Raw genomic sequence first — 288,358 nt, 5'->3', positions numbered from 1 at the left:
CAATACAGCGTGTGCATCGAAAGGCAAACGCAAACTTTACATTGAATCTTATAGGCTTATCAGCAGTAAAGGTTCCTTTGAAGACAAAAAGGTCTTACAAATTGAAACGACTTAAAATAATTACATTAAAACTACTTTAGTATTTCAAAATGCCTGTGTATTAAATCCAGTTTTCAAAGGTATTTTCCACCTGGAAATGGGTAATTCTCGCGATAGTTCGCTTTGTTGAAAAAACATTAGTTTGGGTGGAAAAAGGAAAAAAAACAAGTGTGGCTGTTTTATAAATTAAAACTCAAACTCCCTACATCAGAAACAAAGAATTAAAGTTTTAAAAGTATTAAAAATTGTAATTGTAACATGATTTAATAGTAACATATAGGTTTAAAGATATGTGTTTAAATGTTTTAAGCAATGTTTGGCTTAAACTTAGGCCTATTTCTATTAGGTCTTTTGAGCCTGGTGCCTAATTATGGATAATCACACTCATCCTCCTGTATGACAGCATATTGTTTACTTCCTGTGTTTACCTCAGACTGAGCTGTTTATTCTGATGGTGTGAACTGGGCTAGTCTGTATGATGCTGAGGGCAGGAATGTTGGCCACCTTCTCTCCAGCTGCCAGCTGAGACCAAAATAATCCAATAATTACCAATCTGCAAACCACTGTTTACTAAAGTAACCCTATAACATTGGTGGTCACTTAAACTCCTCATAAAAAATACAGGATTATATAAGTATTTTTTTAAATTTAATTTTCATAAACTCTATATATGTATTTTGTTAGACAAAATTAAAATATAGTTAAATTGCAGCACAGGTGCAAATAGATGATTTCCCTCCACTTTGTAAATGTGTCCATTGCAAACAGCAGCTGACACAGTGCAACACTTTCTCCTCACAGCCTCATTAGCATTTCCTTTCTGCTGTCCATTATAGGCCGGTTTCCCTGTTGCAAATCGGACTCCACGACCGAGAAAAGGCTTTCAGGTCGCCTCAGGCGTTCAAAGGAGGGCAGCCCGGAGGCTAGACCTCGACCTCCCGCAGTGGTCCTGTAGTTTACACCTCCTCCCTCCCACACACACACACACACAGCTTATATGTCCATCCTCCACCTACACTTGAATATCCATTCTGAATCTGGCTTTAGCGAGGTACCAATCTGTCCCAAGTTGATTCTAATCACCAGAAAAGTGCAACTGGACCACAGAGCATCTCTTTAATCGATTTTGTAAGCTATCAAATATGGCATAATGTTAGATCTTTATTAAGAAGAAAAAAAAAAACTTTGAGAGGCCTCTCTGGGCACTTGGGTATATTATTATTTCAGAAAGTAAATGGATTTGTCTAGAAAACATTTTTACAAATTCATAAACTACACTTGTTGTCCTGCTTTATGCCCACAGATTGCTGGATAGAGGAGCCAGCAGAGGATGGATGGATTAAAAATAAAGAAATAACTTGCAGTTCCTTTAACAACTTTTCAAAAATTGTTTTTGTTAATGAGCTTGTAAAAAAACCCTAAAAAAAACAAGCTTTACTGCCTATTTAGATTTTTTTTTTTAAAATAATTCCATCCCCATGCTTTATATTATTTGGCAAAAATAATGGAAAGCAACCAGTAATGGCAAAAATTACTGAAGTGGTGAAATTATAATCTTTTTTATAATTTATCAGAAGTTGAAATTATTTTTATTTTGCAATGCAAGATAAAACATACACAAATATAATATATTCCTGCATTGCAATATAAATACAATAAACAAAATAATAGCAATAATATCGTGTGTTGCATCACAAATTATTGTGGCTCTACAGAAAGGAGAGTCGTCTAGAAATTGACTCCAGGCTATGTCAGTGTGCCCTTGGGCAAGGCAATCTCGACTCGTCTATACTGATTCGTGCATTGGTGTATGAATTTGTGTCCGTGTGTATAGAAAAACGCTAAACGAATAAAGCTTATTAGCTATTTATTATCAGTTTATTTGGGGAAAAAACTACAGAAAACAGAATAGAAATAACACAAACATGTTTATTATCAGAATGGAAATAAAGGCATGTGAATGATTTATAACACTGAGGTACAGTTGTAAAGAAGAAGAAAAAAAAACAACCAAAAATGAAATAAATCTGTATTCTCTTTAATATATCCTCACAGAAAAATTTGCCGATCATGCATCCATACATTTAGAGGCCCTTGTAACCATTAAGATCAAAATAAATATCTTCCTTTCGAGTCTGACATCAAATTTTATATAAAACGTTAAGGCCGATTCCTTTAGCTTTCTAGTTTAATCAGACAAGTTTACAGATTTCCTTTAGCATGCTGTAAAATTCCCCTCATTCCAGCCGAGAAGTTACCTTCGTGACAGCACCAACAAGCCGTCAGCGCCCAATAGGGTGAGTCGTTGCTTGGATGTGAGAATAAAGGGAGGTAAAGAGGAAAGGATGAGGAGACAAGGCTGGAATCTTATGTATAGGTTAAAACATCTGTCCTTTTTTGTTTTTTATCCTCCATGAAGTGTCGAAATAAACACAATGTTGTCTTGGTCTTCGAGTTGATAGTCAAGTTCCCCCTGATGTTTCAACACAGAAAATATTCAATATTAAACGCAGGCAGAAGATAATGGAGAAACTACCCATCCTGTGCACCCATGTGGGGTTCAATCAATGACAAACTTCTCAATTTATTTACACCCCGAGCCGACTGTTATAATTTCATCGATTCATTCAAAGCTGGGGCGTTCAGACCACATGTGCATGTACATACGTCCTCAGCTATGAGACCCCAAGGACAAGCACCCTACACCTTTTATGAAGCCATAACTGACTGGGAGACAACGAGCAAACTCAATTCACTGCATCAGCAAATATGGCGTTTGTTCCTCCCATTCAGATTAAAAATTCATTATTTCCCCCTGATTTAATCATAAAGTTTTAACTTCAGCATTCATGATCTCACATCATTTGACAATTAGCAGAAAATATGTCACACACACACACACACAGGTTCACCCCAACATCTGACAGTGAACGTGACTCCAAGCACTTACCATTAGCTCCCAGTCGGCATCGTTGATCAGCACCAGAATCCCAGGTCTCCTGTGGGAAAACAGTGCTATAAGATAAATGCTTGTTCCAAAGGTAACAAACAAAATATTATAAAATATAAAAGGCCTAAAAAAAAAAAGAAGAAAAAATCACCTCCATCCTTTAGACTCTCATATTAAAATAAGCTCACAGGAAAATATGGCTTTTACAATAAATCCCCTTGATCTGTTACATAATAAATGATTAAAAGAAAAATTATTTGTATGTGGGAGTATTTAAATGATCTCCTTTGAATTTAAGTCTGGTGAATTCTACAACAAAAAAAGAAAACAATTTCTCATACTTCTCTGGAAGCTACAACTGGCAATAAAACAAGAATCAGCAAATATTTTCAAAGACAATCATTTATAAAGAGATAATTTAAAAGCAATTAATGTTTCAAAACGTAAATCATGTCTGAAAAAAATTAAACCTGTTTTTTAATACAGAGCAAAACAAAAACCTAAACATCAATGCTAATTTCATCAATTAATTTTATCTGCAGGTGTAATAAAAGCATGACACAGCTCTAAACAAGAGACATAATTAACCACTATTAGAATGAAAAGCCATTTCTATGTAGTCGAACGTAAAGCAAAATACCTTAAAGAGGTTAAAAACACCAAAACAAGCATACAAAAACACCTTATACCCAGATATATTGATCTAAATAGATATAATGCTAACTAGAGAAATGCATCTTGATGTCATATTCAATGTAGAACATTGTAGAACATTTGCTGCCATCAAGCTACACAATAAAGAGTGTAGCTTGATGGCAGCAAAAATAAATATATAAACAGCAAAAAAAATGTAAAAATAATGTACACTACATACATTTTAAAAAGCTTAACAACAAACACAGAAATGTATGATATATAGACCAAAATACTTTCTAAATAGGCTTCGACATACATTTATTAAAATAAAGTTGGATAAATGTGAACATTTTACAAGCTATGCCTACATACAAACCATTTTTCCAGCCCCAGAACATTGAATGCTTCTCTTGTGACACCTATCCAGCAGTCTTTTACGATACTATATATAAGGAAAAAGTCATTTTTATCTACCAGCATACCTAACATACAAATATATATATGGAGGAAATGGGGGGAAAAAAAATAATATGGCTGGAAATTTGTAAACATCATTGTGTAATAAGGTATGGAGGATGATAACTGATGAAACAGAAGCAATTCTTTGGATTTTGCTTCTAAAAGAGTCCAAGTCATGTCCATGCTGAGATAATGCCAGAGGCAGACACAGGCTGATGGCTCTCATAGTGATCCTATCCACCTCACAGATCATCTCTGACGTCAGCAAGAAAAAGCAGGAGAGGAAGCCGAGCACAAACACGCCAAAAAAAAGAAAGAAAATCCCAAAACAAACATGCAAAACAAACAAGGACAAAGCAAGAATTTCAAGTGTCCATCGAGCTTTAAAAGTAGATCTTAATGATAGCTTTTGTGAAATGAAAAAGAAAATGTATGCAGCTAGAATGTCCAGCCTTAATCTAATCTGTGAGGTTTGTAGGTAGGCCAGCTTTTTCTCTATTCATTGGTTAGACGGTGCTATAAATAGTCGCACACAAAGGCAGCGGTAAAAGTCAACCAGTCCTACAAGACTGCTGTGAGCTTTACATAAATGCATACATTAATGTGGCATCATCATCATCATCTCACTGAGGCCTCTGATGTGAAACAAAATCACTTAGTAAAAAAGGTACTTAACAAAAATTACTGCCTATTTTTTAACATAAGGTTTATAAAATTGTGTTTGTGTGGAAGTGAATATTTTGGTATTAATGTGCTCAGATCAAGTGTACGTCAGGTGTCCTTACACCGTGTCTCCCTGGACAAAGAGCTCGGGCCGCTCCTTCAGCAGGTTCCGTTGAATCCAAACCAGCAGCTGCTTCATATTCCCTGTAAACCACATGGACACATGTTCATAAACATTCTATCCAAAAGATTCCCGTTTGTCTTCAGTCTTCTCACTAAAACGGTTTCAATATAAGAACGCTTCGTTTATCCCCGAGAACAAAAGCAGAATCTCAGCAGAGAGGCTGCAATAACAGATTTGTGTCCCACACACACATGCAGCCCAAACACATGCAGACATCAGAGGTCACAGGTCAGGGGTTGGGGGTCAAGGTGCATGGTTCCAGCCTCCTGGTCGATGAGACGCGACAGAGGGACCAGGTGGGACAGGGGGTGCATGGATCTCTGCGTACATGTATGTATATTTATGAGTGTAAGTCGAGGAGGGGGAAAGAGGGGCGATACTGGTTATATGGGGGAAGGTTGTCTAGGTTAAATTTCGAGCATCGACAGAGATGTACTTCTTTTTTTGAATCTGCAAAAATAAAAATTTATGAAAACATAAAACAACTAAAGGCTTTAAATTGAATTTAATGGATAAAATCTAATAAAAATACTATAAAAAGATGGAATTTTGGTGTAAACAATTCTAAATCTCTTCAAGGCAAGCAAACGTTTTTGTTTAACTAAATCTATGCTACTTATTAAACGCAATGCTTCTCTATTTAGCTAAATTATAAGCCATTCCTGCATTTTCTATTGGTCTGACCTCCTCTATAATCAGACTGACCTTGTCTCAACAAAAGGTTGAACCTCACTCAGACAGAGCAAGGAAACGGGGCTATGAGGACAAATCCTCACTAAAAAGACCTATTGGTAACAGCTAACATTCATTCTAATATTTAAGTGTTTTGAGAGGATTCAGGTGTATTTCTTTATAGACAACTATTCATATAAGCAAAGAAATTTTTTTCCTGCATAATTCTCTGGTTTTTATCCAATAGCAGATTTTGTATTACTCTGCGACTAGTAGATATTCGCTGCAGGTCTGCAGGTAGAAACACACACACACACACACACGTGATAAATTCGATGGAATCAACAAATTTAAACCGTTTCACATAGAAGAAGAGAGGAGATGAGGGGTTCAAACATGGAGAGGGAGCCCGTAAATGAACCGAGAAGAGAAATATAGGTGGTTGAGAACAGCGATGCAGGTGTGAGGCTGTGAGGAGCGGGTTAAGGCTGTAGCAGGAAGGTGTTGGCAGTCTGAACCTGAAGTAACAACAAGGATTAGTTCACATTCAGAATTTTTTTTTTTTACTATTAAATTCAACCAAATAAATGCTGGTTTTCAAAAATATCATCACCTAACATCAAGGTATGTAAGTAGGATTTGCAAACCCTATTAGGAGGTGTTTTCACTTGTATATATATATATATATATATATATATATATAAAAGAGTTCAACTGTATTGTCATTACACTGTCACAAGTACAGAGCAACGAAATGCAGTTTGCATATTTCCTTTCATGTGATATACAGGATATAAATATTTATTTAAATGTGCACAAAGACTATGTATATATAGACTATAAATGGTATATATAAACAGAGAGTAATTATAAGAGGCTATAAAAAAAATGTGAAAACTATATACAGATTATACAGGAAAGTTAGGATATATATATATATATATATATATATATATATATATATATATATATATATATATATATATATATATATATATATATATATACATACACACACACACACACACACATTAATGGGGTTATGATACAGGATAAATAGGAATAGATAATAGCAGATAAAAGTTTGCAGATTATCTCCAGCTATAGTTGAAAAGTATGTGTAAGTGTTGTTGGATCCGTGGATGTGTGTGAGGACAGTCCATATGGTATTGTTGTGTGTGTGGTTTTTTTGGGGGGGTGGGGGTAAGTCCCTTTAGTTGGTGTCATGAGGCGTTCAGAATCTAAAATAGATACACACATTCTTTTCTAGCTTATAGATAAAATCTTAAAACGTTAAAGGCAACATGTATACTATATTGATAATTGATTAAAAAGTAGAATAATATTGAATAGATGTGTAACTTTATGAAGCGCTTTATGTATGTACGCATACAATTTATTAATGTCCCTTCCAGGCACTTATTTTACTATTTTTTTAAAAACCAAACAGATATTTACATTGGGTTTTGTTGGATTTTGGTTCCATGTTTGCATACCTCTGTTACTATAAAATAAATAATAAAATATGTTTGATTGTCACAATGTCTAGAAAATATTGAACAAACCTTTGCAATAAACATAAAATGGAATTGATTTCATGGATGCCTATTTGGTCCTTGCAGATTAGAGTACCCCACATGCTGCAGATGAAATGTGTATCTAAGTCCATAAATTTGGTCTGGTGTGTCAGAACTGCAATGATGGTTAATAATCGCTCCCAAATATATATTTACATATAAAACATTTTGCAAGCAATGCATATATACCCATAAAAATAGCCAGTACAGTGTGTTTAGCACTGACCTGCTCCTCTATGAGGCTAAGAACAGAGGCCATCACTGCAGCCATCATGACTCCTCCTTTCTGCTGACTCCATCTGCCTTTGACTATCAGGATTTTTCTCCACCATTACCTCTTATTCACTCTCCCTCATTTACCTTTTTATTATGCCCCTCACACACACACACACACACACACACACACACACACACACACACACACACACACACACACACACACACACACACACACACACACACACACACACACACACACACACACACACACACACACACACACACACACACACACTTCTCCACCGCTGATAGAAGTTCCTGTCTTGCCCTTCCGTCGATCATTTGCCGTCGTTTGTATGTCTTCTTTAAATTGACGCAGAGAGATGTGTTAAATTTGCACGCTAAAAAAGGTGTCATCATATTAATCACCAAATGTCAAAAGCTAATCTTTTAAAAAGATTCATAAAATGTAAATATATTTAATAAATGCCAGTTAAGTAAAATTACATAACAGCAAGAGGCTTATTTTTGAAAATTTTCAAATGCACTTTGCGGTGCAGATAGAGGTGAACAAGAGAAAAACTAAAACAAAAAAGAAAAAAAACAGACGCATACGACAGAGGAGAACGTGCGTCACAGGATCCCAGTGCATCCTGGGATACAGCTGTGCAGAAGGGAGGGGGGTAAAAAGGCGCCATTTTGATGTTTATCTAATACCACAGATTCTTTTCTTTTGCGAATGCACTTGACCCACTTTTCGAGGATTTGTTTTTGTTATGCGATTACGGCTGTCATGTAAGGTAGGGGGAGTTCAGCTATGCATTTTTCTGCAGATGTATTGGGCGAATAAAAAAAATAAAAATAGGGGGATCCTCTTACTATAGGGGTTTTGTTGTGGGTGTGCGCAAACAAGAGGGGGACGGGTCCTTCAGTTTAGGGTCATCAATCATTCGTCGGGGTCAAAAAAAGAAATACGAAGGATTCAGAACCAATTATATCAACCTTATATGGACACACACATATACACACTCATATACGGGCTAAAAAATATTTTTAGGGAAGAAAAAAAACCTACCAGATACCCAGCCTGCTGGATGTTGGCTAGCAAGCTTCGCCAAAAAATGTAATATTTAAAACCTAAAAGTGAAGATCTTTTAATTCTATTTGGAAAAAAAGAAAAGAAAAAAAGGAAACAAAAGGTCCAGACAAACACACACAGACCTACAGGTCAGCTGGTGGAGCAAGGTCATTGTCCAACTGACATTCCCTGTTCTGGTCAACTTTTGTCTCTTTGCTGTCGTGGTAACATCGTTGCCCTGCATGAACAGCCATTGTTTTGCCGAATACCAGAAGGACTTATTTCTAATATTTGTCACCAAAGCAGAGAAAAATATTCAGGCCGTCGGCTGATCTTTATTTTTCTTTATGCTTCATCACCTCAGTGTTGTGAAAACGACTCCTAATGTGTGAACATGGAGTCCATGTTGGAATAATATCTCAGTTTAATGTTTAAGAAAAAATTTTTTGTTAAACTGAGAAACCAAAAGGATATCTGAGACCCATTTTAGCCAGGAAATGATGCATGGACTAAAAATCTGAAAATGGTAGCATGCATTTGTATTTAAAGGGGGCTTACGGAGCTAACTAGACATTGTCAGATTTGTCTAAGTTTAAATCTCTAAGTATTTCTAGTCCCTTTTAAATGACGTTCACTGCAACCAACGGAATGCTGAGGTTCTCCAACAGGTAAGAGGAGATGAGCAAACAGCTTTGTGAAGACCAAGACACAATAGAAACATCCGGAATGAGGTGAGTATAAATTTCAATTAGGTAATAAAAAAATGACATCCCCAACTTCTACATCAGATATAACACTTTTAAAACAATTATCTGAAAATGGATGATCATTACAAAATTGCACTCCTACCAAGGCTTTTCTATCCATAAATGCTTATATAAGGGCTAAGAGCAGGATTAATGAGAGAAACAGCAAAAAGGCCCGTTTCTCTGGAGAAGTTTAAAAGAAAAAAGGCTAAAGATAAGTGAACAGCTGATCGTCAAATCTGGGCTTCAATGAAATAAGAAAAGGCAAGTCTAATACAAAAAAGGTATGTGAAATAGAGATGCACTGATCCAACAGTAATATCTGTACTGATCCTGATATTACAGAACATTCTAGATCATGTATCAGTGAAAATGGGCCGATCCATAGGGCAGATGTATTCAGTCTATTTTAGTGGTGTGACTAAATTTAAAATGTCTAATCAAATTGATTACAGGGTTTGTGATTAATTAATTGCGTTTTAGTAAAAAAGCATCTACGAAGAGAATGAACCACTTTTTTTTTTATTCAAACCCCTCTTTACTGAATTATTGAATAAATTATCATAGAAGCAAAACAACACCTATTTCTATTGTTTTTCCAGCTATTTAGGTTAGTCAACCATAGGGGTGGGTGAAAGTTAGAATATTTTAGCTTTTTTTCAGAGACCATTGATAACACCATGGAAAACGAACAGTACATAAACATGTGTTAAATGTGGTACAAAAATATAGCAACAAGGCATATATTATGATCTTTAAACAGAAGATAAAGTTTAATTTCTAATAGTGACAGAACTATGACAGTTCAGCACTGCATAAAGCATTGCTTAACAAATGCAATTTAAATTGGAGCATTTAGTGCAATTAAGACAATTAGCACCGAGGCTGCTGTTTGTCGTTAAGCCAGTTACTAACACAGCTAATCTGTGTTCCTGGTCCTAGTTCCTTCCTAAATGCCAGCAGTATTCCAATAGCACTTATAAAGGCTGCAGTAACCGAATAAAGATAAGATATACTTTATCGATCTCACAGTGGAGAAATTCACTTGTCACATCGGCTTAATAGTCAAAAGAAGGTGCCAAAAAGAGGATTATTGCACAGGTTATTGCACGGGATATTAAATACCGTATATTTAAATATATTAAATAGGTATTTATATAAATATGTATTTATATATTATATGTATTTATTGCACAGGATATTAAATATAAACAGGTTATTAAATAGTGTTTGCAGATTAGTTATTGCACATTTGAGGTATTTGGTTTAAGCCAATTTTTATGCTTGAACAACACCAGTCGACCTACGCTTTTGCGTCAGATTTACGGCTGAACAGGTAATACAAAGGTTCCCACTTGGGACTAAAATTGAATTAATTGTGTTCATTTTTCTAACTTGTTAAAATGTTTCAGATTAATTAATCGAAATGAATAATTTAAAGTCCTGGCCCAAGTCTATTTCTATACTAAATTTAAGATGGGTTAACCCTTGGTGGGCATCAATCTTTGATTTAATTAATACTGTCATTTCGAACCCTTACAGTGGGATATTTGTTTTCAGAATTGAATTTCTTCTCTTTTATGACTTTCTTTCTGACATGATACTGGAAAACCTACACCGTAAACTACCATGAATACAAAACTCCTATAATAACGGTAGCAGCATCATACTGTGGGGCTCAGGGTAGATGAGAGGATCGGTAGAGCTAAACTTCTGTCTGTTTTAGAGGCTGAAAATAATTTAAGACAGGGACAGGGGTTAAACTTCCAGCAGGAAAATTAATCTAAACATTCACCTTGAGGTACAATGGGGTGGTTTAAATTTAAAGTATATACATAGTCAAAGTTCAGACTAAAATCCATCTGAGAATTTGGGGGAAAAAACAGCAATTTGACATTTTCAGATCCTGTTTAACTGTTTAAATAACCTAAAGGTTTTTCAACAGAAGACTGAGCATTGAAAGGTGTCTGATGCATTTTAAACAAAGGCCTTTCATTAAGATCAATTAAACATACAGAATTTATAATCTAGTTTAAATAAAGTGGAGATCAGTTCTTAACCAATTATTGCTGCACTAGTTATGTCAAAAAAAAAAACAGAAAACGCAGAACTGGCTGTATATTGCTCTCTATAACCACATATATAAAAAAAAAAAAAAAAAAACAAGGAATCTTATCTGGTCATAGACACATGTAAAGATTCATATTTACCCTGTGTTAACAAAAATCTTTAAACATGTGCAAAAGCAATAAATATTAAGGTTTATTATGACCTGGATGATTTGTTTTCACTTAAATCTGCTGGGCGATCAAGATGACAGACGATACTCACATGGTTCAGACTGACTCGGTAGAGTTACGTGATGTTCCTTGACACCATCGAAAAGTAGCTCTGCTCCTCCTCTAAATGAAACAAAGAGTTTAGTTTTGTTAATAAAACAGAAAGAAAAGAAAACCACAAAGTTAGATTTCTCAGGAAATTTAAGATTTTTTATTTTGATGACAAAATCGACATGTAAAGGAACGTGCAATCATCAGTCACCTGTGGACTTGACAGTCACCTCCACATGGACAATAAGCCACAAAAGTATTTGGTAAAGAAGCTCCTGGTTTACAGATTGATATATCCAATAGCATTGATGGAAAGTTAAGTGGAAGGAAAAAATGTGACACAAATGGGTGCACAAGGAACAAGTAGGACTGCAGCCTTGAAAGGATAGAAATGCAAGGTGGATTATTGTGAAGGGGATTCATAAGCCACAGGTCACAGCTGATGTCAGCAGGGCAAATGAAGACATATTCAGGACATGAGCTACAAATAGAGATAGAGCAATCTTCAACAGGCAGATATTTTTATAACAATATTAAAAAATGTTTCTAGTATCGGCCGTTACATGCATGCACTGCGGCAGCAGCAGCTTTCAATTCAGAGCGCCCACAGAGCTCAGAGTATTACGTTAAAAGTTCTCTTTTCTGTTGCCGTCATTCACTAAAAGCACACTTAAAGACCATTTGAGGCAAGAACATTATACTTTTAAGCGTCACTATATGGCCCATTTACTGGTTTAATGCGTAATTTAAAATACATTTCCGAGGTTGAGAGGACCATGGCAACCAGCGGACCTCCGAACGTAACGACAGCCGGGGCTAACTGCAGCCCGTCTGCAGCGGCCCTCTCGCAGCATAGCCGTGTGTGAAGGACCGCTGGCTCTGATGGTAAGTTTTTTGTTTTATTTGGCAAAATGTTTATTTGATTTGTGTTTATCTGCTCATTATTCCCCCAATAAATGAAAAAAGTAAGAATTTATTATTATCCAGAGATTATTAATAACAGAAGGTGAAATCCAGCTCCAGACAGGCCGAGAGTTTGGTGACATTACAAGTAGGGATGCACCGATCCAATACTTTTATTGGTATCGGTCCAGATATAAAGAAAAAAAAAAAACTAGATCAGTATTGGTGACAATTGACTCAATATAGGGGTCGATCTAATCATTCTAACTCTATGCTATACTCTGCCGTCACGCGACAGCACAACACGATGGAGTGAGCGAAAGGATCTGCAGTGTGGTTTTTCACGCTCTCTCAGCCTACTAGCCCAATTGCTACGTGCAATATTTGTGGGAGAAATGTTCCGAGGGCTGTGTTAAATCTTCAAACTATAACACCACCAAGTTAATGAAACACGTCCAGAAGTTTCATAACAAGGAACATGCTGAGATATCGGACTCGGCAAACAAAAAGGATGCAGCAGGAAGCAGCTAACTTTGAAGCTAAAGAAATCACAGGTATGATGCTTGATAATCATAATGACATTTTTTTTTTTTACATGTTGACCAAGTCAGATAACTTTTGATTTAAGATTTTGTGGCCAGTTGTTAAATGAATGAGTCATAACATTTATATTGGGGTTGTTTCCTATTTTTTTTTAAGAAAAGGGAAATCAAATCATATGCACAGAAGAATGATCCCAGTTTTCCTTTTCACACAATGAAACCAATTTTTAGGTAATAATTCCCTGCATTTTTTGATATCTGTATCGGATCGGTATCGGCCGACATTAAACTTCAAATATCGGTATCGTATCGGAGGTGAAAAAGGTGGATCGGGGCATCCCTAGTTACAAGCACGCTTCTGTTCCAATTGACCCATATTTATGCTGCATGCTCCTGTTCTCATCGAGCCCACACTTTCCTGTGTTCTTCTCAAGAACATACTTGGCAAGGACACCAGTCCGTACTCGCATTCTTGTGTATTAAGAAACGGCCATTGTGTCATATCATGTATACGAAGAAGAAACTTAGATTTATTTTGTCATTTTGTATACACAAGTGTACACAAATAGAAACTTTGTTAAAAAACAGCTCTGTAGACAATTTCATTTTTTTAAATGCAGCCTTGAAAACAGTAAAAAAACAACAAAATAAAAACAGTAATATAAACATATGACTGTATATTTTACAGTTTTAATATTTCAGTTTTTTTGTTTCTTTTTTTAAACAACTATTGGTTCAAAAATATTGGCAGCACATATCTGATGTGTCAGAAGGGTGTGATAATAATCGGTATTGGAATGGGCCCTAAAAACCATCATTGGTGGATCTCTGTCTACAAGAATTATAATTCTTGCATGAAGTGACTTCTGAAGCAGCAAAAGAGGAAACAGTTCAACTGAAGTTCAGTTTTAAATGAATTTGAAAGCCATGGTCCCAGAGTTTGATAAAGATTCCACATGTAAATAGTTGTTTTTTTTTGTGACATTATAAATAACTACTGTCTGTCAATAAAATGCAAATATCTGCAGTAAAAAAAAAAAGAAAAAAAAAATAGGGTATTGTAATGTGCTAAAGTATTTTTTTCTGAAAATTCCATTAATAGTTTGTCTTGTTAAAAACAAGTGTTTCTTTTTATTACTTGTTTTAAACTTCAAATTGAAGCTCCAAAATGTTAAACCTACAGGGGTTTATGGGAGTTACAGTTTACTGTAATTTATTTTACATTAATATATTTTATATTATCATCTAAGACATGAAATTCCCAATATTTATTTTTGTCGTTGCCTCAGAAATTGCTATCTATGGATACATAGGAGCAGTACTGACTCTTTGTATCAGCTTATTTAAAATGAGAACGGCTGTAAAAGGAGACTAGAAGGAGCGAATATTTAAGTCAATCTCCAGAGTAAACTCTACGTTCTGTTGTGCTGTTGCTCTGAGAAGCTCTGTTTTCTTTTTATTTCAGCCTCCCTGTAGCGTTTAACGACCGTAAACTCACGGTTTACACAGGAAACATGCTGAAAGGAAACATTTAACAGTGCGCATTTCAGAATACGAAAAACATTTACGGTAAATAATCGCAACTAGTTATAATTTACCTACCCAAACTCCAGATGAACAGCAACGGGGGCTGCCATGTTGTCTGCGCATGCAGGAAGTGATGGATGGATAAGGCGGAAGTAACGTGTTCACACCGCGTGCTGTGTCCATGGTTACCATCAATCTGAAGGGAAGCTTTACTTCTCGAGTGAAATGATAGCTATAATGCATGGAAAGGTTATTATGTCGATATTTTCCATCGTTTTTTCTATGTTTTTAATCAGAACGCTTCCTTTACCTATTAGATATTGGATTAATTATATAATTTAATATCTATAAAACTTATTTTTTTCATTTTCGTTGGATCATTGCAATAAAATAGACCTAAGTATACCTACTGACTTTATTTGATTAAAGGAACAAATTCCTGTGTAAGACAATGTATGTGTTTAAAGTAAAAGTAGTGATTGCACTCTTTTACATATGTAAAAGTAAAAAAGCATAGGTTCTATATTGCTTATATGCTTAAGTACACAAGTAAAATGTAGTTTTTGCCTTAACTTATGTAAATAACATGTCAAAAAAAATATATTCCAAAAAAAAAATAATAATAATAATTCCTATCCACGAAAAATCCATCAGTTTTTCTCTTTTACTCACTGTTTTGGTAGGGGAGAAAAAATAAATAAATATATATATATATATAGACCCTGGGCCAGGAATCAAACCCAGGTTTGATTATATATATATATATATATATACCAGGAATCAAACCCGGGTCCTGGGTTTGATTCCTGGCCCAGGGTCTTTCTGCATGGAGTTTGTATATTCTCCCCATGCATGAGTGGGTTTTTTACTCCAGCTTCCTCCCAAAGTCCAAAAACATGAGTGACTAACTGACGTTTCTAAACTGTCCTTTGGTGTCTGTGCATGACTGATGTCATGCAACACCTTGACAAGGTCAGTCTCTGTACTATGGTGAACATGGACATCTGACTGGAAGACAGTGAAGCAGATGGTCATTGTTGGGAAGGTATTTATCTGTTGAAGCACATTTTTTTTTAAATAACCTAATAATAATAATAATAATACCAAATACTGGTGAGATGCAATTGTCAAGGCTCAGAAAATAGGAACCAGAATTCAGGCAGACAGAACAGGTTTATTTAAAAGTGAAACATTTTATTGTCTGCTCAGGATTGCGCGGCTCATCAAGCAGGGACCGGCTTGCTAAATTCTTGGTAGAGATAAATACTCAGGTTAGTGACCAGTAGACTCAGATGGGGAACAATAAAGAGCATGTGAGTCACTAACCTGGTTCTTAGTTCCGTCTGTGCCCAGAAGAAGGAGTGGGATTCAGTCGGATGATTTCTCCACAGACTACGGCGGGAGCCTCCTAGTGTCCCAGGAATGAGGCAAGCAGACTGAGGAGCAGAAGCCATCAGATGCAGAAGAGCAGAAGAGTCCAGAAGCAGAATCCTGAGCAGGTGACAAAGTCGATGTCCAGATCAGAATATCACATAGGTACCAAAGGGAAATCCAAGCCGGGGTCAGGGGACAAGAACAGGAAGAAACAGACCGGAACAGGGGCAAGCCAAAACTCAGGAATCCAAAGGCAGAAACAGGTCAGGATCAGGCCGTCAAAAAACTACAAGGTACGCTCGAGAGCTCTCACAGTTGGCTTGAATAATTTGGTACTGATGGCTGGAAACAAGCAGCATAAATAGGAGCTGGAACAGGTGGATCAGATGAGGGCAGATGAAAAATGGGCGGAGCCAAACAGGTGGGAGAAATGAACTAATATTCCAGTCATCAGTGCCAAGATCATGACAGAAATTCTGAATTTGGCTTTTAGCAAAAGGAACAACTTCCTTCTGGTTCCATGTTTTTTTGCATCAGTAGAATATGCCGGTGGTAATGTGATGGTCTGGGCTATTCTTCTATGTCAGAACCTGGAGGACAACTTGTGAGAAAAGGAAACCATGAGAATGTCTGGCTATCTGTTTGTGATCTCAAGCTGAAACAAACCTGGGTTTTGCGGCATGGGAGTGAACCAAAACACAGCAGCAGGTCCATCTCTCATTGGCAGAGTAAATATTTTCCAGTTATCCAGTCAAAGAGGTTGTTAATGCTTGCAAAACCTCCAAATTGGGCTGAATTAAAACAATTTTGCAAAGATGAGTCAAAACTCCTCCATATTGCTGTTTAAGACTCTTTGCAATTTATTGCAGATGCTTTACTGCAGTATTTGCTTCTAAGGGTGGCCCAAATTTTCAAGATTGTGTAGGTTTAGATTTTCTCTTATCCTTAATAATAAAATCATTTATTTAAAAACTGGGTTTATTTAGAGAACTTTGGTTCTTTTCGAATCAAAGTTGTTTCATAACTTTATCATTACTACTACTTCTACACTACTACTACAGTACTACTTCAGCAGTGGATTAATCCTATTTTATGTCGTAGAATGATAAAATGGTTGAGAAATGTGGACAACCTAAAGTCCCTCTGATTTTGTTTCCTAATTACAACAGATACATTTTCAATAATTGTTTCTGTTTTTTAGCAAAATGTATTTTTATTTCTGTCCTGATGCGTTGACACTGATTCCTTTCACAGATCTCTGTATTTTGTCTCTAGCTGCTTTAAATATTACACACAAAATCTTTGCCAAATCCTCTGGCAACCATCTTAATGAAGTCTGATATCAAATTCATGTTCCTCCAGACGTAATCTCAATGTGTCTTTTTTCTTCTACTTAATATTGAACAAAATAATTATAACAGCAATAACTTTATTGGTAAGGTTATTAGTGCAACGATAGAATCTTGTGGCTTTGCAAAGCAACGGTATGACGTAAAACAGTGACACCACATCTGTCCACTCAGTCCTTCTCGCTCTCCGTACGCACATTATCAATCATCCTGCAGACAGTCTGAACCTCAGAGTACCCCAGAGATGAAGCAGGGGTTGAGATGGGTGGGGGTGTTGATGGTCAGCAGTTTGAATTGCAAATCTGCTGCCTTCTGTTGGCGTCCACGCCATAGCAGGCCCCTTCCTTGTCTGTATTCATGTGTTAATGAGGAGTGAACACAGACAGTTCGAGCTGGGCCTGGCGGGGGTGAGGGAAGGGTGAGGTTTGGGTGAGGAGGCCTACTGACAGCTGAGGCTTCAGTATAGTTTTGGAAAATAATAAAGACATGATGATTTTATTTTTGTCTTTGCTGGAACCAATCTCAGAGGGAGGCAAAGGGATTCAAGGATTGGTATTTATATCCATGAAAAAGTGAATTGTCCCAGAAGAACCACGCCATTTTTGTATGTCGTGTCGTATTTGTTAAGCTACAGTGGGATAGGTTTAAAGGAAGGTGTTTTACATTTTCACCAACCTGCTCTCATTTCAGTTATTTCCTCACCATCATAAGAGCAAACACTTTAGTTTCTAATCCTTAATGTATTCTGGATAGAATTTTTGGAAGTATTTTGACCTCAAACTAAAACCAAGGTGTATTTAACAAGTTACACGTCATTTGATGGCTGGACATTTTTGATAAACCTGAAATCCACCAAGAGAAAAAAAAAATAAATGTACATTAGAGCTACTCTGCCTGCACCAGCTATAGAGCTGCCAAGGTCACACATGATCAGATGACAATGACCAACATGGCAGATTAGCTATAGAAGCAGGATTGGTGGTGGTGGTGGGGATTAGGGAGTGAATTGATTACGATTGGATGGCAGGTCCAAGAGATCTCTGGTCTGCTTCCATATGAAAAAATAAAGAGCTGAAATTAACACATACCATGATAGCAAGCAGAGAGAATCCTCTTAAAGATTACATCCATCACATGTTACGCCTATAAAACCACATAGAAAGGGGGACAAAAGAGAAGGGCTATATCGTATTGTCTGTAGCAGATTATGAGGCGTCCTATTATGTTTCATAGTTTCATACTCTGTTATGTTGGGGTGGTTTAATAAAGCCTTTCCTTTTACCCAGCATACATTTTTTTCTGCATAAACTCTTAATTTCTTTATTTTTTATAATGGGATTAGATGTGATAGATATACATGAAAACATTATTTTGAAAGAAGTATATAATTATTTGTTCTGATTTTTTTCATTTAACAAAAACTTAGGACTTCAGCTTCAGTCTGAAGCTATTCACAATTTGTCTTCCAGCATAGCACTTTCTTTAGCGCCATCCAACTTCCAATGGACATCGTTCGCTTTAGATATGGTGTTTTTTTTCAGAGCAGAATAGAATTTTAGTTTTTTTCTGCAATGATGATTTGCTAAGACACCTCCAAAAGCACAAAGATAGACCAGGTTTTCATTGATGGACTGCTTCATTTAATGTGGGATTGAACAAAAAACCAAAGTCTAACAAGAACTAAATGATCATGTCACAAAGGCATAGAAAATAGATAGTTTGGTATTTGCATTGTTCTTTGCATGCAGTCCAAAAAGCTGCAAGTCGGTTTAATCAAACTGGAGTACCTTCTTTCTTATATTTTAACTGTTCCCTACATGGTTTGTGGCAAGCTGGTAAAATGTTGTTGTTTTTTTTATAGCTTTCTTCAATTCACTCTTCTATATAGGTCAGATTTTTGGATAAAAAAAAAAGAAATGGATGTTTTCCACATATATCACCACCTGAGCTGTAGATCTTCTAGTGGCCTCTCTGATTACAGCTCCACTTTCCAAGCCAGTCACTTTACAAGGAGAGATTAGGTAGCAAGGGTTTGAAGCTATACCAAACTATTTCCATTCTGAATGAAGAACTAAAGAGTGCACCATCATATGTTCAAAGCTAAATATTAGTGTTGAACCTCACCCTGGTTTAATTTCTCCACTTTATCTTTGACCCATCAACTTTGTTCCTTGATCTACATGATGCTGCTCGTTTCCTACTGTTTTCTGATAAGACTTCACTCAATGAACTGTTGTATTTTATTCCTAAAGGAAATTAAGTGTTATGAAAAATTTTGCTCAGTACTTTTGAGAGATACATGCAGAAATTAAGCTAAAACAGCAGAAATTCAGCAACTGCTGTCTTATAGTCCATCTCTGCACTCAAGTTCACAAATGCACACATTAATGCACAAATGAACATAGGGGCACACGTGCATCTATATGCCCTCATACACACACCCTCTCCATCTGTCTGTTCTTCCCCCCCACTGCCTTTGCAACGGCTCTATCTGCAAAGCAATGTGTTAGGCTTCAAGGAGCACGCATGCATTCAACACTTTCATTGTCGTTGTGTCCTTGGGCAAGACACTTCACCTGCATTGTCTACTGATGGTGGTCAGAGGGCCCGGTGGCGCCAGTGTACGGCAGCCTCGCTTCTGTCAGTGAGCCCCAGGGCAGCTGTGGCTACAATGTAGCTTGCCACCATCAGTGTGTGAGTGTGTGTGTGAATGGGTGAATGAATGTAGTGTAAAGCGCTTTGGTCAAGTCTCCTAACTTGAATAAAGGCGCTATATAAGTACATGCCATTTACCATTTACCTATTTTATCTTTGATGTGTTTGTTTCCTGCACTTAAATCTTTCAAAATATAAACAGACTGTTAAATGAAGTCCACATGTGTGCACCAACCAAGGCAATATTAAATCCACAAGAAAGTTTAATAAACAGGAATTCTGCACCTACATGGACCATTCAAATGGGAATGTCGCCATCTGCTGGCCTTTTATGTGGATTACATAAAACAGGGGGGAAACTGCTGAGGGGAAATCAAAGCTACAGTTTGTGATAATGAAGGGAATTACTGAAAGAAATGTAATACACAATAATATAATTTATCATCATCTACGAACTGAAAGTCTCAATCTTAATGTTTGCATTGCCTTAGAAAGTGCTATTTATGATTACATGAGAGGGGGTTGCGCATTTATGGAGGCAAACATCTTTGAGCTTCACAGAGAGTATATACCGGTAAAACAAAATTTTGTTCAGTACGGCTCTTAAGACATTTCCATTCCTTAAACGACAGAGAAACCAGAGTGTGCTGCTGTATGTTCATACAGCACCAAGTTAGGTAAAAAATCTATATCCGAATAAACTGCTATTTGCAAAATTCTCTATGTAAACTAGGCTTACACTGGCCATGACTGCCAACTGGCTGGGCCAGAAGATGAACAATCTCAAGTGCTGGTTGTTGCATTTTTGATTATTATTATTATTTTTTTTCTTCTGTGCAGACCTGCAACTTTCTCCAGCACTTGTTCCATGTTTATTTTGGTCAGAGTGGCCAAAACAGGGGGAAGAATCACCCAGACAACAGTTGTAAGGTGAGATGCGTTCCTGAGCTCAGGCAGGAGCAGCAGGGAATCAGTGTGAGAAGAGTGGCTGAGAGAGCTCCAGAACCAGGATGAGGCCCCCAGCCATGCACCCCTCAGGAGCCTAGGGACCTGAGCTTGCTTAGGAATAGAGCTTAGAAGCATATTGGTAGATCGGAGAAGCCTCCCAGGCAAACAAAGCTCTTAAGGCCCAGGAAAGGCTACGGCTGGCCTGGGTAAGCTATTGGGGCTAACTGCTGAGGATCGAAGAAGGAAAGCGGAAGATTTTATAAGTCCATCGAGCAGATAGATTGCTGAAGGTGAGGTAGAGAGGCTGCTGTTGACCCTGAGGAGGACAGCAGGACACCAGAAAAGTCAACCAGGGAGACAGAGCAAGAAGAGACAGCAGCGAGCCGAGGCTAGCCTCTAGAGGCTAACTGCTTTAGGTGAAAGAGAACCACTGAGGATCAGAGGAGCCTGTGGGCAGACAGAGCAGGGGAGCGGGCTGAGAGAAGGCAGCAGCTGCCCAATGTCTGGAGGTAGGATGATAAACTGTCCTTCTAGGGCTAAAATAAAACAACTTTTTAAAAGCCACTTACTAAACCTCTTATGAGCATTCCTTGCTTTATTCTTTGTCAATATAATTTTTTCTATCTTCCTTTTGGATTACAGTGATCAAAACAAGATACTTTCTAAACTCTAAGTTTTCATACTTAATACAATTTCATTGTAAATAGACACCGGCATTAAAGAATTTATTGATTTGATGGTGTGATCTAAAATATATATATATATATATATATATATATATATATATATATATATATATATATATATAAAAACAGTCATCAGACAAGATAGGTAAAGTGGAGGCAGAAGCATGACTGCCTCCAGCGGGTGGGGGATTCATGTTGCTGCACACTGACCACTAGATGTCACTGAAACACTTAAACACTGTCGCTTTAAATGTTTTTATCAATCGATGGATAACGTTATATTATATTGTTCAGCATTATATTATATTTATGAACTATGAATGGATGACTGAAGGAAAGATCTAAAACAACACACTCTATTAATCATTGCATTTGATTGTTTTCTAAATAAAGAGCCAAACCCATCGACACAAGCAATTGTTTTATTTGAAAAAATGAATTACTATGTACAGTACAAAAGAAACATGAGATCAGTCCTGAATCATTTCCTGACTTTTTTTTTTTTGCTTACTTCATACAAATAAAAGCACTTCACATTATCATTAATGTTTTTAATGAAACCTAAGCCAGTAGGTATCCTCTTGGTCACAAAACAAGCAAGATCTGCGTCATTTCTCCATGCCTCTGTGTAATGTCTTTATACCTTTTTTTGCTGACTAAAGTGGCTCCAAGTCTGATCGGTACAGCTGATTCCAGAATAGATCACGGATCCAACATCAACTGAAAGATTTTAAATAAACTGAACCTTTCCAAGAAATTGCTATCTATTATGTCCTCCATCAACTGTTCTGAAGACCACAAAAAAAAAAAAAAAAATTATGGTTCCTTAAATAACTTAAGGGTTCCTGGCAAAAATGATTGCATAGTTCTGAGAGGTGGCTCCAGCCCTCTCAGACTAGATTACAGCAAAAAATAAAACATAAATGAGCCTGAAGTTTTAACCAATCTTTAAAGTAAAACAGGTGTTGTTACAATTATTTGAGCGCTATTGCTGATTAATTAAGTGGAAAACATAGTCATTATTCGAACTGAACATTAATTGAATGCAACATACTATTGCATGTCAGCACAGATGAATATCATGGAAATATCAATTTATTTCTGTAATTCACAGATAAACATACTTTATTTTCATTTTAATGATATGGTTCAGTGAAAAGTAAAAACCCAGATTTAAATCTTTGGAAAATAAGAATTTTTCATGGCATCAATACGAATGACAAATCATCCCTGACAGTAAACAATTTTTAACTGGAACAAACTCATTTTGATTTTGTTGCTCTCCTTTATGCCTACGGTGAACCAAACAAAAATATTTTCATTTTTCTTGTTACCCCATGTAAAATGCGTTTGGAGTATTCTTTGGATAAGTGGCTTAACATAAGGGAAGAGAGAGATAGAGCTCTATCACTGTCAGGTTGTTCTTTTCCTCCATTGTCTACATATGTATTTCACAATTAATTGAGAGGTTCTGATATTGTTAAAGTCTATTCGCAAATATGCTTCTGATCTACGTGCAGGAGGGGGTCGACACAGAGCTCAGTGGTGTGTGTGAAGTTTCTCCTTTAGGAAAAGGTACTGCACATCTTCGCAGGATGAATGATGTGAGCTGTGTTCAGCAAACATGGCTGCATAATCTGAAGATGCGTGTTGGAAAAGTATGGGCATTTTGTGGATGTATGTTTATTGACAAACATAGATCTGAAGAGGTTTACTGATTTATTCAACCTTTAGAGCAGGCATCCCCAAAGTCGGTCCTGGAGTGTCCTGCAGGTTTTAGAGGTTTCTCTGCTTGGGCACAGCTGGTTCTGATGATTGCATTTCAGCAGAAGCCTGTTACCGGTAATCAACTATTAATGTAAATCAGCTGTGCTGGAGCAGGGAAACCTCTAAAACCTGCAGGACAGCGGCCCTCCAGGACCGACTTTGAGGATGCCTGCTTTAGAGAATAACTAAACCAGGGCTCAATATTTTTTTGTTGACAAATTATATTAATTAGGCCTTAAATTTGCTGTTGTTATGTTACTCTGAAAATCTTCAGAATTTAGAGAAATCCTTTTTAATTTTGCAATATTTGCCCAAAAATCGACTTAGTGCTTTATGACTAAAAATCTGGGCGATAGTCTCTTGCTTTGAAGACTTTGGGGTATTTTTCCACATTTGTCTGGGGTGGAGATGTTTAACATCAGTTTTAGTTACATTTTAAATGGGCTGCAAATATCCCCTCTGCTTGACAATTATCCTTCTGCTAGATTTCCCTTTGTCTTACTTGGATGCAGCACTCTGCAAACAGTTTGCTAATGATAAATCTACTAAATTCATACAGTGCCTTTCTAGTCAAACTGACCACTCTAAGAGCTTTACAATTCAAAAATGTGAGCCCTCCATACACAAATATGAAGATTTGTAGAGAACAAGGGGTTGAATTCCTTGCCCATAATCACAATTAAATGTGGCAGGAAGAAGCTGGACCCCTTTCCAAAAGTTTTTAGTTGTATGATGATTTTCCACTGATCCACAGTCAACCAGTAAGCTTTTGTTTGTCACGTCTGGTAGAGCCACTGCAATTAATCTTTTTAGTAAACACGTTTTACTTTTTGAACTGGATTACAGAAACAAATTAACTTTTCAATGGTATTCTGATTTATCGAGATGGACGTGTACTTTCCCTGACTCTCATTAGAATCTCTCCACATAAAGAGCACATTACCACAGACTCCTTTTTTATGCTTCATATGTCTGACACACAGTTGCCATTAAGCAAAATTTGTCTTGGTGAAAGATTTAGTCACATGCATCAACCAATTGTGTAAGCTTTGAAAAAAATGAAACATGTTCAAAAATGTTCCCATACTATGTGAAACCTTTCATTAACGAAATTTAAAATGCACATATTCCACATTGAGTCGTCTTTGCAATAATGCTTCAAGCTAATTTTTGCATACAGGACCTATGAAATGAAATGTCTTAGCCAGCCAGAAGAGGGGGAAGGTCACTTTATCCTCACTGAGCTCTCACATTCAAGTTGTTGCATTAAATCAGCATTTATTAATGCATACCTGGTACATTTTTAATGGGATTTAATGGGGTTGCTTGATCCATATTAAATGATTTTATTTGCAGGGTTCCCTTGTGATCAGCACTCTTATGAACATCATGAAGAAATATCCACAATTTTTTGATACTCGTAAACAAAAAAATGAATTAAACAACAGACATAAAAATGGAGGAGTACACCTCATGATGCAGGCATACTCACACAGATTGAACATCTCATGAGCTAGGTGGAATATGGTCATCCCAGCAATGTGGTGACAGATGTGTGTTGATGTTATACTGGATCGAAGCCATACTTTGGAGCTTCATTTGGCCCTCAGAGTCGATGGTACACATGTTCCCATCGAAGAGCTTTTCCCTTGGATTTAAATATTTTAGCAGGTAAGTCCACAGGGAAGAACATAGGATTTTTTTTTTCCTGTTCCACAGTGAGTGCAACACATGTCCAACAACAGGAAATGTTCTCGTGCGCTTATAGCTGCCTCCTCAATCACTCCCTCCTCGTCCACATCAGCATCATCATCTCCATCCCAGTTTGCAGCACTAAACAAAACCACACCACTGTGAGTGGTAAGTGCAACAAGAGTGTTTTGGCGATCGGAAGATACAGGGCAGATGCTATAGCTCGCTGTGGCGCACAGGAGGCTCTAGTTTGTGAGACAAAGCTGTGAGAACTTTGTCAAACTTCTCGTAGCGCTCTGATTGGCTGCCCTCAGAACCGCGGCTACCCCACAGTAGACGCATCTGAAACTCCGTCTGGAAGACCTCACGTATCTCAGGTTGCTCCTGGAATCCTGAAGAGGAGAGGAGAGAAGGGTTATTCCGTGAGGACTGTATCGCAATTATGGGAACTAAAGAGAAACAGAGCTTAAAGGGATGTGACTAAATGTTCTCTAAAATCAAGAAGTGGTAAATAAGAATTTGAGGAAAAGGATAATGATTAGAAGCACAACAGGTGAATCTATGCAGCTTTTGGTGATGGCATTCTGGGGAAAACACCAGCAAAACCTGAATAATGAAAAGGTTACATTGGTGATAAAGATCAATCATCTTTACAAAACAGAGGGAACTTGATCAATAAATCAAATTCCTTTTGGGCATAATTTTGATAAAAATCTTACAAATAAAAAAAAAAAACTGATATTTTGGCAAAATTAGCAAAGAAACTGTAGTGATGTGAAAGTAGTGTTCATCTTTTAATGTTTCAGAAACACATTTTAACACTAAAGATAAACAAAGATAGACAACAAAAGGTAGGCCAAATCAATTTTTTCTGGTGTTATTTTTACACACTATCTTTGTTACTTGTTTAAACAGCACAGTGCATGTTCATACTTGTAATTACTGGTAGTTGTATATCTACATAAAACGTTCTGCAAATATTTAGCGGGATGTGTAAAAGGGATGTGTTCCCAAACAGGCATCTTTTTTCCACTTTGTGCATATTCTCTTACATATGGTAATTAAACATTAAAACACCTGTAGCTTTTAGTCAGGTGCGGCTAATGTATGAACAAAACAGGATTTTCCCCTAATTTTAGCTTGTGAATGTAGTATTCAGGTGCATGTTGTAGTCCAGAAAATACTGTAATTTATCATCATCCAGAATTAAGAACTTTTATACCACAATGCCATTAGTCTATTTCTATGCAACCTTCAAATTTAGAAAGACAGAAACACTTAGAGCTTGTATGTGGCTAGGATGTTCTGATCTTCATGAGTGAGGAAACATGAGGGAAAGGAGCTACTTTACAAAATTTGATTTTATGTACCATCCCAGTAAAGATTAAGAAAAAAAGTATTGAAAAACAAAGCAAACAAATGTTTTCTGTAACTATAAAATGCTTGAAAGTAAACCTGTTGATGGGACACTCATCAATAAAGGGGCCTGCTAAGCTCAGGCTGATTGACTGACGGCAGCAATAGAAATCAGAAGTGTTAGGTGAAAAGATCAATACATTAGATCAGAGGTGCTGTGAAACAAACTGTTTGCATTAAAAGTTCAGAAAAGCATCTCACCCTGCAGTTTGCTCTCAGCTGTATTTTTGTAGATCTCCCCGTGATGTGCAATGGTGCGTGCAGCCTCTAGGTGGTGCATGACCACATCCACTCCCGCCTCCGAGCTTTCCCAGGGCTCTAGTACCTCTCCGACGGCGGCGCCCCGCTCCAGCAAAGACAGGACAGGGAGGACGTGGGGGAAAGAGGTGTTGGATATGACGCTGGATTCTGAAGAGAAGGGACATGGTTGGAGTTCAGCTGTGAAACAATCAGGCTCTCAATAAAAGAGCTACTAGTAGCTTACCTTTGCCATCATTCATGTTCTTCAAGAACGGTTTGAGTTTCTTCTCATACAAAATAGCGCCCTCTGTATGTCTCTGGCGTAAGGTCACCCATGTCTGCTCCAGGCGGGAAATCTAAAGCAGCAAAGTACTAAAGGTCAAAATCATGCAGGATGTTCAATCTTAACGGTCCTTTTTAAGTGATAGCGGCCGGACTTTTACCTGAGGCATCTCCAGAGCTCGCATCACAGCAGCAAAACCAAACATGTTTCCCAAGTTACTTTTCAATTCTGCTGCCAGCTGGATGGTTTTGTGAAGCAGGGCTGCTCTCTCCTCTGTACTTCCTGTACAGCCAAGGAGGTCCACTGCCATCATGATAGACATGGTGTAAAACCTGAGAAAAATGTATTATTTAAAGTGAAAATTTTCTTGGAAAACAGCAAAGCCATGGTTAAAACCTTTTGTAGAGTTCTGTTGAACTTTTTCTAGATTGTGCTAAAATAAAATGATGCTTTTTATCGGCATGTTATGTGATAGAATGGCCCAAAGTACCAACTAATTATGAAGTTGAGGGAAAAGATAGATCTGCTCTTAAAAAAATGAGTGATTAAAAAAGGTAATATTATTTTGCATTTTGCCTCAATTTGATCTGATATATCTGAATAAATTCAGCTGCAACTAACACTGAAGAACAGAGTTCAGAAATTAATCTCATAAATCGAGTGACGGACCTACTTTTTTTTAGAAAAATATAGAAAAAAAATTTGATGTGAACAAAGAAATGTTTTTGTACCTCTCCAACAAGTCAAGTCTCTGCTGATGTCCATGTGGCAACGTAAGCAACTCCAACCCTGAGGACACTCCCATCATCCTTTGCATCTCTGCCGTTACACCTAATATTCTAGCAACCTGAACAATTCAATACAAGAGAAAAAATAATCAGAACATGATTATTTTTTATGAATGCAAGCTGCAATAAGCTTGTTTTGTTCAGTTGAGTGTGCATATTAACTGCATACCTTGCAGTCCGCGAGGGTGATGTGTTTAGCTGCAGTACTGGCATCAACCTCACCCAGCAGTTCTTTTACTCTCTTCAGCACAGACATCTCCAGAGGTTTATTTTCAGCAGGAAGAAGGCAAGACTCATACCTGCGGAGGAAGCGTTTCTGGGTTTTAGCAAATAATGAAGCATGACAGCCCACGAGGGGCAGCGACTGCTGCTGCAAAAAGTAAAGAAAAGGAGGTGACAGAGCTTTGGGCCCTGTGACTCAAACAGGTGATTAGATGTGGATTTATCAAGACATTAGAGTTAACCTGTCAGAACATATCTGTTTTCAGGACCATGGTATGTCAGTTATATAACATTGCTTTTAAACTAATATGACAATATTAAATGTATGTTTTTGTTTGAATATATATATTATATAGAAACTTCTTACATTATGCTGGAGCATTAATGTGGTAAAATCAAGCACCAGATATTTGTCTTCCTTTACTGAATAAATTAGAAAGTATATAGAAATAAAACAAAGATTTATTAAGTGGGGAAAAAGCAAAGTTAATTGATTTGCTGTTAAGTATATTAACTGGTAAAATTGTCTACTTTGTCTTGTGGAGTTCCTCTGGGATCTGGGTTCGGTTCAGTTCTCTTTTTATTCTATCTCAACCCTTTAGCTAAAATCCTGCTAACTACTCTGTACTCTTGGTAGACACTATAAGTAGGTTGTTTTATAACTATGATCAGATGTAGGAGTCTAGTTAGGAAGCTATAAAGGTTTGCATTTTGGTTATTTTGGCAGCTTCTTCCCCTTAAAGTCCCAGATTTGAAGTCAGGATCTGCACTTTTTCTGAGAGCTCACATAGAGACACATTTCCTCTCTCTCTCTCATGTGTTCTTTCCTACAAAACACAAAAATTCTGCTAAATTATTTGGATTTATTAAAATAGATATTGTCAGATCAAATCAGTAATCACCAATAACTTGAAAAGATATTTCAATTTTTTTCTATATGAGGACATATAGGGCTCACTCAATCTTTTCTAAACGTTACTTTCTGTAAAATTTGACAGATCATTGCATTTAAATCTGGGAAAAGGTAGAAAAAACGACTATATGTTACCAGCAGTTGAAAGCAGTGTTTTAATTATCTTTTCCAGATTGACACAGTTTCTGCTTTAAATGTTACGTTTCTCTTTATTTCCTGTCATATTTTTTTCTGCCTTGTACCACTAATGGTTTCAAATGTCTTTGAAAATCATAGTAATCCTTGTATTACTATGCTTTTTATAAAAACAAGCAATATTAAATGAAAGCACAAGTGTCTTGTCTTATCAGGTATCTAGTAAGAATGCAATTTATACTCAACAGAATGCTAGGAAACGGTTTGTAAAATCAAAACAGGAATTCTACTTTTTTTCTTCTAATGCTAATAAGTTAAGCAAACATTTGGTTTGACTATTAAACTGTTAACCGAAGTATTATTAGTTTACCTTTGTGGTTCAACTGTTATATTTTTAGTTTTTTATAACCTGCTTTTATAATTTATTTTAATATTTATTTTCTTTTAATCTGCTTTTACTAATCTTTTATTTTCTTTTTTTAATTCAGGTAAAGCATTTTGATTAGCCTTAGTACTGAGTTGTGTTGTACAAATAAACCTGCCTTGCCTATCAAAATCCAGGTGTTGCTCCCTGCCTTATTTATCCTTTACCTTTTCAATAAATTCATGATACGCAGTCTGATAAATGATTAAAGCTAAAGAAACTATGGGACTCACTTAGCTGTGGATTCACTCGAGCTGTTAATCATTGTATAACTCCTTTAAAACACAACTAGCCTGGTTGTTAATTCTTTACATTTTCTAAATACACATTTATGGTAACTTTGTCTTATTGACTTATTTTCTAAACTAATTTTCCAGCAGGTAAAGCACGTATTTGGTTCATTTTCGCACCCCATTATTTTTACAGATGGAGGTAACCTGATTGTTTCTCAGCACTGACAGAGAAACCCAACACTACAAAAAATTAAAATCTAAATAAGTCTGTTTTTTTAAATAAGTGAATTTTTTTCTTGAATTGAGGAGGTAAGTGAGACACTTTGCTAATTGAACAAGACAATTTACATCTAAAATAAGAAAAAAACTAATTCCATTTGCAAATCATCCTATTTACTTACTGAGGGTTAATACACCTAATCTAAGAAATCTGTATTTATTGCTAGATTGTTTTTGCAGTAAATATATTATATCTGTTAATCCCACATTTCCTACTGGATTTACCTGGATGGCCTGAATAAGGAGGTTGACTCCACCACTGGGGGACTGAAAGTCCTCTCTCCTTCTTCTCTGGCTTCTCCTTTCCCTCCTTCTTCCACTCGCAATCGCTCCACATAGCTCTTAGCTGGGGGTTTGGGTGGCCCAGAGGGGCAGGGTCTGAGGTCACAGTAACTCCCTGCCGTCTCAGAGGAGTGCGATTGGTAGGCAGCATGATGAGCAGGTGAGGAGTGTGCAGAGTGACAGGTTTGTGTGGGAAATTCTGCAGGAGCACTACCATCCGAGGGGCTGAGCTGAGGGTCGCTGGAACGGCGTATCACGGGGGAGGGAGGTACGACAGCCAGGACCCGTCCGCCTGAATGGGCTCTCTGCCTCGTGACTGGATAAGAGAGAGATGAGCCTTCAGCTCGCTGCAGAAAGAGTCTGTGTGATGGCAATGTATTATTTATGTGTCTGAGTCTGTCACTTACTAGCACTGTATGCTGGAGACAGCGGGGTTTCCCCAACAGGCGACAAGGGGCAGCGGTACTCCTGAATCTGGTCCATACTCATTGCACAATTGCGCATTGCGTCTTTATGATGGTGGATGGTTGATGGGCTGAAAAAAATAATTTTAAACCTTGGTTTAGATGACAAGAATAGTCTTAATCAGAATGGAAAAAAACATAAATCTTACATGGTGAGAGAAGAGGGTTTTTATTTTAGTTAGTGAGACTCATGATAAATAGCATTTCTGCTATTTAAGAACTACAACAAAGCAGGAGCAGGCAATTTAACATTTAACTTTTTATTAGTATTTTTGTACAAATATTTTTAAAAAGTCTGGTTTGCACTTAATTTCTGCCCCTTTTACTCTGCAAGACCAAATAAATTGAGTAAAAACAGATGCACTAAAAGTAGTCAGCATTAACTGACAGATTGGGCAACAATAACATTCACCAAAGAAGCAGCCAAGAGGCCCATTGTGACTCTGGAGGATCTGCAGAAATCCCCAGCTCAGGTAAGAGAATGGATGTAAAAGTTTTTTTTAAATAGAAAGAAAGATTTTAGTCATTTTATAATGCATGCAGCATGTAGATGTTTGCATGGAAAAGTGGTTTTAGAGGGGCTTTAAAACAAATGCACACCACACTTTTCCCATTACAATTGGTGATCGAAAACTTATTGTTTTTCTTCCAACTCATAAGTGTGTTCTGCTTAATTTTGTCTACCTGAAATCCATATAAATTATATTGAAATGTCTGGTTGCTATGTGACAAAGCCTGAAATATTAAAAACATTGAATACTGATGCACATTTTTATTATGCCTATAAATGTGTCTGCTCATTTCTAGTAGAGTCATTAATAAAAAAGAGTAGGAGTGAGTGTGGGACTGAACAGCTGTCATCACAAAGGGAGGTGCTACAGGTCTCTGTGAAGTGAGGGGGTGGTAGGAGGGTGGAAAGGCCGTGCACTATCATAGTGCAAAGGATATTCACTGTTGTCACAAACATAAACACAACCTGTAATCGGACAAAGGCTCCGGCTCTGGTTCTGGTGGTGCTGCTGGTGTCTCAACAGGACTGGGGCTGTCTGAGTCACTGATTATGTATACAACATTTACAATTAATACAAATGTTTTTCACAATGCTGTGAAAAAGAAAAGAGCTTCCAAAGAACGATCATGTCACCACCATCTCACCTGTGAGGCATCATCTTTTCTGTCGTCAGCCCGTCGGTCATGGTGACGCTCCGCCTCTTGATGTACGCACCCCTCTGGCTGGATGGCGAGTAGGCAGAGCCATGCTTGCTGTTGGAGAGGGCGAAGGTTGCCTCCAGGTAGCGCAGAGGTAGAGTCCTACTGACGGGACAGTAGATGTGGGCGCTGCTGGACTGGGAGACCGCTTTGCGTTGGCCAACGTAAAAACGCACAAGCTCCTGAACGGAGTCAAAACTGTCTGACTCCAACATATACTGCACCTGGGGAATATGAGAAAGAGAGTTTACATTTTAAACACCTGGAATATTAAAACATGTTAGAAAGTGAGTACAAAAAAATATCTTTTAATCCTAACTATACAAGAACAGTGATGGTAAAAACACAATAAAATGATCAGTAAGCAGGAACAAAGTTGGTTAAATTGAAACAACTACATCATAGTAGCAAAAATAACATTACCAAAATTATCAAATGAGCAGAGAAATCTTTTCTTGGCAAAGTAATTTTTCTCTTCAGTTATTAATGCAGAATTCGTGTTTACTTGCTGAGATAAAGCAGGAGGAGTTAAATAGGGGAAACATTTACAATAGGCCATACCACATGTCTGGTACAAATGAAATATTCTCATGATATCACCCATGTTGCAACCATTAGCTCATTGAGCAGAGATCTTATCCAAGCAAATGTGTTATTAATATTAGCTCATGTATTTACACCATTTAGGTGGTTTGAGACTTCCTTCATCTTTGGACACAAAGCCAGACAAACTAGGACACTTCTTGGTCCAGATGTTTTATGTGTTTTGGAAGAGTTTTTTCATCTGTTTTCTACACCAAAATAGAAATAAAGATTCTCAAATTCTTTTACAAACATTTCTAATCAGATTTATTTATACTGAATGTACAAGATAATAAAAAGATTACTTTAACTGACTGATCAGGGTACTGGAAATTTCATTTCTAAAGAACTTTGTGTTCATTTTTTCAGTAATGCTTTTGTTGGTCATTTTGAATCACATGTTGATATCATATTCTCACTGTCTATTTAAAAACTTTTCCACTGATAAATTGTATTTTAAAATGGGGAAAAAAAAGAATAAGGAAGATTAAATTTGTTTTTCACAGTTATTAAAAAAAACTAACTAAGAATTTCAAAATAAATAAATAAATAAATAAAAACATCTCATCTTTTGTTGGAGATGTCCATTCATGTCCTTTTTTAACCCAAGGTTTTGGAGCAGGATTTCCATAATCTTCTATCAGTTAAACCCAGTTTTAATTTAAACTCAACTCCAGATGTGAATAAGTTTAAAAAAAGTATCTTAGTCACTTATCAAGCGAGATAAATAGACGTTTTGAACCTGAAGTAGAGTCTCTCTGTACGCCACTTGAAAGTTTTTACAACTTTGTTATCAAATGTCAAGGCTTATTGTTACTGTCACAGTCTTGGTTCTTTTACGTTTTTCTTTTGAGTATTCAGTTTTACTTTGCTCCATGTTAATATTTTAAGGGTATGTATGGATTTTCAAGATGCTACTGTAAATAAAGTGAAAAAGAAGGTACTGATTTATTTGAAACTACTGAATATTTTCCAGAAAAAGCTTGGTGAAAATGTGTGCATTAATTGTGATTCCCAGGTAAATCTTATGGATTAGTCCATCAGTTTTGTTTCAGGAATTCATTTCATTCTTCTTTCAGTTTAGATAATGAGATAAATGGATGGCACTAAGCATCAATTGTAACTAGTGTTGCACCGATACCGATACCAGTATCGGACGGGGCCCCGATACTGCCCTAAAATGGTGGTATTGGTATCGGCGAGTACCAACAAATAGGGCACCGATACCATTTTGAGAGCCATAAGTTTATTCAACTATTGTCACCCACTCCTGGTAGGCAATAAAAAGTTCTACTGGATTCACTTTGTATTAGATTTTTTCCTGCTTCACAAAGGTAGGCAGCAGCGTGACAAAGCCATGATGGCAATAATTTTACATTATGGCATCGGTATCGGCCGATACTGCACAGCCAGGTATCGGGTATCAGTATCGGGGCCAAAAAATGGCATCGCCGCAACACTAATTGTAACAGAATGGAGATCAGAGATATATTTAGTGAAGGGTTTTGATTTTCTGATTGTGAGTTTTGTCAGGATAATTAGGTATTCTGAATATAGAGCTATTTCCAACTTTACATACATTTTTAAATGCAAAACACCATTTAATAACATATCTGGATAAAGTTTAAAAAAAAAAACTTTTATACTTACAGTCTCCAACACATACAGCGTGGTCTAACACTTAAACTAAAAGTCCTAAGAGGCTACTTATATACAACCTTTGATTTTGTATCTGTTTAACCACACATTTTAAATACTGAATAGGATCTTTTAAGCATTTGCTACAGGTATGTTGCACAGAGATGCCTCTTAAACCTGAAGGACATTGGCTCTAAGTGAGCTAGAGCCTGAGACCCCCTCTCTCTCTGAGATGTTTATGTACCTTAGTCTCATTGGATTTCACCAGAACTTTGCTGATCTTATAGTGGAGAACCTCATTGTCCCACCGACAGGTCAGAACATAATCACCAACATTGGTCAGAGAATCTCGCACAAGGAAATCCCCATTTCGCAAAACCAGAGACTCGGACACCTAGACAGGAGAAAAAGAGAAATTTTAAGTTGCATAACGATGCTTTAAACAGATTAGAGATAAAAAAAAATTTGGCTCTATCAGTAGTGGCATGTGTGTTTGTGTCACAATTTGAAAGATTAAAAAAATGAACAAAGAAATCTGTGAAACAGTTTCTCTGAAATTTGTGTTGCCAACTAAACATGTATCACACTGTTTAGCTAATTTAAGTTAAGTTCTTCAATACAAATAAAGAGGAACTAAAGAAACAAATGATCTGTTCATGGACAAGCTAACAGCATCAGGCTGCACATATCACTGTTAACTAGAATCACACTTGTGTTTCTATTTTTAAAGGAGCTTTGGAGAAGAAATCCCAAATATTTTTCAAATAGTGGGTGTAGAAAAACAGAAAGTAAAATCAGCCTGAGCAGTATGTCTATAAAACAACCCCATAGGGAGACGGCTTTTGAAAGAAGCAAAAGGGGTTGAATTCTTTAAACAATCAATGAAATATGCAGCGCTACAAAGCCAAAAAGAAGAAAGTGTCACAGACCAGCAGGAGGCAGCACATACACAGATCAAAGGCTTAAAATTCATGCACAGCCTTTTATCTCCCCCACAGTTGAATGTCTTTCTACTAAAGGGACTAGGTTTGTTTTTTAATTCTTTATACCTAAATGAATAGCTTAAGGGAAATAACAAAAAGACAAATTATGAAAGAGAAGATTTGCAGTTTCTTCAGAAATGAGGCAATTCAACAATAGAAAAATGACAAGAGAATATCAAGGTATATAATTAGTGAGGAAGGATTGGATTTAACTGAAGGATTTGTGTAAAATGATGCCACTAAACACTGTTTTGGTAACCTGGCCTGGGGTTTCCCCCCCAAAGTTCAAAATGTGGCAAAGCCATGAATATTTGAATATTTTATGTAAATGAAATGAGGGAAGACATGCAGATGGTAGATTCAAATCTGGAAGGGAGGCACATGCGGATCAAGAGCGACGATATAAGAAGCCACATGTGCATCCAGGCTGTTTGTTTGTGTCTTTGTCACCAGCTGGGAAACTCAACTGCGTACATCAGCAGCATACGCAGCTGTCTGTTTGGCAGAGTCTCCCTCCTTCTGAACGCTAAAGCAATTGCTGCCGAGCTGTGACAGATGATGGGATTCATTAATCAGTGTCGTTCAGTGAGTAAACTGCCTAAACTGCGCTTTCAAAGCCAGAGATGTTGTCGGAGTAATCACTCTGCTAATACTAAGGGATTATAAGCACAAGTGTATCTTAATGAATTCTGTATTACATTTGCTCGATTTATGAGCACTGATCCCCTCAAAAGTTGCTGATTTATTTGACCTGGATTAAATTTTGTGAAGCCAGAATGGAGAAATGGTGAGATATCTAAAACTATTTCATTTGTGTACTTTGTGTTGGTCTCTTTGAAAACTAAAAAGTATAAAAAGTTTTTTAATAAAGAAACTTTTTAGAAAAATAAAACATTAAACCTGATACCATCAGTTAGTCTCTACTCATATGCCTTAAGATATCTGATAATAACTTATATATGTATATAAAATTAAACAGAACTTGACATTTTTTTCGCCAGACTAATGACAAAAGTTCATAAATTCAAATGTGATCTTTTTCTGCCATATCTAGGAGATAGCAAACTCACTACAAATATTTTCTTGAGTAATAACTAACTAAAAAAGATGTAATAAGCATTTTTCAGCTGTTCAAAATAAGTATAACGAATTGCGGAAGGTATTACGATCTGTTTAAAAGATAAAGTGCTCCATTAAGGGCTGCTATTCTTAAGCAGAGTGCAAAACTTCAGCAGACGACGAGAAGAGGGGAAGTTCTGCAGAAATATTGCTCCTTTTCTGCTGTTGTAAGGATCCAGTTCTATTAGTCATGAAAAAGGCTAAATGTGGACATTTTTTTGCTGGCTTTTGAAAGCTCAGCATTAAGATAAAGGTCCCTATTTTCAAGGAAATAAACAGACAGAATGCTGTCAGCAGTAAGCAAAGCCCAGTTTGTTCATTGAAGGAACAAGAGTATGAGACGCCAGCCTAACAGGTCAACTGGTTGATAACTTAAAATGTCAACATTGTGTTTTGTTTTCTAAATTTGTTGTTACAGCAAGTCTCTCATCATCTCTGCTTCCAATACCAATAAGAGGATTTGCTAATGGCAAAATAAAGTAACATTTGGTGAAAAGAAAAAATAGCATTACAGATAAAAGCATAGACAAAATGTTAACATGTTGTTTTTAGGTACCATTGATTTATACTCTATTTCACTATTTCTACCGTTTTAGCATCTAGATGCACATAAAATGCAATAGTAAAAGAATCCATGAAAAAAAAACTGATGTGTGCAATTATTAACAAAATTGTATGCCAACAGCCACACAGACACATTTTATTTCTTGGCTGAACTTCACAAATGGTTTCAGATGGTGTAATAACATTTATCAACATCCTGTTTTATTCTGACCTCCTACAAACAGCCTAATATAAACATATTGTTGGGTAAAAGTGGACGAACTGTAAAATTCAGCTTCCACACTAATCATTCATTAGCAATAATGATTGTATATAGTAATCTTTAATTTATTTTTCCTTTTTATTTTTGAAACCAATGACACCAATCTGCATCCAATGTCTAATTGATATTCCTCACTGTCTGTCAGATCCCTCCACAGTCATCTTGTGCAACTGGACATTTTTAATACTTGCATAATAATAATAAAAATAAGGAAAAGGTGGTGCACGGAACACAAAAATGACAGAAGAGCAAAAAATAACAGTTTGTTTTGTTTTAAATTCACAACTTCTTGCTTACAAGAACACCAAAAATAACAACTACATTCTGGATAAGACGTCATTTTTAGCTAAAAATCTGGTAAAAAAAAAAAAAACACCATCTATTGGTACTGGACTTGCAACTAGTATGATTAGAAAGATACTGTTATAAAACAAAAGGAGATTATGAGTGTAAATATATACTGTATCAACATGGTCCAAACGGCTGCACGCAAAGCAACACAGAAAGTATTTTCAAGCTTTAATCTGGATCTAATAGGAATTTTATGTTAATGAATAAACAGACATATGTAAGCCTACACATCATGTGAAAAAAAACAAAAAACAAACAAACTTGTGGCCAGATCCAGAGCGAGGCTACATCAGCAGCCTGTTTCAGTAAGAGAGTGTTTGCTCTACATCATTTATGGAAATCATGTCCCTGTTGTCCCATTTGAGGTACTGCACCACATGGAAGTAAATCACAGGGAGCTGATAGATAACAATTATCGCCTTGTAAGGTTCTTTCAGAATCCTATAAAAGCAAGAGATGCTTACTAAAACCTCTAGCATTCTCCATTTGTTTATAAACCACTGAACAAGTATTTCTGATAAATAATAACGAGGACCTCGTGCAAGGACTGTATTTTCTAATACGAATAGCGATGCCTGGAGTTGATGACTGCAAGCAAAGTGGAGAAAATACCAGGTAAGAAGAATCTGCTCTCTCCAGCTTTTAACTGCAAACTTAGTTAAAAGTTAGTGAGGAAGCTTCCCTAAAGTAGTTAGGATATAGACAATTAAAGTCAAATAACATTCACTCCAATCAATGACAAATCCAACTAATGAAATCCCAGATTTTATTGAAACTGTTGACAAGGAACTGCTAAAGAGCCACCAAACACCTCAAAGGCTACCTAGTACTGTTGTTTCTGTTTTTCTGTGTTGAAAGTTTAAAAAAGGGTACAAATATGATAGCAATGTTGTATTTTTAGCATTAGTTTGATCATTTTTTACAAGAACAATGACTTTGTAAGAGCCATACTGTATGATGGTTTGTTTGTGTTAAATAACAAAGTAGAAATACAGTTATCTCTACTTTATACTTACATTTAAAAAATAGACTCATTAAATCTGTTCCATTTAATCTCATTTGATGTCATTTTTATTATGTCTGTTGGTATTTAAAAGAAAAATAAAAAACATCAAAATAATTTGGTTCATCCAGACAATTCATTTCTTTGTGGTTGGATTCATCACTTCACAAACTTGCTATTCTCCATATACCAAAATAAATAGTTTTTCAAGATTTGTCAAGTAAAATTTGACACTATTACAATTAGTTATAAAACTAAGAAAATTAAGAAAGTTTTAATGCTACTTCAATGGGTAGTGCAGTAACCAGTATAAAGTTTAAAGCATCTCTCCTCAATACTTTTTCCTGCATTACATTTACTTTTATAGTACCGGTAGCAGTTTTAAAAATTGTACTTTTATACTTTTATTTGAGTAAAAAGCTTAAGTTGATACTCTAACTTCTACAAGTGTTTTTAAACATGAATACTTTTGACACTTCTGGTTTATGTTTGGGTTATTTTTGTTTTTTCAGACAAAAAGAACAAACCTTTCTGAACACAGGAATAGATTTGTGAATCAGAAGACACCTTTGGATGTTCATAAACACTATTATAAATGTGGAATACGGAATTAAAAAGTTTTGCACAGCAGTTTTAAAGTCTTTACTTAACTCCTTGTCCACTTAACCTCGAGTAAAGAAACCAGAATGACTCATACCTCTCTGGGTATGTGTCCATGGTACCAGCCATGGCTCCTGATGTCAGAGGGGCTCAGTTTCAACTCCTCTTCCAGTTCTTTACGAAGCTTCTCAGGGGGAGACTCCAAAAGGTATTTCTCCTTTGAGAACTGCAACAAATAAGAAATATAGAAAAATTACCCATTAATACAGGTTTAACTGGTTTAATTTTTCTGAGAACAACACCTATATTATACAAATATTTAAGTTACGAAACTAAAGTAAACCTTTCTACAGGTCCTTGTGAATGTTGAGGAGGAGAAAGCGAAAAAATAATGTTCAGAAATGGAAGATAAATCCATTTTCATTTCATTCATTCATTATTTATAAGGAGCAATGCATTTATGCTATGCATATAAACAAATAAATAAGAAGGTAGCACTGCAGGGAAGCATCAAAATGTAAAGTAGCAGCTCAAACCCATATACACATTCATTCATCGTGCTGCAAGATGACCAGAAAAACAGCAATGCTGCTTTGTCTTATCCTTCGAAACGTTCAACTTTGGGCCAATATGGAAAAGTCAGGGTTTGCAAATATTTTCAGCATTTATCTAATCTCAGATTTAAGGTAATAGATAGCCATTTTAGTACTACAGAATGCATTAACGAGTAAAATAAGATGATTTAGATGCTTTAAAATGCAAATTTTAAAATAACAGAAAAACCCTGTTTAACAGCAAATGCTCACACAACAACAGGATGTCACTTATTTCTATAATATAAACATAACAGTTCAGAGCAGCATTAGCAGACTAAAATTTGTTGAATGATGCAGTTACTTTTTTGTTGTTGTAATTTTGTAAAGTCTGCTTTTGCCGACCAAAGCTTAACAAAACCTGGAGCTGAGACACAGAGAGCAAATACACAGCGTATCTAATTTATGTTTCAAAAATGACAACCTGAAGGAAAAAAGTATGAAAAAAACCCCATAAAAAGTCCCTTCAGCAATAAAAGTCTGAATTAGAAACAAGTTCAACTCATTAGGGGATATTTTTCTTTCTTTGAGACCTGTGTGGTTAAAGGCTCAAGAGGTTTTGCACTAATTGAATGGTCGTTAGTTTGATCTGCAGCTTCTTCCTTCCACATGTCAAAGTGTCCCTAGGATGAGCCTCAATTAAACGCAACAAACTTGATGGTGTAAATGGCAGAAAAGGCTTTTTGCATGCACAACTAAGGCTCTGTGTGTTAACGCCTCTCTGATCAATAAGAAAGGTCTAAATCCAGCCTTTTCATATAAATGTTTTGCAGAATACTTTTAAATTATATGGATTTATATGGATATACATATAATCCATAATTAATTACCTTATCTTCAATTTTCAATAAATCCTTTTTAATTCCTTCCAGGTCACCTGATCTGATCAACAGCTATTTGCATGAAGACAAAATGGAACTCCTTAAATGAGACTCTGCAGCGACTTATTACTGTAAAAAGATTAAGTTCAGACAAGCAACCTAACATCTTAATCCACTAGGCACAAACAAATGTATTTTGACATGCACACAAACTTTGACACAAATCTGCACAAAAATAAATATCCACAAAGGAATAGAGAGCGAAGACAAATCTTTCTGACTGCCAGTATGAGGAAAGAGACTCGCAGCCAGAATAAACAATAAACAACTCTGTCGCTAAGGCTGGTCTCTGTTTCTTTTTTCTAATAATTACCCTGATTCGGTTGCTCTTTTTATCCAGGAAAGAGATATTCATTGTCTAACCATCAAGTATCCACAAACATCCCCACTTCCACTTTCTTAATAAAGTTCTGGCAGGAATGTCGTCAGAGTTTTAAGGGACAATGACTGAAGATGGGAAGCTGTAATGACCCCTTTATGTACAGCGTGTTTTGCTCCTTGCTGCACAAGCGTCCGCATGTGATACGAGAGCCAAACACAAAATCTTATCTTCTTCAGGTCCCAGTGAGGTGAAATTATTAACTTCCCTCTCTCCTTTCCCCCCTCTTCTATCCTTTAATCCTCAGGGGAGGATGGAGGAATATCACCACGGAGGCTAGGTCTCCCAGATTAGATTGAAGGTGTGTGTAAGTGGGTCTGTGTGAAGGTGAGAGCAGGCCAATAAAAAGCAAAGGGGTCAAGTGTGCAGTTATTGCTTTTCCCTATCTCTGTGGAAACACAAGAGGACCCTGCAATGGAACTGATGCTCCACAGTGGAGTCAAGGTCTGTGTATGTGTGAGTGTATGGGCGTGTGTACATACATATCTATATGTGAAGGGTTATGAGGAAAATTGAACTGTCAACATGGCTCTATTTATGACAGGTTTCATGAAATAGGAAGACATTATAGGAGAAACTTTGATGGAGTCCAACAAACAATATAGGTATTAGAAAGTGAGTTAAAAAAAAGACAATGCGTCTCTGTATTCTGATATATGAAGACAACAAAACTGACTCTAAATTCCTATGACAAAAAAAAAAAATCCTGTATCCTGTTCTGTCAACACCTATAAGGTGTTGTTTCTGCAACAGTAGGCTGTTACCCAAGTGTATATCAAACAAAACCTGAGTGCTTTTCTTCACAACCTTTGAAATCCCATGTGCCATAAGACCGTCTGGAGGGAAAAAAGCATTGGTTATGAAGCTTAAAGGATAACCAGTTTGTTTATGCTACAACATCCTGAAAATAAGAAATGTGTTGTGTAATTATGTGGGATGGAAAAACAAATAAAGAATTTAATAAAATAACATTGTTTTGTGAGGCAATTCTTGACTTATTTATGACTGCCACACATAGAATTCCTCCAAGATAAATGAATAAATAATATTCTGCTCCTATGAAAGTTTCTGTTATTCTAGTGAAAAATACAAAGGTCAACCTTAAAGGTATAGTCACAACTTCAGTCTCACAGAAAATATGTGGAGAGAGCTAAATATTACCCAGATAGCAGGGAAGGCTTCTGCTTTTGACATGGAAATCATCAATAGCAACTACTAATCAAATATTCATTCTAAACTGGATTTGGATTCTGTATGCGAATAAATACTTTTCCATTAATTATTGAAAATATATAGATAATTGCAACATGCCACCATTAAATAGAAGATAAACAAGAATAAAAACTAATCCTTTTTGTTTTTATGATTCCTCTTAGATGCCTGCAACATTTTGAAAGAAACATTTTCGCACATTGAAAGTTAAATCTAAACCAGCTTGGAGTGTGAATAATCTTAAGATTAAATGTAAGATAAAGAGAAATAAGTTACGATTTATTTGCATTTCGGTTAGTCTAGTCTAGCAAAAACAGTACGTCTGTCTTTTTTCTTCTTTTTCAAATCTTTTTCAAATTGCATTCAATTTAGGAATGACATCAGAGTTCTGATCTCCCAGACAAATTAGATCTAAAGTATGAGAAAAAGAAGTGATGGAAAGCAGGAAGAGTTCTGAAATGATGTGAAAGAGAATAAAACATGGCTCTCAGAAGGATATATTACCCGATGGCAAAAGGGAAACAATGAGAATAAGTAGAATGGGAGGCAGTGACAATGACTAATGTGATGTTATTATAGCAACTACAGAGACCGAGAGGATACCCTTTACTATCCTGACTGCTTAGTTTCAATTCCATTTGGTAGGAGTTTTTGTTTGCTTTTCTGGTTTAACAAATAAATCTACCACTTCCATGTTTTTTTTTTTTTTTTGTATTTTCTAAACTATACTTTTAGTGTGTGGCCATTTAGGACTACAGGCACAAAAAATTGGCAGATAACTTTTCCTAAGTAGAGAGAATAACTAGTTTTTGTGGCATAAATTAGCAAAGCTAAGAAACTTAAGGAAGGTAAAATTTCAAACATTTCAAATATGCATATTTCCAAACCAAATTTATTTAGGAAGGTAAAAGGGCAACTTTTGACCTCCTTTAACAAACAACAACTTCAAGTTATTTTTTAAATACTCATAGAAATTCTCATAGAAATAAAAAAACATTACTTGAAAGATTACCAACACTCAAGAAGTCAACTGTATGATAACTTACTGGAGTACAAACACATTCAGAGAAGCAGGGTGTAATAAAACAAATTAGAAAACAATGCCACAGGATCTTTGGAATGGATGTCACATTGAAAAAACTTAAACGCATGGAGTTTATCTGTAACTCTTTAGACTCAAGAAGTGACTTCGAGAAGAGAATAAACATCTTAAGAAAGAAGAATCATTTCAAAAAAACATACTTAAATTCTGTCGATTTTTCTACCTGGATCATCGATATGCAGCAGGACATATTCAGAAACGCTTCAATGGTCAACATTATGTTTCTTTTTGATATTTAAGTTTTTATAGTTGTATTTAAGAGTTTACTTTTTAAAAGTTTTTTTCTTTCCTAATCCAATACTGATATCACAAATTGGTCCAATATGAGCCCAAAAAACAAATATCAGATTATATCCTTCTAATCTCTGTTATAAGCATACTAATAGAAGCATTCAGCTAATATTGTTGAGTCCGCTGCAGCTTTTCTTTCTTAAAGCATTTTTGTTGCACAAAGAGCCAACATGATCACAGTAACTGCTCTGCTAACAGAGAAGCAGACGCTGTATGCTGAGTGCAAAACCTGTCAGTATAGGAGAAGCATAAATATGAAAGTTTTCTGTCTTCAAATGTATTGTCAGTTCAGTAGTTGAATGTTTTTTTTTATGTTTAAGTTTATGTAACTCACTGGTAAGTAGTAAATGGGCCATTTGTTTTCATACTTGTTATTGGCTATTGTTTCTGCTTGAGTGTTTTCATTTGATGAAGCCTTTTTGAACATTCCTCACTATAAAAAAGTTACAGCATGCTTTATTTATTTCGTTTCGGGTTAATATTGGTATTGGTCATTCCTCAAAGATGCAATATGGGTATGGGATTGGAAAAGAAAAACTAGTATTGAGACATCCCTAATAAACTGTAACCAATGAAAATGGCTTTTATTTCATACAAGTGTGGATTGAGTGACAAAACAGCCATAAATGGGCAGTAAGGAGAATCCTAATTATAGCAGGGAAACGTTTAAATATAAAAAAAAAACAATCTTGTTTTGAATGGGTTGTCGATGTGAGCACAGGGCAGGAGAGCAGACATGAAAGGTGGGAACATGCAAGTTCACAGCAGGAACTCTTCTCTATAAAGACGTGAATAAAAGCACGCATAAAGACAGGACATCAGACATTCAGGAGGACATAGAGGCAGACAGACAAACAACAGAAACTCATTAATGTAGACGGACAAGCAGACATGGAGGAAGACAGGTAGCCCATTAGCAGATGAGAGGGAGTTTAGGCAATTTAGCAGCTGATGCAGGACTTTGTTTCCCCAGGGAGGGTAAAAAGGATTGATGTGTGTGATGGTGCACAATAACTGCATCAGTTAGGGTGGATCTATTGCATCTTACTGTATATATGGAAAATCTGTGAGTTCTTCAAAATTCAGGTATTCTTAGGGCACCAGAAAAAAAACCCCTAACAAAAGTAAGCCACATCGAAAGACAAGAAATATGTGAAAATGAGTTAAACATAAAGTGTGATCCATCACCTCATTTTCACCAAACTTCATTTTAGCCTACAGTTCTCTCTGCAGGCCAATTAAGATGTTTCGCCTCATGGGTTTTAAACTCCCTCCCCAATTGAAAACTGACATCACTATCACTGAAAATCATGAAGAAAATATATAAAAAGGAACCATTGGAAAGAAAAAAAGGGTGATAATGGGGAGAAACTGAAAATATATGCACATATTGATGCATATATTACACACAGTTTGTTGCCTGATGAGTGTCTTACAGCAGATCTATGAATTAGTTGTTGCTCTGAACTAGTTATAAACTCTGTCCAGTATCCTCTGTGTGATTCTCTGCTTCAGAATGAATTATTATAATTAGGAATGCCAAAATCAAGTTTGAAATACTGGTTTAAACTAGATCAAAGCATTTTAATGGTCAGTTCAGGGCTCTTTGAGAGCATCACTACTGCAGGTAGGCTATTTAAGTCAGAAGCCTCCCAAAAAATTACATTAATATGAGTACAAAATACAGAAATAATTATTAAATCATTGATGCTATTATTTATGTCATAAATAATGCACACCACCAAATAAAAATCTTATAAGAACAAAAACCGCTCCTAAGTCTCACTGAATACGTGCAGCTCTTTAAATGAGTGCAAAGCAGAGTTTACCTAAGGAGACAAATGACAAAATTTAGGATGAGCTCAGAGATACTAGAAGAAATAACTTTAAAGTTGTCTTTTAGCCTGATTTAGATTTTGTTTTACATTGTTTTTCACAACACCAACAAAAGCTGTCCTCAGTGTGAGGTTCACAGTCAGAGATAATCTTTTGGCTACAGCAGCTTCTGTCTGGTCTTTGCAATGTGCCCTGATCAGCACACTGTGCTCAGACAGCTGACCCCGAGAGGGAAAGTGCTCAGAAAAAAAACAGCTAGAACTCTATAACACCGACTTTATAAAGAAACATAATCGTTTCTGCAAGTTTTGTCCACACAATATTAGCTGAAGCGAAACAGAAATGAGCCAGGAGTAAAAATATCAACAAGTCATATTAAATATAGATAATAGGCTAAACAAATACCCATGTATTGGATAATAGGGAATATTTATAAACTTAGCTAACTTTACATTTTGTTCGCTTATTCAATATATACTTATGTTGGGACTAAATATCTGTGTACAGCTTTATATAAATATATGTATAGCTATATATCAAATGTAAAAGTGCCACAGGTGGACGCCCATATCCTATTATTTGGTGCTGGGCCTAGCCAAGGCTCTCAGCAGGTCTGTGTAAGTGTATCACTGTGCAGTATTTTTCAAATCAGGCTAGTTTTTCCTTACTGTGGGAGCAAAATGGCGAGAAAATAACTAAAGCCCCTAGCCTCTGGGAGTGAAGCAGAATTGGTAAATGAAATGGAAAATGTTTGCTGACAAATATGAAAACCTGCAGCAAAGAAATAAAGCATCTGGCATTTACAAGCAAGTCTGCAAGGTGCAAAAGAAGGAATGCATTCAGCACCAAACAAAGGAGAAGAATGCACTCCAAACAGACGGCCACGCTCGGTTCTAAGCTCGCCTCAGAATGCCGGGTCTTTCTTCTTTGGCCGGGGGACAGCCTCTAACCCCGTTGTCACGGTAACACTCTGAGCCTTGGTGACAACGAGCGGGGGTGTGGACTCATATGTGTGCGAGGTGAGTCGGGGGTGGGGTGGGGGGTTGATACCACCTCCTGGCTAAGCAGACTACAACACCAAAGGTTCAGGTCCCAGATAGCATTTCTCAACGTTTATCTCAACGTTTATCAACTCTTCTGCTCGTCTTTTCATCCCTCCTCATCCAGGTATCTCCTATTTTTCTCTGGTGAAGGAGACCTGGACCATTGGAAATAAAAATCTCTGAAACCTCAAATCTCCCACTTTACCAGATTTTACAACTTGGTATATGCATGTTATAGAGCTTTATGTGTATATATGTACACAATGTCACTACTTCCAGATTGCTCTGATTGCTTTGCAGTTCCTCCAGCCTGGTTTCCTCTATTAAATTCACAGGCAGTCTTAGAGATGCACTTTGAGTTTCATGGTAAATGATATCAGCATTAAATGAGATTTTATGTAACATTAAACCTCTTTATTTGTCTTGACAGAAACAGGTGTAGTGGGATGCAAAACAAATTCTGCTTCAAATGATACAAATAAAGCAGCTGCTATTTCACAGCAAAATGTAAATACTGGTGTAGTAGTTTAAGTGTGTAATTTGACCAAATAGCTGAATTGTGGTCTTTTTTTGATATACTAGATGATGATTAAAAAAAATTATGACAATTTGAAGTGCAACAAACTGGTAGATTTAGCAAAAATCTCACATCAAAAGATGTAAGGAGTACTGGAGAAGTGATAGTTGTTTCGCCCTTTCACCTCACTGATATTTTCAGTTATCATTTTTTCGTAATTGACTTTTTCAGGATTAAAGATAGAAATTGTCTGCAAGGGTACACAGATTCTTTCATTATTATTTTGGTTTTCATTTGTCATATTTTAATAAACTTTCCTGGACAAAAATCAAAATCATTGTAAAATCGAAATATTGTGTCATGTAAACTATATAAGAAAATATATAACAATAAAATTAAATCAGTTTTAATCACTTATACAATATTTTGACCCCATTAACTCTCAAAAAATGCTTTACTACAGTGAACAATAAACTAAAAACCGATAATGAACCTTTAGCGGTGGTTGGGTGAATTGTCTTGGGTCGATCTTGAGGATTTATTGGAGATAATAGGGACAGTTGCAATAAAGAGAGTACATGTTATGAAATACAACAGGCTTTAAGTAAATGAAGGTGTAGAAAACACCAATTAGAAACCATTATTCACAATAATGACAACTACAATTGAAGCATGGAAATGATTCACGCTACATAGTAAACCTATAAAAATGGAAATGCATGCAAGGGTTTAAACTTTTACAGTTTCAAAATCCACTCAACTGAAGACCTCGTAACAAGCAGGCAAGTACCGTATTTTCACGACCATAAGGCGCACCGGACTAAAAGGCGCAGTCTCAGTTATGTGTCCCATTTCTGTATTTAACACACACATAAGGCGCACCGGACTATAGGGCGCGTTTTTTATATACAGGTACATGTCCTCTCAGGTGGATTTTCCCACTTAAAAAGATATAAAAACTACTTTATTCCCACTGATCACAGCAAATAAAGCTGCAAGGTGTATTTATTACAAAGTATTATTCAAACCTGGGAACCGGCCGTGAGAGACACATCGCTGATGACACAGGGCTGTGATTACTCCTCTGATACAGTTTATTGACGCATAAATTAACTTAAAACATAGGCAGGATAATAATCTGGATGAACTGACTGCAATGATTAAATTTTCAGGTGGACTTTCTCACTTAAAAAGATTTAGATTATTTAGATGAAAAAACACCTGCGGAGGTGAGCCCGGATGCGCCGCGGCCCAGAGGCTGCTGTTGAATTAAGTTTTCAGGTAGAAAAATAGAGCGGGAGCAAAACTGAGTATGATTGTGCTTTATTCAAGTATTTATTACAGAGTATTAATCAAACCCCTCAAAGTCCTCATCCTCTGTTTCTGAATTAAACAGCTGCGCTAAATCCGACATGCCAGTTTCCCCTTCTTCTTCGTTTATTGACGCATAAATTAACTTAAAACATAGGCAGGATAATAATCTGGATGAACTGACTGCAATGATTAAATTTTCAGGTGGACTTTCTCACTTAAAAAGATTTAGATTATTTAGATGAAAAAACACCTGCAGAGGTGAGCCCGGATGCGCCGCGGCCCAGAGGCTGCTGTTGAATTAAGTTTTCAGGTAGAAAAATAGAGCTGGAGCAAAACTGAGTATGATTGTGCTTTATTCAAGTATTTATTACAAAGTATTAATCAAACCCCTCAAAGTCCTCATCCTCTGTTTCTGAATTAAACAGCTGCGCTAAATCCGACATGCCAGTTTCCCCTTCTTCTTCGCTGTCAGAGTCACTTTCCGTGCCGGGCGGCTCCTTGGAAATGATGCCGGCTTTTGCGAAAGCTTGAACAATAGAGCCAGCAGACACGTTAGTCCAAGCATCAACAATCCATCCGCAAATGGTGGCGTAACTTGCCAGGCGCTGCGTTCCACTTATCCTGAAACTGTGGTCTCTGTCGGCCATCCATCGCTCCCACGCCGCTCGCAGCCTTACTTTGAACGGCCGCTTCACACCGATGTTGAGCGATTGAAGTTCCTTTGTCAGACCCCCGGGATAACGGCGAGCACAGCGTTAATTTGATTCACCTTTTTTTTCACATCGGCTGTGAGATGGGCACGCAGCGATGGTGATGCGTGGAAAAAACCACCTGGTCTCCTCACATAGGCTACACCTCCCTCAGCCACGCTTTCATCATCTCCTCATCCATCCAGCCTTTTCCATTTGCGTTAATATCATATGTCATCAGAGCGCTATGCCTGTCTCGCTGTCAGCTCCCAGATCAGCTTCTCTGATTGGTTGATGCAGCGCGTCCAGCAGCAAAACTTCAATTTTTCCATCTCGAGCAGCAGCAGCGCGTTGGCAGATGCTTAAACGCTCCTGCTGCTCAAAACGCGCTGCAGGACCTTTTGCTGCACCTATACGCGCGTCAACCATTTACTTTGCATGTAAACTCGCTGCTTCTGCTGCACCTGCTGGGTCCGGTTCACACCGATGTCGAGCGGTTGAACAGCGAGCACAGGGTTAATTTGTTTCCCCATGTTTTTCACATCAGCTGTGAGATGGGCACGCATGGAGTTACATATTAACAGCGATGGTGATGAGTGGAAAAAAAAAACACCTGGTCTCCTTACATTCAGCCACTCTTTCATCATCTCCTCAATGAGGTGGTCTCAAAAGTCGCAGTTACAACACACATAGGGCGCACCGCACCATAGGGCGCACCGCACATTTTGAGGGAAAAAAAAGACGTTTAAGTGCGCCTTATAGTCGTGAAAATACGGTAAAAAAAAAGTTAAAGTTGGCTGCTGGAAGTCATGAATTGGAAACTGAAGAACCACCTGTCTACAGCTTAACCAGCTGTACAAACAGTGTTTCCATCAAAATGTGATGCGAATATTGAGGGAACTGTTAAGATTTTGAAAAAACAAAATAAGAATTTTTAATATTTCAAAAAAACTAAAAGGAAAATAAGAAAGAAAGAATTAGACATGCTTGGCTGTAATAAATAGAAAGTAGAGTGAGAAAGCTAACGCGGACCACAGATCAATGATGTATTGAGATTTCAATCAATGTGTTGCAATCAGGTGAGTTTTAATTCCTTTGGCATGTCAGCTAGAGATGCTTCATGTGACTTGGAGACATTGAAAGTAAGTGGATGGGATTGGCGGCCTAGTGGTTAGGGCATTGCTCTTAGAATCCAGACGTTCTGAGTTCAAGCCCCACTCCCACAGAGTGCCACTCTGGCTCCCTAAGCAAAGACCCTTAACCCCAACACTGCTCCCCAAGGGGATGCAGAGAGTGAATTTTGTTGTTCTGTAATTGTGAAATTGTAATGAAACTAAAAGCTGGGGGGAAAAAATAAATTGATTCCAATATGGAAGTAGGTGCTGCTGGTGGATGGGTCATGCAAAGTAAAAAGATCCATCACCTCTTAAGTGCATTTATGCTTCTTAAAGAAGTCAAACACTACATCGAGTGAGAGTGAAAAAGTTTTTGGATTAATTTAGTAGGTTCATTTAAAGTTTGATGTTTCCGTCAAGCTCTTCTAATGTGATGCTTATTACTTATAAAGTAAAACTTTAATCTGACTTTGTTAAAGGTCTTAATGGTGTCAAGATTTGGTTTTAAGGTTGTTGATTGGACCCAAAAGCAGAAGCTGAGTTCTTGGAGGGTTTAATCAGAGATCAGGCAAACAAAAACAGGCATCCAAAAATCCAACTTAAAAATGTTAAACAAAAACAGGAATCCAAAAATCCGACATAAAAATCAAACACAAACCAGAACCATGGAGACATCAGGGGAAAACCATCAAGGAGCCAGGGTGAGGAAAGGTAAGATGAGGAAGCAGCAAAGAGGGACTGCAGAGGGAGTGTATTTATGGCTGACTAAACAAAGGTAGAGCTAATGAGCTGATAGGGAGCAGGTGTGATTAGAGCTGACGAGGAAGCCAAGGGAAAAGAACACAAGGAGGCAGCAGAAGACAGACAAAAAAACCTAAGCAACTTAAATGAATCCAGACACACCAAAAAGGCTAGAAAACAATGAAAAACCTGGCTAAACTTGAAACAGAAAACTTAAAGAAAAACAACAGAACCAATTTCCGTTACAATTGGTTCCAATATGCTTCTGTAAAAATAGCTGTTTTTAGTGCATCATCTATATTTTGAAGCCTTCAGTAAGCAGAGCAAATGCAAATTATAAAAAAAATGTATTGCTTTCTTTGACCTCATATGAAAACACTTCAGGAAAATAAAATCCAACCAAACCAGAAGAGAGTGAAGTTATAATAAAATCAGGGTTGTCAAAAACCTGTGGAAAGTGCACCTGTCTACATAAGCTTGTGTAAAAAAATCACTTAACTTGACATATAACCTTAAAAGCATCACTCTATCCTATTGTCCATGAGCACAAACAGTCATTAGGACTGAGATATTCCTGGCACTGAAAAAGACACATCAGTGACAGCTCATGTGTCATTTGATCACTGCGCATCAGGAAACAAACTGGTTTCTTTAGGGAGAAACGGTGAGGACAACTGGTACACGCTCCACTATGAGAGTGATAACAGTGACCTTCTAGTGTCATTAACAATGACTGTCTCCTTCATGTACGTTCAAGTAGAGCATCCACCCCTGGAGGCAGCTAGATGCTGATGTAATATATCTCTATAGTCACAAACACGCATATACAAAGTACTACTGTGAGCTGTCAGTCAGCCTGGTGTCAGAGAGGACACCCCCCTGCACTGACTGACAGCTGGTGGACAGGATATGACATAAACTCAACCCCCCACTGAGACTGCAAGAAGCCCCTGTTTGAAAATGTCTATTTTCTTCTGCAGTTCACTTTTTTCTGCCCTAGTCTGCCTATTTAATGTATTCTAAAAAGCCCATGAGGGGAAAAAGTTAAAGTATCAATGCAAGGCAACCAGGGGGTGTAGGTGAGAGAAGGGGAAAAGCTCTGTAGTAGAGTAACAATAAATGCACTACCTCCAACAATCAAAGGAAAGGGCAAAGCTTCTGTGTAGTCTGACAGAAACAACCCCGGGGGAAAGAGAGTCCTCAATTCACAATCTTCTCTTTCTAAAGTTTAATTGCTGTGATATTTGCAGGTGATCCTGGGCAATCAATATTCCTGTCAACTCCCTGTCTCTTCTCTAATCTAAACCCTGGTTGTGAAACTATTATCCTCAAGAGACTGAAAGTAGCTTTTTGGAAACTAGCAGATTTAAGTTTTCTGTAATAATACAATCAAAATAGGGTTTCTGCCTCCTGAAAGCCCCTTCAACTCTCGTTGGTCAATTTTAAAGCCTCCTCTTAAGTATCACCTTCCATTCCTTTCACTTAAGATTAGTGTTGCACCGATACGGATACAAGTATCAGGTGGGGCCCTGATCCAGCACTAAATTGGTGGTATGGGTGAGTACCAAAAATAGGGCACCGATACCATTTTGAGAGTCAAAAGTTTATTTAGCTATTGTCACCCATTCCAGGTAGGCAATAAAATGTTATACTGGAGTCACTTTGTATTAGTCTTTTTCTTGCTTCACAAAGGTAGGCAGCAGCTTGACAAAGCCTTGATGGCAATTATTTTACATCCAAGTAGTATGCAGTTCTTCATCCTTCTTAACTCACTACTGAATAAATTTTAAACACTCTTTTTTTATTTAAGTTTATAGAGAATAATTTAACATCGTTTCTAAAGTTGTTTCTAACCCAGAAGAAGAAAAAAAACAGCCCTTACTTCTTAACTTCATAACCTCATCAGGACTTATACAATTGACTTCACATAATGGTAAAATGTCCTTATAATGTTGTTTTAGTACTGATGTGATTTATAAAACACCTTTTATAATAAGCAGGGTTTATTAAATACTAGTGATGTTTAGGACTGAAACAATCAATTGGATCAATCGCTGAAATAATCGTCAACTGATTTTGTAATCGATTAATCATTATTGGGAGAATAGAGACTGTAAAACATGCCTTTAGCTGACAGAGCGACCCACTTAGAACAGTAATTATACCATGATTGTTAAAAATTATTAAAATTGTGCATTTAGGATAATAAAAAAAATTTGTCTGTCAATATGGACATCTATCCAGAACTCCACAAGTGGAAAAGTTTGAGTTTAACTTGGTTTCATTTTATAAAAACTCCTCTTAAAAGAATCTTTGGCGCTCCGAATATTAATCAAGTTATCGAAAAAATAATCAACAGATTAATCAATTTACAAAATGATCGTTAGTTGCAGCCTCAGTGATGTTGGAACAATAAATCTAACACCATTGTTAGGGATTTCAATGAGGTCTATTATTTACCTGTTTTGACCAAAACTTTGGGTCTCTGCTCCACTTGCCAAAGTATTTGCTCATCTCTCTAATTAATAGAATCAGATGTTCCAATCACCGATGTGTAAAATGAAATACCTATGGCATTCAGAGTGTTTTTACAAACATTCGTTAAAGAATGGGTCTCTCTCAGGAGCTCAATGAACTCCAGCATTGAACTGTGCTAGGATGCCACCTGTGCATCTAATCCAGCCTTAAAATGTTTTCCAGTCAACTATCAGCCGTATCATAAAAAAAGAAAAATGTTTGCGAACGACAGCAACTCAGCCGCATGAACCGATAGAGCGAGGTCAGATTAGTTGAAGAGCAGCCATGCAGCTTGCAGTTAGCTATAGGTTTAGACATTGTAAATCACTCCACTTTTAAGAAAAACCTAATGCTAAAACGAATGTAATTTAATTACGAATCAGTATTAATAAAAGCCCACTCTATGGAATATGAAAGGGTTCAACAGAAAACAAAAGCAACTTTATATCCATCATTCATGCTTTAATATCCATTTTACTTCTCTGATTTACGTGTTTACCTGGATTATGTTTCCGGCTATAAATCCCACTAACCTCTCTTCCGTTTCTCTTTCCCTTTTGCTGATCCACCATCCGAGCAACATATATCAACACTTTGATGAGAAGACCATTACTGAGAGTGAAACTTAAGTGTGTGCATTATGTGTGTAGCTGTCATCGTAGTAAAAGATGTATGATGACTATCAGCTGCCTGAAGGGCTAAATGTCCTCTGTGTGCCTCTTTGTATGAGTCTTATTTGTTTCTTATCAACATCATGCAGGCATTCAGAATGCTGACAGTGTGGTGATTGAACTCCTTCCTTTTTGGGCTCATTTATTTTAGTTTCTTCAAATCAGTTCAGGGCTGGCTCATAAGAGCAAATTCTGGCTCAATGAAAAGGAAATAGGAGGAGGGGGGGTTACCGCATGAGAGAAGTAAATAGAAAGAAAAGAAAATAGGTTCATAGAAACTTTTAATCAGGCTAATGCACGAAAAAACAAAAAGAAAAAACAGAAAGACAGAATGCTTTAATGAACTTGGGCTGGTAAGTATTACGGCGATTATTTCCCTCGGCTCTAAGCCCGTGGTCTATGTGCTAAGCAGGCCTATAGGTGCCACATCTCCTCTCTGTCGAACACACAAACACAACAGTGTTGGAGGTAAACATAAATTTCCCCAAAGCCTCCACACAACCAGGCTCCCTGTTTTAAATCAACATTGCACAACAAGCAGAGACTCAAAGAGAAAGCCTTCTGCGCAAACAAGGAGCTCACACATACCTGCCAACAAGCAAGATTACTAGGTTTTGTTTAGCTGCACAGATGTATAGTTATTAAAGAAGCATCAAGCACATCCTGGATAGGACGCAGTGGCTGATTAGAGATTACACAGAGCTAATTAAATACATCTCTGAATGAAATCAGTTACTTGGTTCATCCTAAATCAGATTAGCCTAATACATCTGCTAATGACAGAGCAATGGAGCCACACACATTGAGTTGCCATGATTGGAGAACATGTTTGCAAATTAATAGAATTTTGCTCCATATGGTGGCCTTCACAAGTAATGAGACCACTGGGAACAAGGTTTCAAAAGCTTTAAAATATGCTATGACTTGAAAACCTGAATAAATGTGGAAATATATTGTCACACTGACATATTTTTAAAAATCAAACATTTGATTTGAGTAAATGTATTTATTGCAGAAATAAAAATCATATATAATCATATAAGTCCTTTTTTTCTTCCAGCATTCAATCTATGTGCAATTTGGAGGTGTGTGCACTCCTGGAATGCTAAGACCAGGGAATTTTAAAAAATAGGTGCAAGCCTCGATTTGAGCAATGCTTAAAATACATTGTGATTGAACTGTGACTAAAAAGGCTTGACGATATGACAAAGTTTATTCTGCAATCATTGTCAGCGAGGAGGATGACAGAGGAGAAAAAACTAATCTCTAAAGTGTACTTAGAGAAAAAGATCAGAGTGGACTGTTATGGCTATTTATTCTGTTCATATCTGTTTATGCTATTGGAGGATGCTATGGAACCGTATCAAATTAATAAAAAACAACAACTACTAAGCTGAAATCAAGCTCTGAATCTGGGTTGGATATAAGAAGTCCAATGGCAGAATTAAAAGTTTTTATTAGGATCTGCTGTTACCACACACCTGCGTCTGTTTTTTGAAAATTTTCATTAAATAAAAAAAAATCATATTTTTGGTGATTTGAGATACAGTATAGGGTTGTGCAATACAAAACTTTTTTTGGTAGTATTGCAATTGCAATACTACCGCTACTGACTATGATTGCGAAACCTCTTACAGTTGTTTTCCTTCACCACCATGTCTATAATAACTTTATAATTCACTCTACAATAGCTTTTTCACCCCTTTCACTATAAATACACCATATCTGTGGGCATCAAGTGGAGTGGAGGCCTCTCCAGCAAGACTAGCAGAATTTACTAAATGGTGGTTGAAGTGTAACATTCTGTCAATATTGCACCCAATATATTTTTTATGATTATTATTGTACACCTTGGTATTAGAATGACAACCTATATGTGATTTATTATGTGGCTCGAACTTAAACCTTTCAAATAAGGTACGCTAATAACAAAACAATGCATTTGAGACTTGATCAGCAGCATTAAGCAAACGGAAGGTCCACAAAGTCTGCATTTAAAAAAAAATGCTGTGATTGCTTGGCACTGGAGCAAATGTTCAAAGACATGCTGAACTGGGGTGTAAATTTTTGCTGAAAAACTGGCAAAGACTGGAAAAACTAGCTTGAAATATTTAGCATTTTATCAATAAAAGTTTACAAAAACATGAAAAAAATGAAAATGTAATTTTCTTTCTGAATATACTGCTTACATTATGTAAGAGCATGAAAACTTCTCAGAAAAATGCATCTTTTAAGTACCTTATTGAAACAACAGAAAGATGGTCAGATTTTAATTACAACACATCAAAGTAGAAAATAGTGAATATTTGCAAACAGCTTTATAGATTACTCCTCAATGCCACACCTATTGATGCTGTTGCCATGGTTAGTCAATACTCTACATGCCCCAGCTGGCGTTTCCCTTAGAAGGAAAAATGTTTGGGTGCGGGCACTAGTGTTAGAAGAGGAGAGAGAGGTTAATGTGATCCATGCGTGCATTGCTCCGTCATGTGCATTGAAGTGTACCGAAGAGGAAAACATAGCTGGTGGGAGGCAGTTATCACGGTGTCCTATTGTATGCCCAGTTGTGTTTTCATTTGTGTGATCTGTTCCCATAGCTTTTTTCCTTTAGTCGTCAGTTTTTCTCATGGAGAACTGGGTGGCCAATTAAATCACCCCTGATTCCAACACAGATTCTGAGAAAGTGAGACAAATTTGCATATGACAACAGTGGCACGGGAAGGGGGGTGCTGCGGGGGCTGCAGCCTCCCTCGTCATAGCATCAGCCCCCCATGGTGGGGGCTGTGGAGTAAAATAATATTGTACTTAAAAACATGAAATTATTTATGTATTTATTTTTTTAAAGACTGTGTTTGATATGGGATTAAAATGATGGGCTGTGTATAAGATATAAACTAATGATTCATTATTTTAATATTTCATAAAAAACAGGCTACTCCCCCAGAGGCTTCCGCCACCTCACATTCGTTTAGGCATGGCTAGCAATAGGCAGCAGAAACGTATTTCTGACTATTTCGAGGTAAGAAATGGTTTTAATTCCCCTATACTGCCGCATTTAGCATTATTTATGTGCCTATTCATCTAAGTCCTGAGGCTGAAGAAGTCTATGCTAGAATAAGGCTGCATATCACTAAATTTTATGTCTGTATTAAGCTATTTAGTGACAAAATATGAAATTAGTTAATTTTTTTTTTTTTGTGTGTGTGTGTTTTTTGTTTCAGATATGAAATCATTCCCCATATCCATAGTCGAATGGACTTTCAAGACGTTCAATGCTCAGTTTAGGCTATATTTAGGCCATGTTTTATTCAAGTATTCCTGATCCTGTTGATTGGGAGCTGTTGTCTGTTTTGAATGATTAAAAGAGAAGAAATAAAGTTTAAAATGTTCATGCTTTGTTCCGATGCATTTTAAATGGCAGTTTTTGGCGACAAATGTAGGCCTACAATATTCGTTATATGTTAAAAACGTCAGCCACAGCCCTCAACATAATGACGTCATGTGTTTTCCAACCCAGCCATCAGCCCCCCTCGCTTGAAACAGCTTCCAGCGCGCCTGTATGACAAATACATTCAGAAAAGCAGGTCACCAATTACACTGATTATATCTACTATATAATAGCCTATCTTCTCAAATGACATGTTAGACATCGTTGGAAAGCTTAGATTCTCCAGAATTCAACCCACCAAATTCATTTTATAGACAGCACCAAAGCACAGTTAACACATCATATCAGCATGTAAAAACGTAAACATAACAAAGGAATGACAAAAAGCAAGCATGTCTTTATTATTGCTAAAAAAAAAAAAAAAACCTATTATTTTGGGGAATAAAAAGCAACAACTTTGAGTTATGTTTGAACTGATGCAGCTTGGGCTGTGAATATATTCAGAAACTAGAAGGTGTTAGCTTTCAAATAATGTAACACACATGTAATTTGGGCTTACAGTTCCTAAATTATTTGCTTTTCCATTTGGGTATGCAAGATATGAAAGAATTTCCCAAAATGAGGTGGATGTTAAGAGGCTATTGCAATATATCAAAATCTGAAACTGCAGCTATGATATAAGCAAAAGGAAACTGTTTAACTGAAGAAATCTAACACACACTAGAATTTCCTTTGATAAGATAACTAACTAACTAGATAAATAAATAAATACATACATAGCCTACATGCAGAGACCCCTAAAACACCATTAAAAACTATGTGGTTGCAGCATGAAATCTTTAGGGACACTTTTGGTGTACACCAACAGGAAGATGGTTAGAGACGTGTTTAAAGAGCTAAAAACTGGATTTATCCTGCAGGAAACTGTCAGATGGTGCAAACACAGGTGAAGGTGAGGTGGGGGATCTTTAAGCAAGGAAAACTCCTCTCACACACAGCCAGAGCTATAATGCAATAATTTAGATCAAAGCTTGTCAATGTGCTAAATTAGTCCCATTTAAAATTCAGACCTTAATGGAAGGAGAATCTGCAGCTAAACCTAAAAATTGATATTCAAATATGTCTTCTTTCTAATCCGGCATCACTAAGGTATTTAAAACAACAGTAGTATGTTTAGATAGATAGATAGATAGATAGATAGATAGATAGATAGATAGATAGATAGATAGATAGATAGATAGATAGATAGATAGATAGATAGATAGATAGATAGATAGATAGATAGATAGATAGATAGATAGATAGATAGATAGATAGATAGATAGATAGATAGATAGATAGATAGATAGATAGATAGATAGATAGATAGATAGATAGATAGATAGATAGATAGATAGATAGATAGATAGATAGATAGATAGATAGATAGATAGATAGATAGATAGATAGATAGATAGATAGATAGATAGATAGATAGATAGATAGATAGATAGATAGATAATATGCAATATAATAGGTAGTTGTGGAAAAGAAGAAGCTGAATTCAAATGAGGTCAACACTTTTCTGAGCTTTATTTATTCCAATTTTGAGTTAAAACATATTTAAAGAAACATGTTATATTTATGCTTTCCTATTACAAGCCAACCTAAAAATGCTTTCTTTCTTTGGTTTTGGAATAAAAAAAATAAAATAAAATTATAAGCTCCATTATGACCTGCCATCACAGGCTGCACCTGTATTTGTGAGAAAAGGTGACAGTAATTGTTGCTTATATTTCCAGCTCTCTCTTTACTATCAAATAAAGCTTTTATCGTTCTTTTTTTTTTAACCAAGCTTAAATCATAGTTCCTAAGGGAAGCAAAGAATTTTATTTAAATGCTGCAACATCACTTTAGTATTATTATTATAATAATAATAATAATAATAATAATAATAATAATAATAATAATAATAATAATAATAATAATAATCATTGAGCTTTATTGATCTCACATTGGAGAAATTTACCTCTGCATTTAACCCTTCCCCTTGGTGAGCAGTGGGCTGCCATTGTGCGGCGCCTGGGGAGCAATCAGGGGTTAAGGACCGGTACTTATGACCTTCTCAGAGCAAGTACCGGTTAGCGCACTGCTCTAACCCACTAGGCCAACACTCCCCCACTTATTGCATGAGGGATTCACATATAAACTTTTAAATGTTTTCTTAAATAGGGCAGTGAATAGTACATTTAGATTAAGAATAGATAGATTAGAAAGATGGCATCTATAGTTCTGTCTGGTGCTGTGTGACCTGGTAGTAAAGGGTAAAAACAAGGAAAGAAAAATTGATTTTTAACTCTCTAAAACTCATATTAAAACCCAACTCATATTTTTTAACCCCGGCTGACTTCCCTATCCATCTTCTCTGGCTTTGCCAGATCTTAGAGTAATCAGAGAGGGATATAAAGAATGAAGGATTTATTCTTCCATATATTTCTGCCTACTTTGCCGTACTGCCCATAATTCATTTCACTATCTCGTTGTGCTGCAATTTATAGATGGCCTGAAATGTACACACACATCTGACTCATCCTCTGGCTTTCCTTGACATCATTGCTTTATTTTCCACCTCTCTTGTCAGGTTTCTCTATTCACCATCCTTTAGGCAAACACTGCAGCTTTCCATATCCTCCTGAGAGCCTTGGCTCTGATCCTTTCTCTGAACCTGTCGGTTTTGTTTTTCCCACACATCTCCTGTCTATGACACATACAGAAGAAGGTAGATTGTGGTCTCATTTCCTCTTTCTGAAAAAATCCCCAGAGCCAAAATGTTTTAAAGTCTCTCTCTTGAGCTAAATGCTCAACTTTTTCAACTAACTCATTGCTCTGCTTCCTTTCCCTCCCTATGTTACATCCTGTCTCTATCCAGTCTCCTCACTCCAACTCCGCATCCCTTCTCTTCCACAACCTGTCATGTCTAAACAGCGTATCACATCATTTTCCTCTCCTAGGATTTTCACTCACAGATCCATTCGGTTGGGATGTTGGTGTGTAGATTTTAGAGACTAAATCTGTTTTGATGTCATACAATAAAAGAAGCATCTCACTGTTCCATCAGCAAAAGAGACTGGATGCAACAGAGAACAAGTCAGACCAGACAAAATATGTCCCAGCTCTTCCATCTAATCTCTTACACTATGTGCATCTTAAATCTGATGCAGTTTACCAGTAAAAGTGAAAGGTAAGCTTTTTCTCCTTTTTTTAGATCGAGTAAAATGGATTCATAATGTTATGCCCTTTACAGACAAGCACTACTACCCATTTATCTGATGTAACTGCCTTTAGTTTATGAGCTACTACATATTGCTGTCTGAGAAATCACATCATCAGTGATCTTTTGTGTCCCTTATTATAAGAGTTATTACATGAGCCAAAAACGTGGCTGAAGCTGAACTAAACTTGAAGTAAGATTTGTTTTTGGTTATGGCTGAAACAATTAATCAGATTAATAGGGATTAATTGATTATTGAAAAAATTGTCAAATAATTTAGTAATCGATTAATTGTTAAATGGAGTTCAAAAACCGTAAAACATGCTTTTAGCTGACAGAGGAACACACTTAGAGCAGTAATTATATCCAAAAATATAAAGAAACATTTTGAATTTAAGATAAACAAAAACATGTTCGTCTGTCTATACGCTCTATCCAGAACCCCTTTGCAATCCAATTATTAATCGATTATTCGAAAAAATAGATGAATAAATTTGCAAAATAATCATAAGTTGCAGCTCTATTTAAATTGACTTAACAATAACTAAAGCTGTAGTATGTCAGTTAATATAAACAGTAATTTCAAATCATGAGAAAAAAATAGTGAAATGTTTTTTTCTTTCTTAACTTTAATGAAGTAATTAGATTAAAATTTTAGATCATTAAGATATTTTTATTTGACAAATGTGAAAAAGGCCAAAGCTTTAAGGATGAGCTGCTGATACACCCCTGAAGTGATTTTGGTTAGCCAGCCACCTTTGGTGTTAGTAGTAATTCAAGTTATCCCTATTTTTGGATAATGGCTCTCGCTTTGCTTCCTTTAATTCTCCAGAAAACTAGACTGATAAATGTAAGCGACTTTGTTTCTCATCTTTTCTTTAATCTTTAGAGATAATTGTAAGATTTGTTGCTTTTTGAGTTGTTAATGACTTAAACATTCTATTTAAATTATTTCTTGATTTGTGGCAGTAATCAAGCCTGAATGAGTTATTATATCCATTGACATGAAAAATGACGAAACATATTAAAAAACAAAAGCCGAAATCTGAACCCAAAGGCTATTTTAAAAGCACTCTGTTAATATGAAAATAAATAGCATCACCTTATTAAACTGAGTACAATGTGAATATTGGCTTTTCTTCTCAAGAAAAACAAATTCATTTGCTTAGTCCATCCATCCATGTTCTTCCACTTATCCATCAGGGCTAGGGGAAGCTGGTGCCTAACTCCTATGTGCAAAAGGGTTCCAGAATATTGCAGGGCAGAGACATGCAACCATGCACACACACACCTCGAAGGGCAATTTGGAGGCTCCAATTAACCCCGCCCTCATGTTTTTTGGATATTGGGGGGAAGCTGAGGAACATGGAGATAATTCAAGGATGCACGGGGAGAACATGCACACTGTGCAGAAAAACCCAGGATTTTAAGCTGCAAAGTAACAGTGCTGAAAACTGTGCGCCCCTCTGATTAGTCTTTAATATTTTTATTAAAAGATTTAGTACAAATTCACACTATTCTCCCAAGAAACCAACACCTTTCATTGACCTTCAGTTTATCCCTACTCCACTCAATGTACAGAGTGCTGTCTCTTCATCTTTAATTGAGGCGAGGTCTGTTAGTGTCTATGACAACTGGGACCAGCTGGTGTAACTCCGAGACACTCTGGGGCAATTTATTCACTCAGCTGGAAATATACATCTAACCTTTAATTTTCAGTAGTCAGATGAGACATTATAATGGGTAGCACAGAAGTTTCAGTGTTAGAATTTCTGTTTAAGGAAAAATAATCAATGTGAAATATGCAGTTTGCATAGTAAAATTAGGTCTGGTCAAGTTAAAATATATTTCTTCACTTAAAATATATTCCTTTTTTTTCTTTTTTCTGCCAGCAGTGACCATCCTGACATTCCTGCTTCCCTGGACATGGTCATTAATGGCCAATTTTCTGGCTTTGGGGGCTAAAAGGTCATCACCTTGATGGATTTAAAATCTCAGGACTCATCAATGCAACACAACCACAAACTAATAAACAAACACATTTATTCACTGGAGCGTGGACATGCCGCAATATTTTAAAAGGCAACATGTGCACAAATATTGCATATATATACACATGCATTTGTAGTTTTCCATTTAGCCAGAGCCATTACTATCCTCACCAGGGTCATCTATCTCAGCAGTGACAGGTGTGAAGGGAAAACTGCAAATTCGAAATGAATTTCACTAATGCAGTTATAGAGGACGAGGACAAAAAAGGGGAGGAAGCCACAGCTGTGGGACACAGCAGTGAAAAAAATGAGGAAAGATGGGGGGTGGAGAAGAGGGGCAGCCAGGTCATTATTTATTTACAAAATCTAACAACACTGATGATGTACAGCTAAGCTATGAATCATTCACTTCTATATATCTTGCTCCTTTATCCTGACAGCCCCCAGTATTTGTGTTTACCCTATTAGATGATGGTGGCTGCCAAGAAAAGGGTTAATTTAGATCGTACTAATAGTCCAAACAGGAATTTTCATGAAAATAATACAGACATTGATATAAGTTAAGATATAATTTGGAAATTTAGGTTTGATTTGTACTTTCTTAAACAGGACTAAGGGTTCCTTGGCTTTGGCCATAAAGAGCATCCTTGTTATCAGGAACAGAGACACATATGGTGACACAGCATCTAATTAATGATTAATTAATCAATGAGTGACAGAAAAGAATTAATCTTCTTTGTAAGTTGAACCTCTGCCAAGACACAGACAAACACTGCAGCCATTGAGGCTTTTTTATGATAACATCACTGCGTTATACTTCCTCTTTCGGTCTCCTTTTTTTGATTAAAACTAAATTAAGGTGAGAATTAACGGGATAAAGATTAATTTCAGAATGTGAGAGAAAAAAAAAGACCAAAGAGTTTTAGACAATTAAATTGCTTTCAATTAAAAGAGAATCCTTAAAATGCGATATAAAAGCCATTAGAGATTACTAATTTGTATTTATTAGGAGAAAAGCTTATATTGTTTTTCCAGTTTATGCTCTAAAAGTCCCCAAAGATAGCATGTTGTTTTCAAAGGTAGACCAATATTTTTCACTTTCTTTTCTAACTGAACTTAAAAATAATTGCTAAGTCTCAGTTTACTTATTAAAATGAGCCCATTATACTAGTATCAACCAAAAAACAAAACGGTTCAACATATAGACTTATTGGAGGGGATAGCTAATTACAAACACTTAAATTAAAGTTAATGTACTAACTTACGTTGAGTACTTTAGGTCACATATATTTAATTAGGATAATAATATTTGCAGACTACCTCTGCTTTTAGTCGTCTTTTAAACAGGAAGGATAATTTATGGCGCTCTTGCTGCATTATCTTTCCCAACTTTATTTTTCTTTGCATAGAGATTACCTGTGGCTATGTATCTATTTTTTCTCTTATGACATTGTAGCAGGACAGACTAAACCTGATCCTACAAGGGAGGGACATCGACACTTCACTTGAAGAATTGCTGCAGAGTCAACAATCTGATGTAACTAACTCAATAATATTTGGCAGTATTGACTTAAAAGTGGAATTGAATTGGAATGTTTAATGGACCCAAAGCAAAATTCTTAGCTCTGAAAATGATATATATATATAAAAAAAAGTGCCTTTTTTTCTACCTAGAGCAGGCTGCTAACCATGAACAATGACTGGAAAATAGTTTCCTAGTTTCATTTTCCAAATCAGGAAATCTGAATTTTCCCTTTTTCATTGTTGTATTCTACATTTTATGTAAAATATTTTAGTTTTTTAAGGAAAAGGGAGAGGAAAATCATTTAACTAAAGATCAAGAGGCTCAAGACATTTAAGACAAAACAGTGATTCCCCTGGACAAGTAAAGGAAAAATGTTGATCCCATAGGCAGATTATGGAGGCATATCAATCTGTTTAACCTGTTTGTGACAATACAGATACACAAAAACACACACACACATGCTTTCTTGTTAACCTGGCCAGTAAAAACAAGCACACCCTATAGCTGAAATGCTATTGGCCAGATATGATGTCATCCCTTCCTAGAGGTTGAGCAGCGAGCCATGCAATTGGCTGGCTGAGACACAGTAGAAAAGTGCTGCTGAGGTATCAGTTCCATTCATACAGAGGAGGCAGTGAAGCACATTTTGAGTGGGTGTGTGTATGTATGTGCGTGTTGTGGATGTGCACGTGACCACTCCCCTCTGAGACACACAGAAGGCTCCATTAGGGCTGCGTCCATCATTCCAAGGTCCAGGCGATACCTGCTGGGATATTCCCCAATGGTTGCTCCTGTCTAATAGGCACGCACACACAGGAATTTCACAACAGTGCACTTATTCAGATGTGCACGCACCCAGCTGATGGGGGGTTGGGAGATGGGTGTTGTCTCCTAGTTGTTACCAAGCTGTTGTCATGGTAATGCAGATGGAGCTTTCCTGCAAGCCGGAACCCTCACTTTGCAGAACACACACACACTTCCACAGTTTCTTTTCTTTTTCCATAATTATTGCTTACATGTGCATAGCTTCTAAGAGCTGCTTTCAAGGTAGAACAGGAAGTCCACATTGTGGAAGTATGTCTGTGTGTGTCAAAGTGTGGGAGTGTAAACATTCCCAGGAGACACTAGACACATCTGCTAAGAGATGCTCATGAGAGATTAGCCTAGGGTTGCCAGTTATAGTGTGTGTCACGTTCATCCATATTCATCCTGAATTTTCTCGTTTAATATCTTCCACCTGCCATTTTCTATCTGTAACTGCACCTTTAACCTCAACTCAATACTCCATATTTAGAGTATGATGTCAGACCTAACCCAGCTCTGCCTCTCTTACTATGTCACTTAGATTTAAAATCTAAAAATGAGTACCACAGATACATACTGAACCAGGTATCATGCTCTAAAAGCCACTTAACCAAGCACAATGATGGACTTCGTCAAGTCTTGATAAAGAAAATAATAGCCTTGCAGGGGGAAGCTTTCTGCTTTTGCCTTGTCCATTACTCCTTTCTTTCAGGAAGCTTCTTTATTACACTCAGGAAACGTAATGACTGCTGTCTACCACTCAATCGACACAGTACTCCCATCTGTTTCTCTATGTTTAAACTAATCACTGTCACTAAAAGCCTGTCACCATGTGCATGCATGAGCCAGAGTGTCCAAGCTGCATGAATTCAGTTTCATTGGCAGAAGCATTAATCTTATCTAATCTAATTTGAATGTAATTATGCACAACAAAGCTATCGCATTTCAGTCAATATGATCAGTTTAATCTCTAATCTCTATCTGTATCACATAAGGATTTTAGTATGCTGCATTACACACCATAAGATGTTATCAGAACCTTCATAAAAATGAGAATTTTGCTGTTTACATGTGTGGGCTAAGCTTACACAGCTGTATTTGTACTGCACCATTTTCATAATTCACTTTTTCTTTTAATTTCAATGAAAATTAAATAAATGCTAGTTAGATTTATGCATTTGTTAAAGTATTCAGAAAAGAGCTGTCAGCCATAAGATACTGGTCCATGCATGCACCCATGTAGCATGTTTCAGGCCCTGTGCACATACGTGACTATGTGACAGTCCCTTGAGTGAGTGGGTGTGGGAATGGGACAAGATTAAGCAAGCATGCACAAGTGTGTTCACTGCCATTCTCAGCTGCTCACCGCAAATCACCCAAAGACGCTTTAACAGCCTCCAGGTCTTTTCATAAAGCAAAATGGTGCATTAAAACTCCCACAGAGGTCTAGGGCCTTCGGTAACTCAAACCCGCTTACACCAGTGGGATTTATTAGAAGCGGAAGAAAGCTGGCATGGAGAGAGAGGAAACTAAAGACATGTCCCCATAAGATGCGCTTTCCTCTGAATTGTTATTAATAAAAAGTATTCGATTTTTTTTTTTTTTTTTTTTTTTTTTTTTTTTTTTTTTTTTATCTGGACCCAGAGCCTTAGTGTTTCACAGTGTCATATATTTACATATCCATCAGGGCAACTACTGCTATTCACTATAACCATCACTACCATTATACCCATCACTGTTCTGAACAACTTCAATTTGTTGTTAGATTGATGCCGGTTTTTGCACAGTCTCTGTTAAATAACATGCTGTCATTTTTTTTGCACATCTCTGGTGTTGCTGTTATGTTTCACACATCCATTACTGTAGAAATGTTCACAGCTGATTTTTTGTTTTTTTTATTCTCCAGATACAGAGTATTGTATTGTAAAAAATACTGTACAGTACGATACTCTTTTTTAAATTTTCCTGTTATTTTTATACACTTTTCTTAGGTGCACATTGTGTGACCACTTTTACTATAACCTTTACTGTTGTAAACACCCCAATTTTCCCATTGTGGGACAATAAAGGTATTTTCTATTCAATTCTATTCTATTCTATGTATACTCATTGCAGTATTGACTTAGTGCTTATGTTTTATAGTTTCATATCCTATATAAAAAGTACTCCCCTTTTTATGCCTCTATGTTACCATTAAATTAAATTAATAATTTCAGCCTTAACTTTTTGTACTTTTGTATTTCAATGCAAAAGAAAGGACTCCTGGTCCAGTGCATCTATTTGTTTTGTCTTTTTTTTATGTACGTCTTGCCTTATTCTCTCATTCCATTCATGATCACTGCAGATAGCTTCTCATACTCAACCTGGATAGAATATAACTGTGTGTAATATGAGGAAAATTTGGCTATGTAGTCATATTCCATAGGATTAATCTAGATAAGTTTTTTTGTTGAAGTTTTAGATAAAAGACCTGAAGAATTGTTGTAAATCATCTATATGGATGAAATAACATTAACTCATTATTGTGCTACTTTTGTGGCAAGTGGAATCGTCTAGACTTTTATCTATTATCATTTATTTTAAGCAGAAGGCCTAACTTTGTAGTCAAACAATGGGCCTTAGAAGCATGACAGCTCAGTGTCTCATGTTAGAATGCCTATTTGTTTCATTCGGGAGAACTATGCCTTTAAAGTAGCCGGAAACCTTATGTCCAATATCCTCTGCGTTCTGCGCAGGTCGGGAGAGGTCAAAGATGAAAAGAGCAAACAATTGGCAACCCCCTGCTCCAAATCCCTACGCCATGCCAAACTGACTCTCAGCTGTGCCTCTCCCAGCATGTGCAAGCATGCTGTGTGTGTAGGCATTGTGAATTCATGGCTGTGTAATTTCTTTAGTGGGAGTCTGGTGGAGAGACTTCACAGGATTCTATCTTACACACACGGATTCAGTATTTCAAGTCAGTTCTGAAAATCTGGTGGCGAAACAGAGATGAGAGACGCTTTTTATCATTCATGAGTCAAAGCTAAAACTTGTGAATGGTTGTAGTCCGAAATAAAAACAACACAAACTTTTTTCATAATTAAAAGTGGTACATGAAATCTAACTTATAGATTTAAACATCTTCCTTTTCATGTTCAGTCATTATAATTTCGGCTCACATCATTTTGACCGTATAATTGTGGATTCCTTTGTGGGATGACCTTAGTGCACCTAAGCAAGTGCAGAGAGTTGAACAAAAAGTGAGTCCTTGTACAACAGAACCTTCAGTCTTCAATAAATCCTCAACAAAAAATGTACATGGTTATCTGATCTTCATAAAATCTTCATATTTCACAGGCACCAACATTTAAATTAAAATGAAATCAAACTGAGCTTTAAAAAATAATAAAAGAATGATGAAGAACCTTAACCCAGGCTACAGCAGTAAGCCCTAATTAAACTATAAATGCTGCCAGAAGCAGAGGATATGGAGTCAAATCTCATCTCAAACTAACATGCATCAATACTTTCTTGAGTATAAACCTCTCTGCACCCGCCACGGTTTTAAGAGTCTCTCCCGCGATTAAATGCACGGGAGCATTTACCAAAGGTTTATGTTCTTGTGTTCTTCTTGATAAAGCTTTCCCCTATCTTGCAGGAGGGAGAACATGATTACACGAAGCACTGAGCTGGAAAGCTCCATGATCTCTGCCTGAAGCTAGAAGTCATAATATAAAGAGACCTTTTTTGCATTTTCTCTTATTTAAGTGGTAAGCATGTGGGAAAAAAGGAAAGGTAAGCATGTGGTGCATTTTAGTTTGCTGGACTATGTCTGATGGACTGTCTGGTCTAACTTTACATCATGCACTGAGGGATTTGTTCTAACTCCTTGTTTAATGCTTACTCCTGCTTGACCTAAAGATTATAACGACTTCGATTTCAATCTGTTCCATTTTCTTTGCAAAGAGGTTAAGCCATAATTGTACATAATCTGCTGATTTACATTCTATACATTCAGAAAATAAAAGCATCTATCTTAAGTAACCTTTCTGTAATAAATTCTAGCAAAAAAAAAAAACTAAACCCAGAGTGCTCCATTTAATTACCAAAATATGGTAATATATAAAAAATGATTTAAGAGTCTTAAAGCCAATTATGAAGAAGACAAACTAGTGATGGTGAATAAATTAATATGGAACTTGATGCCTCATATTTATCGATAACGTTCTTTAATCAAAAATGCAATAGTTTTTTTTTAATACTGTATTGCATAATTTTAGCATATTTATTTTCTTTATAAGGTTGAACAAATAGATTAATGCGAGGGGACCTATAAAAGCTTTCAAATGTGTTTTTAGCAGTGGCGACTGGCCAATTGAGGGTGCTAGGGTGCCACCTCACCAGCCAAATGACCTTAATTAAGATAAAAAAAAATAAAAAAAATGAAATGAACTTATAAAACTAAATATTTCTATATTTCTATATATATATATTTCTATATATATATATATATATATATATATATATATATATATATATATATATATATATATATATACACTATATTGCCAAAAGTATTTGCTCACCCATCCAAATTATTGGAATCAGGTGTTCCAATCACTTCCATGGCCACAGGTGTATAAATTCAAGCACCTAGGCATGCAGACTGTTTTTACAAACATTTGTGAAAGAATGGGTCGCTCTCAGGAGCTCAGTGAATTCCAGCGTGGAACTGTGATAGGATGCCACCTGTGCAACAAATCCAGTCGTGAAATTTCCTCGCTCCTAAATATTCCACAGTCAACTGTCAGCTGTATTATAAGAAAATGGAAGTGTTTGGGAACGACAGCAACTCAGCCACGAAGTGGTAGGCCACGTAAACTGACGGAGCGGGGTCAGCGGATGCTGAAGCGCATAGTGCGAAGAGGTCGCCAACTTTCTGCAGAGTCAATCACTACAGACCTCCAAACTTCATGTGGCCTTCAGATTAGCTCAAGAACAGTGCGCAGAGAGCTTCATGGAATGGGTTTCCATGGTCGAGCAGCTGCATCCAAGCCATACATCACCAAGTGCAATGCAAAGCGTCGGATGCGGTGGTGTAAAGCACGCCGCCACTGGACTCTAGAGCAGTGGAGACGCGTTCTCTGGAGTGACGAATCGCGCTTCTCCATCTGGCAATCTGATGGACGGGTCTGGGTTTGGCGGTTGCCAGGAGAACGGTACTTGTCTGACTGCATTGTGCCAAGTGTAAAGTTTGGTGGAGGGGGGATTATGGTGTGGGGTTGTTTTTCAGGAGCTGGGCTTGGCCCCTTAGTTCCAGTGAAAGGAACTCTGAATGCTTCAGCATACCAAGACATTTTGGACAATTCCATGCTCCCAACTTTGTGGGAACAGTTTGGAGCTGGCCCCTTCCTCTTCCAACATGACTGTGCACCAGTGCACAAAGCAAGGTCCATAAAGACATGGATGACAGAGTCTGGTGTGGATGAACTTGACTGGCCTGCACAGAGTCCTGACCTCAACCCGATAGAACACCTTTGGGATGAATTAGAGCGGAGACTGAGAGCCAGGCCTTCTCGTCCAACATCAGTGTGCGACCTCACAAATGCGCTTCTGGAAGAATGGTCAAAAATTCCCATAAACACACTCCTAAACCTTGTGGACAGCCTTCCCAGAAGAGTTGAAGCTGTTCTAGCTGCAAAGGGTGGACCGACGTCATATTGAACCCTATGGATTAGGAACGGGATGTCACTTAAGCTCATATGTGAGTCAAGGCAGGTGAGCAAATACTTTTGGCAATATAGTGTATATATATATATATGTTTTAGATGTGCAAGATAAACATTTAATCTTTAATGAAGCGTAAAGCATCATTTCATTTTTCGTTGGATTGGTGGCGTATTTCCGCTCTAGAGCGCAAAGATGTTTGCCCATTGACTCTCGCTAAAAGTTGTACATGCGCAGTAGCTCCTCTGCAATACAAAGGTATAGCAGAGTTCGGGCACAGCTTTGATGCGCCCTGAGGTGGCATGAACTGTCATCGCAGTTGTAGTGCAGGTGATTGACAGGTTGAGTCGCAGGAGTAAAATCCCTTAAAGCAAACTTACCAAGAGAAGCTGGAAGTCAAACCATTTGGACCTGATCAGCCAAATATCAAAATGAATCAGTAGTCCAAAGACAGAGGGAGATGGTACACTCTTTTTCCTGGATTAGCAAGAAGGCTTGGCTGACTGCATGCAGCGAGGCTAATGCTGTATTCTGCTTTCCCTGCATCCTTTTTTTAAACATCAGGATCTGACCCGGCATGAATAAAGACAGGTAGGACTGATCTAAAGCCCTTTTTAGAAAAGGCAAACAAGCATGAACAATCTGGGATTCACATGGAAAATGATATAATATAGTGCACTGATTCTAAATGTTTGATAATTTGCATAGTTCCTCTTGAATAAACATATTATCAAATAAATAGTTTTATATATATTTTGAAAAGTGGAGCTATACTATCAAGAGCTTATTAGCCATACTTGCTTTGTTTACTTTACCAGCTACTTCTGGCGTCATCTCACTCTTGTGTGCAATGCTGTACATTCACGTTCATTATGGAAAATCGCCCTCTCCTATTTCCTCTGTGTCACAATGTTGTGTTCGATTACCAACACATGTAATTCTTTATTTTTCATAAATAGATACTTAGCACTGCCAACAGAATTGGGTCCGTATATATACAAGTACTCATCCCTACACAAACTTGTCATTTGCTGGCTCTGTAAGAACTGCATTGACTTGAGCTGGTATAGGTGTTAATCCAGTCTGTAAAGCCAAATGTTACATTTATGCGAGGTCAAAACACTGTAGACTATAGTATATGTATTGTTTATCAGGAGTTTTGCAAGTTACAATAAGTTGCCTAATAAGTTCATAGATCTATACAAAACAGACCAAAGACCATTTGATTAGAATAAGGTAATATACACCCACCAATTCTCCTAATCATGTTAAGGCAAGGCAAGGCAAGGCAAATTTATTTGTATAGCACAATTCAGTACAAAGACAATGCAAGATTGTAAAAGTACAAGTCTGATCTACCAAATCCACATTTGAAATCTGTTCTTAAATCAAATTTCATGCTTTCCAGAGAAGCTCTGACCAACTTTAGTACCAATCCTTGCTGATGTCTCCAAGAGGCAAAGACAAATGTTACTGTATATCGCTGTTGGCAAAAAACCTTGTTGGGAATATCAAAGAGAGAATGCATTTAAGCATTTAAGAGAAAAGGGGATTACTCTGCATATTTAAATGCAGAGTATCTGGCAATAAAGGTTGTACGTTTTTTTGTCTCCAGCAAAGTGATTGTGTATAACAAACCTGCAATCTCAGCTCTCATCGCCTGGAATGTCTGACCGTTAAGACACTTAGTACTTTGTCTAAGTTCTAAAAAGAACAAACTTTAATTCCTATATGAGTAAAGCAATGAGGAACGCTCAGTCTCACTTTTGAAAGGACAGTCTGAAGGGCTCTCACTATCTTTTAATCAAAAACTGAATGATACTTATGTTGGCATTTCTTATGAGAGGAGATGGTTTCCAAAAAATACAAAATATATTTGTACATTTGGGGAAATTTACTTTATTCTTACTTTCATAGAGTCAAAAATGAATGAATTCCCCAGGACAGGCCTTTTCTTTATGCATTAAATCCGATCGTCTGATCTCATATCAAATAGCAGTATTTGCATAAATAGGATCAAAGAATAAACACATGATCCCAAAGGCATTTTAGAAATGTGCAAAATTAAGCAAGTAAACAAAGAGGAGTTGAGTTGGGAGGGGGAGGTATTTCCACATTTTGTTTGACTCGAGAGCGACTGGCTTAGATTCATTTCAGGAAATCTTTGCTCAAAGGGAATCACAAAAGGTTGAATGTGTTAAAAAAGGTTGCGGAAAAAATCTGTTCAATTACAGGGGCTTACTGCGAGCGCTCTCTTTAGTTAATGCCAAACAATCATCTCTGGAAATGCCTATTAGAAACCAGTAAGTAACATCCTGGAGAATCAGCAACACGTTATTATAAACACATAAACCACACTTGCACACAGCTGACACACACCTTCACACAAACACACACACATTAAAACCAGCACTCTTCTTGCTCCTCATTAGTGCCCACACTATCACAGCGCTTTAATGAGAATATGAAGTCACAAACAAGGCAATTCTAGCAGCAACGCAGACAGACGTGCACGCACACCCGTGCGTGCACAGCTGCCCTTCACACTATGAGCCTGCAGGGTGGGACAGGCGGGGACACCAAAAGAGGATTTGTAGTGAAAAGCTTTAGGGAGGAGAGGGAGAGAGAGAGATAGGAGTGGAGAAAAGGGGATTACATGGTGAATATTTCAGTAGTAAAAACATACCAATTGGTTTGGACTCCCCTTTCTGGCATGGCCTGACACACATACAAACACACATAAAAGGCATTAGGAGGGCCGCATCTCACACAGTGAACTGCACACAGATGAGACAGTAAGTGGGGTGATGGGTAAAGCTAATTCTACACCACAACGACCCCCCTCCAGGGACATGACTGATGAACTGATGTATAGCCTGCTGGGATGCAAAGGTCCACAGCCAGTCCTCCCACTCATTTAAGCTATGCTTTACAAACATGCAAGCGTTGAAAAGTTATGCTGTAGGTTTTTTTGACTTCAAAACTAATAAAACAAAGGAAAACACAGTGGAATACCTAGAAACTAATAAAGAAAAATTCATATAGAGAACATAGAAACGGTGCAGAAAAAGATAAATGTCAGAGGAATATAGTTTGGTAATTTAATATGTTGGATAGATTTATTACAGTTCTTCTGCAAAAAAAAAATCAATAACTAAATAAATAGAAATCCAATAACTACATACAGTATAACAGGGAATTCTTTAGATTTAATTAAAATGTTCAAATTGTATGATCCTAGTATAAAATTATGGCTCACCAGTTATTAAGAAACAATATCGGCTGGATATACATTATTAGATGATATTGTTACATTATAAACACCAGCCTTCATATTTAGACAGCAGGTAAGCCCTTTAGTTATCTAAGATTCAAAGCCCAAAAAAAAAACAGCTAACATTAGTGTGAGTAGGATAAGAAGTCTCTTTAAAAAATAAAAATTAAATAAGCCAATTTAACTAACTTAAAACTTTAACTTTAACTAAGTCCATCCTTCCATCTATTTTCTGTCACACCTAATCCCAGATGGGGTCTCCAGCTGTCTATGGGCGAGAGGAGGGGTACATCCTGGACAGGTTGCCAGTGCATCGCAGGGCAACACAGGACAAACAACCATCCAGCTAATGCAACTAACTTAAAAGTTTAACTTTAACTAACTCAAAAGTTTAAAAGAAAACTCACACAAAATGATCAACTCTTTCTATGATGTAAGATCTATATGATAAACACTTTAAGGCTTTAGTTAAAAAAAAACCCTGAACAAATCAGCCATGCAAGTCCAAAACATGCAACCTAATAAAAAAAAAAAAAAAAAAAAAAGGGGACTAAAAACCTATGATGTTTATCTAAAATACCCCACTATTCATTAATACTATGGGTATTTCCAAGAAGAAACCTGCATTATATTACAGGAGACTGGATGGCAGAAAGGTGCCATGTTGCAAGGTTGAAGGTCAGACCAACATGCAAGATAAAGTGGGACTGCAGGAACGCTAAAGGACACAAGGTCCGGCTGCTGGCTGGAATGAAGACAGCCGAAAGCTGGTCAGGTCAGCAGGGAATCAGGCTCATACTGAGGGGGGAGAGGCACTGAGATGGGAGGGGGGAGGTTAAGTAAGGCGGATGCTATAGAAGGGGAAAATAAAAGATTAATTTAAAAAACAATCAGAGCAGAAAAGGAGAGCTTTCTTTGCATACCCATGCGCTTGCCAATGCTTGTATCCATCACTGTTGGGGGTTTAACTGCACAGGAGTTGCACTGTCCCACTTAGATACTTAAAGCATTGCAAACGACATTGTTAAGCTGCATGTTATTGTGTGTGTGAACATACAGGGGTTTGTGTGTTCAATGTTAGCACACTGCAGTCTAGACTAAAGGATCAAGTATAATCTCCCTGCTGATATATCTGATGGACGTAGAACAATGCCACTGCATCAAAAGCATAGAGGTCTAATTATTAAACCAAAAACTTCTTTTTAAAAATTTCAACCATACTATAGATTTTTTTCGGGTCAGATTACATTTGAGATTTTTCACTACTTTTTGGTCTTTATCAGAGTTACTTTTCTGCACCTCAATGCACCTATAGTCTACTGTTGAAATAACCAGGAGAAATGCCATAGAATGATCTGCCTTAAGGGATCGGAGGAGATGGTTCTTTTTCACTTCACCAGTGGACACTTAGACAGAAAGACCCAGTTTGGCAAAACAGTCTGCAACCGATAATGATGCATATATGCTGAGTAATTAACTCACACTTTTTCCTCACAGGGTCAATAAAGCCTTTCAGTTTTCCAATCTGAGATACGCCTTCACCATCTCCCTTATCAAGCTTTCTATCTTCATAAGCTTTTTCTTAAACTCTCAGAAGATATAATGGGATGTTCTAGTGGGGTAATAACTTATAGACTTGATAATAAATACTGCATTACTGTGTTAAGAGATAGATATAATCAGCACTCCACCAGTTAGTTTACAAGCTGTAAAGAAAGCAATGAACTGCTGCACCCAATAGCAGTGCAAATCTGATTATGTCAGCATTTTGGGCTCTATCAGCATTGTAACACTGACACAGAACTAAATTGCAAAGGAAGAATTTAAGTGTGCACTTGAAGATGAGTGAATTAAAAGATCAAATATTTCCTTTACGATATTGTTTTTTTTTAACATTCTGAAAACAGTTTGTGACCAAAACAATGAAAATAAGTGCAAAATCATACAGTGGTGTTCTTCTGTGAATGAAAACCTAGAGGTTGTTAGAATTCAAGTGGCAAAAGAGACCAAATTAATAAAACAGTGGCTTAAGATAAAAAGAAATCTAATGTAACCTTAAATAAAACAATTTCACTTTCGATTATTAACTCTAACCTAATTTTTTTTCTCAATTGTTATATTTCTGGAGCAACAACCCAATATGTTGCAAATTACTGCAACACATAATGATCTTTGTGAAAAATTCAGTTAATATTTGAGCCAAAGCACTCCATAACGTTGCTTTATCGGACAAACATGGACCAGAATTCAGAAAGCAGCGGTCATAAATCAGTGTCAAACTTCTGTCTCAGAGTCATGCATCCCAATTTCACATGGATCCTCCCTCTTATTACCTTCAGAATGCCTTGCTTTGGTTAAATAAAATCCTTGATAATGGCTTTTAGGTGTTAAACTTGTTAAATTACTTACAAGCAAATGCAAACCAATGTGAACTGACAAAGGAGTCAACATAGAGTAACTAACATAATTATTGTACTAGAACTAACTAAGATAGTTAATTTTAGCAAGAAATTAAATTAGGTTATTGTGTGTATAAGTGGTAGAATTTAAGTAAAATAAAATTAGATTTTGCCTAAGTCACAAAAGACAGAATTTCTGAACCAGCTCCCAGCAGTACTAGACAGTGTTTCTTTACCCTGATTCTGATTTGCTGTCTGTATTGCTTTGTTATTGTGGACTGAAGTTTTGGGATCTCATTGTGTCAAGTGTATGATGATATATATCAGATTTAATCTATAATAGATATAATTTTATATACTTTGAGATTAATTGAAAGTGTTTGTCTTTAAAAGTTAATTTATCTGTGAATTAGCACTGCGTCTTATAAATGAACTGAATTACATTTTTTCGGCTAGTAAGTATCAAGTCTATTAAATTACCTTGATGCTGACAGATAAAAAATAAGACTTGATTTAAAACTTTTTCCTGGTGTCAAAAACTATTTTAGTTTCTGTTTCACCACTTGCAGGCAAAAGAGAACAAAAAGCTTCTCTTGGTAGCAGAGTGTTTGGGTTACTCTGTTCCCTGCATTGTGCCTGACAGGCCTATTTAATTGGGATGAATGGTGGAATAAATGGTTGTTTATAGACAGAATGAGACCATTTGTAAACAAAACAAAGTTAGAGTGAATCAAACCAATTTATATTCCTATGCTATATAGCCTCCCACTTAACTTTGAACTATTCACTGACTTGTAATTAAATTCTGCACCACACACTCTTAGCTTTACCACACGCACCCCTACAGAGTAACCCCTTGACAGATTTTTATTAAGATAAGCTCATTAGTTGTTGTTGTTTTTTAAGAAAAGCAGATGTGTTGAGAGGAAAGAAAGTGGAAACAAGGAGCAAAAAACCCAGACTTAGAAACTGCCGAAATGTCCTTAAACAGGGTGGAACATAACCCAATATCTGGACTGGTGCTTTGGAGTTCTGTATAATCTGGTTTATGAATGTAAGAATGTTGTGGAAGAAACAAACAAAATTCCAGAAACAAACAGAAAAACAAGCAAACACACAAAAGAAAACAGACAAAAGGTGTCATTTTCTCCCAGAATAAGGTCAGATATTGGGTCTCAAGCATCAAGCCAGATTTAGACCAAAGTAGAAGATGACACCATACACTCTAATGTGCCCTTCAGAGACGATCTCTAACTCTCCAATAATAAACATTCATTCCTGAACTCTTCCCTACTTCACACAAACTTAAAACTCCCCCAAACCCTTGTCTCCTCCTTCATCTCCCCTCCAACTCTATCCAAACAGTGTTTTCACACAGTCTATCTGACACCCAAGAGCCTATGATATCATCACTGTCTCAACTCCAAGGCAGCTTGACATTACAGGCAGCCAGGACAGCAAAAAGGGAGCAAGGAGTGAGTCCAGAGCACCAGCCTAATCATGCATTATGTGCTCCAAATATAGGGGAACTTAAAGGGTATGTGCACTCAGAGTGTATATATGTACTGGGTGCAATAAAACAAAACATGAAAACACTCACCTGCACCTGCATGAAAGATCCCCGGTAGAAGCAGCATGCTGCAGCCGACAGGGCACTCCAAAGACTACACCTCTCTGTCATGGTGGGCTCACACCTTCCTGTTCCAATCCCTTTAATTCTGCTTTTATCTCCTCTACCTCCCTTGTTAATCCCGAGAACCAAACCAAACACCAGCCTCAGTGCACAAACGCCTGTCCCACCCTTCTCTGCCTGCCTAACAGACCTTCAACATTGTGCCACCACTCACTAATGAGAATAGAGTGCCAGCTACACATCTAAAAATGCCCCAGCTGTCTGCTCGCAACATCAGCCTTTCACCCGCAAGCAGCGCTGATGATGAGAGCGAGAGATGATGCAGCTGCTGACATCCCACCCTGCACACTCCTGCCCTGCACCGGCTTCTGCTCGCCTTCCTCTCTCTGCACTTGCTTCACGCCGCTGCTAGGGATTACCTCATTGCCTGCCCATGAAAGGGGTGTGGGTGGGGGGAGGGTGGACCAGTGGGAAAGAGATGGTGGGAGGGTGGGATATGAGGAGAGGGTGGGATGCGGGGTGAAAGCTTACAGGCTGAAGCTGAGAGGAGTGCTGTTGAATTGCTGGGCAGAAACCCCACCCATCCCTACAATGAGCCCCCCCCCTGGCTTCAGCTCCCAGAGCTGCTGAGACAATGCTGACAAAAAAAAAGGGGGGTGGGAAATAAAACAGAATAAAATAAAAAAAAGGCTATGAATGTAGAAAATTAGGGGTATAGTAAAGAAATGGAAGACATGTTTAGTGTGCGACATTCAGTCAAACATGCCTGAATGGTTGTCACACTTTTACAGAGTTCGGCACAAAAACAAGAAAATGTTGTAAAGTAAATAATATTTTCATATACCACCATCCTCGTCACTGATGTCTTTAGGGGTCATAATTAGGGCTGGGTATTTTCGCCAAAGTCCTGAATCGATTCGATTTTGATAAATACAGTTCTAAATCAATTAATTTCAATTCGATCTGTTTTTTACAACAATGAAAGTGGTTCAACTGTGTTTCAAAATACTCATGTATTTTATTTTTTTCCTGTCATATTAAATACAAAAAGCTAAATTGTAAATCAGACAGTTTAAACTTGAGATGTGTACAAAACTGTCTCAAAAGTGCAAACCTGTTTGTGAAAAGTGAAAAAGTGAAGCCTCACACCAGCAAGCAGACTTAACACAGCAGGCATGCATGAGCTGAATTATCTTCACTGCACAAACCATATTTGCAGCGTTATCTGTAACAACTACAGGGTGTTTGCTGGTCAGCCCCCATTTGTTATTGTCTTCAGTCAAACTATTAGCTATATTTGCAGCTGTCTGGCTTGAAGTAATCTTGAGTGCATCTTTCCTGCTCATTTGAATCTGAACGTCACACGCGTCACTATAAAACTAATCGATCTCATTCCCTAGACATCGATTTGGCAAAAAATGTAAAGGAATCAATTAAATATATTTTTTTACCCAGCCCTAGTCATAAGGTTAGACACTAAAGAGTGGATCAGCACAATGACATGAGACTTAAATGGAATTTGTTTGAAAGGTTCCTCAAGAAATTTTGGATGGAACAAGATGCTGAGCACTGATAATCATAGCCATGACCTAAAGCCATGCCGCTACCTTTACTTAGGGTGTTTTACAGAAACAGGAAAATTATTTAAAAAAAAATCACACAAATATCAAAAGCTGGCATAAGTTGATTCATAAAACACATAAATTGTAAAAAAAAAATACTTGAAGCTTTTCTAATCTCTGATTATACTGTTTGGCCGGAGGGACCAGGCACCATAGATTTGTCAGCTTTAGAAATATCAATTTCTGATTTTAATTAAAACACAGATGGATATTAAAATAACCTTCACAAGTCTTGAAAAGTAGTTTTTTTCTTTTGCAAGCTAAAGCATAAAAAAGTCATGATATTACAAGGGGTCAAAAGGACAGCCGTTGGTCAAAATGACTGCATTTTAATCTTTATGCTGAAGAGCAAGTTGAAAATACAGTAGATTAATAAATAACTTGCTTGGAACCCAATGTTTTCCTCGGCAAAAGGATATTTCAATTCACAATAAAACAGCAAAACAACATGACTTGTTTTAGAGGGCAAACTTAATGAGATGTGACACTGACTGGAAGAGATTTACATTTTTGCACAGAAGCCAGTTCCTTTTTATATGTGATCTTCAATCTTCCTGTGTGCCATGTACAGCATGAATCACCTTTTAACCGAAGCTCACCTAAAAAAAAAAACTAAACTATCCTTTTAGGTATTATTCTACACGTTACCTCACACACCTCTACAGAAAATTTGGTTGTATCATAAACGCTACCCGTGTGTGCTTTGGCATAGCTGAATATAATGATGTGTCTCTAAAAGGCCACGGCGGCTGCAGCTAGACAGCTCATTATGAGCTGAAAAGCAAAAGCAGGTGTTCCAGGAATAACAGGGTGTGATTTTCACTGGCCAATTTCACACAAACACACACGGTAACAGGGAGATGTCAGGTAGGGTGGGGCCCTGTCTCCTGAGGCCTCCTGAGTGACTTTGTTGAGGACGCTTCACCATGGAAATGCATCCAGGAAACCCTGACAGCATCCAAAAACCTGACACTGCACCTAATTGGGTCTGTGCCACTGCAGCAATGCAGAATGAAGGAGAGAGATAAAGAAGAAAAGAAACATCCTTTCACTGTACTAATACACATTCTTTTTATCCAACGACCCCATATGATCACTAATCTGCTTCTTGAATCTATGTTGTGGGCCATGGGATAAAAACCAAAGGTCACAGATAGAAAACAACAAAACACAGGATGGATTCATTAACTATGTCTTCTCTTCTTAATATAATCTCAAATCATCTAGCCGTGGATTAGACAGATTAAACAGCGGAGGACAGAAATAATCTCTTGAAACCCTGTACTTCCCTTGCTTTTTACTCCTATAATACGATCATAGCATAGCCAAGGGTTTATGACAAGTGGTGCACTACACGCTCACACAATGAATAGATCTCTACACACCTCATTTTTCTCATTCCTATTACCCAAAAAGATGGAGGTGAAAACTTAGGTTGATCATAAAGCTTTATATGGGAAGTCTAAATCCAACCTTTATTTAAAAAGCACTTTGACTAAACAAACACAACCAACATGGACAAAAAAACAACATAAGATAAAATGAAAATATGAAAGTTATAAGCAACAAGAGAGTAGCAATAATAAAATAAAGAATAAAAGAAAAAAGCCGAGCCTATTGATTCTGCTCTCTGGAGTTAAAAGCCAGCTAATGAGATTTAAACTCATGAGGATTCTAGAAGATCTAAAGAGGGAGATCATTCATGAAATGATTTCAGACAAGCCAATAATCATTGGTGCATTTTAAGCGCTACCTATAGTGATAATAGATGCCCGGTAAATTGTTTAACTTAAATTAAATAGATAATACAGACCCAGAAGAGGGTCTCTAAGGTGGGATGTGGAGAATGGGTAGATTAAACATGAGGAATCAAACCATCTAGTCAAAAACAAAAGAACCTAAATAGTGTTGGAAGGGATGTGTTGAAGGAAATGGGGCTCTCAGTGGGAATGAGCAGACAGAGAGGAGCTGTTAAGAGGAATGAGGGTGATGAAAAGGAGCTAAGGTGGGAAAAGGTGGAAAGGTTGGATAAAAAGTGGCTGGAAGGAGAGGGGGGGTATAAATCAATAAAAGTAGCTGGTAGAATGGAAAAAAAGAGACACTGTAAAAAGAGGTACTGACAAGGTGAATGACAGGGATGAAAAGGGGGAAATTAGGAGGGAGTGCGGATGGGTTGGTTGAAGGCTTGTATAAAGGAGAATGAGGGGGATGGAAAAACTATTAAATGAAGAGAGCTTTAGTGATTTGAAGATTGAAAGGGTTGTAAAAGGGGAAGAAGAGGGCAGAAAAGTGCCATGTTAGATAATACAAAAGTGGGGTTAGGTTGGATGAATTTGATGAAATACACTTTGCAAAACAGATAGAAGGGTGAGGAGAGAATAAAACAGGTATGTGGTTAGAATGAATGTATAAAAGGCAGTGGGTGGGGTTAAATGGAGCAGGCTCAGTTACATCTAATCGCTCTAATTACTGAGTAATTAAAGATTTAAAGTAACCGGGGTGTAGTAAAAACCAGAGTTAATAGAACAACTTAAAACTGAAGATCATTTTTGTAAACTGTTACAAACGTTTAAACATTTCTCTAATGTTGATATAACTAGAAAACACTAATAGGATAAGACCAATGCTGGTTTGCCAGTAAATATATTGAGATAAATCAAAAACAATAATTCATTTTTTTTTTCACTTATTTTCTGTTTATTTATAAGAGTATCAGAGTATCAGAAACGTTAAAATTTTGAGAACTGGTGACTGGAAACCATATTAGATTATTTATTTATTTTCATATAAATCAAGCCTCTATAGAAGCCTGTAAAATAACACTGGTATCCTCAACACAACCACTAAGATAGATAAGAGAAGAAGGAAAAAAGTGATCAAACAGCAGCGTGTCTCCCAGTTGTTAACAGAACCACCAGATCCATGGATTCAGAGGTGTGCGTGTGTAGAAGAGCTGCAGCTTCCTCCACTCTTTCAGAGTTACATCATTGAAAGGATGCAGCTCAGAAGGAGCGCATTGAGTCATTGTTTCAAAGTGGAACGGGGTCTCTACACCTTACACTTGTTAACGGGTGTCATTTCGCATCCTCAGATGAATCATAGAGACAGATATCAAGTTGCTGCGGTGGGTGAGATGCAGCATTAAAGGAAAGCAACATTGAGTCAACATTTCTTTTGGGGAAAAAAAAGAAAACTGATGCAGAAAATGATGTAGAGCTCCAAAAAGGATTTCTGGTGCATATGTTACTTTTCATTCACATCTGAAAAGATGCATATTTTGAATACACATGATAATATGTTACATTTTGATAACTCTCATACATTCTACTTTGATTTCCCAAAACGTTATTTTCCTAAGATTTTTTTATTTGGTTGCTTCCATGCATTTATTGGGTCTGTTCATTCTCTTATACACTACGACTCTCTACCTCCGTTGCTCCATCAATTCCAGCATTTCTCCAGTCAGTCTTATCACATTCCTCCTACTCTCATCTCTCACCTGCTTATACCTCTGATCAATAGCCTAACCTCCTCCTTCCAACCTCCTCTCTTCTCTGATCCCTCTTCTCCTCCAACCTCATGTTCTCCTCCATGACCATCCCTCCGCCTTGCTCTCACTCCAGTCCTTTATCTCACCATCGCCCCCCTTGCTCGGAGGCGGGCTTCAGTTAAATATTAATTAGTAAGCCTCATCCCTCAGGCTGATAGTGAGGACAATGGAGAATCCCTGCTTGTGCCTGTGAGCATCCTCCTAATGAAAGAGTGTGTCTGGATGTGTGAGAGATAGGCACGTGATAGAAAAGGTGTGAGAGGTAGGAAGGAAAATGTGTGTAGAAGGAAAAAATAAAGAAGATAGACTGGAGGGTAGAGTTTGTATGTGCAAACACATCTGTAACTATGTCAATGTGTGTGTTCATGCCCTTAAAACAAAGCCCATTGAGGCTGTGCGTGGGGTTAAAAGGGTGCAGTTAATGATCTGTGTGTATGTGCCTCTCTGTGATTGGTTTACTCAATCATCAGGGTGGATCTCATCCACCTTCTGGTTAATCCGCATAAAACCACAGATACGTGTGTCATAACATCAGGCTGCAGTGATACAGAGAAAACTGAAGGACTTTGTCTCTCCAGATATATTGAAAATAGTATGATTGTGGCATGAAATTGTGCAATTTAAATTCTGCTGGCTGGCTCTAATCACATTAAAATGTCCAAACCTTTAACCGACGTGTTGCTGTAGCAACGGGGCACTTCTTTAGTGTGAATAAAGCAGTGTATAAGAGAGATGAATGTGCTGTAATTCTTGGCTTTGTGGCATGCTGACCTTGAAGAGGTGGACAAAATAATAGAAACACTTAAAAGGAAGGGAGCAGCTGAGACTCTTGAAGGTGAGGATTTGGAAGTGCAGTCTTTTGGGAAGTTTTTGGTAAACCATGGGCCAACAAATAACCAATTTTTTAAGAACCACAAAAGCTTACCCTTGAAAAAAAACATATTATATGATTCCAGTCTATTTGTGCAGTCCAAGACAAGCCTTGCTTGAAATAAAATCTATATGTGCAACTTAAAACATAGCATCAAAAGCAACAGTTATTTTTTAAAACAAAAGTTCAAATTAAATATTAATTCAAATAAGCAAAGAATGGTAAAAATCCTTCTCTAGGGGTTAAAAGAGATAATTTTCTAAATCACAGTCATAGTTTGGTTCATAGACTGCCTCTTTAATTATTTTTGTTAATATCATTATAATGGATATAAGCTTGCAAATACTTACAAAGTTAGAGATTTAAACCAACAATTCAGAAATAACTGATTTCACAGAGCACTATTAATGTTTTTTGTGTGAATCTGGAGCAGTTACAGCGGTTCTCTGCTAAAATGAAAGAAAATCAGACATTTTATTTGAACAGTAGGAAGCAACATAACACAATTATTGAATAAAAGCCCAAACAACATCCGTCTGCCCTGTGCAACAGGCCATGTGGGGGATAAAGCAAACATGAGGAAGAAGGTGCTCTGCTGAGATGAGATCAAATCGTAAGAGGTTTGGCCTGAATGCAGAATGCTGCATAGTTAATAAAGGTTTATGGCTATAGATAAACATAAGGCAATCAAATAATAAAGAAAAGACACAAAAGACTGCGGCAAAGCTTCACTTCAAGTAGGAAAAAAGCCCTAAACATGCAGCTAGGAGGGCTTAAGGTGGTAAATATTAATAAAGAAACATTTTGGCAAGTACAGCCAACACTATAATTGTCACATTGCCAAGCTGTTACAATTGAGTTTAAATGTATAGAGGTGCCACCCATCTTTTGAGCATGCTGTTCATGTCACAGAGATTATCTATAAAGGAGCTTACTTAAATCCAAATTAGAAGTGGCAATTCCTGACATTAATGAGGCTGTATCATTTAAACTTTGCTGGAGGAAAAAAATCCAACTAAAAGAGTTAATCAAATCAATATTGGTCATTTGACACTTAAACAGGAAGTGATATAGATCTTAAAGGTATAGCACTGCAAAAAAATGAAATCTAAATAAGTTTTTTTTCTTTAAATAAGTGCATTTCTTCTTAAATTAAGGATTTAAGTGAGACACTTTGCCAATAGAACAAGCCAATTTACACTTAAAATAAGAAAAAACAATTGCATTGTCTTATTTCAAGTGTAAAATATCTAGATACCTTATTTTAAGAGTAAAAATACTAATTCCATTGGCAAATCATCTTATTAACCTGCTCAAATTAAGGGGAAATACCCTTAGTTTAAGACATTTTTACTCATTTTGAGATCGTGAGTGGTGAGTGGAGGATGTTCTTTTTCCGTGTGGATCATCAATATAAGTGGTTCTCCTAATTGTCAATCATTCTGGTTATACGTTTATATGCGTGGTGAGCTACGGACTCGGCCAGTCATCTAAGCTCGCCTTTCTCTCCGCGGTTCTTTCAAAATGGCTGAGGGTCGTAAGAGAAAAAGTGTCTACGAAGTGTATGATAAGAAAAGAAAGGCCACAGAAGAGAGAAACAAGACCAGAGTGTTTTTGGGAGATTGTTTTTAAGCGATGGCATACACTAAAAGCAGCGGGCGGACTTCCCATTGATGACTCGGTTGCAAAGTTTCTACTCGACAGGTAAAGTTTGGCATGCTATTTGGAGAACGCGTTTAATAAGCGTTTCCTCTCTGGAGCAGGTACAGGGTTGTGCATATGCATTTTTTTAAAGTGGGTCTTTGTAAAAAGTGGTGAAAATTCATCTGTTTCTTGAAGAGGCTTCATGATATGAACATGATATTTCTTATATCATTAATATAATTAGGGGTATGGGAAAAAATTGCTTGGTAATATATCGTGATTTTCTGCTGCCCAATATAATATCGACCTCACACTTCCTAATATGATTATTTATTTTTTTTATTTAAAACAAAGAGGGAAAATGGGCTATCTCTGCACAGCCATTCTGGTAGATGGCACCGTGAAGCACTTTTGCTGAGCGCCGCAGCACCATTTTTGTAGTTGAGGCAGTCACAGTAGAAGACAGACTCAAACTCAAAACACATGGATTCAGATGAACATATACAGCACTTGCTTTTTTATCTTTACATTCCACTCCCCTCACTGGAGGACTTGCACAGCGACCGCTGTCTAAAAAAGGCACAACGCATCACAAAGGACACTTCTCATCCCGGACATTCTCTGTTTACACTGTTGCCTTCAGACAGACGATACAGAGCAATTAGAACAAAAAACCAACTGTCTTAGAGACAGTTTTTACCCGACAGCAATAACAAATATAAATACAACCAAAAATAACCATTAATCATCATGGAAGATGTGTTTGAGAACGTACTATTCTTATTAGTTGTTTTGTATCAGTTATTGTTATTTATTTCTTATATTATGTGTAAATTGTGGGACAGTGATTTTTGTTTTTAAGCATATGCACTGATCAACGGCACTCTTTCAAATTTCGTTTTTCTTGTGACAATGACAATAAAGATAAATTGAATTGAATAAATTGAATGGAATTTTGATAGCAGGATAAAATATCGCACTATATAGTGATACTGCGTATTGTGACCCAAGTATCGTGACACATATCATATTGCAACACACAGGCCACCCATTAATATAATTTAAATAAATAATAATAAAAATAATCCTAGCAAATGATGCCCACCAAAATAACCACATTGTTTCCAGAGATGAAGCTCTTTCTAAAAATGTTAATTCACTCATTTGTTTGGGATGAGGTACCACATTAATTCAGACTACTGTAATCGGCACACACATATGCGTGCAATCCCCTCTCCAAAGGGTGCTGCTTTGATTTAATTGAGCCCCTCTCAGACGCACACAGAAATTTAAACCATACGCATAATCAAACAGTAACACACTGAGCCCCCTCACCCACACAAAAATACACCTAATATTTTATTCCAGGCAGCGGTGAAAGTCCCAGACATATGTAAATAAACCTCATATAAACCCGTCCCACCTCCCCACCCTTTGGCCCTATCCCGTTGTTGTTAAACCAAACCACTGAACAAAGCAGGAGACAAAGCCAGGCTGGGTCGCAGGCAAAAATAGATGCACACTATGGTAAAACAGTTCCCTTGAACATCACAAAGTATTAAAAAACACTGAGACCGAGTTAATTAGGACCACAGTGACAGGAGTGTTCACTATCCACAAACCCTTTTAAAGATGCTTTTTATTTTGCTCAAATGAGTCACAAAACCAACCAGTGGTGCCAGTTTCTACAGCTTATAAAAACTCAACAACAGTGTTAAATAATAAAACTGAAACCCTGGTTTTTAAAGCTTTTTTAAATTAAACTGCAGACTTCACTCATTTTAAATCAAGAGCTTATAATTTGTGTTTGTGTGTCTGAACACGTGTGTGACTGAGCACATGTGGAAAACTGAGCCGCTGGGCTGGTCTCTCCCATTATAACAGGGCGCGTTGAGGCCAACTCCTGATTTAAACATCAGCTGTCATAAATGTTTCAGAGAGGTGGAAGGAGAGGAGGACATCGCTGGCAGCTTTTAGAATGGGTAGGGAGGTGGGAGTGGCTGCTGTGATGACAAACTGGGTGACAAAATCTGTAGGACTGGTGTTTATATTGAACATGAGATATTAGATCTGCTAATGTTAAAAAAAAAGAGATAAAGATATATTTTGTTTAACACATGATTGTCAGTTTGCGAAGGACGGCCATGCAGAGACTATAATCTGGAAACTGAAGAACTTAAATGACAAGAAAAACAATGAAAAAAGTGAAAACAAAAAATGAAGCAGAGGTTACAGTACACAAAAGATTCCAGCAACAGTGACAACCAGAGGGCTGAATACAGAGGAAAGTTTGGAAAATAACAACAAATGCAGGTGGGTCCAATAGGTTACAATGTGGAACTGATTACAATGTGGAACTGCTAAGGCAGAAGAAAAGTAGAGAGGAGGAAGACTAATGAACATTTAATGTAGATCAGAAACAAAAAAATACTTAACCAAGCGATAAAATCTACCAGATGTAAAGCCAAATGTACGGAGAACAAGACACAAGAAACCATTATAAACTAATAATAAAGGAATTTACTGATATGGCAACACATTAATGAACATAAAAAACAGGACAATGATAAAAAGAAGACATCCAAAAAAAGAGATACCCAAAACCCTAAACTCTAATGATCACAACTTAAAGGAATAGTACACCCAAAACATGATTAGCCTTCATTTTCTACTCACCCCCATGCTGAACAACACTCTGGAGTACTTTTTTGATATCTCAAATGCATCTGGAGATCTGGGAGGCTTCTTGCTGTCTGCTGACATTCAAATAATGGAGGTCTATGGTGCCCAGCTCGGCAAAGAACTCATGCTCTTCCTCAACACTGAAGTCCTCAGACATTTTTCTTTCGTTTTTTCTTTCTTTGCACAGGTAAACAGCACATTTCTTCTTCTACGCTTGCATTATCGGCAGAGCAGACGCTGAATGCGCACTTTCATCTGGTTTGGTCTGCCGGCTTCCGTAGCGTCGTGAAAACGCAGGTGCGCGCTTTCAGGAAATCCTATACAATACTGTTTATGCTCTAAAAACATTCTAAATGACTTCGTTTCGAGTAAATTCTGGATGCTACCCACTCAGGACACTTGGAATACATTGGACGAGCAGTATGGAGGAATATTGAAACGTTTTTTGTGGACTTTTATGGACCTTTCTGTCTCGGGCACCATGGACCTCCATTATTTGAATGTCAGCAGACAGCAAGAAGCCTCCCAGATCTCCAGATGCATTTGAGATATCAAAAAAGTACTCCAGAGTGTTGTTCAGCATGGGGGTGAGTAGAAAATGAAGGCTAATCATGTTTTGGGTGTACTATTCCTTTAAGTGAATTTAAAAAGAATTCACCAAAAAAAGCACATGTTACATATCTTATATTTAGAATAAGTAGTGTTGTACAACTTAGAACATATTTGTGCCACATATCATCCTCTACATCTATTGACATTCCTTCATTAGGATTTATGTACTTAGTAACATACAGCATATTGCAGGAGGGAAGTCTTCAACAGGGGTCCGTGACCCCTAAGGGATCCGCGGAGGTACTGCATGGGGGTCGCGAACGTTTTGGTTGATTAGACTTTTTTTTTTTTTTATAATTTAAATAATGTCTTTAGATTCACATTAACATGAATTCAACACACTGTAGTAAACAGATAAATGGAGGCAGAAGATGTCTTTCAGTCATCAATGCACACCTTTGTTGAAAAACATGATGATAGTCAGCAGCAGATAACTTTACAAATGCAAATACATCTGACTTTCTTGTAACAAGAATAATATGAATATTCACATAGTGAAATAAAAGAAATTAATTATTTATTTGGCATATAGACATACAGTTAGGACCTATTCTGTGTGTTTAATCATTTGTAAAATTTTGAATTACAAATATTTTTTGAATATTTATTCATTTATTCAGGATATCACATTTTCATTATTTGCATGCAGCTCTAGTTTTTTTAATAATTAATTTTTTTAATCACCATATTTCAACTTAAATATATTGCATTTGTGGCACTATTAGGCAAGAAAAAAATGATAGAGAATGTCAGTGTGTTCAAAAACAATAATTGGTAAGGATGCAATATTTAGAAAGATAGTTTTTTCCAAGTGCTGCAAACTCTGCCAATAATGTGTTTGGCTTGCTGAATGGACTTTGATTGATACCAGAAATAGTGTGTTCTGGATTTGTGCAGGTTTAAAAGAATATTTAAAATCTAACAGAAATGCTACAAAAATTAAGATGATTGTAACAAAACCATAGCCATGCATTCCTGTAGGCTACAACACAGAGAGAGTATATTTAATGTGATTTATTTATATAATTATTTATGCTTCAGCTTCTTTTACAGCTTTCCAATTTACAGTACATCACTGATTCTACAACTGCCTCCCCGTCCCCTTATATATGATGACAACATTATACAACTGCAGAGATTCTGTTTTGACTTTTTTCATTGAATATTAATAATGATCCCCATCTGCCTACTTGAACATCTCAGGAGAAGCTTCTGTTGCCATGCAGTCATTTGTTTGACATGCTAGTTGAAAGTACATTTACTTTTATTTATTGAGGAGTCAGTAAATACATTTAGAAAGTTTCTTGTAAAAAAGTGCATGTTATATATGTTATATTTAGAATAAGTAGTGCAGCATAGTATGACAAATTTGTGACAAGAACCTTTATTTTAAATGTGTGAAGCCAGCCTGATTATTGCAATGTTGGACCTTAAACACAATATCAGATGCTGTTTGCCTTAAATGTAAAGATACCCTTAAGAAGAGGGGAGTGGAGGTGGTGTTTATCTATAGTCAATTTGTTGTGGACAGGAGCAGTCAGACACATTTGTTTTATAAAGGGGGATACAGGTCAGGGTCACAGGAGAAGGCTTTTATCACCTCACCGCTGACGTATGATCAATAGAGAAACAGCTCCTCAAGCATTCACTTTCCCTTCCTCTCTTTATTCTCCGTGCCTTTCTATTTTAAACACATCATCCATCTCCCACTTCCCACTTTTGATCTTTTTCCCTGAAAAGTTTGTTTTTATCTATGATGCATAACAAAAACTCCAAGGTCACAAAACAGACTCATAAATAAGGAGTTCTCAGCTCGAGTAATGTCGCCACCTGCTGGAGGAAACATTTAGTGCCTCTGGATGTGCTGTGCTGACACTGGCACTAAGAATTCAATTAACTAAATAGCAAGTTGAATTAGGCTAAATACAGAGTAAGTGCTGATATGAGGAAATACAGATGACGGAGTGAAGGCCGATACCAACAACTAAGCACTCACATTAAAATTTTGATTTAATAATCTTAGGCAGGGGAGATAATTGAAGCAATTTAATTTTCAAATGGCACAAAATACTAATACCAAATGAAAATAAAAGAAGATGAAGCCTGATTCATGTTTAACCTAGGGGGAATAAAGCTGGGAAGAAGTAAAGACTGACCTGAAGTTGTTCTTTAGGGGCTTCTGTCGGCTTCATGTGGCTAAAAAAAAGGAGAACAAGAATAAGTGAATATGTTAAAGAAAAAAGAAGAAAAAGCGAGATGAAAGAAAGGAGATGTTCGGCAATGTAACAAGAGGAAAAAAGGCTGTCCAAACAGTGTATACCTCTGCTTTGATACTCACCCTTTTTCTTTTGTGTTTGATCTGCTTGTCTAACAGGTGAACGGTACCATAGACTCATGCTTTTTTTTTTTTTTTTTTTTTTTTTTAAAGGAGTCTGTACTCCCATGGATGGCTGCTGCAGGCTTTCAAGTGCTCAAAATGTGGATGCAGCTCAGGCTCATGGAAAAAACATAAACCCTGCTGCTCTTCAAGGGTTGCTGATTGTGGACTCTCAAATCGGGTAGCAAACATATAACAAGAGCTAGTGATGGATCCCAGTCATGTGTCAGAGAGCTTTGAAAGTAATGCTGCGGTTACTGCTGCACAACTTTACAATACGGAGCCAGAGCGTGCACAGAGGGCAATTATACTCTCAGGCAAGTTTGAAGATCAATTGGTGCAAGTCCCAGTAGGATGATGTATCTCAGAAGACTAGGAGTTAAGCCGTGTTACACACGGCCAGAGGGAGAGGTCAGATCAAAAGGTTCATTTATAGTAGTGGGTGAGTGGATGGAAATAGGTTCCACACAGACTTACAAAGCTGCTTCTTTTATCTTTATAAATTTGCTTCTCTCCTTTTTTGCAGATAACATCAGCATCTTTCTGTTAAAAATGTGCTAAAATAACGATTTTGTTGGAGATGATCGACAATAATATACAAAGATTTGAAAATGTATTTTCAGTGTACATATATGCAGACAACTTAATTAATATAACTGTGTGCAATCAACAATTACATTTTGATAACATGTTTAAAAACTGTCTGATACAGAAAAATTCGAAACTATGTGCTGGAACTGCTGCTCAACCACATCATACAGCCTTTATAAAAATAAAAAAAAAGACATTTAAATTAGTGAAGAAAATAAAGAAAGGGTTTTTATGTCATTTTTAAGGCTACAAAATAACAACCAAAAGTGATTAAATGGAAAATATGTGAAGAGCTACATGGTGCAGGGGGAATCTTAGAGATGGACAAAGAGCAATGATTGAGCTGACATACTGTAGGAGAGAGAGCTGTTAGATAGAACCATACAGAACTTAATATAAAGAGCTTTATATGCACCATAAGTCCAAAGAACTCTAATTTCCCTTGATCTTTTCTTTGTTAGAGCAAATCAATGCTAAATGAGAAATCATCCAACCAGCAGCGAGCCGGTAGCTTTCCAGACGCATTTGATCAATAGTAGAAATCAATATTAGTCGCTGCCTTAAAAAGCAGAGGAATGAATCCAAGTATCTTCTCACTTTACACCCATCATTAAAGACTTTCTTTGCAGTGTAACATGCAGATGGGTACTTCTCTGTCTATGTGCTGAACAGCCACTATTATGATGACCCCTGTCTACCACAAAGCAGAAGAGCTCTACCTTTTTTTTACTAGGGTTAGTAAGAAGTGTGTATGAATGTCAGAGTTTTGGGCTTTTCAGGATCCTTTTCAGTAGATCTCAAAAAAGGGATGGATCAAGGAAACAGTATCTGTTAGAGTTTTCAAAATCAGTTTACATTTATTGTAGATTTTCTCTACACCATACATAGTCAAAAATTAAGATACAAGCTCAAATATATACATCCACACCTATTGGTTACATGTCTCCTACAGTTTTGCAGCTTTGCCACATACTTTTTGTGGCAGTCGGCATAATTTCAGCATGCTATATATCTGACCGGATATCTGAGCCCTTTCCAGACATGATAGATGGATGTTCTTCTTTTTGTTTGTTTTCCAAAAGTGGTCGATCTCAAGATCTCAGATAAAATGACATTATGAGGATGAGTTGAAAAACCCTGAAACCACCAAGTCGCAAAGAATGGAAAAATACTTTAATATGGGATACAATTTTATATCAACATGGAGGGAAAGGATGCTAAATGAGAAGTTAATGCAAGCTAATGGAAAAGCTAATTGGATTTGGTAGGATACGGTAGAAAAGAACTACAGTCAGAGGAGATCATTAAACTGTCAGGCATGGTGATGGAGGCATCATGTTGTGGACTTGTTTGATCAGCAAGGAGAGTACTTCATACACATAGAGGATAGAATGTGGCTGAAATAGACAGAAATAGTTATTTAACTATCTTTTAAAAAAGTTAAACATGAACCTAACATTTTGGTGGTTATAATACATTTGTGGTTGAACTAGTTAAGAGACATTTAACCAAATATTAAAGGTATAATGGAGGATTTTCGCAAAAAAGACCCACCCTCTCCACTTAAAAAAAAAAAAATGCACATGCCATTTTTCAACAGACTCATCACCAGTAAGTCAAACTGGGGACGAGCACGTAGGACGGCCTTATGTAAACATATCACCAGAATGATTGACAATTAGGAAGACCTCTTATTTTGATGATCCACCTGGAAAAAGAAAATCCTTCGCTATACCTTTAAAGGGTGTGTGTCTGTGTGGATTGGTGGAAATATGTAATAAAAGGAAACTTGTGTCCTTGCTTTTTGTTTAAGAAATTCACTGATGCTGATTATTGTGGGATCTTTTCATCCAAATTGATATGACATCCAGCTTTTCACTGCTAGGCAACTGTTTGTAAAACATTATCAAAGCAAAGGTCTGTTTGTTTTAATTTTGTATAATTTCATGATTTCACCATAAAATTAGTAAAGCTTTTTAATTCAAGGGAAAAAAAACTGTTTAATTACTTGTGAAAAAATACCTTAAGCAACACGATTATAGTTTTTTGTTTTATAAAATGTCTGTATAAATAAAACTCTAAAAAGGACAGGGGGAGAAAGATTGATAAATAAAGAAGTATTTCAGTTTTAAGTCTAAGATTCATTTTTAAATTCAAAAGTGCAATATATTTTAAACTATTCATAACTTGAGCATTTCAAATTTTATTCTACACAGCAGCTAACAGCTAAACTTGATAAGCAAAGGCATAAAGGAATAAAAAATAAAAAAAATAAAATAAAAAAAAAGGGCAGTAACAGAGGCGTAGCCAGAAATCTTTTAGAAGGGTGGCCAGGCAATAACCAATGTAAACTGAGGGGTGTCTGAAAGTTGATAGGCACCAGAACCTCAGGGTCAATCTACAACCGGAAAATTAATGGGCACAACATCCATATTTTCTAAATAAAGACTAATTATGATTTTCTACAACCTTTGTTGACAAATAGACACATAAATATTTAAACAAGTGTGCTTTCTAGATAAAAGATATAGTGGATACAATTCTTTGAGGTTTGAGTTTTGGGCGAACATCTTTTCCATTGTCATTACTTATCTACTTTTATCAACAATCATTCAGCATAAAATTGATATTTACAAGTACTAATATCTACATAAATTGATTATTCAATACATTTTATTAAAATAGCTATTTATCAATAATTTTAATGAAGACTCTAAGATGATTTGCAGCAACGCATAATTTTTTCTTCACCTCATAACACACAAAATCTAGTTCTGAAAAAAGCATGAATTTTGTGCTTATCATCTTTAATGTTAGTATATTGATGTACATAATTAACCTCAGTGTTTTTGTTGTCAAGTAATTGTTAATATATGAAAAAATTAAATGTTTTAAATATTCCACTTGAAATTATTACTGCTGCCACCATCTGTATTAAAGGGGGGACAAATGGTAGGGGTGGCCAATTATTGGCTAAGCGTGGGCATGGACACCCCTGCCCCCCCATCTAGCTCCGCCCCTGGACAGTAAGTTCCTAGTTTGTGGTCTGATTCGTGCAATTCTTGTGAACAACGTTCACTACTCTGATCAAGCTACTTGGAAATACGATAAAGGAAAAATGCTTAAGTTTTAATTAAAACCATTATTATTAGAAAACAAAAAAACAAGTATAAAAAAATAAGCATTCTTTCGTTGGTCATCACAATAACAGAATTAACCCAAAATGAAAAAGTAACAGAAACTCACCAGTAAATGTCAAAGCCTTTTCTCTTCTCCGAGTTCCTTTCCTTCTCATTTAACTCCAATCCATCACTTTCAATAGCTTCTTCGACTTCCTGGCTAACCGCAGTCTCCTCTGCATTTAATACATTTCTATCTGTGGATTGAAGTGCTGCACCTGGGCCACCAGATGGCAGCACTTCTTCACTAGGAACAGTGGGTCCAGCAGGGCTGTTTTGGATGACTGCTGCATCTTCTCCATGTTCAGACTGTGTTTTGGAATCAGCAGAAGAAACATCTGGGATCTTGTCTTCCCCCTCAGCTGAGTGGACTCCTTCCATCAGAGCGTCAGCTGTATCTTTTTCTTTACACTTAGACGTACTGGAAGAGCAATCTGAGAGTGTCACTAAAACCTCTCTCTTTTCTCCTGCAGGTCTCTGACTCTGACTTCTGGTGATGCTGCTCTTGTCTTTAGTCTTCTTGCTACTGCTGAGAGTTCCTGCAATCGTAGGGTAAAATTACAGACCTTAACATTTCCAGAAAAGGACAATAAAAACACTTGCAATAATGTGTTAATTACCAATCCTGCTTTTATTCACCTTTGCACTGTTTGTCCTTCTTTCTCGACAGCAGTCGAGGCAGCGTGCCCACGTGTGTGTAATCCTGACTGGAGCGCACATAGCTGGCAGTGCGAGGTCTCATTGCCCCCATATCATCCAGTGTTGTCTCAACAATAGGACCTAACTGTCCTGAGGCAGAACATTCACCCTCTTGTCCAGACTTGGACTTGGAGGCCTTTGAGTCTGATTTCTCCGTGGAGCGGCGAAAAGAGATGTTGGTTAGGCTGCCGAACCATTTGAAACCTTAAAGGGAACAGTTGGAAAGGAGTTAACCTTGAGTATGTCCAAACAAACATATAGCACCACCAGGGATATTATAAACATAACTTCATACTCATACTGTAGAGATTCTTTTTTCTCTTTAAAAATGTACATTTAAATGTTTCTTTTTTTGAAGTTTTAAGAAACCCCTAAAAAAAAAGATAGCAGATCTAATATGGCACATGTTCTCAACCAACTGAAAAGCAGAAACAGAGCTAAAAGGGAAGGGTAACAGACCCACTCAAGGTTAACCACAATGTGGACATCATACTTTGCATCTCAACGTGCATCATCAACGATGGTGCAAATTACACAGCAGTTTACCTGCTTCATCTGCTGTAACTTCTAACTGCTCCTTTAAAAGGATAATATTAAGTGCTAAAATATTTAGCTTTTCTTGGGCATTTAATCTACTTTTAAAAATGTATTCAACGCAGCTACAGTAAATATAAATCTTCATTTAACCCCAGTGTTTCCGTTGATGATGCATACCTCTATTATTAATCCCATGCACTCGGAACAGTCAGTCGACAGGGCAGACTACATGTATGTATGCAGTCCTGATACAACAAATCATTTTAATGTCTTGTTAAACAAGACTTAGACATGTAAGCCTGAACTTATTGTGGATTTCTTTTAACACAAAGAGAGTCTTAAATTAGACACAAAGGCTAAATTAGATTAAATTAAGCTTAGGCAGTTTATAAAGCTTTGACTCTGAAGATTTATGGACAGTCGGCGAGAAAACAATAAAGAGAAAAAAATATTTTGTTTTTTTCTGGCATGTAAAATCCACAGACATTGGGTGTCCTCACTTTTGTTGCAGTTTGAGGAATACCAAACGCTGGCCTTACACTGAAGCTAAACATGCTACACTTTTAATCTTGCTGGTAGATTCTTAGTTTTAATCAAACAAATTTTTTTTTTTTTTTATCTGAAATGTTGGGCTACTTTTGGTAAATTTTAATCCAAAATATGATATAAACAAGAGATTCAAGCTTGAGCTGGATTATTGTCCTGAAAAGAGATGCTTTGAAAGACAGAGTCCATTATATGAAATCCTAATTCTACCATAAAAATGTTGGGTTTTCTCTGCTTTATTATCACTTTTAATTTAAATCAACATACAAACTAAATTTAGCAGTTGTTTATGGACTATAGCCATAAGCCGGCAATCTTTCTGTAAACTAATCTTACTTTAAACTAACCACTCTGCAAAAGAATGTTGATAATCCTTTCAATATATTCTCAGAAGATGGTTAATGGCTACATTAAATAACATATTTAAGGCCCATTTTGCTGGAATCAACCTAGTTTATTCTGGGTTTCTTTCAATTCTTGAGGCTGTATGCATAATTTAGTAACTTAAAATCATTTACAGTAACACGTGAAAAAAAAAACAGATTTTAAATTTAGATGTGTACATTATATTTCCTGTTTGTTTTATATTTCTTTTCTCTTTTTTTACTCATTAAAGTTCCATAACTATTCCAATAATCAAATTTAAAACATAATTTAAAAACCCAAAAGTTTTAGATGTATTTATAAACTCTCCTTTTTTTTTTTGCTTCTCTAATGTTGGGAAAGTAATATAAATGAAACTAAAATAAATTTGACTCTTTCTTTCTGCCTGTTTAGCCAAGATGTTCTATTAAAAGTTAATGTCATGAAAAGCAGAATGAGTAATTACTAGCGTGTAAATAATAATTGTTTTGTATCGATGCGTCAATCCAACAGCTGACGATCCGATGCATCGACATGTCCGCAAGAGTATCGATTCTTTTTTTTTTCCTGAGGTCTATTTTAATCCATTTGCTCTTACGTAATTTCTGACTCCTGTGCTTCGGTGTCGCTAACCTATTTTGCCGTCCTACCTCGCTACCACTACAATCTTTCTTGCACACACACACCTGCATAAACAGTAGGCAAGACAGACATGGTGGAGGAAAAAGGTAACTTACACACCCCTTGTAGTTTCAAGTCATTTATGTGGAAGTATTTCGGGGGGTGTATTCCTGAGTATCGAAAATAATGGAATAGTTGGGTCAGGAATACTGAATCAAATCACCAAATGTGTGTGATTTACACCCCTAGTAATTACAAATTATTCTGTGTACTTGATTCTCTCTGAGTCATACTCAGATTCACTGAGGGAATTTTTCAGTCAGCCTTTCGTCACCACAAGTTTAACTTGATGCATCACTTTCCGTGCCACCGTGAACATAAACCTCCACATAGAAGATCAGCTCTTTTAAATTATTATTTTTTTTTACTTCTGCAGCTAAAACATTGCAGAACTGGATGCTGTGGCAACATCTGTAAATAGAACAACAAAGCTTAACAATGGTGCCCACAGGTTCACACAAGCACAAGTTATACTCACTGAGTTTCTTTAGGCTCATGGTGGCGCCCAGCTGTGAATGAGTGACTGATGGATCAGCCGCAGCAAAACAGAGGAGAAGCTGAGAGGCAGCTTCTTGTCAAACAAGAAGACGAGCTTTCTGTCAGAAATGGGTAAGGTGTTGCTGACACTATGCGCTGGAGAGCAAAACTGAGAGATGAGCAGCAGGGGCAGGGCAGACCTTTACTTCCTGTGAATAAGCTGCAAACAACCATGTGAAGAGGAAATGAAAAACCCCAAAATAAGAAGACACGACTGAAAAGCTCCGGAAAAAAAAAGATAATTGATGCAATGCCAGCAGAAACTAAAGCAAATAGATATGTTGCTTTTCAAACTAAAGTGTCTTTAAAATAATCTATTTAAGTGTGGTAATATTTTTAGCTTCTAAACGGTTTGTATTGAGGGCCATTGAAAGTACTGAAGGTACTAAGATTATGCTTAACCATCGGTTTGTCCAAAAGATATGGATTTAAATAAGTTTTTGTCAAGTATCATGATGTCATATGTGAGATAAAATGAGACTTACAGTAAATAGAATAAATTACAGCAAAGTTTAAAATGTTAATTAACTGAAGAGGAAGTGAAATGAGTCCCCAGAGAGTGTCAGGAGAACACTGAAATATTAGGAGGGAGTTTAGAATCTCAGGTGGGATTTAGAGGCAATATGGATTTTCAGCTTTTTAGTTTCTGCTGGTTTGCAGAATGTTAAAAAGGCAAGGAGTAACAAGGACAGAACCTACGAGTAGTTTCAGGAGGATCTAAGCAGACTTAACAAGTAAACTGGCTACGAGTTTCTTAAGACTGAGGTTAGTTTCACTATAGTAATTCACTGGGAAGCTAAATAAAAGACAAGCAGGTGCTGAAACCAAATAGCTCTACTTCCAAGTCATGTAAATCCAATGAAGGCCTCCAGTTTGTGAGGGATGATCAGGCGTTGGTGCATATTGGAGCACAGCTGCATCATAGGATAAAAAGAAAAACTAAAACAGCACAGAGCGGGATCAAACCACCAGGATCAGCATGGATGTGCCTCTTACAAGAGGGATGGAACTGTGATTAGCGCATACTGCAGCACTGAAGCTTGGTAAATTGGAATTCAGAAATATTTTCAAGTTGGATTTTTTTTTTTCTTTTATTCATTTAATGACAGACTGGGCTCTTACCGGTATTTCGCTATACATATAGCTTTGTAATCAGCTCAAGTGCTTCTAACATGATAATGGGTCCTAATGATACAGTGAAGTGATAATTCAGTTAAGACTAAAATGAACAAGAACTGTGAGAGGTGATGGAACATTATTAGCTGTAGATGTTAACCAGAAAAATATTTACTCTCTTCTTCAGAAGGTATGCACATAAAACTGCATATTTTCTTAAAATAATAATTAAATTAATCGGGAGTGTTGGCCTAGTCGGTTAGAGCAGTGTGCTTGTGCTCTAAGAAGGTTGTAAGTACCTGGTTTGATCCCCAAAGCCTCCACTCTGGGTTCCTGACCAAAGCCCTGAACCCCACACTGCTGCCTGGGCGCCGCACAATGGCAGCCGACTGCACTTTGTGCATCCTCAGTGAATTAAGACTGTTTATAATCAGCTGAACTGATTGTAGCTTCACACACTTGCCCTAACATTACAGCTTTGCAGCTGCAAAAACCACAAATATTACACTGCAAAGGTCTAAAGACAGTCACTCTACTCTAAGAGATGAAGTAGATGATATAGGTGACTTTAAATTTTAACGTTTTCAATAACATTTGTAATTGTTTCAAATCAGCTTTTGTTAGCATAAGATTTATAAAAGAGAAAATTTATACTAAGACTTTGTTCACATTTAAAGTAATTATTAGAGCACATAGATGACACAGAAAATCCTGCATTTAAACAGCTCTTTTGTGCAATGTGAATGAGTTTATATGATATGAGGTGATGTGTCACTCAGAGTGTCAGATGGAAGCAAATTGGATTTGATCTAATTTTTGATTGGGGCCAAAATTATATTAATCCCTGTTACCTCTAAGTCAGATAGATGGATTCTAAAGAGTAAGACTTTGCTGAAATCTTTTACATCAGCAATATTTATTCAAGCTTTCAAAAGGTACCAGGGCTGAAACAAGTAATTGGATTAATAGTGATTAATTGTTTATTAAAATAATGGTCAACTAAGCATTCGATTAGTTGTTAACTGGAGTATAGACACTCTAAAACATGTCTTTAGCTGACAGAGAAACCCAATTACAGCAGTAATTATAGGAAAAGTATAAAAATATAAATATTTTACATCTAATATAGAAAATGTTCCATCTATCAACTCCAATAAGCTCTATTCAGAACTTCTCAAGTGGAAAAGTTTTATTTTCACCTGGTTTAATTTGGCTATCCATTTATCAATAAATAATCAACAAATTAATCGATTTTCAAAATAATCGTTAGCTGCCACCTTGAAAGCTACATATGAATTTCTTCAGATTTTACAGAATTAGTAATTTTTTTTCACAGTTCTTGCAAATCACCTCACTTGGGGAAAAAAAGAGATTGCCTCTGGTTTATAGGGACACATATACCCCTTTCCCACTGACCAAAAAAATCCTGTTTAAACCTTGCAAAAATGGTAATGGTTCACTGAAGCAAGTCTAACTGAGACAAGCAACTTATCATGCAACCCAGATTAAAATCACCTTCAAATGGCTCGGCTCCCATCGACATAAAGTGGGAACATCAGCCAAGGATCGACCATTGAACGCAAGGTACGGACATCAACGCACTGTGCCAGTCCCATCTGATCTAACAAGCCAAAACAACTCTGCTTACATTCAATAAACATGGCGCAGCTCTGGTAAGAGGGATTGGGATAAAAGCACACTTACCACGTCCTCGCTTCCTTCCATGTTGCTCTCCATTGTTTACTTTCCTGATTTGTTTCACACTAGTGACATCATCAACGCTAACAAAGTTAGATGGTGTCACCAAACGCTCAGCTGCGGGGGGACATGGCGCGTGCCTGCCCAGCTTTTTTTGCGAATGGTTAGGGAGGCAAATCCCAACTATTAGCGCTAATGCCAACAAGCGTTAACACGTTATTTTCAGTGGGAAATAGAATTTATAGACTATAGAAAGGGGTATTTTTGTTTAATTTCCACCTGTTTGCTAAATTTCCAGCTACAGTGCAAAGACAATATGCCATTAGTATTGTACTTCATGTACTCTAAGATGTACCTAAGATACAATAAAAATAGCATGAGCATTCCTTTTACTGCCAGCCCAAGGGAGTAGTCTCCATTCATGTTTTAAGTCTCTATTCTGTTGTTGTAAAAAAAATTTTTGTTATATCTTTTAACTTATCATTTTAAAAATAATGACACTTTGAGGAAAGTTATTGTTAGAAGAAACTTATTTTTTTATTATTATTATCCAATGTCTAATGCATGCACACTGTATTTACATATTATAAAGCTGTAATCCAGTTAAAATGATCTGCTGTTTTATATACAGGTTATGTTAACCACAGTTTAGTCCACACTCAAACAAAAACCTTTCAACTGACTGATTATGGTTCACTTCCTGTTTACTTGCTGGGTTCGGCTTTAGTAAAGATGCCCTTCTCCTTCCTGTCAGTACACTGCACCACAGCAGCGTTGCATGAGTATGAACTGTGAAAAGATTACTGTAAGCTGATACTCAATGTTTCAGATAGAAGATCAGAAACACCCATCACTTTTCTCCCCAATAATGAAGTAGCATGAAAAACTGAAATTAACTGCTATTTTTTATTTGGGATAAACTATGTTTAAAAGCTGGAATGTGAAACAGGTACGAGGATATACTTTGAAATATAAATCAAGTGAATGTCCATTATGACTTAACAATGAGTAATTCAGGCGTGACAGTAACAAAGATAAACGGCAAATGGAAGCAGGTTGGCGCATTGCTAAAAAAACAACAAAAACGATACAAGACTAAAGAAATGTCCTAAATTAGAATGCATTTTTATATATTATTTTGTATTTCTTTTGTATTGTCTAACACAATGATGATATATATGTAAACATCTAATTGTCTTTTAGTCTGCAAAACTAAATGTCCACTTCTGCTCCAAAAACAGCTACTTATTTTCATCTCTAAAATTAGGAGGATGAAGCAATCCTGTGGTCAGTAAGTCTGAGCAGAGGAGGAACAAGAGCAGGTTTTGAGAGGGGTCTGTGCTAAGGCACAGCTCAGAGGAACTATATGAGAACATGAGATCATGCAAAATAGCATAATTCTTGAAAACTTGAAGGGTGTGAATTGTAACCTCATTAACCTCAGAACAGCATACATGGACTATTTCTCAGCAACAAATATGATTGTTCCTTATGTGCCTAACAGAGCACTTCGCTCTCAATCTGCAGGTTTACTAATGGTTCCTAGAATTTTTAAAAATAGAATGGGAGGCAGATCTTTTATTTATCAGGCTCCTCTCCTGTAGAACCAACTACCAGTTTTAGTCTGTGAGGCAGATACCCTGTCTGCTTTTAAGACTAGGCTTAAAACCTTCCTTTTTGATAAAGCTTATGGCTCAGGTTATCCTGAGCTATCTCTATAGTTATGCTGCTATAGGTTTAGACTTCTGGAGGACATAGGGACCCCCATTTCATCATTCTGCTTCATTCTCTCTCTATTCTCCTCCTCTGCAGAATCTGTTAGTTTAAACTCTAACCTTATGCCCTCTCTGCTTTTTCTCAGAGTAGCTTTGCCTCATATGTTCCTGTTTGGCTGTGACACCATCCTGAAGAGAAATATCAGCTGTGCTGCTTCCATCTACACCCTTGTTGATAGATGCTGGAGATCGGCCTGTTTTCCAGTGTAGTCATGTTTCTCTGACAGTGACTGGCTGGATGTGCTGGATGTGCTCTCTTCATCCTTTGACATGGGAGTTGGCTCGGAGCTCGTCTGCCTGGCTGTGTGTTTCCTGGACGGGGCCACCTTTTGCAGATGCTTTTTGTATCTCTGCTTCTGTCTCCTTGAACCCCAGTTGGCCTCAGCAGATGGCAGCTCACACTGAGCCTGGTTCTGCTGGAGGTTTCTTCCTGTTAAAAGGGAGTTTTTCCTCTCCACTGTCACTACAAGCATGCTTAGTGTGAGGGATTGTAATTTGAGTCAATGAGTCAATGCAATCAACTGGTTTTCCTTAGTTAGAAAACTTTGAATCAATTTGACTTTATGATCTGGTTTAATTGTAAAGTGTCTTGAGATGACATGTGTTGTGAATTGGTGCTATATAAATAAACTGAATTGAATTGAATTGAACAGAGGGTGGAGCAAATCAATCAGTTAAACCTTGCTAGAGTTTTAATAAATAGATCTACATAAACTTCCTTATACTTAATAAAAAAGTGGCAAAAATAAAGCTGCAAAACAAAATAAATGAAAACAAAATTGATCCAGACATTAAAAGCTTAGAGCAAATATTACTGCACATTGAATCAAAAGATAAACACAACCTACACTAGTTAGTTTTCCCTGTTTTAAATAATAATTCTATGTTTTCAATTTGTTTTAAGACTCAATTTATTGTCTTATTGGCACCTCACCACAAGCTGTAAAAAAATGTATTCCATTTATATAAATAATTAGACTTTTGGTAAGTGTCTTCCAATCCTGCTCATGTTTCCATATTTGGACGTCCATTAATTTTTTCAATACCAAATAAAAATGAAGACACACCTTTCAAATCATTCTATTGTTTTACCTTGTGGGGCATCATGTTGTATCTTATAAGATGACAATGATGCAGGGAAAGATGCTTTTTCAGTGCTCTGTGTAAAAGTAGAGGACGGTAAAAGCCTGTCAAGGGAAAAAAAAATGTTATGCTGTAGTTTATTATATTGACTCCTGTTGTTTTGTGTTGTACTGCTATAAATTGTAGTAAACTTATTGTATTGCATCATATATTTTTTGAGACTGCCTACAGAGAAGAAGCTGACGTGCAGAAAAAAATGTAAAAAATTTCTTAAAGACAAAGGAGTTTTGGTGAAAACAGCATTAATGTTTTGCTCTTTAGGGAAAACTTTAAAATTTAAGACTTTCATTTGCATTTTAAAGGACCCAAGAAAGGGGCCTATAACATTTGAGCTATTACAACGGCTAATATGCACCTTGAGTACACTTGCGTAAAATACAACTTTAAAAACTATTTTCTTAATGGACGGATGGATGGATGGATGGATGGATGGATGGATGGATGGATGGATGGATGGATGGATGGATGGATGGATGGATGGATGGATGGATGGATGGATGGATGGATGGATGGATGGATGGATGGATGGATGGATGGATGGAGAGCTGTCTTGAATTGCATTGTCTATATTTGCCTGGGAAGCTTTGTTGTCTTCAGAATATCTGAAGCTTTAACTTCAGTGTGATTGATTCTTGAATTATGCATCTTACATCAAAGCAGAAAGACCAGATGAATTAGATAGTAATCTGTGTATCTTGTTGTATTAGATTGTCTTGAGGTGTAATATAGTGTTGTATTTAATGTACCGAATTATCTGATAAGCCGACTCTGATCTATTAAAGAAGATTAAAATAAACTATCTCTTTAACCCAGCATGGTGATGGCGCATTCATTTTGCTTTTCCTTTTAACACAAGTAAAATACCTGTCAGGATATGCAAACATGTCACCAGAAAAATCTGTATTAACTCTTAAAAAAGATCCAGGATGTCAATCTGTTTGATGCTGAAACTTCTGTCTTGTGCGTGTTTATGTGGCCAAACCGAAACTGCAAACGGAAACATCAGCATATGATAACTGACCTCAGCTGTGCAATGGATGGCGATGAAGGAAAGAGAAAAATGGGTTACATTGACATACACATTCAGTACACACCCTGAAGGAGTAACAAGTTTCATTTCTCCTACCTTGTTTTTACCCAGAAGTAATTTGGCAGGCTGGATAAGTGTGATGGCTGTGCCTGTGTTTGCCTGCACACAAATGTGTGTGTGATACTTTAACTTGACCTTGATGAAAAACAAGTCTTCAATAATTCAGGTCTCTGTTTCCTCATAGGATGACAAAAAATGGATACGTTGACGCTAAACAACACTGGTACAGACTAATGAGAAATACAAAACTAACGCCTTATTTAAACAACATCAGAGGCATTGAACTGACTGAAAGTCATGCTATATCTTGCTATTTATTTGCAGTATTATGTATTTCAACAATGGATTTCTCCACATAGTTTTCCTGTATGACATAATGTAGATAGTACGAGCCACATGCTGTTATTTTACAACTAAGATTTTAAACGTTTTTTCTACTTATTTCTAATGTGTTGAGATGCAAATAGTATCAAAGTACGTTTTGTGAGGAATCTTTTATTCTGTTTGACTTTATATCTAAATAAATGTCAGCAATTGGAGAAGCTGTGATCATAGTGAATTTGCTCAGATAATTCATGCTGGGGAGAAAACTGTAATCATCTCCTCTGTTGTTCTATCCAAACTTCCCGTAATTACATTTTTGAAAAGTTAGCTCCTAAACATCAACCTAAATCAATTAGAAACTTCATCCAAAATGACTTCAACAATGCATTTTTTATCTGCTATATATCCCTAAATAAAATCAGTGGGTGTTTCATTTACAGAGTGATCTGTCCTGTTATTATTGCAAGAGGACTGTTTTGATTGGAAAATGATTGGAGTTTGCTGCTGTCTTCTCTCTTTAGGATAATCGGGAACAAGTACTGTCACTATGATTTACAAGCTGCCATTGTTGCATTTTAATTTGTTGCTCTGGGAAAAGAACTGTTTCTTTTGATTAAGGAGAGTTTTTCTTCCCCAGTGGTTGAAAAAATAAAACTAAAAAGTTTTAAAATGTTGTGCATTCAGTACAGGTCTGTTTTTGGAGAATTGCACCATGAGTGTAATGATAATTAATATGCTTTTGTAATGGAAATGTAGGACTGAATTTGCAAAACTATGTGACTCTAAATACTGTGGCCTCCTCTGCTGTGAGACTGATTTTGGGAATCATCCAGGTGGTTCGGTAACAAAGATCATCACCGCAGCGCTTCAGACTGAGCTGTCATCCGGCGTTATCGCTTTGTATGGATGCCGCCTCTATTTGTCCCAACACAACAGAATGCAGGAGATGAAGTATTGAATCCTTGTTTGTTATCAGGAAGGATTTGCAGCATCACACACTCACTGTTGCACATTTCAGTCTCATTGCACACAAATCCTTTGCTCCATTTGCTCTTTGTTTCATTCGGTCACTCAGTCTCAGAGACTTACTATTTTTTGTTCATTAACTACATTTTGAAGTGCAAATAATAATAAAAAAAACTATGTATCAGCATGGAGTGCTTCAATAAAAGGAAAGCTTTGACATTTTAGATAGTTGTTTTTTTTTATTAATATATGAAGACAATTTATTTACTTTAAACATTTAAACAGTTTCTTATGCTGCATTTGTTCATTTTTTGGTTTGTTTTTTGCTTTTGCATCTCTTTGTCTTTCTTTTATAAATCATTTGGTTTTTAAAACAGCAATTCATGATTACAATAGTTGTCTTTTGCAGAAAGCCCAAAGCAGGCTTAAATTTACCAGAATATTTTTGGTTTGCTACTGTAGATGTTTTCGCACTTTTAGTGTGAGTGTTTCCATTTTCTCCCTAAGATAAACAATAAATATTACTCCTGGGTAGAGAGAACAAGAACAAGAGAGTATAGCAATGGTCAAAAGTAATACATAAAAGTGGTTTACTGTGGTAAAGCAAGTGGTTAACTTGCTTTTTGTTTTTTTGTTTCTCTTTCTGTATATTGAGTTCTCTACCAGTATTCTACACACTGGTACATAAAAAACAGCAGTTTGTCTCAGTATGTAGTTACTTTTCAAGACAGCATGGGGCGCCAAAGACAGAATAAAAATGTTTCTACTCTTGCTGTAGTGCACTGCATTGGCCAAGTTCAAGCAATTAGAAATACAGCCATTTCTATATTTTTCTGCCCTTCAAATGGTTTATCCAATTTATCAAATCTACATGAAATATAATATTTTTTTATAATTGTTATGCATTTTTTGAAACCATGTGATTTAAAATAGATATTTTTTTAAGGATTAAATGCAAATTCTTTGGCCACTCATAGGTTGTCCCTGTATCCATTGTTGGATTTGTCAGAAAGAACTGCTCTGGCCACATGTTTTCATTATACATAAACAATTGTTTATATGGTAATGAAAATTAATTAGATTTAATTGCTAAATCTTGCAGGCTTTAAGCATACTTGTTATTTTTGATTTATTTGCATGAAGTGAGTAAGAAAGGAGGGAGATGATTATATGATTGCTATAAGAGACACGGTAAACTTTAGACATAACCTTTCTAACATGAGATTAAGATATTCACATATTATTCTGTAAGCTTTTAACAAAACCTCATTTTATTCAGGACAATAACTTTGGCCTACGGAGAGATTCTCATACAATGGCATTGTTAATGGAAGTTGTGTTATTTGGCATTCATACTAATCTGAACGAAAGTTTAATATACTTAATTACTCAGCAATTTGCCCTTTATTCCCTGCTGATGGTTTTAACATAGAAGTCAGGAGACCATCTCAGAGTGAGCCTCTGAGTCTGTGGATGACTTGTGTGGGTGTGTATCCTGTGTCCCTAACTCCTTAATCAGTTTAGACGTCCCACAAGATTAAGAGGACCCATCTGTACCAAGTGCAGCACATGTAGCAATGCTGTCCCAAGGTGTTGCAGAATTGTCCTTTATTTTGCACAAATATTTCAAAGTTAATAGGTTGAAGGTTCTATCAGTGATCATTTTCCAAAATAAGATGTATAAAACAAATACAATGGAAAAAAAAAATGAAAAAAAAAATGTGTTATTGATTATTACTTATTGGTTTCAATGACTTTAAATAACACCCTATCAATTGATTTATTTGAACGGTTAGTTACAGTTTTAATTTACCCTAATACGCTATACTCTGTTCTGTCCACTTTTTTGCCTCTGGACCAAGTTAACCGGAGTATCTTGGGATTAGGCTTAACGTCACTTTAACAAGATGGAGGCTTTCCCTTTCCTGATCTCCTTGGCTTTGTGCAGTTTCAGTTCACTGACATATGACTACAACCATCTTATTCTTCCCTTTCTATTATCATAAGCATAAGCAAATGGGAATCAATGTGCTTATCAAAAAAAAAAAAAAAGAATCACAGTAAATGTGATCTAAGCATTCTATTAATCACAAGTGGTCTGATTTTGCAGTGTTATAAAAATGGAAAACATATCTGTAACGACTCAGAACAGAAAGAAACAGTATTCAGGCAAGACAGACAGTGGGATAACTTCAAAAGCGTTTATTTAAAAATGGACAGTTAGCAGATCTACAGATGCAGCAGCTAGGGCATCTGAGGCGGGTAACTCTGGTGAGAGGAAATACAGGTTAGTGCACGAAAAACCTGATGGAGGATAATCTAAACGCCTGAGTCACTAACCTGTTTTAGACTTCAGTCCGTGTCCAGAAAACAAGGTGAAACCAGCAGCAAGCTGACAAGAAGCAGTGCTCGCCACACAGAGAGTTTTAGATGCCTTGAAGGACACAGAACTGATAGAAGATCAGATCCGAGCAGATGACGGAAGGCAGAATAATCCAGAGGAGGAAGTCTGGAGGCAGATTCAAGGAAGTAAGTAGGCAAAATCCAACAGGAGTCCGAAGACAGGTCAGGAAAACAGATCAGAACAGGGGCTGAAACAGGAAAACTCTCTACACCAACGGCTCAAAAATAATCAGGCACTGATGGCTCGGACCAAGCAGTTTAAATAGAAGCAGGTGCAGGTGGATCAGATGAGCAGTGATGAGAAACAGGGCAGAGTTGAACAGGTGAATGAAAATGAGCAATGAGTATTTGGTAAATGAAGGGTTAAAATATTTTTTAAAAAGCATTACAAATAGGGAGTTTTTTTATGAAACACTATAATATTTACTTTTACTGAAAAAGAAAACTGCTTACCTTTTCTTTTGCTCTCATCTGATCCACTTTTCCAGTTTCTATTTAAGCTACCTGTTTCCAGCCATCAGTGCCAGATTATTTGAGCCAAGTGTAAGCGTTCTCCAGCATACCCTATTGTATTTAGATTACCTGATCCTGAACCGTTTCTGCCTGTGGAGTCCTGAGTTTGGGATTGCCCCTGTTCTGGTCTATTTCTTCCCGTTCCTGTTTTCCGACTGCGGTTCGGACTGTGCCTGTAAACGACTCCAGCTTGGATTCCCCTCCAGTACCTCTTTATCTCTCTGATCTACTGATCTGGACATCTGCTTCTGCTTCGTCACCTGGTCTGGATTCTCCCTTTGAATTCTTATGCTCTTAAGGGTCTGCTGGCAACTGCTTGTCAGTCTGCTCTTCTTCAGTCCTGGAACTCTGTGAGGCTCGCTCTGCATGCTGTGGAGAAGTCATCCCACTGGTTTCCTTTCCTTCCTCTGGTCACAGGCAGAACCAGGTTAGTGACTAACATGTTCGTTATCGTTTCCCGTCTGAGTTTCATGGCCACTAACCCGAGTACCTATCTCAACATAGCTTTTAACAAGTCGGTCCCAGCTGACAAGCCGCAAAATTCTGAGCAGTCAATAAAAGCGTTTTAATTTTAAAAGACATCTGATCTCTGCCTGAACCCTGGGTCCTAATTTTTGAGCCATTACACTCTGAAAACACATGGGAGACATGTTAGGGATCAAAAACACAAACATGGCATGGACGAGCTTGAATTATAAAATAACTATTATCTAAAAACGTTTGTAGAGTATCTACTTTTTCAAATTGAAATATTTCATCTAATCAGCATCTGGAAGCTTTGGTTGTGTTTACCCTGGTTCTCTTTGTCTGATATTTATATTTATTTTAAATGCTTAGATGCGACAAAAGGTAGAAAAAACTGATCTGTAACAAGGAAAACTGAAGTAATATCACTTTTACTATGCATAATCATACTTCTATGGCAAAAAATATATTGATGCATCACGTTGTACATGGTTGCTGTTATTGTTCCCCCATAAAAGCAATAATAAGCACCCTTTTTTTTTTAGCTTTAATTATGTCAAGCATATTCTACTCTCTTTCTGCAGCCAGTAAAGAGGTGCCAATTTTCTGACAAAAAGGTTAAAATACTTAAAAAGGTTAAAATATTAAAAAAGCATTTAGTAATAGCTCCTTTGTGACTTATTTTCTCTGACAATGGCTAACATGAACAAGATTTGGTTAATTTATTACTTTAAAATTTTAGTGTTGCATTTTTTGGCTGTTTGTTATAATGTTAAATAAACAATAAGCATGCCATAAGGCAGCAGTGGTGAAGTCAAATTATGTATTTTGTCCGTAGAGATTCATGAAATGTGTCACAAGGCGGCTATTGCATTTGCATAATCCTCTGTTAATGTTTTTTCTATCTGCATATTTGATGATGTGAGCATATCTACAGTGGGAATGTTGTTAGCATGAAGTGTCTGATGAGGCTGAAAGAAAAAAAAGTCAACAAACCTGAACGTTTCTATAAAACTGCAAAAAAAAAAAAAACAGGCAATATCTTTGGCACCAACTTTTATATCTTATCTGCAATAATATTAAGCTGCTCACTCCATATTTTGCCCTTATTTAATCGTGCTTTACTGGGATTTTTGTTTTAATGACCATTTCTCGTGTTTTCATTTCTTTTCCGTCAGTTCCCTGGCAGAGCTTGATGCTGGCTGCCTTTTAAACACAGCCCTCTGAATTATGGTTTATAGCCGCCACACCCCCCAAAAACACACACAAACACGGACACTTACACTCACACACACACACACACACATAATTACATGCATAGAAAGATGCATGTAAAATTGTATTGTTCCACCTTGAGTGTCCTTCTTCATCGCTGACAGAGAGGGAGGTGACAATGAGAGGGGGGCAAAGGCAGATGGGGGAGGTGCAAAGTCATCAATTATTTATGGTTGAAATCCAATAAGAGGAAGCAGTTTGGATAGGGTCTAGTGTATATTGACTAATATAAAGAGTCCGTTTGATGTGGCACTGATAATACTATAGTTCTTATAAAACTAAGCTGAAGTAAAAAAAAATGCACTATTTGTATTCAGTTTATCTTAAGTTTTTCTTTAAAAAGCCCTGAACTTTAATTCTTAATATCTTAGATAGAATAGAGCAAATAAAACAATCCATAGATTTAAAAAAAAAAAAGAATGGCATTTACAGTAGGACAGCAAGCTAAAGCTGTCTCAACATATGTGAAATGTGAAGAATAATCAATTTGACTTTTGCTTCAAAAAAATTTGTAATGGATGGCACGTCACTTTCTGGGACACACAAGTCATTTCTGTTTGTTTAATACATTGTCTGCTGCCCTTATTTGCATGTTAATTTGAATTTTGTAGCAGCTCGTTAGGCAAAATATTTATATCTGCTGATTTATGGACATCCTTACGGTTTTAGATATTTTTTGCGGATCCATTTTCACTAATTTGAAGTATTGATTTAACCCAAGCTATTCATAACAGACAGTTTTTCACATTTCAAAATGTTGGCTCTCTAAGTTCACCTTGTGTCACTGCATATTATTTAACTGTTCCCTTATGTACAGGTATTTGGGGGTCCAGCAAAAAGTTTTAATAAATGTTGTGCCTTCATTCCTTTGTAAAAAGCTTATGGATTGATTGCGTCGGTAATGTCTAAAATGTCTAAATAAACAAATAAAAGAATACCGTTATGAGGCTGAATATCAAGTATTGACAATATTTTCAATACATTCAAGTACAATTCCTCTTTACTAGATCTGATTTTTTTAACACATTCAATACGGAATTGTTATACCTTTGATACAATTTCGGAATAGATACTTTCATTGAAGTAATGGCCTTTGTTTAACCAGAAATACAAAGTCTGTTATTTTTCTAATTACCTATTTAGTTATTAAGAAGTGGGGAAAAGGGGTAAAATGAAGGAAAGAGGTGCAATCCGTCCAGTGCATCCAGTGACCTTGAATTCCACTGTGGATGAATGATACAAACCATTCCACCTGTGAGGCAGATGACTATAATCTCTCTTATCCAGAGTGCAAAACTGGCAGCATATTCTAAATACATCCCCAGCATCTCTTGAGGCGGGGATATATTGGGACAATGTCCTTTCATTCATCCCTGGGGATTGTTAACAGAGGTAGAAGATTTCAGTACAAGTGTTTGTGGCTGGGGATGTGCTTGGGTGGATACAGATATTACCAACAGGAATGGAAAACACAGCCTCTTTTCTAGGATGACAATTAGGTACATTCGCAATAAACATCAGGGATGACTACATATTGGACAGTCAGAGCAAAGTGGAATGACAATAGGTACCATGGACACAGAGATGCTGTTGAGGATGCCACACTTGGAAAAAACTGAACCTTTCTGCCAATTATGTTGAGTTAACCATTCAGGGATTGAATGAGGTTTACTCTGATGACATAGGCTTAAGTAACACAGTCGGTGAGATCCCTTTTCTACAGTCTGCCGCCAACTTTTGACCTGTTCCAATTTGCCTACCGACGAAACCGCACCTCTAAGGACGCCAGGGCCGGCGATTGCTATAGGCGAGATAGGCAATTGCCTAGGGCGACAAATGTGTTGGGGGCGCCCTCTAGCGTCGCCCTTAGGCTTACTTCCCATTAATCATAGAATTAGAAAAAAAAGCGAATTAAACCGGTTATGAAGAGTCCGTCAGTTTGACTTAACCTTACGTATATATAAATAGCAAAATATGAACAAATAAATATACCACCGTTTTTTTGTTTTGTTTTTTTTTTCACATTTAAGAGAAAATCGGAAAAGATTCTGATCACTTTTCAAGCGCCCTCCAACCCGGAAGTGCTAACTGCACTAAATGCGATAGCCAAAACGAGAAATCTGAAAGCAAAATTTCGACTTCAACCGAGCGATTCCTACCAGGAGACCATTCTGATGTATCGGAGGAAGAATATTTGTGTCTGGAGCCTCACATGTTCGACCCAGATGTTTCAGATGAAGAGAAGGCAGCGGACGAACAACAGCGAGTCGGACAATGAGTGGAGATTGGAAGTCAACAGGTGTTATGCCCAAAAGTGCATGCCTGCCGAAATATGCATCCCCAGTCGCGGGAGCGCGCCTCGCTCTGTTGAACTGCATATCGACGAGGAAAACGGATTAAAATATGTTCAATGGAGCTTAGGGTCTTATATTAATGATATAAAAACGTTTAAAAATACCTCTCGTGGGAAAAAAGTTGTGGTTATTTGGCAGATTAATTTACAAAAGTACGGATTTTTTGAACAACATTAAATCCAAAGATTTTGACCATGGTACGGCTGATTTATTTGTTGTGGTCTCTTGTTATTTACATACAACACTAAACCGTGATAGCCGACGTGAGTTTGGAGTTTGCAAAGGTTTCTCTTAAGTGGAAAATCAAACGGCCCTGAAGGACGCAATCTCTGCTGCTCTCCACCTGAGCCTGGCACACCTGGAGGAGAAGAACACCCACATGCGGATGCTGTTCCTGGACTTCAGTTCAGCTTTCAACACCATCAAACCACAGCATCTGATGGGCAAACTGGAACAGCTGGTCTTTAATACAACCCTCCGAAATTGGCCGCTAGACTTCCTCACCAATAGACCTCAATAAGTCTGGGATGGACAGAACACCTCTTATGTCATCAGTCTAAGCACAGGCTCCCCTCAGGGCTGCGTCCTGAGCCCCCTGCTGTTCACCCTGATGTTTCATGACTGCGTCCCCAGGTTCACCACCAATCACATCGTGAAGTTTGCAGATGACACAACAAACGACTACAGAGAGGAGGTGGAGCAGCTGGTGGACTGGTGCAAAGATAACAGCCTGATCCTGAACATAGAGAAGACGAAGGAGATCATCTTGGACTTCAGGAAGAACCGGCCTAACCACGCTCCAATGCTCATCAACAGCTCAGCTGTAGAGGTGGTCAACAGCACCAAATTCCTGGAAGTGTACATCACAGACACCCTCACCTGGAATGTAAACACCACCTCACTGGTCAAAAGGGCACACAAGCACATGTACTTCCTGCAGAGGATGAGGAGAGCCCACCTGCACCCACCCATCCTCACCCCCTTCTACAGAAGCACCATAGAGAGCGTTCTGACCAGCTGTCTCACTGTGTGGTGTGGAGGCTGCAGCGCCCCAGACTGGAAGAAGGTGAGGAGAGTGGTGAGAAAAGCAGAGAAGATCATCTGGGCTCCTCTTCCCTCCATTAAAGATATTTTATCCCGGCGCTGCGTGTCCCAAGCCCGTGACATCATAAATGACCCCTCACACCCCCAACATGGACTGTTCTCCCTGCTGCCCTCTCTGGGAAGAAACTTCAAAGCATTGGATGCAGGTCCAGCAGATTCCACAACAGTTTCTTCCCCACTGCCATTAGACCGCTGAATATTTTGAAGTTTTTTTTTATTTTACTATTTTTCAAGGCTGCACTTTTAAAAAAGATGAAATTGTCCAGAGAGCTGTTCCAAACTAAATTTATTTTAGTTTTACACTGGTGTAAACAAAATGACAAATAAAATCTGTCCAAGTCAAAGAAAGCAAATTTCAATAAATCCTGAGCTTTTATACAGTCCTGTTTGGCAGTTAACTTACGGAAAGAAATTATACTTTATTCTGGGCAAATTTTTAAAAGGGATGATAGTGCTACAGACAGTGGTTCGCAGATCCAGTTTCAGTAAAGCCCTCAGAGACATTCCCACATGGTAATCCATGCAAGAGTCAGAGTGAAAGAAGCTGACGGGGCTGTTTTTTCCTCCTGTTCCTTAGAGCAGCTTAGACATACAAGGTCAGTCAGAGTCAAAAGCAACTGCATTTGACATTCAATCTGTAGGTTTGGTGTTAAGGATCGATTTTACACTTCAACAATGCGGATCTTATCATTGTTTATTCTCGCTTAGTAAAACTTCCTTCTAGATGTCAAAAAATGGAGATATACAGAATTAAGAAGACAAAAATGTCCATATGTGCTGACAGCAAAGAATCTGAGCCACAACAAAAAAACAGGAGGTATACAGTTACATGGTGCATGTCCTTGGACTTGTCCTTTGTATGAGCTTCTGTTTACAACTTCCTGAACCAAAGGTGCTGAGCTACAGGCTCAAACAGGCATTGTTATTAACAGGTTAAAATTCTAAAAATGAAATTCCTTATTGGGCTATTTCTGTATCATCACTGCTCCCAAAAAGTTTGGGTTAAATACTAATAGTGAATGGTTATATTCACTCTGAGAGTTTATATTAACAAACCATACCAGGCAGCAGGAAAAAGCCTTAGTCTTTGGAGAGTTAAAATCACCTAAGCGCTAATAAAGGTTTAGCAGGATATTTAGATTAAATGACTATCATTGTCCCTCCATCATGTAAACAGATGATCCACCAGCAGCAGTCCCATTTCTTCAACCCCCCTGGTCAGTTCGCATCTTTACGGAGTCTGTGGGATTGTCTCTCTTTTTATCCCTTTAGAAACTTAAAATGAAACTTTTTATATATATAAGAATTGAAACACACTTTTTTCTACATCAAGTTGTTTGTATTGAATCCTGGACAGTTGAAGGAAAACAATGGGTAGCCTCCAGCAGCCTTTATTAAAATCCCTGTCAATCTAAATATACTTCAGCTAGATTTTATAAAATTAACCTGTCCTTTGTTTAAATTTATAGCTAAACAAAATAGGAATATATTTCTGAAAACAAAACCTATTTTCTTTTCTTGTGTACATAGATAGTTCTTAATAAGCCGTGGTTATTTTGAGAGGATGATATTTGATGTAAAGTTTAAAGTTAATGTGTATTTAACTTATTCTTTTGAGAATAATTTACATTTGTTGAAACTGTGCAGTAAAAATGACATAGAAAATGTAAATGATGCTCTTTAGGCAATATATTAGTACTTTTAAATCTTTTTTGGGGGGGGTATCAATGTCGTACATCAAGTTAAATGTTTGCAACTGAAAATTAAACAAACAGCATAGCCTGTTTTTGTATAATTCAGTAGATGATTATCGCCCTACTTTGGGAAACTCATGAACCAATGAAATTTGAGACACAAGGAGTCAGCAAAAATTGTCACCTGTGTTAGGTTTGGATTATTGTCAGGGGTTGGGCTAAAAAAGGCTAGACTAGAATAGAATAGAATAGAATAGAATAGAATAGAATAGAATAGAATAGAATAGAATAGAATAGTCTTCACTGTCATGGTTGAAGGGGTGCAACAACAATATAGGGTGTGCTTTTAGTTTTTCGATGTAAAGTATGTAAAGTACACTTTTCTAAGACTTAAGAACACATATTTACCAGTTGTATGAAGATATACCAATTGATTTTAGATGCCATGGTGGCACACGCAGGGGTAGCAGCATTTCCCACTGCTGGGATTAAGGTAGGTTTTTTTATTCCTTGGAGGGTGTTTTATGCGCTAGATAAATTCACTGAAGTGATGACCATTAGAGGCACTTTGGTTTTTAATACATCAAAAAGGCTGAAGTCAGGACTGGGTAGACAATGGCTCCTGATGACAATGAAGTGGAAGAAAATAGAGAAGCGGGCATGAGTATTAGCCCAGATAAAGGCTAAGAAGCCTCTGATACCAGTTGTCTTTCTTTCCTATTTTCGTTCACTGGTTTACAAAGTGGATTTGCTATGTCTGAAATTGAGTGTTTCTACAAAGTTGAAGATTTGTGCTATTTTGTTTTTTTTTATTTGAAATTTGGCTTAACAGTAACTTGCCAGACTCAAGTTGGAAGCAGGACTCTGTATGTACAAGGTTGGTGCACGAACTGTGGACTGGCGAAAAGCTACTGCTCTGAAGAAAAACAACATATAACAGTGAAATGTCAGCCATACTATCTGGCAGGGGAACCTACAGTACAGCTGTGTTCATTCCCATTGATTACGTTCCACCAGAAGCTGATGATAAAAAAAGTTTCAAGTGAGCTGTATGAAACCATTAGCTAGACAAAGCACCCAGAGGCGTTTTAGGGGACTTAAGTAACCTGAAACTGATAGACATTCCTCCAAGTTTTTACCAGCATGCCACCTTTCCCACATGGGGAAACAATAGTCTGGACTGCATGTAGAGTTCTTCCTTGACCCCAGCTTTGTACCTCTGACCACATCTCCATCCTGCTGGTGCCAGCATATCAGCAGCTGATAAGTCCAACTTGGCCAAAAAAGAAAAAAATGCACTCTATGGCCCAGGGATGTAGCTATTGTGCACCAGGACTGTTTTCAGTACAGAGGTCTTCAGCGAGGCAGCTACAAACGAAAGAGAAGTTCATCTGGAGAAAAACACCTCCTCTTATCATTTCCGAGTGTGCTGGTGATGTACCCACCACCTGGACAATAACCTTTTATCCAAACTAGAAAACCTTGCTGAAGCTGAGGCGACTGCTCAGCTGGAAGCTAGGAAGGCAATGTTCAGGAAAGGTGAGGCATTAGCAAGAAAGACAGACAACATGTATTGCAAAGGTGAAAGTCAGACTCCATCCATACGGGGGGAATGATCTACCGCTAAACTCCATTACCTTCAGCATTCACCCTCCAAAGGGCTGCTTGCTGAGTCCGCTCCTGTTTACTTTGCTAACATATGACTGCATGGCAACACAACCTAGCTGACATACAATGAAGTTTGCAGATATTACTGCAGTAGTGGGGTGCATCAAAAATGTTGAGTTGAAATTCAGAGAAGAGGTTGATCATATGTTGCAGTGGTTTAGAGACAATAACCACCCCAAAAATGTGAAGAAGTCTAAGGAGATGGTGGATTTTAGAAGAGACAAGGAGCCTCTTCATCCCCTGTACCTTGACAGCTGTGGGGATGGTCTCAAGCTACAGGTACCTGGGTCTGAGTGTATCCAGTGCTAACCCTTCCTGTCTGTTCATTAAAGCAAATCAGTGTCTCAACTTCTTCAGTCCTGAAGAACTTTTATTGCTGTGTGGTGGAGAGTATTCTGTGCACCTGCATCTCTGTGTGGTATGGCAGCTACACTGCAGCTGAGAGGATGGCTCTGCAGAGAGTGTTAAAGGCTTCCCAGAGGACTGTAGGGAGAAGGATTCACTCCATCTCAGACCTTTAAACATCATGATGCAGGGGGAGGGTGCTCCATGTCATATAGGAATCGACCCATCCTGCACACAGACTGTTCCAGCCTTTCCCTTCAGGTAAATAGCTGAGGAGCATCCAGATCAAGATCACCATGGTCAGAAACAGTTTCTCCCCTGCAACATTTAGACTGCTGAACTCATACTGCACTTAATAAAGCTTAATCAATTTATTTTTATTTAACATTAAGCTAATTAAACTAGGACCTGAGACAGAATTTTGTAACACAAACATGCAAAAGTGAGATAGTATGATAATAATAATAAAAAAAATCTTAATTTCTTGATGATTCATGATCCATAATAGGGTCCAAATTAAAAACCCTCTAACCCAACTAAATGAGAGTGCTTCTATTAATACACTAGTATACTTCTTTATTTTTTTGTTTTTGGAATAATGTTACATTTTAAATAATCTGCATTCGTACCAAATGTTTATTTTTGCACAATAGCATTGTCAGATTATGTAAGGTTGTGCTAAAATGTAAGAACATTTTCTTTTCTTACTCTATCCATTTCATTTTTTTGCAAATTAAAGTTTCCATTAACCTAACAATCTAAATATTTTAACCTAAATAATTTTTAGGTTAAATATTTCTTATATTAACCTAAATATTTGTAATTTTTAAATGTTGAAGGACACTCACAAAGCTGTATTTTATTTAATTTTTTTCATATTTCCATCTGCATGTGAAATACAAATTTCAGTTCTTGATTCCCTGTTTTACCAACAAAGGCACAAATATCTATATCACTAGTGTTTGTGGGTGAAATAAATTGTAAAACCATTCCACTGCAATGTGGGCAGATCACAAAAGGAAGAGGAGATAGAGGGGCCTCAGGTGTGTGTGAATCTTTCATTTCTTCTGCTTTTATCCCTCTCCCCTCCTAAACACTTTCTTTTTCCTTCACTGCTTCCTTTGTTCTTCTAAGCCCAGCTTTTTTCCACAGGTTGGGTTTCATATCCGCATCTGTTATTTGTTTTTAACCTGCCAGTCATCCTATCCTAACTTCTAGCTTGCAACTAAAATTAAACTGAAAGTATTGGTATGTTCTAACTTTGACTAACATGGAAAGAGGGCGAACAATGACAAAAATATGTTATCTAATATATTTTATCCAGTTCTGTGAATTTGCTTGCATGTGGACATATAGACATTTTATTTCCCAAGACCAAAGCATAAAGTAAAGGTTTTGTATCTTCCATGTTGCATCTCTAATGTATTTCCCGGTAAGGTTGCAGTTCATATTTTTATGTGAGGGAATGTACTCCCACGTCCACTTCCTATTGTATCATTGCAACTTACATCTCATAGTTTTGCAATCTTCTCAGCTATTTTTCACCCTCTTGAGGAATATTAGTGAGTGTTATCCAACAGCCAAAACAACCTGCAGTCTATAATACTGAGTAATAGAGTACCCGCTTTCTTCCTAACCCGCTCCTTTATATCAATTACTGTTTATTGCACTGCAACACGACAGTCTTACAAGAGAAATCCCAGTGAGTCCTCAGTGACTGATAGGGCAACCTGCAAAAACAAACAATGAAAATAATATGACAAATAAGGGAAAGAAACATTTCCAGACTAGACTGCAATACAAAACTAAAATAGGGTTTTGCATGCCTGCAGCAATATATTCTGCTTGAATATGACCCTGTCAAGTTTAAGTCCTGTTTTGATTAAAAAAGATTTATTTGCATGCTAAAATCACACAGCACCTTCTAAAAATATATACATTAGGAATTAATATTGAAGCTTTTTGAAAAACGCACACAGACAACTAGGGAGGTTTTATCGTCACTTGTATCACACTGCAACAGTGACTCTAGTTACCAAATAAACCAAATATAATCTGAGGCCATAAAATGAGCAACAAATAAGATTCAACAAAGCCTGGAGGAAAAAAGAGCTCGGAGGCTGTTTTTTATGATGCTCACCAGCGGGCCTGTGGGGTTGCACCTACAGGATATTGAATATTTGCTTGTACTGCCACAAGTATGTTTCAACTCCCTATTTAAGATAATCAGTCTTTTTCATGTGGGGATAGAGTTAAGAATAAGGAACTCTACAGAGTTATCCTTTTCCTCTTTTCTTCAATTATCCCTTTCTTCTGTCTCTATCTAACTCTATCTCTGTTTTGGCTTCTCTCTCACAAGGTGTCTTAATATCCTCTTCCCAAAGAGGACATAACTACATAGAGTTAAATATGTGAATCTAGACAAGGTATTCTAAAAGAATGTATGTCCCTTATTGAGTTTATTTTATTGAAAAAGGGAAGGCAAAGAGCAATAATTGATTTTAACAATTTGGTACTGTGTATCAGCTGGTTTCTAACTGCAGTAGCCAGAAGAGCAAATAAGGTTAACAAAGGTAACCAAGAAGGCCCTGATTGTTTAAATGGCAGGAACTGGATAATTCCTGGTGGGATGTCTTATTTTTGGGTCGCAAGGGCTGTTGATTCTTTCTTTTTGATGCTGGTTCAGCCATGAGTTAGAAAATTGTTTAGAAAAAAATATTATATCACATCTAATTTAATCCTGGCTTTTAAAAAAAAGAAAATCTGTTTTCTTTTCTTTTTTGTGCGTCAATCAATGGAATGTTTCTATATGATTAACTCAGAGACAAACAATATCACTGTTAGGTATATAATCTTAAAAATACAGTAACTTGTACAGGGTTCTTGTACAGAGAGTTTTTCACTGAAGGGAAAGTGCAATTACACTCATACACAATAAAAGTGTAGCATTAAAATGAAAGACTTTAGCCATTAGATGAGCATAATTCAAATACCCAAAGGCATACATTACCTTCACTGCAGGGAAAGGAATAGCCTAAGAGCATTTTATTGTAATTGCTGATGTGTAATTTAACATTATAACATTAACTGTAGCAACACCATTAGGTAAAAATTATTTCATCACTACCAATTGTCCTGAGTCTGAAATGAGCTTAACTACTATTTGAACTCACAACTCAAACAATAGTAAGAAAGTAAAGTGAAAAGTGCCATTACACATTGTTTTTGCACCTGCTTCATCCATCTCTGTTAAATACCTGAAATGTATCATGTGTCTACTACTTGAAAAAGGTCTTTAAAATGGGAGAATTAGAGGAGACGAAAGAAAATAAAACTCCTTTTTTCTCCGGAATTTATTGTTAATGCTTTCACCTTTTGATCAGTTTTGACCTTGTATTCTGCTTCGACTTTGAGCTATTTCCTACAAGAATTCAAAAGTTACTTTGAGGTTACTTCAAGGCTGGACTATTGTAATTCTTTATTATCAGGAAGTCCACAAACTCTAGTTAAAAGCCTTCGGCTTATCCAAAATGCTGCACCCAGAGTTCTCATGAAAATTAAAAACAGAGATCATATTTCTGCTATCCAAGCTTATCTTCATCGGCTTCCTGTTAAATCAAGTTTACTAGTGGTTCCTAGAATTTCAAGAAAAAAAATTTGCAGGCAGATCTTTTAGTTATCAGGCTACTCTCTTGTGGAACCAACTACCAGTTGTAGTCCGTGAGGCAGACACACTTTCAACTATTAAGGGTAGGCTTAAAACTATCCTTTTTGACAAAAGCTTATAGTTAGAGTGGCTCAGGTTACCCTGAGCTATCTCTATAGTTATGCTGCTATAGGATTAGCCTGCTGGAGGACATAGGGACCTCTATTTGTATCATTCTGCTTTATTATCTGCTTATCATTCAGTATTCTCCCCCTTTGCAGAATCTGTTAGTTCAATCTCTAACATTATGGTCTCTCTGCTTTTTCTCATAGTAGCTTTGCCTCATCTGTTCCTGTTTGGCTGTGACACCATCCTGGAGAGAAATATCAGCCGTGCTGATGCCATCAACACCTTTGTTTATAGATGTTTTCCGGTGTAGTCCTTTTTCTCTTACTGTGACTGGCTGGATGTGCTTTCTTCATCCTCTGACATGGAAGCTGGCTTGGAGCTCATCTGCCTGGCTGTGTGTTTCCTGGATGGGCCCGCCTGTTAGAGCTGCCTTTTGTAGCTCTTCTTCTGTCTCCTTGAGCCCCAGTTGGCCTCGGCAGATGGCCACTCACACTGAGCCTGCGTTTTTCCTCTCCTCTGTCGCTACAAGCATGCTTAGTGTGAGGGATCCTTTGATAGAAAATTTTGAATCAATTTGACTGTATGATCTGTTGAACTGTGTGGTACCTTGAGATGACATGTGTTGGGAATTGGTGCTATATAAATAAACTGAATTGAATTGAAAAGATTTTTGTCTGCTTCATTATCTAAAAAAATGAAGCCTTATGTCACCACTATGATCTGATACAAGAGTTTCTAAGATTGAAAAAAAAAAAAACATTTAATAAAAAAATCAGGAAACCATAAATGTTTACCTCTCAAACTAGGACAATTAATTTGTATTACATCATACAGCATCCACATATCACTGATTTTAGCGTTACTGATCAAAATAATTTCCCTGAGTTATGACAGTGGCACCAAATGATGGAACTGGATGCAACAATATAACTATGTATTCTCCTCCTAATCATTCTTATGCTATGATCAGGAGGAAAGAAATGTTTCAGCCAGAACAGAATATGCCATTATCTCAAGAAAAACATAGCGGCAAAGATTAAATCAGTTATTACCTTAAGAAAAATAAACCCAACTTGATCATGGCAGGCTATTCTTATCTAGCATAGCAAATTGCAAAATGAGACACATATATACAAAAAATATATATGTAAGGTCACACAAAAATTTCACTTTTTTTCTGAATCTTAAAATTCTAAAAAAATAAATACATGTTATACAATCTAAAACAATATTATTGTTCAAATAAGTAGCAAAAAGTATAACAAATACTCAACCATTTTATTTAATCGCAACATCTCAATATTCTAAGTTTGGCTATAATATTACAATAAATTTTTCTCTAGCACCTTTTTGTGTTTTATGTTTAGAGCTTTTGCTGTCTTAAAATATCTTTGTGGCCTTTGTTCCCCTTTAACAGTATTTCTATTTCAACAAATCTGTGTTTGTATCTTCTGGGTGAAGTCTTTGACAGAGTGGTTGCTACCATGAATTGCAGGCTATGGACTCTTCCCTTTTCCACTAGTGGTAACTCCGGTAAATGCTTGCTCTCCTCCAGCCATTCAGAGAAAGGCTAAAAACACAACGTCGAAGGTCAATGGCAGCCAAGGACTAAGGCCTCTGTATTGTACATGGCTGACACGCATGCTTTAGTCCTGCACCATCTTAGTCCTTTTCTGTTTTATACATCTGTTACTCAAACTGAAGCGAAGGACGTATCTTTTCCTGTTTTACACTATTTTTTTCTTAAAGAAAATATCTCTGGGTCAAAACTGTTGTGTTCTGTTACTTAGACTAAAAAAATAAAAAAAAAACAAGGTAAAAAAGTACATTTACTCCGATATTCATGGAGTAAATATCATGTCTGTATCTATCAAGAATTAAAAACGCTCACAAAATAAAGGTGATGCTGCTAAGTACTAAAGTCCACTCCTAACACACTCTGAAATGAAATGAAAGCTTGTGTGTGCTCATTTTGAATATTTTTGTATGCATAACATTTTACATTCGAAAGAAATTTGGCTTTGACCTAATCACCTGAAACAGATCAGTTAATAGGGCAAGTGTTGTTTTTAGCCTTTATATAGAAATAAGGTTTATAGAAAGGATTCGGTGAGAGCATTCAGTCTTCATAGTAAAGGTTAGGGATAGAGGTTAGGAATTCATTGCATCTGCAGGGATTTTTGAAAGTAGAGAAGAATAAATGTGTGAGAGCAAAGATCCTGTGACATTTCCAGAAGGATCAACATTCATTAGTGGCTTACCTTTTCTCTTAGGTTTATTGTCTGATCAACCATGGTTGTTTTCCTGCTTTTATACAATGCAGAATATGCAGAACCTGAAAACTAAAGAATTTCTTGTGACATATATTGATGTCATAGTAAAAAATAAGAGTAATCTGTTTATTTGGCATATTCAATGGGACAGCAGTTACTTTAAGAAAACTACAAACTAACAGGCAATATACCTCTTTTTGCTATTCCTCAGTGCAAAAGCTGCAAACTGCTTTTCCAGCTCCAGCAGTGGATGATTGGTGGTGAGTCAGTAATTCAGAAATATGATCAGGGTCTACCTCATAAACTGATTTACCATCAATGCACAGTGCAAAATCATAAATCTGGGACCCAACCAGTCTCAAGTTTAGCAAAGATCTAGAATATGTTGCTTTACATTGATTTCTGGTAAAATACTGCAGTTTTCTGGACAATTGGGGCACTATGAATGACAGCAATATAAAGTACTGTAACAATAATGAAAGTCACAGTGATATAAAGGTAATTCCTAATTACAGCTGAAAATGTACTTTTCTTTTCATTATATAGAAAGACTAAAACACGGGTTTACCCACAAAACAAAATGTCAAAAAACAGCTTCAGTTCATCCATGACTATCCTAAAATCTTAACAGCAGCCAATATTTTATTGCCAAAAAGTTGAAAGACGCTGAACAAAACAGAGGCAGGATAACCACTCATTTTAGGTTGTTTTTATTTGCTTTGTAATTTTTATTTCTTTTGTTGTTGTTGCTGTTATTAAACAAACACAATTTGAAGCGACTGGCAGAAAAAATATCAACTGGCACAAAAACTTAAGAAGAAAGGGAGAAAAGCAATTTGGCTTAAAATCGCTAATTAAAGAATTATATTTTGAAAATGTAGTTTAAATGGTTCTTTTAAAGCCCTATCAGCCACATAAAGCAGGCTCCTTTCTTCTACGCTTACAAATGCGCTATTCATGTTAAAAAAGATTGGATTTAGAAATTTCTCTCACCAGAAAAATAACTAAAAAACGTTTTATTCGTCCTTCATCCTTCTAACTGTAAGTAATGTTTTATTTGCCTTACTCATAACGTACCCTGTTTTAATTCATGAATGTCCAACTATGTTCTTTCCTTTTAAAATGTATACCTTTCGTTCAACCTTAAGCACTTACAAGGAAAACAACAATACAGAGTAATAGACAAACAGCATTAATTCACACATTTAACTCAACAAAAAAGGGAAAAATTAAAACTGGTAAGGTGAACCCAATTTTCACTTCAAACATGTAAACTGCCTAATAAATCATTTTAGAAACAACTGTCTTTCAGTTTCCTGTCTCCTGATCGTAAGGTATCTTTAATTATCTATGAGTATAGTGCAAACACAGAACTCTTACTTACAATTAACTTTTACATTATTTTTCTAAAGGTTCTAAACTACTACTTATTTTATGTATTATGGTTTTGTCACATTTAAGTTTGTTAACTCTTCTGAAAATGACACATAAGAATGTAAAATGTAGATATTGTGAAGTTGCAGCTTTGTTTTGCCCCACCTCTGTTGCATGCACATCTCCAGCCAGCCTCATAGAATACACCTGCTCCCTGTCATCTCCTCCTGGGTGTTTAAGCAGTCTTTTCCCTTCCTTACATTTCTTTTTTTTTCAGCAAGCCTTCCAGACCATTCTTCCCAAGCTTTCTAGACTATAGTAATTTAAAAAAAATCTTTTTTCTGCTTTGCCTCTGCCTCAGCCCAAGGTTTTTGGTTATGTATGTACCGACCTTTGGACCAACAACTGTTTTTTTTTTTTTTTTTTTTTTGGGAAAATCTCTAATTTGTTGTTTAAGTCCTGCTTGCTCAGTTTCTTGTCACAGATATTATTTATTACAGTCCAAAATCCATACATTCATTTTCAGTTGTTCTTTAGTTGATCATTATTAAAATATTTAAGAATTTTCCCGTTGCAGGAATTTTCAGCTTTAATGTTCTGTACCAGGCAGCTTGTTTTTCTACCTTTAGAAGTTGTATTGAGACTTGAGTGTGGTAATTGTAAATTGTGATATGTGATTATTTTTTATATTTCTTAAAGTCACAGTCTCATAAAATAATAATTAGCCTCAGATTTGCTAAACTTTATTCAGGTGACTGGATTCCCTTTCTTACGTCAGGTTCTCTCATTTTCTAATTTTAAGGGACAATGAGAAGAAATAAGGACCATTTCAGCTCAGTCTAATTTCAGAATCAGGGTCTTCTAAAGTGAGATACCTCTGAAAAGAACAGGGCACTGGGCCTATTGGCTCTGTCACACCAAAAATTTGGCAAAAATGCTGGCGTATGTTGGATAAGTTATGGGTACGTTTTGTAAAAGTTATGAGCACGCTGAAGCATACTTCTTTCTTTCTTTCTTTCTTTCTTTCTTTCTTTCTTTCTTTCTTTCTTTCTTTCTTTCTTTCTTTCTTTCTTTCTTTCTTTCTTTCTTTCTTTCTTTCTTTCTTTCTTTCTTTCTTGTCTGGATTGCCTATTACTGCAAAACCACTCCAAGTTCCTTTAATCGTTTGAAATTGTACTTCATCAGAGATATTGCTATTTGAATCAATGAGGCATTTCAAACTTGGGTATAAGCATGTGGCTGCTTCTAATCCATTGCTGTGCATTAATTTTCTAAAATATTTGCTCATTTAATGCCTCTTCTATGCCATCAAATGTCCATATCCATATTTCAGGTTTTATGATCTGTGAAGAATAGAATTTGCTGACCTGCACTAATTGTCTACTTCCAATAGCAACTTCCTTTTCCATCTAGACAGATGATCTCTTAGCCCGGGACTTCCTGCTTTCCCTTGTCGCTTTGGTTAAGGACAATCTCCTGCCATTGCAATACCTTTTAATTGAACTTGAATTCAAAAGGCTAGTCACAAAAAAAATCTACTTTTTTGTGAATAGCCTATTCCCAGGGATGTTGTTTTAATAAGTTTGACTAGAGAAAACCTGCTAACCTCCAGGTATACACTCAGCGGTCACTTTATTAGGTACACCTGTCCAACTGCTTGTTAACACTTAATTTCTAAGCAGCCAATCACATGGCGGCAACTCAGTGCATTTAGGCATGTAGACATGGTCAAGACAATCTCCTGCAGTTCAAACCGAGCATCAGTATGGGGAAGAAAGGTGATTTGAGTGACTTTGAACGTGGCATGATTGTTGGTGCCAGAAGGGCTGGTCTGAGTATTTCAGAAACTGCTGATCTACTGGGATTTTCACGCACAACCATCTCTAGGGTTTACAGAGAATGGTCCGAAAAAGAAAAAACATCCAGTGAGCGGCAGTTCTGTGGGCAGAAATGCCTTGTTGATGCCAGAGGTCAGAGGAGAATGGCCAGACTGGTTCGAGCTGATAGAAGGGCAACAGTGACTCAAATAACCACCCATTACAACCAAGGTGGGCAGAGGAGCATCTCTGAACGCACAGCAGGTGGAACTTTGAGGCAGATGGGCTACAGCAGCAGAAGACCACACCGGGTGCCACTCCTTTCAGCTAAGAACAGGAAACTGAGGCTACAATTTGCACAAGCTCATCGAAATTGGACAATAGAAGATTGGAAAAACGCTGCCTGGTCTGATGAGTCTCAATTTCTGCTGCGACATTCGGATGGTAGGGTCAGAATTTGGCATCTACAACATGAAAGCATGGATCCATCCTGCCTTGTATCAACGGTTCAGGCTGGTGGTGGTGGTGTCATGGTGTGGGGAATATTTTCTTGGCACTCTTTGGGCCCCTTGGTACCAATTGAGCATCGTTGCAACGCCACAGCCTACCTGAGTATTGTTGCTGACCATGTCCATCCCTTTATGACCACAAGGTACCCAACTTCTGATGGCTACTTTCAGCAGGATAATGCGCCAAGTCATAAAGCTGGAATCATCTCAGACTGGTTTCTTGAACATGACAATGAGTTCACTGTACTCAAATGGCCTCCACAGTCACCAGATCTCAATCCAATAAAGCATCTTTGGGATGTGGTGGAACGGGAGATTCGCATCATGGATGTGCAGCCGACAAATCTGCGGCAACTGTGTGATTCCATCATGTCAATATGGACCAAACTCCCTGAGGAATGCTTCCAGCACCTTGTTGAATCTATGCCACGAAGAATTGAGGCAGTTCTGAAGGCAAAAGGGGGTCCAACCCGTTACTAGCATGGGGTACCTAATAAAGTGGCCGGTGAGTGTATGTGAGAACCATGCCCATATATGTATTTTACACCCTTGTAGAACTTACCCTTATAACTATAACTCAAAAATCCATTGTTTACCTGCCTATAGAAATTTAAAAATGCTTTATTTGTAGGATTTGGTAGGGAATTAAAATAGCAGCACTTAGGTAAGGTTAAAAAAAATAAATGATCCAATAATTTCACTATTCTAGGACTAAGTTTGCTGACTGAGAGGCACTCTAACTCAAATGGAGGAACAAACAGCATGTTCTTCTGCTAAGCTTGAACAAACTCAAACTTTTGCCTTCTCTTAGTGGAAAAGACTGACTTTTAAAAGAATAGCCTAAAAAAAATCAACCGAAAGAAAGACATTTCTTCAGTCCCTGGTCGGTCATGATTGTTGGACAACAGTCTTCATTTCAGTTGGGCTTTCCTAGAAACAGATATTTTCAGCTAGCCTGGGTGCCATTCCGAATTTAGTCCCACCCACAACGTTTGAGGTCGGGAAGTTCGGTCTGGCATTGCTCAACAGTAGCGCGAGTATGCTTGCACAATATCTGGCGGGCCAATCAAATTGTCAGGGCGGGCTTTATACGATGATGGACAGATGATCAACAGTAACGTAATCAACCACGTGACCAAAGCACGCTTGGGTGACAACAATAATGGCTGCCGCTGGAGAGTTGAGGTGAGTAGATTCTGCTATTAGGTCTGTTCTAGAAGATATCGACAGCAAATAAATTTTAAAAGAGGAACAGAGAAACGCGATCAAGGTTCATCTTCTTATTCTAGGCGTGCAACTGCACGCTTTGATTTTTGTTGACAACAACTATGCGCCGCTTAACACACGTCACGCACTCCGTTGCTCTTATTGGTTGTAGGTCTATCCAATTGAGTGCAGAGGCATTTTTTTTCCTGGTTCGTTCAAAACACACCCCATAATCACAGTTCTATGGAGCAGTATCAGACTCATATTCTGACTAGAATTGAGTAGTATTTTCAGCCCCTTGTCGGCCTCTCTTTGGTCTTCATATTCAGTCTTTAAATCCACTGATCATATTTAAAACTACACTTAAGTACAATGATGTCTTGATCCATCAGATGTTGGCTTACAGGTTAGATAGCAACAAGAACTGGAACTTTAACTTCATCTCAGGGAATGTCTTCTTTCTTGCAGCAGGTTCCAACGCTGGTCTAATTTCTCTGGTGAGGATTTAGAACTTACAGTAGCACTTGAAGAAGGGCTCTGTGATATTTCTCCTACTGCCTCGCACACTTTCTCCTTTAACCAATCGGTGAAAAGCTTCATCAGGGTGTAATAACAGCCAATAAGAATCTTTAGCTCACTGTCATACTTTTCACATACTCACATGTACCGTACAAATGGGGAAGAACGGACCCCGTGATCGCTCTGTGATGTTTTGTGATGCGAGCATGGCAACGGCTCCCTCTTCAGACTGTGGCTTCCTGTTTTTCTAGGCTCAAACTCTCTTCCTGTTTTAGCATCACATGCACAATGTCAAATTTATTTTCTTTCAGGCTTCCCGAAAGAGAAAACAACAGACCTTATTACAGTATAGATCATGTTTATGTAACTAAGAAAAGCCGGCCTGAAAGAGGATTGATCTTACTTTATCTGTAATTACTTTGGCGGGTATTTACCTGAAGCTCCCAGTACTGTGGTTAAAGTCAGTGATTGCAATAAAGATACTGATTTTCTCAGGACATGATGCAGATTGTAGTAGATATTATGTGTAATGAGTAAATGACTCAATGGGATTTGTTATCCACATGGGGAAACTCATCTTTGTTGTCTTTAATCAGTCTGCCTCATTCAAAGGATTTTTCATATTGAATGTATAATTTTTGTTATATTATTTCGGTTTTCTCCCTGAAAAAATGACCTCATCCCAAACAAAGCTTTCTCTCTGGAAAGCTCTCCCTTCCTGTGGATCCCAACCCAATTAGTGTGAAAGCATTGATTTTAGTCTATGATGTAGGCTGCCCCTTGTGTTACCCCATTTCTTCAGGCCATAGATCAATAAAAACAATCACTGGTTACTTGTATATAATGAGCAAGAATTTACTCATGGCTTCAAGCAGAGGCTGTAAAACAAAGATATGTTACATATTCTATATATCTCAATCATACATTTCTAATATTGGCCTTATTAGAAATCTACGTTTTTAAAGGAAAGGACATTTTGAGCATGATGGAAATGATCATCCCTGTTTTCGATGACTGTTATTTTAAAGTTCTTCACCATTTGTTAAATAAGACACGTCTTATTTGATATAACCATTACCAAGCCATCACCTCATACTAGAGTAGTTTTATCCAATTTTTATTTGTTTACATAACATTCAATTTGTTATGTAACACATGTCTGCATTGCAAGGTGTGGTGTTTGTGCTTTAGTTAGGGGTGTTTTATTTTAATGAACTTAACTACTGAAGGCTATGCTACACCATCATAACAGGACAGTCCACGTTTTGAAAAATAACTTTATTTTTGAGACATTCACAAATGAACTTCCAGGTGGACTTTGGGTTAATTCCCTGCTGTATTTCCAGGGTGCACTAAACTTTAAGTTCAAAAACCAAAAGCCAGATGTTCCTCTTAAAGAGGGCATTAAGGAGCGCAATGTATGGTTCCATAACAGTCTTTTGTCAATGTACTAAATCCATAAATACTGCGTCAGGCCATCCCACTACCACCATGTTTGATTGCATTACTGAAATTTTTATAGTAGTTCTACACCTGATTACAAGGCAAGGACATATTAAAAATACTCATATTATAGTCACAAAACTTGCTAAATACTTTCACAAAGATCTTGGGATAGTATCTAGGTGTCTTTGGGTAAATGGGAAACCTTGGCGTCTTTCTTGGTCAGCTGTGTCCTTGCCCTTAAACTGTTTGCCGTTGATCCATTTTGTCTTTCTTTTTGTCTTATCGTGATCATCAGAGGAAAGCCAGGCCTGTTCCGAGTTCATTTATGATCCTCTGGATGTGTTACTGAGTATATGATATCCTGTATGATAATGAAATATACAGTATATCTTAGTAGGGCGGCCCTGCCCCACTGTTCCATGTTTTTCTCCATTTGCGGACCATGCAAGTCCCATGGCTTTAGAAATTTGCCTTGTAACCCCTTTACAGACTGATTATCACTTGTGAAATGTTCTTGTTTGGCATCTTTCAGGCTACCTCAAGTTTTTGATTCTACAGGTCCACCTGTAATCAGGTCTATGTAAAGGAAGACGAATTAGACCAAACAAGTGCTTAAATTAATCACAGTAAATTCATAACTTATCATACTTTTCTTTACAAAGAGCCAAATTAGCTTCCTATAATGAATGACAATGAAAATCTGCCTAAAAAAAACACATTATTGTTACAGCAGGTAACCTGATATTAAAATTTGTTTAGCAATCAGAAACAATAATTTGCGGCAGGCAAAGTAGAAATTGAAATAATTTAACCTGGTCCTTTAGCATTTTATTGTTTACTACTTCAATAAATGTCTGCTTGTTAACATATTAGAATACCTTTAAACACTCATATTTCTTAATAGTATATATAGTAAGATATTCTTGCAGTAATATAGTTTTGCTTCCTGCATTTATTCCACAAAACTTATATCTAAATATGTACTTTTATCTCCACTTCAAGCCTGAATTATCCTTCTGGTCCATTATTTAAAGATAAAAAGAATACTGTTTTAAATTTTCCAAAATATGAACCATATTTAAGTAGTAAACATGCCATTGATTGTTTCTCATTTGTTTTATCAAACAGATTCAAGATGTTTAGCTATTGTTTTAATATCCTGTTTACGGTCTGCTTCCAACAGAAATTGCCATATGTTATGAAAAAAAAACAAGCAACAAAAGTATTTTACAATAGAAAAAAGAAGCACATGATTTGGGAAAGGCAAACGGTCTGAAGAATTTTGGACTAAGGAAAAGGAAAATATAATGAGAGAGATCAAAAAGCGTGAGGGATTTAAATGGAAGAATAAAAAACATTGCTGTGAGAAAGTAATCTGCACCCAAAAACCACACAGATGGGAGAAATAAATAACATGACAGTTTGGAAAAAGCAAGCAGATGAAGAGCAAGAATGGGTATAAGTTCTGAAAATTTGAAAGGGATATGACATCTGGCAGGGACAGATATGTCAAAATTTTTAAAAGTCTTTGAAAAAAAAATCCTAAAAATCCTGCAGATCCCCACCAAAATCCAAATAGAGAGAGAGAATATATTAGAATATAATTTTTTTTCCCTTAAAGCCTGTCTTTCCATAGGGATAATCAACCTACACTAAGTTAAAATTGAACTGAATTCAATTTAATTCTAAGTTTTTATCTTTCCTAACTTTCTTGTGAAATTTGTCAAAAATAATCTTTTACTTCCGTGGACCATAAATGCAAAGTAACCAGATAAATGTATTGCCCTCTCTTGACATTGATCCAGGAATCTTTTTGGCCTACATGCAGAAATCACCAAGATGTTTTACTGTTCTATTCACAAAATTAGAGGTTTAAAATACTAAGGTTGTTTTTAAGGAGGTGTTGAAGGACTTGCCATAAGGTTCACAAGACGTCTTTAATAAGGGACAGTTAAAACTGCTATCTATCTATAGCATTAGCTATAAGGAACTACCTTTTAATAACTATCTATCTATCTATCTATCATGCAGATAAGGTTGTGTTTTCTTCTTTTGCGCAATGCTGTAAACTATGCAGAACTGCAGAAAGTATATGCTGTAAAAAAGTAAAAGCACACATATTCAGTGTCTTTAATCAAGTTACAGTAACTTGCTAAATACAGTAATGAGCAGTTTGTAAATGGCTGTGCAAATGAGAAAGTATCTGTTTTATGTAGTAATGAGAAGTTAATTGAAATTAAACCAAATGTTTAATTTAATTTAGTAAAAAATAAGTCTGAATTCAATTATCCTTAATTCACCAGAATAAGAATACAATAAAGTAACTAAAGAAAATAGAAATGTTGAATGGAGTTTGTATTTCCTTCTCTGTGTGGGTTCTTTGTGAGTACCTACTCCTGCTTCTTCCCACAGTCCATTTGTATTTGTTCTCAGGTATGAGTTAGTGTTTTTGCATTGTCTCCTTTGTTTTGTGTCTCCTGTGATGGACTGACTTCATGGCTGCAGGGTGTACCCTTCTTCTTATCCAATGATTTCTGAGGATGTAAGTGTGTACCTACGGACGGTTAGACTTGGAGTTTAGAAAGGACAGACCATAGTTACGCTTTTATAAATACATATTAGACAAGAACAATGAAAAAGCTGTTTTAGTTTCAAGCAAAAGTGTATTTAACTTTCCTTTCAGATCAATGACCAATTTTCCTCATCTTCTTCCTCTATTAACAATACCCTTGTGTCTTATTAACTTTGAGTACTGCAGCAGTTAAGCTGTGATGTTTCATCAGACCATGGATCTCAGAACACCCTAATTGGTCAGCCACTAACAAATTCCCACAATGATGTAATACTCATTCATAACTAAGAGATAAAGAATACCCTATAGATTACATAAAACAAGTGGACCTCTCTGGCAAAGAACAGTTTAAGACTGCTATACTAGAGGAACTCTGGTACATCACAAAACAGTCCCTGCAGCACGGGATCAATGTGTGCACACAGACACATTAAAATAGTCAGCTCTTCATGGTTCATGTTAAGCCTTAACGATATAAAGATAAGGGGGTGGTGCTTGGTGGTTATATGTTAAACAGCTTCACTAGCTGGAAGTATAGCCCTATAATCATGCACTCTGGGATGCTTTGAATAATACTGTGATTTAACTTGTGTCTTTGAGTATAACAGCTGTAGAAATGAAATAGTAAATGCAATGTATTGCAAACATTACTGATTAAATTAGATCAGTAATACACCTAAATACACCTTGATAATGACTAATGACATTTCCACATGTTTTCAGTCATTGAGTACAACACTCAAGGAGAAGATATTTGCATTTCAGATAAGGTGTAAAGCACATTTGATGTAACCATTTAAGAGCTATATAAATTGTATGGAGTGTTAAGATTAATGTGGAAACTTAGTTTGCAAAGGAGCAGTGAACCCACCACCTGGATGTGTCATGATCCTACTGTGTTGGTTTTGGACTTTAAGAGAGGCTACGATCTATCTGCTCACACTGTACGTTTAAAAACCATGTCGGGCTCAGCTCCGCAGTGAGATGGCGCTACTCGGACTCATCTATCCGGAAGCCAAACCAGTAGAAGAGGAACGTGAAGCTCACTAGAGTGAAACACACTGCTGTGGCAATTTGTGCAATTTTGTGTGCTGAAAGCTCTAAAAAGAAAAGGTGATGACGTTTTTGGACTAAGATGTGACTGAGCAAACGTGGCTACTACGGTCTCTCAATTTTACAGTTTCACTTGCATCCCTGACATACTTCTGTGTTTTCATCTGAGAGGAAGAAGAAGAAGAATCCTTGTTTGCGCACGCCCACCGAGCGATTTGCCTACGAAGGCTGACGGGACCTCATGATTCCTGATCGGGAGGTGACCGTGAGGGGCTGATCACCCCTTTTTACCCCTATAAACTACACGACGCATGATGCACAATCAGGCTGTAAGTCGGTTTGATAGAAATATTCTCGCACGACTGGAAAGTCGGCCCGAAAAGGGAAAAAAATTGCACAGTGTAAGCCTGGCTTTAATGAAAGTAGTTCTCCTAGAGGGTGTGACTGCCTTTTTGTATTGTGCATACAGGTTCGGAGTCTCTTCCTCAGGCTGCTAGGTTTTAAGGAGCTGTTGGAAAACCAGACTTCACCTGATAGTCAGACATTTTTGGAAAAAATCAAGCCTAAGTAACTCCTCAATAAAAAGAAATTCTCAATATTAATTCAGAAATCTTCATTTTTCTTAATTCTTAATTTTTTTGTCTGCTTGCCTCATGTACAGTAGAAGTAATTTCCTGTAGATTCTATACCTCCATGTGGAAAGCCCTGGGTTACTTTTTCACATGTAACCCAGATTTACCCAGCAAAGCTCCTCTGTCCTCTTGGAAAATACATCCATGGTTGTCAACTGCAGCATCACCTTCTTCAGCTTTCACACAAACAATCTTTGTCAAGATCTTCAACCTTCATCTCCTCAAATTTACAGAAGTCCTTTCTGGAACCTTCATCCTCGTTGAGACACTTCGTTGTACAAATGGTAAGCCATTGAGTAACCTGTTCAGTTAAGCTGCTTTATCTCCTCTCTTTCTCTAGAAATTGTTTGATAATTTTTTTAAAAGCCTTCTTTGTTAAATTGTTTTCTCACATACTTGTAAAAGCTTAAACTTGGATTTATTCACATTCTAAAATTGATTAAATAATATAAGGTTTGTCAGCAAGCACTTTTGGAAACCTGACAAAAGAGACATGGGCAGGTGGTTAAAAACCCTTGGAGAACAACAACAAATGCTGAGATTAACTTTTTACGATTTATATTCTTATAAAGGAAAGAAAATTAGGCATACGCTTAAATGAACACCATACTGCTAGAGTAAAGCATATATGTGATTCAAGAGTAATTTGTACTTTATCTGGCATTGAAATTGTGTATACTATGCAGAGACTGAGAATAAGGTAAGAAAACCTAAGGTCAATTGATTTATTTTCTTCATTGATTAAACCAGATGGAACATTTATTGAAAATCTTGGCTTTATTTAATACATGTAGTTTATCTCCTTCCGTTAACACTATTCCTAATCCAAACTTTGGTGGATGAGAAACCTAAACCTAAATTTAGTGGATCAAATAGTGCTGTTGGAACTGACATTCGTTACACTTCTAGTAAGTACACTTTGCATTGATTCTAAAAATGGCGTAGTATGGTACTCTTACCAAGAAGACATGAGTAGAACCTTTGCAGCAGTTCTTCTTAGCAAGAGGGTGCTTTAATAAATACTTTTAGTAGCTTGTCAAGAGGTTTTGAATCATGTTAAGATCACAGTTGACGTCACAGGAATGCTTTGCAATTAATAACGGGAAAAAAAAAGAGTTGTAATGTTATCTCTTTTTAACAATTTGGTGTCATAATTTTGTAATTAGTGTCACAACTGCTGCTGGTTCTTATATACTCTTAATGAAAAGTAAAATTAGGTCAAATAAAATTTTGTTATGAGTGCAGCAAGTTGACTTTTATGTTTAAGATTCATATGCAAGCTCAGATTTAGAAGTTTGTTTTTCAACTTCTTAAAAAATTGTCTGGAAATAAGAATCCTTTACAGTTTAATGATTCATTAAATATAAACTGGCAAGCAAAGTTGTTTTTGACTATTATTCCATGTCCTTAAAACTGATGGGAATAACACAATAGTCCTCTGTTGCTGCATGGCCTGTTTTCTTAGTCTTTCCATTTTTATTGTCTATGTTTAGATATTTGAGAAGTTGCCAGTAACAATTGCAAATCTGAAAACATAAATAATATCATAAATTAAAACAAAGGAAAATATAAACTACCTAATAGATTTTAAAACCCTTGCTAGTGTGCAGACACTCAAATCTTCACAGACCCACTGATTCATGGATTATACACTTACTCAAATAGACACATTTGTCTGCATGTACTTATTATTGTCTGAAAAAGAAGAGACAGCTGCCTCTCTAAAACTGAACTGCAGCTAACACCTTTAAATCCAATGGGAAATTGTTTCTTAAATAAAAGGCCTGCAATTCAATAAAAGTGGATTAGCCCCCAAACTGTCCATGCTGCAAAGAGAATTCAGAGGATATATTATAATTTGGAAGCTGGAAGGGTAAAACTTTGTTAATGTTTTTCAATTTAAAAGAGAGTTGAGGACAGACTGAGAGATTAAATTACTTTTAACACAACAGGGGACAGGAGGAAAAGAAGTGCATGTCTAATAACAGTGTGCCAGTTTTACATAACTCTCATATATCACTGGGATTTACACTGCTCTTAATACCCAGTTCTAAAATATACTGTGTTGTGCTATATGCCATGATCATGGTTTTAGACATGAGAACCAGCGTCCATGCTTCAACTTGACATGATGACCAGAGAAGAAAATACATTTCAAGCATTGCATGTGGGCCAATAGGCCAATATGAGGAATAGTATGACGGGAGTTGTGCATTAGGGCGGCGGCTGATAAGGAACGCTCGTTATACTTTGGGGGCTGTCCCAGAGAAAGCAAGGATTATTGGCAAGAGGGTTAGCATTAGCTATAAGGAACGACCTTTTCATATCTATCTATCTATCTATCTATCTATCTATCTATCTATCTATCTATCTATCTATCTATCTATCTATCTATCTATCCATCCATCCATCCATCCATCCATCTATCTATCTATCTATCTATCTATCTATCTATCTATCCATCCATCCATCCATCCATCCATCCATCCATCCATCCATCCATCCATCCATCCATCCATCCATCCATCCATCCATCCATCTACCTATTTATCTTCCCAGGAAGATGCTTCTGCCTTTTCAGCTTAGAAGTAATATATTAACATATATATGCTTACACATGTGACTATCCCAGGGAATTACAAATCAAAGGGATTGATGAAAACATGGGAGAAGACAAAAAGAGAGTGATGATTTGAAGAATAGGAGGAAGGAGGAATAAGGTAGATGGTTGCTATCTGTGGACTGAAGAGACGAAGTATAACTGAAAGAACCTGTATACCTGTCCTTATCACAACTAAAAATGACACGATGAGAATCAATGCTCTGATCAGAACCAATCTGTTCAGTGTTCCGTCTCCACACATGGCCTTCTCCAAGTCTCTCTTTTCACCGTGTAAAACCCATTGCTGATTGCGAAAGGCGAAATCATTGTATGTTTGATGGACAGGAAGGAACATTTCTTAGGAACAAACTTTATCCAATGTGGATTCGCCACACCCTCAGGCTCTCAGACTTTGAAGTTTGTTACAGATTATGATGTGAAGCTTTTGAACTTTACTGCAGCCAGTAAAGTTCTAAACTTTCCTCATAAACTTGTGTATGTGTACAGTCCTCAGCAAATGTTTTACTCACATTATACACAAAAAACTAGTTGATTTGGCCCAGCAAGATGAGAAGGTCCATCATAACACAACAAATGGGTTTTAATGTTATACCCAGATTATGGTGTGAATTAACTTCAAATTTTGATAAATGAAAGTGCACAGATTTGTTCTTGTCTTTACCCGACTGCAACAATTTTGAGTTGTTATAACTTAATAATTTGTGTAAGATAAAAATTCCTTGAAGCAAACATTGATGGCTGGAATAAATGTGTTCTGTGTTGTGGTCCAAAGGTTGTCCAGCAGTGGTGACAGAGGGTTAAAATGCATGCAGATTATTTCCCATTGTCAGAGAGTAGGGGTGAGGTCTGGATCAAATGATAGTTTTGAGGTAAAGACTATTAATAATCACTAATGGGGATTTTGTAAGGTTTGCCCTGCATTAAACTCAATATATCCTCCCATCTACTGTGATCCCTTTGCCTGCCCCTGTTGATGATAAGCATTTCAGCAGTTTAAAGTTATACAGTCTCAAAGAGATAAACAACACCTATGTGCACACACACACACACGTTTGTTCTGCTATATGTAGTGAGGACCATGTGTTGACTCCAACTGACTTCCATTGATTTTCATTCATTTTCAATCCTTTCTATGCCCTAACCCTAAAACTAACCCTAAACCTAACCATTACCAATGCATACCTCAACCTAACACTAACCTAATTGACACTTTAGCCCCAAACCATTAGCAAAACTGTCAGGATTTGGTTGAGGTTTGTGGACCCAAATGCAAAGGCAGGGAGGCAAAGGTGAGTTTCTTGAAGATTTAATAATAGGTAAACAAACAACTGAGGCAGGAATCCAAAAATCAAACAAGAAAACAAAGCCAAACAAACCAAAACCATGGAGACATCTTGGGGAAACAGTCACGAGGAGGAAGACTCAATGAGACAGACTTGGAGGAAGTTTGACGAGGAACCAGCTCCGAGGAACTGAACAGAGAGTCTATTTATGGGAGACTGAAACAAAGAGAGGACCAATGAGTAGATTGGGAGCAGGTGAGAATAAAGCAGAACAGGAAAGGAGCTAGGGAAAAAGGAGAACACAAGAGGGCAGCAGAGGGCAACAAATAAAAACCTGAAAACTGAAAATAACCAGAAAACACAACAAAATAAGAATTAAGCCACTAAAACTAGAAAACATGGAACAAAGTAAAGCAGAATACACAAAAGAAAACATAACAGAACCAAGACTATGACAAAAATAGCTTGTGAGGACCAGTAAAATGTTCTCACTTTAAAACAACTGGTCCCCATTGTGATGGTGAAATTTAAAAAATGGTCCTCACTGATGGCTAGACAGGTATACACACACACACACACACACAAAGTAAAAACAGGATAACTGATAATAAACCAGATGATATTATTACTATTATTGATTTCTTTGTAGAATAACACAGAGAAAATTATAGTAAAATGACATGATGTGTTGCCCACATGACAAACTTGATATTGCTTCATATAATGATTCCTGTCTGTCGCTGCCAGAGAAGCTGGTCTATGCAGTCCCACAACCTCACTTCCTGCTCCCTCTGCTGCTCTGGTGATCAGGTCTGAATGGTTACACCTTTGTCAGCTCCTATTACTAGAAGTTGCTGCACCTTGGAGGACCCCTATATATTCCTGGCTCCCCCCAATGTTAACCACCAGATTTTGAAAGCTGAGTGTAAGTAGACCTTCCAGCAATCCTGATCTCTAACTGTGTCGTTCCTGTTTTCTCCCTCCTGCATTGCCCCTGTGTTATATTCTTTTTGGTTTCTAATGTCTGGACATCAACCGTCTGCTTGCTTTTGTTCCTGTCTATATACTTTGTCAATCGTGTATGACCAAGGCCTAGACTTTAGATCTGCCTCTTGCCTCTCACACTGCAAACCTCTGCCTGGTTAGTGTACTCTCTCTCTGTATGATCCCTGTTCTAACTATGATTCCCACACTGGCTTTAGCTGTGTCTACTGCTGTCAAAATTTGGATCAATCAAGCAGTGATCAATCATTAGAACCATTGCAACCTCCTGACTTTTGATTAGTCAGATTAGTGCCTTTTATTAAATACTACTGGGTAGTTCTCAGCCACCTACACCATTCTCCTCTGCACAGTGAGTGCTGTTAGGTCTTTTTCCTGCTATATTAATTTAATCTAACCCTTTAAAATGCTTATTTCTTTTGTTGACTGAACTATTGGATCTACACCACTGATCTCTATTTATTTAATGGATTGTTGATTGCCCGTTGGTATTTCGGGGTAGAATTGAAACCACCACCCGCCGTATTGGTACTCCCTAATTACAGTAGATGGGTCGCAATGTAAACAATATGTGTGCTCCAACATCGAACAATGATGATGATCTCACTTTCCGGGGGACTTAAGACTTTTAAAATAAAGATATATTCAGCACTTTTACACACACTTGCTGTTTTATACATTAGTAGATTACTTTATAAAAAAAATAGGCACATCACAATGCAGTCATTATGAAGTCAATGAAGTCTATAAATGATGTAATATAACATATTATACAAATCGCTCAAAATAAAATTAATGTGTTAATGATGGAGCTTAAAAATACAGATGTGCCAAAAGGGCTAAATTGATTAGATCTCCAGGCATTACATTTCCTGGGAAAGTTTGCTGCAAGAGATTTTTTATAATCAAAGTAAAATGATTTTTATTTTCCTAATTTATTTTAATTTAACCTTTATTTAACCATTAAGATTAAAACCCTGTTTTTCAAGGGAGTCCTGGCCAAGAGGCCGCAAAGTTACATAAGAAACATAGATACATTAAAATAAATGACAGGTACATAAAAAACTATTCAAGTAAAACAATTACAGATAATTGATGCTGCTTCAAATTCTTTCACTTTCAACTCAAAAGCATTTAAAGATAAAAACTAGGTCAACTTACAGTTTCTTTGTAAAAAAATTTCCATGCACAAGGAGCTGCGTAGCTAAAGGCTATCTTCCCTAGTTTCGTGCAGGCAAAAGGAACAGTAAGCAACAGCTGATCATTGGATCTCAGGGCAGAAGAAGCCATGCTTTTCTGTGTAAGTAAGGTACAAATTTAAGAGGGCAGTAATCCAAGAAGGGCCTTGTAAATAAAAGTGTACCAATGACACTGCCTTCTCGTAGAGAGGGATGCCATCGCACCTTAGACTAGTTAACAGTGATGTGTCATGGCTCTTAAGTTTGTGATTAACCTTAATGAAGCATGGTAAACAGAGTCCAACATTGGAAGACATGAAGAAGTAGCATTTTTATAAAAAAAGGTCACTATAATCTAAGACCAATAAAAATGTGGCAGAGACAAGGCGCTTTTTTACTCCAAAAGAAAAACATGTTTCGTTACGAAAGAGGTCTAGTTTAACAATTAAATTTCTTAACAAGTTTATCAACAAAAGGTTTAAAGGTGAGGGAGTCATCAATTCCAATTCCAAGGTATTTATATAATTTACCACCTCAGTAACATCCCCTCTAGAATGGACACAACTGGAAGGGTTTGAGGCACCTTCCTATTATTTCAAAACATTAACTTTGTTTTGTCAGCATGAAGAAATAATTTAAGATTAATAAATGAATACTGTACAGAAACAAAGGCTTTCTTTAGGGAATACATAGCCTGTTCAACAGATGACCCAAAGCAATAAATAATGGTATCATCAGCATAAAAATGCATATTAGCGTCAGAGAAATTTAGCTCAACATTGTTGGTGTACAAGATAAATAAGAGGGGGCCTAAAACAGAACCTTGTGGCATACCTTTGTGAACAGTAACAAATTCAGAACAAAGCCCCTCACATTTGATACACTGTGACCTGTTTTCTAGATAATTTGAAAACCAAGCAACCACATGCTCTGACCGTACAATGAGAAGTAGCCTGCATTTTAAAATAGCATGGTCTAAGGTGTCAAAAGCTTTTGAAAGATCAATAAAGGGTGAAACACAGTACTGTTTTTTTTTTTATCAAGTGCTACAATGATATTATTTATCACCTTCATAGTAGCAGTTTTTTTAGCTGTTTTTTTTTCTGAAACCTGATATTTAGAAAGGATCTCATTTGAATGGAGGAACTCTTTCAATTAATCACAAACAAGAGACTTCTCTAATACTTTGCAGTTATAGATTACTCCCTAGTATTCTAACACATAAAATTCTCCAAAATGAAATTGGCTTGTAGCTGTAATATGAAAGAATAAAAAAAGTCTGAGTACTTTTGCTAGACTGTAATTGTTTTTTTTTTTTTTACATCAAACCTCCCTTTAATGTAACAAACTAAAGAGACTGTTGACATGTTTCACATTTCTTTTGTAAAACTTTTCTAATAATAGAGGTCTCCTTTACTTATGAGTGCGTTCTGCTTCTAAGGCATAAAAGCAGAGTCAGAATGAAAACCCTTTTCCTTATTTGATAGATGAAGCTTCAAAGCTCCTTGTGCTGTCTCATTCCTTCTTTTTATACCATCTAAGCCCTTGTGAACCCGCCATCAGGTTCTACAGCTGTGACATCAGTGAAGTCAATCTCGTTTAGTGATGAGGGCCTGAGGGTGGAGATTAGGCCTCTGACTCTTCAGGCTGGTTAATAAAAGCCTGATACACCAGCTATTACAGCATGAATAGCTGGTTTCAGCCTTTTGCATGCATCATCATGCCAATAGTCTGCTCATTTTACCTCTGTTCTGTTTGACCTCTGAAATCCTTTGTCTATGTGAGTACAAAGATATGCATATAATAGCAGCTTTTCTTTTGTCTCATTAGCAAATATCTGGTTTTGAAAATAAAATAAACAATAAATTAAAACACTAGAATTGCAGATTTTTGTAAAAATTTCCTCTAATTCAAAATAATCTTTTTGGCCAAGTTTGGGTACAGAAACAAAGAATTTGGTCAAAAAACAAAACAAGCCGGCCTCCTGTCTGCGTCACTGTCTGCGGTCAGCTACAATTTTGGAAAGGTGCAGCGGAGTTTCTGCGGTGGGGGCGGGGACGTCTTTTTGTTCACTGCGACACCTACGCAGACGATCTAGTTTTTAAGTATAAATCAGCCTCTATCCTGTGCTGTGTTAAGCCACTTCTGATCTTGTGATGCTTCAAGCCTCATCAGATCTTCTTTGCAGATTCAAGCCAAGGGTTATCCCCTCTGGAACTCCAAGCCAATTCTGGTTCTGTCTTCAATACTGGACCAAGTCTGGTTCTGATCTCCACTCTTTTTCCTGGCTGTATCTGCATAAAACTGTCTGATTATGAGCCCATCTATCTCCAGTTCCTATCTGCCTTTCCCTTTCTGCAACTTCCTGACCTTTGAAAGCAAAAATGTTACATGTGTCAGTGAATTGCCATGTTCCCACCTGCATAGCCATTACAGGAATGGTTTAATTCTTACATTTAACTTTACATACCGGTAGTTATTATTTAGAAATATGTTTATGATTGTAGTAAGTGACACAATGTTTAGCTGACAGATCAAAAACAACATGTGAATGATAAGCTTTAATGCTATAAACATTATTGGTGTTCATATATTCTGTATTTACGGTGTGTAGGACTTTGGTTTAATGTGGTGTATCAATCTGTGGTTTTTAGATTAGATTTTTTTTCTAAAGAAGATAATATTTTGTATTTTGGTGACTGTCATACTTACCTCAAAATCCCACATCCTCCATAACCGCCATGCTCTGTTCCACACGGCCTAAACAAAGCAAAGCCTACAGCCTCCACTGTTCCTCTAGACTTGCTCCGCTCTGACTTATCCACGGAGCTCAAGGAGAGCATGCACGATATGATTATTAAATTCATAGGAGCAAAACATGCAAAAATGAACGCTTAATTCAATATGACATATTAAAAAAATCCCTATCATCATGTGCAGTTTCTGCCCAAATGTTCTTTTTGTTGTTGATTTTTGTGACAGGGGTAACTAAGATCAGACATGGTTCGTATGAACTATGTTTGTCTACTTCGAAACTCAGCATCTCTTCCTCCATGCCTGTGTTTGTTTAGAGATGTGCTCTTGAAAGTTGTTGTGACTGGATTTGATTAAACTTGTAAGCCTCTCAGTATAAAATAAATATTTTGATCAAGATGAGAAAACTTAGTTACATATAAATCCCTGTTTTCTATCAGTCTAATAGCTGACAAGTTTCCCTTCCCTACTGTAATCATGGTCTTCATTATTTATGCTCATCAGTGCAGTAAATCATTTCCAGATTCTCCTGTTTTATACCTGCTTGCTACCCTTGTTGTATACCATGGTCCACAGGGCTGCTTCTGTTTTTATTTGCAAGTTAGTATTTTTTTTAATCTCTTTATGGCATTTCTCCATACCATGAACCTGGCTGCCTCCTGTTTGTATGACATGTCCTATATCACTGTGAGGAATTTTTAAATTGTTGTATTCCTATGGAGATAACAAATCTAAAACTAAGTGGGAAAGGACGGCATTGTATTCCTACTATCAGCCTTGCATTTAATGCCAGACACTTCATGTAACAACAGAAAGCTTTGGGGCCATTATCTATGCAATGAAGAAACTTGTGTGTGAAGAACTTTAAACTGCCTTCAGACTTGGACTCATTAGGTTGCAAGATTAAGAGTCTAACTTGTGGATTCACATTATTTCTGGGAATTTTCTTCTATCATCAAATACCAATTTAACTTCTAATGTTCAACTCAGTGCAATGCAAGTTGGCACAAAATGAATCTTAAAAAAGTCTAAAATCCCTTTGTTACCGAATATATCCATTGGTTATAATTCAACCTTTTAAAATCTTCTGTTAGATCTTTAGTTTTAAAGGTCAAAATACAAAAACTCGATTTTAGACACAGCACTGTGAATGTAAAAGCACCAGCTGCACATTTTATCCAGTACAGTTCAGATAATAAATCAATTTTTAATTTCAGAGGCCACAATACAGCCACAGCTGCTGTATTGAGCAAACAACTTTATATTCATCCACAGACTTTGTGCAACTTTGGCCCGCCATCAGTTTGTGATATTACAGTAAGTTGAAACATGCTTCGGTTATACAGCAGGCAATGATCTGAAGCACACTCGCAAATCCACCTTGCATGGCTCATAGAAAATTATGATGATGCATGATTTTTTTCGAATGTCCTAATCATAGTCATAACAATAATAAATGGCATAGCCTTTAATGGGCTTTTTATGGTCAAAAATATCCTTACATTGCTAAATTATACCAGTTATAGGCAGAAAAGTAGGACAAACATCCCTGAAATGCCAGTATCAAAAACTCTTGGACGGTTGAATTGTGGCGTTTTTGAAATTGTGTACCCTTATGGGTAACGCTTTATATTAAGGTCCTTGTAATAAGCATTAGTTAATAGGTAATAAGATCTTAATAAGTATCCTTGGTACACAAGGACAGTTTGGTTTGGAACTGCTTTCTAATAACACATAGAAACGTGATTTAAAAACTGCATGTTGTATTGTATTTGTTTGATATTAAATAGCTTTAAAACTAGTTTTAATTTTTTTTTATAGAGTTTCTTCAGATGAAAATCTTAGAAAAATAATAGTTCATACTAATGATTAAAAAAAATTTTTTTACACCACAAAACTGTGATACTTTAGTTGTGAAATTATGCATTTTGTAGAGCGCTGTTGACACACTCACCTTGAGCAGGTCTGGAATCTTTAGTGGAACGAAAAATCACATTATTACATCAGCTTACAAAATAACAGCACAGGATTACAAAATAACAACACAGGGTAGCATATGTTTGTGGAAAGGTGCTCAGAACAGTCCTCAATGCAGTTTAAAGCCATATGGGCACAACGATCCAAGCTCATGTCTCTTTTAGCCAAAAATTTTGGGAAGTAACAGAACAGCTTGGTCTCACCGTCATCTGTGACTGAAGACAGATATTCACACATTGCAAATATACTGTATCTGTTAGGAATCCAGTTTGTGTGGTCTGTTTGTGTGTTTCCTTCTCCACCACTAGGTGGTGGCCCTGTCATCGTTAGGCCTCCTTGCACACCTGCGGCTCATTGGACCATTACTGGAGGAGTACTTCAGCAGTGGGCTGTCACTACCTTGACGCGAGAGTGTTTGCCAGTTTTGTGAAGCTTTCCTGTGTAACTGGATACCAGGTAGACATATGTTGGACTCCTCCGGGTCCAACGTATGTCTACCTGTCCGCTCTCCAACGAGTTCCATATTCTCTGGATAACCCCACACAGACTGGATTCAAGGATTGACAAGAGCCCCCTCAAACTTCCGGTTCACCAGTTCACTGAGTTCCAGATCCAACCCCTGTCCTCTTTACACCAAATAAACCTGTTTAACTTTTCTCTGTGTTCTCTGAGTGGTTTCTCTGCATATGGGTCAAATTCGTTAAACCGATCATGACAGTATCACTAGGGCTGTTGTAGAAAAAAATGTTTTTTTTTCATTTTAAAATCAGGCTATTTGAAATTGAATTAAAATAATAATAAAATAATAATAATGATGATTGAAAATTAAAGGAAAATAAAATTATGCTTGCATGAAAATTTTACAGTATGATACGATTCTGTAACACTTAGAGGTGGTTATAACTGGCTAGTTTCTAGTTAGGACTAATGAATATGATTTTGTGATTGTCATAATTTTCTTTTTTGTTTTCTTTATGTTCTGCGAAAACTGAAAGAAGACCTTTGTCTGGGTTAGAACTAAAACACAGGATTTTGAAAAACATACATATTTTTTGGAGTGTTTAAGCTTTTACATTCATTTTACTTTAAGAATGTTTTTTAATGTAAAAAAAATTGTAGTCCATACTTCTAGTACAAAGCTAGCCTTAAAGAGGGATTCAATTTTCCAACCATACTGCCACTTTTGGCCAAATCACAGAATTGTAGAATTCTTCTGCTCGTTTTTAAAGGGATAGTTCGGGATTTTTGACATGAATCTGTATGGCATCCCCATCAACAGTGTCATGCAATCACACTGACTTACCCCTGGCAGCATCCTGTGAGCAGAGTTCTCGTTCAGCTTTGGTCAAGCCGAAAGTAGTCCGGCAGGTTTGCTAGACCCAGCGAAATAAAACGTTTCTCTTCCCAAAACATTATGTGTTCAAAAGAGTGATATTTTTGCATCCCAAAAACATTGTAGTGGAAAAAGTCACACGTCGTTATCACTTGGTCCTATTTTCTCTCTGTTCGTATCAGTGCGCGCGACACCATGACCTGACAGCTAGGGCCTACTAACCTGACAACAGCCAGATGCATGCCTCGCTCCGCCTAGCTCCTAGCTGGGCGGAGCGAGGCATGCATCTGGCTGTTGTCAGGTTAAGGGCCTACCTGTTTGATTCGCGATTGTTTACTACTGGGGAAGATGTCTGACTATGAGAGCGACGAGGAAAACATCGACTTCCACTTAGAGCCAAAGGGATATCTTTATGAACCCGAGTACACTGACGATGAACTTCGACAAATGGAGTTAGATCGGGCAGAAAGAGAGAGGGTGGACAGAGAAGTGATGGAAGCTGAAGCCGGAGCCGCAGGAGCCTCAGCTGGAGCTGCGATATCCTGGGTGGCCGACAAATCATGGTGCACTTGTTTCAAGTGCGAATTAATGCAGACAGAGGTGGATGCTACTGTTGCCATGAGTGGGATTTAGTAATGCCCGAGATACAGAACCTTTCCATTGATGAGGATGTCGGAGTTGCAGCAGCTGCTGTCTGCATCACAAACAACAGCGACTTCCCTGCCCTCCTCAAAGTTGAGCTCGCTGTCAGAATGACGGCGCGCACTGATACGAACAGAGAGAAAATAGGACCAAGTGATAACGACGTGTGACTTTTTCCACTACAATGTTTTTGGGATGCAAAAATATCACTCTTTTGAACACATAATGTTTTGGGAAGAGAAACGTTTTATTTCGCTGGGTCTAGCAAACCTGCCGGACTACTTTCGGCTTGACCAAAGCTGGACGAGAACTCTGCTCACAGGATGCTGCCAGGGGTAAGTCAGTGTGATTGCATGACACTGGTGATGGGGATGCCATACAGATTCATGTCAAAAATCCCGAACTATCCCTTTAAAGCTGTAAACTTTTTTCACCTTATGGACGCTGGTTGCTTCTGAGTATCCACAAAATCCATATTGAATATAATACTTTGATTGTTTGCTAGGCTTGGTTAGATGTATTTAACATTGATGAGCTTGACGTCACATCCACCGAACAGTGCGAGAACTTCCAACCCGAAGTGATTTCAGGAAAATAGGCCAGGCTTATAGATGCATATGTAGAGAACTACTGAGGCGTCAGCCTGCTAAACAAACAATTTTAATTTGTAAACGGTATGAAATGGAATTTTAAGTAGATTTTTCAATAAAAACGTAATCACTAACACATTTTTATAAATTCGATTTGTTTAACTTAGGTTTTCACTTAAATGTAGATGTCAGTTTGTCTTCATGCAATGACTATTAACCTTTGATTTTTTTTACATTTAAAATGTATTCATGTGGGTAACAAATTCATCTTTTCCTTTGTCATCTCAATTAAATTTGATCAGTGTTGAGCATAACAATCTGAGAATTTTGGACTTTTTAGGCCACATTCCTGTCCAAATGCAGCTTATAAAAATATTGTACATTGAAGGTCAACTTTTATTAGGGCAACTTGATCAGTCCCAACAACTTTCTGTCATGATCCAAGGATGGTTTGAGTTGCTTTGTTCTGTGGTCTCTGTGTCCCCAACTTCACCTTTCACACTGTCTTCAGTCTCCTTGAAGCTCAACTGAACCATTATGCAGTGGCATAAGGAGACTAGTGAGCGACTGGCAGACAATCAATGTACCACTGAATGGTACTGGCAGACATTGATTGCCCTGTAGGTTTGCTTAACTGCTTAGCTTATAGTTGTCTTGACTCTCCTTTAGTGCATCTTCTTGATCTTCTGACTCATTCCTGGTTTGAACCAAATGTTCAGTTTGACATCGCTCCACACAAATTAAGAGTCCTCCACTGGTCTGTGGATTATCCTCAATCTGCTTTAACTTACACGTCTCTGCACTTTCCACATTTTCCCTAACTATAAACACGATAACACAATAATCACCTAACAGCAAACTCATGCAACCTCTACGGAAACCGAATCACAACCACATTGAAGGTCATGTTCCCTAAGGCACTATTGCTCTATCATCAAAGGATATATTATTAATTCATAATTCAACTACCTCAGTAATAGCATCACATCTTCAAAACTCCTCTACTTTTCTTTTTTTCTTCAGATAAGTGTATGGGCCTTGGAATGAGCATACCTGACAATCAGCTTCAGCTGGTCATCTTACAGATATTCTCAATAAACATGATTGTTCATTATTAAATGGGGTGGTTTAGAGCTGATTTTTAAGTCAAAGACCACTATAAAATGTTCAACCCCAAACCAATTTACAGTGAGTGCGGAAAGTATTCAGACCCCTTTATATTTTTTCACTCTTTGTTTCATTGCAGCCATTTGCTAAAATCAATAAAGATAATTTTATTTATCATTAATCTGTACTCAGCACCCCATCTTGACAGATAAAAACAGAAAGGTAGAAATATTTGCAAATTTCTTAAATAATAAAATATCAAATCATAAGTAATCAGGGCCTTTACTGTGAGACTCACATTTAACTCACATGCTGTACATTGCTTCTGATCTTCCTTGAGATGGTTTTACCCCTTCAATGGAGTCCAGCTGTGTTTAATTAAACTGATTGGACTTGATTAGGAAAGGCACTCACCTGTATATATATATATATATATATATATATATATATATATATATATATATATATATATATATATATATATATATATATATATATATATATATACATATACATAAGAACTTTCAGCTCACAGTGCATGTCAGAGCAAACGAGAATCCTGAGGTCGGAGGAACTGCCCAAGGAGCTTAGAGACAGAATTGTGGCAAAGCACAGATCTGGCCAAGGTTACAAAAGAATTTCTGCAGCACTCAAGGTTACTTAGAGCACAGTGGTCTCCATTATCCTTTAACTGAATAAGTTTGGGAAGACCAGAACTCTTTCTAGACCTGGCTGTCCAGCACAACTGAGCTATCATGGGATAAGAGCCTTGGTGTGAGGGGTAAAGAAGAACCCAAGGATGCAATAGGGTGATGGGAGAAAGTTCCACAAAGTCAACTATCACTGCAGCTCTCCACCAGCCAGGGCTTTATGGCAGAGTTGCCCGACGGAAGCCTTGTCTCAGTGCAAGACATCAAGGACTCCCAGACTATGAGAAAGAAGATTCCCTGGTCTGATTAGACCAAGATGAACTTTTTAGTGTTAATTCTAAATGGCATTTGAGGAAAAAACAGGTACTGCTCATCACCTGCCAAATACAATCCCAATATTGAAACATGACGGGTGCTATGGGGGTGTTTTTCAGCTGCAGGGACTGGACAAATGATTGCAATTGAAGGAAAGATGAATGTGTCCAAGCATCGGGATATCCTGGAAGAAAACCTCTTCCAGAGTCCTCAGGACTTCAGACTGGCCCTGACCTAAACCCAACTGAGCATCTCTGGAGAGACCTGAAAATGGTGGTCCACCAACGCTTACCATCCAACCTAATAGCCAGAAAAGGAGAGGATCTGCAAGGCAGAATGGCAGAGGATCCTCAAATCCAAGATTGAAAAACTTGTTGCATCATTCCCAAGAAGACTCATGGCTGTACCCGCTCAAAAGGAGTGCTCAATACTAAGCCAAGGGTCTGAATACTTGTGACGATGTGATATATCAGTTTTTCTTTTTTAAATAAATTTGCAATTTATGCAAAATTTTTACTGTCCAGGTGTGGTGCTGAGTGAACATTGATAAGAAATAAAATGAACTTATTTCTTTATCTGAAAGATATAGTTTATGGGAAAGGATTAATTAAATGCATTTAGTTTTAGGGATATTGCAGATAGGTCCTTAATATAACAATAATAATAACAATAATTCATCATAGAAGTGACCAGAATTTCATTTTTTTTTGTGTGAAAATACTTTGCAGTCCCTGATCTGAGGCTAAACAATAGACAGTAAGTCCAAAGTAAACAATTCCCAGCTCTCAAAGGAAATCAATCTTCTTTACACAATACCTGTATTGTGGAGGCGTCGTGTCATCATCTGTTCATTTGGCATGATACTAATTTGACAGCTTTTGTCCTCACCTTGTTGTTCACAGAGCTTCTCTAAAACATATTTTTTTGTTGACTGCCATAATAAAGATGCACGGTGTGGGCTGGGGACATCCTCTTCCCAATCTATAGTCCACTGCTGAAGCCCATCCATCACACTCCAACAATAGAGATGTCCTTCACTCCAGAGACAGCTGCACAGCCATCCTGCTACAAAAGCACACATGTTGGCTTGCTCTGTGCAGTTTATTCATATTTGGGTCATGTTTAACATTAACGACTGCATTTAGAATTAATTTTAGGGAGTCAGTACAGTGTCAGTTTATAGTTATACAGAGAGGTTTTTTTCTTTCTTTTTTGCACAAACGTCACAGCATATTGTATCTTGTGAAACAGGAAAGAAAAGTATACATGGTTTTAAATGTTTTTACTAGCGGAAATCTATATAACTGCCCAGTACAATTGGTTAATCCTAAAATTATAGAATTCTATGTAAAAATTGCCAAAGGAGCCATTTGATTGGGAAATAACATTGACTGTTGTCAGTAGGACAGATATTAGAGAACGGAAGAGAAGGCAAAGGAAAGTCATTTCAAAAATAAATGCCACAAGTAGCCCAGTTTACCACAAGGCATGCAAGAGACAGTTATATGAAATAATAAAAAAATACATATCACTCTATATAAGATTTGAAAGCTGGTCCTCAAAGACACAAATAATACAAAAAATATTACACTTGAGCCATGAGTTACAGTAAAACTCTATTGAACTATAATTTTTTTAAAAGCTAGTAGAGACATAAGACTCTCAGCTGTAGATTAAATGTGCTCCTTCATTTGCAGTAACAAACTTTTGGTTTTTTGATTGTCAGATTAGCATTTGTTGAACTCATCTTGGCAGCTCTGACTGTGTGACCACAGGCAGAGCAGTCGGTGTGCATCGATGTGTGTGAAACCACCTTGCGCCTATGTTCGACCCTCGCTGACTCCGCCATCTGCTGCTCGTCCGAGCTCGGCCCGACCCAGCAAGGCTCCTCACGCACACACAAATCCCAGGGTCCTGCTTGTGGTGGCGCAGCCAGGTGGCATCATACCAAATGACCAACGGTTGATGCGCTCGTGCTGCGACCTCTACAGCACAATCCACCAACAGGAAGTCCCTCTCCATCATCCTGCATTCTGTTGTGATGTGAACAACGGCCTGATTAGCACTGGGAAATAGTGTCTGTTCGTCTGCCCTTCCGTCTGTTTCTCTCTGTGCCATTTGGCCTGTTTCCCCACTTTAGATGGAGAGCATGAGACATGATCTTCCCGTATATCCGCAGCTCATATGTGTGTGTGGTGTGCTTTTTTTTAGAAGACGGCTCTTTAGCAGCTCCTTGGAAGGGGGTGTCAGATGGCAGGCGTTTGTGTTGGTGCGTGGTGGGGGATGAAAAGATGATGAATAAAGGTTGGAATAGAGGGAAACAGAAGGGCGGAACGTTGGTCTGTTCTCTACTCTTTACCTTTTGTTCTCAGAGATGGTAACTCTCCACCCCTGACTCCAAAAACCATGGTTTATCCTTCAGTCTGGATAAAAGAACAAGCACAGATCACTCAAGCTTGTGAGCAAGAAGCACCCATTTATGATGCAAAATATAGCAGTGACAGAAATATGTTTCAGATTTATATGCATGCTTCATGGAAGGTTTTCTGCAAATAATTTGTGGTTGGAGGTGCAACTATGTCAGGATTCTTACATTCAATTATAATTACCCAATGGTGCTCTAAAAAACCCAGTGTGCTTTTAATTCAGGCCAAAAATGATTTAAAGGGAAAAACCAGAGCCTCAATGCCAATAGCCAGCAGGCAATCTCAGCATCTAAACTGCGAGGACCAATTAAAAACAAGGATTTGAAATAAAATACATACAATTCTTTGAAAAAGCATTTGCTTCCAGTTCTAATTATGTTCAGTGCATTTTTTGTTGTCCTAAAACGTGAACATAGAGGACAATCTAAGTAAATACAAAATGCAATTTTATAAATACAAAATGCTTACAATTTTTGTAAGCAAACCTGGCCCTACATCAAAAAATGTGTTTCCCTCCCAAACCCTAGCTACCCTTGGCCACACTAATTGCTTTCAGGCATTCATATACTTTTTTTTTTTTTTTTTTGCAGGATATTGAAAATTTCCTGTCTAATGTGATGTCACTAAATCTTAACTGTGTTTCAGGTCAGGTTTTGACGATTCTACCCCAATTTTTTTATTTTGTTTACATGAATTCCTTGGGGGGATCACAAAATGATAGTGGGATCTTCTCTTTCACAATTATTTGGTAGAGATTACTTTGTTGTGGTGTTATCAGTTACAGAATGTTATTATGAACGAACTTTAGTTTTGTACAGCTTTCAGACTGTGAATGAGCAACAGCTTAGCTGCGAATTGAACATTTCCATTTCATAAAGCGCAGCAGTGATCGAATGTAAACAGCATGGGAGAAAACATGGTGCAAAACGCATTGACATGGAAGTTCAGAGTATTGCAAAGACAAATATATATGGTGCAAAACTGCAGTAGAAAAACATTTTTCGAGTTGAGTTCTTTTTGGTTTGGAGTTATCACTGTGATGCAGAATCTGTGACCTGTACATGAAACCCACATGTTTGAATGTTGGTATGTTATTTGTCTGAAATGCTGTTGGTGCGGCCTCGGCAGATGGCCGCTCACACTGAGCCTGGTCCTGCTGGAGGTTTCTTCCTGTTAAAAGGGAGTTTTTTTCTCTCCACTGTCGCTACAAGCATGCTTAGTTTGAGGGATTGCATTCAAGTCAATGAATCGATGCAATCAACTCGTTTTCCTTGGATAGAAAACTTTGAATCAATTTTACTGTATGATCTGGTTGAACTGTAAAGTGCCTTGAGATGACATGTGTTGTAAATTGGCGCTATATAAATAAACTGAAATGAATTGAATTGGTGTTACGCAGTATAAATGGGATGCATTCCTTCCACCATGGAAATATTTTCCTAAATAGACTTGGAGTTATCAAAATGTTTTGTTTTTTTGACCTGTACAATTAGAGATTCACTTACTTATTGGAGCAGCTGTTTTGACCTTGATGCTTTCTTTTCTTTTCCCCCTGTCTAGTCTTACTTGTATTGCCAAATCACAATGACTACTTACAGTATGGGATCGTGCAGAAATTAAAGTTTGTACTGGGTTTCTTTGTGAAAACCTGGAGGACTCATTTATATGTTCTTAATTCCCATAGGCCAGCCACCCTTAGAAGAGTTTACCATAGTTACACATTTTACTTATTTTTGAATAACAAGTCCAGCTTTGTATAGTCATCCAAATACTTCAGTTTAATGAATAGTGAAATTGACAGTGATGTATTTCTCCTTCAGGTAATTCAGCCTATTATAGTGTTATGTTCTCTTTAAATAAATTTTTTAGTTCTACAGTTCAAGTGAAACTAAGGCATTCAGTTTATCGTGATATTGAAATAAAAATTAATATATTCAAATTCATTATGTAAAATTGGGGACACCTTATTTCACATGAAGTAATATTACTTTTAAAAAGCTTTTTTTTCCTTTAGTGAATAAAGTTAGAAGATTAAAGTGATTTTTTTTTCTGGGTCTTATATACGAATTAGGTTGATGATGTGAAAGAACACAACAGAAAACAAATAGTGACGTTTCTAAAGAGTCATTTTTATATACAGGGGACATTTGTAACCACCCAAAACAGCTCTTTACATTAGAGAAAACATTAACAGGCAAATCTGAACAAGCAGATATGGAGTTAAATGTCCCAGGAAAAAAAAATGTTTTTTATTACTTTCTGATCTTTATCAGCTAGTTGAGTTCAGCAGCATCTGCAACCCACATGAAATCTAAAAATACTCTTGCACCATTGACTGCTTTCTGTAACCTTGGTGGGTAAAAGAAAGACTCTGTGTGCATGGTACATTGGTGTGCATGTGTTAAACTGGGCATGTGTTGAGGTAAGCAAAGCTGGTTTGTGAGCTGTATTGCAATATGGCCTTTCTCTGTGAGATAAAGAAACAACAAAAAAAACAACAACCTTATACTGGTTTATTTGTATTAGGCTGCTCATTTTTCTTTATGTCTGATATCTGTGTACATGTTAATATGGACTGTATTTTCTGAGGTTAATGCCTGGGATTGTAAATCTGATAATGGTAGCACTCGGTTAAAATGGCATTCAAAGATGGTAGGGATAATCTGTCAGTCATGCTACTAACAGATGTGGAACATCTGTTAGCAAATATTATTTTTAATCTGTTCATGTCTTACAAAAAGACCCTAAATTATGTATGTAAAATGTTAATTGTAATATCAACAATCCATACAGGCAATCATGTTTTTTTATATGGTTAACATTGTTTTTTTTTGCCCAAAGCAGCGCAGGAATGCAGCAGAAACAAGTTATCAACAGCTGCTTCCAAAACAAGTTTTTCATAGCTTATGCTATGGTGGCCGAGTGGATGCAAATGCACTGCAAATACATGAATTGACAGCAAACTCAAAAAGTACTGCAAATACAAATATGGGGCTGTGTAAACACAAACAAGAGACCAACACACAAAACACATGCAAAAGAAAAATGTTACAAATGATAAACTGCAGTCACAGAAATACAGAGCAAAGTGTATCCAAACGGCAAATACAATACCTGCTGTAAATATTTAGATGATGTTCACACACAAAACACATGCAAAGGGAAAATGATGCAAGTAGTAAAAACAGCTGTAATTCAGGAAAAGATGCAATCAATTGCCACATTACAAAAGTGCCCCTGGCCACCGGAAAAAGCAAGTTTATTTATATAGCACATTCATTAAGACAAATCAAAGCACTGTGCATGAAAAAACATCATAGGAAAACCCATAGGGAAAAGTACATAGCCAAATAATTAAATTGCTTAAGAATATAAATGTATAATTAAAACGATAATCTGGTTATAAATAAATGAATGAATGAACGAACGAACGAAAGAAGGTTGGACTACAAGCCTATAGTTCAGTCAAAGGCCACTCTAAAGAAATATATTTTTTTTATCTCGATTTAAAGCAACTCATTAAAACATTAAATGAACAATCAAAGGTTTGACTATCCCATTACAACATTTCAAAATGGAGAGAATGAAACAGTAATAAACATACATCACTTGGTGGTCCATGACATGCCAAGAAGAACAATGATCAGTGAAGCAACCAAGAGGATCATAATAACTCTTAAGGAGTCGCAGAGATTCCAAGCTCACATGGGAGAACAGACATGGCAGTTTCGAGTTTTCTACTCCACAAATCAAATCTTTGTGGAAAAATTGCAAGATGAAGGCTATTGTTGAAGCCTTAAGCCTTGTTTTAGTTCACTATGGGGAATGTAGTGAATGCTGTACACATGTTGAAGGTTGAACTCTGGTCAGTTATGACAAATAATAAACCTTTTTGCTCATATGTTAAATTATGTGTAGTAGTCTGGGAGATTGAACAGACTAGTTGCACACTCTTTCAGAACAGAAGCGCTTTATCTAACCACTTGGCCAAGTCTTGCCTTGTTTTGTCTCTGTTTCATTAATTTAGCAGGAGAAAAATAGATCCACTTCATGCCTATCCATGAGATAAAATCAGATTAAAACACAAGCATACCATCTATAATAGTCAAAATGATCAAAATGATAGCTTATATCTGTATAGAGCTTTATATCTGCTTTCCCAGGCTGTTGTCTCTATCTTTTCCCGCTTTGAAGTGATGGATGAACATATATGAGCTTACCCAGAAGAAAATCCCAATGGAGAGAAGGAAGCGAATCAAATAGATTGATGCAAACATGGGAGAAGATGAAAGGAGAGCGATGATGTAAAGGGTAGGAAGAAGCAGGGAAGAGGCAGATGGTTGGCATCAGTGGATTGGAGAGATGGAGTATAAGCTAAACAGTCTGGATACCTGTCTTTATTCTGGCAGAACTGAAACCGACAAGATGGAAATCAATGCTGTGATCAGGACCAATCTGTTCAGTGTTCTGCTTCTACAACTGTTCTTCTCAGTGTCTCCTTTTACCATGTCAAACCCACTGGCGATTGTAAAGGGCAAAAATGCTGTACATTTGAGGGACAGATATCTATCTATATGTACCATTCAATTGGTAGTTGAGTTTTGCATGCACCAGCCACAAATCTATCTATATGTGACTGGTGCATGCAAAAATCAGAGTATTAACACTCTATACTTTTTACTTTTACTTGAGTGATATTTTGGTTTTCCTTAGATAGAAAACTTTGAATCAATTGACTATATATTGTAAAACGCCTTGAGATTGCATGTAATGTGAATAAGGGCTGTATAAATAAATTGACCTGAATTGAATTGTAATCTTTATAAAATATCAATACTCCAACTTGAGTAAAATGTTTGGCTGCTCCATCCAGTGAGAGTAGCTTCACTGAATAACAAAGAAATTATTTTATTTTATTGGTGCTCAAGAAAAAGACACACAGTTAATGTTTAGGTCAAAATCAATTTTTTATTTTTATTTTTATTTTTTACCAAATGTTTTTATTAGTTATTTAGTGTTTGATTAGTCTTTTCACCAAGTCGTTTTTACTCACAAAATGGACCTTTCTTTAAGAAGATTAGGATTTCAACAACACTTTTATTTACACAATTCAAAAGATAGAATCAATTATTGATATAAAACAAAGTCAGTTACAAATCACTATTAAGGTAAAAACAAGTATCAGCTAAAAATCATTAAACAAGGAGCTTGATAATTTGTTTGACACAGTACATAAAATATTGGGGCTGCTCCTTGGAGCAGTGGCAAGAAGGTTGTGGGCTCAATTCCCGGCCTGGGATCTTTCTACATGGAGTTTGCATGTTCTCCCTGAGCATGCGTGGGTTCTCTCCTGGTACTCCGGCTTCCTCCCACAGTCCAAAAACATGACTGTTAGGTTAATTGGCTTCTGTAAATTCTCCTTAGGTGTGAATGGTTGACTGAAAACGATGTGTCTCTGCAAGTCATCAATGAGTTTTCAGTGAAATCATAGATAAATAACTACTTTAATAATAACTTAAAAATCCATTTAATGTAGATATTAGTACATGTAATATTAATGTTATGCAAAGCATTTTTTTTTAAATAAAAGTATGTAAGTAATGACAATGGAAAAAATGTTCGCCCCAGACATTTGGTCCACTATACCTTTTATTTAGAGAGCATGGATGTTTAAATATGTGCATCTATTTGTAATCAAACGGCTGTAGAAAAATATAGTTTGTCTTTATTTAGAAAATATGGATGTTGTGCTCTTTCCTGTTGGAACAGTGTAGATTGACCCTGAGGTTCTTGATGGTTCTGGTGCCTATCCGCTTTCGGCCACCCCTCAGTCTACATTGGTTATTGCCTGGGACCCCTTATAAAAAATGTCTGGCTACGCCTCTGGTAGGAAGTTGGAAAGATTCACATCGGCTATCCCATCCTATACCTGCATGGCTGTAGCGCACAGGTGCGGGCCAGGCGCTGACGGCACGCGCCGCTCCGCCAATTACAAGCAGAGCGCGCGGCCACGTGAACAAAGCAGGGCTCTAAATTGAGCGGAGAGCAGCTGTAGAGTGAGCGGCATCCCTGGAAGCAACACGGAGTGGGAAGTGATATCAGGGCTGAGCGGCGCGCAGGTAAATTGCTTTTCTTCCTCTCTGTCTCTCGCGGGGATTTTCTTATAAAGGAGCTGTGCGATGGGACGTGATGTTAAATGTATCGCCGCTTATGGATGGCTGATTCTCTCATCCGATCCGTGGACAGGACAATCAGCATCCCCGGCTGGTTGCTGGATCTGCACTGAAACTACCCCCCCTCCTCTTCCTGCTCCACAGCATGCCCCCCCTCCTCTGGCTATTGATAGTTGACAGAAGCCTCTTAATCCCTGGTTGATCTGGGCTGACCCGTCGCAGGCTTTTGTTGACTAAACTTCATTTGGTTTCTAGCTTTGTTTTAATTGGTGACGTCCTCTTTAATCGATGCCGAGCACCGGAGAGGATTATTTTCTGCTGTATGCAGCCTGGCAGGCAGGCAGATGCAAGCTTTTATTGCTAAATTATTTATAACACTGTCTGGGAGAGAGTAATGATTCTGCTTGATAAAGAGGAGCCACTTTTTTTTGCTTTGTAATCACGATTTGCTCAGTTTGTGATTCATTGTTTTGCTCCTTTAAAGAGGTACCATTAATATCATCAATAATTGACTAATTGCTATTGGCTATAAACATGCTCTGATTCTAGTATTTATCATTGGATAGATGATAAATCATAGTTGATTGAGCCATAAAGAATTATTATTGTCAAATTCATTTCAGATTTAGAACATATTTTTGACATTCGTGTTACCACGTGGTCTATAATCCTGGATTTCCACAGGTGCAAATATAAGATGTGGTTCACGCCATGTCACCTTGTTATCCTCCCATCGATCCGTTTCCCATTAAGTAAATGCAGCACTTTTTTTTGCACTTGCCATTTTCAGCCTCTCTCCACCGGAATGAGTCTGCCTGGCTCGCGCCTGCGCAAATCTCACCATTCATCTCAAACGAGATTCTCCCTCTTTTGCTTTCTGTTGTCTCGTGCAAGACAGGAGAGAACAGCAGGCGGCGTTATGGCAAGCAGAATTGAAATTAATCAAACAACCGTCCTGTTAGAAGTTCAAATTTTTGACATATTTTTAGTCAGTCAGTGATATTTTATTTCTGAAGTTATTTTACATTTATAATAGAAACACTGAGAACTATTGTTATACTTGATGACTAAAGAATACAATGCAACAAAGTTTTTCTGATAATAATGCAAGATTTACAAGATATTTGGAAATGTTTTCTAAAAGTCAACATAAGCAAAATACACATTTTTACTAGTTTTTAGTTTTTTATCCAATGATTTTGTTGGTTCGGCAATTGATAATTAAAGGCTAAGATCAGCTCAAGATCAAACCACTGCTCTAATCAGGATTTAGTATCAAATGTACTGATGGACCTTATGTGTTTAACCAGTGTCCCCTATCATTTCTATATATAAATAAAACACTGTCATTATCATTTTAACAGTTGTGCAAATTATGTTTAAATTCATTTTTGTATCTTTTTAATGCCCCAAAAATATCTGTATAAAAATAGGTATTTATTTGTGTTGTGTGGCCAAGTATTATTTGCCTTGCTGGGACAGTCTAAGGACACTAAGATGTGAATTGGGTTTAGGTTAGAATAAAGGTTATGTATGTATGTTTTTATTTGAAATAAAAAAAGTACTGATATTTACGAGATGGAGTAAAAGATATTAGTTGCACTGCTGCATTAATTACATTTAGGATAATAAAGCTTAGGGGTAATAACTGTTGGAAAAACAGGTTAAACATTTGCCTTCAATATATGTGCCAAAAAATAAGAAAGTATGCTAAGGGCAACTGGTATCACTAGGGGGAATTCTTTGGTTCTGAATTTCTTAAATATCTTTCTCTGATGTTCTTTGTTTGTTTGTTTTTTGTTTTTTTTTTTTGTTTTTTTCCATGCAGGCTACATGGCAAAAAGAAGCCACGTTTAGAAAATAAAATCCCACACATAGGTAGAAGAAAAGCCCTAACTGTTTCATTCATGCAACTTTATCTTTCATCTGAACTAATTTTGAAGGGGAAAATAATCACATTTCAGAGGTTTTAAACTGTATATGTAATTCAAAAACTCCATACAAAATAGCTAGCCAGCTGGCTACAAACGCAGCAGTTAGTTAAAATTCTCTACATCCTTGCTTTGGTCAAACTATTGGAGCAGGTTATATGTTATACAATGGAGTCCATGAGGACTGGTACATTTTTTTTACATCTGCTAATAATGTGGATTCAGTAGAGTCAAAAATATTTATGGGCAAAAAATACTGAGAGATGCTTAAAAAAAGGGTCAGATCTGGTCAAGGACGAGCATTCTCTCACTTCTACCTTTCATCATCTCTAAAGAAGAAGCTGGTTTATAAGTGTGAACAGAAAAAAATAAGAGGTGCAATGTTGATCGATTGCAACAAAAAAGTGTTCACATTCCAAACAATTTCATATCAAGCTGGGTGCAATGTTATTTGTTTATTTCATTTTTGACAGAAAACAACCTTTTTTGGTGCCGTTTTTCAATAAAGGCCCCATATGTTTTCATTTCATATATACATATGCATACATGTTTGAATTTTGTAATTTCGATAAATCTTTTGTGTGATTTTTGTCACGTTTTCGTACTTTAATCTAAGCCTTTCATATATAGCATTTTTTGATTGTCAATGTTTTCTTTTTTTTATCTCTCTTAAGTAACTTTTTTGGTAAAACTCCTTGAGTTACTCTGTGTTGTATGGCTGGTACATCAATTATCTTGTCTTTATTTCTTTTTTAAATTAAGTTTTAAGAATTAAAGCAATAGTTCTAATTCCAACATTTTTTCTGTTTTAAGTGGAGCGGCTCCGACGCCTCCCTGTGGTTTGCGCGAGGTGGAGCCGAGCTGACCGATATTATATACTAAAGCGGCTTGCCATACTATCTTGGCTCGCTTTCGCTGCTCCGGTTGTCAAGGCGCTCTTAGTGCCGACTTGTCCTCGTTGGGACTGGACTGCTCTGTTATTTCTCGGGTTGAGCTTTTTTCCCCTCTGTTGGATTTTTTTTACTGTTTTGTTTCAGTGACGGATTCAAAATAACTATCTACTAACAGTAAGTTACCTGGTGTTTTCTTTCTGTTCTTTCATTTTAAATTTCTGTTTACACGCGTTTCTCACCTCGGACATTCCATTTTACAACAAGTGCAGGATATTAGGGATTTGATTTATAATCGTGTTTATGTCTGATAAATCTATGGATATTTACAAACATTTATGTTTTTTTCATACACATTTTTGCTTTCGCGTGTCTGTGCCAAGGTAAAAAGAGGAACAATAAGTGAAAATATGAACTTTCCTTAACGTTGATGTTGTAACTGCTTTTTTCAAGATTTTTTTTTGTGTGTGTGTATGTGTGTGTGATTAAATTAATAATACTATAAGTTTTGGTTGCAGGTGTTTGGCCACTTCCTGCATTATAGAATGAGATGTCTATGGAGTCTGCCCTGGCATTTTATTGACCTATGGGTTGAGGTGGCACTCGCAAAGAAAAAAAAAAAAAAGGTTATCAGTCACCTACTTTTTGTTCTCTTTTTTTATCTTGTCAGCGCGCCGCTTTAGGGAACTAAAAGTAATTTCCTGAGGCTCTCAGGTTAAACCATTTCCCCACGCAGCAGCTGCAGCAGCGACTGCAGGGTTTTTGTTTTTTTTTAAGCGTGCCTGAAAAGAAGAAACGATGAAACTGCGCCCGGATTTCTTGCTGAACCAGCTTGTTTGCATACCTACACCTGTGCTGTAATTGTAAACTAAACTTCCTTTAATTCCTCCAACAACAGAGAAGGGGAGATCATAACAAGCCCATATCCACTCGTTAAAGGAGAAGTTCGGTTTTTTACACTTTAAGCCCATTTTCTGTAGTGTCCAGGATGAAATCGAATGATCGACACCAAAATTTTGACAATTGGTCCTGTCTCTGCTTTTTGGCTCATTTAGAATCACCCCCTGGCTGCTTTAGAATGGCTAGCATAGAGCATGTCCGATAATGTCCTTAAAACAACCTTAAACGTTCTTTTTTTAAAATATGCTACTCACCGTGTCGTCAGCGCTGTTCAATGACGTTCCAAAAAAAGTTTCGTGAAGAAAAAACGTTCCTGTAGTGTTTTATTTAGCATTCTGTAAATCCCATTGAGTTCTGTAGGAATAGTCAATATTCCGCTGCCACCGGAAACGGAAATGGGGCCTGTTTACACAGTTGTAGTCTTTTCGCTTCACTCTGTGTACTCCGACGTCGAGAATCAAGAATCCACCTTTCGTATTCCATTTTCAGAGTTTTTTAAAGTGTTTAACAGAGACGTTAGCACCTCGACGTCGGAGTACACAGAGTGAAGCGAAAAGACTACAACTGTGTAAACAGGCCGCATTTCCGTTTCCGGTGGCAGCGGAATATTGACTATTCCTACAGAACTCAATGGGATTTACAAAATGCTAAATAAAACACTACAGGAACGTTTTTTCTTCACGAAACTTTTTTTGGAACGTCATTGAACAGCGCTGACGACACGGTGAGTAGCATATTTAAAAAAAAGAACGTTTAAGGTTGTTTTAAGGACATTATCGGACATGCTCTATGCTAGCCATTCTAAAGCAGCCAGGGGGTGATTCTAAATGAGCCAAAAAGCAGAGACAGGAGCAATTGTCAAACTTTTGGTGTCGATCATTCGATTTCATCCTGGACACTACAGAAAATGGGCTTAAAGTGTAAAAAACCGAACTTCTCCTTTAACCTCCCAGCTTCAGTGTAATGACTTCTTTCCTGCGTGGTGTTTACAGTAAGTGGCTGGCAACAGTTCTGATTCACTGGCTAATTAATGGAGCTGCTATCTGCTGTGCTCCTGCAGTCTGTGCTGGTTTATCAGGTCCTGGTCCCTGGTGTTCGCCCAGACTGACTAATGGCCATGTTGCCTTTGGGTTATTTTTGTTTGCTCCACCCAGTTTCATGTGCATGAGGTGACCTGCAAACCCACACTCAGGGATACATACCCTAGTTAGAGTATTAATATGGGGCAATGGCGTAACTATGTAGTTGCTTAGGGGCCCCCGACCTATTAGGGGCCCCGTCACTGACATCTGGTTGCCCCCCTACACAATTGTTGACTAGGACGTCTCTTTGCAGATGTAACCGTGCAAAAAATTCCATATTTATACCCCAACACTTGCCAGATTTGAACATGATGGTGAGCCGTTTAAACACAACACCAATAGAAAAGCAGACAGTGGTACTTTTAATTACTATGTTAATAACTGTGTATAGTTTATTAGACGGTTGTTAAAAAAAATAGACTCCTATAATATGTTTCAAACCGCAATAAAGATCTTTAAAAAACGACTTATTTGAGTATTTTATTTTTTACAATACGACTTGGAATTATGGGTAATCCAGAGCGTAGATTAAAACTGTAACCGTTACTTACAATGTGTTAGCGACGATGGATACAAAAAGAGGGGCTAAAGCGGATTCCAGAAATGAAAAGGGAGAGAAGAGCTGCTGGAAGAACGGAAAAAAAAAACTTCCCAAAATAAAAATGTTCTTTCAAAGAACCAAATATTAAGAGGTGGACATTGCTGCTGCAGTGAGTAAAGATTGCGACCAGGAGATGAATGGAGAGAGCGTGGGTGAGGAGGGGGGGCTGTGAAACTCAAGGTAGCATGATAAGACTCATTTTACAGCAGAATATACTAAAGTATATCCATGTCTAGTGAAGGTGAAGAATGATGAAGTTGATGATGATGTTGCTTACGGGCCTATTGTTGTGTCGTTACGTTGTTTTAAAGAAGTTCAGCTCCTTGTGCCCAGATATAGAGCTCATGTATGGAGTAGTAACAGGGAGTTGGGGTGTTGCTGGTTGCAGCTCTATAGTACTCCTCTTGTACTGCAGACAGAGGAGTCAGTTTGCTGGAGGAAGAGGTGGAGTCAGGGTGTGTTCACATCCAGACTTTACCTTGGTGTAATATCCAGACTCTAAATGCTCTATTCAGCCACTCATGGAAATGGTAAATTTACTTTGTCCTTTTTTTTTTAAAGCACTGATTAATGAGCATCAGGTCGAAATAGGAAAAACGTATTTTTCCGTCAGTTCTTTGCTGTACATTTGATTAAATGAAAATTACATATTGGTTAGAAACCAATAGCTTGAGCCGTTGACTTGGCTACATTTTTAGATATTAAAATTAGGATTTCTTTTACGGTACCACCATGTATTAATTGTAATTAATAATGTAAACGTTTTATTGTTATGCGTCATAGTTACTTGGGAAGTTGACACGTCAGACCTAAAAGGAAAAAAAAAAAAAATAAAATAAAAAAAAAAATATATATATATATATATATATATATATATATGTATATAAACAATAAAAAAGGACACTGGTAATAGCCAGAAAGTGCCTTGTTGATCATTCTATATTTGTTTATCTATTTCAGTTAAAGTTTAAGTATATTAATTTTTCCTAAGCGTTGACTTGTCATTGAACTCTTCCCCCTTTGCCTATATAAACATATAAAGGCTGGATTGTGATTTCTCCAAGGGAACGAGGTTTTTTGCTAGCCTCGTGAGACCATCCTGATCTTGCGAGCTTTCAAGGTTTCACTCGCAGATCTGTTTGGAGACTCTCCGTTAAATAAAATCTGGAGCCGTTCACCAAACGAACGTCCAATCAGCGTTGGCTTTGAGGCGGATTGAGTTGTGACAGTTCAGTCTAAAGAACATGGCGGCTTCAACCGACGAAACTAGCGTTAGCGTGGCTATCGAGCAAGTTTTATCGGAATTACAGAGTATTTCTTCACTGAAAGAAGAGAAAAACACTGCTCTGGAGGCTTTTCTCAGAGGAAAAGATGTTTTTGCTCTTCTCCCGACTGGTTTTGGCAAGAGTAGCCTGGCTTGTGGCTGTGTTTTCATCGTTGCTCTGTTAGTACGTCATATGCTTCGTTGATCTGATTGGTTTATTTGGCCCGTCTATCACCAACATAACCCAATCAGCTAACCAGAATTTTCGCCTCCTTCCCAAAATTACTTCAACGAAAGGTTTCCAGATGGATATGCGGAGCAAATACATCTGGCTTAGTCAGGTTTGGTTTGTGCTGCTTGTTTAATGCTTCTTTTAAATTTATGTTTTGCCAAACAAATAAATCAGACATAGATGTCGTTTTCAAATGCACAGCCTCTTCCACATTTTTAGATACCTGGTAAAATTGTGTAAAAATCTTAAAATATAAACTGTAGGTATATTTATTTTACAGTAGCATCATTTCTTTCTTAAATACCCCCGTTCTGCACCAAATATATGAAATCTGACAGAACAATGATCTGCTCTCTATGTTTTATAAGTTTTCTATGTAGCCTTTAGTGTTTGATGTTCCTGTTATAAGTCAGGTGATTCAGGCGGGTTTACACTGCTTGCCTTCGTGGATTTAGACATGGATTTAATTTCCACTAATGGAACCTACTTGTGGCTGCACCCAGATTAAGGACAAACAAAGCCATTATGGTACGTGGATGGAAAACCTGTACATGGCATACAGTATGGTGAATTTTGCCCTAAAATCAACCTGCCACTTAGAATCCCTGTTTCGTTTATTTAGTCGGGTCAGGTGATTTTTACTCATATGACCATGAATAAGGACCACTAAAACTAAACAGCCATAAAAATAAAAACACTATATGTACTGAAGTGATATGGGAAGAACCTGAATAAAATGTATGCATGTTTCGTTCCTGTTGTTTTCCCTCGTCTGTGATCACTTGCTGTGGTTCTTCCTTTATGTAAACCCCCTAAATGTTTGTTCTTTGTCAGAGGTCCAGCTCCAGTTTATGTTATGTTCCCCGCTCAAAAAAAAAACTGTTTAGAGTCCCAGAAAGAGACAGGATGTCTTTCTACTTGGTCTGCCCAGCACCACTTGAGCTCTGGTCCCTATCCGTGAAACTTGAGTCTTCTCACCGCATCTAAGATTTGCGCTTACAGCAGCACATTTTGGAATCAAGTCAAGGAAATGTAACTCTAATCCAATTGGCTAAAGCTTTAGCAAAAGCTTTCCTTATTGGGCAACATGTAAGCTTGGCTGCCAAGGTTTCTGTAAGCACAACAGGGAGTTTGGAGTCCCACTGGTGCAGTGCTGAAGGAGTGACTGTGCAATGGGGCAGCAGGCAACAGAGAGTGCTACTGTTTTGAACGTTCCTCCTCCTAACGCTGTAATAAAGGACCCATCTGCGCTCTGCTGATTCAGATCCATCCTGCTGACCATATCTATCTGTGTTGTTGATCTTGCACACATGCAAATACACATGCAAACACCCACCTCCCCCCTCTGCATGTCATCGGCAGGAACAGGGATGGCTTTCATCATGTTTGAGGAAACATCTTCCCAACTGGCAAAGGAACAAAGCCACCAAAACAGGAATATTGACTCTGTGTGTGTGAGGTGTGTGTGTGAGCGCTGCAAGAAGAGAAGAAACAAAGATTGTGTTGCCAACTACAGCAGCCGTTCCTGTTTCCTTTCACCTCTGTGTGGAATCCAGGAAGAGGTCGGAGTGACAGAGAAACGAGATCCAAGGCAGAGAGGGAAATAAAGCAGGACAGTTAGGACGGAGAGAGGCTGGGGCAGAGAGATGGCCTTGTAAGGTTCCCAGCTTGAGACGTTTTGGATAGACTGAAGCTGAACCAAACTATGAAGAAAGCCATTTCTTTCACTATTGGACTCTGTTTGACTGTCTTTTATTGGAGCTCTGTTACAAGTGCTCCCATTGACTGATTATCCAGCCATCTTAATGAATGAGTTAGATGTTTTATGAGCATTATCAGCATTGTCAATTGCAGCAGTTGCTTCAAATTGACCTTGTTGGAAATGTCGATAGTCCAGACTGTAATTGTTGTAGAGCACAGAGTTACAGATTAAGTGCAACATTTTATTTTTACTCAATGGAGTTATTTAACAAAAACAAATCAAAACAGCATGTGTCTGCCCTCAGTATGGTATCCTCTTAGCTGTATTGCAGTCTCCGTATAGTCAATTATTTTGTAACTATTAAAGAAAAGTAAATTACGTTTCTTTATTTCTGATGCAGCTATCAGATGTTACTCACTGATGCAGATTTCCTGTTTTTTTAGTGTCTAAAATAACCTGCTATGGTTTGATAAATTATAAGGAATAGAAATAACTGCAGGTATTCTGACTGAAGGTAATGGTTATGTTCCAAAAAAAGGTAAACTGTGCCTCACATCATAAATCCTCTATCTTGTATAATTATTAATTTTTAGAGATGCACCAATCTGATACCTGGATCTGATACCGACTCAGATATTGACTAATTAGCTGGATCGGATATTGTTGATTTAATATCGGATATCAGAGATCCAATCCAGTGCACTTTTAATGGAATTTTTATTTATTTTCGCTGCGTTAATGACTATTATAAATAAGATTTATATCTGTGTTAATTTGTTTTCTTAACCATGTTTATGTGGAGGCTAAAGCCTTCACTCACATGGCAAGGTATATGTTACAATCATTCAACAGTCGAATCGGTTCAGATATTAGCCGATACGCTCAGCCCAAGTATCTGTATTGGATTAGATCAGAAAAATTTTGTGCATTTCTATTTTATGTATTTATTTATATTTGTCTTCTGCTAAAAAGTGCATTGAGATCAAGTATGTTCATTTTCATTTTCCAAATTTTTCAGGTTTATTTGTTTTTTTTAAAGTTTTGATTATACTACAAGCGGAATTATTTTCAGATTCTTTAGACCTGACTTAATCATTGAATGACAAACTTCATATTAGGTGAACCACTATAGACAAAAAAAAATTGACATCCAACTGACATATATAATTGTTATATATGTAATTTAGAGCTTATGTTTGAAAATTGCTCTCTCTTCTTTCATTTACTTGTTAAAAATGACAACATATGTTAAACGAGTCTCAATTAAAACAAAAAAAAAGTTTTCAACAATTAAAAAAGACAACAACAAAGAGTTAAAGGCGGTAGTGGCAATGCATGTGATTGACTTGAGATCAAGGCATCGCTGCTAAATGCATTAAAGAATCACAGGACACATTCGCATATCGGCCAATGCTGTTAGAAGAAGAAATAATGCTAAAGAAATTGGCTGGCTCATCTATTGTTTTATCTCTAGATAATACTGATAAATTGGGTTGGGGATTCAATTGAGGGATGCATGCCCCAAATTTTTTATGTTTTGTTTATCTTTTGAATCAGAAATCACACTATACCTAACAAAAAAAAAATTATGCCAACACCCTATAACCTTTAACACCTGCAGTCCATGGCAAGCTGACTGACATCATCACAGCTTTATAAGATAGTAAAATGTCATTGGATTTGAGTTTTCCAAAATACCAGCTGTTTCAGATTTTATGTTGCACTGTAATGACAACATCATTCAGGATTCTACTCAACATTCATATTCTCTATTGGCCAAACTCCAAAACAACGTATGACAGTTCTCTATTTCCACATACATATAAGTTGTTATTCACATTTTGATTCCTCTTCCTCTCCCCTTTTTTTTCTTTGTTTCTCTTCAACTTGCACACATTCATTTCCATGCATGCTCACATTCACATGCACATCAGAACCCTGCCCTGTGTCGTCTCATATCCCATGCAGCTCTGCTTACTGTGTCAAAAAGAGCTTAGATCAGGGAAACTGTAGCTCGCCCTCATTCGCAGTTCCAGGAAAATCAAGCTATTTATTCAAACCAAGCAGACCATGTTGGGAGTAGGAAGGGTCAGTTGCCAGTTTCGGTGCTGGTATTGGTCAACAAATTAGAGTTTTTCAACCAGCGATCGTGGAAGGGAAGCAGTAGGACAGCAAGTAATCTAAAAAAGTTTTCGATTATGTCAAGGACTGAAGAAATGCTACTTATAGTTTGCAGATTATGATCAAACCTTTCCTGACTCATGATTTTGTGCTTTCTTTTGTTTTTCCTATATATTTTCCAACTCAGACCTTTTACTATTTATTTTTCACTATAATTCACAAATTAGCAAAATAAAAATGACCTGATGATTCTCTTAAAGTCATAGATTTGAATTTAGCTTCTCTATTTATGCATATATAATAATGAGCTCTGTCCAACTTTCATTTTATTTATTTTTTCCTGTTCGTAATATCCAGGGCAAAGCTTTTGTTTTTTGTTTCTCTGTTTATTTGTTTTTTCCCTTTTTTATTTTTGGCCCTGCTGATCATTAATCAGATCTTGGCAAGGAACATTTTATGATTCTCCTGATTATCCTGTTTGTAAACATAAAAAGACTAATTACTGTAAAAATAAATAAAAAATTGTATAAGGTTTAGGCAGCACCTTTAAAAAAATATTTAGATTTTAAATTTTGCATTTAAATTTTAATTTATAAAAATGTTAAAACTCTTTTTCATTTTTCCAGTTGAGTTCAAACTTCAAATAGTTTATACTTCTGTTGAAGTTTGATCTTCAAGGTATAGGTAACAAAAATAAGAATGTGTTATATTGACCCTGTAACTGCTCCTTCCCCTTAAAAACAGAGCTTACTGGTGACCAAAATAACCAGCATGAAACTTAAAGAAGGCCTTAAAGTCAGATAATCCACTTGTAAAAGCAGTCATGTGTCATGTCAAAAAAACAAAAAGGTAGTTTGACCTAGTTATATTTAACCGAGTTACATCATTGGATAACTTATAAAAATAAGTTATGAAATAAGCAATTAAGTAGACATACAGTACTGGTATGTATTTAATGTAATAATAAAATAATAAAAATACTTTTGAGGCCCAATATTTTATGGGATCCACGTTTAAACATTGAAGTCATTGAAAAAAAAAAAACTTCTCTAAAAAAACAAAAAAAAAACCTTACTATTAAGTGAATATATTGTTTTAGGAGGTTGTTCATAAGTTCATGTCATAATGGTCCATAAGTCCATAAGAGGTTTTTTCCTGATAGATTTATTAAGCAAATTAAAATATACAGTAAGATATTGTTTTTTGCAAACAACCGTTTAATAAATGACTCAGGTTTTAATTGACTTTCTTTGTGTTACTGGTGGTGACATAACCGAAGCATCCCTGATGTTGACTCTCATCCTTCTATGCAGTGCACAAAGCAAGTTAATTAATGGGAATTATAAAGCAATAGAGAAAGAAGAGAAGGTACCGACCCTAAATGATCCAGCTGCAGCTGTATCAACAAAATGCTTCTTCCTCCATAAAACCTGTGAATAAACTACGCATTTAATGTTTGTTTTGAAAATTGTCTCAGTAAAGATGTTGTTTGTGCCTTTTAGTTTTATAATTGATTAATAAAAGCTTTGTTTTTTGTGTTTACTGAAAATCATGATCCCTACAGTGACTTATTTTGAAATAAGACAATGTTGTTACTAACCCATAAATTGAAATATACATATAAAAGCTTTAAATTTAATCAATATATCTGTCTGTAAACTAAATCTCTTTATCTCTGTTTCTCTTTCTGTCCGTATGTCTGCCTGTCCCTCATTTGACCTACTGACTGAGGTTAGGGGATATATTTTTGCTTTCATTTTAAACAGAGGCGGATCCCCCTGTAATTGGTATAGAGATTATCGGGGAGATGCTGAGAGTTCTGATGAGGGTGTTTATCTAATAAAACGGGATTTATGAGATTCTGGCACACAGAGTAACATGCACCAAAACCACCATCACTAGTATTTATCTAATCTGAGATGTTTTATATTATTAAACTAAAATGATTAATTGCAGATTTCTGCCTATTTAGGGAATCATGCCAAACCTTCAAAATAAATCTGAAACATAATCCAGCCGCTAAGTGACTTAATGGATGCACAGACTACGCTGTGACATCTAGATTTGAGGCTGAGATGCCCGGCTCATATCGACCGAGCTGGATCCAGTCAGATATGGTGAGCGGTTTGCAGGGAGAGCAAGCATGAATAGCAGAGGATGCAGCAGAGCAGTTTCTGACACGCTCATACGTGTTCGAGAGCAGACGACAGCACTTGCTGTGAAACGCCACTATATTTCCTCTGAGATCTTTTCATCTTCTCACTCCAGCACACACATCACCAGTCTGTGTGACTAGTGCATGCTCAGCTACCTTTTAGCTGGCTGTCTGTGTGCATGTGTTTGTAGTCAGAGAGCTGGAGAAGAGGAGGATGAGGTTGGTTTCTGAGCAAGAGTCAGTTTTTTCCTGAATTAATAAGTTTGTCTTACTGTGTGTTTGTTCTCTCCATCTAAACTATCAGATGCCAAAAATCAATTTTTTCAACATTAGTGAACTTTTTCCACTTTTCATAATAAAACTAAAATATGTCACAGTGCTAAAAAGTCAAAGGGGACTGAGTAAACATCATATTATTGGTACATTTCTGCGCTTGCCTTTATTTCTCTGAAAAAAATCTGTTAATGTTTCCAACCTATACAAAAAAATCTTTGTTGAAAAAATCATCATATAATATATAATTTATTATCTTAATAACCCAATTGTTTCTAATTCATTCTTATGTTTGCTGAAATGAAGCTATTGTGATATATGTATTCCTAACATTTCCATAGGTTCTACATCTTTAGGCGTATTTCTAACTGTAGTTTTTTGACATTTGTTGAAAGATTTCCAGTATTGCATATTATTACATATCCAGATATTCTTGCCAGAATTATTTTCTTTGTCTCTTTGGCATCTGATTGAGACCCATTCCAGTATTAAATTTAATGTAATGTGACCAGATCTTTACATACATCACATAAAGACACAGAAGGTCCATAAAAAATATTTTATAATTACAAAATAAATTTACCTAAAAGGTTTAAGTGGATGACTTCATGTCGTCTAAAATGCAGATTCTATCATTCTTGGGTTTTTTGTGAGTATCAGACTTTTCTTTTTGTTTTCCATTTGTTTTTATATTCTCACAATGCAAGTTATTTTATGAGGTAGACCACTCCTCCCTTCAGCACTAAACTCCCCTAAAACATAGTAGTGTCACACTTGTACTTTGAATCTTGCATGGCATTCCCAGGCTCTTCCTTATTCTGCTGATGTAAAGATGGTCATTACCAGCAGAAATGTAATTTCTTATTACAGAGTGGCCTTTCAGTCCATGTCGATAAATACTTTCATATTTTCAAGGTCTTTCGCTTTTTCTCTGGTGTTGATCTGCACATTTCACACTAAAAAACAATGATCTCTGAGAAACTTTAGCTCCTTCTTCAACATCATTAGCACATTAAGGCAGATAGATACATATGTTTATACTTGTGTATAAGTTGATCTCGTGTTGAAAAACCAACTTACTTTATAATTAGTTTGGTGGTTTTGTTTATATAATGTTTCTGCAAAGAATGCTACTTTACAACTCAGGCGGGTTCTGTTGCAAACAAACATGAGCCTCTGTGATGCTGTCAGTGTAACCTACATACTCAGTCTACCTACACTAGCTTTCACAGAGTGTGGGTTTCAGGTCAGCATCCTCCTTCACAAACACACCACAAGGTTGGAGACCCAGCTTTCTAAGAAGGCTGAACAGTTTGCCAACTTCCCTGCAGCAATCCAGAGACATCCTGTCATGATGTTGGCAAAGCTGGCTCACAGTACATGGCTCCCTCACCTCCTGTTTTCCGGTCACAATGTGGAACGAAAAGCAAGACTTTACAGGGTTGAAAGACAAACCATGCTTTAGCTTAAAAGAGATAAAAATAGAAAGATGCAAAGCTTTCTACAGCACAAGCTGCTTGATGCTGTTTATGAAGAAACGTGAGTTCTGCCTTAATGAAATAAATATGCTAAAATGTGTAACTATATTAACAAAGTGTTTAAGAGTTTAAGCTTTATTAGTTTTTGTAATCAGGCATGCCGATCGATAGAGTTGTTAGTCCAAAAGCTTACAAAATATAAATCCCTAGGTATTCAAAAATGAGATTAATCCACCACTGGAAATAATCCCAATTTAATCCAAACTGGTGACAAAGGAACACAACAGCTGCGGCAAACTGGCAAACATTAAATAAATGGATCACAAACCTGAAGAAAAGAAAAGTGAGCATATTATAAGATGTTTTTAGTGTTTATTATTTTAGTTTTTTTTTGTATTTTTTGTTATTTTAAATTTTAAAATAGTATATCAGGCGTTTGAACCGACTAATATATATATATAGATCACTGTGGGGGGGAAAAATACTAGAAACCATGAAGATTTTTTGTGTGCTTGACAACCTTTTTAGTTTTGTGGGTCCCTAAGACTTGTCTGCATAGGGCCCCAAAATGGGCTGTAACCCAGAGGCCCACATCCCCCTAAATCAGACCCTGCTGTGACTGGTCAGCGGCAGCTTTACAAGCTGCTCTTGACTTGCTGTAAACTGTCGGATGTTAACTTAGTTGCTATTTCCTCTTTCTGAGAAACTTTGAACCGATCTTCCAGGAAGTAGAACAATGTAGTGAATGATTTTGTTTACTCGTGGGTGTCTGCTTTCAATGTGGCTAAAAATATCTGTTTTTGTGAGTAAAAAGCAAATAAGAAATGAATCAATAGCCATGGTGTGGTGTTCCTGGTTCACTATGGATGGAGGGATGGAGAGGGAGGTTGTGATACATTAATAGTTCTATAATTGGATCATGACTGTAAAAAAAACATAGACAGATGATACCTCACTTTAGACAACATTAGATTAAATGCTATGAATAAGTCGATTATCAAAAGCTTAGCGGTAAAAGCAGAAGAGAATGAACTTAAAAATATACTGTGCAATTTAAAATGGATAATAAGGCATATATGAGTAAAAATGTGATTCTCAAGTAGATTAGAAAATTCACAGAAGCTTTTCAAAGAGATAAGTAGAGAAAAACTGTCCAATAGGCATGATTGAACGCACATTCCCAGACAAGCTAAAAAAAGCATGTAAATCGACATAAGCCTCTGAGAAGTTATAAGTGATAATTTCAAAAACTTTAGGTATAAACATAGTCCATTGAAATACTTAAAATGTGTTTGATCAACTTTGTCATCAGCTCCTGATTCGTTGGATGATTTTGTGTATTTGCTTTACAAAACAGTCAATTAATATGGTGTTTTAACTGTCGCTGAAACCATTAATCACATTCATTGTGATTAATTGATTATTGAAATAATCTTCAACTAATTTAGTTATAGATTAAGGGTTAACTGGAGTATAGAGACTATGAAACATGCTGTTAGTTAAATTCAATTCAGTTTATTTATATAGCGCCAATTCACAACACGTCATCTCAAGGCACCTTACAGTTCACCAGATCATACAGTAGAATTGATTCTAAGTTTTCTATCTAAGGAAAACCTGTTGATTGCATCGACTCATTGACTCCTCAGCAATCCCTCACACTAAGCATGCTTGTAGCGACAGTGGAGAGGAAAAACTCCCTTTGAACAGTAAGAAACCTCCAGCAGATCCAGGCTCAGTGTGAGCGGCCATCTGCCGTGGCCAACTGGGGTTCAAGGAGACAGAAGCAGAGATACAAAAAGCAACTGTAAAAAAAAAAAAAAAAATATATATATATATATATATATATATATATATATATATATATATATATATATATATATCCGGAACACCTCAAGTTTTTTGTTTCAACTGGTTTGATTTTGTCAAAAGTCTTCTGTAAGGAACCTTTGGCTATTCAATTATTAAATAATTAATTGAAAAAATATTTGACAGATTAATCGATCTGCAAAATAGTTGTTAAATACCCCTAATTTTAACCTGTAATGTGTTGAAACTAGAAATGCACCGATCAGAGTATCTGATCAGATGTTGGTCCCGATACTGACTAATTAGTGGGATAAGATCTTGAATTAATGATGCTAGTCCAGCATACAAATCAAATCATTTCTATTTTTATAGATATTATATGAAACAATACAGTTATAGCGATCCAGTGACTTTGATCTTAGAATTGAAATGCTGATTATGTCACTGCAAAGAGCACACAGAGCAGCTAGTGATGATTTAGATCTCTGATCATCTGTTATCTTTTTTTTTTTACAGTGTTTTTGTAAAGCATGATCCCTTTACTCTCATGTAAATGTATATGTTTAACTCATTTAACCATATTTTGGATATCAGATATCTGCCAACACGTCTTTCCCATGCATCAGTATCAAATTTGATCGGTCTACCTCTCAAATACCAAAATATGTTTCAAATACTTAAGGCAGGCCAGGTCAGCTAGTGGTATATGGCTCTTTGTGACTGATTCAGCCATAATCTATCTAGTCTAAGTTGTATGAACAAAAATGTAAAAAAAAATCGGAATATTGCAACTCTACCAAATGTACATGTACAGATATACAGTATCAGGGGAATAATCATTGAAAGGTTGTGTAGTTTCTCAGTCAATTAATGAGCTCAAACACATTATATAGATTTATTGCCCCCAGACTAAAGAGTATTTTTTTAGATTATGACCTTATAGCCAGAACATAATCTGATGTTCTACTAATAGCTCATCTCTAATGTAAGGTCTTCAGTTGTAAACATTCTGAAACATTAGTTTAGAGTTGAGAAGATAGCATAAGGCCAATAAAAAAGTTGGTGCTTAATAAAAAGTGTTTAATACCTGATGAAAGGCTTTTATTATGAAATGGATCTTTACACACCAAAAGCACATTTGAAAATGTTTTAATTTGATTTCTCTTTAAAAAAAAAAAAAAAAAAGCTTTTCTGCTGTTCTGAATCTACTTTTTTCTCAACTTCAGCAACATAACTTTTGGATGACACAGCCAGTGTTGACATTCTTCCAGTGTTTTGTATCAAAGAAAGGAGGAGAGACAGAACAGGAAATTAATTCTTGGTTCGCAATAAATAGGGAAAACAAATCATGTTTTCTGACAAAGGTTTTATCTTTCAGGGATCCCTATTTACACCAGGTCATTCATTGATCTTAAAAAATTTAGGCAGCAGCTGGGATGTAATGGGTTTTATTAATATGCTTCCTGCTTTAATCCCTCATCTCTGACCGAGGTATACAGAAGGGGATTCACTGTCTTTTCCAGCAACGGGTAATTCTCCTAATATTGATCCTTGGAAGCCTTAACAGAGTCATCTTCAGTTGCTGCATTGCGTTTGGCACTTACTGTAGGGAACATTGACTATTAGGCAAGGCAGGTTTATTGTGTGTCGCGTTTCTAAACATTCATACAAGGTAATTCATAGTGCTCTACCGGAATATTTAAAGGAAAAGAGACTAGAAGCAAAGCAACAAACACATTTAAATTCATGTTTTTTTTTGTTTTTTTTTAAAGATGCCAGACAATTTTCCAAAATTTCCTCTGGCTGTATGGAGAATGAAGCAATGCAGTGTTTCCCCTTCCCCACATGTTGCTAAACGCTGTCAGTCATCTGGATGAACAATGGCTCATCCAGATGACTGTCAAATTGTCCTTTTCAAGTCTAAATCATCCTTTAAACATGGTGTATAGTACTGTGGGGATTTCCTGCCTGTGTTTACAGTTGGAAAAATTATAAACTGTCTTTTTATTTGGGGGGGCGGTATGTGCTGTTGTTAAATAGACTCATTTTCTCCTTCAACTAATAAATATCTCTCCTTCAATCAGGCAGTGTTAGGGAAGCAGAACATGAACTAGCTGCTAAGCTCCCAGAGTATATCAGGGTTTTGTTAACTTTCATATCAGCAAACTGAGCTCTTATCTCCCACTGCACAGCTTTTTCTAACCAAGCACATCTAATTCCAGCTCTTGTCTAATATCCTTCATGTAAACGTGTCGTATTAATGTGTAGATCTACACATTACTCTGTGTACATCGTGTTATAGGGGGTTGTTGAATATGTGATGAATCATGTACGCATTGTGCAACTCAATATTTTTCTCAAGGACCAAAGTTTTCTAAAGAATATCATTTCAGATTTACTACTCTATAGTCACTTATAAACTTACTTTATTACTTCATACTTTTGGACTTTCAACTTTGCAGCTCTTGGATTCTGAACAATGCCCCACTTTGTTTGTTTTTTTCAGAAATGTGCATCAGCTGCTTCGTCAATTATTGCAGCTTTTGCATTTGCCAACAATCTCCTATAAAATGAAATAAGTGTGAGAATGACCTAACTGCATTGTTATATTTTTTAAATAATTTATTTATTGCAAAATGTTTTTCATTTATTACGAATGCAATGCTAATTTAGCTGCTTCATGGAGCTCCACTTAAGAGACCTTTAATGGGTTTTTTTTTCTTGCTGTCAAAGATCTTCTGTTACAACACCTTAGTGTAGTGTTTGTTTAACTGAATCCCACAGCATGATAAGGACAGCGTTTATTGTGTTTGCATTCGGATTGATATTCATATTCCCTCTTTCTGGCTTTGTTTTAAAAGACCAGCATGCACCGTTACATTATTTTATTTTATGTACTAGATTGTCTCTCTGTAAATAGATGTGCAAAATGTTGCAGGACCCATGTTAATCCATTTGTTGGTTTCTTGTGTTGCTATTTTTTGTACAAGCCCTAATCCTGCAGGTGCTTTAAGCATAAAGAACCTTAGAAGTGTGTTGCTGTGTCCCACTTATGCTTTGGTCAGCTCACGCTATTTCTGTTGCTGCCTGTGAGCTGGTTAAGATCAGCCTGCCCCATTTTGCACAGGCACAGCAGGTTAATCCATTCAAGCCTTGAGTTCTTCAAGATTTTTAGGTCTGAACTCATTTTGAATGGCTGTAGCTTTGTCAAGCCTAATGTGTTATGTTGTTAAGATTCCCCCAAATTAAATTTTTGCATAGGCCTTTTTTACATTGTTACTTTTGCATTTAAAAATAACTTTATTAATCTAGGTTTAAGTCTCTACTGCACGCACTCTTCAAATGATCTATGAGCAATACTGTGATTATAAGTCTCCACAATACTTAGCATCCTTATTGCATTCTTCATCACTGAAGATGTCATTAAACCTCTAGAGTGCTGAAGATTGTTTAGTTTATGAGTTACACTTCTAGCTTCAGACGTGGCAGCGGGAAGAAAACAGATTCCCAGCACACCATGAAGTATTTGGTGTTAAAGTTTACACTTTTTCCTCATTAGAAAATACAAAACAGAGAAAGATTAAAGGCCTACAGTGCCTCGTTGAATTTAACGTAAACTTCTTTCAAAACCAACTCAAAGGGTAGATTTAGGGCTGTTATATAAGCAAGTAATCTGTAATCCTTTTAAAGAATTCCCTAAAGTAATTAAACATTTAAAAGGGCTTTAGATGTTATGGTGCTTATATTTGGTAAATCTACATCTAAGAAAGAAAAAAGACGTCTGAACTGTTGTTCTTTTTTATACAAATCCGTTGCATCATTCAGACTTCTTTTTTTAGTGCTCTCTAATTCTGTAAAAAAAAAAAGGAAGAATAAAAGAGGGGAAAAAATATATAGAATACAAGCTAGAAATGTCTTTATAATCAGCCCAACAACATTAATAGAAGATAGAGGAGAGATCTCTAAAGTTTATTTCTTAACCAGGTAAAAATAAGGCTTCTTCTGGCTGCTTAGTGATTTGGAACTCTTCATACTTATTTTATGATTTTACTTGAGATTAGGGCTGCAACTAATGATTATTTAGCAAAATTGATGAATCTGTCAATAATTTATTCGATTAATTAATTAATTATTGGATAGCCAAAAGTTCCTTAAAGAGGATTTTTTTATTTTCCAAATTAAACCAGATGAAACTACAAGATTTCCACTTAGGGAAACGTTTGTACTTGCTGTAGATAGGGCATAATGACAAGAGAAAAATTTTTTTTTTTTATCTTAAATTGAAAATATTTACATATTTTCTTACGTTTTTTATATATTTACTCCTTAAAGTCAACTAAAGGCATGTTTTACAGTCTCTATAATCCAGTTAACGATGAATCATTACTAAATGAATTGACACTCTTTATAATGGTGTTTACGGATTTATAGTATTAGTGGCTGGAACTTTTTTTTGGGAGCTGTCTGTGTCAGAAATAGTTCAATGCTGGGAGGCTGAACAGCTGAAGTGTGTTTTTTCAGATGTTCAACATTAAGGTTACAGTATGAAGCAGGAGGTACCTTGTTTGCATGTTACTGCCTTTAAAGTAACTGAAACAGCATCAAAATTTGACAAACTAAATAATCAAAAAGTCACATAAAGCAGAAAGTGAATTTTCTTAGCGTAGCGTCCAGTGGCGGCTGGTGAAAAATATTTTTGGTGGGGCTGATATAGCCTAGTGTATGTCTCCAACTAATCCAGAATAAGAATTCAAATAAACAATTGGAAATTAAATACAATTTAACAGTAATGATTTAATTTACTATATAATAACAGTAACAGTAATGATTTTGGTCACTGTGACGGGGTTCTTTGCCCTCCAAGAATCCAGGCTCAGTCAGGTTACCAGTGTTGGTGATTTATTGTGCTCAAAAACTCAAAACAGGGTGCAAAAGAAACTAAACATATACAAGATACTCTGGGCCTCAGCCTCCCTCCAGTTACCAGCAACGTAACAAAGAAATAGAAAACAGAAATTGCCGCTCTTCTTCCCACAGCCCTCATTAAATAGTTTAAGCCCCTCTCCTCAGGCTCTCTTATTTCTGATTTCTTCTCATAAATCAGTTTTGTCCATATATTACCTCCACAAACAATTGATGTACAAAAACAAATAATTTTTACAACTTAATTCCTTTACACAGATTCATTGACGATTGACTTATTCAATTACACCATACTGGGCTTGAACCTAGCAAAGACGCAGCCAGACTGAAGATGACAAGTCCCCGTAGCATACACACATAAACACACACACACACACACACCCACACGCACCCATACCCACACGGCTAACCCCACTGAAATATTAAGTGTGCACCCTCAATACGCCAGCAGGTAACCAGGAACAGCTTGTGTGTTTTAAGTTAATGGACCGCTACTGGGCTCAGCGCGAGTGTATTGGTCCTCACAAACACAGTATAACAGGAATGTGTGTGGCGCGCAAAGTTAGAGATTGTTTTAAGTGACGAGGTGGATTCGTCACAGTCACAATAACCATGGCAGGAAATTTTCATATTCTACAACAGGGATGTTCTTCTGGCAAACGGGTAGATAAATAAGGATCTCACCGAATTTGGTGGAAGCTGCATCTCGTTCGTTACGTTCGCTATCGTCTCTCTAATTGTCTGCACCTGCGCTTTGGGTGCAGAAGCCTGTTAAAGTGCAGTATTTTCAGAGCCCCAAGACCATATATTTTTGAGACGCTGATTGGCCATTAAATTATTAAATTCACCTAGCAATAGTACATGATTGGCAGATTCTCTGCGAATGTGGCGCAGTCTGATCACAGCCCCAAGACAGAGACGAGTCTGTCTGTGGAAATCCACAAATGAATGAAAGTAGATAGGGAAATGTAGTTTATATAATTTGTTTTGCTTATAGGTACACACTCTAGAGAGTAAAAGTGACATTTATGAGTTAATTTCTAAAAATATATTTTACGTTTCTCTCTTCTTATCAGGGAGGGCGGTGCCCCAGCGCCCCCTATGGGCCGGCCGCCACTGGTAGCGTCTCAGTTACCTTCTTTTTCAATGAAACGTTTTCAGTAGTAGAGAGACAGAAACGTGTTTATTTAAGACTGAAGGTGTATTTGTCAAGGTGGGTAGTTTTTCTTTAAAATAAAAGATTGAAATGCAGAAATTGCTTTTGCAACAATGTACTGCATCTGTCACTGCCAAGAAAAACATATAGTTTAATAACCAATAAATTTTTGCTGAATGATTGCAGTAGGACAGAAAAAAGTCCTTATAATGCTAAAATTTTGTGTCATTTTCTCCAATTTAAAGTTGTTAAATTGAACATTCAGAATTATAACATAGAGGAATTCCTCAGATTACATTTTCTTCATTTAAAAATATTAATATATTTAGATTTCAAATATTCTTATGAAAGCTAGATGTATTCCCAGTAGTGTGTAAAATTGTAACTGAAGGTTTTTTTTCCTACACATTATTAAAAAAGTCATTGAAGTTTACATACTGAGCTTTCTGCTTTTAAAATATGCAGTGACTGTTTTGGAAGTAGAGATCTGGTCACATAAACAGTAAAAGAAAAGGGTTTTACCCAAAATCAGACGTGTGGAAATGTTCGGATACTGATTGGGTAAATTTGATCGTTACACAAATATGTGAAATAGAAGCATGAAGGGATGCCCCTCATCCCAAGCAGCATTAAGTGAGGAGACACTGACTTCTGTCTCAGACTGATACCACAGGCTGAATCAATGCGCTACCTCTTCTCGCCTTCCTTTTAGTGGGAATTTTCTGACCTAGTTAGCTCCTCCACCACGCAACGCAGCAAGAAAGCAGCAGCAGCAGAGTTATTTTTACATGCTACCAAGAGACAATAGTTTGTCCTCTGATCGTCCTCTAAACATCCGTATGTTTCATTCCCCTCCTCCTTTATCTTAATGATTGCCATCCCTTCGTGTTTTGTCATCCTGCTCCTCATTTCTATATTTTTAGCTTCTTTGTCTTTGATTCTCTGTCCTCCTTTAGGAATTCAAAGATCAATCAGCTACCTAGTGTCACAGAATACAGACTGGATTGTTAAGTATTGAAATATAAGTTTTAGAATCTTGAATAAATGTAACAGAAACAAAAAGAAGTATAGGTCGTTATTTTTAGCAAGTCTAAGTCTAACCTTACATTTTTAGGCAAAAGTTTATTCTGACATCAAATGCCTGACATCTAGCGCATTATGTTACACGTAATTCCAGAATTTAACGTCTAACTCGTTTTTCAAAACATGAACACAGAAATCATCCCATTGCCTATCATGACTTATAAAAAAAGTATGTTTTAATTAATGTAGAAATAAAGATAACATAAAGATGGTAGTAATCGGTCCACCAATTATTGATTTTTTTTTAAGTGGATAAAATAGATGCTTTTATTTTGAAGAGCAGGTTTTAATGTTGTAGTCAACATCTGTTGTTTCCAGTGTTCAAGGTGTTCTCCCATTTAATCACGTAAAATACTGTGTAAAAATATTTAGAAGCTTGTGTTCTCATTGTTGTGGCCCAAGGTTTTTCAAAGAAACCTAAGAAAACAAGTATTAAAAATGGAAATACAATTTTTATATCTAAACTGAGCACATAATTCAGATAAATTGTAATAAAAAAATAAAGATAGAAGATTAAAAAGGTTAGAACAAATTCTAGGAGTGAAACAAAACTTTGCAAGTTGTTATATGTGTTATACAGGTGCTGGTCATAAAATTAGAATATCATGAAAAAGTAGATTGATTTCAGTAATTCCATTTAAAAAGTGAAACTTGTATATTATATTCATACATTACATACAAACTCATATATTTCAGATGTTTATTTTGTTTAATTTTGATGATTACAAATGACAACAAATGAAAATCTCAAATTCATCATATCAGAAAATTAGAATATTGTGAAAAGGTTCAAAATTGATGGCCCCTGGTGCCACACTCTAATCAGCTAATTAACTCAAACCACCTGCAAAAGCCTTTAAATGGTCTTTCAGTCTAGTTCTATAGGCTACACAATCATGGGGAAGACTGCTGACTTGACAGTTGTCCAAAAGACGACCATCGACACCTTGCACAAGGAGGGCAAGACACAAAAGGTCATCGCTAAAGAGGCTGGCTGTTCACAGAGCTCAGTGTCCAAGCACATTAATAGAGAGGCGAAGGGAAGGAAAAGATGTGGTCGAAAAAAGTGTACAAGCAAGAGAGATAACCGCACCCTGGAGAGGATTGTGAAACAAAACCCATTCAAAAATGTGGGGGAGATTCACAAAGAGTGGACTGCAGCTGGAGTGAGTGCTTCAAGAACCACCACACACAGACGTATGAAAGACATGGGTTTCTGCTGTCGCATTCCTTGTGTCAAGCCACTCTTGAACCACAGACAGCGTCAGAAGCGTCTTGCCTGGGCTAAAGAGAAACAGGACTGGACTGCTGGTGAGTGGTCCAAAGTCATGTTCTCTGATGAAAGTAAATTTTGCATTTCCTTTGGAAATCAAGGTCCCAGAGTCTGGAGGAAAAGAAGAGAGGCACTTCATCCACGTTGCTTGAAGTCCAGTGTAAAGTTTCCACAGTCAGTGATGGTTTGGGGTGCCATGTCATCTGCTGGTGTTGGTCCATTGTGTTTTCTGAGGTCCAGGGTCAACGCAGCCACATACCAGGAAGTTTTAGAGCACTTCATGCTTCCTGCAGCTGACCAACTTTTTGGAGATGCGGATTTCATTTTCCAACAGGACTTGGCACCTGCACACAGTGCCAAAGCTACCAGTACCTGGTTGAAGGACCATGGTATCCCTGTTCTTAATTGGCCAGCAAACTCTCCTGACCTTAACCCCATAGAAAATCTATGGGGTATTGTGAAGAAGAAGATGCAATACACCAGACCCAACAATTCAGAAGAGCTAAAAGCCACTATTAGAGCAACCTGGGCTATCATAACACCTGAGCAGTGCCACAGACTGATCGACTCCATGCCACGCCGCATTGCTGCAGTAATACAGGCCAAAGGAGGCCCAACTAAATACTGAGTGCTGTACATGCTCATACTTTTCATGTTCATACTTTTCAGTTGGCCAACATTTCTATAAATCCTTTGTTTTTATTGGTCTTCAGTAATATTCTAATTTTCTGATATGATGAATTTGAGATTTTCATTTGTTGTCATTTGTAATCATCAAAATTAAACAAAATAAACATCTGAAATATATGAGTTTGTATGTAATGTATGAATATAATATACAAGTTTCACTTTTTAAATGGAATTACTGAAATCAATCTACTTTTTCATGATATTCTAATTTTATGACCAGCACCTGTATATGTGTTTTTATGAGTCAATACTATCCACTCGTCCACAAATGAAACCAGCATTAAGTAATAATATAAAGTACATTTATATCAGTGTCAATTTGTTAAATTTTTTTAAACTTGTGTCTGTCAAGGATCGGTATCAAATCTGGGCCGATACGCTCAGACCATTTATCGGATTAGATCAGAAAAAAAATGGATCGGTGCATCTGTACATGGTAGCGTTGCATTTAAAGATAGTTGCAATTTTATTTTCCTTTCATTTCCCTGGGAGTGGTGACCTAGTGGTTAGGGCATTGTGCTTGGGTCCCAGAGGTTCTGAGTTCAAGCCCCACTCCCACAGACTGACACTCTGGGTCTCTGAGCAAAGACCCTTAACCCCAGACTGCTCCCTGGGCACCGCACAATGGCAGCCCACTGCTTCCCAATGGAATGGGTTAACTGCAGAGTTCATTATGTCCTTTGTACTCGTGACAATGTAATGACAATAAAAGTTGAATTCTATTCTATACTCCATAGGAGATTAAGAACATAAAATATTATAAAAGCCGATGAAGATTATTTAAAGATAAATAAGACTTTTAATGAACAAATGACATTAAATAAAACCATATTAGTTTGAATGTAGAGTTGAAATTTAAAAGCTTGCTTTCTATTCTTTTCTCTTCCTGTTTTTTATTTATTTATTTTTTATTTTTTTATATTGCTTTAGGGCGTTTTTTTCCCCTTAAAACAAACCCTCGCACTGCGCATTGTCCTCCTCTTCGTCCTCTCTAGAGAGTATAGGGACAGTGTGTAGACAGGTCATCTATTTGCACCCTAATGATGATGGATGGCAGCACTACTAAAAAGCTGGAAACCAAAGTAGAGCAACTTGAGAAATAAAAAAGAATCAACAGAATTAAAGACGATTGTGTTTGTATTTCAGCTGCCTCCCAGATGGTGGTAGCTTTAGTTCTGTGGATCCTCAAGTGTTTATATTATCCCTGTCATCAGCTGAATGTCAAACACACACAGAAACACACATCTGCAAGGTACCATATGGTGTAGTACACACTTTGGAAGACACTTCTGCTCCAAGGGTACATTCAGCTGCATCCTGACTCTGCTGACCTGCAGGTCTGCAGGAGTTGGTGAGGCTGAGTGCAGTCTCTTGGGTCCCGTCACTCATATTTACTTACAGTTTTTTGTTTTTTTTTGCTGCAGCCTTTGACTCATGGTAGCTTCATGCTGGTTTGTTTTTTATTTAAATTAGGGTTGTATCACATTAGGAAAACATCTATATGCTGTTTTATTGATGAATATTGCCATTATAATAACGGTCCTGACTCCTTTATCGCAACGTTCCTTCTATTCTCTGTGAGCTTTAGCATCACAGCCACAACTTTAACAGGTGTGGAAATCAAAATCCATTCAGTGGATTAAAAATATGTGGCTATTAAAATTATTTCTGGAGTCATTTCGGATGTTCCTCCTCCTGCCGTGATATGATTTATGTTCAGCTTGTATTACTGCAGCACGGCAGGGAGGTGGTCCTTATGCGGTGTTGATTCTGCCTGCATTGGTGTCTTTGTTGTCCCTGGGTTTCTGCCAATCTACCTCAATAGATCCCTGAGGTTAAAGTCATATAGGTTTTCTGCTCAATCAAGCACAGTGGTACTATGGTCATTAAATCTGGGATTGAAATTTCTGGCAATGTGTTCTGGGGCAAAAATGAAATTGACATCTCTGTGAAGCTTGTTAGCACATGTAAGACAGAGTGCTCTAAAATTTCCTGGTTGTTTGATATTTTTGACTTTGCACTTTTTGAAACAGGGTGGACCAACCCTATCCGATGATAACACCGTAACTGATTGGAAACCTTGCCTGCGATGCATCACTGTAGCTGCTTTACCCTGGGCAACTTTAAGACTATTTCTACATCTCTGGTGCAGGATTAACCTAAATCAAGAACTGTTATGTTGTGGATCAATCCAAAACTCTTAAATTTGCTTTAATTTACAGTCCTTTCAAGGCTACTGTGCTGTTGCTTGTGTCTTTTTATACCACTTATTTTTTCCCCTTCCACTTAACTTTCCATTGATTTGCTTAGATACAGCACTCTGTGGATAGTTTGTCTCTTCCGCAATGACATTTCTGGCAGGCACTCTTTGCAGAGGCTGCTAGTGACTGGACAAATCCAATTTTTAGATAAACAAAATGCTGTGTTTTCTTCGTCTCTAAGCCATCATCATCAACATAATCAGTAATAAATCAATAAAATATCACACTTCATGTTATGAATCTGTATGATTTTTGGATTGAGGAATGAATTCCTGAAATAAACCCGTTAATAATATTCAGTGTACTGAGATGCAGCTTTATGGCTATGGTAAGTAATAGTATGATTAATATTTTGCCCTTAAATAGGAGACAGCTTGCCTTGTTTAGGCAGTTAATCTGGTCACACATGATGTGACACTGCTTCATTTTCACTAACCTCTCCATACAACTCACCTCTCTGCTCTCTCACCTCTCTGACTGAGAGCTTCAATCGGAGAGCAGCTATAAGCCTGATGGATGAAAAGTGTTAAAACTCTTTTCTGGTGGGTTCATCATAGAGCAAACCCACTCATACACACATACAGTACACACACCCTAACGCAAGTCCAACCATTCCCAAAGTACAGAAAAGAAGGCAGTCTGTAACCATGACAACCCAGAAAGAGGGGTAAGGCTCAGAGTTAGTTGTTAAGATCTACTGTTGTATGAAGCAGATGTATCAAGCTCAGAGGAAGTGATTTTCTTTGTCTTTCTGCCGTTTATCTGTCCATTTACGTTGGTTGTGTGGGTGAGAAAAACGCAAAGAGCCGACATCCATCTTCCTAATATCCTCCCCTTTGCTAAGATTTTTTATGTCCTCTTTGAGATCATTGTCAGACTTATTCAGTACAGTTACTCACAGTAGCGACTGAGCCTGGAAAAAGGACTCCATCATATCCATTGGTTGCAAACACTTTCGTGGCTAATTGAATGAAGAGAAACACTACGCAGGGGAGATACAAAGCGGCTGCACAGTGGAGGTGACGTCCAATAGACCAGATAATAGCCTGGCGTAATCGCATAACTGGGTTTAATGTTCCTTTGCAGTCCTTAGAGAGAACGTAGTCCCAACTAGATCTTATCTCTCCTATTTATCCTCCAGTTTATCTTTATGTCACAAGCAAAAAAAAAAAAAATACTTTTTTTACTGCACTCAATTGTATACCTACAGCAGTGTGTTGTTTTTTTATGCCTACATTGATTTATGAAGCTTAAGTGTTTTTTTGAGTCAATCTGCCTGAACTGAATAAGTCTTAAGGGCATTTCATGGAATCCATGATTGGATGGTCCGCGTTGAACTGCACAGCCCGCAATAACCCTTCAAAACTAGATGTTTTGAAAGATGAGTACTGATTATAATCAATTTGAAACCAAATTTTTAACAAAACAGTCTTATGCATTTCCTAAAGAAGATCCAAGTAGAGAGGATTTTAGCCTTTGTGAAGTCTGCTGTTTGAAATCTCTTTTTGTCCGACTGTACAGTATGTGTATACTGTATGTTAACATGAGAGATGGGTATCGTTTGAACTGAACAATTCCAAATCCTTGTTTTTATTCTGGTTCCAATTACTTATTACTTGATTCTGATTTTTCTAAGAATAAGGATTATAGAAGTTTACATGTTATAAATTAGCTGGCTAATCAGAGCTCTGTCTGCTTGAAATGGTCCTAATTTCTCAATGGAATTTCATTCCTTTAATGTCTAAATTTGTGTGAATTTTACTGTATATTATAACATAGTCATTTTCAACCAGTGTATAAATATCAAACCTATTAAGTTTAATATATTATAATATATATTCTTACATTTTCACATGAGCTTTCTGTTTGAAACATAGTTAAAACACATTTACATATATGTCCAGTGTGTAATGCTTCAGGTACTATGAAACAATTTTATTACGAATCAAGGCAGATATCTGTTAAGTTATAAAGTACAAGAATGAAAGTATAAAAAAAGCTGTGCTCTCCTTGCCGAAGGTGTGCTATGAATTAAGAGGAGGGACAAATTCCCTCAGGTAACTTAGCTTACATCACTGGTGCAGTGGGTTATAGATGAGGTAGGTTGTGTTTATGTCGGCCATGTGCCGCCATCTGCCTAATATAATCCAGATATGGCAGGTTGCTAACTGGTTATTTCTATATTTAACTTTAAGCCACTTTTTTACATGCCACACCACAAACAAATGGCTGTGCATAAACTCCTGTGGATATTCATTGATATTAGGCTGCTTCCGTTTCTGATGAGCAGACTGGGCGTCAAAACTAGGAATCAAAAATAAAAATTTATTTGAAAGATTCCAGGAGAATTGAAAGGTTACAACCGGTCTGAACTAAAAAAAGTATGTACTTTATTTTGAGCGAGTCTCATGATCTACCATAATTTCCCCATTGTGGGAGAATAAAGGATTTTCTATTCTATACCTTTGCATGAATGGAAAAAATATTAATTTTGGAGAAATATACAGAACTTGTTAAAGGTTTGGAAACCTTTTTATTTACTTTTTATATACTTTATATATTTTGTATACTTTTTTATTATTCAATAGCTTTTCTTTGTCTTTATTAATTTCTACACGATAGATACTTAGAGAAGACCTCCAGAGTGTGAAGCGAAAGAAAATCAAATTATGTAGCAAGCAAACAGGAAATAGCTAAAAAGATATTATATATATTAGATCATGCAAACTAACCCACCTCAAGAAATATTTTTGCATTAAAGTTGTGTGCACCATTTTATAGTTTACCTTTGCATAGGTTAAAGTAAACTCAGAGAATCTGGAAAACATCAGTTTAATATTAAAACATAATTATTCTTTTTTCAGCATCTTTACTGTCGAAAATTGTACTGATATTATCTGTCATATTGCTAAATGTTGCATGGTTACAATAGAACTGAGTATCTGGTAAACCAACTTATATTTTGTAAGGATTTAAAACATTGTGAAAAGAGACGCCAGTTTTTGTGGAGTTTGATGTAGATCGTATGTTTTCAGCTCACAACTGGGGCTTGTCATCTGCGCAATTTGCTGAGGCTCTTGGGTCTTTAAAAGTGCTATTTAGAAAGCTGTTGTCACAGCCACAGCTCAATAATACACCAAACTGCTTTTTGGAGAAAAATAACCCAAACAAAATAAAGCCCAATTTAAAAATAATTGAGATGAGATGGCAATCTTTGTGAGGGAAAACTTTTCACAAATCGAAATGATACTGCACCTTAGAGCAGCTCAGCCCCTATGGCATTATTCTGTATGGGTTCTGTTTTGTAGAACAATTACAACTTCCTCCTTTCTCAATAAAGAAATATGGAGCGTTTTCTTATAGTCTTTAAATCTGGTGATCTTCCAGAGTATTTTATTTTTAGAGAATTTTTTCCCTTATCAGAATAAGATGTCCGCAAATAAACCCAACTAATAAGTCAGTTGTTGCAGAGGGGCTGTTTGTATTAGACCTAAGGTTTGATTATTTGATTTTCTTTTTTCAACTTAAGTGGATTACATACGTTTTCCCATCTTTTAAATCAGTTTCAGCATATAGTCTTCTTTAAAATGAGTCCAACAGCATCCTGCATATTGAACTCAGCTTGGTCAGAGTTCTCCAAATCTCAGATTGTGAGGATATCTTTTATCCACAGCTCCATTCAGGTTTTCTTAGGAATTTAGTTCTGGACTCTGGGTAGGTTATTTTCTTCTGGTGAAACCAACGTTTTCTTGATCGGGATGCACGCTTGGACCACTTTTATTCTTAAAAATAAAAACACTCTTAGTCTTCAGCTATAGATTGTTGGTCCAAACTAAAGTATTTTGCATTTAGCATTGCTCAGCAGGATCAGTGTGGACATACATTGTACAATATTTTCAGTCTTTGTACTCAGCTACAGCTCAGACTGTTAGACTGATCTGCAGGGTTTAAAAATTCACAAGATGTATGTTCTCACACTGATGCTCTGATTCGATCTAACTGCTCACACTGCACGTCCAAAAACCACACATCGCACTCTGCGCAGAGAGATGCAACTGGTCGGACATAGACAATAGAAGAAGAAGAATTCCCTCGTTTGCACATGTGCAGTATGTGAGGCTATGGTAAATCACCTCGTAGATCTGCTTCAACAGTAGGGTTTGCACACGAACACCTCATGAGGACCGACTGAATTTTGATTTTGTCCTAGCCTTACGCTTCCTGATCAGGAGGTGGTTATGAAAGGCTAATCGCCCCTCATTACCCCGTTTACTACATGATGAATGCTTGCACGAATGGAGAATTGGCCCAAAACAGGCCAACATTTGCACCTTGCACCAAACTTGCACCAGAAATTTGTTTAGTTTTTTTCATTCAGAACTTATCAGTTTAAGATATAGCAGAACAAATGGCTTTTAACAGGTTGCAAACTCGAATCCTACCATTTCTATGATCATGTATTCTAAAATTAAAGGCTTTTTCGTTGATCCCATGTGTTGCTGCTAGGAAAAACACAATGGCCATTAAAAAGCTTCCTGATTTACAACATTGTAGAACAACAGGCTAAATGAAGAGACTTCCTGACACCTGTTGTATCTATCAGGCTCACATCTCTACTTCCTTTTCACGCTCCTTTCATGGAACTTTATCTCAGGCCTAACATCTCTGCCCATCCACCTTTTAAGAGCGTTTCTTTGTCCATCATGTGATACAAGTCTAATGTGTTATTTGTGCAGTTACAAAAGAAAATGCAAAACCTTCTCCTACTCTGCGCTTTTCTTTTTTCTACATGGTATGTTAGATTTCATCTGCATTATTGTGGGTAAAGTGACACTCTAAAATAAAGATAAGGATACAAAATGTTGAGCTTTCTGCCTTGCGGGCATATACAGCTCTGACCTTTTGATTATGTTATTATCTTCACATTGAGACAAAACATGCACAAATATAAACCAATCTCTAAAGCATTCGATTTAGAAAATTGTTGTGGATTTATATTAGATGAAGAGCACTACTGCCATGTGGGAGATTTCTACCAGAGATCATCAGGATTAGGATTACATGGAACAGTTTGAGGTAAAAATAGGTGAGGAATGTTTTTTTTATTTCAGGCTTAAATTACTAAAGTATACAAAATATGTGGAATGGTTCAAAAAATGAAAGAACAGTAAGAAACATAAAATGAAGGATCTAATTCAGATTCTGTATGTCTGATTGATATTGGGTGATTGATCAACCAGTCAACCGGTTGCACTAGATGCTATTTAGGGGTGAAAGGTTACAGGGGCCAACACTTTTTAGGTGCTTTGTTAAAAATGAGAAAGACACTGTTACTTACCTTCTTTACAAATGTAGCCACTCGGCATCGATCGGATAAAATCCACGGAATTTTGCTGTTGTGATGTGAAAAAAAAAGTTTAAGAGTAATGGATATATATATTCCCTTTCTTTCTGCATTTTGTCCTTGTTATCATTAGTCATCTTACTGGTAATATGTAAGTAAGAAGTTAAAAATGTTATTGCTAGTGTTGTATTTACAGATTTGAGTTTCTTTACCCCCTGCTGGAGCATAAAACAATGTCTGTGTTTATGCTTAATTTCTGCATTTGTTCTCAGTGTGACACCCAGATTCTTCTCATTATCTTTAATGGCTTCCAAAAGTGAGGCAACAGATTGGTAAATTACAAAGAAGACATAATTTTCTGCTTATTAGAGGCTATGCCTGTCATTTAAAATCATCTGGCAGTGCTGTAATTTGTGTTTTTTATTGAACCTGTCCTGATTTATTCTCTTGCCATTAAAGGAACTAAACATGTGTGGTTTTATACTTTTATTTTGAAAATAAAAGATAATAGAAGTACAAAATGAAGTGGAGTTATTTACATTTTTTTTGAGCACATTAGTTGTTTCCTATTTGATTTGTGAAACATATAATAGTTTTGAGATTGCAAAGTGTAATTGTTAAAGCCTTGGATTTTTGTCTAAGACAAGATCCTGCTTAAAAGGCTGCATTGTGAAGGGAAGCATAAGCCTGCATTGACCAACTCCCATTAGATTGTTGAAAACTATTCATGTAATTTGTGGAATTTTATTTTAGTTTGTTAAAGAAGAATGTGGTGGGGGGTTTTTTCTTTACCCCTGTTCCTTGTTAAACTCTTGCCTCATCCTTCTAAGCCCCTTATAATGTATATTTCACAGGGCTCAACCTGTAAATTTTGAACAAGGTTTTACTGTGGTGTTTTCTATAGTTAATATTCGCCTGTTTTCTTTTTTTGTTTTTTTCATGCATGCCTACATTTATAAAGACTAAACTAGATTTCTAACCAGTTTGACCTGTATGACTGCCGCATCCACTCTATAACCAGTACTGTCTGACTAATGCCCTTTCATCGAAGGTGTGACGGTTTTTTGCAAACATCTCAAAGTAAATACTATGCGTTTGTGTCGGTTTGATTTTCTTGGCTGTTACATTGTTCCTGAGATTTGAGGGAAGGTGTGCCAACCTCAGGTTCCTTGTATCTGGTTTGTCAGGTTCATCTCTGTCACATGAAGGCAGCCATAGGAGAGAATGTGCTTCTAAAAGGTTTGGATGCAATTATTACTCTGTATGGTTGTTATGGTTTGAGTTTTCCAGCTTGCCTGACTTAAGATGCCTGTCAGCTCTACTAATAAATACCAATCAAAGTGGATTGGCTTATGTTTTACAGTGGTTAAGCAATCCCCCCCTAGTTCCAATGATAAAGGCAGAAAGCTAGTAAGGCAGTTTATGTAACCCTTTCCACTGTTTAGGTGTACTGGCCTTTAAAGAACAGCAAATTATAAAAAAAAATAATGAACTAGACTTGTGAAAAATTATTTTGCTAATGAATAGATCAGGATTTTATAAAAAAAAAAAAGGGTAGATGTTATAGTTATCTAACAGATGATTTAACAGTGGCAACTTTAACAGTTGAATTCCTACAAGTACATTAACTTCCCTGAAGTAAAATAATCAAGGTCAACAGTTGTGTTTGTGTGGAATTTGGTTGTCGTACAGCTGAGTTGATTAACTGATTAATTCATTTCTAAAAGAAAAAAAAAAGTAAGCCTTTTTTTTGCCTCGTAAGGTATGTTCAGAGGGGCTCAGCACTAAATTATGCAAACTTTAGAAGGCGGATGATCAAATAAGCAACTTTTCACAAGGTCAAGATGTCTTGGAGAAATAAATGCATTCATTGTTTTTTTGCTGTTTTTTCTTTTTTAGCAAGCCTCACAGGACTATCCAAGTACTTTTAAAGAAACGTCAGGAAGCGTGCCAGGGTGGTTGGCATGCTGCCCGATCCCTGTAGAACTGAGCACTGCTAATCAGCTTGCAGAAAGAAAACTTTTTTACAAGATGGTTATAAACTCTATGACATTTTTCAGTCACACATTTTGATGCATTGCTAGTGACTGATGGGAGAAAAGTACTTTCCCTACCCCACTTACTGCTTTCTACCATTCAATTGGCTGAAACAGCTTTGGTGTTTCAGCCAAAGGTGTTTTATAAGTGTGCCCTCAGTCATCAGCATTGAGGCCAAACGAAAGGGCTGATTTATCACTAAGAGAAAAAATCTTCTTAACAATTAAGTTTCAGGCTTATTGATTGCCAACAAATTATAAAACCAGAATTCTGTTCTACCATAGCTTTAAGCTTTTCTGTTATGTTAAATCATTTCTCTCTGATACTGTTTACCTCTAAGCTCACCATGTTATTGTGATATCAATAGCTTTGTTCTGCTTTTTGTTAAAAACTCGGATTGCAAAGAAGAGAAAAGTAACATGATCCATCATGCTGTTGCCAAAGTATCTCTTAGATGTTTTAAGTGTTTTTCTGGTTAAGTGTTTGTGATATTTTTCTTTTTACTTTTGCCACACAAAGACACTTTCACACCTGTATGCATTCTTACCTTGCATTTTGAGTGATTTTAATTTATAAAATCTGAGGTTTTAAGCTTAAATTAATGCTGATTTAAAATTGTGTTTTCAGGTTTACCCAAGTTAACTCCGGTGCTCTCCACACAGACACTCTTCTCTGACTGACCGACTGACACAAAGAAGGAACAGTTTTACATAGTCATAGGAAGGTAAGCTGCATGCATGCAAGAAACAATTCTTATCTTTATATCTATACGTGTAAGCCGTATCTTAAATCTTGTCTTGCTTTTTACCACAAATCTTTGCAAGTATCTCACCGTTGTGAGTAATTATTTATGAAAATTAGGTGGAAAATTAGAGAAGCCCTATAAGCAGGTTGGTCCCCATCCAAGCCGAGACAGTGACGCAGTGGGTTTGCTTACGTTCATGCATGTGTGTACATTTATCTTGTGGGTTCAGTCAGCAGTCTGGGTTGGTGTTGTAAGAGCCAAGATTATCATGTTCATCAGTGGTTCAACATGTTTAACGTGTTTAACTGTCTTTTAAATGGCATAAGGAGAGAACAAGGAAGCTTTTATTTTAGTTACTATGCAGCTGATGATAAGTTTGATAAGTTTGCTGCTTTTCTTGTGAGTCTGTAATTCTTGTGTGTATTTTTGAAGTGTAATAAGCGTACTATTTTAAGGTTATACTTTAGAGTCCTTGCTTAGTTGTGTCTCTATTCCCTTAATCTTGAATCTGAAGTAGCAGCCATTCAAAATGGCCCTTCCCAGTCAAACAGCAGTCAAATGGCAGCCATCTTCCAGCCACAGTCAAAGTTTTTTATCTAAGGAAAACCAGTTGATTGCATTGACTGATTGACTCGAATGCAATCCCTCCTTCTCCTCGACGTGCTTCTTTTTGCTCTGACTCCACCCTTTCCCTGAACTGACCAGTAGATGATGCTTCTCTTTAGATCTTAATGTCCACAAATCATGACAGAAAGAATATTTTAGTACAAAGATTGATGTTTATAAAAGGAATCTTAGGGGACCAGCCAAGGGCCCATCAAGGAAAGTGTTAAAATTTAAATGTCTATTACTTTAGTTTGTTTACAAAGATAAAATATAAAGTGCTGAAAAATATTGTTACATGCACTAAAAGTCTTGAACATAAAAAATATATGTATTTTATTGATTTAAGGTATTTAAAGGTATTAAAGCAAAGGTAACAAAGATTTTTGTTTGTCAAACTATGGCTCTTTATATATTATAACTGATGTATTTGTCCATTTAAAATACAAAATATTAAGGAGAGTTAAAGGCTTTATTCAGGCTTTACAAGCAGAATCGCTTCCTATGCAGTTTAGTTTTAATGCACATTAAAAAAAAACACCAGTGCTGTATGCTTACCGACTGTCATTCCTTAACTTTAAATGGTTGTTTTTTTCATGCTGCTAATGTTTGACAAACATTCATCTGTGTAATTCTGTTAAACAATCTAAAAAGGTTTGTTTTTTCTCTCTCTCTCTCTAAGGCTGCAGTGCAGCATGCTGTTTTCACACAGCAGTTAGGCAAAATATGACACTGACACCTTATCCTGTAGCGATCCCGGTCTATTACACACTTTGGCGTAGCACTGGTATGGCCTTTCAGGAGAACATAATCAACCGTGGTTTATATTTACAGCATTCAACATCAGATGCCACATGCTTCTTCCTGCCTACTTTAGCGCGGTCATACATTTTTCATCTCATAGACCAAAACAAAACCTTCCTCACTCGTTTGTGGCCTTGTTGTCATGATTATAGGTTCTCTACTAAATGCACTTTAATTTAAACTGTTTTTTTTATCACAGTTGGCCATGCTGTGCGGTTGAAGAGTTCACTCTCTGCTTTGGTAAACTGCCTACTTATGTATGTAAAGTATTTTTTTATGCAGCTCACCCCAGTGGCCTTCTCCACTATCAGTGTTTGGGGTCTGCATTAGTGGGTAGCGGTTTGAGTGAATCACTGGAGAGCCTCACAATATGCTCCACTGTTCTTCACTCAGCCATGGCTGCCTTTCCTTACCGTGGGAGGAGATTTTTTGGATGTTTTGATTGTGTTAATTTGCTCTGTTACATTTTTAGGGGTTTTAATTTGCAGGTTAAGTGATATATCTTGGAATGATTTACCAGGGTTAACTACTACAGATCTGATATGGGAGATTCCAGCCCCCTGAAATCTCTGCTGCTTAATTAACCCACCGCCACCAAAGAGGACAATAATATCTGTATTGGTCTTACCCTCTGTTAATATTGTAATGTTAGAGGTTGGTAATTGTGAAGATTTTCCATCACTTTTATGTTTCTAAATATTTCTACAATTGTGAAATCCATTAGAAAAAAGGAAATGCAACTCTTAATCCCATTTATGTGTTTTTTTTAAAGAAAGCCAAATTATTCAAGTACCTAACCTTTTTTTTTTCTAGCAAATATTTTTTTCCTTTTAAATTACAGAAACCAACTTGTACACTATTTCATGCACATATACACCATCTGTTGATTTTCTGGATTACTCTTACTCCTCGTTTTCAATCCCTTCTTACCACACACTCCTATTATCTCTTGCCTTTATTACTGTCCTTGTGTTTCAAGCTTTCTTTGTGTCTTGCATCTTTCTTGGCCCTATTTCACCTTGTCTGTTTATCCTCCTGTCTTCTTCTTTCTCCTTTTCTTCCCGTGTGTCATTTCTTCTGTCTTCCTTGCCCCTTCAGCCGCAGTGTCCTTGAGGAAGCAGTGACTTTGCTGGTGAGCCTAGCCATGCACATCCCATCTTTTCTTTTTTTAAATGCCTCAGTCAACATACTGAATATACACACACTGATGCACATGTGTCTTTAAAGGCAAGGCAGTGCTGTCAAGCAGAACCAGCCTTTACAAGTATATTCCTTTTGTTCTCAATGAATAATTTAGCCTGTGTCATTTTGCAGGCATTAATGCAAATATTGACAAAGCTGCACCAGAGAACACTGAGATCGGTGTCTGTAACGTTTAGCACGGTTTCTGCCCACACACAGTTTAGACAAGCAGACACCTGAGAGGAACGTAAAGTGACTTCTCATCTGTTCAGTTCTCCATCTTAGCAGATACTTGGCCATATGAATCTTCTACATCTACATCAGATAAATGTCAGCTTGTCTGCTCAAATATTTGAGTAATAAACATTTGATTAAATACATAATTTCAATTATATTTACTAAATTTTTTCTCACAGTTGCCTTAAGATTACATGATGGAAACATGATCCTGTTGCGCCCTGCTCTTCATTAGCAGTGCCCTCCTCTAATCTGGGATCTAGAAAGACCGTTGTGACAGTTTTCCGTGGCTTTTGAAATATAGATGGAGTCTGATTGTCTGGTTGTAAGATGAGACGTGATAGTCTCTTGACGCTGTTTGTTCCCTTTTGGCCTTTGTTTTCCATTAGAGCGTGTATTTGGTCGCTGCTTTATCCTACCACCTTATGCCTTTTCCGCTGGGGATCGGGTATCTTCTCTGCAGTGCAATGTATGGCAGGTGCTCTTTTGTAATCGCATCCTAAATTCTGTTTCTATAGATGTACTCCTAGTCCTATTTTGGTCAGAGTTTTTAGATTAGGTATGCAAGCAATGTCAGATCTTTTTACACACATTAACTTATTTTAAGATTTTCTTACACTATCTTATTGTCTCCATCACATCCCTTTATCTATGTTTTTACCCTTTTTACTTTCTCTCTCTTGCTTCCTTATGTTTGTCCCACATTCAGCCGAAAAAAAGGCTCCTGTAACCATGGTGACCATTCCCAAAGGAAAAAGTTGAGGACGAGTCTTGTTCACACTCACTTTCCATCCTTTCTGCCAGGCATTGTTGCAATCTGGTGCGTCATTTCATGCACAAACCAGAAAGCAGAAAATAAGTATTTGACTGGCATACTCTTTTTACTCTTATTAAATATGTATTAAATATCTCAGCACTGCTGCCTGGTAGCAATAAGGTCCCTGGTTCAAATACCAGTTTAGGTTGTTTTTGCAGAACCTCTATGCTCTGTCCATATACCCTTATGTATGTTTTTTTCTGGTTCTCCAACTGTAACTGTAACTGACTGGGTGTAATCCATCTCTCATCTAGCTTGTTAGCATTACCTTTATTGTTGTACCCTTGACCAATGGATGCTCAAAGAGATGAGATTGATGAAGAATAAAAGATTCCAAAGGATTAAGTGAAATGGCAGATCATGTTGAAGATTATTGTAATTTGTTTGTTAATCTAGCACATCAACGGCTAAAATCACTATGAAAAGGAGTTACTCTTTTATTTAACCAAGTGCAACGATAGACAGCTTTTACTGATTGGGTTACTGATCAAAGAGCTTGGAGCTTTTGTGCTAAATTAATGTACAAAACCTTTCAACAAAATCCAGATTCTTGAGATATATAAACATTCTGTCATGCTGATCCATGTAGGTGGAATCATGGTGTTTAGTTTTGCTTCACTTTGGAAGCTGTTTTTTCTTCTTTTCCTCCAGCTTTTCACCTTGAGCTGAAAGTCTAGATGGCTTACACTTGCCTACCACTTAGTGCTCCAATAATTTCTAGCAGGCAAAGGAAATCTTCAACGTCTTTAAACTTTGGTCATGTTTTCATTCTTTTGGTGTGATTTTGTTTTGGTCTTTTTCTTTTTTACTAAATCCTTCAAGGGAGGAGGTCTAAATGTGTCTAAAAAAAAAAGTTGACAGCATAGTTGTTTTGGGCAAATACTAAAAAAAACATGCATTTGCATGTTAATCAAACATGGCAGCCTCTACCAACAGGTTCTTGCCCCATCCGCGCATCTCTGGTATCATTATATGGGGTTAGGAGCCCCCTACATTTTAGTTTAATGGCCTGCTACACTGAAAGTAGTCATCACTATACTGAAAAAAGGCTAATACACTCATTTTTTATAAGCGTTTCAGACTTTGAATGGCCTCTGGATTTCCTTTTCCAGGATTCTGCTCGGTGCATTTTTTTACCATTATTAATTACATTAAAAGTTGTCAATCTTACTCCAGTATCCTTTAATCACTCTAGCAACCATGGAAACTGTGTTAATAAACACGTTAAACACACTCCTTATTTGCACATTAAGTTGAGAAACCTGTCTGTTTGAGGACCTCTAGTCAGCACTAAGTACAGGTGCTGGTCATAAAATTAGAATATCATGAAAAAGTAGATTGATTTCAGTAATTCCATTTAAAAAGTGAAACTTGTATATTATATTCATACATTACATACAAACTCATATATTTCAGATGTTTATTTTGTTTAATTTTGATGATTACAAATGACAACAAATGAAAATCTCAAATTCATCATATCAGAAAATTAGAATATTACTGAAGACCAATAAAAACAAAGGATTTATAGAAATGTTGGCCAACTGAAAAGTATGAACATGAAAAGTATGAGCATGTACAGCACTCAGTATTTAGTTGGGCCTCCTTTGGCCTGTATTACTGCAGCAATGCGGCGTGGCATGGAGTCGATCAGTCTGTGGCACTGCTCAGGTGTTATGATAGCCCAGGTTGCTCTAATAGTGGCTTTTAGCTCTTCTGAATTGTTGGGTCTGGTGTATTGCATCTTCTTCTTCACAATACCCCATAGATTTTCTATGGGGTTAAGGTCAGGAGAGTTTGCTGGCCAATTAAGAACAGGGATACCATGGTCCTTCAACCAGGTACTGGTAGCTTTGGCACTGTGTGCAGGTGCCAAGTCCTGTTGGAAAATGAAATCTGCATCTCCAAAAAGTTGGTCAGCTGCAGGAAGCATGAAGTGCTCTAAAACTTCCTGGTATGTGGCTGCGTTGACCCTGGACCTCAGAAAACACAATGGACCAACACCAGCAGATGACATGGCACCCCAAACCATCACTGACTGTGGAAACTTTACACTGGACTTCAAGCAACGTGGATGAAGTGCCTCTCTTCTTTTCCTCCAGACTCTGGGACCTTGATTTCCAAAGGAAATGCAAAATTTACTTTCATCAGAGAACATGACTTTGGACCACTCACCAGCAGTCCAGTCCTGTTTCTCTTTAGCCCAGGCAAGATGCTTCTGACGCTGTCTGTGGTTCAAGAGTGGCTTGACACAAGGAATGCGACAGCAGAAACCCATGTCTTTCATACGTCTGTGTGTGGTGGTTCTTGAAGCACTCACTCCAGCTGCAGTCCACTCTTTGTGAATCTCCCCCACATTTTTGAATGGGTTTTGTTTCACAATCCTCTCCAGGGTGTGGTTATCTCTCTTGCTTGTACACTTTTTTCGACCACATCTTTTCCTTCCCTTCGCCTCTCTATTAATGTGCTTGGACACTGAGCTCTGTGAACAGCCAGCCTCTTTAGCGATGACCTTTTGTGTCTTGCCCTCCTTGTGCAAGGTGTCGATGGTCGTCTTTTGAACAACTGTCAAGTCAGCAGTCTTCCCCATGATTGTGTAGCCTATAGAACTAGACTGAAAGACCATTTAAAGGCTTTTGCAGGTGGTTTGAGTTAATTAGCTGATTAGAGTGTGGCACCAGGGGCCATCAATTTTGAACCTTTTCACAATATTCTAATTTTCTGATATGATGAATTTGAGATTTTCATTTGTTGTCATTTGTAATCATCAAAATTAAACAAAATAAACATCTGAAATATATGAGTTTGTATGTAATGTATGAATATAATATACAAGTTTCACTTTTTAAATGGAATTACTGAAATCAATCTACTTTTTCATGATATTCTAATTTTATGACCAGCACCTGTAAACGTCGACCAACCGCCCTTCGATGGTCCGAGTGTTTTGGGTGTTTTTCTACCCAATAAATGATTGTTGCTACATCAGTGTGTAAACCATGATCCTGCTCCCACTACTGATGATTCAATCCATTCATTTTGTAAGGAAAAATATGAACGTTACCAAACACCCAACTGCCCACCACCATGCTCATAAAAGATTCTTGTGAAAACTATGGGGTCTAACCTTTCCAACAACCTATTGCACGTTTCTGTCCATCGCAGTGAGGTGTTGCAGTGTTTGAGGGTGACAGAGGCTATAAAACAGGAAGTCAAGGTTGCTTTACACACGGCTTGTCTTTTTAATACACTTATCTGCACTCAGTTTATGATGCAGAGGGAGAATTCACTACAATGGAAATCATTTACTTTTACTTAAAACACATTTTTTATTTTTTATTTTGTGTGTTTAATTGCTGAAGAACGCTGTAAAAGTCTTGATATGAAACTGTTGTGAACTGACCTTTAGATTTATTTAAAGCTACAGTGTGTAATTTTCAGCGACATCTAACGTCCAGACTGCAGACTGCAGCAACATGAACATCTCCCCCCCACCGCTTCTCCCCCCAACAGTACGGCGAGCGTTATGGGACAAAATGTCTTCCACGACGTCGGAATCACCTACCTTCTCAAGTGATGAGGTTTGTTTACATAGATAATTTTACAGATAGTATTTCATTAGTCTGTGTAGGGTATAGATTTCATGTAGACTTTAGATAATGAATATACCCGTTATTTTTTCTACATCGTTGTGACGTTTTGGTGAGCTGCTTTGCATGGTGATATAAACAGACGAAGTAATTGTATTCATTAGTTTAACAGCGAGATTGTGTTCGCTGGAAGAATATATATTCCCCGTTTACAGAGTCCAAGTCTTGTTTGTGGCACGGGGGTTACAAGGCGAGGAAAAGGGAGAGGAAGAGGGCAGAGAGGCCGGGGTGGGCGTGCAGCCAGGGCCAGGCGAGGGAGAGGAGCCAGCGGGGTGACTAGATCAGAGGAGGAAAGGCTTGAAGATCTCCAAAGGAGCCGGAGAGAAGTAACCGAGGTATATATCCAGAAAATTATTTTACAGAAAATTACTGAATCATTACCTGTGAAACGTCAGGGACGTTGCTGAATAAGTATACTGGAGAGTAACAGCATCATCACGCAGCATGTTACTGTTTTAGACAGGTTTGAGCATCATGTACTCCAAAAACTGCAGTGATATTAGCATTTGATAATATATTAAAACATCACATGTATTTGTCCTGTGTTTAATTTTCTCAGAGACTTATTGGGGAGATGACCCTGGAGGAGCACAGGGAGCTCACCACCCAGCTCCTGGAGAGGCAGCCAGGACTACTTTTTGATGCCCTGATGATGCATCAGCTCAGGCATGGTGCCCCACCGTTTACTGGTGTACAGGGAGTACCATGGTGTACTTGTGGTAACTGCAGGGACATGCCTACAGACCGGGAGAGGATATGCTGTGGCCAGGATCCAGCTCACTGTGTAAGCCGGCTACCTCACTTCTCCCAGTACTGCTTGGAAGAAGGTTTTTTACGTATTCATAGGCAGTACAGGGAGGAACTGACAGTATTTGGGCAAGTTAGGGGGCCTGGGGATGACAACCGGGAGTACCGTTATGCAGCATATAGGCATTTTATTTTCTGGCAACATGGCTCTTTAGGCCAGGGAAACCGTGTTGTCATCCCCAGCTGCTGTGTTTGGAGCATCAGGGACAAGTTCCCTGACCCCACTGGACATTACACAGGATTCATACCAGGCATCTGAGTATTCTCCCTGGCCCTCTGGCATGTCAATACAGGACCACAAGTGCTCACAAACCTGTGTGAACATCATCAGGGCATCAAAGCTATTTTTCCTTTTTTTGTGGTTAGACTTTACTATTTTTTATTATCTTTCAAAGTATGTTCTATTTTTTTCACTGCAACTTTGTCCAGGAATTATTTTGTATTAAATTATTTATTTGTGAAAGTTATTTGTTTTTGCAATTGTAAATAAAATCTAAAAAATTACATATACCTGTTGTATTTGTCAGTATATACATATAAGCATGGACCCATAGAAAAAGTACTTTCCTGTTATGTTTGTAAATGATAATTTCTAATTCAGGCTACACTAATGTACTTGTGTTATCACAGGGATCAGCTTTGTCCATGTAATTTTAACCCAAAGAGGAATCTACAAAAATAACTTATGTTGACACAGTTTATAATCTAAATAATTTCCAAGTTAAATATTTTGGCCATCTCTTCAAATCTTGACAATATAAATAGAAACATTGTACAATCATAAACCTGCAGTTTCTAGTGTATAAATAGTTGTAAACAGCTCATTTCATCTTCACCAGAACTGTCTTTGACAAAGTCAAAAAATAAAGTATAATTTCTTGTTTGAACTGAAAGCTAAATGCACCCTATCATCCTGTAGTTCTGCCTTCAACTCAAATTTGTATAAAAAATACAATAGCTATAAGAAAAACAGCGGATCACCAGCTATGCATCATTTATTTACTGCAGTGACATAGATATTTTCACTTGTGCAAAAGGGGAATATATTTCCCAGCAATATCTGTACACATCTGAACTCGTTCATTACAACTTTTTTTCATGTTGTATGAAGCAGGATGTCTGAATCACATATCATCAGGTGGACTGAAGACTGGTCCTGTTGGAGACAGTGTCATGATACAAGTAGTTAGTATAGTATTGCACTGATTTCTGTTTGTGGTCAACATCTTACTTCACTTGTCATGCAAGCTATACCCTAATATGCCACAATTGAGGCAAATAAATGTGTGTGACTTACCTAGACCTCTCTTGACTTGTGTTGGCACAAGTTCTGATGTGGCAGGTGCAGTTATGGGGGGCACCAAACCGAGCCTCCTGGGGTCATCTGGTCGAAGGCTCCGTCTTCGCGGCATCCCCACCTCAGTCACAAGTCTTCTTTTAAGAATTCGTTCCTGCAGCTCCGGGATATAGCTGTAGTTTTTTTCAGATTTCAGGGCATATACACTGTATCTTCTGGCGTTTTTGTTGTACAGCCTTCTGAAACTAATTAGACAGATTACAACACTTCAGAGTCAGTTTTTTTTCCCCCACAAAAGAAAAAAATAAATAAGCTCTTTTAAAAAAACATAGATTAAGAGTGTCAGTATGTGCTGTAGTTACTGGGAGTATTTAGTTGTAAGTTTATTAGACTTACATCTCTTTGCCTTCGGCTGTTTTCATTGTAGGTCGGTTCCGATGGAAGTTGTAGTCAAGAGCAGCCAGCAGAACTCTTGCCTCATAAACTGGGGGACTGAAAGCATGACGCTTGCTGGCATACATCAGAATATGGTTCTGGAATGCTTCTAGGTCAGCAGTTGATCTGATTGAACAGTAATTGTAAACTTCAGTGTTTGCAAAAACAACCACAGAATAGTATAATGTACACAATGTGATTTTGTGTGAAGCATTTAGATGCACTTTACCTGAAGCGTAGGTATTTATGAACATTCTTCTGCCAACGCTTATTGAGAATAATGTCTATTAAAGCTTTGTGGCATTTGGAGTCTCTCTGGATCCACTCCTTTCCATGCAGTTCTTCCAGATGTCCATGTTCGCATTTTCCTGTTTTCCATGTGTGAATGTTGCACACATGGTGGGTGATGCCAATCCATAGTGTCTGTGTAGAAAGTAGAAAAGCACTGTCTTTTTCATACACAAACTGTATCCTGAACTACATTAAATATGTGTGCAAATTCTCATACACATATGCACTTACAAGACACTGCTCAGTTGTGTCAGCCATCTTACAACACCACCAAAAATGGTTCACAATGTCTTTCAGCCAGACAAAGAGGGTTGATTGTCCTTTGATTTTTGCTGCCTTTAGCAGAAAAACAAAACATATATAAAAGGCAAATGACATAAGGTATTCAACCATATTACATGTAAGGGTAAAAGTAGACACATTTTAATGTTGAAGAAAACACCTGATTGATTAGCTAACTTCAGTCATACTGTAGATGCCTATACAGTCATCACTTTATAATTAATGTAAATGATAACATTTGAGCCATTTTTTAACTTACAGCTGCTATTTTTTTAGCCAGGTTTTTGGCACCATGCCACATGTCCAGACTGTGATGAATTCCAAGTGCCTTGTATTTGCCTTTATCTGGGTCTGCAAAGTAGAGAAACATACAATATCACTACAGTATTCTAGTAATGTTTAAAACAAAGAAATTCATACACTTTATCAGATAAAGCCTTACTCATAAGGGCCCCAATCTGGGCATGAGCATCAGTGCAGACCTCTACAAGCTTTATCTCTGATGTTAGCTTGTCTACAGTCTGGATAAAGCCCTCCCTCTCCATGACAACAGAGTTCCAGGATGTGTGCCGCTTGTCAATGGTGGCAACATAAATGATCTCTTTGGTGTCATTCTCCATGGTGGTGTAGCTGCAGTACTGTGCACAGTGGCCTGGTGAGTCATTTCTTCCATCCGCTGAAAAAGTAACAAATACAAAAAGGCAAAAAATAAAATGATCAGCTGCTTACAATCACACTGTCCTTGTCTAATGTCTTTATTACTCGTTGAGCTATGTACCTAGAACAACAACATCTTTCCCTTGAAGGGAACTGAGGGCCTCACTCCTCCTCTCTTCCCAGAAGTCTTTTATGGTGTCAACACAGTAACTGTCCTGAATGGAGAAGAAGGTGTTCTTGTTCACCATCCCCATGTTCATAAATTTGAACAAAAGGGCAACCTTTGCATAGTTATTGCCAGACAGTAAAATGTTGGTGGACAAGAGAAAATCTCCTATTTGCATCCCAAACTTCATTTTTGCCTGGGAATTCCATCTCCACAAGCTGTGTCCTTTGGGACAGACCTAAAAGTCAAAGACATGCGAATAAATAAATAAATAAATAAATAATACTGGCTTCCACTAGAAAATTGTCATAGCTAGACAACCATAATCTTACGATGTGCCACAAGGGTCTAGACTTACCCATTCCACACTTATTGCTGTCCCCTTGGTAGCGATGTTTATCTCAAATGGGGCACTGCTGTTGCAAAACGTGCCAGTCTGAAGAAGAGCTGTACACTTATCCACCGGCAGGATCAGAAATGTGGCCAGTTGTTTCAAGCAGTCTTCATAAACTATTGCTGCTCTGGCACCGATGTCATCCTCACAGAGGACATGCAGTGGCTGTGGGAAAGCAGGTGCTTCATCACATGGTGGCTCATCAGGAGGGTCTTCACGTGCAGGCTGATCATGTACAGTTTCATCTAGTCCAATAACTGGAAGTTCATCAATTGATAGTCCTTTAAGTGCTCCACCCATTCTATTGAGACACATAATGAAAGCATGTGTGCAACAAATAATTTGACAAAAAAAAAACTATAATACCACACAACAGTAGCAGTACAAATAATGAGTGATGACATACCGTATACAAATAGGTGGAAAATACTCTTCATCTGAGCTGTCATAATTCTTGCCATCATCACTTTTGGGATGAATGTTGGAAGAACCTTCATCTGTCCAATCGATTCTGTAAAGAAGGGAAAATTAGGGGGGAACAAAAAAAATTAAAAATATAAAAATCGTTCACAGCACATTTAGAATAGTTAGAAAGTATCACTTACACACTATTCAACAGATCATTGAAAACATTTTCCCCCATCTCCTCCTCAACAATACTCATGTCCTGTAAGCTGTTAAAAAATAAAAAAAATACACCAATTATAAGTTTATAAAAGAAGATGACATAGCTCAAAGATGGTACAAGTTAGCTGTTACCTTTGCTCCAGGCTCTGAATTTCTGTAGCTCCTGCAATTACATCCAAATGCTCCTCTCTGTAAAGTATAATCACAGCATGTTTCTTTACACATATGGAGAGCGACGGTAAACACTACAGAAAGCTGACTCACTTGCTATTTTATTAGCATCAGAATCTTAGAGTAGCTTTATTTATTACTGAACCAATGTCACAATACAACAAAACTACAATCAGGTTATGAAGTGTGTTGGGACCACAATAGTTTCAGAGTGATGACTTGCCTTTCTGTGCCACTAGAAGCACCAATCGTTGACAGAGCTGGGGCTGTCACAAGAGAGGGTTTTCCCTTCATCGGAGTAGACGCTGAAGGACTTCTCTCATAGCTGTAGGACCAGTGACACATCTGAGGTTACAGAGTCACACACAGCTGTAATAATTGCTGTTACCGTACATAAGATGAAGCTGAGAGGAATGGCTTGCCTAGACTTACAATATTGAAATATACCTGTATACGTGATAAACAGCTATCAGATACAAGTGTTAGATAAATCCAGTGATAAGTCTGCTGCCTGGCACGTAGCTCGCTAATATGCAGCTTCATATATCTGTCTCTCTCACACTCACACACGCCACTATCAGCTGTGGTAATTTTATGAAGCTGTGGCCTTATCTAGGTAATGCTACCTGACATCTTGACAATAGTTTGGTTGAAACGGGATGTGGGGGTGGGGTATTACGTGTATAAAAAGACAATTGTGTGTGTAGGATTAATTACCTGTCCAAGAGAAAACTGGCAACTTGAGCGTCACTTTGAAAACCTTTTTCCTCCATCAGTGACTTCCATCGTGGAAATGCCGTGCCAATGTTGATCCGTGTTTTTTGCCGTTTCTTGTCACGCTTGAGTTTATTCTCGTCGTGTTTCCGCTTCTTAGATGACGGGGGTTCGGTGTCCGCCGCTTTTCGTTGTGATACAGAGTAGGCATGATCCTCCATTCGTCTGATGTTTGGCCACACAGTGCCAAACAGTTTGCCAAGTCACTCACGCCTGCCGCCTTGTTCACCTTTGTTGTTACTGAAGCGCAGTATACCTGCTTCTTCTTCTTCTTTGGTTTCAGGCAGACTAAACGCTTCTCAGGCATAATACTGCCATCTACTGTTCAGTACCATCTCAGTTCATCTCTCTCAACTTGCCGTAGTTATTTTCGAGCGTAATGGGAGATCTCGCAATCGCTAGTTTATTGCCTCTGCACTTGCCGTAGAGCAAAGATGTCAGCCCCCATGGCTGCGCGACCCGCTCCTATGTAATTATAAATAACGAATTCTAAGGCAACGCAAATATTATGGTTAAAAGGCTGAGCTCAAAGGTGATGATAAATAACATAGTTATGTATAATATATTACATTTCTGACTTTATATTCCTGTAAAAATTACACACTGTAGCTTTAAGAGGCCCTTCAGGCTATAAATGAACAAGAAAATAAAAATGGTATGTGTATATGACTTTTATAATTTAGCATAAGTTATACATTTTTTATTGCTGTTCATTTAACTACAGCTCTGTCAAATTAGAGTTAATATTAAACTAAAATGTTGCACAAACAGTGAGCTGATTCCTTATCTGGCTTCATCTCTTAAATTTTGCAGGTTCATTCTTCCTTAAAAAACATCCTCACTTTAGTTTTGACGAAATTAAAGTGCACATCATGCATAGTCTATCTACATACTGGTTTGCGGAAATCCTCCCGCATCTACACATAAGAATGTTTGTAAATTGTGTGGAATTAAATTAATTTAAATTTTTTTTTTATAAAAGTAGAGGTGTAAAGGGGAAGCGCTTCAATTACCTTTCTGGATGCAATGTTAATGTCATTCTGCTCTGCTGGTTTTCGTACTTTTGTCGAATGACGCCATGGGATTAATGGTTCAGTGACGGGACATGGTCTCTCTAGTCCATTTGTTCATCAGACTAACAAAACTCTCTTTGCTCACTGTGTTCATGAAAATCATATCTGGCGTTCGCTATTTATTTCTACTGCTTTGTGATTTCTTTTGTCACTTGCAAGACTGATAATTAAGCTTTTTGCTTAGATCAAATGCTTTATATGGGACGTTGAGCTGTTGCAAAGAGCTGCTCCTAGCAAGGAGCCTTTAGGGCCCACAGCATCACAGCCACTCTCTGTGCCACACAACAGGTGTGCTATTGGTAGCTTATGAGGAAGAAATGGTGCTAGCTCATTTAAGTTGCTACTATTTATTTTGCCTCCATCATTGTTCTGACAGAAAGTGTGAATAATGTTGCAATTTTCTCTGGAAATGTAGGAAATTTGTATATTTGGTTATTAAACGTAAACAAAGAGTGTTCATAGAGTGTAAGTAGCTCACAGTACTTACCCTTTACCCGAGAGGAGTAGGTTTGTACCTTTAGTTGTCCAAACATTTGTAACATTGGTTTTGCAAGCCCTAGCTTTTTTTTTTTTTTTTTTTCTTTAGCTGTTTCCAAGGTGACAATGTTGACTGATTGTGTGTTTTCTTGTGGTTGCTACAAGTTTTTCTTGTGTGTTGCAGAGTACCTGTTTGTAGATTCTCGTCTCCCTTGAAACCAAAACATCTTCAAATAAGAAAAAGGCCTTTTTTTTTATTTGTTTTTGGGTTTTTTCAGCCTTTTCTAATTTCACTAAACTTTATCCAACTGGGTTTACATCGAAAGTGGGCATCTAATGGTAAGAGATCCATCTGATTGGCTAAAAACATTAAAGGCTTCATAAATGGTCAAATACTTCAAGCTTAAGTCTAATTAACTAAACACTAACATATAATATAAATGCAAACACTTGAGCAAACTATTAATCACAGTTAATGTCCATTTTTGCCATACAGTAAGCTTATCCCACAGGCTGTTATTGTGATGACAGTAATTGTTGTTACATTTTGGAGTCCTAATATACATAAACAGTTTTGGGGTCTTAAAGTTGTTCTCTTCTAGATTCTGCAAAATGTTCTGCCTCATCTAAGCCGTTCATTTCAACAATATTAACATATTGTTTTCCAGCTCTCTCATGCCTCTCTCATACCACGTCAAAATTACATTCCTTTCTTCTCTCTTCTCCCTCCTTTTCCTTCCTTTCTGCCGTCCTCTGCTGTCTTAAGAGAAACAGGAAGAAAGTGTGAAATGGTACCACTATAACCAAGCACACTGCTCAAAATGAACTGAAATAGCTGGAATCTCTGAACAGTTCATTTTCCAACAATGCAGGTTAAAATTCTGGATGTTAAGCAGCTCACTCAGAACACAGTCTATGTAAACATATTTATTTCCTCGTACTTTAAAGGACAAAAACACACCAAATGGTTCTGTAGCAGATTTTAGCCTACTGTAAGCCAAAAAGTCTGTTTGTTTTCTGCAGACACATATTGGGTAAAAACTGATGGTTGACCGGATTTATGCTCTTATTCTTTATGCCAAATGCCACAACTTCTCTAGTGCTCAATCCATTATGCTTCTCTGTAGACAGAGAAACATAACTTTCCAGCCGTGCAAAAAAAAAAAAAAAAAAGCAATTTTTACAACAGATATCCCTTTTATCCTCTACCTACAGTAGAGTTGCTAGCAACACTGCTTTCTGTAGACTAAGTATGAGCAATCCACTTAAAAGTTATATAAAAACCCCTGAGCTGGGAAAACTACACAGGTTGCCAGAAAATTCAGCAACAAATAATGCATGAAACCCTTATAATAAGAGAACCAGACTGAAATGGCCAGAAAGAATTTCCAAATCCATACAGTATAACCGACCAGGGCCTTCAAAAGGTACCGCAGCATCTATCACAGGCTCCAGGAACGCCGCCTCCAACCAGTTGGCCACACTGCATTTGCATATGAAACATGAACCACCATGCATTTGTAATATCAGCATAAAGAGCTAGGCGTGTCGTAATGACTAAGTTTGCAAATATTAATATGCAGCACGGGTTTCAGTTCTTCACAGGTCAAATACTACTTTAAGTTGGTTATCCAGCACTGTTTTTGTTATACCCAACAAATCCCACTAAAATGTCTCATCCCTTGTTGTTTACTTTTGCACTAGTCTACTGTCAGTCATTATGACCCCTCTTAATCTGCTGTTTGATTCAATTGTACACTGTGTAAAAACTAATTTTTTTATTTTAAATCAGCTTCTAAAAAACTCTTAAGTTTCTGTTATGGAAATTTATATTTTTTCTGTCCTGTTGTTTTTTTCGGAATGACTACAGATTTTATATGTTTACATAATTTTATGTAAGTATTTTCTAAGTGTGCATAAGTATAAAAAAGGATAAGCAGTATGCATAATAATAAATACATATTTTACTTATAGTATTACATATAAGATGCATGTCCAGCCTTCAGTCAATTTACCTGCTTGTCGTTTTTGCAAGGTCCATATTTAAAAGTTAAACACTGCAGAAATATTTGCCATAGTGTAGCTTTTTCTTATCTTTTTTTTTTTTTTTTTTCCAAAATAGGCAAAAAATTTACAGTTTTAAAATGTAAGCAAAAAAAATAATTGGAGCTTTTGTTTATGTTATCTGGCTGCATTTTGTTTTTTTTTTTCCGGCTTATTTATATTCCACCAGCAGCCATATGTGTGGGATCTGACACACTGTCACTAACCAGCATTATGCATGTGTGCTCAATGAAATGCTTTTGATTTCGAAGCCCATTATGGAATTAGACCACATCTGGACTATCACATCTGTCCTTATATGTTCCCAAAAAATACAGAAAACATTTTATTATTGAGATCAACCATTGACCTACATATGGTTTAAATAATTCAGTTTGATGTTTCTGTGACGCTTTTCTGGCATGAGCCTTAAATCATCTTTGTACCTATGTAAGTATGTTGATTGCCTGTCAGTTTTAGATTAATAGATATTATGCATTTGCTTTTCCCTGTTTATCCTATATACTGATCCTAAAAAATGAAATTGCACAAAACAGATTGCAAGATGCGCTGCATGTCTGGACACACGGAACATAGTGCTGGGGGTGGGACTGCTTTTTTCTTTGCAAACATGACTTGAGCAACCTTTTCAGCAGGATTTGGCTGCTAAGTGTCATCGGAGGAGAGGCAAAGACCACTTAAATGTCACTTACATTAGAACAGCCACTATCTCTGCATGAATAACATGGTCTTTAGATCTGTAAGAAGTAGAAGCATGTATGAATATATATATTTGTTGAAAAACAAAGGAATCTATTGGCATGACGAATACACACAAACACACACTACCTATGCACTACATGCTGTAGAGCTTCAGCTCAGCTCTGACGGGACCATCTGTTCCTGCTGAAATCAGCATAGCAGGATCCTGCCGGCTCACACACACAGATGTAGCATGCTTCAGTTTTGGCATAGTGATAGTCTTTTTATTCCCCACATTGACGCAGGACTGTACTCACACTGCTGAAATTAGTAATATGATGTGGATGCAGGACTTAATACTGCATAGATAGATAGATAGATAGATAGATAGATAGATAGATAGATAGATAGATAGATAGATAGATAGATAGATAGATAGATAGATAGATAGATAGATAGATAGATAGATAGATAGATAGATAGATAGATAGATAGATAGATAGATAGATAGATAGATAGATAGATAGATAGAAGAGTAGACACAAGGTGCACAACCATTTAAATAATTGATCAGGGGGTGTTACACAGCCTTGTAAGTGTTATCTATTTTTCTTGTCAGAAGCAACCTCAGCATTTTCTCTGCCTTCTCATCAATACTCTGTTGTCTGACCTCTCCTGGCCTGCATCTGGATTCGGTCAATATACAGTTTCAGTGAAATCGAGCTTGAAAAACAATGTAATATATAATTCTGGTCAACTTTTTCTAATGGAATACAGTATATATATATAGGCTGGAAAGTAACATTTATTGTGGGCTTTTTTTTTACATATAAAAAACAAGCTATTGCAGTAATTTGTATTAAATTATTGCACTTGGTTTTGAACATATATGCATGCATATATGGAGGACCAACTCTGCCATATTTAAAAATAAATACAGAAATAAATGTCCTTTAGGTTTATAGAAATTCCTAGATTTTGTTAAACAAAAAGCTTCTTGCAAAATCCTTGCTGAATATTTGACCACCCCTCTTATCAGGAATTGTGAAGCCCATATTGGTTGGTTTCTAGCCTAATGAATTGCAGGGAGTCACTGGTTTGTAGAAATAATTCCTCCTGAATGAGCAGTTGTAGACAATGAAGAGTTGGTTTAATTAAGTTGTGAACCTTGCAGTAATCTCTCACACTGAACATGAATGTGACAACAGTGGAAAACCACACTTTTTTTTTTTTTTGTATTGTTTTTACAATGGAAACATCTTTTGCAGAACCTAGTCTTAGCAGCCATCTGCTATAACCAACTTGGTGTCTAAGAAAATAGACTACCGTCCACCCAGGAGTGGTTTTCTTTATTAAAGAAAAGGATCCTTTAGTGGCTCCATCTAGCTAGGCGGAGAAGCTCTAAGCTTGCAGTAGAATCTGAGGAATTAAAATTGTTAGGATTATTTTCATTATTGTACGTGCTTGTTAAACCTGCCTGTTACGTGTCAAGACTAATGTTTTCCCAAGCCGTTTATCTAATTAGGACAGCTCATCTGTCAGGATAAAAAGTAATCATCTTTATTGTGTACATAACAAAGAATTTGGAATGAAACGCGAGCATAGAGATAGAGTGGATTATTCTTAACAGAGAGCTCTGTCTCTTTGCATTCGGATGTCCTTCATCTAAGAACACTGGAGTCGGTGAAGTCCCCTCATGTGCAAACATGTATGATGTAATGATGTGATGTTGTGGCAGGCTGTGTGTGCAGTATAAAATGCTTCTTTAAACCATTTTTCACGGCTGCTGCTGACTCTCTGACGAAGCGAGACCCAAGGTACCCTCATATCCAGGGCCGGCGATTGCTATAGGCGAGATAGGCAATTGCCTAGGGCGACAAATGTGTTGGGGGCGCCCTCTAGCGTCGCCCTTAGGCTTACTTCCCATTAATCATAGAATTAGAAAAAAAAGCGAATTAAACCGGTTATGAAGCGTCCGTCAGTTTGACTTAACCTTACGTATATATAAATAGCAAAATATGAACAAATAAATATACCACCGTTTTTTTTTTTTTTTTTTTTTCACATTTAAGAGAAAATCGGAAAAGATTCTGATCACTTTTCAAGCGCCCTCCAACCCGGAAGTCGTGACGTCAGAACGGGAGCGTTCATGGCGGCCTCCTGCACTATATGCGATAGCCAAAACGAGAAATCTGAAAGCAAAATTTCGACTTCAACCGAGCGATTCCTACCAGGAGACCATTCTGATGTATCAGAGGAAGAATATTTGTGTCTGGAGCCTCACATGTTCGACCCAGATGTTTCAGATGAAGAGAAGGCAGCGGACGAACAACAGCGAGTCGGACAATGAGTGGAGATTGGACGTCGGCCGGTGTTATGCCCAAAAGTGCATGCCTGCCGAAATATGCAACCCCAGTCGCGGGAGCGCGCCTCGCTCTGTTGAACTGCATATCGACGAGGAAAACGGATTAAAATATGTTCAATGGAGCTTAGGTTCTTATATTAATGATATAAAAACGTTTAAAAATACCTCTCGTGGGAAAAAAGTTGTGGTTATTTGGCAGATTAATTTATAACATTACGGATTTTTTGAACAACATTAAATCCAAAGATTTTGACCATGGTACGGCTGATTTATTTGTTGTGGTCTCTTGTTATTTACACACAACACTAAACCGTGATAGCCGACGTGAGTTTGGAGTTTGCAAAGGTTTCTCTTAAGTGGAAAATCAAACGCGCATCTACACAGCACAGCGTTCACAGACCAGTGAGATGCGTTCACTGCGCGTCAGAAAGCTATGGTGCATTCGGGAGCATTGGAACATTTTAAACTTACAAGAATGAGGCATAAAACAGAACTGTATTTTACTGAACTGTATTGTATTTTTGTTTTTGTTTGTTTGTTTATGCATCTCACTGGTCTGTGAACGCTGTGCTGTGTAGATGCGCGTTTGATTTATAATCATCAAATAATCATCAAAATGGGCTTGCACTGATGAGCATCAACTAAGAGGTCTCAAATAAAATCTCATTTGATGATACCATCAACGAATTTGCCATTAGGAAGTCCAGACGAGTCAAATTTTAATGCTGCATCAATTTTGAAGGTGAATAGAAATACCCGAAACAACTGATAGATAGGCGCAAAACTCAATCTCGCCTAGGGCAACCAAAGGGCTAGAACCGGCCCTGCTCATATCCATGCAACCTCTGCTCTGAGTAAGATTACAATTCTGTAAAAGTTGTTGTCATGTTTTTTAGTCATTTGATACAAAACTCTTTTAAACTGTTAATTAAAGTGTCTGTTTTGAGGGATCTTTTCTCAGGAAACAATCGAGTAGAGAAAGCTTAAAGGTGGGAATGCAAAAAATGTAATGAAAAAAAATACAAATTAATATTAGAAAGAATAGTGCCTTCAAAGCTACCTTGTTTATTACTAAGTCATTTGGCTACAACCATCAACATGGTCTGTAAAGTATGAATACATTTTCAGCATTTGATCCATTTTGCCTTTTTGTTTCATAACCAGCAAGAATATGCCGCAACCACTGTGTTTGAATTCATTTTTTTTTTTCAGACTTCAGCCTTATTTTTTTTTTGTCCTTTTTATTGTCGCGGAAAACCTGACTCATGAAATAAAAAGAATAATAATCTTTAAATAACTCCAGTAAACTTTCCTACAGTAAAACAATACAAAGAGTCAACGCAGTATTTGCGGTCATGTTATGACTTCTATGCTAAAATAAATGTGTATATATGTATATATGCAAAAAAGGTTGCAAACTGTTGTAAATTCTATTTAATGAATGCATGCCTCTTATGTTCTGAGAGAAATTAGGTTACGAAATGACAGATAATGTCTATATTGTGAGCACAGGACATATTGATGATATCCCTTATGCCCTTTGTCTGAGTCTGCTGCATAGTCCTGCATTAATGAGACATAATGCAGATATCATGTCAGTCATGCACCGAGCATGAGCCTTATTGCTGTGGGACATTTGGTGTTTTTGTGTGTAAATTCAGTTTACAAAGGTCAAATCTGTGGAAAGGTTTAGATACATTTTTATGCTATTGTTTCTTACCATGTTTGTTTTTTATGAAAAGTTTAATGTTTGGTTCAATATCTTTCTAATTAAAAAAGATTAAATTTTTTTTTTTTTTTTAGAAAAGCAAACAGTCTTTGTTGTAGAAAGAAAATAAGGAATTATAGGAAGGGAGTCGTCTTTTAATCTTACGTTTAAATGGCATATTTGGGGTTATGGTTATCAGTAATGTTTAACGTTTGGATGCTGAACTTTTGGTTGTCTAAGCTAATGGCTGTGCTTTTATAGAATAGAATAAATCTAAAAGGTAAGAGAGTTACAACGGCAATTAGCTTTTACTTGTTAGATGGATTTGCGGGGGAAATTATTGGAGAGAATGTGCAGAATCTCTTGCAGTCATGTACAAAATTCAGCAGGTGGGTTTTAACTAGCCAAAAGCAACAAAGGATTCTCCCCTGGTTGTCTGCTTCTTAAAATGCCGGAGGTTTTCTGCACTACCACCCCCTGCAGTCTTGATCATGTGGTGTTTTGCCTGCCCGGCTCTTGCCATGCAGCTTCCTGTAACCTGCCGTCTGTGTTTGGGACCACTTTTCCCTTCATGTTTCCCGACCTCTCTCCGTGCCGCTGTCTCTCGCCAGTTGAGGAATGGATTGAGCAAACAGACTTCTCAGTCAGCCAGCACCTGTTAAAGCAGGGCACGCTTCGTCACAACAGAGGCTGTGAGAGTGATGTGCATCTGAGGCGTGATTCCACATCCGTTCTGCTGATATATCTCACTAACTGGAATGGAGTGATGTGTGTGTTCTGGCGTCTGTGTGGCATTTATAATTACCACAGACTTTTGAAGATGTTTTCACAGATAACCTGAGAGGAAAGCACACATGTTAACAGTGAAACGGCTTAACACACTGCTTACTTACTGTGAGTTAAAAGGCAGTGACCTGATAAAGATGTTTGAAAACAAATCAGCATAAAAATAAAGTCTTTTTTAACACATTCGTTTGGGGAAAAGGAGAAAAAAAATAAAAAACTTTTAAATTCCTGAGTTTTTAAAGTCAAGTCTTGGTCAGTTTGTGTGTTTACCTCCTCTCCCACCTAGTTAAACATCTAAGGCCCCAAGTATGAGCGGGGCCTGTCTTCTCCCCTTTGTTATGCTAACCACTGAAAAAGGATACCTGTGTCTGCTGATGGTTCTCTAGGTGCGGGGTTGGGTACTTTGGTGGGCGATGTATCATTCATGGTGGTTGTCGGGTCGGTCCTAGGCTTCCCGGCCCTGTAGGGTCCCTGCAGGGAGTGGTGCACACTTGGCCTCAGAACCCGGGACTCTCCTCCAGGTCCACCTTTCGTGTCACTGGTCACCGGTGGACCCCATGGGCTCCCTGCTGTGGGACTTCACTACTATGGTCTCTGGGGTCAGGCCTTAGTACTGGGGACTGGGGTTTAGCCCCTTGGGGGTCAGGCTCAGGGTGCTCTCATCTGCGCCTCTCTGGTGGGTTCGGCCATCCCTATGTCTGCCTTACTTGTATCCCAGTGATCTGGTGGGCCTTTGGTTACCTGTAACCACCCTGTAGGGTGAGTCTGGGGCCACCCACACCTGCTATTGAGCATATTTCTCTTCTGAGGAAGCTTTGTAAATCCTTTATACACAAGCATGCCCATGCATACATACCACAGGAATTTGATTCCAGGTGTTCATATACAGACATTAATACTAAATACTGAGCTAAAGCTTCAGATATATACCACCCTAAATAATAATATGAAATCACCATAGCTTTTGACTTCCACACACTTTCTCTAACTTAATCTGTTCCTTCCTCCCTTCTGTCTATTTCTTCCTCCCCTCCCTTAATTTTTTTCCCCACTCACCTTCCTTTCTTTCTCCATTTTCTTGTTGTATACAGTTTTATTCTCTAAATAATTTTCGATAAAGTTTCTTATGTAAATACCAAGCGGAGCCTCATGGACAACCATAATGGTCTGCTTGTGAAAGCAAATCTGTTGGTTTTTATCATCCAGCTCTGGGACATCGATTCCCAGAGCTATATTGACAAAACAGGACACACACACACACAAAAAAGGAATTTATAAAGCCAGTTAGAGGTATTACATTTAATCCATCCATCTATTCTATGCAGTAGCTTGTCTGTGGTAGTTGCCGGAGGTAAAGCAGGTAGGGATACAAAGTGGACATGCAGTACCTCTAACATTAATGTAACCAGAGTTGTTAAATTAATGCTTTATTTTTTATGTAGGTTCATCAGACAGCTTTAAACATAGAGACGCACCATCAGAACATTTGTGGTTGATTATGCTGCAGAATGCAGATATAACCTACAAATAGTTTAGTCATTTTAAAGTTGCTGCATTTAATGTTTTCACATTTTAACATCTACAAGAAATATGCTCAGATTTACTAATATGTATAAATAGATGTTTAAATCAGCTGATTTTGCAATTAGGGCTGGGTAAAAAAATCGATTTAATCGATTTTGAATTGATTCCTTTAAATTTTTGCAAAATCGATGTCTAGGGAATGAGATCGATTAGTTTTATAGTGATGCGTGTAACGTTCACATTCAAATGAGCAGGAAAGATATAGCCAATAGGTTGACTGAAGACATTAATGGGGGCTGACCAGCAAACACCCTGTAGTTGTTACAGATAATGCTGCAAATACGGTTTGTGCAGTGAAGATAATGCAGCTCATGCATGTCTGCTGTGTCCCCACTGTGTCACGTCTGCATGCACGAGTGAGGCTTCACTTTTTCACTTTTCACAAACAAGTTTGCACTTTTGAGACAGTTTTGTTCACATCTCAAGTTTAAACTGTCTGATTTTCAAGTTTGACTTTGTGTTTAATATGACAGGAAAAAATAAAATACATGAGTATTTCGAAACACATTGGAACCACTTTCATTGTTGTAAAAACAGATCGAATTGAAAGTAATTGATTTAGAACTGTATGAATTAAAAATCGAATCGATTCAGGATTTTGGCGAAAATACCCAGCACTATTTGTAATATACATTAACCTTAATTTGCATTTATATTATTATCAGTGAATGAGTAAATATGTTGGGGTCAGAGGCTATGGCACAATGTGTGTCTGCGGAGTTCGAGCGGGTTTTCAAGGAATATGCAATATTCACAATATTCAATGAATATTGTGAGGAACACCTACTGGTTTCCATGTGGAGAAGTGCTCTGCTTAGCTTGCGTTTTAGATTTAGGACTGGAACCCAACCTGAGAAGAGCAGGGTTATGTATGTGTTTGAAATGGTTAGGGTAAGGGTGTTGGCCAGGTCATAGAAATGAATGAAAGGAAGTCAATAGAATGTCTCTGTAAGAATATGCTGGTGAAGATTCTCAGTCATCCAGGTCATAGGCATTCCAAAAAAGTAAAAAAAAATATTCCACTGGACTTTGTTTCCAACTTTGAAGATGTTTCGTTCCCCATCCAGGAAGCTTTCTTTATTCAAAATGTCTGCATTCACATTGAGTTTGGGGTTTTATAGAGTGGACCAAACACAAAGACTTGTTTTTGCTTAGAAACATGCAAATTGAACCTGACGAGTAGGTCTGCCCCTTTAGAGTGGGGGTCGTTTGGTTCCATCGTTAGTCTGTTATCCCCGAAACCTTTCTATGATTCTGAAAGGGGGTGTCATTAAAGGGGATTGTTCAACTTGGCTGGGAAGGGGAGGGGCTCTGTTCCTGTGTTCCCCCTTTACAGGGAAACAGAGCATTAGTATAAATATATACTAATGATTTTTTGGGGTTTGGCAAAAATTACTGTAATTTTGGGGTCCAAATTACTGTAATGCTTTATACTGAATGTAAGTAATGGTGCTTTTGAGCAGAGATCCCATTATATGTAAAGCACTTCCTTTGAATTAATGTACAAAAAATGCAATTCTAGGAACATGTTGTAACTGCATTACTATTTATGTCTTCTCTTGTCTGCAATATTAAGTGCACCTAAACATTCTCCTGAAAAAAATTATAAATGTCAGGTGTAAGAATTATGAAAAGAGGTAAATATGCAATTGTATTATTTTCAATAGGTCTTTATGTTTGCAAAAACACGAAGGAGTCAATCACTTGGTTTACTGTTAAAAAAAACTCCTAATGGTTGTTATGGTAGCATATTTAGCATTAGCACTGACTGCAAGAGGGAACATGTTGTGAAAATGAATTCCTCTAACTTTAATTAGCACAGCTTCTGTCTTCTGACACTCCAGCTCCACTGTTCATCTTGTCTGACGGTTATCAGATAAGAAAGGTGTAAATTGCAGCCCACAGCTTCCTTAGCATTTCTCAAGCTCCCCAATCTGTCTCACATCTTTCACTTTGTTTCCTTCCCCTTTTCAAAATGTTCCCATTCCTGTGCCTGACTGACTAAGGAATTACACAGCAAAGGTGTGGGATATTCCTCATGCATAAAGTTCTTGTGGAAATCGATGCAATAACTGTGGGACGTGATAGAGTTAACAGGAGTTTTAGTGCCTCTTTGCGTGCCCGGATAAGTGTGTTCACGCTAATGTCCACGCGCCTTCTCTGGTGTTAATGAGGCAGGTTTTCAGCCAGTCCCCCCCTCTTTTCTCCTCTCCTTCTCAGGAGAATCTCTCACAATCACACTTTAATGACCAGCCAGCATGGTGTGAACAGGAGAGAAATAGAAAAGGGGGGGCACTATGGTAGGGTGTGGGGAAAAATGTAATAATTGATCAGTTTCAGTCTATGGAAGACAAAACCACAGGAGGATTTATTAAAAAACTGGCTGTTATTTTTTTACAGGCAACATGAAACCTTGGATGAAACCTTAATTTCCCTGAGGGGTGCTGAGGATGATGTGCTGACTGTAGGCCACATGCTGTTATTCTTGAGAGGGCTTCATTTAGTTTTGATTTAATAAACATTTGGTTCACATTTTTAACATTTTTTTAGCTATCAAAAATCGTAGGAATTTATCAGTGTTGCACACATGATTGTCATTTCAGAAAAAAAAGAAGGGAAGTATTGTGTGGGATTGAAGCTGTGAGATGAAATTGTTGTTTATCATGGAATTGTTCTAATAATGAAAATCAAATGGGGGCTGGCACACTGCTATTATGCCTCTTGGCTGAGCGCTTGTGTTTGTGTGCTTGCACTATAATCATGTGCATGCAGTCTTTAAGTGGCCAAGTCATGTTGGAGGAGAGCTTACCCGCCTCCAGCAATAAGCGCTGGCTCGGAGGTAACTGGCAGAACAGTGCTGGGACACGGACCCTGCCGCTGCCAGGTGTGTCGAGGAGGTAATTGTCATGGTGGCCGGCCTGAGGCCAACAGCTTAGAGGCGGAGGGCTGGGGAGAAAATGAGGAGCAGCTTCTGCTGGAGACTGTTTGCCTGAGGGGTTAGCTCAATATCTGTGTTGTTGCTTATCCGATTCCACTCTGTTCCCCACTTTGTACTTGTCTTATTGTTAAACGCTCCTCTTGCATTTCCTATTCTTTCTGTCCTGCATGATCATTTACAGCCGTGCCTACTCTGCTGTTTTTGTCTAAACTTTTCCCACACCTTACTGTTCCACTTTACCTTTCATCTCAGACTGTTTTCAAAGTTTTATCATCAGCAGCTTTCCTGTAGAAAATACAGTCTGTCTCTCGAATATTTATGTTTTCTGATATGCATTTTTTTTTTATAACTTTGGCATAGAACTTTAAAAATATGAGATGCATTGATGCGGAAATTTATCTTAAAGGTTTTAAAGCTGTTTACACTTTAATATCCATTTTTTAAATCCTTTGTATTTATTACTTTTTTCTAACTATGATTTGAAAGCATTGCTACCCAGGGTTAGAATATTTATTTTTGGGAACTTTATTGTTTAAAACTAAATAAATTGAGGCTTATTGGATACCATCAATGTGAAGTATGAACCAAATATTTGGTCTTCAATCAGTGTTTTTTTTTTTTCTTTTTTTCAGTGTTTTCAGTGTTTTTAACCAAAAACTAACTGTAAAATTTGAGCATTTTTCACAATCAGCATATTCTTACATAGGGAAAATCCAGTCATAGACTATTTCTCTGTTCAATTTTATTATTTATTAGCGACTTAAGGAGGAGGTCTTTGGCTCTGGCTTGTAAGACGGTGAATGAAAACAAGCACATGTTTGTTTAACGTCCCCCTCCATCAGAACATTGCCAGCTCATGAAATATGAATACGGGCCTGTGTGCCTTTTTGCATGTATTTGCCCTATGTGTGTCTACGTCTTTCTGTTGGTGGACTGATCAGCTGTCTGTCGGATCCTTTACACCAGGACTGACTCATGCACCTTTGCAGAAACTAGTGTGTTGTTGTGAAAGTAGGAAGTTTGAAGAAAAGGTGCAAGTGAAACCGAGTTCTGAAATAAACAGTGACGTCAATGGAGCATGTCGGGAGTTATCAGCAGAGTCTTGTTTACATGTATCCATTTTGTTTGTACATGCAGAGCATCAGAAAAGTATTAATGTTAATCTTAACTTAATCCATGGTGTATCACGTTAAAAATCACACATTCCAAGTGTTGGTCATCTGAATTTTAATAAACTAGGCTAACCATAGCATACAACATGTATTTATAAAGCACTTTCAACACCCAACAGGACCAAAGTGATATACAAAATCATAAAAGACAAATAATCAATCTAAAAAAGCAATAAATAAAGGTGTGTATGAAAGTTGTATTAAGATACTAGTACTTCAACAAAGTATAGATTATTTGTCTAAAACGTTTGAAAAATGAACATTACTGGTAAAAAGTTCATTCTCACGTCATCTAAACTTTTTGGACTGCGTTTGATTGGCCAAAATACAGTGGCAGCACCACACTAATGCCTTTTCTCTTGATGTTAAACTTGATGTAAAACTTGTCATAGTTAGCAGGATGGAGCGAAACACATGACGATCCAGGAAGAAACCTGTTAAAAACCTTGCAATACCAAAATATTGTAGTTTAGATCAAAGCGTATTAATGTTACTCTACGTACTTCAAGAGCTGTAAAGGAATGCACTGTGTTCACATTTTTAAAGTTTCTCTACCTAAAACTTTTCCTGATTACTTGGGGAAAAATTATTACTTTATTAGCTGTTTGTATTAAATGACTAGAAAACATGACAACAGTTTTAACAGAATGGTAATGTTACTCAGAACATAGAGAAAGGGTTCAGGTTACATATGGCAGCGCTTACCAACGGGCTCACTTCTTTAGAAAGTCGGACGAAAATTATTGCTAAAGGAGCATTTTATCATCACATCTCATCCATCCATCCATCCATCCATCCATCCATCCATCCATCCATCCATCCATCACAGTACAGTTGCTATCCAGCAGTCTATGGGCGAGAGCCGGGATACGCACAACACAAGTCACAAGACTGTCGTAGTACATCATACATATGTTTTTAAATCAGGCATCACTGGCTCTAGCCATATCAAGATAATAAACAGTATTTTTAGATCAGGGATAGTCCAATGCACACTACTATAACTCTCTGTTAATAAGGAATTCTAAGGAAATCTGTGTTACGTACATAATGATTACCTTTTGTTTTGATACAAAAACTCCTAATTAGGTAAGGTGCTTGGGAAAACATTTGCCTTAACATTTAATAGGAAGGTAATATAAAGGGTTAGCAGGCACATACATCAATCATAAAAAAAATCCTAACAGAGGCATTATAGAGTTTTCTATGATATGGCCACCTGTAGCCAGAACACAGAACTGCAGTGTTCTTCTGCTAGCTCACACTCATACTTATCCTTTTTTTTTTTTTTTTTTTTTTACTGTTATCACCATATGTGGTGTCTGAGTTAGGCTTGTCCCAATCCGATCCACGTATCGGATCGGGACGCCGATATTGGCAAAAAAATGCGTATCGGCAAAGCATGTAAAATGCCGATCCAGACTGCCGATCCAGTTTTTTTTTTAAATCCGGTCCGTATTTTCCAGTTTCGCCGATTGAAACGATCCATTCCACTATTTTGCGCCAGTGTTCCCGTTTTGCATTTTTATTAAAACTTACAGTAATATAGCACCTTTAACTGTTTACGGTTTTACTGCTCACTGTGCAATTTCAGATTGCTATTCGTAATTTTGTCCAGTTTGTGTTTATCTCTTAATAAACAGGTAAGTTTGTTGTTACCAAGCATTGTGTTTTATTCAATCTCACCTAATTTAGCTGGCTAGATGTTATCAAGAGTACTAAAACCCTTTTCAACATGAGTCTTACAACTAAGGCTAAATACTTTAACTTAAACTTAAATACATGCTCGGATAGGCTGGTATCGGCCAGTATCGGTATCGGATCGGAAGTCCAAAAACAATATCGGTATCGGATCGGAAGTGCAAAAAGTTTAGCTGGATGCTAGTCGAGTCTGAATATCCATAAAAATCCATCTTGAATATAACATCTTGATTGTTTGCAAGGTTGTACTCCTTAAACCATATCCACCGAACAGCGCAGGAACTTCCCACCAAAAGTAAATTTAGGAAAATAGGCTACAGACTTATAGATACAGTAGTTGTAAAGTGTTGAATAAAATGGCTATTTTAAAAATATTTTTTTGTGAAAACGTACAAAATGCAAAATCTAAGCACACCTAAAGGCACAAGTACGTAGGAAGTCGTAGGACAGAACGTGTCCACAGATAAAAAAAGGAAAAAAAAAAACGTTGCTCACACTGTATTGCTCTCCATCAAAGATTTATTAATGTAATCTCACTATGACCTTCATCAGACATGTCTGAAGGTCATATCAACTGTGCAGGATGTTTTTGGAAACCAGTAAAAACCTACAAAATATTTCTTTAATTTCTACATCTGAATCTCGCTGCGAGTCTATGGAAAGGTTTAAAAAATGCTGCAGTTAGACGCTATTTATCGCTTCAAGCTCAGCTTTAGCTTTTTTGTGAATAATAATAAGCCAAGACAAAGACTTTAGATAGCAAAGCAAATGGTTCCAGCGTTCACTGACTAACATAGAGTGAATATCAAGGATGTCCACTTTTTTGATTTACAGTATTTTTGTTAAACAGTCCTGAAAACCATGTACTTTCCATCCAAAGTACACAACTTTGCGTTGGTCTAGAACATGAAAAAGCAATAACATGCCATAGTCTGGCAAATGTAAACAACTTTCAAGTGACATGAAAAATGGTTTCATAGCTCTATAATGAAGTTTTTACTGAGTTGTTGAAGTGATTATTAAAGCTTTCTCCTGTTCTCTTCCAATCTTTGCCCAGCAGAAACCCTCTTTCTAGAGTGGCCAGAGTGAGAGACGAGCACATGAGGAGCAGAAACGTCTCGCCATCAACATCCTGACGAGTAACCTTGCTTCTGCGCCCCACCACACGCCCTCCGACTCCAGAAGTGGGCGTCAGCAGGAAGGAAACGAGTGACCACTCCTCCTGCAGGCATGGTAAGGCACTGATTGTTTAGTAGGTGCTGGGTTTTGCGTGTGGGGGTGTGGATTATCCACTGTGGAGAAGCAAAGGCCATGAGTTCAATCTGATAAGTTGTTAAACACATCGCTGACAGATAGTGTGAGTCTTTTGGCTGAAAAGTATATGTGTGATAAAAGCTTGTTTAGGGCAGATAGGGAAGGAGAGCTCATACATCACTGAGAATGGAATAGATGTCAAAGCCAGTAGAACATAAAAAGGGAATGAAGAAATTCAGCAAAAGGATGAGGCGAAGGGGAAAAGTAGCACAACAGAAAATGTTTACAATATGACGAAACGGTCAAATTGGGGAAGTCACATAATCTGGCTGTGTAGAGACGTATCTATATTATATGGAAAGTTGAGTGGAAGAACAAAGTGTGATTTTAAAAAAAGCATATAGGCAAAACCTAAATCTGCTTTCAGAGATTGGTTTGAGATCACATGACATGAGTTCCAACCATGACATTTTTTATCCTCTCAAAACCCACCATTTTAAAGCGTTTACAAATAATAACTCAGAATGCATGAAAATCTCACTGGTAAAATGATTATCAATACAGACATGTTAGACATCGTTGGAAAGCTTAGATTCTCCACAATTCAACCACCTAGTTCATTGTATGGACATAGCGAGCACCAAAGCACAATTAACACAAATATAGCAGCGTGTCAAAATTTCACATGACAAAGCAGCCACAACAAGCAAGCATGTCTTTATAACTGTCCATCCATCCATCCATTTTCTAGCACACTTATCTTGAGTGGGGTCGCGAGTAGGGATGGGGATCGAAACCCGGTTCCATCAAGGACCCGGTTCCACTTTTTTCAAAACCAGAAAATCAATAGCGTTTGGGCTTATCGATACCTCTATCGAGTCTGGTCGTGTTTTTTTTTTCTCCCGGAGGTCCTGTAACATAATTGTGTGTCCCTCGAGTCGCGTCACAGCATTTAAATCTAATCAATCCAATCACTGCAGCATGTCCACCAATGTTTTGGAATGAAATTGTAAGCAAACAGATATTAAAAGTAAAACAAGTGAAGTCTGGCACTTAACTTTGCTCGCGACTCGAGGATGGCTGAACGGAAAAGACTCCTCCTCCTCCGGCTGCTGCCCTGCCGCACCACAGTCGGGCCCGTCTTCATCATCCACTCAGTACCACTGGTAAGCGCGCACACAGACTTTGTAGCTTGTCCGGTCAGTTAAAAATAGTAATTGTGAAATCCGTCTTGTAATCGGAAGCATACAAGCTAGTTAGCTTGAAAAGTAAATAGTTTCAGACGTGCTGCGTGATGATGTGTTCAGATTGGCTCAGTAAAACGACAATTAGGTTATCATGATGCGTTCAAGTGTAACGTAAAGAAAACGGGAAATTTAGTTTTTGGCGAGAAACATGAGTAATACAGTTGTATATTGCTCTAATTATTTTAGAATATATAATTAAACTACTGATGCCAACATTTATTAAAAATTACATTTAATTTAAAATACAATTATTTATTTGTTAAATATTTTCCTAATCACTAAAAACATGATGAAAAGTGACAGTAGACAATACATTAACCAACAATTGTGAAAATATATTCTAGTTAGTTTTATGTCATTTCAAAGTGGCCTATTACATTAGCCATGTTTATTGAAGGCTAGAAACGTTTTTGTTATGCTCACTTGTTAAGCAATAAAAGCAATACCAGTTCTGTTAAAAAATGTTCTTTGCATCGTCTTTCCACCAAATAACAGAAAAGTATCGATAGTGGTATCGATAAAGACTCTGATTGATAAGGAGTATCGATAAAGGTATCAATATCAATAAATATTAACGATCCCCATCCCTAGTCGTGAGGTGTGCTGGTGCCTATCTCCAGCAGTCAATGGGCGAGAGGCGGGGCACACCCTGGACAGGTCGCCAGTCCATCGCAGGGCAACACAGAGACAAACAGGACAAACAACCATTCACACACACTCACACCTAAGGGGACTGTAGAGAAGCCAGTTAACCTAACAGTCATGTTTTTGGACTGTGGGAGGAAGCCGGAGTACCCGGAGAGAACCATGCTCAGGGAGAACATGCAAACTCCATGCAGAAAGGGCCGCGAATTGAACCGAGAACCTTCTTGCAAGGCAGCACTGCTACCCACTGCGCCACTGAGCAGTCTTTATAACTGCTGTTTAACATGACTCACCCAATTTCCATGTATATATTCAGAAACTAGAAAGTGTTAGCTTTCAAATAATGTATCATATATGTAATTTGTGCTTACAGTTCCTAAGTTATTTGCTTTTCCATTTGGGTATGCAAAATAGGCGCAAATTTCCAAAAATGAGGTGGATATTAAGAGGTTAAGTGAAGCAACTACAATTATTTGAGCTCATGTTGATAGAGATGAACAGGGTCTTTTTTATTTTACTGAATGTGAAATTCATTTTTTTCATATCTCATTAGCATCGGGTGCAAGTATTGTAGAAGGTTCTCTATTTCCATAGCATTGAATCTGTTTCTGGTGACCTTCTGAGGTATCCTCTTCATATTAGTATTACGACTGTCCGGGTACAACTTTTTCACTTCCAACACAAATATTGCAGCTTTGAGGATTGACCAATACTAATATTGCCCTGGTACGATAGAAGTTCAAATCATGTGTACTTTTATTGCTTATTATGTAGTGTAGAAAATTAGAAAAGGCTTTATAGAATTATATTACTGAGAGAAGATTAGTTAACAACAATAGGTATGAGAACAATTAAACTATTCATTAACTCAACCTTCACAGACTGCTTGAAATTAAAACAGAATTTGAGTTTGTTTTTTTGTTTTTTGCTACATGCCCATATATTCTTACTGGTTTGTGACATCATTACCGGATTGGGACATTACTTAGAATCAATGCAGGATTAATAACGCTTAATTATTGCTTGAGTTATATCCTTAGTAATATTCTCCTGATATTTGGTATAGAAATATTCTAGTTTGTAAAAGCTTTGTCATCTGCATATTTTGCAGGTTTATAAAGAGTGTAAACGTGAAACAGCTAGGTTGTTCATAATGTAAAAGGATGCATGAGAGGCCTGTAGTAGAACACAGATGGTGTTCAAAGGATATCTCAGTATCAAAAACAGGTGAGGAGAGAGAAAATGTCAAAAAAAAAAAACTAAGACCATAAAAATATAACATAATATAAAACACAGGGTGAAAACAATGTCAAAAAGAAAAGGAGATGTGCATAGTAGAAGGGAGGGGTGGAGAAGGAAGTAGAAAGGTTGAGGTAAAACGGGTGCAGGGCGAGGAATTGATTAATGGTCCTGGCTTGTGACAGTGGAAGCTCTTCTCCCATGGGGGGTTGGGTTGAACACAAGATGAATTATTAAAAACTAGAGCAGAAGAAGGGAGGAGAAAAATTGGTACAAAAAGTGAATAAGGGGAAAAGTTGTTGGTTAGGGATGCAGACCAATGAAGAAAAAAGGCAGGTGGGGAGAAAGGTGCATTGCAGAAAAAAAAAAAAAGTGAAGATGTTATTGAAAGTACCGATGTTGGACATTGCACAAAGGGAAAACATAGCTGAGCTCATAAATAACCAAGGGTAATGAGACCGGTGCATTCCCAGTGCTGCAAACTCAGTACTGTGATTACTCCTGACTCCGGCTAATACTGCTGACCTTGGCAATGGTGTCATATTGCAAACAGAACAACTTATTTGCCTTGATGTTCTTATAGAAGCTCAGTAAATACACTTGGCTACATTGTATGTTTGTTCCTTACTTCGTTTTGTGCAGCTATAGTTTCATCTTCGTTCACGACTGCTTGCTTGTGCATACTAAACCATCATTAGTGCCGGCTTAGATTTTGGGGGAGGAGATCCTGGAGAAGTCTTAGAGAGATGGTATTTTGCAATAACAATAAAAAATAATAATAATAATAAAATTGAAAAAAACATTGAATGTGAGAATATTTAACTTCAAGGTGGTACATGCATGTCGAGAATGGATGGAGACCCAACAATTGTACTTTTTCGCTATTGCTGGTCATTCAGTTGGTAAGGTCATTTAGTCCTTACCAACTAATTGACCTTTTCCCGATCATTAAACATGTATAGAGATTTTCGTATGTTTTTCTTTATGCAAGAATAATTGTTAAGCAGGGGTGAGATTCTATAATCAAGCTCCAATTTTATACAGCTACAGTTTCTAAGTCAAATAAATTGTCCATCTTTACTTCACTAACATTATTTTGCATGCAGTTAGCATGCACGGCCTGCAGAGTATATTACCCCTTCAAATATTGCATCTAAACAGTCTCTGATTATGAGTTTTTACACAGTTATACTGCATTTAAGGTTAAAGTAGATGTTAATCAATAGATTTTGTGCAGCATTAAATAAAAATAAGTAGTCGGCACTGTGTTAAGGTACCTGCTCATCAGCGTTGATAGTCTATGCCGATTTTGCATTCCTCAGTTATTTATTTTTATCTTTTCTTTTTACAAGTCTTTATATTTTCCTGTCAATATTTTAGTTCTGAGTCCAGTATGTTTGGCAAAAATGCACCTGCTTTTAGCAGCCAGGTCATAAAATGTTATGGAGCCCCTAAAAACCATGTCTGTGCATTACTAGGAGCAAAGTATAGAAGCACACAGACACACATCCCAGGCTGTTAGTACAAACTGGGCATTGTGTTGATGTTTTGGAGGCTGGTTTGTGGGTTTGACTGATTATAGCAGAATTCTAGATGAATACCACTCTTGTCTAAACAATACAGTCTGCGAATACTGATGTTATGCAGCAGAAATGTTCCAGTATATGGTTTTGCTTTTGCTCATTCCCCCCATTTCTTTTAGGGTGGCTGAAAGGCTTGGTAATATTTCTGATATTTCAATGTATCCACGCATGTGGCTTGTTTGTATGTATTTTGTTCACTTCCAAATCTCCTTAGCTGCACATTTTATTGCCATTTTTAATAACTGTAAAGTGTTTTTGTTCTGTTGATATACCTGAAATTTCCCGATCTGGGACGAAAATGTATCATTCTATTTATTTTGGTCCATGTGTAACTCTGTGTGTTCCTGGTAATTTGAGAGACAGCTAGTGAGCACAATAAAGCAGGATGGAGGAGTATGGTGAAGCCGGCCTGCCAAGCAGAGTGCAGATAAATCACTGGATGAATTTTTAATGCAATCCCCCTGAGGCTGCTGGATATTGCAGTGAAGGCACCGAGTTGTATCTTTTTTTTTCCCTGCTGTCTTGCTTATACTGTCTTTCAAGGACTATTTCGAAGAGATGTTTTTGAAGTTTATTTTTCCTCCACATGGTTTCTTTTTGTGCTAAGGAGGTGTGACATTTTTCCAAAAAAGCCCTCCTGAAATGTTGCTGCGGGGTATTTATATTAATGATAAATTTATAGTAATTCTTGCGGTATTAGTTTCACTGTGACAGTTTGTTCTGTCAACCTTTCAACAAAACAATCCTTTGTTTTCACTTGAAGTTCCTAAAGTTCATAAAAGTGCTTTATCTGCCTCTGCAGTTTTGGCACATTTTCCCTATATCTTATTTTTCCTTTTACACTTTAATACACTGAAATATTTCATTATTTTCCACTAATAAATTCACACTTTTTCAATTTCGCTGTGAAAGTGTTCATTGCACCTTGGCCAATCAGGAGGATCACAGCTATCAGAACTGATATTGCTCTTGTAAGTTTTGTCCTTGCCACTGGGTCATGTAATTTAGAGCAGATGGCTGCAGAGACCGGAGGAGCTTTGGGTAGACAGGAAGCAGAGAAGAGGAAAGTCATGGATTCTGCTCCGTTTAGTAGAGAAATAGCTGCTACTGACAGCATGTGTAACTGGCCACAGCACCTTCAACTTTTGCTGTAAGGCATTACGGACCGATGTAGGGCTGATTGTTAGAAGTGATGGAAGTAATTTGCAGGAATGCTCATGATTTTTTTTTTCTTATCCTTGTTCCCCTTTAACAGTCCAGTATGGTTTGTGATGAATGATTTAAATTTCTCCCATATTTTGCCCTTAATGTCCTCTGTTTTTTTGTTTTTTTCCTTGCTTTACAGTGTTTGAGCATTACTGTGCACTGTAAGTTGTAAATGCTGTGTAATTTGGTTATGCAACACGGTCCTGCCAGCTGGTAGGTTCCAGTGAGGCATGAAATGGAGCGTAATTGGCAAGTGTGTGGTCTAAATGCACCAGTGACATGAAGGTGCACAGCATGTAATGAATATATTACCCCATTTATATATACTGTATTTATATATACATATATATATATATATATATATATATATATATATATATATATATATATATATATATATATATATATATATATATATATCTTTTTTAGAGGTGCAAATATTATGAATTATGTGCTAATATGCAGTTTTCAAATGATTTCAGCTTTAAAAGAACATTACTGAAAACATTAAGAAGGCCACCAGTATTAAAAAAAAAAGCAAAAACATCATTGCTTTGGCCAAACCGATTCAAGAACAAATGAGAAATACTAATTGACATTTATCAGTATGGAAAACAGTATGAGAGTGGTGAAACTTCCCAGGATTGGCCAGCCTGCTTAAATTAAAGCATATTTACGACTCTTTCAGGTGTTCAGAAAATAACCCGGATCAACATCTAAAGCACTGGAGGTCTAACTTCCCCCCCAGTGAATATGTGTCTCCATGATTCAGCAAGAAAAAGCAGGACTCAAAAACTCACCAACAAGTCCCCCATCAAATGGTTAAAAAAAAAAAAAAAAAAGGCAACATCAATATGATAATATGAAAGTTGTTGAAGCGTCCTTGTCAAAGTCTGGACAGAAATGTATCTAAAATGCTGGGATACAACCTTAAATGGGCTGTTCTTGCATGAAGACTCCCTCATGTATTAATTCTAGGTGTGATCCAGTATCTGTTGATTAAACTTGAGTGTGATTATTTATGAGCAACTGTATCTCATTTCAGTGTTAATAACGCAAAAGTAGTCTTTGGAATGCAATGTTTTCTATGATATACTTTTGATATATTCACCATTTCACACCATTATTATAGTTGCCTGTTCGATTCAATCTTACTATGTATTAGTGTTGCACCGATACCGATACCAGTATCGGACAGACCCCGATACTGCCCTAAAATGGTGGTATCGGTATCGGCAAGTACCAACAAATAGGGCACCGATACCATTTTGAGAGCCATAAGTTTATTCAACTATTGTCACCCACTCCTGGTAGGCAATAAAAAGTTCTTCTGGATTCACTTTGTATTAGATTTTTTCCTGCTTCACAAAGGTAGGCAGCAGCTTGACAAAGCCATGATGGCAATTATTTTACATTATTATGGTATCGGTATCGGCCGATACTGCACAGCCAGGTATCGGGTATCGGAATCGGGGCCAAAAAATGGCATCGCCGCAACACTACTATGTATATCCTCATAACTAAACTAGATGATGGTTAAATTACTCCTGAAAATCAATCACAGAAAATGTTACCGTAATTAGATTATTAAACCAACTAAAAGTGGTAGTAAAAATGTGTTTTTACTGGAACAGAAAGTTTTAAGATGTAAAAATCAATGTAAGGCACTAGTGATGGATCTAATGCTTCTATTTTCAGAAGCATTAGATGCCTCATACCCTTAGCACAGTTATTTTTTACTTTTTTTTTCCTCCTGCGATCTTGACCTAAAGCTGCTCACAACAAATGGCAATGATTCGCTATACTTCTGCTGGACCTTTTCCTGTTTATATTAAGTTGGATGCATGGTCCTCAACAGTAGGAGGAAAACATGCAATGTCACTGACTCAATTGATTAAAAAATTATTTTGGTATAAAAGTCTTTATTTTAGTAAATTATATCAAGTTTAGGATTCAATTGACATGGTATAATGCATTTTGAATTGGAGGGAATATTAGTATTTGGACTGAACTGGATTTCTGTTTGTCTGGTTTAACTTGTAAAGTATCTTATGGTGACATTGGTTATTCATTGACATGGAACAAATAAACTAAACTGAATATTGATTTGGATGACAAAGTTGTTCTTAAAATCAATTTGGCTAAGAAGACAACTTAAGCGGTTTATTGATTTTAGTTTAGCATCATTCTTCCAGTTACCTGACTTAATTAGTTGTTTACTTTGACATACTTCATCTATCTGCAGATCGTCTATAATTCTGTTTTAAAGTCAATGCAGTTGTTGTAATTCCTGATTTTTTGGCAAAGCTTTCTATTGCAGTGTGGCTGCATCCAAGGTTTTACAGTCAAAGACTGCTCAGTTAAATCTAACTGCAAAATACCTGAAGTTAATTATTGTTGCTGCTGTTCTGTTCAGGTTAATTTGCTCAAATTGAAAACAATCTAATTTTGACACCAGTTGTTACAGGCTAACTGGATCAAAATCTCTCTGATGTATTATTCATGCTTGATTTATTTCCTAATTCACACATTTTTAAGACAAGGCAACAAGGGAATATGCTGTAAAAGAAAAATCTTACAGCCATACATCTTTAATAGACATACTGTTGTCTAACTCAAACAACATGGCCATGAATCTATAGGATAACCTGTGTATCTGTGATGCTCTGCTACTCTCAGCAGCGTTATCTCTGCACACCCTGGCTCCCGGGGTCGATTCTTGTCAGTGAGTCCCACTTAGCTGCACTGATTTACATGGTCATCACAGCAGCTGGCCAACAATGGCCCACCCCGCAGCTGAGGAGTGTGGCTTTACATACATAGATCTGCCGGCACCCTCCCTCCTCTCAGCTTGGTTTATGGTTGCAGAAGCACCCATTAGCCACAGCTCATAAAATCTGCAATGACTGCTCTGTTAAACAGCTTTGAGAAGGCACACAAGTATAAGACAAACCCAGCATTGCGAAAAAACGTTGGATGCAGTTTGTTTGAATGTGTATCAATAAAAAAAAAAAAAGATCCTCAGAAATATTATCATAAAGTTGTTGCTCTATTCTTTTCAATTTATGAGAGTTTTTTTTTATTTGACATAACAAAAACAATAATTATAATAAATCAGAAAAAAGGAATGTCAGGCTAACTAGCTTGTTAAACAGGATGCAGCTGATCTTAAGGTCCAATAAAATCCAGTTTCATATATTTTAATAGCAACATATGTCTATAGGGCCATTTAATTCACCCCATGCTTCTGCTGTCATTGGCTGCAGAGTTTTGGAGAGTTAGAGTTGACCCTTGGTGGAAACTCTCCCAAATGTTTCAAATACCACTCTACATCCTGAACCAAACAGGCTAGGAGTCTGCAATTATAGTGCTGCGTTTGTTCTCCTTGCTGTTAATAGCTTTATCTCAGTCACTTCAGTGAAAGAGTGTGTCACCGTTTCAATTAGGATCGGTGTGGAACGTGTGTGGTTTGCCTGTGTGTGTACGTCCTTGCATTGTTGGTACCTAGATGCGCCATTTAAAAGCTTAGATCTCAGTGAAGTTTTGGCTTTAAGATTTAAAAAGGATAGCTTTTAGTTCGTCTCCAGGAATGTGTGTGTGGCCCTTGGAGTCTGAGTGCTGTTATCAATCTACCTAAAATCCGCCACGATGAAAAGGTCATCTCTCCTCTTTGTGTGTGTTGGTTATGTGCAATGATGTGTCGGTCTCCTTTAGTTCATGTGTGTATGGAAAAGAATAAAGGGAAATGTGGAGCTCTGAGATAAGCAGGTCTACTCTGCAGCCTGCCAGGTACTCCATCCTCACGTCAAACTGGGCACCTCACACTTAGCAGGAATATTTAACATTGTCTGTCATTTAAAAAGACTTTATCAATTTGAAAGTATGGTTTTATTTTGATTTATGTATAACAGTGGAACAATAATGAAAATATACAGGGCAAGAAATTAGCTAAGAGATGAAAAGAAAAATGACACAAGTGAGGATCAAAACACTTTAAGGTGAATTTTTAGTGCGACTCTTTTCTACTACAGCTATTATTTTTGTATTACCCGGTATGTTAGTTTTACTTTTTTAAATTCTCATCACAGACTCTTCTATTTTGTAGTAACTTGTACTTTAAGTGTATTCTTTCAATTTTGACGAATACATATATAAACCTGTTTTTTAAGGTTAAATAAAGCACAGTTATAACCTGGCATATTTTCTTATATCCCTTTTCCAATGCACTGGATTTGGATGCCTTTATAGAATAAGTTTATTTCCAATACTTGAATAGTTATCACCTAGTATTATTTTCCCTTTTCATCTTTCTGATTGTTTACATTGCATTTGTTTCATAATAAAAATGCATCGAATGTGACTATGTTGTAGTTGTGCACTGAATTTAATGACACAGTTGTAGGTGTTTATTCATATCTTTAAAGTGTCAAATCAGAAAGTCCAAAATTAATCAAATTTCATTCAGATTTTATTTAAAGGAATCTTTTCCTTAAAAAAAAAAAAAAAAAAAAAAGTCTCCTCTGACTGGGTGTTAAAGCTTAGAGTGAATGTAAGGAGGCCAAAGATTGAAAACTCATTACAGAATGTTTAATATACCAATATATACCAATGAAGAAGTTTTATTTATTGAAAAAGGCTTAGATAATTTTTAGCATGCCATCAGTGAATAATTTTATTATATTTTATAAGATTCGAGACTTATTTATTATCAGAAAAAAAATAACTTTTTGGGTGAACATATGTTTTTCTATTTTAAAATATCTCGTTAAAATATCTCATTGATACTGGTGTTCACTAGAGAGAACTATGGTGATAGATTTACATTTATATCTGCCAGGGTTTATCGTTATCCTTATTATATGGAACCATTGGAGGTGGAGCAATAAGACACCAAACACTAACGATTTATTTTCTTCTCAATTAACCACCTGGGATGTTATACACCAAGTGATGAATTTAGGTTTACATTCCCTGTAGTGTTTTTTTTTATGTAAATCCACATGTAGATACAGCACTTTGGCTGCTATTTATTGCAGAATGCAAAAAAACCCAAAGCCACTGTTGCACCTGCTGCTCCACTTTATTTATCTCTTTACTTTTCCTTTCATCTTTGGCCCTCCACTTTCACAACCCTTTTTGTTCATATCCCTTTTTAAAGACTGTTCCTGTTGTTATCTATTCTCTTCCTCCTTTACTTCCATGGCAAGCTCCCTCCATTTTCTGTCATTAACTCTCCCCTGAGACACCCTCATTTGATACTTCGCACCTGGTGTCCTCCTTTTGTGCGTTCCTTTCATATACCTCCTGAGGAGTACGAAGGAGCAAATCAGAAAGACTGAAGAGCTGACATGAATTCCTAAGGCCAAAGTGTCTGATTGAATCAGGATGGGCAGCTAGTCTGTGAGTATGGGGGTAGGATGGATTCCTGATGGCTTTGTGTGCACATGTGTCTGGATCAGTGAGGTTTTTTATTCGTAAAAAAGAAATGTTGTATGTTGCATCAGCAGAAAGAAAGCAGATAAAACTCCTCAGGGAGTTTTTATTCTCTAATATCTGCTTCCACATTGTTTTTTTTTTACTTTTTAATCAAAGAAGTAATTTCTCCAACAAAATGTAGACAACGTAAATATTTCCATTTGATTTATTAAAATTAAACCTTGTTTTTTTTTTTTTTGTTGAAATTATATTTGAATGAACCAAGAAGTTATTTTTCCTCGTTTTCAGAGGTCCTTCCGTTCCTTCAGCAACGATGACCGCCACGTCATGGCGAAACACTCCACCATCTATCCCTCCTCGCAAGAGCTGGAAGCGGTTCAGACGCTGGTGTCCACCGTCGAGTGCGCGCTCAAACAAGTCGCCGATTGGCTGGATCAGAGCAGCAGCGATGCCCCCAACAACAGCTTCGACAGCCAACCAGCAGAAAGCACTGAGGAGGAGGATCCAGCAGAGGAGCCCAGGGAAGAAGCAGAGGAATCCACAGAGGGAAGCAGGTAAACAGATAATGAACTGGGATTTATCATAAGTTTCTAACCACAAATTACATGTTTGATCTTGTTAATGCTAGTAAAGCTAAGAAAGATGCTGACTAAAAAGAAATAACATAGAGGATCAAAGTGTGGGGGGTAGAGGTGGCAGTAGTCCGCACCAAGAAATGTGCTGCCAACTTAAAACATGTTTCTGTATCTATCCCCATGGTACATCAAGCTGGCGTTAAAAGATGGTAGAGGCAGCATCATGTAGTGAGGATAAATTATTAAACATGAGACAGACATGGAAGAATACCCTCTGCTTTTTTATGCTTTCTTTGCAGTAGTCATCTGTTTTCTGTTGTAAATATAGAAACATCCTTAAAAGCTTCCTGGTAAACAGCTTTCTCGTTCTCCACAGCATCTGAGGTGATGTTAAGGCAGGGGTGGGCAATTGCAGTTCCTGTGAGCTGGTATCCTCCAGCATTTAGAGCAAACACATCTGAATCAAATGGTAGAGTTACCTCCTTAGTATTCAGTCAGTTCATCCAGAGTCTTCTTGATCATGTAATTATTCGATGAATGTGTGTTGAACCAAAGGCACATCTAAAGATTGCAGGATAAAAGCCCCTCAGGAACAGGAATTGCCCACCCCTGAGTTAAGGGCAGCATATTGAGGCGCTTGCCCAGGGCACCATTAATTTTCGAAGCACCACTGCCGCAAAGATGCAGCCAAAGCTAAAGCAGAATGGTTCAATAGCACATGCATGGAATAGAACAGACAATTCTGGTTCCAATTAGATCTGCGCCAGAACAGGAAAACTAATATTCTCAGTTTGAGCTTCTCTGCAAAGATCAATATAGAAAAATTTCCCTCCCCAGATCACCCCATTTTGGGATGCCAGTATAACAAAACCCCTGACATTCTTTCATGTACTTTGATTTTGGTGCACCGGCTGTAATATTATCAGTGACCCACATATGGCCCAGCCAGTCACAAACCTTTCTGAAGAGCTCCTGGGCTTAAAGTGTTTCTGCAGAGGGGAAATAACTCCACAGCTTGGCACTATCTGATCAGAAAGTCTTCATGGTTGAAAAGCTTCATGTATCTCTTTATAGACGGTTCACTACTTCTCATTAAAGAGCTGGATTGCTCTGTCTGATCTTATTTTGTCATATTAACTGCAACGTGTATTTCAATTATTTAATCATGCTGCCTGTAAGCCGATTATTTTGTTAAGTAAACAAGGTTTGAAAGACGTTTTGAAAGGAGTCGTTTGATGAATGTTTTTATCAGATTTAAAAACCAAAAGTATAATTGGAACATTTTCTGTAGAATGTAGATTATAAAATGCTTGTTTTTAGCACCTAAAGCTAAGCAGTGATCTCATTAGATAAAGGTGGTTTAACGTGTTTTTAACCATAGATAATGTTTTGTTCCAACTTGCATAAGATGACCTTTTTAATGTTTATTTGTGAAGTAGAGAGTCTGGCGGTTGTGGCATGCTCTGCGGAGTGATGAGGGTCGGTCTGGTGGCTAAAGGACTCCTGATCAAAGGCGACATGGACCTGGAGCTGGTGCTGATGTGCAGAGACAAACCCACACAGACACTGCTGGACACTGTCTGTCACAATTTACCCACACAGATCCAGGTTAGAGACCCACACACACTATTGCTAACTTTATTTGGCATTTCTGACTTGTTCTTTCACACACACCATGTATTTAAATATTTTACATTTTTGTATTGATAAGATGATTATTATTATTTTTTATAAAAATTTAACAAGAGGGAATATGCAAGTTAAAAAGGCTTCCACAATTTTTTTGTGCTTTGGTTTCTGTTTACCATCATTTACTCTGCTGCCATCAGGAAGGTCCTGTGGGTGACAGCGTGTGCTTAAGTAGGCACGATGCTGCAGTGCCGTCGACTGTGAAGTTGAGAGGTGTCATGTCCATGTGTCACATTTCCTCATTAACAAGTCATGGCTCTGAAGTGAGGCTCCTAACAATTATCCAGAGATTAACTCACACAGGGAAAACAACAAACAAGCACAACCAACCAACCTGTTATCTCTTTCAAATGTTTTCTCTATTTTTCATATCTTTAAGAGTTTTTTTTGTCTTAAATAGTTCAATGGGAAAGCCAGTGTCATCACCTATTTTTCTGTTTTCTTTTTAGGTAAAAAAGTGGTCGTCCTAATTAACAGTATTAAAAGACACCTTCTCACTTCAGAAAAACTCTCCAGCAGCTATTCAGCTTTGTCTTTGTATGTCAGGTTAAAAAATGTTATCTTAAGAAACTTATGAGACTGGAGGATGTGCTTTTAATCTTACACAGAACCTCCAACATAGAGCAAGTCTAGACTCTAGAAACTTTAAAGTATATCAGCAGAGTACGCTCAGTTTAAATTTGTTGCTTTTAAATGTCAGGAAAAGAATATTTTCAATTATTACAAATTTTCCAAAATGTTGCACGATTCTTTAATATAAAAACGAAAAACAAACTAAAGTGGTAAGGCAGGTTGGACCTGTCATTTGCATGACAGTTAAATTCTCAAAACTGCACCATCTGCTTTTTTTCCTTTATTACATCACCAAATGTACACTTAGAAACTTTAATTACATCTAATACAGATTATTCTAAGGCATCTTATAACAAACACGGTGCTAGAATTGACTGCAAGTTCTCACTACTCACATTAGTCGTATTCAATCAGAATGGTGCTATTAAAATAAAATCAATTAGAGAGCTGATCAAATCACAGACATGTTTTTTTAAGCCTTTCTATTTGTTTACTATGGTAATTTTCTGCTTGCAGTTCCTGAAACTCTTTAATTTAAGATTAAGATATGTTAGATTAGACCTAATGGGATTTACAACAATGTGGGCTCAATGAAAAGTATGTTTAATAGCTGCTTTACGAATTTTCTAATTTCAAATGTGCGCAGTCAGACAAATATACCTAATAAGAATGGATATTTTAACTTGTTTATTGATCTAATAGGTTTGTTCTTGTATTTGTTAAACATCCCTGATTGCTTAATTTCTACCTGTGATTTGTAGGAAATGTTATTTTTGTTTCAGATCGTATCTGCCAAGAAAAAAGTTGTTGCAATGGGTTGAGGTCCCCATTGAGCTCCTGTTTTTATTCTTTTACTTTTCTACCAAAATAAAAACAAAAACTAAATGCATAAATACAGTTGAACTCACTACATGTTGCAAAGAGCTTAGAGTAAATCTTTAAATAAGTTACAGAGCAAAGATGCTGAAAACAAATAAACTGATATCACTAAGCTACTGCAAACGAGTCTGTGGACGAAATTAACACAAAGTCAGACTATAAAGGGTTCAGAAAAGGCTAAAAGTTCAGATTCATTAGGAAGATCAAGACTTTAAAGGTATATTGGAGGACGTTCTTTTTCCAGGTGGATCATCAAAATAAGTGACCTTCCTAATTGTCAACCCTTCTGGTGATATGTTTACGTAAGGCCGTCCTACATGCTCGTCCCCATTTTCACTTACCTATGGTGAAATTGACATAGTTGAAAAATTGCAAATCTTTTTTGGAAACTAAGCTTGTATGAGCGATGCAAACAGCAACTTTTAAACAGAGCCTGCACGAGGAGAAATCGGCTTGTGCATGCTCTCGCCCGAGTTTAATAGGCGTTCCCTCTCTTTTTTAAGTGGAGAGACTTGGAGAGAGAGAAATTAGCAAAAATCCTCCACTATACCTTTAAGGTAAAGATGAAGTTAGTTTTTTTTTTATTCCTCAGTTGATCAATTTCTTGCTAATATTATATATGGCTGCATAATGAACTATAACAAAAAAAAAAAAAACTTGATAAAAACTCAGAAACAAATAGCAGAAAGACTCTATAATATTTTTCCCTTAGTATACCTTTTTATACATGGAAAACATAAAACCTCTTTTTTATTTTTTAGGTGGGAGGAGGAAGCGTGGTAAAAAGGCTTAAAACCTTTGCACAGTAATATAAATTCCAAACCATTGCTGCTTAGGTAACATTTGCAAAGAAAAGGGGTGTGTTTTCAAGTAGATAACATTTAGTATCTCATGTTTAAGACTTCCCCTGACTAACAGGTCTGTTTACAAATAAATCCTGCCTTCTATTAAGTCCACTATTATATCTTGAGTGTATGAAAAATGCCTTTTTCCCCCTCTAACCGTGAGGTAGCACGTAGCAAAGTCTCATATCTGAGATTTTGATTTTGTCTCAGAGCCAAATAGCCCCATGTGAGTCATTGCTCACTTTGACAGAGGCTGTAACACGTGTTTTACTCAAAGAAAGATTTACCTTGAAAACTGGATGTTTGTTTTAACCTGGTGATTTCAGCAGAACCATAATTACTTTATCATGGATGTTTTTGATGATGAATCTTGCCCCCTGATGTTTGAAGTACTGTACTGTACTAATAAGACTCTACGCTACAACCACTTGTTTCAGCCTATTTTACTGAGATTTTTATGTAACAGATCAGTGGTGGAGGAAAGTCAGTCAAGGGCTGTTGGCCCAATTTCAGAACTGTCACTGGTTTTATACACCTGGTTTAGTACCAGGCCTCTGCAAAACCTGATGACATATGAGGACGTTATTCATCTGTTTGAATCAGCTGAGCTGGATCATTGAAACCTTTAAGAAACACACAGAACATTAACCCTGGTTAACTACTTTTGAACATACCTACATGTATGATAGAACCAACACATATATAACGGTGTGATGGAAGGAACATGATATGTGGTTTACCTTTTAATAAGATGTATTAGAGCCATTTTTTTTCAAAGTCTGGTGATCAGTAAACTGAATTCACATTTTTTTTTAATATCCATTAAAAAACTTCCACTCCTGAATACAGCACACTGGGGTGGTAGCATCATGGGGTGCTTTAAGGAAGCTTGTAGTTTCATATATGGGCAATAAAAAAATAAAAAAACAGATTTATCCACCGGGAGGGTAGGTGTTTATCTTTCCCGTTGGACGCAGCATCAGGAAGATTTAGCTTTCTAAAAATCATTTTGTTCAGCTGTAACTAATCCCGCGACCTTGGTCCTCAACCACTTTGCCTGTGTCTATTAACCCACCGCAGAAGCTGACAGAGGAGAAATATGAGGTCACAAGCTCTTTGCCCGAGGCAGCTATCTTGGTACAAACTACGACAGATCCAAAGCTTAAGCTGAAGATCACCCTTACCTCACCAGCCATGAGGGAAGATGAAGATCTAGAGGAGGAGGAGGAGGTGGAGGAGGAGGAGGAAGAAGAGGCGCTGGAGAACGGGGAGCATGCAGAAGAGGTAGCGGAACAAGCAGAGGAAGAAACTGTAGAAGAGGAGCCGGGGCAGGAAAATGGTGAAGGTACGAAACCCTGAATTTAAAAGGTATCCATTTTTTATTATTTGCTTAGTCTGTCCAACCAAACTCACACAAATCACAGAGTTGTTGTTTTTTTGTGCCAAATGTGCTTGTTGTAAAACATAACGTTTTTTGTTCTAAATCAGCTTTGAACTTATTAACTGGTGAGGGTACAAGACAAGATGGGAACAGGCAGGGGTGGGTAGAATACCTAAAACTGCAAGAACCAAAAGTACCCAAAGGGGTCATTATTTAAAGCAAATTTAAATTATTTATTAATTGCCTAAAAAAAATTATTGTAGTTTGGATAAATTTACGCATAAGAGAAACAGAATTTCTATTGATAATGTAAACAAAATCAGTTCAACCTCAAAGGGATCATTTTATATGAAAGATCAATGATTTTCTTGAATATTTTGATCACCTTTAAATGTAATATCTCACTAATGAAAGACGTAAACAACAAAATTAAAGATTTCAATACCTGCCGTGCTCAGATATGCCATATAGAGATAACCCTTTAAATTCAGCGGTGTTATGAAAACCCTATTGTAACCAAAGATGTCTAACGATTCCACAAATTACTAACTTTTCAAAAACAGAAAGGAGAGAGATCAGTGATTTGTTGTAGATTTTCAATTTGCAGCTTGGTAAAGCTGAGACAACCTAACACTGATTTGAACTTTAAGAACTATAATGAATAGTAGTAAACTTTTCTTTTCTCAATGTCCTGCTTTGAGAAGTCAGAGCATTTTTTTAGGAAGATGACCTGTTATTCATCTGTCAGATTTGATGTTTATATTTAGCAAAATTAGCATAGTGAGCATTGGTACCCGTACTGTAGATATTAGTCTCTCTGCGTAGTAAGCAGACAATTTAGATCCTGACCTGAACACAGGTTTACAAAGAGTCGACATTTTGAAATCCATCAAGTTCTTTCAGAGACGGGGTCCAGAACTAAAATAATAAAACATAGAGACTCTACTGCAAAACGCTTAGCCTCTCTGGTATCCCGTAAACTTGGCTTTAACTTGATGTGATTCAAGTTTGTCCCACTTTCTGTAGGAATCAGACATTAGGATCGCACATCCAGTCTCCAGCTGATTATCTCTGACTTTGAGATGAAATATGTTCATTGAGAACAGGGATCAGCATCAAGTTATTATGTGTTGATGGCAAAGCAAGTAGTGTTGGTTATAAATGTATTCCTAAATCCCTGCAGAAGCCAATGCTAACTTATGGGTTTCATACAAATCTAACTTTATATAATACATTTGCAGAATAACTACTGAAACGGTTAACAGATTATATGTAAAACAGGGAGAAATTGCATTGTAATAGCAGGTGCATAAAATGTTAAAACGACTAGTCTAAGCCATTGCAAAAGACACTTTTTTGATCAATAAAAACATTATCCTTAAAATTCATTTGCATCATTTTAACTCCTTTTCCCATTTTCTTCTTAAAGTGGCAGATCAGTACGTCCTCAGACACAATTCATCTTTATTTTCTGAAAACTCTAGATTTTGTACATCACTGTTAGAAGCAACTCCAAATGTCATCTGTCAAGTGAAAAATATACTAAAGATAACCTCAATGCTGCTTTTTGTCAGTGTAGTATTGGCTCAATTTCTCATGTTCTGACCGCCTCAGACTGTCCTGCAGTGTGGTCGGATTTTAAAGCAAAAATACAAGTATTGGAATAAAAAAGAAAACCAGCAGTGGAGTAAAAGACAAGCTTTGTGTCACAATGATCCCTCACTGCTGATGTAGCTGTCAGAAACCAACTCCTGAGAGAGATGCAGCGACCTTCTGAAAAAAATAGAATAAACAGCCGAGCACAATGAATTAGAACAAGACTTCAGTAGATTTGGAAATGATTTAAAATCATCAGTTCCTTATCTTTCCTTTTTTTTTTTTGGATTGGTGCTACAAGCTGTTTTTATGCTAGTGGAGACTGGTTATAATTAGTCGTGGGTAGCAGGGGAAAGCAAGGCCAGCAGGCCGGTGAAATCAATAACCGAGACGCAGCAGCAGCAGGCTGCCCATCCATCGTGTGGCTCCTGTCCAACGAGACACTCGGCTCTCACAGAGGGATGAGAGATAGCACGAAGGTTAGCTGTACATCATTCCACAGGCCTCAGCAAGATGGAGAGAAGAGCTCAGGTTTCCCCCCCACACACACACACCAACACAAACACACAGGGCCGTACTTTGCAGCTGATAAATAAACATGCCCGTCTTACTGGATCTAATCTCTCAGATTTATTATCAGCATATTTCAAATATGTCAAGCTTTAATATTTATCCCATTACAAAGATGTGTTAGTGTTAAAAGAGCTTAAAAAAATTTAAAGTTTGGTGATAATAAGCACATGAATCATATGAACTATTAAAACAAATGGGCTGTGTTATTTTTAGGCTGTTATTTGTAAACCATATTCTTGTTTAAGGTCAAATAAAACAATATATGTCAAGCTGACATTCAAATATATAATTTTTTGCTATTTCAGTTTTGGAATTTGAAAAAGGGAAATTCATTGTACAGAGATTGTGTTAACATTGACAATGGTAGCAACTGACTAATTTTATTCATTCATTCAGACTCTTCACAAGAGGCCACCTAATATTGTAGGTGAAGAAATGGGCTCTTCAGAGAGCTTTTACAAAGTAAATTGGTGGAAAGTTAATGGAAGGGAAAAAGTTAAGTGTTTTAGAAAGGTGTGCAAAAGCTACAAAGACAACTCCAACCTTCAGATGACTTTAAAACAAAAGCCCTTTAGACAGATTTTATAATCTGGAAAAGAAAAGAAAAAGAAATGCAACCAGTTTATTAAACAATTAGAAATCCAATTTTAGTGTTTTATAATTGGACATTTTACATTTAATTATGAGAGGAACTTAAATGGATAAAAGCATTACTAAATACTGCACAGCATATTTTTTTTCAAATCAAATTTGAAATGGAGATTTAAAAATGAAGTTTCTTAAATACCTTTCCCTATCAAACATTTAAAAAATATATTCCTTTTTCTATTTACATTTTCTTTTTGACCTTCCATTTTTCAAATCCTTTTTGTAATTGCATTTGCTTTTTACGCTATCCTTTCTATTTATCTTTTCTGTGGCCCTTCTGGTCCTAAACACAATAAAAACCAGGTTAAACCAATCCCTGTTGGTCTTTGGGTGTAACCAGCTTTCTCGTTGGTAAGACTGCCACACATGGGTCACAACATGACGGCCATCGTCATTTGAAAATGCAAAAGTGAAGAAAAAATGGAATTGGAAAAATTGCTTTTTAAATGTTTAAAATCAGAATTATAATTGTGTTTTTAAAATATCTGTTGAGATAAAAGATTTGAAAATATATTTTAAAACTGCCATATTTAGTAATTAATTAATTAATACAACATACAGTGCCTCTTAAACAATTTCTTTTAAAATGAAAAATACTTTTTTAATTGGATTTTTAACTTTGTGATTTAAACATTAAATTAGAAATGATTATATTACTTTTTCAGAAACTTCTGGTCCAGAAGAACAGTGCAGATTTCTTGTTGCTTGAAGTCAAGTGGGATGTTTCCACAGTTGGTGCAACAATCTACCAAGGCATTTTAGACTAATTCATGTTCTCCTCTGCCGATAATTTAGTGAAGATGCTGATTTGTGCTGAATTTTTCTAATAGAACTTGGCACCTGTAAACCAAAGTACAGTACCCATACCTGGTTTATTGGCCGTTATATTGCCGTGCTTAATTGGCCAGCAAATTGGCCTAATCCAAATCTCACAGAGAAGCTATGAAGTGTTGTCAAGTCAAAGATAAGAGCGCAAGATCGAATCCCGCAGGCGACCTAAAGGCCATAGGCTGATCCCCTCCACGCCATGCCACAGTAATGCTATAATTCATGTAGAGAGCCTCAAGCATTTATGTTCAAAAACTGTACAGTACATTGATAACATTTAAAATAGGCAGGGATGCATGTTTTAAAACTGTTTTATCAGTTTTTTTATTAGTTTTAGTCCATAAGCATTTAAATGAACTTGTATAATCACTTCTCTAGACAATTCTCTCCCAGTGTTTTATCATTTAATTTCACTTTTTCCTCTTTAATGACATTACTGGAATACGTTCACTTTTCAAACATAATTAAATTTATTGAGATGCATCTTTTTATACTAGTGGCATTTATGATTATTTGTTTGAAAATAACTTCTGTATGCATATTTACATCAAGCTTATTTGGTGCAGTCTTGGACATCTGTTGTTCTGCATGGTGACGGAGGCAGGTGGGACAGGAAATGAGCTAATACGCGACAGGGAAGAGAAGTTTTTTTTTTTTTTTATAAGACTGAGAGACACAAGAGCTCAGAAACACTGTGGGTGATGATGATGATAAAAGAGGCAGCAGCCAACAGAGAGTTTGTAAGAATTGTGGGAGGACAAGCTTCAGCAAAAAGATTACAATGATCCACTAGCAGCAGTGGAAGAGTCCCAAATGCAGCTGGGACCAATCTGACAGACCTTTAGGATACACTGACTGCTTTAAATAGAGAAGGAACTAAACTGTATTTCAAGGAAAGTGTCAAATAAATGTTCTTATGCTGCTTTCATTAGATTTATTTGAATTTTACAGTCTGTAGAGTAGAAAAACATTCTCCCAGGGATGGGAAATATTCAACACAAACGCCTCTTAGATGAAAGGTTACATCACAGTAGAACATCCATGAAACTTCAGTCGCTCATACAACGCTGCGTTTGATTCAGACTGCCTTGACCAATGCCATGCATTATTACACAAGATGCAACACGTCAAAGATTGCAGAACCTGGAGCAGCTGGTTGTGTAAGGCAGTATGAATCTAACACACCCATATAAAAGTATTACTCTAAGGGACAACGCTTGTTTCCAACCAGCCATATTACTCTGACTCAACCCTGCCTTGATCCCTCCTGTGTTGTGCCTGTCTCAGATCAGTTCAAAACAACCTTAGAGTTTGTTTTTTTTCTTTTTCATTTTATTTCAGTCCTACTTTAGGAGCACTTGATTTTGTCTTTGCCTGGAGTAGCTGCAAAATCAAATGCACCTTAAGTAATAAAAAGATACATGCACACAAAAGCTCTTATTTTGACTCCTGCCTGATAAAGACTGGATCAAAATTTTCTGTAAATACTTAAAGGAGAGATTGATTCACCTTGCTGGGCACACTGAAATAACCAAGCCTCTTACAAGGTAAATCAACATTCCTTGGGTATTTGTTTGGTGTATGTCTGTAGGGAGCTCTCTGTTCTGCAAAGTTGCTTCTTTGTTCTATGAAAATGTGTGCTCTCCAATACATTGATTTCTTAATAACATTGTATATAAACTAATCAACATTTTATGTTCAAATTGCTAAACTGAACAAGACAGAACACATTCTTCAAACTGATTACAAAAATACCTTTAAAGGGATAGTTCTGGATCATTTTGTATGAAAAGGATCTAAGTCGTTAATAATCTTACCTGGCCTAATGAAGATACTATGTAAGGTATGTTCTGGGTAGTAAGTCTGAAGCTGACTGTTAATCCGAGTAGAGCTCAGACTAAAGGAAACTTCTGCAGTCTTTAAAATATAATAGAAAATCCCTTTATTGTCCCACAATGGGGAAAATGTGGTGTTACAGCAGCAAAAGATTATAGCAAAAATTCCTAATTTTAGAAACGTCATGGTTTTTAATGTGATGACAGCTTTTACTTTCGCTGTTGTTTACAGAGAAGCTATTTCACCAACTTGTTTGTAGCAAATTCCGGGATTAAGGCATAAAAAACCTGATACTGTTCATTTAGTATTACACAGTTTTGCTTACATCTTTTTGTATGCGCAATTTGGAGGCATGTTGCTTGACAACTGTGTTGAAACGGTTTGCAAAATGAATTATTCTTGGTATCGTTTATCTATCAATTAGAGATCAAGTATAGATTCACAGTGTGCTTGGGCTATACAGTATATGGGTACTTTACACTGCAAAAACGATCTAGAAATAAGTAAAAAATTCTTAAATTAAGTGTATGCACCTTTAATTTGAGTAGGTAAATGAGATAGTTTGCCAATGGAATGAGTAATTTTATTCTTAAAATAAGATAATTAGATAATATGCACTTAAAATAAGACAATGCAACTTTTCTTATTTTAAGTGTCTTGTTCAATTGGCAAAATGTCTCTTTTACCTCCTCAATTCAAGAACAAATGCACTTATTTTAAGAGAAAATTTCTTATCTAGATTTAGATTTTTTTGCAGTGTACCTTTTCCATATTACGTAATCAAACTTTTTTTTTTCATGCTTCAGCACGTAAGTATGCCCTGGTTTTATACCTCGGAAAACTGAAAATTTTTCAAAATCCTTCGATATTCTTTAATTCGAACCCTTCATACTTTTATTTGCTTTATAAACAATCTCAGGCTTCTCCTCAAATAACTTTACGCTAAAGATTTGCTTTTTAAAAAGGCCAAGCTCAGACGATCCATTTGCTTCAGCCCCCAGAACAATCCTATCTGGATTCACACTAAAAGATTATAATTAACTACTGCAGGTAAGATTTTTACCGATTATAGCCTCACTTCAAAAATCCAGAGCTTATCCCTTTAAGATCTTTCACTAAGATTCAAGAACTGTACAGAGGGAGCACTTTTTACAAGGAGAGTCCAACTTTATGGCATGAAAAGCACCTTGTATGTACTAAAAATGTCCATGCACGTGTGTGTGTATGAACTTTCATGCACTCTTTGGAGCACGCCTGGGTACATTCACACACATGCAGCCTTCAAACACACACACTCAGCCATGATGTGTGTGTGTGTTTTACGTTCTCTATATCGGGTTGTTGTTTTGTGGCAGTGTTGGGTGCTGCTGCGCACACAGTGGAGGCTGAGGAGGAGGGGGAGGTGCTGGATAGACACAGATGTCTGTTGGCCCTGGCAGCGCTGCGACACGCCAAATGGTTTCAGGTCGGCACCCACTCACTTCCTGTCTTCGTGCCCGATGCTTATTGTAGCCTGACGATTTATTCAGGGAGGATTTACTTACTGGCTGCACAGTTTTCTGCATTTATTACTATTACTCTGTTTAATGGAGGGAGAAATGTACAAGTTTAACATCAATTTACATAATAGTTTAAACTATTGAGAAAATATTTTCATTGAAGTTTAAATACAATCTTTATTTCATTTTTACTTGTTTTTCCTTGTCAGATACTTCCAGCCAATGATTAGTTGAAAACGTTGATTGTGATAAAATATCGTAAGGCTACAAAAGCAATACTTTATACTTGTGTTTGTTTCTTTTTGGCTATTGTGTGAATCTCCCTGATTTGTGCAGTATGTCAGAGCTTCCTTTTATATTTTTCTCCCATACCGTTCCCCATCTCTTCTAACCAAACTGACCATAAAAAGCAAAAGCAGTCATAATAACAGGGATCAAAGCATCATAAAAGTTTATACTGTTAGTAGACTGAGTTAATGCAGAATATTGCAAATAGAATGCCTATGCAAAGTTTTTACTGTTAATATTTCAGGCTGTTTTTGTATATCTTCAAAATGACCTCTACCCTCATGTTCAATTGGTTCCCTTTTTCCCCTCTAATTTAATGTATTTTTTCCCTCATCTTACCCTACTCCACTTTTCCCTCTTCATCCTACAAATTCTCAGGCTCGAGTGAACGGACTTAAGTCCTGTGTTATCGTTCTCAGGATACTAAGAGACATGTGCAATAGACACCCCATGTGGGAACCTCTCAAAGGATGGGTGAGTCTTTTCACTTCTTATCTGGCAGGGTTAATTTCATGAAATGAAAACAGTGTTTCACTTTGTTGAACAGTTGGTTCTTTTTTTTATTTTGCCGAAATGTGGAGCAGTGTTAATTTAGTCACAGTCTTAACTATAATGGAAAGTGGTTTCAGTCATAGCATAGTTAGCTGTAGTAATTTAGTTTCAGTCGACTAAATCCCATCCAAGTGACGTCCTCAACAAAGCGGATTGATCAGAAAATGAATGAAAATGACATCCTCATCTTAAGCAGTGATGAGTGGCACCGCTAATTCTACCATCTTCACTCTTTTAAGATCACGTTTCTGTTCAGTTCAGTTAATTTTCCAAATAATCCCAGCAAAAAGAGTTTAATATGATTTGATTTTATACCCATTTGATAGGTTTGTATGGTGTTCATGCACTGACTGATCCTTGATATTATATTTTTCTGTCATAAGACGAATATAAATTTGTAGAAATGTATTGGTTATAACGATAGGTGTAACTTTAATGCCATAAACATGAATCATTTTTAAACATTTCCTTTATTTTTGATATTGTATTAAAGTAGGCCAGAAAAACACTCAAGTTTTGGGGAGTTTTATAGGTTCTGTTTATAATTAAAGTTTCATTAAAAGCCATTAGCTCATTGATTCTTTTAAAGGATTGAAAATACTTCATGAAATGGCACTCAAACAGTGAAATTTTTGCTATAATTCACAACTCTAGCAAAGATAATATAACATTATAGTTGTAGTTTAATGATATTTAAGAAGCTTTTGTGCAGTAATTTAGAATATATTATTTAAATAGATTTAGCTATAATACAGAAGAGAAAAAAATCCTAAATAAATAATTGCTTTTTAAAAGATTATTAAAACCACCCCTAACTACACCCTTAAAGATTAATAAGAATGTATTTCAATACTTTCTTTTTAACTATGACAAAGATTAATTTATTGATTAACTTATATTTTATGCATTTATTTTTCCACTTTCGATTTCTCTTAGCTATTCATAGCTTAATGTAAGACAAGAGAAATTGCTATTTAGGAAAGAAGTGCTGATGTTTAGAGGGCAGGAAATCTTTTAAAGACAAGAGTGACTCAGAGCAAGAAAAAAATGTTTAATCAACTGGAACTGACAAATGAGGCTTGTTGATGAGCCGTGTTTATCGTGCTGCAAAACATAGTGAGAGGGTTGGTACAGAAAGTTAAAAAACTTATTTCAAGCCTGCAGATTATTTAAAGTGAAATATTGCCATTTGATTAAACACATGCATGTTTTTACTTTTTTCTTGCTCTTTTAGGTTATACTCTTGCCTTTTTTATTTTTGGAAATTATTTCTTCAGTTTAATTTTAATGTTAATGTATTTATTGCTTTTTGCAGCCATTAGAGCTAATATGCGAGAAGGCCATTGCGACTTGCAACAGACCTCTTGGGGCAGGAGAAGCATTGCGTCGAGTCATGGAGTGTCTGGCTTCAGGCATACTGCTCCCAGGTATGAATCCAAAGCTTTAGCAACACGTTTAGTTACGTGCTAATACTTGGCATTGCTGCTGAACAGAGCAAAGGATGTCTTCCGGTTGGTGAGATAAGAAGACACTTTGGCTCATTTCAAAGCTACGAAGGTCAAGACATTGTCAGCGACCTTTCAGAGCACAGCTGTCTTAGACAGTTTGTCATTAGGAGAGCATTTTAATTAGGCACAGCTAAGAGGCTTCTTTTTAAAATGTTATTTGTCCCTGTGGAAATTGCTCTATGAAGCTAAATATGTTTTCAACTAAATTTCTTAAATTCTGAGTTGGATGAATACAGATGTTTATATATAGAAATACAATCTTAAGGAACTAGGTCTATTTAACATCAGCTATGCTCTCTCATGCACCCTGCAAGAAATCCAACAAGAACTCTGCTGTATAACATGTTTGCCAGGTTAAAAGCTTTTTTAGTTTTCCTTACATTTTGGTTTTAAATACTCCAATCTGTTTGTGGTGTAGAAGAAAACATCAATGTTTCCTGGTTCATCTGAGACGTCCTACTTTAACTCTGAACAGCATCACTGGGATTTATTTTTAATCAATCTGATTTCCTTTTTCTCAACATTTTAAATGTTTTATAGGATTTCTATAGAGTACTGAAAAGTCAGGAATTTTGTGGAATATTTCATTTTCTAAGTCTGGATAAGTAAGGAAATAACAAAAAACTAAGATTGAAAGAAACTTTTAGTTTCCTGACTGTCAGATTCCATTAAAGTATGTAAAATTAATTCTGATTTGAAGAAAAACCGAGTGGCTTTTTTGGATAAAGCAGGACTTTATTTTTTAGTTTGAGAAGTTCACAACCTGTTTTTTTGTTTTACTCACTCATCAGGTTATTCGCAGAAAAATACAAACTCATTCAAAGACTTAAAAGATATTTTTATTACTTTTTTTACTCTCTAGCCTCTTTAACAGCTGGGTTTTAAATAAATGTGGTCTTGGTTTTGGGGGTTAAACAAAGGATTAAATATAATTTTTTCTTAAAATTATGAAATTAAGTTATTACTAATCACAAACTTTATCTGGCAGTTGAAGGAAATTAATAAAACTGTTATGTTTAAAGGTCTGTGTGTCAAAGTGTGTGCAAGTAATGATAGAGGCCAACATTGTTTTTTTCTTCTTCAGATTTCTATAAAAGCTGAGTCAAAATAAATCCTGATTGCAGTATAAAATTATAAAAACAGTATAAAAAAAAAAACTGCACGAGATAATTAAAACATTACTTTATATATTCAGTAACATCAATCGACTCTTTGTTTTGATCTAGATGTTTATCTTCTGCCTCTTTTTTCAGGGGGACCAGGTTTACATGACCCATGTGAGAAAGAGCCCACGGACACTCTTTCCAACATGACGGACCAGGAGGCCGAGGCCATCACCTACGGCGCACAGGTACGCTCACATAAACCACAGCTTTACGCCTTACTTGTCCCAAGTTTTCATAATCTGGGAACAAGTTAGCAGTACGACAATTACCAGACAGGCAGACCTCAGTATCACCCCGAGCACACACATCACTGAGCCTGTGTGGTGCTGCATTTTAAGGATCGGTGTGGGAAACTGTTGGCATTGCAAACCATAAATCTATCTCCGACACCCTGAGGACAGCGGTTGTGTATGTGTGTGTGTGTGTGTGTGTGTGTGTGTGTGGATGTGTGTATGCGTGCACATCTTTCTTCACACACATGCTCCGCTGAGCAGGGCACCCTCTGAGGCGCATGGCTTAGTGAATCCTGCCGTCCATTTCCTTTGAAGGCAGCCAGAACGAGTCTGGAATGTCAATGGGAATAATTGTGCTGGTGCAGATACAAGAAGAGATAGGAGTCAGGGAGCTGTTCTGTCAATGAGCCACACCAGTCATCATGAATATCTGACACCTTCCTCCTCCTTAATGGATTTAATTGGATATTTATCTTTAAGATGCATTTACAATTTCTGCTGATTTTATTCGGTTTTATAAACCATTAAATGGGTGATCAGGTATGTTCTGGCTTTAATGTTTAATAGAATATGTGGCAGCTAGAGAAAACAGTTCATCTGCAACACAAAAACCTGTGAGCTCAAGATGATTTATACCTCAGAAAGGTTTTAAATTATTCTTTTTTTTTCTATTCAAGTTGTTGATCTATGATTTTAAATCACACAGGTGTCTCTCGTAAAATGATAAAACAATGAGAACATGGCATTGTAAAAACAAAATGATTATTTGGGGGTGTATAAAAAAAAAGACATCTTAACATTATTTAGTACATTATTTATGTCCTCCTCTTTTGGCATTACAGCTAATCTCCTCAGAGTTGTATAAAGATATGGATTCAATCCCTCCTTCAAAGGGAGGAATTCCATTATCTTAGAGTCTTGTTCATGAGTTATGATGGAGCAGGAGATGGACAGATGATGTCTCTGTAAATTCAGGCATTATCAAGGTCTGTAGAAACTGAAATAAAATAAGATTTCAAAAGAAAAACTGCTGATTTATGTGTCCATCTACTTTCCAGCCCACACATCTGGTTAGTAGATCCAGATCCAAGTGACTGAATTAGGTTAGGTTGTCAGGGGAGCTGGGTTCTTCCCTAATTGGGATTTTAAATATTTTTTGACAGAAATAAATTGTTGGAGCAGAGATGCTGTTGTGAAAATTACTCTGAATGACAATGAATATTGAGGACATGTGTTTCTTAACTGGTGGTTTACTTGCTTAATTGTTCTGCATAACATATTATAGAATTATCGTGAAAAGTTTTCTTTTAATTAGATGTGATCCATTTTTCTACCCCCTTTCCACTCCTGATGTCTGCTGTGTTTTGCATTCAACAGCATGCTCTCAGACTCATGGCATTTGGACAGATCTATAAAGTGTTAGAGATGGATCCTCTTCCCTCAAATAAACCATCACAGAAATACCCTTGGTCTGATAAAGAAGGTTTGTACCTATCTCCCCTGCCTGCCTGCCTGCCTGCTCTGCTCTCTTCCTTTCTTTCATCCTACATTTCCTTGGCTTCCATCCACACATCTTTCTTTTAGATTTTCTGTCAGATATTTTTACTTTTCTCCCTTTTCTTCCTGTCTTTCTGTGTTTTTTTTAGTCTGTCTTCTATTTTATTTTTTCAAAGGCTTTAACTTTGGTCCTGTATCTTGGGTCAGCCAATGGTTTCTTAAATGTTATCACCTTAGACACAAGCCTTTTACTTTTATTGGAGGGGTTTGTTAGGAAAACCACAGGTAGGATCATCAATGAAAGTGATAAAAGAAGCTGTATAGAAAATACAGAGAATTGTTGTGTCTTTTCTTGGCCTCAATTGGTGTTGGGTAATAAATCAAACAAATATTTCATTATTGCAAAATTGGAGGAAGAGACTTAATTTTTTTTAAGAAGTTTGACCACAATTGTTATTTATTTTTCTTTATTACAGTATCCTTAATAAAATGCAATTGTGTGGTAGATGCCTCCTAACAATAGAGTGAACCAATATTCCTCTCGTTCCTCTGGAGGAGCTGCAGGGTTCCATGACTCAGGTGGAGGAATCTGTCTGGTCAACTATAATTTTTGCAAGAAAAACAAGTCGTTTCGGAGACACACTAACATGGGAAATAAAGTGGACTGGTCAGATCAGACCAACCAGGAATTTTAAAGTACATGAAAAAGAATGAGCCTCAAAATAACAACTTATAGCATCTTACCTTAAAAGCTCAGTCCCCATGTCACAGTATGGTGGTGGCAGCACCATGCTGTGGGAATACTTTTCTCCAAAGCAGCTGTCACCTCTACAAAGGAGGTCTGGCTCAACACTGATTGTGTTTTAAATGACCCAGTAAAAGTCCAGATATTTCCAACCCTAAAGCTGCAACACATCCTGAGAATTGATGTTTATAGATTCATCCCATGCAATATATCTGTAAATCTGGTAAATGCTTCATCCTAAAGACTTACAAATGCACTGAAAGGTAATTGAACTCGATAAAAATGCTGAGCTAGGTTTCCAAAATACAAAAGGAAGCCTCATAAAAGTTGTAATTTATGTTATGATAAGTATGAATATTGCTTGTAGTAGCTGTGCAGGGAGGTTTCTCCTCTTGCCCATATCAGGGGAGGACTTAGAGAAATCTCAGAAGATATTGAGCTGGCACATTTCCAAAGTGATTCTAATGGAAAATCGACTCAGGGGCTTTTGATATCTCATGTCGCTGACATGGAAAATTGCCCAGGCATTTATAGATTAAGGTGCAAGTGGCAGAAAGGCTTGTATGTCTTCCTTGTTGTTTGACTGTTTTTCTGGCCCGCCTGTCGGCTCTGTTTATCTTATCTGCGAGTTTATCCATCTCATTCTTGGTTCGCTGTTTGTTATTCGTGACGTTGCCTCACTGTCTTCTTGTCAAGCGTTTGTACCTTTTCCTTTGTTAATGTATTCTCATAATTCTTTCGGTCTGTCCTTCATCTTTAGGTGTAGGGCTAAAGAGGCCGTATGAAGACGGAACAATGGACGACAAAGACCTCATTAAGAAGATGAAGAGGAACCTCAGAAAAGGTTAGATAGGATACTATGAATTATGACAGACTATTTTAGACACTCTGCTTTGATTATATTTAGGGGTGTTTTAAAAAGATTGCATATTTGTATCAAACAAACTTTTATAATAAACAGTTTAGATTTATGAATTTTTTTTTTAATGAAAAGTTGGACTTCCCTACAAAATATCTTTATTTTCCTCCAGCATTTTCTTCTCCTTTCCCTCTCTTGAAGCAAATCAATAGTATTGATTACTAACATTTTAGCCAGACATCCAATCATCTTTCACTCTTTCTTCATACAATGAGATGATATAGAGATTTAATGAGGAGGAAAATATGAAGTCATCTGTAGTAATCATGCAAACTGCTGGCTACAGCAAAATGAATTACAGAATATGATTTAATGATACTAATATTTCAATACGTCACATTTGTCTAATGGTGTGTTAAACGACAGCTTAACAAACCACTATTAAAACTATTCTTCAATGGGAAAATCTTCCATCTGCTCTTGCCGCAGTCCTGGACAGTAAAGCCATAGACTCCAACCAGCCAATGAATGCCCTGATGCGCTTGAACCAGATCCGACCAGGGCTGCAGTATCGCCTGCTGTCCCAGTCGGGGCCGGTTCACGCTCCAGTCTTCACCATGTCTGTGGATGTGGACGGAACCGTCTATGAAGCATCCGGATCCTCCAAGAAAACAGCCAAGCTCCACGTTGCTGTCAAGGTAAAGTGGAAATGTAGAAAATGTTGGGGGGGGGGAAAGGAATAAGAGGCACCTAAGCTGTAATAGCAGATATACACTTCTGCAAGTAAGATTATCAGTGGCTGTTGTTGATATGGATCACTGCTACAGAGAGCAACAGAAAAGATCTGCGAGAGAAGTTTTCTTGTATTTCCATCAGTCAGTGATAAGCAGGTGTCCAGCTGGTATCAAATATGCAGCTTTTTTTAAACTAAACGATTATTTGCAACATTTTTTACTAATTAATCCTTGTTTAGACAACTCGAGACAGACATTCACAGAAATTCAAACTTTGATGCAGATTTATTGTTATTCTGTCTCTCTGCTGAAGGAGAGGCTCAGCCAGGACACCGTTTATCTTAGAGTAACCACTCAAAAATATTACCCTACTACATTTACCAGGCTACCATTCACAGGTTAGGGAAGTAGTGAACCTTTTTTAATTGTTACCTTTGCAAACTTTTATCAGAAAATTCTGACCGCCAGCTCAGCTTTAATTTTAAATTATTTGGTAAAGCTAAACCCAACCATGATTGTGCACAAGTGAGAGCATATCACCATTTTAGGTTAGGTTTCATAAAATATAGAGACTCTAAAATGTGCGTTTAGTTGCCAGACCAACCAACTTAGAGCAGTAATTAAAAAGTAAAAAAATGTGTACCAACTCAAGTGGAAAAGCTTTATTTTCACCTGATTTAATTTAGCAAAAAGGAACCTTTTGCGCTCCGATTATTAATCGATTAATCTAAAATATTATCGATAGATTAATCGATTTGCAAAATATTTATTATTTGCAGCCCTGATCACCATCCTTCTACAGAGGCTTTGCTCCTTGACCAGCCCTTAGAGGTTCGAGTCACAGCCTGGTGACCTTTGTTCCATGTCTTCCCCCTTTCTCACCATTTCCTGCCTACGTATTTCCAGATATAACAAAAATAAAAGCCACTAGAGCATTAAAAACTATTCTCTAAAGACTGATCAGCTTGAGGTTTTTATTATTCTTTAATATTCCTAAATGAAAAAAAATACGATGAAATGATGGATGTGGGCCAAACCATATAATCCCAAAGTGCTTGTGAACAAAAAGGCTCTCCAGTCCACAGAGCTGAGATAATCCACCATCCGCTCAGTTCCCATAAAAGGCTTTCTCCCATCCGTTCACTTTTTTCTATTCTCCTTCTCATTCAGTGCTTTCCCTTTTGAGGGTTCATCTTTTTCATCTGTTATCTCACAGCCACCCAGACAAAAGTGACCAGTGACACAATCACCAACTGCAGACCGAAACTAATTCTTTCTTTTATTGTCGTCTTTGATCCATACAGGTCTTGTGTTGTTTTTCATTGTAATGTGCTGCCACATTTGAAATAGGTTTACTGATTAAAGCGAAAATTGACATTATACATACCTTATTTCCTTTCTAGGAATCATTAAGTCTTCAGAAAATTGCTGCTGATCTTATATTGTTTTTATCTTTGCGTTTCCACCTAAGGTTCTCCAGGCAATGGGCTACCCAACAGGATTCGACTCAGATCTGGACCCCATGAGCTCGGATGAGAAATCTGACAGCGAGGGGAAGAGTGAGACCTCTTCACACTCAGGCAATAACCAAACCCACTCCTCAGATGGTTCTAACACGCTGGAGGTGAGTGTTGTCAAAATTAGCCTACACTGTGAAAATGTTCAATCGAGTTCAGGACTAAAAGTTTTTTTTTTAAGACCACTACCTGGACGTAACTAAACAAATAGGTACATGCCTCCTGTCGGATAGTTATTGGGCAATTCTGTTTCAACTGCAACAAGTTATTTATCCCAACTGGTACAATGAGTGGCTTCTTATTTATTATGCATCTATGTCTAACAACACATCCACATCCTCAGCCTGTTTCAGAAAGGTCAAATCTTCGGTATATAGGAAGCAGAAAAAAAAACAGATAATAGAAACTACTAAACGGGGTTAAGAACAATGTGTTATTAAAACTGGAATGGTAGTGGAGACCCATTGTCTGAAAAAAATTCAGATGAGGGGGCAGGAGATATCATTTCCACACAGTGAGTGGCCTCCAAAGAGTCCAGACATTAACCCTGTGCTGGAAAAGGCATTCAGATTCTACAATCATCAATGCAAGATCACTGGGTGGATATAAATCTTATTTGCAGAACCTCGCTGAAACAATCCCACTGCAAATGTCTGGCATTAAAAATAATTTTTTTTGCTGGTTGATTACTGTATGAAGATGGATTTGCAAGGTGATTTGTCTCCAGTACCAGAGATGTTTACATTTAGCTTTATATCTGATAGGTAATTCAGTTAAGACTAGAGAGAACCTCATAACCTATTGCTATTGGTGTGAACGCTGGTTCACGCTCATATAACGTTTTACCTCTGTTCACCTTTCTTTCTCAACTAGAGCTGCAAAAGAAAGAAAAAACAAACAAAATCTCCCCAAACAGCATTTAGTAAAAACTGGGAGTCCATTCTGGGTTTTTTTGGTCTCACTCTTTAAAGTTGTACTGAATGCTAAACTTCAGCTTGAGTCGTGTCACTCAATGATCTCTGGATGATATACCTTCATTGATGGTTGTTTGCAGTTTAAACCAGTTCACAGCATCGCTGAAAACATCTGAGTTAAAATTGTTATGTAAGCATTTTATCAAAAAAAGATGAAATGAAAATTAAATAATTACCACAGGAAAATTGCATTTTGGTCTTAATCTAATTAGATCTAATTTAGATAAGGAAATGGTATATTAGTATTCTGCAGAAAATGGGATAAAACCCAGCTGGATATGAACTATCAAGACTCCTGCAACAATCTTAACTTGAAAGGTTATGATATCCAGATAAATCAATAAAGCTGGGAAACGAGCCTCAGAGCTTATTATCTTAAGTTAACAGCAAACTGGGAGTAATCCTTAAGCACTGTTTAAAATAAACATTTAAAAGAGGGTTTGAAAAATATCTCCCGAGTTTATGTTTGAACTTAATTCTTATTTTAAATATTAAGAATATTTCCTGAGAGCCAGTTCGAAGGAAAGTTCCTCTAATCTTAAACACTTCGACTGAAATGTTGCATTTTAGTTGTGGAAGAAACAACGTGGAGGAGTACGTAAAGGATTTCTGAGCTTTCTTTACAGTTATTAGATCTACTCTGTTGTTTTCTGCTGACTTTATGCTTCTGACTTTTTTGCATTTTATGCTTCAGCTCTCAAGTTCACTGGCAGCTCTGTTTCCTCACAAAGCAGTGAAGCTGTTCTTAAATGAATTTCTCTTTTATTTACTCGCCAGGTGCGAACTCAGGGCCCTATCCTAACGGCAAGTGGGAAAAATCCTGTAATGGAGCTAAACGAGAAGCGACGAGGTCTCAAATACGAGCTCATCTCCGAGAGCGGAGGCAGCCATGACAAACGCTTCGTTATGGAGGTGAGAACGCCAAATATAGGGACGGACTAAGACATACGCAAAAGGGTTTTAGTCTTTTATGTACTCACAGAGCTTAGGAAGACTCGAGCGGGGCTGAAACACACATTCAGAGGCAGGCTGATCAGCCGACAACCCCAATCAGTCAGCCTGGTTCCTCAGGCCGCCCTGTTCTCTGTGGGGTGGGTTGTTTTCCAACACGCATGGCTGCTCCATCGCTCTGCTGATTGATTAGCAGGTCGACTTGAGAGTGGGGCATCACAAAACAAGCTGTCTGCACAGCAACTCTTACAAGCCAAGTCACTGATGACAAATGTACAAATGTAGTTGCTTTAGCAGTTTAAATTGACACAAAAAGAAGGAATTCAACAGAGTAAGACTAGACCACCTAAATCAAATAGTTGGAAAGTTGTGTTTCTTTTATGTGAAAGTAACTTTAAACACGTTTTCTCCTAACAATCTGAGGACTGTCTGTGTGTTTTTGTCCAAAAGGTGGAGGTCGACGGGCAGAAGTTTCGTGGGGCAGGCCCTAACAAAAAAGTAGCAAAGGCCAGCGCTGCTCTCGCAGCCCTGGAAAAACTCTTCTCCGGTCCCAACGCCGCTGCAAACAAGAAGAAAAAGATCCTGCCCCCGGTAATGAGACATGCATTTACTACATACCAGACTCTGAGGGCAACCTGTTCAATATGAATCGACAAAAAAAAGCAGAGATGATGACATGTAAACAAGACAAGACTGTTTTCCTGTGCATTTGAGCCAACTGGAATCAATAGAACGGTTTGATGTGTTTTCACAAGTTAAGCAGATCAATACTTCTACTTTCTCTATTTGAGCCTGTTTGCTGCTTATTTATGAAGCGCCTTGCAAAAGTATTTATACTCCATGAACATTTGTCTTTTTTATTTCTTTCATTATGACAAAGTTGAGTGTTGTTTATTGGGATTTCGTGTAATTGACCAACACAGGACTCTGGACAGTCAATCTCTGCCTTAGTCTTAAATCCTCTGCAGCAATGTTTTCCAAGACTGGCCTGTATTGAGATCCATACATCTTGAATAGATTGTGACCAGCTTTATTGTCCCTGTTAAACAAAATTTCCCACAGCATGATGCTGCCACCACCATGTTAAACCATGGGCACGGTGTGTAAAGTGAATGTCCACTGCAGACAGAAATCATGTTGCCTGTTGGCTAAACTGTTAAAATTTCATCTCATCTGATCAGAGCACCTTCTTAGATATATTTGTTTCCCATGACAAACTTTAACAGAATGCGTTGTATGTCTTTTTTTCTTTCAAAAACGTCCTTCCAATTTTCCATAAAGACCAGTTTTATGAAGTGCAGAACCAATTCGTGTCTTCTAGTTGTCATTTTAAGTGGGTGTCGTTACAGTTGTGTCATTCTCTTTTAATTTGAAGATAATGCAGTAAACAGCACTCTGTGGGATGATCAGAGCTTTGTTTTATAACCGAAACCTGCTTGAATTTTAACGTTTTGGTAATCCATTTAAAATGTTCTATTCGATGCACAGTTAATCACTACTTTTGTTGATCTATTACTACATAATCATAAAAAATAGATATAAAAAGGATACATTTGAAGCTGTATTTGTGTTGTATTGTTAACTGTCATATCTAGGTTGATCTGACCTGACATGTATAGCACTCATACATGGTTTACTTTTATTTCAAGACTAAAGGACAACTGGCAGCAGCAGCAGCAGCCTCGGCAGTAGCAGCACAGGTAGCAAGAGGAAGAGGAAGAGCGGCGCTGGCAAGAGGAGCCTTCGTCAGTGCTGCTGCACCTGGATACGTCACTCCAGGTTAGGAATTAAGGGGAAAGTACTGAAATACTTTGTAAACAGACTCAGGAATGTTGCCTTTCCACTCATTTTTCTATTTGATCCATATCTCCTGTAGATGATTACCGACTGGTAAAGCATTTCATAATATTTCTTACATTTGTCATGCTAGTTTCCTACTAGTGTTTAGTTCTATTAAAACCAAATAATATAAATAAATAAAAAAATGTTTTTTTAGTTTTGTCTGAAAAATCCCAGACATGGGTCATGCTCCTCTGTAATCCCCCCCCCATCTGATTAGTTATTTGTAGTTACTTTATTTTTTTATATCTCTATAATTACTTTTTTCTATCTTATTTATTCCAGCGCTCAAACTCCTCATGACCTCATCTTGTTGATCATGTTTTTTCGGGGGGGGTTTTGTTTTGTTTTTTTAATAAAACCACATCCGCTTGCTGCCGCTGCCTACTTTATTCACTGTCAAAAGTTTTGAGACTAAATAGGCTATTTTCAACAAACTTTATTTCTCTAGTTTTTATGGGGATTGCTTTGAAGACTGTTTTGGTGAACTGCAACCCACAAATGACCTCTTAGTTTTATTTTTGAACTTATCTTTAGCTCAGGGCAAAGTGTTAATGAGAACCCAGCTGCTGATATCACTCCATCAATCCTGCTTAATGAGAACAAACAAATAAAAGCCGGTGGTGTTTGGCAACATTCTTCTTTCTTCAGAATGTCTCATTAATATCATTTTGCATCAATTGGCTTTCATGCAAGCATCTTCCTACTATTGATATTGGACCAAAATCAACTAATAAATAAGAATTGAAACCAGTGACTGTGAAAACAGCTTAAGAGGGCCAGGAGCTGTCAGGAAACTTTGTTATAGGATTGCCACCAGAGCAGAGCTTGCTCAGGAATGCCGGCAGGTATTCAGGCTCAGTGAGACTTGCTTTCAGCAGTGTTTGGGGTTATTTCGTCTATTAAAGCCACCTTCAGGCCATTTTGGAAACCTGTAGACGCTTGAGTCTTGCTATGAGTCCTGTGTCATGCATACAGTGAAGCATCCTGAGACCATTCAGTTGAGTTTGCTACTCTTCAGGGGATTTGAGTCACTTCTTTTTCCTAAAAACAGCTATTTATTATGAACTGAATCAATAAATCCTCTAGGAGAAACTTTTCCCAGAGCAGTTTAGTAATGAGCCACACAGGGTCACAGCAGAAGTGATAAAGAAGCTGCTGGGGATCAGAACCTGACATTTCATGTCTATGAACAGGGCTTTCCCCTTGTGATCAGCTCTCAAGAAGCAAGTGACAACTTCCGAGCACTGAATGAAGAAAAGGTCACAGTCAGAATTTGGCCTTGAAACTAATGCACAGTATGCCAAGGTGACTCGCAAGAGCCTTGGCAAAAAGATTTAGCACCATAAATATTGATGCCTTTCAAAAATGTTGCATTTCTCTACGGATACCTCTGAAACTTTGAAACATGTAACAACGCGATGCAACTCTGCAGTAGTGAACTTTGTAGTAAAACAACATCAATGTCTGTTTCAAAGTTTGGGCTCGAGCACGGTGGGAGGTTTAGCTGGGAATCAAACCAGTAATGGAGTGAAATAAACCCTCTAACCTCTCGTCAACAGGCTTCGGCACGCCGTATGGATACAGCCCCGCTGCAGCAGCTGCTCCTGCATACGGTACGTGCTTCTTGTTGCCTCTTCTCACCTCCATTTTACCCCCATGTGCTGCCTCCATCCCTACCTAACTACGTCTGGCTAGAGAAATGAGTGCAGGGCTGGGTGTTACATCTGCCAACACTTCAACTCTTCTTTTCACCTTTAAAATAAACTCCAACTGTAAATGTAACCTTGTTTAATATGCAGAGCTTTAATTCTGGGCTTTTCCTGCAATGGATCTATTTGTGCTGTTGGTTGTTGTCCTGCTCTACATTTCTAGTGCCTACTTAATGCTCTGATTTCAAATTTCACAAAACTTAATTTTTATTTGATAAAACTCAAGTTTAGCAGAAATTAACTTTGTAAAACTAATATATTTTAACACAAAAACTGAAGTTTTTCTTTTTTGCTATTATTATTAGCAGATTACAGAGAGTTCTTGTTTTCATTGCTGGTCACTTGGCTCTTCTGACAAACTCAACATTTAAAAGACACATTTATGAAGCTCTGTTGATCTTTTCCACCGTAAGCATTGAAGCAGTGGTGCTTACCTCAACAGACTCGGCCTTGTTGAGCTTGTGTACACTCATGTAGCATTGGGAGGCCACTCTGTCCTTCTCACAGCCTGGAGTCTTAATGGCTTCTATGTGCTGAGGGAAACTGGACGCTATATTCAGTAGGCTCTCTTGAGAATCCAGCAGCCCCGATCATGAAGCGGTCCTCAGTTTTTGTGTTTGCATTAGAGGGAGGGATGCAGGATTCCTGTGGAGAGTGGATCATTTTCCCTGAAATTTACACAGTTTGTACGTGTTATTGTGACAGCTGGGTCTTGTTTTTTTGTTTGGTTTTAGGTACACATGTGACACATGTTGCTTTTAATGCTGTGTAGGGTTTTACATTTATACACAAAAATTGCAAAGATAATAAAAAAAAGTAATGAATGCAAAGATTATATTCAATAAGTCGAACTTTTTCCTATTTATATTTCATGTATCACGTATAACACTTTATATAAATGGTATTTAAAAAAAACAAAAACAAATATCACCTTTTTTTTGGTACATTTTTTTTTTATTTATTTAAGGTTTTCTTCTACACCATCCCAGAAAGCTACGTTAAACTGTATAATCCTGTAAACCACTAAAGAAAAAAATGCATTACAGTTATTGATTTGCATAGTGAGGTGTATAATGGCATGCTTTCAATTTGAAAAGTTTTTTACTCGCTAGGCCTTTAATGGTTGGTTTGTATTTAAATAAACAAAATAAAGTAAGAATTATAGGTGCTTTAATCAAAAGGTTTTATTTTAAAATAGTTTTGGTACAACTCTTAAAACAATGGAATCTTAATTGTTTTATTTTTGTCTTGTTTTCATTTATTCCTCTCCTTGCTTTGCTTTCCAGCTTTGGGATTTTTAGACCATTTAAAATCCTAATAAATACTATGTACATATTCACTGTACAGAGGGAATTATCATTATTGCTGGATTTCATGAAATGACAAAGGTGTTCTTTGCTTTTAATTTATCTTTTTTCCTCTAATTTAATCATTTCTCACAATGTATTTTTTTGGCTTTTAGATTCTAACATTGTGGAGATCTGTAATTAAGCCTTTTTTATATAACATTGAGATCTACTTTATGACTTCAGCCTGCATTCCTTCAGCTCCCACTAATAATGCAGAACTGACCTCATCTTTATCTTAAACTGGTAAATTATCTTAAAGAAATGTAAACAATGAACATAATGCTACTAACAATTATTTTGCAAATCAATTAATCTATTTTTTTCTATGAATAATCGGATAATCAAAGGTTCCTTAAAGAAGAATTTTTACATTAATTAAACCAGGTGAAACTAAAACTTTTCCACTTGAGGAGTTCTAGGTAGAGCATATTGAAAGAAGAAAATCAGTTTTTATCTTCCAAATTTTTATATACCGGTATGTATTTTTTATTTTATTTTTGGTTTAATTCCTGCTCTAAGTGTCGCTCTGTCAGCTAAAGGCATGTTTTACAGTCTCTATACTCCAGTTAACGATTTATCGATTACTAAATTAGCTGATAATTATTTCAATAATCGATTAATCACGATTAATCTAATTAAACTTATCAGTTATAAACCAATACTCAGCTTTTTTTGCTATCAGCGAATTAATCGAACAAGGTTTGCTTCAAGCCTCCATGCACAGCTGACTGACGGCATGCAGCAACAAGTGAAGACCAGTAAGTCTGTTTTAGATAAGCAGACTTTTGCTGCTTATCTTGCAGAGGTTTTCTCTTACTTTGCTGTCTATATATTTGGGTAGCCTTCCTATTTGCCTGAAATACTCCCTTCTTATTAGTTTGTTTTATGCCCCAATGTCTGAAATAAACTAGATTTATATGTTTCAGCCAATCGTGTCTTTATTTTGTCATTTGGGAATATAAAACCTGACAAATTGCTTATTGAGAGAACTGCTGATAGTAGAAAGCTGAAATTTTGTGTATAGGATAAACTGCACAAAATAAAAACCAATACAAAGATAATGTAATCGTCCTCATATGAGGACATTTTTCTTAACTACTTGTGGCATCTTATTAAACTTATTAAAACCTACTAATCCTGTGTAACTTGGAAATAACAAAAAAAAACTAATAATCCCTTTTTTAAAAGGGGACACAAGGTATCAAGTTGAAGATCTCAACAATGGTAAAATAATTGATCAGATTTAAATTTAACATAAGTGTCAAAGTCAGGTCTATTCTTTTCCTTCCATTGAACTCCTCTCTTTCTCTTGGCTCGTTTAACCACTAATGAGCTCTGTCACCTTGTGCACAAACATTCCTCCCTGCTTTCACACCCTGACACCCCCTCCATCTGGGAGGACTGCTTCTGAGCTGCCAGCTGTTTGTCGAGCATACCCACTGCATAGTGTGTGCTACAGTGAGCATACAGACTCTCTTCTTTCTTTTTTTTTTTTTTTGTTTTCCCACACTCATGCAGAGCTATGCTCTTCTCATGTCTCCCTTCTAGGTTTGCCCAAGAGAATGCTTCTGTTGCCTGTCATGAAAGTGCCCGCCTACCCCGTCCCCCACTACCACTTCTTTTAGCAAAGGAGGCACACATACCAAATCCAGCCAGCTTTTTTTTGTAGAAGGGAAAATCGGTCTGTTTGGCTTTTTTGTATTTGCTTTATTTTTTTTTTTCCTTTTTTTACTCCTTCTATAATGGGATCTGGTTTAAAAATCAATATTTGTATGAGTTTTATTTTGTCTGTTTGTTTTATTACTGTTTAAACTTTTTAAACTTAAAATCTGCAGGCTCTTAAATGAAATAAAACTTGAAGGATTTGTACTGTGAATTGTTACTTCAGTCTAAATTATATATGAATACCTGTAAGAGCTTTTTATTATTTTTGTTGTTCTTTGCTAAGAGGATATCCTTTAAAATAACTTCACATTAAGTCACATTTTCTGTGTATAAAGGAGGTAGGAATGTGAACTGTGTGAAGGATGTATAGGAGTGTATCTAAGATGCTGAAAATGTAATAAAGTGAATCTCAAATGAAAGCTGAACAGTGCCTGTTCTATATCTAATCTGAAGGCTTTCAGCTGATGGAGAGGCAACACATTAAATTAATACTCATTAGAGCATTTTTACTTCACAATAAATATCCATTCACCAAATTTTTTCCTTAACAGAAGGTTTCCAGCTCTAAATCTTTGAATAAGAAGGTTTGAATTCTAGTCTCAAAATGTGACGTTAGTCTTTTTATGTAAATCACCTCTGCTCAATACATCCTTTGACCTGCTGCTCATAGACCTTTGGAGAAAAAAGGAGTGAGACAATTAATGAATTTAAAAAGCTGGGTGATCTGCAATCGTCTGCACAATCTCACCATTATTTGGGAAGTTTTCATTTGCTGCCACAAGACAAAAATATTTGCTGTTTTTTTGTGGTTTATATCATTTACTTTATATTTTTGCACAGGTTCAGAAATATATTTATCCTGCTTAGACATTTTTTTTCCTAGTTGACATGAAGCCATCTGAATTTTATGTAAATGCAAATAATGGGCCACATTTCGCTGTCTCTGTTTCTGTTGTTGTTTTTTTGGTTCGTTCTGTATGTTTATTATTTAAATATATTAACCCACTTCATTTAAAAATAATGTAACTGGGAGATGATCTAACATCAAAAATAAATTTAAATCAAAGTCACCAGTGAAGAAACGGTTTTGTTGACATCTGGTTCATCAAGCCAGAGAGAGAGAACCAAACTATGACAACGCCTCCATTATTACCACCCAACAGTTACTATTGGATAGTCTTGTCCAATGGTTGGTTTAAGCTCCATAAAAGTACAAATCATTGTCATCCAAACTTTACCAGAGGTTGGTCTGCTTTCCAATTGTTTTAGGTTGGATTTCAGGGAACTCTGTCCAGAAGAACCACCCAGTTTGTGGTTAAGCTGCAAGCCTCAGATGTGAATCTTATTTTATTCCTTACCTCCTACAGGATATTCAAGAAATGGCTGTCTAAATTTGAAAATAAAAACAAAACATATTTAGAAAAATATCAGGCTTCCTATACTGAGTGGATGTGTTTGTAGTTTGACATCTGTTTTTTTCTTTTTCACAGGTCTGGTTAAGTATAGAAAAATACTGGAAAAATATAGAACATATTTGTATTTCCACATTTTGTTCTTTATCCTGATACCTACATTTTTTGCTATTTTGTTAATTCAGTTCTTTCCTCACTCTTGACCTGTGTTTGTGAAAATTATTATTATTATTTTTTTTTTTGCTCATTCAATGTTAAAAGCCGCTCTGTGTAAATATCTATTGAAAATTTAAAAAAAGAATTCACAGTGTGAACTGCGAACTGTTGTACAAAAGAGAATAACATTTTTGCATTAATGCCCTAGGAGTCCTGCAAATATTCATAATTGATTAATATATTCTAGCATGATTTGCTGAACTTAGAATCATTTAGAACTGACCTTGCTTAACGATGGAGCACATTAGAGTTAAGGTAAAATAGTTAACATATCATAAGAATATACCATAATTTTAGAATAGTGCTTTTCTTCTGTAAACATAAAGAATAACAGTGAATATTTAAAAAAAAATGCTTTTAGTTTATAAGTAAATATCAAACAACTCATGTTTTCAGAAAATAGACCAGATCTAAATGTGACTGATGCCTCCATCACACTGTTGGATGAGGAAAAATATTTTTTCCAGAATTGCTTGTTGTATATCTGCCACTTTGGTTAGCATACTTTCATTAGATTATAGTTCAGGCCCAATACTGTACATCTACTGTAGACTTCCATTACCCAGATCTACAGGCATAAAGCCCAACCAGACCTGATCCCAATCAACACAGTTGAAACGTTGGTCCGAGAACAGTGAAATCCATAGCTAGCACTTATCCACAGCAGGTCTGGCCCAGAGGTGCATGGTCGAGCAGAGGAGACTTGCTATCTATCCCCGCTCCTGCAGCTGCATAAGAGAGGAAAAAAAGAATCTTTGCCTCTGAATTGAAATCTATACTCCCAGCAATGCAAGGCTCCTACAGTTAAATGTAAATGTTCCACATTTTTTTGCTCCACTGCATTGCACATATTGAAGCAATATCAGAACAATATCTATTCCCTTGCTAAACCATGCAGACACTCTGTCTGTCCTCATAAAGATTTAGGGTGTGATTAAACTTTGCAAATTAACATTGTTTTTTTATGTTTCTGTTTATGGCTCGGTTTTAGTAGAGCTGTCCAAAAGATTGTGCAGATAGGAATGTGGACAGAAGAGCAAAAACGTTTGTGTAATTTCTGTCTTCTGCCCAATTTATGAGATCATCTCTGGTTACCATAGAACTTGGGAGATTTACTTAGCTCTGTATGCTAAATGCTAAAAGTGGTTTATACCAATTATAAGCCTGTTGCCTAGATAATTAATTTAGTAAGTCCTTGGTTCTCTTAGGCTACGTTCACACTACAGGCATGTGAAGGTAGCAATGGTAGTGCTGGAGCGGATCTAGCGATCTTCCATTTCTTTCTTTCGTAGCCAGCGCCTCAACGAATCATTCTTTTCAAGATAAAAAAAGACTGCTATCCATATTATCGTCTGCCATATATGTTTTTCTCCCTCGTCCTGCGTTACAAGAACCAGAACAGGGACCTTTGTTGAGTTTTAATAACGGCCAGGTGGGATGAATGCGACCTGGCCGTTCAGACACAGGTAACGTTTGAAAATATCAGATTTGTATAGGATTTAGGACCACATAGCCCAGCAGCCTGGGTCACATTAGAAAAAAACTGATCTATGTTGTTCAGACTGTAATGAAAAGATTAGGCAGGTCGCATATGGGCAAAAAAAAATGGGATTTGTGTTACTTCAGGCTGCTGTGTGAACGTAGCTTTAGACTTCGCATCAAACCTAAAATTGAAAATGATTAGGCAGATATAAAGTACTTAAAAGAACTGAGGCAAAGTAGGTATTAGCTAAGCAACTTACAGAGCAATTTTCCTTTAATTTTACACCCTTTATTCTAATAAACATATGTAACAGAGTTGCTGCAAGAATGATACGCATTTTCTGTAAGATTTGAAATTTGTTTCAGTTCTTTATGACGCTTTAATAAAAAAAAATGTATATGTGCATTTAAAAACATGGCTGGATAAGAAAGCATCATCAAGATTTAAGGTGGAAACGAAAAACAGTGCCTCATTCAACATTTCTTCTGTGTGGTTATGCTTTGATTTGTAGATTCACATTTTTTTTTTTTTTTTTTGTTGTTGTTTTTTTTTTGTTTTTTGTCCGTTCTTTTTTCTTATTTTTTTGGTATAGAATTGTTGTTGTATGCCTATTTGTTGTTTAAATTTGAAATTATAGGCTTTGAAATGATATATTTTACAACTAAACATGTTTGATAGCTAATATCTATCCTTTATTAAATAATAACTTAGGATTAGAGAAGTGTTTGATCTTCTACTAATCAGTGCATCCCTCTTTCTCTCTGCTCTTTATTACTGCAGGTGGTCTGTTCATTGACAATCCTTTCTACCAGCCGCGTACCATCGCTCCTTTTATTATTCACCTCGGTCCGCAGGATCTTTTCTCTGACTTCTGAAGACAGGAAGCTGTTGGGGGCACTCCTCACGTTTTTTTTTTCTTTCTTTTTTTTGTCTCTACCAATGGATACCTGGCTACACACTCGTCCACCTGTTTGTCTGTCTGTCGGTCCGAGCGAGGTCGCCTTTTATTCTGTGCAGGTTGATGGAACAGTTCGCTCACAGACTCCAGCAGTTTTGATTCAATCAAGGAAACGATCTTAACCTGCTGACTGAGAGACGCCGCTTTTTGTTTCTCTCTCCTCCCAGATTATCCTCCTCAGAGGAGAGCAAATATTACGCAAAGCAATACTCGGATTTTACGAGAAACGTGAAAGAATAGGCTGAACTTTGGTCTTTTCGTATAGCAATACATCCGAACTCGTCTCTTTAAGCTACTTGAGAAGATGTGAATGTCCCACAGAGGTTTACTCAACACAGCATTGCAATAGCTGATTCTGATTGTATATTCAGTGTATGTGTGTGACTATAACATGACTATATACACATATACCGATGGTGTATTTCTATAATGATGTGTTGATGATTATAACAGTAATATATAATGATGTATTTATGTAAATACTCTATAAAGTCTAATTATTGTTATAAAATATTTTAGAATTATAAAGTGAAATGTAACTGTAACATCACAGCATAGCTTTCTTCCAGTTTTATATACACTGAGCAATTGAAGCTAGTTCTAGATAATGCAATACTATCTTTGGTATCCCTATTAACCTGTGCTAGTAGAATAATAATGCTTCCTACTTTCCTTCCTTCCTCCTTTCTGCTGTCTTTGATGTCTATCTGAGCCTTTCTGAGCGCCTTTTCTGCCGCCTGCGGTGTGTTTACACGGCCCCAGGACCAGAGGCACACCCTGTACACACAACTAAAAACTACAGTTTTTTTGCCTGTCAGAAAGCACATTTTCTATAGTCTCACTGCTGGCAGGGAACACAGTTGTTATGAGCACTCTTTGTATGCGTGTTTAATGTATGTGTTTGCTCTAAAGTGCGCTCTTCCTCCCCTTTGCCATTCATGGACACACAGCTATCCACACACAGAACAATCATGAGATCCTTCTCGCTCGCCTTATTGGGTCCAAAAGCACAGCTGGCTTCACACACACTCTTCAGTTATCATCTTTGCAGCTCTTCCCCATTGGCAGTGGTTATGCAGAAAAAAAGCTTAGCTGCACTTAGAGCACAAACTGGCAGAATAATTAGAGACATAAAAAAAGAGGAAATATTCAATGAGAGCAGGAGGCAAGATTCTGCTTTTACATTTTGCTCAAACTTCAATTGGGGATTCAAGCTGAATTCTGTCTCTTTTGTGCTCTTTTTGCTTACTTTATCATGTAGATATTGAAATGACGTTTGAGATTTACCATAAGAAGGGGGAAAAATCTGAAAGAAAAGTTTTTGTCATAAAATTGGTCTAGATTGTAGTTGGGTTTTTATTTCTGAAGTCAGGTTTTGCTGAGTTATCAATGATTTTAAGGATTCAAGCCTCAGTTCAAGCAAGGGCGACATTATTAATGTTTCCTCTGCATTACTCTTGCATGATATTTAAAACGGGTGGGATAAGGTCAACATCTTTTGCTGCATAGAGATCATGCTGGTGACACGATGGCCTGACCATTAAATCTTTAATCGACTAAGGGAAACTTGCATGTTTTTATCTCCTGGAACTGTACCTTCCACTAATGCTGCAGAATATTACATGTTAGGTTGACTGGCAAGTTTGACTTATGTGCCCCTGTGCATGTTTGAATGCCTCATTTCTCTTTTCTGGGTCTTTCTTCAAAATGGCAACTTGTACAGAGGAATGTCTGCCTCTTGGTATAAATAACACCAACATCTCATTGGTGATTGGAATTGTAAAACCAGCCTGATCTCCTGCTTGCTTTAGTTTCTGGTGAGGCAAGGCAATGTTATTGGAATACCACAATTCATTACATGGACAATTCAAAGTGCTTTACATGAATTAGATAATAGAATAGAAGAAAATAATAGCATACAATTTTGTGTAAAACAAATAAATTGGAAAGCAAAAAAGAAGGATAAAAGCAAGTTTAAAAAAGCATGATAAAAACAGGTAGAGAAGAAAATAAAACAGTTGGATCACAACCTTAAACTAATAATACCTCAGTTAGTGAGAAGTCCTGCCTTCCTCAAATAGGATATTGAATACTAATAATCATTTCACAAAACCTTGATTCTCATACTGCAAAAAAATGTTATCTAAATAAGTCATTTTTACTTCAGATAAGTGCATTTTTCTTGAATTGAGGAAGACAGTGTGACACGTCGCCTATGGAACAAGACAATTTACATTTAAAATAAGAAAAACAAATGCATTGTCTTATTTCAAGTGCATATTATGTAATTATTTATTTTTTTAGAGTTAATATACTTATTCCATTGGCTAATCATCTTATCTACCTGCTCAACTTAAAGGTAAATACACTAACTTTAAGAAATGTTGACTTATTTTTAGATCGTTTTTGCAGTGCACAAAGCTTTTATTTAAGAGGATTTTATAATATCTCGAATCCAGTTGCATTTTATTTTATTAGTAGTCTAGTGTATATGGGATGTTTGAATTAACTCACAGATTCTGGATACTACAAAGTCTGTTGGAAGCTAAAGTGATTTAGGTAGTTATATTATTTTGAATTAGCAGCATCAGCAGCAGTATTGGTGGGCTCTTCTTTGCAAGTTAGTGGTGGGTGTTTACATTTTTCTAATTCAATAGAAACCAGACGTCAGTCAGCAAAGGGAAAAATTGAAGGGAATGTGCTTCAGGTGGCTTTAATTCTCCATTTACTCACTCTGAACTGTGCACAGCTTTGATTTATCGCACAAAAATTCAGTAGTAATGGTTTCTGCAAACAGTCCTGAAGCCTCAACGGTTAATCTTTCCAGGCCTGTAGTTAAAGTACGATCTGAATGCTGTAATGGAGTTCATAGAAGTATCAGACACAATCTACTGTCTGACACTTTCAGAGAAACATGATCCGCTAAATAATAACTGATATGTCTGAGATGAACGTTTACAAAGGTTTTCAGATTATAGTGATGTTTTGCATTTGTAGCCCTCGGTTTGTGTTAAAGCAGACCTTCTATGTTAGCTCAGTTTCTCTCTGCACTTAGTCCATCTCCCCAGATGGCCCTCATTAATAAGGCAGACAGTCATACCTCGGTGAGCAACCTTTTATTTCCCCTCAGACTGAACAGACAAGGAGGAGGAGTCACCCTGACTCCTGACCCCGTCTTCTTACTGCTCTGGCTGTACCAGTGAGTGCAGAGGACAGGCAGCCAAACAAGAGCTCAGACAAACATTGTCGACTTAAAAGTGGCACAGGTCGTCCGAAGGGGGGTGGTCCAGAATAAGGCTCACCCTCAGTCAAGGAGGTGATAATATGCTGCAGAAGTCCCTGTATGTCACTTGTTAAAATAAACTGGGTTACAGTCTACAGTACTGAGCAAAACTATTGAGTTATCCATTATTATTTTTAGTATTAAAGCAATGTCTCTACAGACACTAGACACTTCTAAGACATTTGGAGCTCTTTCTTTGGACTTTCGCTGCTTTGTGCACAATAGAGACAATATTTTTCATGCAATAAAATTATCCTAATCTTAAGGGATACTGTGTTCTGTTGACATGTAACAGTTAAAGCAAAGAACACATTTTATCTGAAGTCTATAGCTGGAGATTTTTTAGCCTTCTATAACAACGTGGACCCCAGCAAAGCAATGTTTTTTGCCATTTATTACTCTTTGCTTGAGGATTTTAAATTGGAGGATTTTAAACTTCTGGATTTATGTTGTCTCAAATTATCACAAAATATATATATATTAGTGCTGTCAAAATTATCGCGTTATTATCGCGTTAACGCGAGGCCATTTTAACGGCGATAATTTTTTTAACGTGAGATTAACGCTATGTGGTTTTATGGTACAATTTTCCAAGTACATCCCGCTGCAGCCTGCGGGAAGGCGGGGCTATTTTCCCCCAGTGTATGCATTTCTCATAGGCTTCGAGAGCGGAGCTCCTCAAGGGAAAAAGACGCTGATACACTGGGTGACGCTAGTGCCTGTTCTTTAAGCCCCACCACCAACAAACAAGTTGAGTGTCTGGTAACTAGTAGCAACCTGAAATACGCTGAGAAAACAGATTACTGAGGTGAAATGGAATCTGCTACGGCATTCTTGCCGTCTGTGTACGCCACAGGTCGGTATCGTGTGTGTCTGTGTGTGTGTGGGTGCTTGTGTGTGTGTTCTCATTTTTGTTAAGAGGCTGAAAAGTAACTTTCTAGAGCATAGACTACCTTCATCTAGTGATGTCGGTCTATTGATTTTGATGTATTGATTGAAAATTGTTCATTATTATCTTGGTTAATTAACATCTAATGTTAACTCTACTAAATTTTATAGCAGTAGGGTAAAATGCTTGTCTTTGTTCAAAAGACTGTATTAACTGTAAGGACTTTTACATCAGCCTGTTTTCAGGGCCTTTTTTTGCCTACATATTTGTTATTTTTGGCATAAATCAGTATCTGTGACCTGTTTTCATTTTAAAAAAAGAACATTGGCACAAACCTAGCCTGTATGTATTTTTTTTGTATGTCATCGAGAGTATTTAAATGATTTTCAATCAGGAAAAAAATGTGCGATTAAAATGCGATTAATCGTGAGTTAACTCAGGCATTGATGCGATTAATCGCGATTAAAAAAATTTAATCGACTGACAGCACTAATATATATATATATATATATATATATATATATATATATATATATATATATATATATATATATATATATATATATATATATATATATTCTATTTCTACAATGTTTTAGTAGTTATTGGATTTTAGTTTATTTTGGCTCGATTTTCACCCATAAGGTCACATATCCAGGTTTAAAGTTGGAAAAATAAACAGATTGGTACCTAGAAGGCAAAATGTAGATTCTCAACCTCAAAAATCTGAAATGTCCGTTTTGTATATTAAGCTTGATGATTTCTTTAGGGGAAAAAAAGCATTGTGATTGCTTTTCAGATTATATGATCTGATATAATGTCAAACATCACTACAGTGAAAATACATAAATATTAGATGGCTGTGTACATTCTCAGTTATCCGGGTTCCACAAGACTGGCTTGAGTTGGCCGTACTTTTGTTCATTTACTAAGTGAAAGTACGGTTGCTTCCAACTTCAGCCTGTTTTGTGATAAATATTTATTAGGTTTTTTTGTGAATTGTTTATACCTTAATCATCTATATCTAATGCCTCAAATTTTCCAAACTGAAAGTCAAAACACTGGGCTTTGATTTGATATTTCCCAGATTACGTTCCTGGTTTAAGGTAAACAGCATCAGCCGCTACCACTGGCTGCTTCACTGTCCACCTCAACAGATCATAGTAGGAGTTTTGAAAATGTGAAGTACCAACATTTGCTGTTGGTGCTTACTATACTGACTCTTGAGCCACAGTTAATTTGTTTATTTTCCCTTCCAAATAGTTAGTAAAAAGATTATTCTGACAAAAGGTTGCACAATTACCTGGACTTAGGAGGTCCCAGTTGAAAAACAGCGCCTTTAAGCCTTTAATAACAAACAACTTTTCAGTTGATTACAAACAGACTTTTTAAACTGCCAAGTTCAATGTTAGGTCTGTTTTTTTTCTTTTCTTCTATTGTACTAAAAATAAGAGTGGAATAACAGCTTAAGTCCAAAGAGAAACCTTGAATGATCTTCTAGGCTTCAGGAAATGTTGAGCAAAACGGTTTTGAAATATTACATGATAGTTTGACCTTGGAGGCAAAATAGATAACTCAGAGGAAATTCATACATGTTATTTAAAGGGTAAATAAACAAAGCAAACATGGAAAAGAAAAATACTGTCATTAATGATACACCTTTAGAAATGTACTGATAATTTACAAGGTGTGTGTATCTAAATTAACTTAAAAAAAGAGAATAATCGTCATTGGAACAGATTTTATGTGTGGATAAAGTTGTTTTGTTTTTCTATGTGCTATTCCAATTTTTTTTAGCTGAAGGATTTTTTTTTTTTTTTTTTCAAATGTTTCACCCTTGGCTTCACTTAAAGAAATACAAAAACAGATAAGCACAAATTGCGGAAAAGCAATTCAACTGCACATTTTACTCAGGGTTACCTGACACTCAATGCTTACAGACACAGATGTATGAAAACAGGCAAATATGCTCAAGCACACCTGTAATCTAATGTAAATATATCAGCTTTTTAAAAAGAAACAAGCACATAAATGATGTGATATCCTCTGTTCTGTAGATTATATATGTGTGTGTGCAAGGTGTGAGTCACTCATGGTTGGACCTTGTTTGTCCTGAAGGATTTGAGCCATGTATAGCTGGGAAAACATGTCACCACCTGCTCTGTTTATTATCCCGGTTCTTTATGAGGGCTGTCTGTAGCACTGTACATAAAAGGTCTATGCTAGGAAGGAACCTGGAGGGGTTGTGCCTCGCTATCAAAACATGCAGGAGGTTTTAGTTGCTGCAAAAAGGTTTAGTTATTTATTTGATTTGACTTTTTTTTCCTTCTAAGTTCAATTTTTTGTCATTACGGTTACAAATGTTTAAGGAGAGATATATTTGGGAAAATAGTTTATCTTTTATCCACAAACCAAAGACTTTCAACGACTTTGTTTATTTAAATGTGATTAGCCTGCAAATGTCATAGGAGCCACATGCACAATTTGGAGGTGTGTGTTTGAGCCACAATTAATGTGAAAAGGTTCTAAACATAGTTCATTGTTAACCCAAATAAGATAATAAACCCCTATGTGAAAATCTCCCATATATATATGACCTCTTAATTAAAATTATTTACCTTAGATGAAGCTTGAAAACACTTACGGTAGTTTTAAATCTCCCATCACATGTTTTAATAAATGTAGCAAAGTAAGCAAACTACCTGCTAAACTCGAGTGTGTGTGGATGCAACTGTGTCTGAGGACAACGGCGTGGCTGTTTCATGCTCACATGCACAATACTGCAGTCCCATTGAGCATGCCGTTGCATATCTCTTGGTCCGCTGATTGTTGAAGTTCTTGAAAAATGATCAAAAACCTTTCTGTTGGGAATGTACACTGTTGCTGTAGTGATCGTCATGTAGAATGTATTTACTCATAGAGAGAGTAAACTGATTTTTCTTTTGTAGAGAAGCATATATACAGAATATATATGGCTAATTATACACATATATCTATAAATATCTACATATACACACATAAACATTTAAACATCTTTTGATCTGCTTGTGTTTAAGGTGTATTTTGGGCGAATCTACCCACTTAAGACCCTAACCCTTGTTTCCAAATATGGTTAAAGTTTCCATTAATGCCGTTTTGACAAACGTGGTGTCTTATGAGTGTTGCGTTTTTTCCCAGTGTAAATATGATTTGTATTTTATTTTTTACAAAAAAAAAGGTTTTAAAAAAGACTGTTTTATGATGCTGCCTATAATTTAACAATGCCATATGTTCACAATCTATTAATTGTGAATGTTTTTCTGCTTGTGGTGAACGAAGGCGCTGATGATAAAGGATGAGGGTCGTTTGATCTTGCTGTGTTGATTTATTTTGATTGGTAGCAAAATTCACTGCTGTGATGAGTCACAGTTGTCACTGTTCCTGACTAAACATATGCTTGACAAACTAAAAATAAACTTGGGAAGTGTTGAATTCCTGTTTTTTGTTATCTTTAGTTTTTTTTATATCGCCGTTATATCATATGTGTACGTATATTTATCATGGACATTGTAATCATGATTCGGAGCTTATATTTTGGATTAAATTATTGTTTTTGTGGTTAGATCTAATCTCAAATATAGACTGAAAATATCAGAACAAAAGTGTTTTTGTTTAATTTAATGGAATTTCAGATGTTTATGTACTTTTCCATAGGGCCAGGGAGAGTACCAATTCAAACTGCAGCATTTTGGTCCAATTGTTTAGGTTTTTCCACCAGCTAGTGATAGTTCACTGTTTTGTTTTTGTTTGTTTGTTTGTTTGACTTGGTTTTTGGCCCATTTTACCAAGAATTATTGTAACTGCGTCAGGTTTCTCTATCCTTTCCATTGACGTCCATCAATTTCTAACGCATTTCTTCAGCCTAAATGTGACCCTTACCCTAAACCTTACTATCATGGGTAAATAACTAACCCAAACTCAATGCACATCTTAATCTTAAAACTAACCCTAAACAGCAATTGTAACTGGGGCAACCAACACCTGAGGAGCGGTTGCTCCTCACAATATGCAAGGATTTATGTAAATGGTCCCCACATTGCAGGAAATACATGAACACAAACACACACATTATTGGCTATGCCTACGAATATACTATGGTACTTGGATCAGGGCATTTGAATGGCCTCTCTGCTATATGAATTAAGCTATTTTTATTCAGAAGACTCATTTGTCCCGCAGCTTTCCACCCTACTATTGGAATCATCCATCATTATCTCCACATTTTTTCCTCCTCATACTTTTTTCCAAAGTGCATCTATGGTATAAAGAAAAACTGGCACAAGACACTGTCATGGCCGTTCTTTATACGTAATTGGGACGGTGTTCTTAGGATTTCTATCTTCCTACTTTTTCCTCCACATATAACTGAGTTAATTATTAATCTTTTGTTTATTTTAACTAGACTGCAGGGTCTACACCCTGAGTGTATTTTGAAACTAATCTTGCTTTATTTTGTTGGCTTTGAATAATAATGACTTCTTCCTTGCTGAGTGGCCTTTTAGTAGATGCTTCTTATGAGTAAGAACTCTTAACAGCATCAGACATCATCTCTAAAAGATGTTTACTTTAGCTTTTGGTCTGAGTCAATTGCATGTAAAACACACATCACTCTTATACCAGCCTATGATTATTAAATCAGATTACTGTAAAGCCATTTAAGGCATTTTAAGATTGTACCAAAGGATTCATTCTATTGTGATATTCTTCCCTTTCTGGTTTCTTGCCTAATTTGTTAGGATTTTTCCAATTTTTCTTTACCAAAGGAAACATGTTTAAGATGTTTCCATGAAATATTTCTACAGATGTCCATTGATTTATCTGAAATATTGTGAATTAACCTATCAGAAACTTGCATTAATATACCATATTAATCTAAATTTCCCCATATAAATTTTTTTATAAAATGCACTTTTATATCTGTCCTCATTTATATAAAGTAAGGTAGATCATTTGTTGAACATCATTCCAAAATGTAATGGATTATGTATTAATGGGTTTTGTTGTTTTATTGGGTCACATCACTGATGCTCCATCCTGACACTGACACCTGATCCTAACTGTGTCATCATGAGTTAAGGATATGGGTAATAATTGCCACGTTTGTGTAAGAGCTTCAGCACATGGTGGATCAGTGATACGAGCTGTCAGTCTTCTTCAGAGCAGAGCTGCTGATGGCAGAGTCTCCGATGGGTATCTGGTGACATCTTCAGCATTCAACACCATCAGCACACAGCCACAGCTGCCAGTCATCCTGGCAGGCCATGGGCACATGTTCATGTCAGTGCTTTTTTTTTTCTCATAGAAGCAACAACAGAAAGGATGGAGGCACAGGATTTAGTCTGAGGAGGGAGGAAATCTGAGCTTACCACATGATGACACTTACTCTGTCAAATGAAACCCTGCTCGGTGCGGGAGATCGGGTCAAATGGGGCAAAGTTGTGGGAGGATTATCTATTTAAAGGTGTCAAGTCATGCCTTAAGTTTGCAGCTTATTGTCTGGTTGCCTCCTAAGAGCAGCAAAATGCTGGATCTAAGCTGGGTCTAACTCTGAGAAACGCCTTTTTATGCCTCGTAGAAATTGTGTAAATACTAGAATTAAACTAAATAAGACATAGGAGATTTTTGATAGTTTCTTCTTGCTCAGGTTACATCCCCTTATCTCACAGTTATGCACACTAATATGGGAAACTAATCAGACACCGTATACTAGAGGCATCTGCTCCTCTCTCTGCTGTGTCCAGGGCTGCAGGGCTATAAATGACTGTGGACTGCTGACAACTTTTTTAGGGATGACCTGGATTGTGTTTCAGCCAGAGACAAGAAACTCTGGGGGGGTCATAAATCATATGGTAAAGACACAGCTCCCAGCCTCACTACTATGAAACCTGACATCAGATCATGTTTATATCTTTTAACGAGGCTCACAAACAGATAAACTAACTAAAAATATAGCAGTGTGTGAGCAAGGGAACATGAGATATTGCCTCCCAGAGAGGATAATTGACTGGCTGTAAAACTGGGATGCTGCTGTTTTTTTTTTATGATTATTCTGTTTACTTATAACTTTTTTAAGTTTACATTAGACAGATTCCGACACAAATAGATGCAGGTGGTTGTATGTATAATTTTAAACAAAGGAGCTGTTTTAAGAAAGCCTCCATTGTGAAAAGGTGATGTCTGAAATACTCAAATTAGCTATCTGAACTTAATTTGAAATGTGGAGCATGTCTGCTGAATTAAGATGAGTAATCTAGTTCAGCCCTGGCCGTCTATGAAATTAATGCTAAAGCTTTTTGACTGAATAAAAAGCTCATTTGGGGTTTAACTGAAGTCATGTTTTGCTCAAACTTCTTAGCTTATATGGGTTATGTGTAAATACTTTCCTCTTACTCCTTTAGTTTAAGTTTATTTTGTATTGTGCTTTGAAAAAGTCATAAAATTAAAAATTCTGTATTTTTTTGTTAAGATTTATCTCTGATATCAATCTGACAGCCCACCGTACCATTACAGGGCAACATGGGGACAGACAACCATGCACACACATACATAAAATTTAGAGATGCTGATGAAGTTACCGGTAATTTCGTTTTGTCCTGAGGGAAAAAATCAGAGTACCAGGAGAGAACCCAAACCTGCACAAGAACTACATGTAATCTCCCTACAGACTGTAGGCCTAGAATCAAACTCAGAACTTTTTTAATGAAAGTTAAGAATGCTAATAAGTGCTCCATTGTGCAGCCCTAATAAAATGTATCTACAATAATTTTTTTGTAGGTATTCATTTATAAAATAAGATCAATTCAACCTAGAGAGACTCACACAGAGAAAAGCTGCAATTAAAAAAGTTTTATTTTATTTATACAGGTAACACAATCATATTCTGCAAAAATGTTTCTATCTAAGGAAAATCAGCTGATTGCGAGGACTCATTGACTCTCTGCAATCCCTGGCACTGAGCATGCATGTAGCGACAGTAGAGAGGAAGCAGACATAGACATAAATGAAATGGGTTCTTTGGCGCTGTGACCCTGGCAGAACAAACGTTTGGATGTGTAACCTAGAAAAAGATTAGAGTAGTCTTCGCCCGGGACCCAGACACTGGTGGTGGAATAAGCCAGAGGATGAGAAGAACTGAGAGTGAGGGAGGAGATTGGGTGGAGGTGGCTGAAAGTTTGCTTGCGTGTGGGAGAGAGAAGCAGGCCCAACAAGATATATGTTAAGATAAAACTTTATAATAAGGATGGGAAGTACTGAACAATAAAGAGCCTCAGCAGTTAAACATGTCACTCCAAGTCAGACTAGGACCTTAAAAATGGCTGGATGAAGAAAATCTTCTAATATCAATGATGGTCCAATGTTCCCTGTGTTAAATGGAAAAATACCATTAATTTATTTATAAAGCACTTTAAAACATAAAACAGTAAAAAAAAAAACACAAGAAACAAAGTAAAAAATATGCTTTGCTGAAAGCCAAGATATAAAATTATGTTCTTAAAAGAGTTTTATAAATGGACAGTGACAAGGTTCATCTTAGTTTGTGAGGAAAACCTTTCCACAGCCTTGGAGCAGCAACACTTTAGCCTCTGTCTCCTTCTTTTAAGTCCATATTGCCTTTAGGAGGAGCTGATCAGCTGACCTGATATATTGAGCCGGAGAGTACAGTTAAAGCAGCTCAGAGGTAAGTTGGGGCAAAACCATGTCAATGTTCTAAAAAATATAAAGGAAACATGATAGGAAAACACACAGAAAAGTCTGCCGTGGTGGCATAAAGCCAATTAATAAATTAACAATAATTAAGTATTAATAGAAATTAATAACTAGAGTGATGATTATGAAACAATAAGTAAAAGGATTAAAATGAAAGGAAGTTGGACTTCGGTCTTTAATAATGTTTAGATTGCACTGTTAAAGGCCACTCTAGACAAATAGGTTTTTAAATCTGGATTAAAGCAATTTATAGTTTCAGGTCCTTTACAGTTTTCTGGGACTTTATTCCAGATTAGTGGAGCAGAAGAACCAAAAGCTGCGTCTCCATGTTTGGGTCTGGTTCTGGGCTTGCAGAGCAGATTTACAGTGAGTCTGCAATGTGTTTTGGACATTTATTTTGTGATTCATAGACAGGTATTTTAAAGTATATTTTTGTAATAGGTAGAATATGACCAGATATGTTGACCTGTTTACTTGAGTCTGTAAAGATAAAAGTCCTTGAGTCTGTCTGATAACATGTTTCAGGATTCAACCTGCCCTCAGACTCTATTGTCTCCTTGCTGAAGCATCCAGTCCATCAAGCTCATTTTTTAATAAAGCCACTTTAGCATCATAGGTCTTTAAAAGGTTCCAGCTGTATAAAAGTAACTTAATTTCATCATTTGATTATTGAAGAGCCTCGTGCTCTGCTGCTGTTGCTTTACTTGTATTCATTTTTGCAGCTTTAGCCACTTTAAAAGGTCTCCTTTATGACTGGATGTGCCTTTTTTTTGGCTCTTAGGAGCCGAATGATTTTCCATGACGGGCCGCATTTGGAAAATATCTACTTCCAGTCGATACTTTTTACACAGAGGAGAAGAAAAGGAGGTGAGGGTAACAGAGATTTAAGTGTTTTAGAGGAAAAAGTTCTCTTTGTTCCTCGACAGTATTAAACTATCAGAACCAATCGCAGGTTTAGATGAGGATTTATTGTTTTTACCTGGAAAACACACAAATGACTGGTTGTTATTTGCAAAGTAATTGGCCACAGCAAACAGCTGTAAAATTGTAACACAGCTCTGTATCTTTCCTGAACAGATCGCTCTGCTCCATCCATAATTGGAAATGAAAGAGGAGAGGCGGGACTAATGAGGCTGAACTCTTTAATCCTTCAAACATTACAAAAGTCTGTACAGTCAAAGCAATAAGAAGGATTAAAGCATCTCCAGCTCATTCATATCTACTGAATATCATTGAGTAACTCTCTAAAATTGCTTTAAAATGACATAAGTTTCTCATATCAACAGTTTAAAATGTTTTCTCTTAAACTTAACAAACACAGCATGCATTTTTACATGGCCTATTTACAGATAACAAGGCAATATCAAAAAGCAGCAAATGATAAGAATAGATTTAAACCCACAATTTGCCAATTGAAAGCCAACTATTCCTATTTTAACCACTAAGCTCTATTTTATGCAGGCAAAAATCTAAACACAATCAGCATCTAAGTAAATAACACATAACTTTCTGCATTTGTGATGAAATGACTTATGTCTTGAATCAACAGCTGCACATGCTTTCTGCTTTTCCTGAAATCTGATCCTTGTCAAGAGATTCAATGGTGTATCCCTGCCTGTAGATCGTTTGTAAGCTGGGGAGAAATAAACGCCAGCAAATGTAAAAAAAACTGAAACAGACCGCCAAGAAGAGGGAGATTTAATTTTTACTGCAGTTCATGCAACATAATTAAACAAAAAAGAAAGAAAAAAGTGAAGAAAAAGGTGGAAAACACATGACAGAGGTTTGAGACGTTAACCTGTTCCTGGGGAATTTTGAGAAATGGAATATGGAGTCAAACAAAGAAGATTTCTAAATAAATAAAAGCAGATTAACAAATGATCTGGAAGGTTTTATTTTGCAACTGGTTTATTATAATAAATCTCACACGTAGATCATCTGTGTTCTTACTGAGCTGCTGATACATGCTTGGTAACCAGCTGGTATGGTAATTCTTTGTAACTTTATTATTTATTTATTTATTTTAACCATTTAAGATTATGTAAAGAAACCACAGGTAGTCTGCAGAATGAGCCTCTTTTAAACTCTAAACTCTGTTATTTCTGACCACAAATATACATTTCTATTAGAAACAGGGTGAAAACATGTTGTAATTGAATCTGTAAACAATCTATTTTATAATTAAGTAATTTATGAGCTGCAGCACGGCATAATCAATACGATCCTACCTGGTTCATGAGTGTTTAATGTTTACAGTATGTCCTCCTTTGGTGTGCGGTCGGCACAAAGTCTGGGAGCAAAACATTTATTTATTTCCAAAGAAAAGCAGGGAAACGAAAAGACCGTTTGAATAAATATTAAAAAGAAAAAAATTTAAATTAATTTAAATATAAAAAAATCAGCAATAGTATGTTTTCTGTGTTATTAGATCCTTCAACCCATTTACCAGTTTATTTACGTCAAAATTAAGTGACGTATTGAATTAATTTGTTCAATAAATAATTACACTCAAACTGATGCTGTTAATCAGAATTAAAATGAATGAGAAAAAAAACAAGATTAACAAGAATATTACATCAAATTATTAGAAAACTCCATCTTAAAACAGAACTGTTGGTGCAATGAAAAAGTAAGGGCTTTCCTGCTTTGAAGGTTATTATCCAAAGATATTTTTACCCTGACTTATGAGGCTCAGTATATTATTAATCGAACATATTCTGAACTTATTGTCTAAACTTATAAGATTTAAAGGCAAAGAATTACAGGGAAAAAAAGAAATGGCCTTTATTGTCCAACACCTGGGAGATTAAGGTGTGTTAATGGCAAAGCAAGTAGACAATTAGCCAGAATAACTGAGAAGGGGGAAAAAAAAGAAAAGAAAATGGGAATATAAGGAATGAAGGGTTTTAATTGTATTCATGTCAGGTTCTACATTTTGCCAACATCCTACCAGGCATCAGCGCTGACCCAATCAGCATCACTCGACCTTCTCATCCAACTTTTTACCTTTGCATTGTGTTGTTGCTGCCTGCAGGTCGTATTTATAGCTCTGTAGCACAGCGGGGCAGAAAGAGGAGGGGGGAGCGTGAAAAGTTACATAATGCTGACGCTCATTACCATCAGCTCCTGCTGCCGGTAGCAGCAGCAGAACCGGAGTCCCAGCAGCCGTCATCAGTGGAGGTGAGAATTTTATGGGTCCCACACTCCATATATAAACCCCTGCTATGGGTATATGTTAGACCCTCAGCACAACCAGCACGTTTCTTTTCTTTTGTTTTTTTAATATCTACTAGGGACGAAGCAGAAAATAGCTCAACCCTGACACAGATAACAATGCTGCCATATGTTATGAGGCATGTTCCCTCAGGGGGAAGATAAAAAGCAGAACAAGAGCCAAACTGAGAACCAAATTTACATCCAGCTCCAATGTCTGAAAGATAAAGGCTGTTTTCACTAGGCATCATTAGATTTAATTTCACATTTACATTCTCAAAGAACTATTTCAGAAATGACAGAATTCTCTTCATGACAATAGGACTCTTTTTTTTCCTTTTTTCTCCAATTTCTTCCTATTTCTGTACAGATGCTGGTGAGAAACTGAAGGATTGCTATTATCTGTGTGTATAGATAAACGTAAAATTTCCTCTTTTAGATTACACATTTTATGCCTAATGGCATATCGTGACATCATAGAATGAATAAGTTGAGGTTTTAAAAGAATATGGGTTATTTTAGGTTGGAAGGGTTTATTGTAGATTTTGACAGCTGTGATGAAACACTAACTGTATGCAGGATTAGTGGAAGAGGTTCTGGGTTCAAATCCAGGTTGGGGCCTTTGTCATATGGAAAGCTTGCCAGTTATTTTGCATTAAAATCAATGAACTCATAAAATCAGTTAATTCTTCTGTTTTAAGCTAATATACTACAAAGAAACATTTGTGAAAATTTATCTGGAGGACAGAAGTTAAAAATATCACACTCAGAGCT

General features: G+C 37.0%; 4 protein-coding genes across 10 annotated transcripts; 2 read left to right on the top strand and 2 right to left on the bottom strand.

Annotated features, from left to right (window-relative positions):
* Positions 1 to 2,008: 2,008 nt before the first annotated feature.
* Positions 2,009 to 14,737, bottom strand: urm1 (ubiquitin related modifier 1). Its single transcript, XM_038283661.1, has 5 exons — positions 14,661 to 14,737; positions 11,615 to 11,685; positions 4,930 to 5,011; positions 3,050 to 3,098; positions 2,009 to 2,572 (listed from the first exon to the last, which is right to left on the bottom strand). Exons 1-5 carry the CDS (start codon positions 14,693 to 14,695, stop codon positions 2,504 to 2,506), a joined length of 306 nt encoding a protein of 101 aa, XP_038139589.1. The 5' UTR covers positions 14,696 to 14,737; the 3' UTR covers positions 2,009 to 2,503.
* A 7,264-nt stretch (positions 14,738 to 22,001) lies between these two features.
* On the bottom strand, positions 22,002 to 98,483 carry sh2d3ca (SH2 domain containing 3Ca). Of its 2 annotated transcripts, XM_038283648.1 has the most exons (16): positions 98,350 to 98,483; positions 95,685 to 95,948; positions 95,113 to 95,584; positions 91,055 to 91,094; positions 39,144 to 39,272; positions 34,409 to 34,558; positions 31,891 to 32,168; positions 31,712 to 31,789; positions 30,679 to 30,806; positions 30,215 to 30,587; positions 27,953 to 28,082; positions 27,727 to 27,842; positions 27,156 to 27,327; positions 26,957 to 27,068; positions 26,674 to 26,880; positions 22,002 to 25,448 (listed from the first exon to the last, which is right to left on the bottom strand). In XM_038283648.1, exons 1-16 carry the CDS (start codon positions 98,366 to 98,368, stop codon positions 25,273 to 25,275), a joined length of 2,844 nt encoding a protein of 947 aa, XP_038139576.1. In that variant the 5' UTR covers positions 98,369 to 98,483; the 3' UTR covers positions 22,002 to 25,272. The 2 variants fall into 2 exon arrangements, with proteins under 2 accessions (XP_038139576.1, XP_038139577.1); XM_038283649.1 differs by lacking the exon at positions 31,712 to 31,789 and having other exon boundaries at positions 98,350 to 98,481.
* A 60,917-nt stretch (positions 98,484 to 159,400) lies between these two features.
* LOC119782608 (spermatid perinuclear RNA binding protein) lies at positions 159,401 to 273,130 on the top strand. Of its 6 annotated transcripts, none has more exons than XM_038283627.1 (19): positions 159,401 to 159,516; positions 195,403 to 195,499; positions 226,324 to 226,496; positions 238,162 to 238,427; positions 239,885 to 240,056; positions 243,515 to 243,779; positions 250,652 to 250,761; positions 251,462 to 251,557; positions 252,951 to 253,062; positions 254,397 to 254,494; positions 255,920 to 256,025; positions 257,545 to 257,628; positions 258,133 to 258,341; positions 259,849 to 260,001; positions 261,646 to 261,780; positions 262,270 to 262,410; positions 263,469 to 263,598; positions 265,221 to 265,274; positions 272,276 to 273,130. In XM_038283627.1, the coding sequence occupies exons 3-19, from the start codon at positions 226,494 to 226,496 to the stop codon at positions 272,368 to 272,370; spliced, it is 2,229 nt and encodes a 742-aa protein (XP_038139555.1). In that variant the 5' UTR covers positions 159,401 to 159,516; positions 195,403 to 195,499; positions 226,324 to 226,493; the 3' UTR covers positions 272,371 to 273,130. The 6 variants fall into 6 exon arrangements, with proteins under 6 accessions (XP_038139555.1, XP_038139557.1, XP_038139558.1 ...); XM_038283629.1 differs by having other exon boundaries at positions 226,321 to 226,496; XM_038283630.1 differs by lacking the exon at positions 159,401 to 159,516 and adding an exon at positions 162,422 to 162,568 and having other exon boundaries at positions 239,888 to 240,056.
* LOC119782610 (P2X purinoceptor 7-like) lies at positions 202,695 to 204,044 on the top strand. The gene is made up of 2 exons (XM_038283632.1): positions 202,695 to 202,744; positions 203,373 to 204,044. Exons 1-2 carry the CDS (start codon positions 202,700 to 202,702, stop codon positions 203,877 to 203,879), a joined length of 552 nt encoding a protein of 183 aa, XP_038139560.1. The 5' UTR covers positions 202,695 to 202,699; the 3' UTR covers positions 203,880 to 204,044.
* Positions 273,131 to 288,358: the final 15,228 nt, after the last annotated feature.

The sequence above is a fragment of the Cyprinodon tularosa genome, unplaced genomic scaffold (genome assembly GCF_016077235.1).
Source record: "Cyprinodon tularosa strain WSP-4 unplaced genomic scaffold, ASM1607723v1 ctg196, whole genome shotgun sequence".
In the NCBI taxonomy this organism is placed as follows: Eukaryota; Metazoa; Chordata; class Actinopteri; order Cyprinodontiformes; family Cyprinodontidae; genus Cyprinodon; species Cyprinodon tularosa.
The sequence above is the reverse complement of the archived record's forward strand: the minus strand, read 5'-3'. Positions and strand labels throughout refer to the sequence as shown.

Excerpts from the sequence above, each read along its gene's own strand:
- urm1 (XM_038283661.1), bottom strand. The coding sequence starts at position 14,695 with ATGGCAGCCCCCGTTGCTGTTCATCTGGAGTTTGG. Across the intron at positions 11,686-14,660 it reads GCTGTTCATCTGGAGTTTGG|AGGAGGAGCAGAGCTACTTT; the intron begins GTAGGTAAATTA and ends TGTTTCATTTAG. Across the intron at positions 5,012-11,614 it reads ACCGAGTCAGTCTGAACCAT|GGAATATGAAGCAGCTGCTG; the intron begins GTGAGTATCGTC and ends TGTGGTTTACAG.
- sh2d3ca (XM_038283648.1), bottom strand. Across the intron at positions 26,881-26,956 it reads GAACATGAATGATGGCAAAG|AATCCAGCGTCATATCCAAC; the intron begins GTAAGCTACTAG and ends CCTTCTCTTCAG. Across the intron at positions 25,449-26,673 it reads AGCTGAGAGCAAACTGCAGG|GATTCCAGGAGCAACCTGAG; the intron begins GTGAGATGCTTT and ends TCTCCTCTTCAG.
- LOC119782610 (XM_038283632.1), top strand. The coding sequence starts at position 202,700 with ATGTCTTCCACGACGTCGGAATCACCTACCTTCTCAAGTGATGAG. Across the intron at positions 202,745-203,372 it reads CTACCTTCTCAAGTGATGAG|AGACTTATTGGGGAGATGAC; the intron begins GTTTGTTTACAT and ends TAATTTTCTCAG.
- LOC119782608 (XM_038283627.1), top strand. Across the intron at positions 257,629-258,132 it reads GAAGAGGAACCTCAGAAAAG|TCCTGGACAGTAAAGCCATA; the intron begins GTTAGATAGGAT and ends CTCTTGCCGCAG. Across the intron at positions 261,781-262,269 it reads ACAAACGCTTCGTTATGGAG|GTGGAGGTCGACGGGCAGAA; the intron begins GTGAGAACGCCA and ends TTTGTCCAAAAG.